Consider the following 288358-nt stretch of genomic DNA (forward strand, 5'->3'; position numbering starts at 1 on the left):
ATCTCGCAAAAAGAAAGACAGTTGTGATGAAATTAAGTGACGTTTCCATGGATGGACCTTTATCGAAGCTCAGATACTAATTTGAATTCTTCTCCCCAAAGTAATTGTGTTACCTCCTTGCATATTTGACGCACGCGCGCTACCTGCTACACAAGACAAGGAACCCCATTATGAGTGTGCTCATGCTGTACATAATTGCTAGCTAATTATGATGAAGCGCAAGTCTAGCCCACATATGGAAGCGCTGTGCTCATTTACTGCAATTCATTCTATACTTGCCGCTGCCTGGGTGGTTTATAGAGACGAGACATTCCTCAGCTCTGCATTGTCGAGATAAAGACTCCCTACGCAACGTGGACCAAAGTGGCACAAGGCATTGCGATATAGTACGCAGTGTGTCACGTGAGCAACAAACACTTCATGCACTTTATTATAATCTCTGGTAATACAGTATTACAATATTTGAATATATTACATGCTCTGCGTGGTCCCTTTAGGCGCATGCTTGTCTGAATAATATAATTTAGACAGCTTCCTTCATTTGGCTTACAGAATTCTGCAAAGGCAAACATGTCTGGTGCAACTTTGCCATTTATGGTCGCGTGCCTGCAAGATCTTTCACGACATTTTGACGCTTGAGTGATTGCAGTGACGAGTGAATAAAATCAGAATCTTTTTTTTATCCTGGAGAAATCCGATTAGCTAGTAAGCTCTTTTTCACAGATGTCCAGTATCCTGGACAAAAATCTCGCCCCATGTTTTAACCCTGAAAACCTAGGCCCAAAATGCAACCCTTAGACCCATCCCTAAAATTCAAACCTAGCCCCACAATCCAACCACCAACCCCAGTCCCAAAATCTAACCCCCAAAACCCAGCTCCAAAATCCAAACCCATCCCTAAAATTAAACCCTCAAAACCAGCCCCACAATCTAACCACCAACCCCAGTCCCAAAATCTAACACCCAAACCCAGCTCCAAAATCCAACCCTCAAACCCAGCCCCATAATCTATCCCTGGAATCTGGCCCCACAATCCAACCCTCGAATCTAGCTCCTGGCGGTAGTATTGTTGGAGCGTTGTTTAGCGTGAGTGCGCGTGTGGGAAGGGAGGGAGCGATAGAGGGGGCGGGGAATGGGGGAGGGACGGCTTTGTGGTTGAGAGAGGGGGGAGAGCAGGGGGGGATGGCTGGGGATGAGACGCACACAATGCAAGCTGCGCGGGTGAAGCACTCTCATCTGGCTGCTGCTGTACTCGTCGATGTTCGGCAAATTGAATGCGGCACTGCCGCGGATGCGAGGATCGTTGTGAATAGGATGTGAGAAGGATGTGCGAGACGGACATGAAGGAGCGAGTTCCTCTGACGACGTCGGTTGGGGTCTGCGCGGCCCTGCAGGAGCCGCTCTGCTCATGGTAACCGCGCGCCGCCTCGCACATTAACACGCGCCACGGAGCTCGTGCGTGTGGATGGGTGCCACAAACGAACGGGGGACATTTCGCCGCCGTTTATTACGAATTCGAAACGTGTACGCACGATAGCGCATTTTGTGTTTGCGGTATAGCACATCCACACGCAGACACTCGTTTATTTATTACACATATTAATATATACAGCGACATAGCAGTGGACACACCATGGATGCTGACGATGACAGGCACACACACACACGTGCGCTTGTGTTTATAACGACAGACGTACATGGGTGTCTGCGCACAAGGTACGCACGCGTTTGCGAAAGACGTTTCGCCACCGCTAGTGGAGGGAACCGCACGCACCACCGCGCGGACCCTTCGGATGCCGCCTCCTCCTCCTGCGCTCATTCACTCCGCGCGAGATAGGGGCCCTTTCCTGTCCTGCGCAATCACGGCCCCTTTGTGATGCGCCGCGTCCTCGCGATGACACGGGGGGGGGGGGGGCGTTAATTGCTGAGCGCGTGCACATGACGCGAGTCTCACAATGTCCCGCATTGTGCCGGAGGCTACGCGCACTGGCAGCGGAATGCCCGTTATGCCGGTCGGGGCCGTAGCGCTGCTATTGTGCGCACCGTGAATTCGTGAACACTGCGGCGCTCATGCGCTTTGCGGCACGCACGAGCCGACCCCTCCCCCCGTCCCCCAACGCCCGGCGTGTCACTCACGACTCGAGATTCGGTAGAAACGCAATACACTGCGCGCAGACTTCATCCGTCTCATCGTTGTGGGGTGTTTTTAATGGGTTTATTAATCGGGATCCAATGCCGTGGTGGAATTAGTGAGCGGATTATTTTTTTTATTTTAAATAATTCGCTTGGCACTGCCGTGACAAACATGTAAATTAGTTTTTTTTCTCGATACATAGATCTCTGTTGTCTTCTTGTTCACAATGCATAGTGAGTCGAATTCATTGGCTGCTAACATAAACCGCACAAAATTATAATGGTAGGCTGAGAGGTCGCTTTTTCACTTCAGTTGGCCTGATGGTCCGGACCAATTAATAAGAATAAAGTTTAATTTGACACATAGCGCCTTTCATGCAAATTGCATCCTACTATCATCGCTGACGAACGACATACAAGCTGGAAGGCAGCACAGTGGTGAACCGCCGCTACCAACAATTTCCCAAGCTCTGCAATCCTCTATAGATGTATTCAACCAATTAACGGTATTTCGTACATGTGGGAAGAAACTGGAGTACGCGTGTGAGAGGGCATCACACTATCCCCACACAGGACCGTCCATAGGGGGGTGCGGGGCCTGGGGCAAAGCACGCTGTGTGGGTCCCCCGACGCCTGCAAACTAAACCGCAAGTATTGCATCTGAAACCGGGATGTCGAAGCGCCCTCCCCCCACCCCCAAAGCGCGAGGCCTGGGGCGGTCACCCCGATTCACCATATAGATGGCTCTGCCCACACATAAGGGACAGGTTATATTGATCTACACTTTGCTGGATTGCCTTCTCCCAGCAAAACAGCGTATGACACCTCAGTGTTGGATAACAAACATGTGTAGTGTCGTAGGTCTCTTCTTTCTCTCTCTCCCTTGTCGAGGCGTGTGTTTGCGGGTGGCGTGCGGCGCACACACTCAGTAAAAGACGAGGTAGTCGCAGGAGGCACCGTCCGTCCTTTATTATGTTCACGCCAACAACTCCGGCCCCCTCTCTCACGACCATGCTGATGTACGACCCGGCCCAGACACGACTCTGTCCGCATTGCACCGATGGCGTCGACCGAGAGAGTCAACTACTGTTCGGCCATGCAATGATCGGGCGAAGGGGATTCTGCAACCCAAATTTACACAACTCCGGTCAAATTCCGACCATAATGGAACCGCTGTAGAACAAACACCGTGGAAATTAAACGACGTTGGACGGAGGAAAATCTGCTGGGGAGGCATCGATAAGGATGGGCGCGTTGGAGGAAGTGGTTAAGGGTCACACAGCGTGCATCTCCTCCACGCAATGCCGACCCAAAGCAACCGCCGGGTTCATAGCATAAAGACAAAGATCCCCCCTATAGCCTTAACAGACTGTTGGGGCAAGTGCTGTTATCGAGTCGCACCTATGGAGGCGAGCACCTACGACGTGCATAGCGCAGTACACACTCAAACGCATGTAACGTTCGCACGTGTTTATGTGTATGCGTTTGAGTATTTGCGTACATGCTTATTTGTGTGCGTACGAGTTTGCATGTGAATCTATATACTGTGTTATTGTCCATCAGTTTGCGTGTGTTTATGTGCGTATGTGTATATATGCATGAATCGTGTGTGCATGTGTATAATTATCGATGTATGTACTGTATGAATCTGTTTACGTGTGCATGTACAGCGCGTACGTGTATACATAGTATGTGTGATGTATGTACTGTGTGTGTGCATCTGTATAGGCAAGTACTCTGTGCGTGGGTGGTGGTAGCGGTCAGCGCGCTGCGCTACGAACCCTGCGACCCGAGTTCGATTCCCGCTCACGGCCACCAACATTGGTAACGGGGGAGACAAAGGCGGCCGGACGTGGGTGTTGACCACCTCCACACCGACCTCGTGTACTGTTCGGGCCTTCATAGGTGCTCATAGCTGTCAACCCACACGGTTTACCCCGTATACGTGTACAGGGAAATTTGACTTTTCAGGTCCGTAAGGCGTACAACCGTTTCAATACGGGCACATTTTTTGTCAATATTTTTGGTGTTTCTCGCTTGTGATGGTGACTTTGTAGGATGAACGTTAAGATGTATACGGGGCACGGGGTGACCAATAAGGTCTGAATTGGTCTGTAACAAGGGGCTGACAGGTATGGGTGCCGCTCACTCACAGCACTTTGCCCAACAGTATGTTAAGGCGATACGGGGTGTGAGAGTGGGGCAATCTTAGTCTTTGGCTGTAGCCCAGATTACAACTCCACGCGACAGCTCCCTTCAACTGCGCAAAAAAAACGCGTGCAGAGGCGTTACGGATGCAGCGCGACCTACCTACCCACACTACCACTGTACTAACCCACAACACGATTTATGTTGCACACTCGAAATGAAGGACGTGGGCAGGTGCTCCAAATTGAGGGCAAACTCATTTATTGTGGTCAATCTGTAAAATGCAACAGCGTGTGTCACACAGCAATCTTCAACCGAGTCGCCATTAACCACGTGACTGGTAGACAAGTCAGGTTAATCATTAACAGTTTATCTTAAACCCAATGCTACTATTGATAAACCATGTTTGTCTTTGACAATAACCTTTGTACATCACTATTCGAATCTTACTTTAATCCTAAGCTGTATGTCTATACCATCCACTTATATCAGTATCTTACCTGTACTGTATGTGTACAGCATACGTACTGTACTTGTCACCATTATACAACTTACTACTATACATGTGTTCTATTCTCAATAGCATTGCAAGTAGTCATACTCTGGGTACATGGTTATAGAATAAACAGTATTAGGGTTAGATAATTCCAAGTATTAACGACAGTGCGTCATCCTTTACAGTGCACAGTGCTAAACCCCTCCTATCTAACCTATATAATTATTTTTTTGTCTGTCTGTCTGTCTGTCCGTCCGTCTGTCCGTCTGCGTACGCTCCCTTGTGGGGGATGTAGCTCTCGGACCGTGGGGTTCGCCGAGATTAAATTTTGCAGGTGGGCACGCCCCCAGCCCCGCGGTAAACTTAGGCATTTCCGATTTTTCGTCTCTAAACTTTAGATCAGACCGATTATCGATTTAGTGCGATTTCTCTTTATTTATTTAGTTACATCTTTATTTATTTATTTAATATCGCCGACCGGCGCGGACCACGGCGGTTGCCCCTGGCAACGGGTAGCAACAACTTTGCTGCGGGGTGGACGCCATTTTTAATTCCCGTTAAAAATATGCGCACGCATTAACACGCGACTCTGAGGTAAATTCATCAAAGTTTCACGTCCTCTTCACTCCCCCCCCCCACCCCAATGTGTGCAATTACTATTATAGGGTCGGTAGATAATAAAATTATAGCGATTAGACAGTATTATTGTAGCGCGGGGGGGGGGGGGTAACGGCCCCAGTACCCAGCCTCAGCCGGGTGGGCAATCTAGGCGAGGCCGGAGGCTCTGCACGGTACTAGGCCTCGACACGCAACTCTGTCAGGCGACGACTTTGTGGTATAAACTCGATATACCCAGCGTTGCCCGGGGGAAAAATACATTTAAAATCTTCTGAAAACTTTAAAACATTACATCCCAATGAAAATACAACTGTCTAATTAAAACTCTAAACCCGACAGCGCCAAGAATCGATTCTATGAATCGCGAAAAGGAATCGAAGGTTGTAGATTCATTTAGAATCGCCTTATTTCCGTTTAATATAAGTTGGTTATAGAGTTGATATAAACTGCTAAGAATGGGAAATATCCGGCGTTGACCGGGGCTAAAATATAATTAAAAACACCTGAAAACTTTAAAACATAACATAACAATGAAAATAAAACTCTGTAATTAAAAATGGAAACATCCTATGCGCCAGGAATCGATTCTTTGAATCGCGCAAAGGAATCATCGAAGGTTGTAGATTCCTTTAGGATCGCCCTTTGAGGGAGAGTGGTGAGGGAGAGTGGTGAGGGAGAGTGGTGAGGGAGAGTGGTGAGGGTGAGTGGTGAGTGGTGAGTGAGTGGTGATTGGTGATTGGTGAGGGTGAGGGTGAGTGGGGAGGGTGAGTGGCGGTTGTTAGTGGTGATTAGTGAGGGGTGAGTGGTGAGGGTGAGCGTGAGTGGTGAGGTTGAGTGGTGAGCAGTGAGGGTGAGTGGTGATTGGTGAGGGTGTGATTGGTGAGGATGAGTGGTGAGGGTGAGTAGTGAGGGTGAGTGGTTGTTGTGAGGGTGAGTGGTTGTTGTGAGGGTGAGTGGTGAGGGTGAGTGGTAAGAGTGAGTGGTGAGGGTGAGTGACGGTTGTGAGAGGTGATTAGTGAGTGGTGAGGGTGAGTGGTGAGGGTTAGTGGTGAGCATGAGTGGTGAGGGTGAGTGTTGAGCGTGAGTGGTGATGGTGAGTGGTGATTGTTGAGGGTGTGATTGGTGAGGATGAGTGGTGAGTAGTGAGGGTGAGTGGTGAGGGTGAGTGGTGAGTGGTGAGGGTGAGTGGCGGTTGTGAGTGGTGATTAGTGAGGGGTGAGTGGTGAGGGTGACCGTGAGTGGTTAGGGTGAGTGGTGAGGGTGAGGGTGAGCAGTGAGGGTGAGTGGTGATTGGTGAGGGTGTGATTGGTGAGGATGAGTGGTGAGTGGTCAGGGTGAGTGGTGAGGGTGAGTGGTGAGCGGTGAGGGTGAGTGTTGAGGGTGAGTGGTGAGGGTGAGTAGTGAGGGTGAGTGGTGAGCGTGAGTGGTGAGTGGTGAGCGTGACTGGTGAGGGAGAGTGGTGAGGGAGAGTGGTGAGGGAGAGTGGTGAGGGAGAGTGGTGAGGGAGAGTAGTGAGTGGTGAGGGTGAGTGGTAAGTGGTGAGGGTGAGTGGTGATTGGTGAGGGTGAGTGGTGAGGGAGAGTGGTGAGGGAGAGTGGTGAGGGAGAGTGGTGAGGGAGAGTGGTGAGGGTGAGTAGTGAGTGGTGAGGGTGAGTGGTAAGTGGTGAGGGTGAATGGTGATTGGTGAGGGTGAGTGGTGAGGGTGAGTGGGGAGGGTGAGTGGCGGTTGTTAGTGGTGATTAGTGAGGGGTGAGTGGGGAGTGGTGAGGGTGAGTTGTGAGGGTGAGTGGTGAGGGTGAGTGGTTGTTGTGAGGGTGAGTGGTGAGGGTGAGTGGTAAGAGTGAGTGGTGAGGGTGAGTGACGGTTGTGAGAGGTGATTAGTGAGTGGTGAGGGTGAGTGGTGAGGGTTAGTGGTGATTAGTGAGGGGTGAGTGGTGAGGGTGAGTGGTGATTGGTGAGGATGTGATTGGTGAGGATGAGTGGTGAGTGGTCAGGGTGAGTGGTGAGCGGTGAGGGTGAGTGTTGAGGGTGAGTGGTGAGCGGTGAGGGTGAGTGTTGAGGGTGAGTGGTGAGTAGTGAGGGTGAGTGGTGAGCGTGACTGGTGAGTGGTGAGGGAGAGTGGCGAGGGAAAGTGGTGAGGGTGAATGGTGAGTGTGAGTGGTGAGGGTGAATGGTGAGGGTGAGTGGTGAGGGTGAGTGGTGATTGGTGAGGGTGAGTGGTGAGGGTGAGTGGGGAGGGTGAGTGGCAGTTGTGGGTGGTGATTAGTGAGAGGTGAGTGGTGAGGGTGAGCGTGAGTGGTGAGGGTGAGGTTGAGTGGTGAGCGGTGAGGGTGAGCAGTGAGGGTGAGTGGTGATTGGTGAGGGTGCGATTGATGAGGATGAGTAGTGAGGGTGAATGGTTGTTGTGAGGGTGAGTGGTGAGGGTGAGTGATGAGGGTGAGTGGTAAGAGTGAGTGGTGAGGGTGAGTGACGGTTGTGAGAGGTGATTAGTGAGTGGTGAGGGTGAGTGGTGAGGGTTAGTGGTGAGCATGAGTGGTGAGAGTGAGTGTTGAGCGTGAGTGGGGAGGGTGAGTGGTGATTGATGAGGGTGTGATTGGTGAGGATGAGTGGTGAGTAGTGAGGGTGAGTGGTGAGGGTGAGTGGTGAGTGGTGAGGGTGAGTGGCGGTTGTGAGTGGTGATTAGTGAGGGGTGAGTGGTGAGGGTGAGCGTGAGTGGTTAGGGTGAGTGGTGAGGGTGAGGGTGAGCAGTGACGGTGAGTGGTGATTGGTGAGGGTGTGTTTGGTGAGGATGAGTGGTGAGTGGTCCGGGTGAGTGGTGAGGGTGAGTGGTGAGCGGTGAGCGTGAGTGGTGAGGGTGAGTGGTGAGGGTGAGCGGTGAGGGTGAGCAGTGAGGGTGAGTGGTGATTGGTGAGGATGTGATTGGTGAGGATGAGTGGTGAGTGGTCAGGGTGAGTGGTGAGCGGTGAGGGTGAGTGTTGAGGGTGAGTGGTGAGTGGTGAGGGTGAGTGTTGAGGGTGAGTGGTGAGTAGTGAGGGTGAGTGGTGAGCGTGACTGGTGAGTGGTGAGGGTGAGTGGTGAGGGAAAGTGGTGAGGGTGAATGGTGAGTGTGAGTGGTGAGGGTGAATGGTGAGGGTGAGTGGTGAGGGTGAGTGGTGATTGGTGAGGGTGAGTGGTGAGGGTGAGTGGGGAGGGTGAGTGGCAGTTGTGGGTGGTGATTAGTGAGAGGTGAGTGGTGAGGGTGAGCGTGAGTGGTGAGGGTGAGGTTGAGTGGTGAGCGGTGAGGGTGAGCAGTGAGGGTGAGTGGTGATTGGTGAGGGTGCGATTGGTGAGGATGAGTAGTGAGGGTGAGTGGTTGTTGTGAGGGTGAGTGGTGAGGGTGAGTAATGAGGGTGAGTGGTAAGAGTGAGTGGTGAGGGTGAGTGACGGTTGTGAGAGGTGATTAGTGAGTGGTGAGGGTGAGTGGTGAGGGTTAGTGGTGAGCATGAGTGGTGAGGGTGAGTGTTGAGCGTGAGTGGTGAGGGTGAGTGGTGATTGTTGAGGGTGTGATTGGTGAGGATGAGGGGTGAGTGGTGAGGGTGAGTGGCGGTTGTGAGTGGTGATTAGTGAGGGGTGTGTGGTGAGGGTGAGCGTGAGTGGTGAATGGTGAGGGTGAGTGGTGAAAGGTGAGGGTGAGTGTTGAGGGTGAGTGGTGAGTAGTGAGGGTGAGTGGTGAGCGTTACTGGTGAGTGGTGAGGGAGAGTGGTGAGGGTGAGTGGTGAGGGTGAGTGGTGAGAGGTGAGGGTGAGTGTTGAGGGTGAGTGGTGAGTAGTGAGGGTGAGTAGTGAGCGTGACTGGTGAGTGGTGAGGGAGAGTGGTGAGGGAGAGTGGTGAGGGTGAATGGTGAGGGTGAGTGGTGAGTGGTGAGGGTGAGTGGCAAGTGGTGAGGGTGAGTGGTGATTGGTGAGGGTGTGATTGGTGAGGATGAGTAGTGAGGGTGAGTGGTTGTTGTGAGGGTGAGTGGTGAGGGTGAGTGATGAGGGTGCGTGGTAAGAGTGAGTGGTGAGGGTGAGTGATGGTTGTGAGAGGTGATTAGTGAGTGGTGAGGGTGAGTGGTGAGGGTTAGTGGTGAGCATGAGTGGTGATGGTGAATGTTGAGCGTGAGTGGTGAGGGTGAGTGGTGATTGTTGAGGGTGTGATTGGTGAGGATGAGGGGTGAGTGGTGAGGGTGAGTGGCGGTTGTGAGTGGTGATTAGTGAGGGGTGTGTGGTGAGGGTGAGCGTGAGTGGTGAATGGTGAGGGTGAGTGGTGAGGGTGAGTGGTGAGGGTGAGCAGTGAGGGTGAGCAGTGAGGGTGAGTGGTGATTGGTGAGGGTGTGATTGGTGAGGATGAGTGGTGAGTGGTCAGGGTGAGTGGTGAGGGTGAGTGGTGAGGGTGAGTGGTGAGAGGTGAGGGTGAGTGTTGAGGGTGAGTGGTGAGTAGTGAGGGTGAGTGGTGAGCGTGACTGGTGAGTGGTGAGGGAGAGTGGTGAGGGAGAGTGGTGAGGGTGAATGGTGAGGGTGAGTGGTGAGTGGTGAGGGTGAGTGGCAAGTGGTGAGGGTGATTGGTGATTGGTGAGGGTGTGATTGGTGAGGATGAGTGGTGAGTGGTGAGGGTGAGTTGTGAGGGTGAGTGCTGAGCGTTGAGGGTGAGTGGTTGTTGTGAGGGTGTGATTGGTGAGGATGAGTGGTGAGTAGTGAGGGTGAGTGGTGACGGTGAGTGGTGAGGGTGAGTGTTGAGGGTGAGTGGTGAGGGTGAGTGGCGGTTATGAGTGGTGATTAGTGAGGGGTGAGTGGTGAGGGTGAGCGTGAGTGGTGAGGGTGAGCAGTGCGGGTGAGTGGTGATTGGTGAGGGTGTGATTGGTGAGGATGAGTGGTGAGTGGTCAGGGTGAGTGGTGAGGGTGAGTGGTTGTTGTGAGGGTGAGTGGTGAAGATGAGTGGTGAGGGTGAGTGGCGGTTGTGAGTGGTGATGGGTGAGTGGTGAGCGGTGAGGGGTGAGTGGTGAGCGTGAGTGGTGAGGGTGAGTGGTGAGGGTGAGTGGTGAGGGTGAGTGGTGAGGGTGAGTGGTGAGAGAGTAGTTAGTTTTGAGGGTGAGTGGTGAGGTTGAGTGGTGAGGGTTCGTGGAGAGTGGTGAGTGGTGATTGGTCAGTGGTGATTGGTGAGGATGAATGGTGAGTAGTGAGGGTGAAGTTTAGTGGTGAGGGTGAGTGGTGGTTGTGACGGTGAGTGGTGAGGGTGAGTGGTGAGGGTGAGTGGTGAGGCTGAATGGTGATGGTGAATGGTGAGAGTGAGTGGTGAGTGGTGAGGGAGAGTGGTGAGTGAGAGTGGTGAGGGTTAGTGGTGAGGATTAGTGGTGAGAGTGAGTGGTGAGGGTGAGTGGTGATTGGTGAGTGGTGAGGGTGAGTGGTGAGGGTGAGTGGTGAGGGAGATTGGTGAGGGAGGTTGGTGAGTGGTGAGTTGTGAGGGTGAATGGTGAATAGTGAGTGGGAGTGGTGAGTGGTGAGGATGAGTGGTAAGGGTGAGTTGTGAGTGTTGAATGGTGAGGGTGAATGATGAGTACAGTCAATATGCACTGCTGTTATCATACCAGGTACCACCACCACAATATGTACTCCTCTCATCATAGCAGATACCACCACAGCAGTATGCACTGCTGTAATCATAGCAGGTACCAACACAGCAGTATGCACTGCTGTAGTGATAGCAGGTACGACCTCAGTCGGTATACACTGCTGTAGTGATAGTAGATACTGCTATCGAGTTGGTAGATACCGCTATAGTAAATACTAAAACAGTCAGTATATACCACTACAGTCAGTCAATACTGCTACAGTCAGTATATACTACTATACAGTCAGTACATACTGCTACGGTGAGTAGCTACTAGAGTCAGTAGATACTATTATAGAGTGAGTAGATACTGCTATAGATTTTGTAGTTACTACTATAGTCAGTGGATACAACTATAGAGTCAGCAGATACTATACAGTTAGTCGTTACGAGTATATAGTCGGAAGATACTACTGTAGGCCCAGTAAATACTACTATGGTCAGTAGTTATTACAGTCACTAAATACTACTACACAGTCAGTAGCTACTACTGGCTCAGTAGATACTACGGTACAGTCAGTAGATACTACTACAGAGTCAATAGATACCACTTCCTCTGTTGTATGTAAGGTGTTGTTAGTATATATACCTACGAGGGGTAAAGATATTTTTGAGGGGGGGGGGGAGACCACAATTTTCGGAAACATTTTGACATCAACTATTTACCCCACACTTTCTACAACTTTTTGGACTTGTGAAAGCCTCTTATATATTTGTTGGTGGAGAAATGTACAAACAGCCCACCGGGCTTTGACAATACCTTAGTATCTGTGTATATATATATGTGTAGTAGAGTTCACGACTCTTGGACGCCGGAGTTGGAGGCACACGGGTTTATTACACACAGCACGGTTGTGGCATACAACTCTAGAGGGGGTGTCGGCCCCCTCACCCGGCTAGCTGGGGATATACGCGCTAGCTACTTTTTAGCCTGCCTCCTAGTCCTCCTCTAACGGGCTAGGGGAGGCTATCTGGCCCGACACTGGTAAGTCGGGCCCGGTACCCTGAGTCCCAGACCAGCGCTGACAGGAGCACCGGCTCTGGATCTCGGGACCACGCCGCTGGCTCGGTCCTGTTCGGCCCTGATAAGGACGGCGAACCAGGGGAGTCCAGGGCTCTAGCTAAGACGTCTTCAGTCTTCACTGGTTAGCTTAACAAGAACCCCGAGCCCTCCGATACATCCCCTTTTATACCCAACCCCCGCTGAGGGGTGGGGCCCCCCCCGGGTGCCTGGCGCGGACGTCGTAGAGAGCACCTCCCCTGTGCACTCACGTAGCCCCGCCCACTGTGTTTGTTTGCCCTAAGCTGCCATGCATAACGGGCTCTCTCTCTAACACCCCTACATATGTAAGGTTTTTAAGAAATATATTTTTCACCCGGGCAAAGCCGGGTACTTCCGCTAGTTGAATATATATCACAAATTAACAATTCAAAGCCAAGCCTGAAGTCGAGAACAAGTCTAGAACAATTCTATGACGATCAAAAACAACCTTTGGGTCCTTTACCTGTAAAATGCAACAGCACGTGTGTCACACACAGCAATCCTCAACCGAGTCGCCATTAACCTTGTGACTGGTGTACAAGTCCGGTTAATCAATAACCCTGCCAGCCACCCACAGGCCCAACTCAGTTCTCGCATGCTGGTGTACACACGTGCACATAAGGACTTTCACAAAACCACGCTTTACTCCCTTGCTGCACGAGGAAATAATTAAAAGAGTGGTCCATTCCTAATGTGCCACATTTTAATAAGTGAACGGCTTTAGCGTCGGCAGACTATGGCAACGCAGGCGCTCTCTCTCTCTCTTTTTTTTATCTATCTTCTAGTCTTCTTCTATCTAGTCTTCTTCTAGAAATATAAAAGTAAACAATTGTGCGTTTGTGGGTTTGTGTATGGTCGCTCACTTGGCTCTCCAACGGTGGGGTATACGGAAAAAAATAGCCAGTCACCACGCCGTAAGCCCCGCGGTAAGCAAGCGCTATTCCTTTTTCACTTCTGTCAACTTTAAATTAGTTTAATTAGCGATTTCGTGCGATTTTTGTGCGCTTGACTATTATTTATTTATTTACGACGCGTGCACAACCATACCAACTCACGCGCCTTCGGTGTCCCCCCCCCCAACCACGATGCGTGCAGTTACTCATTTTTACAGTCGCTAGATGCTAGCACTCTAGGCAGTAGACATTATATTGATTTTTTTTATCACGCGCATCCGACCATACCAACTCATGCGCCTTTGTTGGGGGGGGGGGGGACATTTTCTTTCGCGTTAAAAATGCTATAAAATATTCACTGTGTGACGTCTCCCCCACCCCGATGCGTGCAGTTATTACTACTATACAGTCGCTAGATGTAGCAGGTACCACCACAGTCGATATGCACTGCTGTAATCATAGCAGGTACCACCACAGTCAGTACACACTGCTGTTACATTTTTAAGAGTAGTTTTGAAATAGTTTTAAGACCCGGGCAACGCCGGGTACTTCCTGCTAGTCCTATGTAAAATATAATCGCGCCTCTGCCCACGAGAAAGGCAAGCCCGACTTCCAAAAGCTGTCGTCAACGGTGAGGTGCTCACGTCCGTCCACAGTGTGCTCGTTCGACGGAGCCACGCGGAGACGCGTATTAAGCATATAAGGTTGTATACGTTGTTTTTTTTGTTCGACTGTGTAATTGTAGATGTGTGTGCGTGTGTTGTAGTGTAGCGGTTTAGTGCTGCGCTATGAACCCGGGCCACCCGAGGTCGGATTCCCACTCACGGCCACCAACATCAGTGACGATTATTTATACCGGTCCTGGGCCTTCGCTTGGTCGACTCAGCCTCAAACGGGTACCTGGTGCGGTGTGCAGTAAGCATCGCCTCTATGGGGAGACAAAGGCGGTCGGGCGTGGGTACTGGCCCACCCACCCCCCTCGTGTGCCACAGTGCCGGCCTTCATAGGTGCTCGCTAACAACACTTGCCCCAACAGTCTGTTACAGGCTACACGGAGGATCTTTTTCTTTGACTAATCGACCTTCACGGGTCGGTTTGTTATCAGTCGTGATCTATTTAATCACTGCTGGGGTGAAGGCCTCTGTGTGTTGCTATGGGGGGGGGGGGGCGATAGGGCATTGTTGTCCACCAGTCGCCGGGCTTTAAAGCTCTGTCCTCTTCCGTACCCCATTGGAACTTCTGCCCTTTAGCTGTGAGTGCGTGTAGGGGTTTTGCAATGGATGCAAAATCCTGTATGAATCGATGGTAATAGAAAACAAAACCTATAAATCTTCTGACATATGGCATGGATACGGGGGTTGGCCATTTTTTAACACACTGTGCCTTCTCGAGATCAGTCGCCACCCCTGTTGCGCTGACTATCTGCCCCAGGTATCTGACGGAAGGCTGTGCGAGATGGAATTTAGAAGGCTTAGGTTTCAAATGTGCTTCCCTGATATGTGAGAAAACCAACCTCAGTCAGTGTAAGTGTTCTTGAAAGGATCGTCTGAACACCATTACGTCGTCTAATAAATCAGGCAAACGTCCCATTCGAGACCCATTAGTACTAATTCCATGAGCCGCTGGAATGTGGCTGGGGACGTTTTTAATCCCATGGGGAGACAGTTAAAATGGAATAACCCCTGTGGTGTCCTAAAGGCAGTCTTGTTTTTCGAATCCTCATCCAGCGGAAGGTGCCAAAAGCCAGATGATAGGTCCAATGTAGAAAAGTATTTGACACATGCTAAGGCGTCCATTGAATCTTAAATCCACGGTAGCGGATAAGCATCCCCTATTGTGACCTTATTTAGTCGATCGAAGTCGACGCAAAACCACAATGAACCATCTGTTTTTTACCATGGGCTCATAGATGGCTTAATAATATTAGCTTTTAACATCTCGTCGATCGTGTTTTGTATGTGAGCTTTCTCAACTGGCTCCATGCAATATGAATTTTGGTGGATGGGCGGCATGTTTCCCATCTTCATGTGGTGTGACATTACGTTAGTACGTCCGAAATCATATGGTCCTTTACTAAATATATCTCCAAAATCCCTTACTAATTTCCGAAGGGCCTGATGTGTTTAGAACTCAGATAAATCGTTTCTGGTGGTGACACAGGATGATGTCCACACCTGCCAGAGCATGCCGGTCCATGATCGCCATCGCTGGTGACACTAATATAGGTATGCCTGGTCGATCCGTCACCAGCAGAGTGTGATATCGAAGGGGAATCAAGATTTGTGATTCCGGGGGTATCATGAGTGTTTCCTTGACGAATGCCTCGACCTGAGCCAACATACGGGTGCCGTTATCTGGGTGTAAAAAATATAGCCATTCCCCTAACGGCATTTCGATGCATCCCTGATCCGTAACAATTTTGATAGTATGGGTCCCGATATGACCGGTTCTCCCACGCAGATTTTGGTCTCTAACTGTCCTAAAATTTTCATGCTTCCCCCATTTTCCACGACATAGGATGATTGTACGGGTCACAACCGCTGTGCCCTGTGGGAAAGCATATCAAAAACGTGCAGGGATATAATAGTTGCTGATGCTCCTGTATAGACCAGCCTGAACCTCAATTCCCCCTACCGAGCCCTGCCACCACCGATGTTCCGGCAGCGACTGCTATGATTCTCCTTGACAACTTGCGCCATTGTGAACCCCAAGCCGACCATTGTTGTGGTGAAAAATCGTGTGTATACGATGGTGGATGTAATCCTCGGGAAGTGGTGGGTGCATTGACTGATGGTGTGTATGAGAGGTCTGCAATGGGAACTGCCGAGGTGTTCAGGGTGCCGCGACTCTTCTGCTGGATGTATGTAGGGGTAGAGAATGGCTTTTGGCATGAAGACGGCCCCGGTGGAGCAGTATCGGTACAGCATCCGCGGGCAATGTGGCCCGTATGGCCACATTGGTGACATGTCACTGGGTTCCAGCTCCGGCTAGGTGCTCTGAGTCCCTGGGACATCCAGCGAAGGGTCCTCTGGGTAGGGCCCCAAAACCTCCCCCTTACAGTCGCCAACATCTTACTTCCGGGCAGCCCGATGTCCACCTCTGTCTCGGCGTCGTCCTCTTTGTTCCATGTTACCTGAACCCCCTCCAGTCCTTCATGATATGGGTCCACTATTTGCGCGACCATACATTGTGGCCTCATCACATTCTCATGGGCTTTTAGGCTCTTGGCTATCCACTATGAGGACTATTTGTCCTCTTCCGTGAGTGGCAAAACTATTGTTAAAGCCTGTGCCAGTGCTAACATATGGTCGGCCACCATAAAGTCCAAGGCCCCTGCGTCCAGGCCCGGGAAAGCAGCTTGTGCTAGGGCTATGAGAGCGCTCCTGTAGGCTAAGGCTGACTCCCCCTCTTCCCACCAACGGTTCTGAAATAATCTTTTCACGCTGGATGGTGGGTCAAAATTTTCTGGTATTTCTCGATAAGCAGCTTGCAGGGTCTTCTTTTTCTCGGCCGGAATTGAGGAATATATGATTAAAGCATCATCGCTAAGGGCCGTGGAGAGAGCCTTCAGTGCTTCAGGCTCTGTCCACTCTAGATATGTATATGCCATCTCGAATCGGCGAACAAACACATTCACTGGAATAATTATATGCACAGGAAAGTAAGACCCACCCCACCAAACTTGTGATTTAAATTACAGGGAAAAGTTATTTTTTATAATATGGAGAACTGTAATATACTCCTTGTATCACCTTGTATCACCTGCTATTGATTAAACTTTCTCTACAGTAAAAAAAAGCCGAGTAATAATTAACAATACAATAAAACACAACAAGCGTCATACTGTAATGGAGCAAATGTGATTCTCTCTTTACTCTGTCCAGATTTGTTTAAAGCAATTTTTTTGGAGTGCATAACATTTGTTAAACATTCATATTCAATTAAATCCTGGTTTTATGCATTTTTAAATCTCAGTAATAAAACTTTTGAAACATAACAGGCGTCTCCAGTTTACGACGATACGATTACGATGCATCTTGCGACACAATTGAACAGTTATGTTTCTACTGTGAAACGTTGTAGTACAGCGGTTCACAAACTTTTCCAGTGTGCATATCTCTTTTTAACCTCTAAAAATGTTGCTGACTACCACATGCTATTAGTTATTTCAAATTGCACATTTCCTAGGTGAGGACATTATTATTTTTCTTCATGTACCCAGAAAAAGCCTTTGTGAAGTTAAACATTTCATTGTCATGATGAGCCATGATTTATTCCCTGCTGGCTTCCTCAAACCGCTGTGCTTAGACTCTAAACAACAAAAACTCAACACATTTGTCCATAAAACTGCCTGAAAAGGAAACAAATATACGTAATAAGTGTCATTTTGGGTATTGGCCCCTCTTCATAGCACATATAAGGGTTATTGCCCAAAACGTCGCTTGTATTTTTCCTTTTAAGGCGGTGTTACTGACGAATGCGAGTTCTTTTTTGTTCTTTGTGCTTGTGCACCACTGCCAATGCAGCATCAGCAAATAATATGCAGAGAATAACGCTTTCAACTCAGTGGAAATTGGTGCAGTCACCTGTGGCTTCACAAGCTGAGAGCTTAAAACATGAGGATAAAACATTTGTAAAAAAAATTAACAGCTCATGAGATTTCATGAAGACAGTAACATCATCCTGAAGAGTTAAATTATTAATTCATGCCCTACAAAGTGTCATTGCCATGCCAGCCTTGTAAATGAAAAGGTTTGTTTGTCCCATCAGAGAGAAATCTGTTATTCAGCAAGGCAATGCAGTCTTTTCTGCTTCCTGTTTGTTATTATGTATTAGCCTTTTGCCCGTCCTAGGACGGAAGCTGTAATATTTACGATAAAATTGAGCACAGTATAATAGTATCTTGTGTAAATTTAATGGCAGTGAATCTTGCACGAAATAAAGTCATCAAACACTACATTGCATTTCACTGTAGTACTGTATTAATGGCAGTGAATCTTGCACAAACTCTGTCATTAAAAAGACCTCACTTCATGTGACTGTAGCACTATATTTAACTGACCTTAAATTAGCCTTTTGGCCGTCCTAGGGCGGAAGCTTTAATATTAAAGATGTACATTTACGTTTTCTTGCGTGATTGTAAATTGTTTTCGGAATTGTTGCACGTAAATATATTTAGAACTGAAATGAAACCTCGGTATACGATATTTTGTGTGAATCTCTTGTACTGTATTAATGGCAGTGATTCTTGCACATAAGTGTCATAAAAGACCCTAATTTCATGTCACTGTAGCACTGCATTTAACTCACCTTTATTTAGTTCAAAATCACTGCTCTGATACTTTATTTTGTTGTGCTTTCGCTCGCTGGGGTTGTAATAAATTTGAAATCGATACAATGTCTGGAAAATGACGGAAAAATGTATCTATTTTATCATAATTTAGAAGCTAAATTTTTACTTACCTTTTGTTTCAAGTGCTGAAGAAATAAATAAAGACACCAAATACACTGTGTTCCAGAATATCATTATTTAGTTGATTAACTTTCAATAAAGAAGCATACAATTTAAAGCGAATTTTCCTAAAAAAAATTCTTTCCATTCGACCTGCGGGAGTGTAAAAATTAACCCGCTCATGGTTATTTTATTATTAACTAGCTTTACTCCCTGGCTTTGCCCAGGACTTGGATTCACCACGCCCGGCCGCCTTTGTCCCCCCAGTGGCGATGTTCACACACCACACCAGTTACTCGTTTGAGGCTGAGTCGACCTAGGGGAGGCCCAGGACAGGTTGAAATAATCGTCACCGGTGATGGCCGTGAGCAGGAATCAAACTCAGGTCGCCGGGTTCGTAGCACAGCGCGTTAACCACTACACTACAATGCGTTACGCTTCCACAAGCGCGGGTCACATGACAGATGTGACGTCACAGCTCCCTTGCCGTGCAAAAAATATACGCATTTATTGAGCTCCCCCCCCCCCCCACAATTTTTTTTTTTATTTTGCATGGTGTACAGTCTGGAAAGTACCCACATGGCAAATTTCAAGTTTGTTGCATGTCGGGAAGTACGCTAAACATTTTGAACAGACACACATAATCACAACTTTGCCTTTTATATATATGGAGAGACGGGGGGTGCAGCATGCGGAGTGACGTCACGCACATTACGGACATTTCTTGGCTATTATAGTAGTAATTTGTGGACCCACGTCACATGAAAGCAAATGAGTTGTGCGGTATGAAGGATGCCAAATTTGTGGTGTTTTGCATTGTCTCGGCCTCGCTGTGCGCTGCGTTGCACCGCTATCCGAGTACTTAACCTCGCATCCAATAGACCTTCAGAGCCAGGGTGAACATCCGACTCCAAACGTAATTCATTGAATTGAACGAGGTAAAACTGATGGAAAAACACAGCACAAATACAGCATATGTTAATAATTAGTAATATCAATACAATGAATGAACACTACAGCACCGTAACATTGTCTTAGATAACATGAACTCAACAATAGATCCTGGATGGACCAGGCACCTACATTAGTACTGAACAGCTATACAAGGGAATAAGCTACTGTGTTAAATAAAGGCACATCGTGTAATCATCACACTGCACCCCAAATGTACAGCACTACATATAACACTGACCTGTGGATGAGACATTTCGTCATCCTTGCTCTCAAGATCGCAATATAGTTACTTGGGTACAAGTTTGACTCGACTTATTCAATTATAAGTAGCATTCACAATAAGGCAGGTTGCAGGCTTCGTTGTTAACTAGGCCTCGTATTTATCATAACAATTTAACGGCATTATAAAGGCATTTACAGCATTATAACGGCCATTCTAACATTATAACAGCATTCCCAGTATTAGAAGAACATACACGAACTTACAGACAATGCTTCTTAAAGTCCCACAATGTACAGTTACAGCTATCTTCACTGGGACGCGATGTGTACCACCATTTTGAACTCTGTGTAATGGCGGATGCCAGCCTCGTGGCAGAAAGACTGTGAAATCGTAACTTCCTGGTCACGTGACCAAACTCAACCTCAAAACAGGAAATTCCTGTATACACACACCCCCACTCCTGCCGTGGAGCAAAACATCTGCCGTGAGGCAGAACATGCATTCTATTGGTAGCACCTGGCATAAGTGATTTAACACAGTGGACAACACTCTCTTCTCAATTGCAGTTCCTCTGCCCACATTCTTTATTAACTTGAGGCAGTAGGCTTTTGCAACAAGCCAAACTTTGTTTCCCATGCCCCGACCACTGAATAGCATTATATTTGAAGTACTCATCAATTGGTACAATGTTTAATGACTTAATTTGCATTTCAATGAAGACGGTCACTTGGGTTGCACTATAGCGAGCTGTTGAACTCACAGTAGAAAGGTCACGAGTTCAAACCACTGTTAAGGGGGTTGACTTGGAATGTCCTGCTTCAGGAGTTGAAAAACGAATGCCACTTTGGGCTGCTAATGGGACATCAGCCTTTCCAACACTTGTTTGAGCACCGAGACGCTTTGTAAATAAGTATGTTGGTGAATGCGCAATAATGTACTCTTAAAGGACGTGAGAGCAATTGCTAGAAATGTAGGATGAAGGCCCCAGCCTTAAGCTTTTTTTCCTTTGTGTCTCGGGTATTGTGCAACTGCATAATGCTAAAACGGACCATGAGCAGTAACGCTGCATCCCATCGCATTCTGCTTCTCCCCACAAACATTTGCCCACAGCCGGTGGTCCTGTGGGAGCTTGTGGAACTTGACACTTGTGCGTAAGATGCGCCTGTCTCGGCGCGTGCTCTTCATGGCCACGCTGGCCGGGCTGCTGCTCTACTTCAGTCCGAACCTGCACACGCTGTGGGGTGGCCGCAGGCAGCTCGGGCGGCCCGTAGACGTGGGCTTGGCGAGCGAACACGACGTGACGAGCAACAGCGCCCACATGTCTAGCATCGCGGCTGCCCTGCCTCAACTGACTGAGCTGCACATTCCCTACCGGATAAAGTCGGAAATGCTGACGTGAGTGCACACGTGTCTCTGATGTCCATATGCCCTTCTGACCATGCCTTATGCTTTAAAGTGCGACTGATGGAGCATGCATTTGGTAAATAATGGAAGTTACCGACTTTCAACAAAATAATTTGATGTCTTACCGGATTTGGTGCACCAAGTACGTTTTTTTAATTAATGTTATTTACCAGACATCCCAAGCAAGACCCGTCTAACACTTGTTATTAAGGTAGAGTGTATAAAATCTGATAAAAATCCATGAGAAATCATGAACTTTACAAAAATATGTATCAAATATATAAATGAAAGAATGATAAAAAAAACATCTTAAACGTACATTTAAAAAAGAGTATTCTTTGCATTTGTCAAACCGCCCACAAGTACAATTTGAACATTGGTGTGTGTGATTCTCCGGCTCTGGTCAATTTACAACAACTAACTCACATCCACAACTGGCTTTTTAACATTTTAAACAGCTATGGATGGTATATATGTTGTTTTATTATTGTATCAAATTTTCATTGTTTATGTTTATGGATATTAATGTTTCAATGGCACTTTTGAGGGGGCAAGATATGTGCTAGAAAGGCACCATGCATGTAAGCAAAAATAAAATGTACTTGACCCGTGCGGTTGTTGAATGTTACTGGCCGTGTACGGCTCCCGTGCCGCTCCCCGCAGGTTACTGCCCAGCAACACGTGCACATGCGAGAGCTCTGCACCGCTGCTGCCCGTGCCGGGTCTCGACCGCCTCCTGCCCCACAAGCAGGTCCAGCAGCTGGAGGCGGCGTTCGAGGTGCCACTGCTGAAGGACACAAGCCGGCGCCGGCAGCGGGAGTACTTGACCTTCGCGCTCAGGTGTGCTCCGTCGCCAAGGCTCCGTACTAGCTTTAGATGTCACGGGGGTGCCGCAGTGGCGAGATGTTAACTACCTCGCCTGGTATACAGGACGTCGTGGATTTGATTCTAACCCTGACGCCTGTATATTTGGAGTTTGTGTGTTCTCCCCGTAGTCACGTGGATTTTTCTCCCGGTACAGTATTTGGCTGCTCAACACAGTACACAAAATCCGTGATTTAATCCCATCTGTAAAGGAAGTAATTCCTGACATGCAATACCCTGGTGTCTACAAACTGAGTTGTGGTTGCGGCAGCAGTTACATTGGGGAAACGAAACGACATGTCTCGGACCGCGTTCGTGAACACAAGGCAGATCTGAAACACGGTAGGACCAATACCTCTGCCATTGCTGATCATTGTTTTAACGCTGTGGGCTCACACGAAATAGATTTTTCCAAGACGGAGGTACTCTGCAAACCTACCGGCTACCTTCAGAGATGTGTTCATGAAGCCATCCAGATATATAAACACAGACACAACTTCAACCGAGAGGATAGGTACAAAATGAGCAATCATTGGAAGGATGCTAGATTTCAAGTTTTGTGACTGCAAGGATTCATACTCTTTGGTTCTTTCGGTAAAGTCACGTGACTTTACCGAAAGAACCAAAGAGCATTGGAAGGATGTTATTAACCAGGTAAAGTCTTGACTGTGATGTTTCCATCCTACCTGCCTATGTCAGCTATTATTTCCGACTCTCTGTGTGTGTCTCTCTCTCTATGCCTCTCTCTTAGATCTCTCATGCTCACATGTCCTTTGCATTGCACTCTCATGCCTTTGGATTGTACTCTAATGCTCTCATGCCTTTGGATTGCACCACTCTTAGATTTTACATTAACATGCTAATCTCTCACCTTAACATAGCCACTTCGGTGCCCTCGTCTAGGAGGCCGCTTTGGATTGCACCACTCTTCGATTTCACATTAACATGCTAATCTCTCACATTAACATAGCCACTTCCATGCCCTCGTCGAGGAGGCCACTCTCCTATATTACAATTACATGCTAATTTCTCACATTAACATCATGCTAATCTCTCACATTAACATAGCCACTTCCGTTTCCTCATCGAGGAGGCCGCTCTCCTATCTTACAGTTACATGCTAATTTCTCATGTTAACATCACTAGCTCCGGCCACTTCTTTATGACCCTTGGGATACACCCATTTAAAACCTTTTAAAACAGTCTGCCTCAGCAGCAGACCATGCTTTCCCACCTGATGACCGACGCTTGTGTTGCGCCTGAAACGTCGTGATTTATTTTATTTTATACCTACGTGACTTTACCAAAAGAACCAAAGAGTACTAACCTGGATCTTGTGTTTGTTTAAGATTTTGGAGATCTTTTTGGTAACCCCTGCTATGTATGGCAAAGTGATGGTTTTGATTGGATCCTCAGATGGTTGTCTCCCCATGGCTGGGGAGGCAGCTTTGCGGATTGTACGGTCAGAATATTTATTCATTCTGAGGGCTTGGTGTACGTGTTCCAGATCACTGGCGAGGTGGTGCTGGTCGGAGATGCAACGGGCCCTATGGTGTAGTGTTGTGATGAGGGAATTCTTCTGAGCTGGATGGTGGTGGGAGTCAGGCTTTAGATAGGCATCCGTGTGGGTGGCCTTCCTGTAGACAGTGTACCAACGAGCCATCAGGTTTCTTCTCGATCAAAACATCCAGGAATGCTAGCTTGCCATCATTTACCACTTCCATGGTGAATTTGATAGATGGGTGTATGGAATTGATGTGGTTGAGAAATTGGTTCAGTGCTGGCAGGCCATGTGGCCAGATGACAAACGTGTCATCTACGTATCTCTTCCACAGGGAAGGACGTAGGGTGGATGTCTGGATGGCATCTGTCTCAAATTTCTTCATGAAAACATTCGCTAACGCTGGCGATAAGGGAGAACCCATTGGGATACCCTCATTTTGTTTGTAGAATGTACCATTCCAGGTGAAGTAAGTGTTGGTAAGGCAGTGCCTTACCAAAGTTGGTACATCTGGATTCAGTCCCTATTGGACCTAGTATTTTTGTTATGACGTCAACATATTCCTTGCAGGTGGCTATCAAATCCAATCTGCCTTGGTGGAAAGCTGCTGCTGGTGTCTGCGTGTCACTGAGCCTCATCTGTTGCGTATTTGCCCCACAGGCACGCACTCCCTGTGAAAAAGATGCTGGTGGCAGAGCCCAACTCGCCACTCTCCTACCCGACCCAGGGGCTGCAGGTGGCACCACTGCAGACCATCCTCATACCGGGTGAGAGGCACGGAGGACCCCAGGGTTCTCAATCTATCCCAAATATTTAAGCAGCACACACATGTGAATGAAGGTGAAATTCATAGACATATGTATATTTTATTTACATTTGTATAAAATATTATCTGTCAGAAAGAAAACATTTACGTGAAATAAATCTCTCTTTTTCAGGATTAGGACTACATAATGGTGATAAAGAAATGAAAAAGGTTGGTGTTACTCGTGCATGACGTCAGCAGAAAAATCTGGCTAAAGGTGCCAAAATCATAAATTCCATTGTGATGCATAAAAGAGTTGCAGTGTTACTTGTGAGCACACGAGTAGAACTTCATGTTATTCCCAAGGTAAATTGTCAGAAAATAGATTATTGCAGATTTTATTGTCACCCTTGTGCATTGATGGGCTCCTGTCCCCCCCCCCCCCCCCACTAGGTGACGCTGTCCGCGAAACTGGGGGTGCTGGACACAATGGCGGAGGTGGGAGAGGTGATGGCAGAAGGGCTGGGCGAGTCACGCCTCTCCTTGAGCAGCTCCCACCTGGAGAACCTCAACCTGCAGCTGCGCACAGTCACGTACACCAACACGGTGTACCAGCCGGGCACCTCCGAGATGGGTATGGCAAGAAGCGACACACGCCCTGCTTGAACGTCCAACCACGGCACCGTGGACCGCGCGTGCCGGCGCGCTCTGCTGACTGGAGCGCTGCTCTCCTTTTCGCTCTCTCTGTCTACAGTGCAGCTGGAGAGCGGGAAACACAGAGCTGAGATACCGATCGTTGTAGCGCACCAGAGCTTGCCCTGGCTCTTCGACCCTGGTCCTGGTGAGTGACAACTGTGAGCATAACATTTTCTCAATTCTGTTTCTCATATTTGTAAATGGACATATTTTGCTAAATAATTAATCCATCATAGTCGAGTTTGTGTGCAAGGAATGTGTAAAGAATCATGGAGAGGCATGTGCTTGGACTTACATTGAGATATGAGGAGAAACACAAGGATTAGAGGACATGTGCAAGTGAGCCATCATATTGCTTGTTAAGAAAAATGAACTAAATTTCTAACGGAGCTCCCAGCACATGGAGCGAAGTGTCAACCGTCACGTTGAACAACGTGTGGTAAAACCCGAAAACACACTGGAGAGCAATCATGCTTTTATATTATTTAGATAACCACTTAAGTATAATTTATCAGTCTGTGTAGCATATCTTGAAGAAGTCAAAAATAAAGGAAATAATTTTCAAAAACTATGTTTAGAATATTATGGGTCTGATATGTAGAATTTAAAGTTTGGAAATGCTGAGTTACGGGCCCCCATGCATTGTGTTTTGTCATTACATCAGAAATTGCATCATAATTGGTATCCTATGACTATTTTATTGAATTTATGATGTTACCATTCTTAACGGTAGACATTCTTCATCAGAGGATTCTAGAGCCCTGGCGCATAAGAAAAACCACTGTACAGTATAACATTCAACATGTACTATACACAACATAACATCACGATTGCATTTATAACGCACGATAGATGACAGAAAACTATAATAATTACACTCTATTATACACTCGATAGCATAATTATATCACAATAAAAATGTACTATACACTAAAATCACTCTATAACAAATAAAACATACTTTACACTCACTCAATGTAGAGGCGAGGGTTGGTGTATCGTCGCAAAATATGACAAACGTTGCGGAAATCCCTTTTCGTGGTCATCGAGGTGCAACACTCTGGCTCGCCAGCAGAATGCAGAACAGCAGAGTGTGGATATATCATCTGTCCTGCTTGGGATAGTTTCGCCCCCTCGTATGTGTGGGTTTACTCCAGGTACTCCACTTTCCTCCCACATTTATAAATTACTAGCGGGAAGTACCTGGCGTTGCCCGGGCGAAAACGACACACACACACATCAACTTAGACACACACACAGACATCGACCCACACACACACAAACACATCGACTAACACACACACACAGCGACTGACACACACACATGGACTGACACACACACATGGACTTACACACACACATACACATCGACGTACACACATCTGGAATTGCCCTGGCAAAAAAGACATGGACAGACATCGACTTACACAAACACATGGACCTAAACGCACACACATATGGACTCAAACACACACACATCGACTCACATACACACATCGACTTACACAGTAATCCCCGATTATGCCACAGCTAGAGCAATTTTCTCTCTCTGGCGAGCCTTAGCGAGGAGCAGTTTGAAAGCAAAGGTCTTCCCAGTACTGGCAGGTACATAAAGGAAAAAATAACTCGATTTGTAGTGTCAATGTCTTCCAAGATTTTCGTGTAGGCTTCTATTTGTGTATCAATCAGCTTTGGTAAATTTTCCTAATAAATGTAAGAAGCTCTAAAGCATTATAGCATAGTTCACAAGGGCATGCAGGTTGTCCCTGTAGGGTGTTGGTAGTCCCATAGATGTGAGGTTTTTCCACCAATGGAGTGCAGTTTGTCCTGAAGGAGGATGAGGGCCTGTTTGAAGATAACATCAGAAAAGTTGACGTCGAGGTTTATATTTTCTAATTGAGCTCTGTGGAGGATGTCCTCACTCATGCCCTCTTTGTATTTTTACCACAGTCCCATGGGGTTAGATGGGCTGCAAACTTGAAGATTTATGCAGAAGAGCAATGTCAATTGGAAAGGGGACTGACCGACAGAAGCTTCTGTCATAGCTTTATGAAGATGGTGATCATGTGCAAGAATTGCACGAAGATTGCAAGCTTCCCTGTATGTTTGACAGACAACTCCATCCACTGTTTAGAGGTCTTGGAAAGATGTGTGCCCTTTGGCAACATGGAGAAGCATTGGGAGAAAGTAGCACTGCTGATTGTTGGGATGAACTGTGTAGACTTGTCCTAAGGCATCAGATTCACCGTCAGCAGCACGTCGCTTACATTTTTTTTTAGCAGTCCATGTATAGTAGGAGGGAACTTAATGGTAGAGGAGGTTGGCAGCAAATGGGTCACTTTGGCACCAAACAAAGAACGCCATAAGGGTGGTATCTTGTTGAGCCAGGGCCTGCTGTTGGGCATTTCCTTTGGTGACGTAGATGCATTGACCATTTTGGAGGTGAAGTGCCAAATGGACGACTGTGTGGGAACGGTCATGGACGAGGAAGCCAAGAAATGTGCAAATGGCCTCATTTTTGCTGATGTATCTTCCTTGGAAAAAAGTTTTAGCTCATGCACACTTTGCCCCTCTGTTTTGTAAGGCAACGACAGCCATGTCAGAGCCTTTGTTGATGTATTTGCAAACATATTTGATGGATTTTTTTAGAATAGCAGAATATCACATTAAAGTGGGCCTGGAAGATCTTGCACAGAAAAGGGCAGTAGGGAACGATCCACCGGTTGTGAACCTTAATTTCCGAGTTAGTGTCAGGTGTGAGCATTGTTTGAAATCCACCATGCTCAATATTTCTGTGACGATATAGAGGATAGCCATCATGGGCCGACTGAGTGTCTTTCAAGTAGTTCAGTGGATACCTCTTGGTACACCTGTCGTCTTGCATACATGGCGCATTTGGATAGAACTGGCCACATGGGCCATAGACCATTTGGTTGCAGACCACATAGAAAAAGAGTAGAGTCTTGATAGGGGTGGGATAGCTCAGCACTGGTAAATGTGTCAATGTGACTTGCATGAATTGTTTCCCTCATCCATAGTGAAGTGTGAGCATGAGGAAGACGACGTTTTTGCCACCCAATGGTATGCAAGTTACTGCTTGTCTATCCAAAGACGTCGCCTTCGTTGGTCGTAATAAGCATCATGAGGTCATAAACTTGGAGTTTTAAGAGCCTCGCTAAGATGTCATGTCTGTCTGGTGGCTTTTGGTTTGGATCTCCTTTAATTTGGGATTGCAAGTGAATGTGATGAAGAGATGGGGCGTGCCATATTGGCTGATGTACGTCATGGCATCCTGAGTCTTCTCATGCATGTATCTTGGTGCAGCTGTGAAGGATGAAGGCAAAATAACTAATCTGCCCACATTTTGAGCGTTTGCATCTCCTTCAGCATTGATGGCATCCCAGATATGAGCATACTGTTCACACACAGGCGGTTTTGATTCAGTTGAATGTAAAGAAGGCGCTCACTCTCAATGTTGGCATACTCATCGACAACATACTGGTGAAAGAGGTTGGCGCACCATAATATGTGGTTTCCTCCTCTGTCCGTAATCATGAAGGAATATAAGTTGTTTTATAGGAGACAGTTTTGTGAGGATGTCTTTGTCCTGCAGCTTTGTAATTGGAGGAATGTTGACGTGGTACCCATCTTGGCCTTGAGACAAGAAAATGTGTTATTGTAGGGCATCGTATGCTCTGTTAGTCTCAGGAAGTCGTGTGATGGTGTTTTCTTGATATGGAAGAACAATGTCTCTCTCACAATATTCCTCACCCACCGTAAGAAAGCAAGGTGAACAATATGTGGGGCATTGAACCTCCCTGCGTGCTCCCCGCTTTGGTGGAAAGTAAAGGTGCGGTACGGCAAAATTTAAATGGGTGATGTTAGCACGAATGTAACAAAACGATAGACGAAATGCAATGGGCTGTAGCTAAGAAAGTCCAACGTATTTAGCAGTATAACATATTAATCAGCATCGCAGTACTACGTATCAGTAAATAGCGTGACGTGAGCAATGGAAACAATAGGAATGCATTGAAGAAATAAGCTGAAATAAGTGTACATTAAAGAGCAGCAGTATGCACAAGTAAGTTGAGAAGCAGGCTACAGTCTAGATTATAGACTGCTAGTGTGCTGACTCAATGCAATAAGCATTGCTACAGTCGACATAAAAAGCTGGCAATACGGGCAGCAGCTGAAAAAGCAGGATATAGTTGACATGAAAGACTAGCAGCACACTAAGTGAGGTAAAGAAGCAGGCAACAGATTATAGACTGGCATACACTCATAATGGCCAAAAGCAACATTAGCAGTATAGACAATAGAGTGCCAGTGCACTGACGTTAATTAATCAGCAGGCAGCAGGCCACAGCACAGACTCGCAGTACATCATCGCAGCGTCATAAAAACACCTAAAAAGAAAATATTTAGCAACCTAATAATGAAATATTAGTTTTCTGCACACAAACATTTTTATTGTAATATTTGACAACTTATAAGTTTCATAATAGTAAACAATTAACCTGAGTTATTTGCGAAAGATTAAATAAAAGTGTACATTACATTACTGTAGTGAGGACTAGTCCCGTGCAGAGCCCACGGCCTCGCCTAGATTGCCCAGCCGGAGGAGGTGACACATTGCCATGCTGGGTGCTGGACTGCTCTCCCCATCCGTGCTGCAATAATGCTATGTAAGTGCTATAATATTAATATCTACGGACTTTATATCAGTAACTGCACGCATTGGGGTGGGGGGGGGGAGAAGAGGACATAAGACTGTGAAGAATGAACCTCAGCGTTTTGTGTATTTTTTTTTAAGCATTGTTAATGCGAATGACATTTTTTAGCAATCGTGTGTGCGTTGCTAGGAGCAACTCCTGTCAGTGTTTTTCGCTTGTGCACTTGTGTGCTTTGTCCCACGCCGGGCAGAAAAACTATATAAATATAGAAAATCGCACAAATCGCTAATTAAACTAATTTTAAGGTGACGGACGTGGAAAAGGAATAGTGCTTGCCAACCACGGGGCTTACGGCGTGGTACCTGGCACATTTTTTTTTACATAAACCCCACCGTTTGAGAGCCAAATCCCTCACAAGCGCGTGAACACACACAGACAGACGGATAGACAGATTATGTAAACCCCACCATTTGAGAGCCAAATCCCTTGCAAGCGCGTGAACACACACAGACAGACGGACAGACAGACATAGAAAAAATGACATTTATACTGTATATAAGATACTCTTATATAAGCGCACACCTTTATCTATCTGTGATGAACGCTGCACTTTCTGTCGTTTTCATGCAGGGGGCGCTGCAAACCTACGCGCCCCCTGCATGAACGACGGAGGTGCAGGGACAGACGTTCGATTACGTTGGAATCGATCTACAGACGGCGATGTTCTCGCACGACCAGCTCTGTCGCCTTATCTCGATTCCGCAATTCCAAACAGGTGAAAGTCCACATTGAACCGAACCCCCAGCAAGGCCATCTACTTAACGACGAGAGAAAATTCACACTAAATGTCGTTTTCAATGAAGTCTTCCAGATGTAAAATGATATAAGCTTTTAATGAAGAAATACAATTATCTAATTAAAAACATAATACAATTCAAAGATGTTTCATTTTAAACTTAAAAACGGAGCATCGAGTGCTTGCGTGAATGTGTCATCCCCGAACAACCCCTAGTTTATAAATACTCACTTATTAACTGAAAGAATCTAAACGTATAGAGAACTGCAGAGCAATTGTTGGCACTAACTCACCACTTGGCGGCCCTCCAGCTTGTCTATGCATCCACAGCGATTATGAGATGCAACTTGCATGAACACGAGATATGAAGTTAATCAAAAGATTTGTTTAAAAAATATGAGATTAGATAAAGACAATGAGGGGCTAATTTTGCGACCCTTCTAAAACAGATGGAAATATCAGCAACCTCGTGACGGTGGTAACCAAGACGTTCTTGCGCTACGACAAGCTGAAGGGGCTCATTGCCAGCATCCGGAGATTCTACCCGGACATCACCATCATCGTGGCGGATGACTCTGAGCACGTCGAGATGCTCCGCGAGCCGGGTGTGGAGCAGTACATCATGCCTTATGGGAAGGTCGGCACCGATTATTAGGGTTGTAACAATTCTCAAGCACGTGACAGATGCATTAAATCACACGTGTAAAAATAGATGTATCTAAAAATGCAATTTTATGTAATGGATTAATGTGATGACTCCAGCCACGAGCGGCACCACAATGCTAAAATAGAATCGATTCTTAACTGAAATGATTTACAGTTCTTACAAGGCGGGTGAATTGTTGGAGCCTAATTGTTTTTTCATTTGGACTTCACCACGTCTGACATTTTACCAGGCAATGCTGTGACAACCTTTTTGACTCTTAAGTGCTCACGAGAATGATGACCAGTTTCAATTCAACAGGAGCCTTTCTTTGGACAGCCTGGCCCCTACAATATGATTTTTCCAGGCCGGCAAGTTTGTTAGTGGCTCAGAGCCACGAACATAAAATCACTAGCCTATGCTCATTGGAGCATCAATTCACTTTAATGTAATGTGATTTTTGTTTTTAAATTAACTTTGTTTAACGTTTCGTGATGGCAAAATGCGAAGTAGAATTGGCAAGTCACCAGAAAAGTCTGACATTTCTCCCTCTTGCCCACAAAGGGCTGGTTTGCCGGCAGGAATCTTGCCATCTCCCAGGTGAGCACCAAGTACCTGTTGTGGGTGGATGATGACTTCCTCTTCTCGGAGAACACGAAGCTGGAGCGCATGGTGGAGGTGCTGGAGAAGACTTCCCTGGACGTGGTGCGTCTGCCCAGACTTGCCCCTTTGTTTTCTGCTCAAGCTCTCTGATGTGTGTGTGTGTTTGGGTTGTACTGCATGTTCTTTGGCATGATGTCCAACGTTTCACTCTATGTGTTGGGAGCTCATTCAGGAAATATATAGCATAATCGTGACAACCTGCACAATAGTACAGGCGCAGAACTTCCAATCAAGATGGGCACTGTGAAATGCGCCTTTGACCCATGTGGTCTACGTTGATTTTTTTAATAAATAATTATTTCCCATCAGTCCGATAACTACCTGCTCGATGTGGTGGCATAGACTGCACCTGCAAGAACGTCACCTGGAGGTGGCGCTAGTGGATCACACAATGAGCCATGTGTCATACAATAAAAGTCCTCCTTCCAAGCCCACTCATGCATGCCCAGCTCCCTGCTCCCGTATTTGTTGTGTGTCAAATTGTATTGCAATCCCTTTGGTTTAAAAATCCAACTGCAGGTCAATTAAATATCTATAGGAAGCAGTACAGTAAGTAGGGTGCTCATCTATCTGTGTTAAGTTCTAGAATTCTAAGTTGCCTTCTTTTGAAAATGTTTAGCCAAACATTTTCAAAATAACTTTCCTGGAAAACAGCTCAGCAAGGTATCTGCTTAAAAAAATATTTAAATAAAAAACGTCTCAGATTCCGAACACGTTTCCAGAGGGTCCTACATTGGAGTAATTTGCAAATTATACAAATGAAAGAATCCATATGCACACACATGCACATACAATTAGCGAGTGTATGTGCATGTATGTGTATATGCCTTTGCAGACTGCCCTACATGACATCATAATAAGTCTGGACCACTCGATTGGTTTCACAGGATTGGAAGGATGCCCTGGTGGTCCCCCTGTTTAAGAAGGGGGACCGTGCAGACTGTAACAACTACAGGGGCATCTCCCTCCTCAGTGTGCCGGGAAAGGTCCTGGCAAGCATTATTCAAGATCGCCTTGCCAGGCACGCTGAGGAGAGGCTTGCGGAGCCCCAATGTGGTTTCAGGAAAAGGCGGTCCTGCACAGATGCCTTATTTTCTGTCTATCTGCTAGAGCAGAAGTGTAGGAAATTCCAACAAGACCTACATCTCTGCTTTATTGACCTGGTCAAGGCATATGATAATATCAGTAAGCCTGACCTCTGGGTTGTTCTTCATGCTTTTGGAGTCCCCTACTCTCTGCTCACAATCATTACGGACCTTCATGATAGTGAGCAGGACCGGGTAAAACTACGTGGCCGGGAGTCGGAGCCATTCCATATTCACTTTGGGGTGCGACAGGGATTTCCTCTGGCTCCCACATTATTTAACATCTATTTCGACCATGTAGTTCATTAAGCCTTTGATCGCTGTACCAGAGGTATTTCCAACTGGTACATATATAATGGGAGGCTGATCGACGTCCAGGTCCGGTCAAGGGATGGCTCTCTATTGGTCAACCATGTTATGTATGCCGATGATCTGGTGATTGCTGCTCACTCAGAGGAGGAGTTGGAGGCGCAGCTGCTGAACCTGGAGCATGCCATGAAGAGGTGGGGCTTTACCATCAGCCCCACCAAAACTAAGCACCTGCCTGGGTATTTTGTACCATCAGACACTCCACCCCCATAACTCCCAATTGGTGATGGGGCAGTTGTGGAAATTGTGGAAAGTTTTACATACCTGGGCAGTGTGCTCATGACAGGCTGTGGTTTGACAGCAGAGTTCTTCGAATCAGTCGAGCGGAATTATCTTTTAATCGGCTGCGTAACGCTGTGTGGAAGCTACCTGTTGCTTCACACGAAGCTTCAGTTCTCTTGCGAAACGTGGACCTCCCATAATGAAATATCTTAGCGGGTTAGAAACCTTTTGGCTGGCCTGCCTACTATCCATCCCGAGTTTAACCAGACTGGATTGTGTGAGGAACTCACAAATCCTTGAAAGATCGGGATAAAGTCCCATCGGTGAGCTCCTCCAGCAGGCAAGGCTGCGTTGGCTGGGTCATGTAGCCCACATGCCCAGCCACCGCGTGCCTAAAGAGCTTTTGTTCGGCCAGATAGAGGGGGCTAAATGGGCGCGACACTGGCTGGAGAAGAGATGGAGTGATATGGTACAATAGGATGTGGAGCTGAGTGGACTTGGTGGTTGCTGTTATATGCCCTTGCATTTGTTTGCATGGTTTCTTCATAAGTCAATATTTGTGATGGTATGCCGTGGTTTGCGCTAGTTCCATGAGATTTGTTGCGGTGCTGTTTCATGCACAAACCATTCTGCTTGCAGGTTGGAGGAGCAGTGCGGGAGGTGACCGGCTTCCAGACCACGTTCCAGCACAAGCTGGAGGTGCAAGCAGGAGAACCCGACGGGTACTGTCTGCACCAGCACCGTGGTTACTACCACCCGCTGGCCGGCTTACCCAACTGCGTGCTCACGGACGGAGTGGTGAACTTCTTCATGGCGCACACGAGAAACGTGCGCCGGGTTGGATTCGACCCTCAACTCAACCGCGTGGCTCACACAGGCACGGACCCTCACGCACGCTGCATAAACACGATGAAATCAATGCCCCATGATCCGGAAATTGTCCGTTAATTTTGCGTTAAGTATACGTACATTTATACATGTACGGTTACATTTAAAGTAACAATTTCCCACAAATAATTCTGGGCTTATTAAAGGTAATGTTTGTTTTTGTAATGTTTCTGATGGAGCTAAAATTAGGATTTCATGAACATAAAATGTACCATTTGTGTGGGAAATGCCATTATGCTCCAATATTTTATTTTGGTTAATTCAACAAATATATAATTTTAATAACAATCAACTTTTTTCTATATGGTTAAATAAAAAAAATAAAAAATCTGTTGAAAACTATAAATGCACACGCAATTATGTTCCTCTTTGTTTCTCTGCATTTGCGGAACCCTAGAGTTTTTCATCGATGGGCTGGGTGAGCTTCGCGTGGGCTCATGCAGCGACATTTCGGTGAATCACGCTTCCAAAATCAAGCTGCCTTGGACTCAGGGGGACAGCGACCGCAAGTACAACGAGTTCCGCTACGCTAGCGGCGCAGACGGAGCCCTCAAGCGAATGCTCCGCTCCCTTTACTTCAAGAACCGCCTGAAGTGCTACAGCAAGGATTAATGTCTATTTTTAAGGCATCCCTCCAGGAACCTGGAGGAGCCTGGAGATATTAAAATGTTACCAATCGGTCCCTAAACCGACTGAACACCATATTTGGGGCATGTTTTTTACACGTAAGTTGTCTGCCTAAAAAAAAAACTGAAATCGTTGCTCTTATATACACTCAGCAGTCATAACTAAACACTCCAATGGAATAAGAGGATTATTTTTTGTCCACGAAACAGATGTGTGTTAAGCACAATGAGGACTTTGTTGAGGTTTTTGTGAGGGAAAGATACTTAGTGGAAAGAATCGCCATACAACCACCTAGTTTACTGGGCAATGGGGACAATATATTGGATTATTTTGACTAAAAGAACAATTTCGGATAAAAAAATGTGAATGTTAATGATGTGTTTAAATCTTTTACACCATTGGAACCTCCTTTGCCAGTAGCAAAATATGATAATTGTTTTTTTACCCTTTTATCTGGCAACAAAACTGACACCTTTTTTTTACAAGGAGTCGTGTTTGCATTGACCACAATGCCTGCGGTCGGAATGCAAACAAAAAACACAACTCTGATAATGTATGCACTGTACAATTTTCAAGGACAGTGCATACATTATCAGAGTTGTGTTTTTTGTTTGCATTCCGACCGCAGGTATTGTGGTCAATGCAAACATGACTCCTTGTAAAAAAGGTGTCAGTTTTGTTGCCAGATAAAAGGGTAAAAAACAATTATCGTGTTTAAATCTCTTTGTCTGAAGTGTGCATGTGAAAAAACACGTTTAGTGTGGCGTGTGTGAGGGGCAACTTTGCCCTGCTGCTTATGATGGAATTTTCACTGTTTATGTTGGGGACTCTTTTTCATAATGAACAAGTTAATAGCACATAAATAAAACTACTACTGTTTTGTAAAGCATGGTGAATATTTTTTCCTAACAGCTAAACATTTTTTTTACAAATGTGCATATACTTACGAGCAATTATAGTATTAATTCACTTTCTATATGGGAATATAATTTATGACTCGTTAAAATGATTAATTTGCTGCTTGAGATGACATTTAAAACTAAATGAAAGACAAAACACTGTATTGTTTTTGTTTATGAAGTGGTATATCAATATGAATCTTTATGCCAATATAATTCAATAAAAAATGTCAAGTGCTTTTAAAAAGTTTTATATCCCCACATTACCTTTGTGTGATTTAAGATGGTGGGTGGCTCTCCAATCAAAATATAAATCTTGGAGTCATTTTAGAGTTCAGGCCTATATTACTGTAATCAGTCTGGTTTGTCACAAAAGTGTCCTATATACAAGCATGAATCTCACCCCTCAATTTTTCATGAGCTTTTCCATTGATAGATCTACATTTTTAAGTGTAACGAAAGAGAATTATGAACTTAAGTAAATGTCAACTTGCTCACAATTTAACCATTAATATATATTAATTAACTGTAAATATTTGAAAGCAATTGACAGCCCACAGGAGCCCACCACCTATTGGTAAGGAGATGGTAAAAATCAGTGCCTGGCCAATGCTTTCTAAATAATGCTTTAATTGACATCTGGCAACCTGCCGAGGGGGACAATTCCCATTAAACCTTTACATGGTTCACATGGGTCCTCTGTCCGAGTTCCTCTCACTGCATAGCCCAGTGCCCGTGACCCTCTGCCATGTAGGCCCCAGTACCATCGCACCACCTGCACATTCGATCGATACAGTATGCCACAGATTAGAAGCTTCCAAACGTTCTTATATTACTCACAACATTTGAAAGAGCAACATATGTTAAAGTAACTGGGAGCCCACACGTGGCGAACTTTGTCTAAGGCCTTCATTGAAATTCCTCACACTATACAACATACGCACTCCTCAGGAGTCCCAGGCACACGTCACACACCCCTTATATATGTTTTCTGTCCCCAGATTTTTCCAGAAAGTTTCTCTAGCTCCTTATTTCATGAAAAATCCCTCTCCTGCAGTCCTCAGCCATTCCCCCTGCCTTCTTCCCAGTTGCGTTCCTGCCGCCTTTATATAATGTTTGATTAATTTGGGATGTCTCCGTGTTCGCACCCAACCCAACTTGTCCCAACACGACCCTTACGCACGTATGAAGTTACAGCTAAGGTACATAGGTTTTAAAGCTACACCTGATGTTATCTAAGTATTACGATAACGGAAAGCAATGCAATCATATGGATGGGAGAGATGACAGAAGCATTAATCCAAGATAGAAACGATGAGGGAGAGATTTTTGATTAAAAAAGGCTTTACCCTTTCTGGCAACAACACAGGAGGTGTTAAGATATTTAAACACCAAATAGTGTAGACACCTACTTCAAGGCATCAAGTCTGCATTCACCGCACATGCTTGTGGTAAAACATGCAAACAAACATACTTTGATAATATACGCATTGTCTTTTAAACTGATTGGACGACACCAGAGACAGCCTTCTTTATGACCTTGTCTCACCAGTATTAGACCAGCAAATGCCAAAAGTACAAAGGCAATGCAAATATCAGTGACTAACTCGGAGACGATAAGACTTGGAGGCACTTCTTTATTAACAAGCACCATCAGGGTTAACACCAGGGGCGGTTTCTTCATTAGGGCGATTGGGCGACGCACCACCAATCTCAGCCGTTACTGTGCCTCTGGATATAGTCCAATCAGCGTCATGTCACGTTCTGTGGAGTACCGCCTCTTTTTGGGCGATTTCACTCTGGCTGAGAATCGCCCCGTGTGGTCCCATAGACTTACATTCAAAGGCGTTTTTTTTCGAAAGGCGGGCGCTGCAATACATTCTCTATGGCTTCCGGGAGGGCTCGCACTAACGTGCTTACGTCATCATACGTAAGCACGTTTCAGTCAACAATGTTATTTGTCGCCACCTAGTGGAATCTTTAATAAAAGAAACTAAGTGGATTGTAATAATAGTGAGATAGAAACAAACAAGATGTATTGTAAGAGTCACTTTATTTTTCATTAATATTAAAGAAGTGAAGTTGCCTTTACATGCTTAAGCTGTTAATTTATCCATTGCATGGGTGGACCTTATCCTTATCAATCATCCAGACATTTGCCCCCCCTAAGAGATTTTGCAGGAGCCGCCACTGGTTAACACTCTTTATCAATTAGGCCGTCTATTGTCGGCGACGCTACTCAGCCAGGACAGTTGGTAGGCTGCCTGATGACGACGAGAAGGATGGTGAAGACAACGAGAAGAACGGTAATTAAGGACTTCAGCAGCACGACGGGGATTCCACTCCAACAACAAACCCCGAGGTCCCCTACAGAGGCCTCCCCTTATACTCTCAGCGTGGCCTCGCTCCGCCCCCAGCCACGCGCCCTTTCTGAAACCTACTATTGACCCCTGATAATTTTCAAAAGGGCGGATTGTTGTGTATAAACCCCCTTTTTAATTTTTTAATATTAATTTTTTTTTTAAGAATTATTCTGCCAACATATATAATTATTTATTTTTAATAGACACGGGGCAACTTGGGAACAAACACACTCACACACTCCCACAGATGCACGCATACCTCACCTCAAAGGGCTAGAGGGCATGAAAGAGGGCAATAAAGGTCATAAAAACTCCCCGAATTTCACACAAGAGGAACAAGGGAGGGGAGAATTGCAGGCGGGGGGTTAGAATGACATCCTTTCGTTAAAAAGCCTTACAAAACCAGGCACCACGGAGGAAGAGATAATTATATTCTTAACAAAGGAAATAGCATCGACAACAAAAAAAAACACAGACGGGTTTGAATCCTCATTGTTAATTCCATACGGACATTATGTACACTTGGTAGTTCGACACGGCCGGGCCGAAGCATCAAAGAATAATTATGGCTTCGGTCGCTCCAAAACAAAAATTCCTAGCCGGGATATCAGATTAAATAATCACAAGAAGTCAAATAATAAGTACGGAATTAAAGTGGATCTCCTAGAGGAGCTAAGGGCGGAGAAGTCTCTCATAATTAACCAAACGCAACACCCCATGAGAAGCGAGCAACACGGCCGTCTTTGTCTTTCCAAGAGGATCTCCACACGCAGGCACAAAGCCAGGAAATGGCCCCATAAAGATCGTAGCGCGCGGGCAACGACTCGAGAAAGGAAATTAATAAATAAAACACGTGCAGGGCGTTCCAACACGGACAGCAGGATTTGCACACGCGAGCAAATAACATTTCCATGGGAGATCGGGTCACGATGAAACATCGTGAACACGGTTTCGGCATAACTTGGGCATAATGGAACTAAGCACATTTCAACTTCCAAACCAAAACAACTTAAGCTGTGTGAGACAAAATATATGATCCCCGAGCAAGGGAGGGAATAATTAAGCTCGCTTAACGCGTAGGTTTTCACGACAAATATTATTCAGAAACAAAAACATGGATTAGAATATTTTTTTTATATAACTCGATGTGAACACAATCGTCGGTCTGGTTAATGGATAACTTAGGTGGCGCCGTCGCAAGGCCCCCACCCCTCCTTCCAGAATAATTACACAGCTGTGTCTTCAAAGCTAATAAACATATGGACTAACACACACGGACAAACACACACAGACGGACACGACACACACGGACGCACAACTTCACCCCCACAGGAAGGTTTTATGACAGCCTTTGAACAACTCGGGAAACTGAGTGGAATTTCCCGATATAAGCCGAGGAAAAATCCATTCAAAGCAGATCGTCAGGGGCTCTGGGCCCCATCTCGTCTCCGGGGCTACGGCCCCACCACAGATCGTCACGGGGCGTCGGCTCCACCTCCTCTCGTCACCGCCAACGAAGAAGTTTTTCGTCATCCAGAATGACGAGGTTCGCGGGGTAGCGACATGCAGCAACAAGCCGAGGTCTGAACCACCTGAGAAGAATCGCTACCCTGAGTCGCCGAGCTGCGAGTGAAGCCAACAATGACACCAACGTCCACCCTGCCACGAACGAAACATCGCTCCTCGTCAGAGTGACGACCAGCGATCAACCCGCAGGAAAGGCGGAGATCGCCAAGCGAGCAAAGCAGAGAGCGCGAAGCAGTGGAGAAAGCCTGATTGAACGGCTGTGAGGAGGAGGACAGCGCCATCGCATGCGCCGTGTGTTTGAGATGCACACCAACCCCCAGTGAGCACAGCCGCGTCGTCCAGAGCCACAAGCCAACACAGCCTGAAGCAAGGGCGAGTGTCCGTGTGAAGTTGGCAACGATCAAGGAGAGAGCCACAGCAGCAGCACGACCCGGGCGACACCGAGCGTCGTGCCAACTCGTCATCCAGCAGTAGAGGGAGAGAGAGCGCAAGAGCAGCACGACTCGGACGTCACCGGGCGTCACCGAGCGTCGTGCCAACTCGTCATCCAGCAGTGGAGAGAGAGAGAGAGAGCGCACAAGCAGAGATGTCCGAGTGTGGGAGCAGCAGGGGCTTTCTGCGGCCACGCCCAACCCAGAGAGGAACTTCGCTGGCGGCGGGTTGTATCCTCCCACACCACGCAAGCTAACGACACAACTCCCGGCTCTAAGAAATTTAATTAATATTACGAGGGGACAACGCACACACAGCACGCACACGAATAAGACTTTAAAAAAATATATATCTTTGCGTTTCAAAAAGGGTTGCCATTTCGAGGTGGTGCGTTCACTACCACCTGATTGTGCAAAGCAGTTGCTGCCGTCGAGTTACATGAATAAGAAATGTTTTAGTCATTCAATTTCGTTAATTGCATAATCTTGCCCATGAATTTATTGACGTATACTCGCTTTCGCATACTAGAGTGTCATGTGCTTGTTTAGAATTAAAATTGCTTAACACCAACTGTTCGAGTGCTTCTTTCCAAGTCCATGCAAAACTGTCTTATTCATACGAGCTGTTACCTGCGATGAGATATGAAAATGGAGACCTAAAATATCATAAGACACACTAGGATAATCGGTAAATGTTTAATCAATGATAATCGTGTTATCCTGATTGATATAACTCTGGATAAACGAAACTAAGCCTAATTAGCATAACTGCACACATTAACATAGGCGCAAGCATCCGCATAAATTACTACGATTATCTCCGTGATTATCATAATTTATGCATATAATCACATACATTATCATAATTTATGCATATAATTACACACATTAACATAATTAATGCTATTTGCGCATTTTTCGGAAAATTATTAATTTTTATTATTTTTATCAAAATTTCATAATCCAACATATACAACACCCCTCTCATGTATATCCTGTCCTGCTGACGTCAGGACTGCCGTGCGCCACAGATCCTTTTTCTTTCCAGCAGCCAGTGCTATGCCACTACATCTATAACACCTTTTGTGTTGTTGCCTTAGAAGGTAAAGCCTCTTCTTATTTTTTCATAATTTGATCATGGCAAAAAAGTCCCATAGAGATATTTTTAGAAACATTAACGGACATGTATTTATAGGAGGTATGAGAGAGATGATGGGAGACAGATGCACTCAGATGTGATTTGAAAAAATATGTTACAGAAGATGCCTTTCATAAAAAGCAGGAGATGAAGATATGATCAAAAGAGATAGCAGATATGTATTCAGATAACTTATAGATACTAGAGAGATGTACTGAAGAGAAATCTAAACTATAGACAAGAGATGTATTCAGAAAATATATGAAATGGAAGACAGATGATGTAGTACAGGGGAACTAGCACACGCGTAATGCACACACCAGATAAGTCGTAATGCACCAGGCTCCGATCGCCAATGACCCTCAACCCCAAGATTAACTTCAAAGGCTACCTCTTGAGCAAGACAGCGAAATAAACGTGATTGAGGGCTATTTATATATTTAACAACACACAAAACGTGCACTGTAAGTCGTCTGTTTTTTTTTATTTTACGCCCTGCACTGTTTGGTTGAGATATGTTTTATTGTCACTTACAGATTCGAACACACAAAACCTCTAAGCCATATCCAAACCACCAACTCAAAGAGCTGAGGAAACGTGACCACCTTAATAGGCAACAGGGAAACAAAGACACGACTGAAGACCGGGTTCATCCTCATTAGGACTCATTAGTACAGTCCAGCACCAGTCACGTGTGGTCAGGGGAGGCAGGAGAGGCAGAGCCTCATCTGTCATACTCCAATGAAAATATCTGTTACTTAAAAAAATATAAAGATTTTTCCACTGATCTGTGTTATAAATGTCATTTATGTATGATTCCAAATATTTTTATAGTCAAAATCGCCAAATTTGCGGAGCTCCACTGCAAATACAGGGAGAGACGAGAGGTGAGGCACCGACCAGCTCAGCTTCCCCTCTGATTGCACAACTTCTCAGAAACTGGATGGAGCGCAGGCAATAAGCGCGTGCCTGTTACTATTTCTCTACCTCCTCGTGGTGCCGGACGGCAACGTTGTGGTGGGCAGTGCCGTGGGGAGAGGGCCAATTTAGATTGGCCTTTCCCTTCATGGCGTTTGTAACCACCACATCAGCCAAATGGGGGCTCTGGACGGGTGCGAGGGGCTGGTAACCCCTCCACCTTCAATTAACTACCACTAAACTACGAGGTAAAACATTTGTAATGACAGGGTGACACCTGCTAGCCTGGAAAGGGAATCATGGGTACGGGCACGATTAAGTACCCACCAATCAGAGGAGGTGTATCTGGGGCAAAGGTAACAGGTGGGGTTAGCCGAGATACTCCGGGAACCTGATCGAAGGTTCCATGAGAGTACATAGCTGGAGGTGGGGCCTAGCCACGCCTGGGAGGATATAAGGAGGAGCGGACCCGGGGCTCGGGGCTCGTGTGTGGGGTTCCAGGGTCCTGGCTGCGTCGCTGCTCGCCGACATCTCTCTCCATTGTCCGGCCACGTGGAAGATCTCTTGCGTGGTTTCCATCGCCGTCATTGTCACGCCGCCAGCCAGCGGCGTAGCCGAGTTGATTATCAGAATCTTTATTTAGACTGAAGGAATACGATGAGCTATGAAGCTCTTTTTTTCTACAGATGTCCGGTATGGGCGGGTCAGCAATCAGACTAAGGTCAAGTCCATGACACATGCAGGGACTCGTATGGCGTGGGACGAGAGTAGATTAGTTCTGGTTGACACAAATTGCAATTGGGCACGAATGTTTACTTTGTGGTGACAAGAGGCAGAACGAGACTAGCAGCACAGAAAACACAGTTGGAAGGAGACGGCGAATAGGAAAAGACAGTACAAACGAGACAGATATAATGCACAGTACACAATAAAAACACAAGACAAAGTGTGCAACAAACAGGGCAGTAAAACGTATAAACCCAGTTACAAACGAGGCAGTTAGTGCCAAGGGGTGACCATACAGATTTCACCAACAGTACAAACGAGACCGACAATTAAAACGAGGCAGTACACACGATACCGACAATGCAGACGAGACAAGACAGTATAGACAATATGTACAGACAATGAGGCAGTACAGAGAGGTGGTATATACAAGGAGGGACCGTATGAACAATGCGACAGTACAGACGGGACAATAATAGGCAGTACAGGTGAGACAAGAAGAGACATGTCAGAGTGGGCATTACAGATATGACAGAGTGCAGAGGAGACGGTATCAACAAGCAGAGACGGTAGAGAGGGTGTCGGGTCGAGACAGGCGAGCGAAGGCAGAAGATGAGTGAGGGTGATGGGACCACGCTGAGTGATCGGCTGTGTGTGTAGCCAGTAGAGGTGTTAATACCTAGAGTTATACTCAGTGTGAGGAAGGACAAGTGTTGGCCTGTGTTTTGCCCAGTGTGAGTAATAAAGAAGTACCCTCTACACGATGTGTCGCGGAAGTCGCTCATTACACATTTATTAAGCTTGTGCCGGAGGCCCCAGGGGGACAGGCATCTATGACATCTCCTGGCCAAAACCCCATTTGGCGGAGCCAGGAGACTGAATCCTTACCCTCGGGGCTCCTCCAGAAATAACAAAAAACCACGACGTGTGGCCATGTGGAATGTTCGAACGCTCACTGCGGAGGAGAGGCTACCAATCCTCTGTCGGGAGCTAGACCGGTACCGCCTAGATCTCTGTGGTATTATGGAGGTCTGGTGGACCGGCTTTGGCTCCAGCCACCATGAGGGGTGGACAGTCCTCTACTCGGGGCAGGAGACTGCCAAACAACAGGGAGTCGCTCTTCTGAACAAAGGAATGAAGGGGGTTTGGGAGCGTGGCGGTGAGTTGTGGGAAGCTGTAAGCCCCAGGCTACTTTGGGCTCGCCTTCCCATCAACCAGAGGCGAGGAGTGGTCGTCATGGTTACTTATGCCCCCACCGAAGACGAACATCCGTGGAGGGATGCAGGCAAGGCCGATGAGTCAGATGGCTTCTATGACCTCCTGTCACAGGTGCTAGCTAAAGTGGCCCCTCAGGATAGAGTCATCCTGTTGGGTGACTTCAATGCCCGAGTTGGTCATGATGCTGGTACCTGGTCTGGAGTGATTGAAGGGCATGGGCCAGATCAGCTTAATAACAACGGCAGGAGGCTGCTCGATTTTTGTGCAGCCCATGGGCTTGTAATTACCAACACGCTGTTCCGGCATCGGCGCATCCACACAACATCATGGATGTGTGGTGGTCATGTTGACACACACGTGCCACAACCAAGGGTAGAGGTAGAAACCGGTTCGGACCGGTCGGGCCAACGGCGGTTGGAACCCCTCTGAGGGGAGGGGGCTGGGGGAAGCTACGATCCCCCAGAACCCCGCCCCTCAGGGAGAAAGAGTATATATAGCGGGTCCCTGAGAGCGCGAGTCAGTTCGCCTCAAGCAGAAGCCAGAAGACGCCTGGAGAAGAAGACCCTGGACCCCAAGCCACCGACGTCCTTCTAAGGGCCGGGGCTCAGTGCAGTGCCAGTGGTCGAGAGGTTAGGACCCTGAGGTTCCCTCGGCCTGATGTCCAGGTCTGGACGGACCAGTGGTCGGGGACCCACCGGGCCAGCGGTGGGTCAGCCTCCCCTAGGTCTAGCCAGCCGGAGGGCTAGACGAGTCAGAGTGTTAGGTACGATAGCCCGGAGGCTGTACCTCCCCAGGTTGTGGGTGGAAGGGGCCATTATCCCTTTGTGTTAAGGCTTAAGTGTAATCTGTTTATAGTATAATAAACCGTGTTGCCTCTACGACGACTCCGAACATTACAGATGCATGCCTGATCCAAGCAAGAACATATGCTGGACTACATAGTGACAGAACAGCGGATGCAGGCCCATATCCTTGACACCAGGACCTACCATGAAACTGATCTGCCCACTGACCATCGACTTGTCATCTGTAAGATGCACATGCCATTCGTCCACTCCGGTGGTGGGTATACACCCAGGACCCCATTCAAACCCTTAGTGCCATGGTCTCAGCTAGCTGATGAAAGTTGCAAGCGAGAATTTCATCATCGCTTGCGGCTGGGGTTGGCATCGTCCCCGACTCCTCCTGATGTCGAGGGGAAATGGGCGAGGTTAAAGACTGTGGCTCATGCAGCCACAATGGCTGCTTTGGGTACACGGTCCAGGCCTCCCCAGAGACCTTGCCTGACAGAGGAAGTGTTCAGGCTGGCTGAGAAAAAGCGACAGCCCACTCTCATCAGCTACAGCATCCCACATTGGAGAATGAGGAAGCTTACCGCAGCCTTCGTTCGGAGGTTCGGAGAGCCTTGAGGTGCTGCAAGGATGGGTGGTGGTCGCGGGTTGCTGAGGAGATGGAGTCTGCCTCAATGGCCCGCGATCACAAATCGAACTTTAATTCCATCAAAAAAGTAACCTGCAGCACCACACCTATTACCATCATTCGGGGAAAAAACGGTGATCCAATCTCCTACCCCCAAGAACAGGTTGGCAGATTTGCTGAGCATTTCTGTGAGGTCCTGGGGAAGGGGAAATCCATCAGCCTGGAAAACAACGTGACACAAAGTGGGGATGACCCTCCCGAGGCTGTGGTGCCACCCCCTGTGAGTGGCTGACTGAGGTGCCATCTGTTGAGGAAGTACTGAAGGCGATCCGGAGTCTGAGACCAGGAAAGGCACCGGGCAGAGATGATCTCCCAAGCGAAATGCTGAGGGAGGCTGGCATTTGTGCACAGACTGCCATACATGACATCATAACAACCGCCTGGACCACTGGACGGGTTACGCAGGATTGGAAGGATGCCCTGGTGATCCCCCTCTTTAAGAAGGGGGACCACACAGACTGTAATAACTACAGGGGCATCTCACTCCTCAGTGTTCCGGGAAAGGTCCTGGCAAGGATTATTCATCATCGCCTTGCTGGGCACGCTGAGGAGAAGCTTCCGTAGCCCCAATGTTGTTTCAGGAAAGGGCGGTCCTGCACAGATGCCATATTTTATGTCTGTCTGCTACAGCAGAGGTGTAGGGAATTCCAACAAGACCTACATCTCTGCTTTATTGACCTGGTCAAGGCCTATGATACCATCAGTAGGCCTGGGCTCTGGGTTGTTCTTCGTACTTTCAGAGTCCCTGACACTCTGCTCACAATCATTAAGGACCTTCATGATGGTGAGTGGGCCTGGGTAAAACTACGTGGCTGGGAGTCGGAGCCATTCCCTGTACACCTTGGGGTGCAACAGGGATGTCCTCTGGCTCCCACATTATTTAATATCTATTTCGACCACATAGTTCGTGAAGCCTTCAATAGCTGTACCGGAGGAATTTCCATCCGGTACAGATACAATGGGAGGCTGATCGATGCCCGGGTGCGGTCAAGGGATGGCTCCCTATTGCTCAACCATGTTATGTATGCCAATGATCTGGTGATTGCTGCTCACTCAGAGGAGGAGTTAGAGGCACTGCTGCTGAACCTGGAGTTTGCCACTAAGAGATGGGGCCTTACCATCAGTCCCACCAAAACTAAGCACCTGCCTGGGTATTTTGTACCACTGGACAATCCACCCACACAACTCCCAATTAATGATAGGGCAGTTGTGGAGAGAGTGGAGAGTTTCCCATACCTGGGCAGTGTGCTCATAACCGGCTACAGTTTAACAGCAGAGGTCTCACTCCAAATCAGTCGAGCGGCATTATATTTTCATCGGTTGCATAACGCTGTGTGGAAGCTACCTGGTCTGTCGCTCCGCACAAAGCTTCAGGTCTTCTCGGCCCCAGTCATTCCCTCCCTTCTCTACGCTTGCTAAACATGGACCCCCCCTAATGGAATATCTTCGCCGGTTAGAAACATTTAGGCTGGCCTGCCTACGATCCATCCTAGGTTTAACCAGGCTAGAGTGTGTGAGGACCTCACAAATCCTTGAAAGATCTGGACAAAGTCCGGATAAAAACACAATTTACACATTGGGAAATTATATTATTAAAGGTGGATGACGATCAAAATGATTAAATAATGAGATAAGTGCAGTCTACAGTGCTCTGGGAAAACTGAACATTTAAATGTAAAGTTAGTTACAAATGTGCCTTAAGAAGAATGATTATATCAGTGTATATTATTTGCTATTTCATATGGATCAGAAACATGGACACTGACCCAACAATTGAACAAAGCTGAAAAGTGTGCTAAGAAGCATGGGTACTTCCAATCGTCATGAATACAAAATAGCACGACGAACTTGCAGGAATGAACTGTAACTTGTAGAATGTATTTGATGGTTTTACAGTTTCCCTTGTAAGAGAGACAAATTGTATTGATTGTACAATCATTACTGAATGCAGGGCGTACAGGTATTAGCCATGTAGATGCTGGGAAATATCACTCACGTTGTGTCAACACTTTGCCCAATTGAGCGTGCTGCAGTACTCGTGTAGTGTAAGCGGAGCGGGAGACAAGGTTCTTGAGGAGGCACCTTTTTTATTCAACACTTCAACATCACAGGTTCGCCCTTACTTCTCCCAAGTTGTCGAGCCTAGCCTAGACACAACCCTGACCATGTTATACCGATGGCGCCGACCAGGACAGCCAACAACTATCCGACCACGCAATATCTAGCGAAGACGGAAGCGACGAAGGCGGTGAAGACGACAGCGACGACGAGACGAGTCCACTTCCCAGAACCGGCAGCCCTGAGCACCCACTCTCTGCTGCTTTTAAGCTACCCGGTGCGGCCTGGCTCCGCCCTGGCCGCGCCTCCCTTCTCGAACCCACTAGCGGGTTCTTGGGGCTTCCAGGCGGGGTCTTCTATGAACCTTGCCCCAGTTTCTCCACCCTACCGACACATGCGTATATGCTCACCTGCGTGTGTACTGCTTATCCACCGCATTTGCGGTTGCTGCACAACAGACCACGTTATTACACTACATCACCCCCCCCCCTCCCCTTGTTAAAAAAACTAGCCGTCCTGACTGATATCCTGCAACAGCAAGTGGGAGGACAGGCAGAGCAACCCCCCAACGTCGAGGAACACCATCGACACCAATTTTTTTTTTGCCACAAACCAACCCCCCCCCCCCCCCCAAAAAAAAAAAAAAACCTGGTCGCAACCCTTCCCATGACCGCGCAGCACAACCGCGGCACTTCCCGCAAACCGTCACCAAACAACACAACCATGGCGCCCCCTGCGAACCGACACCATGTAGCACAATCGCGGGCAAAGAACCCTGTCAGGGACCGGACAACCACGACGCCCCTGCACAAACCGAGAACGCAACCCAATTCACCCCCTCCGAGTCCGCTTTATCTGGACATAGTTCGCGTGAGCTGGTCCTTGATACTGGTCACCCCAACCTTGGCAGGGTCTTGCGTCGATTGGGATTCCAAGGAACGGGAACGAAACACTGGCCTAAAGGCGCCATCCATTTAGTACGTATGCAAAAATCTGTCAAAACTTGACCCCTCCTTGTACGCACTCGTACTTTTTACACCACCCCCCCCCCCCACACCTGCGTATGTACGCTTGACACCCCCCCCCCCCTCCCAAAGCCGATAGAAAGGCCGATAATTAATCCACGCAGAAATGATCAAGGATTAATAATATTAACGTGTTTAAGCAAACAGATAGTCCACCGCCGGCTGCATAATTATTATCGAGGTTTCACCCCCCCCCTTCCCGTTTTCTATGCGTATGTACATTGTCAGTAGACCCCCCATACGCAAACTTACGCATTTGGGTTAACCCCCGTCCCCCCTCCATGCGTAGTACTAGATGGATGGCCCCAAAGGGCGTGGGGCCCTTCTGTGGATTCCCCGGTCTCGGAAGATATCAGACCTGTAAACGTGAGACAAACTTCCGATAGTTAAGTAAAGGTGAGACACCCTGTCCATGCAATGATGAATTATCCTGTGCTGAAAATGCTACGTTATTTTCAACTCAGCGTCAAAATACTTTACGGCCAGTCCCTGCATTACGAACGGGTTCTGTTCCTGAGGCCCGTTCATTAGGTCTACTGAGTCGACACACTAATTGCACGCAAGCCCCACTTAGATAACAAATTCCGTGACAAAACTGTTCCAATACAACTTGCAAATTCCTGCTCGCACTAGGCAAACGAACCGGCCAACTGTTTTGGCTGGAGCCATCCACCTGGTGCGGTGTGTAAACATCGCCACTATGGAGACAAAGGCGGTCGGGCGTGGTGCTAGCCACCCACCTCGTGTTACCATTCTGGCCTTCATAAGTGGTCGTTAACAGCACTTGCCCCAACAGTCTGTTAAGGCTAAACAGGGGATCTTTGTCTTTGCACGCGCGTGTGTGTGATTATCTTTTGTGTATGTGTGTCAGGAGCGCTAGTGTCGTCGTTCACGTTATGCTGCGCTACGAACCCGGCGAGCCGAGTTCGATTCCCCCACACGCCCAACCCCAGTAAACGATATATAAACCGCTCGATTCAGCCTAAAATTAGTACATAATGTGGTGTGTAAACATCGCCACTATGGAGGCAAAGGCGGTCGGCCGTGGTGATAGTCGCCCACCCCATATGTGCCGTTCTGCCCTTCATAGGTGCTCGCAAACAGCACTTGCCCCAGCAGTCTGTTTAGGTTATACGGGGGGGGGGGGGGCTATCACTGTGGTTCTTCATGTTTGGCGTTACATTTGACGTTTTCTTTTTTGTTCAATTATTATTCGTATTTTTCACGTTATAAAAAGTTGTTCAAGAGTGCAATATTTTGGGGCTGAAATGTACCCCTCAGCTGTTAACATGCAGATCAATAGGAAAAAAAACTTATCCCGCTCGTTAAGCGAGGCACGCCTGGAGTGCTCCAATCCTGACGTGTGTGGGGTTCACCTGCAGGGGACGTAGGCAACTTTTCCGGTCTTGCCTGCCTCGCCAGCCTTTCAAGATTTTAAATGTTTACTTTGTCGGGTGATATTTATTTTTCCTTTACGTACATCGACCTTAGATCCTTTTTTTATTTAAATTCTGTTATCTTTAAAACCCTGTTCTTGCCTGCAGCCTGCTCTCACCTGCTCACACGCTCAGCCTGCTTCTCCTGACCAAGTCATCTAACGTACAGTATTGCATACATTCACACATACATCTACATATGAATCCTAATTCTACATTTACACACATCCACTCACTCAAACATACATCTTCACTCGTGTATATGTGCACACTTACACCCTTATGTACGGTATACATACACACATTTGCATTTACATCGGTACGGATTTTTTACACATATATAGTAAAAACACATTTATACCTCGATCACTGCCCCCCCCCCCCACCACAGTGCTTAGTTTGTCTCCCTCACCACTGTTAACCCAGTGGTGAATGGTGTATGAACCAGTCCTGAGCCCCCACCTTCCCTCACATGTGGTCCGTATTACCTCCATCGCCACAGCTGGACTGTGGCCCGGTAGTGAGTGGTGCCTGAACCTTACCTAGACCAGTCTAGACCCCCCCATCCCTCTACATCTCCCCCAGCTTTGCTTGTTTGTGTAAATATTTTCTCCCCATATGCTCTAATACAGGGGTCAGCAACCAAAATAACAAGAGCCATATTTTTTCGAATTCGGCAAGCATCAGAGCTCTCTCTAGTCGAAGTACTTGCACGAGCAGTGACCGAAACAATTAGTGATTTAAGTAAACTCTGGACCTGTTTCGACCGTCTGTGTCTCATCAGCAAAGCATACAAATCATTTAAAAACACCGTCTCTCCATATTTTACGCCTTTATCCTAAAAATCCCAATTGCTTAACACAACGTGCAGATGTAGGCTCATCTGTGATTAATCATTGCTCTCCACGTCTTACGTTTCTTAGAGGTTTAACCCAATTGAGTGGCTCCGGTGAGAAGAGAACAGAAATTAGGGAAATCACTTCAATCACAATCATTACAATGTCCTCACCGTTTAGCTGACGTGTATTACAGCACGCGGATTGCTTCCCAGGTTTAATTTGCAATACACCTATTTCTGAATGCTATGTTTTGTTTGCACAAGCACAAATAACAAAAACTCAACACAAGGACACTTCTCTAAAAGCAAAACAAATCAGCATAGAAGTCAACAACACTTCTCTAACAGCAAAAAAAGCATAAAACTCAGTGTGTTAAGTTTTTGTTTATGAACAATGCAAACTAATGCTGTTATATAATATATATAATAAAACATCACACAATACCTTCCAATGTCTGTCTCCACATACCAAATCAAAGTATATTTTACACATCCCATCGGCCGCACAGCCTTCTGTCATACGTCACGATTTTAATTCTTCATTTGAAGTTTTCGTGACTGCAAGGATAGTCAGGTAGGTATAAAATAAAATAAATTAAATCACGACGTTTTGGGCGCAACACAAGCGTCCGCCATCAGGTGGGACAACCACAGCAAGAAACAATTGCTGAAGTGTGAAAAATGGCTGCCGTGACAAGAGGCTATATAGGTAAGAGAGGGGGAGGAGCAAGGGAGGAGAGATAGAGAGGGGGGTGTGGGGTAGGGGAAGTGGAGCACTGCTAGAGCATTTAGAGGACGAGCAGACAAAATACTGGGGGGAGGGGGGGGGGGAAGTGGGCGGGGCTGGGAGTGGGAGGCTGAAGAAACTGGAGATGCGGATATGAAGGCAACACCATAAAGCAGTTAAGGTTTTACCTGGTTAATAACGTCCTTCAATTGATTGCTCAATTTGTATCAATCTTCTCGGTTGAAGTGATGTCTATGTTTATATATCGGGATAGCTTCATGAACAAACCTTTGATAGTAGCCCAAAGGTTTGCAGAGTACCTTGGTCTCGAAAAAAACCAATATCACGAGAGCCCACAGCGTTATAACAATGGTTAGCTACGGCAGAGGAATTGGTTCTGCCATGTTTCAGATCTGCCTTGTGTTCGCGAACACGGTCCGAGATATATTGTTTCGTTTCTCCAATGTAACAGCCACCACAGGTGCAACTTAGTTTGTAGACTCCAGGATATTGAATGACATCCTTCACAGATGGGATTAGATCACGGATTTTGTGTACTGTATTGAATCGGATCTGGATCTTGTGTTTGGAAATCTTTTTGGTAACACCTGCTATGTATGGTAACGTGATGGTTTTGATCGGCATTTCTGGGGGTTGTTTCTCTATGGTTGGAGAAACAGCTTTACGAATATTGCGGTCCGAGTACCCATTCATCTTGAGGGCCTGGTGTACGTGTTCCAGTTCACTGGCTAGGTGGTGTTGGTCAGAAATGCAGTGGGCCCTATGGTGTAGTGTTTTGATGAGTGAATTATTTTGTGCTGGATGGTGGTGGGAATCAGGTTTCAGATAGGAATCTATGTGGGTGGCTTTCCTGTAGAGAGTGTCCAAACGAGCCATCAGGTCTCTTCTCAAACAAAACATCCAGGAATGGTAGCTTACCATCCTTCTCTACTTCCATGGTGAATTTGATGGATGGGTGTATGGAATGAATGTAAAGTGTCTTCTACATATCTCTTCCACAAGGAAGGACGTAGGGTGGATGTCTGGATGGCATCTGTTTCAAATTTATCCATGAAAACATTCGCTATCACTGGTGATAAGGGGGAACCCATGGGGGTACCTACATTTTGTTTGCCAAAAGTATCATTCAGGTGAAGTAAGTATTGGTAAGGCAGTGCCTAACCAGAGTAGGAACATCAGGATTCAGTCCATGTTGGACTAAATCTTCATTTATTGCTAAGGTGTCAGGCACAGGAACCTTGGTTAACAGAGAAACTACATCAAAGCTGACGATAAAATGATCTGGGGACAGTGAAATGCCCGTGATTAGAGAGACCAAGTGAGCTGAGTTACCTACCTCATCAAAACCCTACACCATAGGGCCCACTGCATTTCTGACCAACACCACCTAGCCAGTGAACTGGAACACGTACACCAGGCCCTCAAGATGAATGGGTACTCGGACCGCATTATTCGCAAAGCTGTTTAACTAACCATGGAGAAACAACCCCCTTAGATGCCGATCAAAACCATCACGTTTCTATAAATAGCAGGTGTTACCAAAAATATTTCCAAAATCTTAAACAAACACAATATCCAGGTCCGATTCAATACAGTACACAAAATCCGTGATCTAATCCCACATGTGAAGGATGTCATTCCCTATCATGCAATATCCTGGATTCTACAAACTAATTATAGATTTGAAGTTTATCTATCGGCTTAACTCATGCTAATCCCGTACTCGACCGTCCACACGGCCTGCCGTATGCCCCCCCCCGACCCCTTGGCTCCTCCCCCCCCCCCTAACACCCTATATAAACACGTTGTCTCTTAATAACTCTCTTTATACGCCTCAGTAAGTTTGCTGGAGCAGTCAACACCTGATGACGGTTGCTTGTGTTGCTTCCGAAGCGTCGTGATGTAATTTATTTGTTTTCATATTAATTTATTTTATATTTTTTACCTACATGACTTTACCGCAAAAAAACAAAGAGTATCTACAAACAAAGTTGCACCTGTGGTGGCTGTTACATTGGGGAAACGAAACGACATATCTTGGATCGTGTTCACGAACACAAGGCAGATCTGAAACACGGCAGAACCAATTCCTCTGCCGTAGCTGACCATTGTTATAACGCTGTGGGCTCTCATGATATTCTTTTTTCCGAGAACAAGGTACTCTGCAAACGTTCAGGCTACTATCAAAGGTTTGTTCATGAAGCCATCCAGATATATAAACATAGACATAACTTCAACCGAGAAGATTGATACAAATTGAGCAATCAATGGAAGGATGTTATTAACCAGGTAAAACCTTAACTGCTTGATGGTGTTGCCTTCATATCCACATCTCCAGTTTCTTCAGCCTCCCGCTCCCAGCCCCACCCACTGCCCCCGGCATTTTGTCTGCTCGTCCTCTAAATGCTCTAGCAGTGCTCCACTTCCCCTATCCCACACCCCCCTCTCTATCTCTCCTCTCTTGCTCCTCCCCCCTCTCTTACCTATATAGCCTCTTGTCACGGCAGCTCTTTTTCCTACTTCAGCAATTGTTTCTTGCTGTGGTTTCCCACCTGATGACGGATGCTGGTGTTGCGCCCGAAACGTCGAGATTTAATTTATTTTATTTGATACCTACGTGACTTTTACCGAAAGAACCAAAGAGTATTTTAATTCTTGTTTAACCCCTCCTCCACGTGTAGCATGAAGATGAAGAAGTTCACGCTCTTGAGCATGCTCGCCGTCGTGGCACTGTTGTCTGTCATCTTCTTCTCCACGCCGAGTGTGTACAAGTATTTGCACCTTGCCAAGTTGCTGAGCGTGAAGTCTCCGGAATTTACCGGACAGCGGTGGTACGAGCAGGCGTTCTCAATGAACCTCTCGGACTATGCCCAGCTGTTCCCTAACGACACGCAAGTTCACTACCGCCTCAAGCCCAGCGTGCAGCGGTGAGGGTTAATTCCGTAGCCAAGGGTGGTTGCAGGCAGGGCAGCTGTCCTTGGAGGCAACTTCCGATAGGTGCATCACCCGAACGTGGAAGCTGAATTCTTGGGAACAAAACAAGCAGTTGCAACTGGCCACACGGTGGGGACGAAGGGAGAGTGAGTGAGGGGGGCTTGTGGCAAAAATATCTAGCTACGACTCCAGGCATTGTGACGGTGAAGCTAATCACACTTCCACTCAATTTCCGAGGAGGAAACTTAAGTCAACAAGTTATGCCGAGATGGTCTTTTCACCTGGCAGTTACGGCAACATCCATCGTTTTGATATAAAGTGTGTGCTTGTGAAAAGGCCCAATAATTAGTATCAGGGCGGTCAGGGCTCCACCTCGGGTCTCATGATTTCACATCACATGTGTAGGTGAGAACTTGATAGGTGAGTTGCAGCATGTCTAACACACCTTACAGTAATGCGTGAAGTAAACATTACATACAGATAACTTTAAGTTATAGAAAACATATTAACAAAATAGAGAACATTTGACAAAGTAGCTGTTACAAGTGGAGTGTCAGCGGAGTGGGAGACAAGGCTTTAAAGGAGCACGTTTATTAACACCTTCACAGGTTCGCCCATGCACTCTCCCTAGTCATCTAGCCTAGCCTTAACACAACCCTGACCGTGTAACACCGATGGCACCAACCGAGACAGCCAACAACTATCCGGCCATGCAATATCTAGTGAAGACGGCAGCGACGAACGCAGCGAAGACGACAGTGACATCGAGATGAGTTTACTCCCAGAACCAGCAGCCACGAGCTCCCGCTCTCAGCTGCTTTTATGCTTCCCAGCGTGGCCTGGCTCCGCCCTGACCACACCTCCCTTCTCGAACCCACTAGCAGGTTCCCGAGGCTTCCAGATGGGGTCTACCATGACCCTTCCCCCAGTTCCTCTGCCCTGCCGACACACCCGTGTATATGCTCACCAACGTGTGTACTGTTCGTCCACCGCAGTGGCCGTTGCTGGACAACAGTCGGCGCTATTACACTACACAAGGATGAAACTAATTTTCATTGCTGAAATCATCAATATAATTGCCAGATTTCTAAATTAGAAATTATTTGAAATATGATTAACACCAGTTAATGCTCGACTAGCAGAATTAGCATATGATGGCGCATGTGGTGTCATGTGCAATTGTGTGCCACGTTGGTCAAACAATATGACAGATCAGTCTTCCACCAAATTAAATAGATGAAAGTGGGTGAACACTGATGACACATTAATATGTTCTCATTACAAACGTTAATAAACAAACCACGTGCAAGTCACATGCACTTGAAAACCAGGAGATGGAGTGTGCTGTAGAGGCCGACCGAAATTCGGTTTCGGTTTCAGCGCCGAAAGTTGGAAAATGGCCTCTTTCGGCATACTTTCGGTTTCGGCCGAAAGTCAATTTTTTACTTTCGGTCTGGTTTCGGCCGAAACTGATATTGACCTTCGGTCATCATTCGTCAACCGAAGATCTATTTTTAGAATATAACGCTAGTGCTACATCTATCACTCTGCCTATCGGCTGGTCAGTCGGCGCTAGGCAATCCTATGCGATAGGCTGCAAACACACACACATGTCAGAGGCAGCAGCTTGGGAGCGAGGTTACAGCCGCAACCATGGTCTGCTAGTGTATATACGACCGGTCAACAGACAGCAGCATGTCTGGCTGAATGCGGAAAAACTGCTGTTTCTTAACTACAACATTCATTTGTTTGGATATAATTACTAAGTAAGTAACACCTAAAGATTTGATATTTAGCGACTCTTACTGCAGGCTCTGAATAATTCTGAATGATTAGTTCTAGATTTATTTTTAATTTAAATAGCATTGCATCATGACATATTTCATAAATCTTGTGTTCGGTAACTTCGGTTATATACCTTTCTGTTTCGGTCTCGGCCGAAAGTGTAGTTAAACTTTCGGTTTCGGCTTCGGTTTCGGCCGAAAGTGTAGTTAAACTTTCGGTTTAAGCTTCGGTTTCGGCCGAAAGTCTAGTTAAACTTTCGGTTTCGGCTTCGGTTTCAGCCGAAAGTCAATTTTTTTTTATTTCGGTCTGGTTTTGGATTCGGCCGAAACCAGAAATTTAGTTTCGGTCGGCCTCTAGTGTGCTGTGCAAGCAAACTGACACCATGGGTCCACTAGTCTTTGGTGTAATGTTTGGACACGTGAATGTGGGAATCGGTCATCGTGTCCCAAGTGAGTAATGGCATGGTGGTGGTGTGCAGGCTACTGTCTGTTGGTTCGTGCTCCTGTGAAGGTCAGAATGCCATAGAACTAGAAAAATGGTTCTCGCCCTCCGAAGTTGAGGGCACACGCCGGAGGAGACAGAAGGAAATGCAAGAATTCTTACAGAGGTATGCTGCAATGTGACATCTTCCAACCCCTACCATCCCCTCTGGTTTTGAACTTTCATCTTTATTTTTCTTTTCAATTTTTCAAGTAGCCTCGAGACCTCTCTACAAACATTATTACTTCCAGAACTTTACTTCACTGATATCTTCATTAAAACAAACACATAGCAACATTCAGCTGCTAGACCACCCAGATTTTATGGCCTTCCAAAAATCCACAAAGTAGGTACCCCGCTCCGTCCTATCGTCTCCACCCTTATCTCACCCACCTACAAACTGGCCCGATTTCTGTCTGAGACCCTGCTTCCTTTCAAGGGCAAGTCCACCTCAGCTGTACTAACTCAACTCACTTGGTTTCTCTAATCAAGCACATCTCATTGTCTCCAGATGATTTGCTTGTCAGTTTTTATGTAATCTCTCTGTTCACCAATGCACTGGTACCTGACACCATTGCAATCATTGAAGACTTGGTCCAACAAGGACTGAATCCAGATGTACCAACTTTGGTAAGGCACTGCCTTACCAACACATACTTCACCTGGAATGGTACATTCTACAAACAAAATTAGGGTACCCCAATGGGTTCTCCCTTATCGCCAGTGGTAGTTAATGTTTTCATGGGGAAATTTGAGACAGATGCCATCCAGACATCCACCCTACGTCCTTCCTTGTGGAAGAGGAACGTAGATGACACGTTCGTCGTCTGGCCACATAGCCTGCCAGCACTGAACCAATTTCTCAACCACATCAATTCCATACACCCGTCTATCAAATTCACCATGGAAGTGGAAAAGGATGGCAAGCTACCATTCCTGGATGCTTTGATTGAGAAGAGACCTGCTGGCTCGTTGGGACATTCGGTCTACAGGAAAGCCACCCACACGTATGCCTATCTCAAGCCTGACACCCACCACCATCCAGCGCAGAAGAATTCCCTCATTAAACACTACACCATAGGGCCTGTTGCATCTCCGACAAGCACCACCTAGCCAGTGAGTTGGAGCACGTACACCAAGCCCTCAGGATGAACGGATACTCAGACCGTACAATCCGCAAAGCTGTCTCCCCAGCCATGGGGAGACAACCTTCTGAGGATCCAACCAAAACCATCACTTTACCATACATAGCAAAGTTAACCAAAAATATTTCAAAAATCTTAAACACAAGATCCAGGTTCGTTGCAACACAGTATACAAAATCCGTGATTTAATCCCATCTGTAAAGGATGTGATTCCTGACATGTAATACTCTGATGTCTACAAACTGAGTTGTGGTTGCGGCAGCAGTTACTTTGGGGAAATGGAATGACATGTCTCGGACCGCATTCGTGAACACAAGGCAGATCTGAAACACGGTTGGACCAATACTTTTGCCATTGCTGATCATTGTTTTAATGCTGTGGGCTCACACGAAATAGAGTTTTCCAAGACGGAGGTACTCTGCAAACCTACCGGCTACCTTCAGAGATTTGTTCATGATGCCATCCAGATGTATAAACACAGACAACTTCAACCGAGAAGATGTGTACAAACTGAACGATCATTGGAAGGACGTTAATAACCAGATAAAGTCTTAATTGACTGTGATGTTTCCATCCTACCTGCCTATGTCAGCTGTTATTTCCGACTCTCTGTCTCTCTCTATATCCCTCTCTCTTAGATCTCACATGCTCACATGTCCTTTGCATTGCACTCTCATGCTCACATGCCCTACAGTTCATCTCTCACAATCGCAGGACGTTATTAACCAGGTAAAGTCATAACTCGCTGTGATGCTTCTATCCTTCCTGCCATTTGGCTGTTATCTCCGACTCTCTGAGTTGCATTGCCCTGTCGGATGCCTTTGCATTAACGGGCTGGGGTCTGACTAACATGACCACTTCTGCTCCATTAGCCTCGATGTATCGTTGGTTCTTACTGTGTTATGGGCTGTGTGTCTCACTGGCATGGCCACTGTTGTGGTGGTTCTCTTACGTTGACGCTCTTGCCTCTTACATTAACATGCTAATCTCTCACATTAACAAAGCCACTTCCGTGCCCTCGTCGAGGAGGCCACTCTCCGATCCTACATTTGCATGCTAATTTCTCACATTAACATCACTAGCCCCGCCCACTTCTGTATGACCCTTGGGCTACACCCATTTCAAACCCTTTTCAAAACAGTCTGCCTCAGCAGCAGATCATGCCTGATGACGGACGCTTGTGTTGCACCCGAAACGTCTTGATTTATTTAATTTCATACCTACGTGACTTTACCGAAAGAACCAAAGAGTATACATAGCAACATCTCCCCATATTGTAAAACAACTTGGCAGGTCCCTCACTTTCCAGGGTAAAACAAGTCTGAAGTATCAACTACCACTGTACTGTTTAACATGTAGGCTTTTGCGACCAACATCATCCATAATACAGGTCGTCCCCGACTTACGATGGTCCGACTTACAATATTTCGATCTTACGATGGCGATAGCGATATGACAAAATTGTAAATATTCAACATTTCGCGTGGCAGGCAAACGCAGCAGCGTACGAGGTACGATATTGTACATTGGGACGCTGCCGGGATGTACTGTACGCATATAATTTATGCAGTACGGTATTGTAAATTGCTCTGTTTTGCTAAATTATCACCATTCTTTAAGACTCCTGGGTAGGCTAGGCCATTTTCGACTTACGATATTTTCGACTTACGATGAGGTCGTTGTAACGCATCTCCATCGTAAGTCGGGGACTGCCTGTATAGGTTTTTTGGGGTTAGAACGCATAAATATAAATGTGTCGTTAAACCCTCCACAACCGGACAGCCAATTAGTAAGGTTTGTCACGTATACAGAATGTGCCAATTCATTATTTGTGTAATGACAATAGAGCCTGCATGCGGTGTGAGGGGACTAGTGGCCACGGGAAGTAATAACAAGGGTATCAATTGTGAGTGCGAAGGGACTGGTGGCTACGGGAATGTTCGAAGAAAGGAGAGTGGTCAGGTGACGGGAGAGGACGGTAGAGTCTGCCGGTAGAGCGAGCATCCAGAATCGGCGAGAATGATCGAGAAGGGGGGCGTGGCCTCGGTATATAAGGGAGATGCATGGGAGACTTGGGGCTGTTGCAGTGGGATCTCCGCCTGATGTCAAGTGAACGTGTCTTCAATAAAGTGTTATCTCAAGAGAAGTGTCAAGTCGTCATTACACTTGTACAGCACACCGATGTGTTGGAGAGCAAATCCACATTTACAATCTGTGTATGACGTTTCGCCAATAATTACGACTAGCATCATTAGGCGGGCAGCCAGATTTGTGGAGAAATCCTCTTGTTTCATTCCTTAAATAGAGGGATTTATGTGATGACATCACTCTTGAACCCTTCACGTGTGAAGGAGGGGGGGTATTAATTAATGCATATAAATTACAATGGGTATCCATTGCCCATTTCGTAATTCATATGGTAATCAATGTACATTATGCATACACATTGTTCTTGTACCTCCTGTCGTTTGCATACAGGTAATCCCCATTGACGTATGGTAACCTGAATAGGGATTTTATGATTCCCTTTCAAGCAGCACTGAGCCTGGAGCTATCCGAACGGTTACACTTATTTTTATTTCTCTAAATTTCGATAGGTTATCTAATCATTCTTGACCAGTCGTAACTAGTTCTGCACAGAACTTCAACATTAAAATACATTCAGTGTCCTCGATGGCACGTGTGTTCCTCCACTGCTGACAATTGTATTTGGGAGTAATTCATATTCCTTTGGTCTTCTTTTCGTCTCCTTCGCATGAGAAGGGCTCACAAGTGTGCTCATCAAATCTATCTCTCTATTTAAGGAATGAAACACAAATCTGGCTGTCCGCCTGATAATGCAAGTTGTAATTACTGGCAAAACATCGTACTGTCCTCAATTTGTAAATGTAAATTTTCTCTCCAACACACCGGTGTGCTGTTCTAGTAACGAATTGGCATGTTCTACTTACGTGGCAAACCTTACTAACTGGCTGTGTCGGGTAGTGGCGGGTTTTACAACATAACCCCAAAAAACCTATATTATCACTATACTATAGTGTTAGCTTTTTGTTGTACAAATGTAATAAAAGACTCCGTCAGGCACTGCTGGTCTCTGTTGGTCTTTTATTCAAGTTCTTTCTCCGCACCCCGCTGATCTCCTCCGCGGACCAGCATCGTCTCTCATGCGCCCGCGCACGTGCCTCCTCCTCAGCTCCTCCACTCGTCCTCACACCCTGCTGGTCCTGACAAGGAACCAGCGTCTCCTCTCGTGTGCCACGCACGCTCCTCTTGCGTGCCGCGCACGCTCCTCTCGCGTGCCGCGCATGCTCCTCTCGCGTGCCCCGTACGCTCCTCCGTTAGCTCCTCCTCGCGCGCGCCCCGCACGCGCTCTCCCGTCAGCTCCTCTTGCGTCGGGCGCACCGCTCCACCCCGCTCCGCACACCGCTGGCCGATGGTGTGCCGAAGCCCCATCAGCCACGTGGCTGATGGCGCGGCGGCCACCTAACGTGGTCCTGCTTCTTCACTCCATCAACTGACCACGATCTCTTCCGGGCTCCCCTCTATATCCTCTCTCCCACATGACCCTGACTCCTCCCTCCCGGATCGTCAGATCCGGCCTTCCCATACTGCCCTGCTGGCTCCACCTCCATTCACCTCGCTTCCCATTGCCGAGGTGAACGGCGGCCCCTCCCACACGCCCCCAATACCGGGCTCCGCCCCCCAATACCCCGGGCCGTGTGATTGGGCCAGAGCCCAGCAGTAACCCCATTTACGCTCGCATTACACAAATATGAACAAAATATTTTTTTATAATTTCAATTACATTCGACTGTGTAGGTTTTTTGCAGTTGTGCTGTATAGCTCTGCGTGTTGTTTGACATGTGTAATGTGAGGATATATCCGGCTCACTGACGTATCACAACTCGTCATGATCATTGGCTCTGCTGGTCCTGGTTTATAGTCAATGGGGGGAAGCCTAGGGGGCGTGACCCTGACGTAATGGAAAGGTGACAGCTGTAAGGATTGGTTCTGCTGGCTTTGGCCACAGCCAATGGGGAGATGAGTCAGGGGCGTGGTCCCGGGAGCTACGAGGGGGCCTGGAATATTCCATGAAGGCTAACGAGGATTGGCGGAAACATACCACATGACCCGGGTATTAAATAGGGGTGGAGACGAACGACACGTGGTCAGAACGGGAACGAACAGAGGCAGGGGGCCACGCGGGAGCGGGGCTCCGGGTTGCCACGTGGCAGTGTGTCTCTCTCTATATCTGTCCCTCTCACGCTGCCTGTCAGCAGCGTGAAGGAAAGCTGTAATACAAGTTGAATAAAAGACGGATTCCAGAAGTCGCTCCAACGAGCTTTATTACACATGTCTAAAACTTTTGTTGGAAACTTGTCAAATTAAACACATGAAAAATGTCAGCTCACATATACTTTAGCAAAGCACCACTGCTACACCAATGGTGCTGCTCAAATCTATCTAACCCTGGTCAATTTAATAGATTTGACTTTATTTAAAATGTTGCAATTAAAGTCACTGGTTAAAACTTAATACCGTTGTCATTCTTGGGTGGTGAAACCAATTCCTACCTCACTGTACCTGATATAATTCAACATAAAATAGTCATCTTGATGGATAATCCACCTCTCACCAATTCACTCCAGTCACCAGTGGTCAGTCGCCTCATTACCACACATTTATCACAACTATCGTGGTTACTCTTCTCATAAAATTCACTCCTTAATTCCTCCTCCCATGTTGAACACTCAGTCTACGAGGTTGGCTGTTTTGTTTAATCCATATCATGTTTAATCACCATATGGGAAATCAGACCACTTCTCTTTCTCCTTCTTTCCTCACACTGCTCCTCTGCAGAATTTCCTCCTGCCGTCTCTTTTCCCAAGCTCTTATAAGCTTGCTGGACTCAAGACACGTATTAATTGTCATCTGTTGCAACATTAACCGTGCTGTTTGTTGCTGGCCACAACATGTTCATCCTTTGGGCATGTTCTCAGCAAATTGTGTAAATTTTTTTTTACATGGTTTGCCCATAGGCAGGATCCTCTTTTGAAGAAGGTGCTCGTGGCTCATCCGAACTCGCCGCTCTCCTACCCGACCCAAGGCCTGCAGGTGCCGCCAATGCAGACCATCCTCATACCGGGTGAGAGGCATGGAACCCTGCGATCATTTTATGGAAACATGACGCAAGTCTACATAATCATATTTTCTATATAAATAAAGACCTTCATCTGTATGTATGTCTCAAAAACTCTAGGGTACTTCCCAGCAAGGTAGACAACTGAAATTTGGCACATAGCTAGCTTTTAGGACACAAACAACAGGAGAAATCTGAAAATCCAAGATTTTAAATTTTAAGGCCCCCAAATCTCGATTTTAAGTGTCCCATAAACATGTTTGTGCGTGTCAAATGAAATAAAAACGAGAACCATTCTTCTACCTTTTATTGATTTTGAGATATTTTGTATTAATGCAGTTTTGAACAGAAAAAAATGCATTTTATCATATTCAAATCTGAATTATTCGAAAACTGTTAAAGATAGGTGCTTCCCTCATAGAGCATGATGTAAATTATTTTTGTTCTTGTCTAATAAGAAAATAAAAAATAATTTATAATAAGAAAAGAACTGAATCTTTTAATTGAGCGGTTTCCGATGGGTACGTCTTTAAATATGAGAAATTGAATCAAGTCATCAACTATTTTTTTCAATCATATCTGGTAAATTATTATATTTATTGAAAACTTTTGCCTGGTGAACACAGGCTTTATGAACTAGTTACCTAATAATCTTCATCATTTTAACACTTAGACTTTCGCGACCAATATCATCCATAATATATGTTTTTTTATTTGAAGCGCGTAAATATGAGTGTTGTTAAACCCGCCACCTCCCGACACGGCAAATTAATAAGGTTTGTCATGTAAAAAGAACATGCCAATTAGTTACTAGTACAGCAAGCAACTACTTAAATTCTTTGATGTTCCTCAACCATTTCACATCTTGGGTTTTCCACATTCAGCAACTTCTCAGTACTCTTTCCATCTCTCTCTAACCTTTACCTCATTCAGGATTGTTCGTCCTTCACTGTACTTAACGGGATTCACATGGTCGATGTCCCTGGTCTTTTTCTCTCTGGCTCTTTCCAAACAGTATACCATCTATTCAACTTCTTTTATGTCAAGCTTCTTGTATAGTTGTGCAAATGCTGTTGTTTTTGTCATTGCTACCACTCGCTTTGCCTCTTTTCTCGCTGCCAGGTATTCATTCAGATGGTCCTACTCTCTTGTGGTCTGCCACTTCTTAAACGTAGCCTTTTTCTCTCTTGTTGCATTTTGCACTTCATCAATATACCACCATGCTTTCTTCTGTTGCATCTGTCCGTTGCTCACTCCCACTGTACGACCTGCTGCTTTCAGTATTCCACTCACCAGGTGTTCCCATATTTCATTCACGCTCCCCCTAGGCCTTATGCTTTTTAAGTTCTCCATAGCTTTTCTGCATAAGTTTTCTTTCACTTTGTTTAGTCACCACCACTTCACCCTGCTATAGTTATTTTATCTCACTTGCCTCTTCCTAACTCATTTCACTATGCAGTCTGCTACCAGTCGTCTATGTTGGCCAATCACAAACTCTCCAGGGATCACTTTGCAGTTCTTCACTCCTTTCAGATGCTTCCTCCTCACCAGAATGAACTATATATGGCTTTTCACCTCTCCACTCTGATAGGTCATTAAATGTCCCTCCTGCTTCTGGAAGTAGGTATTCACCACTACAATATAATTTGCCTGGGCCATTCGAAGAATGTCATCTCCTCCCCATTCGTACTGCCATATTTGCATCCAACATGGTTCCTTTCATATCCATCCTTTTTCCCACTCTTCCATTTAAGTCTGCGCCCATCACCACTGCTTCATCTACTGGTAAGCTTTGAAGCTCCTGGTCTAAGCTCTCCCGAAAGTATTCATTCTCTTCCCCACTGCAGTACACCTGCTGGGCATACGCACACACCACATATACAACCCCACTGTCCAGTACCAGTCTGACTATCATCAGTCTGTCATTCACTCTTCATCTCCTCACTCAGCACAACTCCAACCCCATTTCTCCTTGCTGTCCTTCCATGGTATAACAATTTAAAACCACAGCCAATCTCTTTTGCTCTGCTGCCTTTCCATTTTGTTTCCTGGATGCATGCGATGCCGACATTCCTCCTCAAGCAGTCCGCTAATTCCTGACCTTTTCCTGTCATTGTTCCAATATTTCATGCAGCCAACTATATCTTTCTCCCCAACAACCTTCTGCTCTTTCCATTTTATTCTACATCTTGACATGTGCAGATAACATATTACCACCGCCCTGGTCTGCACTCCCTGCCGTGGCAGAGTCATTGGGTGCCGATATTCTTTGCACTCTCTGCCCACTTAAGGGCTGCGGGGGACTGAGGGCCAATTATTTGCAAGGACTTTTCATGTATTGGATTGAGGGTTTTACGGCCGGTTGCCACTAGGGGTCGGCACGGTTTGAACCGACTCAAACTGGTTTCAAATTGAGCAATCCAAACCAAACCAGCGACGACTGAACCAAACCAAACCAAAACCAAACCAAACTAAGCTAAACCAAACCTCTTAAGTTGGCTTGAACCAAACTAGTTTGAGCCGGTTCCACCCTGTCCGAGCCAAACCGAGTCGGTTTTCGTAGCCCCAAACCAAACCGAACCAGTTCAAACAGAGCCAAACCAAACCGATTTGGTTCGGTTCAAACCGCGGTTTGGTGGTTTGAGCCAAACCGTGCCGACCCCTAGTTGCCACCAGACACCAACCCTCTTCATTTATCCCGGCTTGGGAAAGACAGAAACACATTTCTGGTGGAGTTAGTGAACTAGGTAAAATCTTTAACATTAACTAACGATTGTAATCAGATACAGTACCATCAATTGCTCTGCAACAAAGAGAAAAAAGAGAAACATGTACTGTACTGTTATTGACTCGTTAATTATTAATATGTTTTATGTTGGAATAGCTGACATTAGCTTAAGTAACATATTCAAGGGAAGTTTATAAAGAAAAGTTTACTTTTTGACGTTTTAGCTAAATATATTCATTGGCAGTTTGGCAATCCATTTGAAACCAGAACCGACAACAACAGCGACTTAAATTAACAAGAATTATGGCTGGTACTCTTCCATACATTCCTGGATGATCTGAAAAATTGGGGAAATGCTTCATGTGAATAATGTCAAGGTTGCATACAACCAACATGATCAAGGTCAACTCTTGTACACCCAAAAGATCCTATCTTCACATCTGAGAAGTGTTTCATATTGTACTCAGTCCTGCGTTCTGACTGCCAACATTTTATATGTCTGAGAAACAGATAAACTTCTCGCCATGAGAATTGAAGAACCAAAATAGGCGGTGTCAAACTGAAATCTCAGAAATTGCAGGACACAATTTTAACATACATTTCACCTTGAATGGCAACATTTGAAAGCACAGTCATTGATTAATCATACTAACTTGTTGCATTTTTTTCTACATTTTGTATTCCGTAGGTTTAGGTTTGTATGCAGATAAAAGAGACATATACCAGGTCAGTACATACATTTATATAATATTATCGGAATGAATAGCATTATTTTGTACATAATCTAGAAGTACATGTTGCTGAGCTCCCCACCACCCCCAACATCCCCATGTTCGTACACCCAGGTCCCCCCTCGTGCATGCCAACTGCTAGGCCCCCCAAGCTGCCCCCCTCCTCCACCTCATCAACCTGTACCCCCCTCCTCCAGTATACTACTACCCAAACGTGTCCTCCCCTCTCCACTCCCCCAACAGCCCTCCTGAGAGCAAACTAGAGTGCCTAAAGAAAGCCTACCTAGCACCAGTGCAGGCTTGTCTTTCTTAATGAGCGTTCTGTCTTAGAGAATTCGCTATAACGAGCAATTTGAATTTCTATCCGTTTGTTCGCAAAACATGCCAAATGTTCGCTTAGCGATCAATTAATATGTATCCCATGGTGGCAGGGGGTCCACGACGGCCTGCAGCTGTTTGTTTACCAGCTGTGCTGTGTGCCCGTGTGTTTTGTCATGTTGGGGAGGGGGACTCATGGTAGCACTGTAATCGGTGGGTGGGGGGCTGGGTCGGTGGCGGCACTAATTGCAGATGCTCAGTACAGGAAGTGGCTATGAACCCAGCAACCCGAGTTCGATACTGAGCCATGGCTAACATCAGTGCCGAATTATATTTGAACCAGCGGTCTTGTATGGCCCCTACTGCTACCTCCACCCACGAACATCTACCCTTCAAACAACATAAATGCCAGGCACCTGCAAGCACTGTGGTTCTTCATGTGTGGTGTTACATTTGATGTTTTCTTACTTTATTCTCAAACTAGCTTTACAACCTGGCTTCGCCCGAGACTTGGATTCTTGTCTTGGATTAATACACGGCCTACGCGGAGGCTGGGGGGGGATGCGTGACGTCAGCAGGCACACTGCGTGACGCTGCAGCATGCGGGTGACATCACAGATGTGACGTCGCCGCTCACTTGCCGTGCAAAATATATCCAGTATTGTGCCCCCCCCCCACCCCCAAAATACAAAAGTCTATTTTTATACGTTTTGCATTGTGTGCAGTGTGGAAGCTACCCACATGCCAAATTTCAAGTTTGTTGCATGTCGGGAAGTATGCTAAACATTTCGAACAGTCACACATATTCACAAACTTCCCTTTTATATATGTTGAGGAGTGCTGACGTCAGGTCACACTCGCCTCGGGGGGAATGCTGTCAAGGAAAAGTGACGTCATGCCACCCGGGGTATTTGAGGGAAGACCCGTGACATAGATGGGGGTCTTCGCGGGGAGCCAAGAGAGTGAGTGGTAGGGGAGTAGGGGGCTCCGGGATAGAGGGTTTGAGAGCCAGGCTAAAGGGCTGCTTTACCCGGCTGGCCGAGTTGGATGAACCCTCGGTCAGTGCTGTGGGAAGAGCCTGATAGCCTGGTAGGGTGTAGGTAACTCCCAGTACCCTTCCCCTGGGGAATTAGTAATAACTCTGTGTTAACCCCTTCCCCCGAGTTAGGCGCGAGCCCTTAATAAACAGTTCGGCGTCAGCCCCTACACGACTGGCTTCAGCGTCGTTCTTCCTACATAACATATATATAGATTCTAATTTGTATTTCTCACGTGAAAAAAGTTGTTCAAGAGTGGAAATTGTTGGGGCTGAAAGATAGCTCAGCTTTTAACATGGGAGTCAATGGGAAAACGATGATCGTTTCATGAGTTTTCGCTTCCCAAGCACTTTTCTTGAAACGTATTTCGCTTGTTCAACAAGATTTATCTTGGGCGTGCACATTCCCCTCGCCCCCAATGCTGGGCACACATGGGCATGGCCCCTGCGTGCCCCCAATGTGCACTGGGCACCCTCCCCCCTGATGTCTTCACACGCCCGACATGAATGAGGAGGGAGCCATTCATGGTGGAGGGGGGAGGGGGGGTGGGGCCGCTCAGCTTCCAGCCAATCATAACTCTAGGGACGAACGACGGAACACCATGGCAGTCATTATTCGAGAGATGACGGAAAGTCAAAGTGATTTCCTGCTCAAATGGGCATTTAGCCAGTGATCTCCCATTACAGTCCGCATCCAATTGTAGAAATTCCGCGTAGCTATTGCACACCGAGTCTATCTACAGGACAACCAATGTTGATTTTCTCATACTCACTTTTTCGACACTAAATATATGATGGGCTGGACATAATGTCACATTTTGACAATAGCCATTTATTTATCATAAAACCTTCACTTGAGTCTAAAGGCTCATTTTAATAAGGGTCCTGTTTGGGCAAATACATATCTAATAATCTGAGGTTTGTCCATGAGAATCGAGTCAATAAATGTTTTACCTTATCCATTTGGGCTCCTCCATGACCAGTTTATAGACTTCATCTCGCAGTGAATATATCATGACTTATAGTGATGTTTGTCCAATTCCTTACACTACAATTTTTTACGTATGGGAAATAACCGGAGTTTGTGGAAAAAGACCACACATGTCAGCAACCTGCTTATTTCAATGGCATCTGATACCAAGTGCAGCAAATACGCTACACTAAGGAACTAGCAGGAAGTGCCCAGCTTTGCCCAGGGGAAAAATATATTTCAAAACTTGTCTTCTCTGAAAAAAGTAACAACATATCCATACATAAATAGTAAGCTATTATGAAAGCCCGGCGTTCTATTTGTCCATTTGTCCATCAACAAAATTATGAGAGCCTTTCAGAAGTCCTGAATCAAAAAGTTGCAAAAAGTTGATCTAAAATTGTAGGCATATATACCTACACAGGCTACATACAAGTGACGGGTTATGGAATGGGCTTTGGAGAGCACCTTCGAGAACATGGGCGGAGCTGAGCTGGGGGGGGGGGAGGAGCCGCCCAAAGGGTTCTTAAGGTGGGCCCCGTGACGGAGGCGTGGTCGTCGTAGGGAGCCAGGGTAAGGATCGGCTGCAGAGGGTCTCTCCCTCTTCATCGCGGAGTGATGTTGGCTGAACCCCCGCTCCAGCCAGACGAGTGGGAGAGCCAAGGGGATGGCCGAGCGTAGGGTCCTGTAGTATTCAGTAAGGGTCGACTGGAATAAGGTCTTTCTCTCCTTGTCGCGGTGTGGTGTTGGCTGAACCCCTGCTCCGGACAGACGAGTGAGAGCCCAAAGGGTAGCCGAGGGTAGGACCCAAATAGTATTTGGTCTCCAGAGTAAAGAACCAAGATAGAGTGCACCTACACTGGTGTGAGCGTAGGATGTTGAGTGTAACAGTGTTTTATTAAACGGCAACAACCCTTATAGAATTCCTCATCTCCGCGTGGTTCCACTGCACTACACTTGTAAAAAAAAATGACCACGAAGTCTTTAATACGAAGGAGAACCTCTCTCCCATCGTAGCCGCTCAGCAAGCTTGTTTGCATTGCTAGGGGCAACCGCAAGTGGGTGTTTCCGCGCATGCGCCGATGCGTGCTTTGGTGCACCCTCAAAGTTATCATTACGATCGGCATACATTGTTACAAAATGTGATTTTCTTAGTTTACATTGGACCAAGGGCAAATACAAATAGCGAGTTTTAGTCCGGGGGCTTAGTTTGTTGTATCTGTGTACTTTGTTTAAACGTCAACCAAGCAGTTTGTCAGTTAAAAGTGTTATAAGTGTAGTGGCATACAATAGTAACTAGCAGTTGCCGCCCGCTTCGCGGGCGGTGTGTATATGCTTGGTTGGTGGGGAGTTGAAAGTGGCTGGACACAATATACATGTTTTGGTGATTGTTTTATGTTTATTTTTGTGAGGTTATATGTATTTTTATGAGACGCTCAATCGACAATATTCAAGAATGCAAGTTATTGAAATATAGAATGCAACTTATTGAAATATCTGGCGATACACGATATTCTTCGTGTACACTCCATCTTCCTCCTCGTCGTCAGGTCCCTCAATAAGCACCTTGATGTTGGATCTTGCCGTGACTCGCGATAGTGCCACGTACAGTTGGCCGTGCGAGAAGCATGGCGTTGGTAGATATAATCCCAGGTTGTGAACAGTTTGCCCTTGCGCCTTGTTGATGGTCATCGCGAAGGCTGGGACAATGGGGAACTGATAATTGGTTTTTTACCCTTCTATCTGGCAACAAAACTGACACCTTTTTACAAGGAGTCATGTTTGCATAGACCGCAATACCTGCAGTCATAATACAAACAAAAGACATAACTCTGATAATGTGCTTGATTGGTCCACACCAATCAAGCACATTGATTGGTCCACACCCGAGACAGCTTTCCTAAGGAAAGCTGGTTCGGGTGTGGACCAATCAACTTCAAGGACAGTGTACATTATCAGAGTTATGTCTTTTGTTTGTATTATGACTGCAGGTATTGCGGTCTATGCAAACATGACTCCTTGTAAAAAGGTGTCAGTTTTGTTGCCAGATAGAAGGGTAAAAAACCAATTATAATATTTTTACTGGCAAATGAGGTTCCCATAGTGTAAATGGGGAACTGCTTGCGCCGAAGTAGAAATGGGAAGTCTTTCGTGTCGTCGTCGCTGATGAAGATGATCCGAGGGATCAACACCTCCTTACCATTATGGATTCCTGTCATGATAGTCGCGCGAATGACGTGTGGCTTCATTTCCACGATGCGAAGCCGTGTTCCGTTGCACAGGCCAGCGTCCGGGTTCAAGTTGCGCATCATCATCACTGGGATGCCTTTGTTGAGGATCAACTTGTGTGGCGGAACCCCGTTGATGTTCACCTAGTTGAGGGCCTCTATCTCATTGGGCCGAAACACTTGTTTCGGCCCAATGAAAGATTAAGCACAGTGGTTTCAAGGGAATGGGTGCAATATTGATGGAGCTGCATACGAAAGAGTGGTCAGTTTTGTCCACTGGGCCGTCGAACCGAACCCCACCAATAATGAACAGATTTTATTGAAAGTTCTGGAATTGAAAATGTATGTGGCTATCTGATTAGTGGAGGGTTCTTGGTTGCACCCGCGGACGTTCTTCGTTGGCGAGATATCGCCAGCAAAACGCAGTGTTCGGCGAGTGCAACAGCAACACTGTACCTACAGTAGATTTTCCGTTGCGACCATCTGATTATGGTGTTGCGTGAAAGTAGGTGCAATTGTTGACCGAAGAGACGCTCTCGGGCGGCAGGTTTATTTATTTATATTTATCGAATGAAAGTGAGCTTTGGCTTTTTGCCGGCTGTTTTATTTATTTTTATCTAATGTCTGGGCGGGCCCGTAAATAAATAAATATGCGTCCAGACACGCACGCAGAACACCAAACCAGCGTAGTTGTTTAAGATGTAGCAGCATAGCTCTGGCTCCTGGCAGGGAAGACGATCTGCGGCTTACAGCAGCCCTGATGTCAGCAGGCCAGGTTATACATCAGAGGGGGATCTAGGGTAAAGGTCACAGAAAGGGCACACCAAGAACCACAGGTAGGTTCTAGGAAGGGGACGTGGCCGGGCGCGGAGCCAGGCCATGCTGACAGTATAAGACGGGCCCCGGTAGGGGATCTCGGGGCTGTCGTATAGAGTGGGATCCCCGTCGTGCTGCTGAAGTCTTCACCATTCTTCTCGTCGTTCTTCACCATCCTTCTTGTCGTCGTCTCCGTCGTCACCATCTCGGGACGTCACCAGTCAGGCAACCTACCAACTGTCCTGACTGAGTAACGTCGCTGATCAGAGATGAACTTATTATAAAAGTTTCGATTTAAAGCTTTCGTGACTGCAGGGATTCATCTTCTTGGTTCTTTCGGTGACGTGACTTTACCGAAAGAACCAACAAGAAGATTATTATAAAAGTGTTAACCCCGATGGTGCTTGTTAATAAAGAAGTGCCTCCAACTATTATTGTCTCCGAGTTAGTCACTACACAAGGATAGGCGTGCACAGACAAACAGACACAAAAATACGTTTATAGGTAAGATGGCATGGGATGAATGATCCACCTGGTCTCGTTTGATGATTCACTTATTCATTAGAGTTTCTTAAACATTTGCAAGTGGAGATATACCAATTGCTAAGTTTGTGTTTCAGTGTTCCTGAGATAAGGCTTCTTTGTCCTCCCCAGGTGACGCTGTCCGCAAAGCTGGGGGTGCTGGACACGGTGGCGGAGGTGGGAGAGGTGACGGTAGAGTGGCTTGGCAAGTCACGCCTCTCCCTGAGCAGCCCCCACCTGGAGAGTCTCAACCTGCAGTTGCGCACGGTCACGTACACCAACACAGTGTACCAGCCGGGCACCTCTGAGATGGGTACGGCGAGAAGCAACACACGCCCAGCGTGAACATCCAACTACGGCACCATGGACTACGTTTGCCGGCACGCTCTGCTGACTCGAGCTCTGCTCTTTTTCCTGGTGTCTTTGTCCACAGTGCAGCTGGAGAGCGGGAAACACAGAGCTGAGATACCGATCATCGTAGCACACCAGAACTTGCCCTGGCTCTACGACCCGGGTCCTGGTGAGATTTGTTGTGAAGGAAATATTACTAATGATTGAACACGAATTACTAAAGTGTACTTCTTCTTGGTTTTTTCGGTAACGTCATGTAAAAGGGAAATAATAAAATAATAATAAAACATAATAAAATACAATTCTCACGACGTTTTGGCCACAGCGCAAGCAGCCGTCCTCAGGTGAAGAACAGGTCTGTCGGAAAGACAGCGTCTGAATGAATACCACCAAGCTTGGCAGCGTATATTTAAGCTGGGTTAGGGGAGGAAGGGCGCCTTGACAAATGAATTTGCATATCAACAGAGGAATTTAGCATATTTATGGAAAATGCAGATATGGGATTAGTCACTACTTGTGGAATGCGTAGGGGGGGTCTCAAAGTCATATTATGCCCGTGCATTATGTGTATTATGTTCAAAACCATCACCTTACCCTACATTGCGGAGGTCACAAAAAAGATCTCCAAAATCCTGAATAAACACAAGATCCAGGTCCGATTCAACACAGTACATAAAATCCGTGATCTGGTCCCATCTGTAAAAGATCTGGTTCCAGACATACAGTACCCTGGCGTTTACAAACTAAGTTGCCTCTGTGGTAGCAGTTACATTGGAGAAACCAAACGACATGTCTCGGACCGCATCCGTGAACATAAAGCAGACCTGAAACACGGTAGGACAAACACCTCAGCCGTGGCAGATCACTGTTACAATTCAGTGGGCTCACATGACATTGACTTCTCCAAGTCAGAGGTTCTCTGCAAGCCATCTGGCTACCATGAGAGATTCGTTCATGAGGCGATCCACATATACAAACACAGAGACAATTTCAACCGAGAAGATGGATTCTGGCTCAGCAATCATTGGAAGGACGTAATAAACCATTTCGGATCTTAACTGATTGTATTCACGTTTACGGTGACTTTCAGACCGCAGTCCACTAACTGGCATTGACTATATCTTTTGTATTCTCCGCAGGGAATGGAGTCTTTGCTCCGCTGCAAGTCCCCCTCCAACCACTCTCACATTGACATATTTCGTTGATTCCTCTTAGTACCTTTCACGTGACGGTCAATGGTATAGTGTTTAGCAGATTGTATAATAATAAATAGTATAAAAGTGTAATGTTTAATATAATTGTAATGTAGTAACTCGGCGGGAGACGACTTCACGGGTAACACACTCTTTATTTTACCAAACTCGTTCACAGGTGACTAACACCTACTTTGTATCTCGGGTGACAAACACCCACCTAGTATCTCGGGTGACTAACACCCACTTAGTATCTCGGGTGACAAACACCCACTTAGCTATTCTGGCGACTAACGCCCACTGAGCTATTCTGGCGACTAACGCCCACTGAGCTATTCGGGTGACAAACACCCTCTTAGCTACCCTGGCGACTAACGCCCTCTTAACTACCCTGGCGACTAACGCCCACTGAGCTATTCTGGCGACTAACGCCCACTGAGCTATTCGGGTGACAACCACCCTCTTAGCTACCCTGGCGACTAACGCCCTCTTAGCTACCCTGGCGACTAACGCCCACTGAGCTATTCGGGACACTCCCTGCCCGGGGTGTCCGTCTTGACTGTGGGTCCCCAGCCCGACCCACGTGGGCGTCGGACCCCGGGTCCCACAGTCTCGCCTCCGAGCCACAGGGCCCCGGTCCCCACAAGGACGGCGGGACTAGGGGTCTCGGGGCACTAGGTCTTCAGCTCCGTCTTCGGGTCTTCAACTGGGTAACTCTCCCCGAGTGCTCTCGCGCGTCCCCCTTTATACCCCACCTGCGGACGTCGCTGCGAGCACCCATCCTATTCGACCAATCACTGGGCGCTGGCTACGATCCTGTTTTCCCACATCTCAGCGTGCCTCAGCCCCCACGCCGCGCCGCCCCGTCATCTGTCACTCCCGGCGCGCGCGTCCACACCACGCCCACAACGCGTGCCCAACCCCGCACCTCGCGCCGCCCCGTGATCCATCACTGTCACAGTCGGCGCACGTCAACACCACCACTACATCACCCCCTACCACATAGCTCGCAGCCGACCCGGCTGCTATAAAAATATACAAACCCCCCTGTGTGCCCCGTAACACAACACAACAACAAGAACAACAACTAACGTAACAACACAACACAACGCGAACCCTACCATCCGCAACCATCAACCAATGCCACCGCGACAACAGAACAATATATATAATCCGGCGAGTGACAATAGCAATGTGTATGCAGAAAGAAAAATAAATGGAATTTTTTTTTTTTTCTCTCGACTCGTGCAGCGTCCCATTCTTTCCGAGCGTCCCTACAACGGGACATTACCCCGGCAGAGGGGAACACCGGGCGAGCTCGGTGTCGAGAAAAAAATGTCTTCATGAAAATTGTCGTGCCCTAGCCCGAGTCCGCCTTGCCGGTCCGTCGTACGGCACCAGACGCGGTTGAACGTCCGGTGGTGCCGGCAGTTCAGGAAGACATTGGCCAGGCATCGAGGACCCGTGCGTGCCGCGGGGTTCAGGTTCCCGACGGTCAGCAGCCGTCAAGCCCGAGGCACTTGGGGGTGGGTCAGGTGGAGACACGTGAGGAACAGCCTGCGACACCTCCATCCCCAAGTCGACGGTCACATCACACGCCCGGTCGTTACGGCACAGAACGGGGTCACACGGTGCCGCATAGGGCTTCAGTCGGGAGGGGTGCACGTACCAACGGCGTTTTTCCCATTTAATCTGTATACTCTGGGGTCGTGCAACCCGCACAATTTCCACCGGTCCCCTCCAAGGTCTCAACAATTTGGGGGACGTAGCCAACGGTGCATGTGGACAATGCAGCCAGGCCTTATCGCCTGGTTTCCAATCATGCGTATGCACCCTCCGCCCATGCAATCCCTCGTTCGCGATTTGCCGAGACCGCGAATTCAACCTCGCCACCTCCCGCGCTTCAGTCAATTTGGCGATATTAAATTTGATGTGGTCTGCCAATTCTGATTTTGCACGTGGCTGGGAAATCCCCAGTTGGACGTCCATGGCCGGATCGGCCTCCCGCCCATACATAAGAAAAAATGGGGAAAACCCCGTCGCCGCATGAGGGGCCATTTGATAGGCCGCGAGTACCCCCGGCACCTGTAAGTCCCAATCAACCTGATCGTCGCAGACCTGTTTGCACAGCATAGCCGTAATCGTCCTGTTCAGACGCTCAACCATCCCGTCAGTCTGCGGGTGGTAGGTGGAAGTACGCACTTTCTTTGTACCCAACAGGTCGCACACCTCGCGCAACAAAACGCTCGAAAAATTCTTTCCTTGATCCGTCAGCAAGCGTTCGGGGGCGCCCTTGTCCAAAACATAACCCTGGACGAAGGCGTCCGCCACCGCTGCAGCCGACTGGTTGGCGAGTGGCCATGCCATGGGCCATCGGGTGAAGTATTCTACGCCAACCAGCAGGAACCTATTTCCCCTCGGTGTAGCAGGAAAGGGCCCCAAGATGTCCAACGCAACCAATTCGTTTGTGCGCGAAACTTGAATGGATTTCAGCGGTGGATTAGCTGCCAATGGTGGCGGTTTTCTTTTGGCGCACCCTACGCATCCCTTAAGAATGTTCGCCACGTCGTTACCCATCCCCGGCCAATAATAGTCTCGCTGGATTAGGGCGAGCGTTTTGTGAAAACCCAGATGCATGAGCCGTTCATGAGCTGCCAGAACGACCCTACCCCGCATAGCAACAGGCACAACGAGCACGTGACGCCGGGACATGTTGTCCCACTTCATCAAAAGGCCCTGTCTGCACACCCAGGAACCGACCCGCGCATCCCCTACCTCGGGAGCGCCAACTTTCCGACGTAGCGTAAGTAGGGAGCTGTCGGACATTTGGAGACGGCCCCACTCAATGAGGGGCAACGACAACAGCGAATCCCTCCCCGTGGGAGCGTCGACTCCCAATTGCACTTTGGACAAGTTAGCAGAACCGGCACACAACGAGTCCAACCACTCTGTCCCCTCGTCACTTGGAGGATGCGACTCGACAGTGAAATCTGCTTGAGCCCCGAGCCGTTCCTCAACGGGTAGCGGCGCGGCGTGAGCCAGCACCGTTCCCTGCGCAATTACGGCCGGCCGCGACCCCGTATTCAGGACCATTTCGAACGGCTCACTGTCCCCTCTCACCATGGTTTTAGCAAGCGCTAAGTCGAGGCCCCTTCTGGCCCTGTTAGACGGCCCCAACAGCACCCCCTGTGCCTCCGCACCCACCTCGAGTGGTTTCCTCAACCGAAGGGGTACCAACATTTGCGATCCCGGGAGCACCCGTACAGTCTGAGTTGCCAGCGCCTGCACCGTCGCACAAACCGTGCGTATTTTGGTAGGGCTCGTCAAGAACGCAACCCGCCGACCTGACGGAAGCTCAATGCAGGCCTGATCTATGAGAATTTTGATGGGCATTTTGGACAAAAAGTCCGTACCTAGCAAACAGGGAACGGCCAGCGATGATGATACAAAAATAGGGCCCGCCAATTTGATGTCACCAATGCAAATAGTCGCCCGAATCTGGCCGATGATCCCCAGGGATCCCCCATTCGCCGCATAAAATGGCACGTCCACTGGCAGAAGGGGTCTACTTTGGACGGGAAGAATGTTATAAATAAGGTCCGAAATGATAGTGGCCGACGCACCCGTGTCCACAAGCACCCGGATCTCAACCCCGTCAATAAACCCCGTTACCACGGACGACCCGGCCGACGCAGCCACTATCCTGTGGGCCAATTCGGACCATTCGACTGCTTGCGGGCCGTGTACGGACCCCCCTCGCCGAAATGAACCCCCGGCACCCAGCCGCGAACCCCCCACCGCCAAGCGGCGACCCGAATGTGCCGTGTTTGTGGACCGAGCGTGTGAGGTGCCGCGACTTGCCGGGTTTTGTTGGGATGACTTGTGGGCCTGGTCGTCGTCCCGACGTGGTCCTGTGGCGCGCTGACGCGGGGCCCGGCACCCGGCTGCGACGTGACCCCGAAGGCCGCAGTTGTAGCAGACGACGAGGGACGTCGTAGGTTTCGGTTGCTCCAGCTTGCGGGATGAACGTGTGGGCGAACGACCTCCCGTTCTCCACTCCCCCGGACGCGATGCAGCGAAGGCCTGCTCGTGATCCGCAGCTGGCTGAGGTTCGGCGCTCGTGGCGGCCAGTGCCGCGTACCCCACCAATTTGCAGACGACCCCCGGCCTGCGTTTGAGGACCTCGTACGCGTGAATGCTCGTGGCGATCGCCAGGGAGCAGATATCCATTTCGTCCGCCACATTGATGGGGACCCCCAACTCGTGGGCCAACGCCAGCAGCTGCTCCGTCACCATGGCGTCCTTCCCCTCCTTATCCATGCGGGGAAAAGCTGCGTCCGCCAAGGCGAGCAGTGCCGTGCGATAGGCGAGCGTCGTTTCTCCAGCCACCTTCCGCCGATCGTAGAACTGGTGGCGACACGTGGAGGGCGGTCCGAACACCTTCGCCATCAGGTGTAGTGCGGCCTGGAGCGTAGAGCGGGACGACCTTGCAGCAGATGTGAAGGCTGCAAGCGCGTCGTCGTCGAGCATCGCTGGCAACGCACGCAGGGCAATGGTGTCGGACCATCCCGACATCTCCTGATGAGCGAGGAACCTTCGTTGGAAGGCTCCCCAGTCGCCCCCATCCGCCTTGAACGCCGACAGCGCGGGCAATCTTTGCTGGAGGACCCGATCGTCGTCGACGTCGGAGAGATTTTCCCGCGCTCCGCTGTAGTTGTGTAAAATGTCGGCTCGGTTGTCAGGCGCAAAATGGAGAGCTCCGGCGTGCGCTGATGACGTGGGCTGCGCTGAGCGGAGGTCTCCGGCCACGTGGTGTCCGTGTTTCCCGCCAATCGATGGCGGCCCCTCAAAAACGGCGGCAACTTCCAGACTTTTGGCGCGAAGCGCCTTTTGGCGGGATCCCTCCAACCTCGCTTTCTCCACCAGCACCGTAGCTGTTTTTTCGCTCGCCGGAACGGAGATGTCCGCCAAGACAGCGGCGGCGGCGAGTAGCAACTCCGCCAACCTGGAGTGTGCGTCTTGGAGGCTGGTGTCGGAGGCGAGCGGAGCGTCGGCCATCACCGCGAAGTGCTGCATCGGCGGCAACTCCTCGTCCTCTCCTCCCGAGGTTGGTGTCCCCGGTACGCCGTCGTCTTCCCGACCTCGCTCGTGGGTACGGGTAGTCTTCCTCGTGTCCATTCTTCTTGAAGACAGGTTCACTTCTGACGCCAGTTGTAATGTAGTAACTCGGCGGGAGACGACTTCACGGGTAACACACTCTTTATTTTACCAAACTCGTTCACAGGTGACTAACACCTACTTTGTATCTCGGGTGACAAACACCCACCTAGTATCTCGGGTGACTAACACCCACTTAGTATCTCGGGTGACAAACACCCACTTAGCTATTCTGGCGACTAACGCCCACTGAGCTATTCTGGCGACTAACGCCCACTGAGCTATTCGGGTGACAAACACCCTCTTAGCTACCCTGGCGACTAACGCCCTCTTAACTACCCTGGCGACTAACGCCCACTGAGCTATTCTGGCGACTAACGCCCACTGAGCTATTCGGGTGACAACCAGCCTCTTAGCTACCCTGGCGACTAACGCCCTCATAGCTACCCTGGCGACTAACGCCCACTGAGCTATTCGGGACACTCCCTGCCCGGGGTGTCCGTCTTGACTGTGGGTCCCCAGCCCGACCCACGTGGGCGTCGGACCCCGGGTCCCACAGTCTCGCCTCCGAGCCACACAGGGCCCCGGTCCCCACAAGGACGGCGGGACTAGGGGTCTCGGGGCACTAGGTCTTCAGCTCCGTCTTCGGGTCTTCAACTGGGTAACTCTCCCCGAGTGCTCTCGCGCGTCCCCCTTTATACCCCACCTGCGGACGTCGCTGCGAGCACCCATCCTATTCGACCAATCACTGGGCGCTGGCTACGATCCTGTTTTCCCACATCTCAGCGTGCCTCAGCCCCCACGCCGCGCCGCCCCGTCATCTGTCACTCCCGGCGCGCGCGTCCACACCACGCCCACAACGCGTGCCCAACCCCGCACCTCGCGCCGCCCCGTGATCCATCACTGTCACAGTCGGCGCACGTCAACACCACCACTACATAATGTTTAAAGTAATATATAGTATCGTATTTGTATAGTGAATATACAGCAGTGTGGTATACAGTAGGGTGGGTAGAATAATACAGAGTGTAATATTACAATGTATAGTCTAAGGTATAGGGTGGTATATAGTAATGCAGTATATAATTTAATGTTGGGTTTGTCTATGGCAGTATATAGTACGGGGTAGATCCGTGTGATGTAAGGAAAAAGTTTAGCTGGAGGCATATTATATTTTTTGGGACATAGAATTGTAATGTATGACTTACTGTTAGTAGCTCAGCTTATTGGAGAGTATATTTAGTATATTGATGATATTGATGTAGTTTATATTTTAGTTTTTTACGTGGTGGTTTGGCTGCTGCAGCTCCTTACTATTAAATTCCTTCCCTTTATTACTGCTAACCCTACCTCCTCCCTTTGTTGCTGCTAATCCTACATAATGCACGGGCAAAATATGACTTTGAGACCCCCCCCACCTCCTACGCATTCCACAAGAAGTGACTAATCCCATATCTGCATTTTCCATAAATATGCTAAATTCCTCTGTTGATATGCAAATTCCTTTGTCAAGGCGCCCTTCCTCCTCTAACCCAGCTTAAATATACGCTTCCAAGCTTGGTGGTGTTCATTCAGATGCTGACTTTCCGACAGACCTGTTTTTCACCTGAGGACGGCTGCTTGCGTTTTGGCCGAAACGTCATGAGAATTGTATTTTATGTTTTATTGTTATTATTTCCCTTCTACGTGACTTTACCGAAAGAATCAAGAAGACGAATCCCTGCAGTCACGAAAGCTTTAAATCGAAATTTAAAGTGTACTTCTTACAACCAGCATTAAAGCACATTTCATCATGCTTGTCTATATAAAGTTACAAATACATAATCAGGGCTGGGATTCACAGAGCTATTTTCCTGGCCTGGCAGATGGTAAAATCAGCAACCTCGTGACGGTGGTGACCAAGACCTTCTTGCGATACGACAAGCTGAGGAAGCTCATTGCCAGCATCCGGAGATTCTATCCAGACATCACCATCATCGTAGCGGACGACTCCGAGCACGTGGAGATGCTCCGCGAGCCGGGCGTGGAGCAGTACATCATGCCTTTTGCGAAGGTTGGCACTGATTATAAAGGTGCAGTCGGTCTTATTTGTAATCTCCAACAGTTAAATATATTTCAAATGAATAACAACCATTCGCTTCTCCAGAGTTATCGATTTCCAGTGTACATATTCAAGTTAGGCATTCTGCCATGGTGTAATGTTAGCACCATGGACTCGCAATCTAGAGGTCGGCATTACCATCTCCCAGCTCTGCAGTTGAAATAATGGTCAGGTTTCTGAAATCCCTTGACCTCTATTCATCTAGCACAGAGGTTGGCAACCAAACAACAAGCGGCATTTTTTTAGAATTCGATAAAAAACTCAATATCTAAAGAGCTGCAATGCATGCGAAAAATGTCAGGAAGTATTCCTTAAAGAGCCCCATGCGGATACAGAGCCGCAGGTTACCGACTCCTGACCTAACAGTATAAATGGCTACACCACAGTTGATTAGCAGGTCGTGTGTGGTAGGATAATACGTGGGTGAAACGTCTTTCAAGCATGGAAGACTCGGCCAAAATAATAATATAAAATGTCGCCTTTCATTTAATTATTTAGTTTCATAGCGACTTTGAAAAAGAGTGCTGTACATATGAACATTTCAACATTCCATAAAATGTGTTTTATATAAGACAGTATAATTAAGATAAACAAATTTCACCAAGTTATTGGTAATTGCTTAAAAAGTGATGGTATAGAAACGAGTTTGCAATTGTGAATTGAAAACAATATACAGTGTCCCTGTCACAGATATAGCTGGGGAGAGCAACCATAGGTTGGAAGCCACAAAGCAGAAGGTCCGGTTTCCCTTCCAATAGATCCCACATGTAGGCGTGTGCAAGGCCATTTCAGTGCGTTATAGGTAACAAGATCTTAAAATCGATTCTAAGCTTCACCGAGATCCAATGTAAAGATGCCAGACCAAGTGTGATATGTTCAGATAAAGTGGTTCTAGATAAAACGTGGGCTGCTGCATTCTAAACACATTACAGGCATGCCTGACAAGGGAGCACTGCAATAAGTGATTCTCGTCAAGATTAGTGCGTGAACCAGTATCTCATGCAGGCAACGTTTAGAACATGAAAATATGATGTCTTAGAGAGACTATTCACATGCGCTTCAAATGATAGACCAGGATTAAGGATGACATCAATGTTTTATTTTAAGGGCAATGAGCAGATATTATGACCAACAAGAGAAAAATAAAATAAATAATCGAATACGCGACGTTTCGATTGCAAAACAAGCAACCGTCATCAGGTGTGAAAGAATGCAAGTTCAGAGGGAGACACAGAGAGAGAGAACCACCTCTACGGGGAGGATTTTCACACAACTCAGACTTAACTTCAAATTTAGCAATCTTTGGAAGAACGTAATGAACCAGGTAATGTGTTAACTGTTGTATTAGCCGACTCTGTGTTGCATTGCATTACATTTCTAAGTTTACTAGGTTTGTTTTCTCAAACTTCCAATTTTTCTCCCCCTGCCGTTTACGTTTATTTTCTCTGCCCCCCCCCCCCCCTCTATATAATGCCTCGCCACAGAGGCGTTGTTCTGTCGTGTTTTGTCTCTCTCTCTGTATGTGTGTCTCTCTCTGAGCTTGCATTTTCACACCTGATGACGGTTGCTTGGGTTGCAATCGAAACTTCGTGCATTCCATTATTTATTTTCTTTTTTTTCTGCGTGACTTTACCGAAAGAACCAAAGAGTAATTCCTGCAGTCACGAAAGCTTCAAATCAAGAGAAAAATACCCTCTCAAAAGCTCCCTGTAATGGAGACTCATCTACCACCGATGGTATAAGCGAACAATAATTACAGGACTGATCATATCAATTTGTTTTATTTCCAAGTTAGTGGAGAATAGCACAATGCATACAAATCCTATTCAATAAGCAGTGTCAAACAGTCTCTTAAAGCTTCCACTGTGCGGTCCTATGCATAGGGCTGGTTTGCCGGCAGGAACCTCGCCATCTCCCAGGTGATGACCAAGTACCTGCTGTGGGTGGATGACGACTTCCTCTTCTCGGAGAATACGAAGCTGGAGCGCATGGTGGAGGTGCTGGAGAAGACTTCCCTGGACTTGGTGCGTCTGCTTTGACTCAGAGTGATGTGTGAAGGGTCACAGGGTCAAATGCATGCAACTTTGGTAATGATTGTGTTTTTTTACTGTGCTGGGAAGGTGGGTGGCGTTGTGGACCAGAACGCTTATCAGTACCTGTACAAGGTGGTGCCTGGAGACTCGGACGGAGACTGCTTGTACCGAAAGATGAGCACTTACCATCGACTGGACGGCTTCCCGACCTGTTCGCTGGTGGACGTGGTGGTGAACTTCTTCCTGGCCCGCACCGAGAACATGCGCAGCGTCAGCTTCGACCCCCAGTTTAGCCGCGAAGGTCACGGACGTACGTAGACTCTGGTGAACTAATATTCATGAGTGGTCAATGTCTGTTCAGGTTCACTGCTGTGGAGTTTCATTCGAATATTCAAACCTCGTAGATATTTAATAACTTATAACATTAGTCCTATGAGGATGGGTTCCCAGGCTTCGTAACTTACTCTTTCATACTATAAACACTTGATATATTTTCCATTAATATTGTTAACAAATCTTAATTTGAAGCTTTCGTGACTGCAGGAATCCATACTCTTTGGTTCTTTCGGTAAAGTCACGTAGGTAGAAATAATAATAGATCACGACGTTTCGATCGCAACACAAGCAATCATCATCAGGTGGGACAACCACAGCAAGAAAAAAACTGCTGAAGTAGGCGAGAGGTCTGCTGTGGCACGAGGTTATATAGGCCTCAGCAGTAGGGGGGAAGAGAGAATGGGGGTTGGGAGGAGGCAGGGTTGGGAGGAGACAGGGCAGAAAGTAGACCAAGCAGCAGCACCTGAGTCACTGGAGGAAAGTGGGCCACCGCAGCAGCATTCGAGAGGTCGGCTGCAAGAGGGGAGAGAGAAGGGGGGGGAGAGGCAGGGCAGAAAGTGGGCCCCCGCAGCAGCACCCGGGTCACTGGAGTAAAGTAGGCCACCGCAGCAGCACTGGAGAGGTCGGCTGCAGGGCGGGGGAGAGAGAGAAGGGGGGGAGGAGGCAGGGCAGATCGGAGAGAGTTGCACAGAGAGAGAAAGACACACAGAGAGTTGGAAATAACAGCTGACTTAGGCAGGTAGGTGGGAAACATCACAGTCGGTTAAGACTGTACCTGGTTAATAACGTCCTTCATTGCCCAGGTAGACGTAGCCCTCAAAGGCTTGGGACACATCCCGGCAGATGTTGCTAGATCTGACATCGCTGCTATCCTTAAAAACGCTAAGAAACCCATTAGCAACATCAACAAGTATGAGCGTTTTGAACTCTCTCAATTAAAAAAACAGATGACATAGTCATTCTCTCAGCCGATAAGGGCAATGCCACTGTCATCATGGATAAAACCACTTACAGCAACAACATTTAGGAATGATGGCAGCTATACCAAAATCAACAGAGATCCCACCAACCACCTAGCTACAAAAACCAATAATATCATCACCAATTCGACTTCTCTTATCGATTCGAACAAGCAGCGCTCTCTAAAACCTTCGGCTGCTAGACCACCCAGATTTTATGGCCTTCCAAAGATCCACAAAGAAGGTAGCCCACTCCGTCCTATCGTCTCCACCATTAACTCACCCACCTACAAACTGGCCCAATTTCTGTCTGATACCCTGCTTCCTTTCACGGGCAAGACCACCTCAGCTGTACTTAACTCAGCTCACTTGGTTTCTCTAATCAAAGACATCTCACTGTCTCCAGGTGATTTACTTGTCAGTTTCGATGTAGTCTCCCTGTTCACTAAGGTACCTGTACCTGATACCATTGCAATAATTGAAGACTTGGTCCAACACGGACTGAATCCAGATGTACCAACTTTGGTAAGACACTGCCTTACCAACACTTACTTCACCTGGAATGGTACATTCTACAAACAAAATGAGGGTACCTCAATGGGTTCTCCATTATCACCAGTGGTAGCGAATGTTTTCATGGAGAAATTTGAGACAGATGCCATCCAGACATCCACCCTACGTCCTTCCTTGTGGAAGAGATACGTAGAGGACATGTTCGTCATCTGGCCACATGGCCTGCCAGCACTGAACCAATTTCTCAACCACATCAATTCCATACACCCATCTATCAAATTCACCATGGAAGTGGAAAAGGATGGCAAGCTACCATTCCTGGATGTTTTGATCGAGAAGAGACCTGATGGGTCGTTGGGACACTGTCTACAGGAAAGCTGCCCACACGGATGCCTATCGAAATGTTGCACACTCGAAATGAAGGACGTGGGCAGGTGCTCCAAATCGAGGGCAAGCACATTTATTTCTTGTAGTTAATATTAATCTTGTGAAGAACCGCACCGTCACTCTGTAAAATGCAACAGCGCGTGTTACACGCAGCAATTCTTCCGAGACGCCATTAACCATGTGGCTGGTTTACACGTGCGGTTATTCATTAACCCTCTCTCTTAAACCCAATTTTACTACTGATAAACCATCCTTGTCTTTGACAATCACATTTGCACATCACTATTCGACTATTGCTTTAATCCTAAGCTGCATGTATATCTATACCATCCACTTATATCGGTATATTACACCCATTATATGTACTGTATGTGTACAGTATACGTATTGTATCTCACCATTGTACAGCTTACTACTTTACATGTGTTCTATTCTCAATAGCATTGCAAGTAGTCATACTCTGGGTACATGGGCATGGTTATATACTAAACAGTATTAGAGTTAGAGAATTACAATGACAGTAACTAATTACAGTGCGTCATCCCTTTACAATGCACAGTGCTAAAACGCCTCTAATTGCATATATCACAAACGAACAATTCAAAGCCAAGCTTAAAGTCTAGAACAAGTCTAGAACAAGTCTAGAACATTTATATAACGATCAAAAACAACCTTTGGGTCCTTTACTTGTAAAATGCAACAGCGCGTGTTACACGCAGCAATTCTTCCAAGACGCCATTAACCATGTGGCTGGTTTACATGTGCGGTTATTCATTAACCCTGCCAGCCACCTACAGGCCCGACTCAGTCATCACATGCTGCTGTACACACATGCATTGATGCACTGCACAGCACATCAGGACCTTCACAAAACCACACTTTACTCCCTTGCTGCACAAGGATATAATTAAAAGAGTGATCCATTCCTAATGTGCCACAGAAAGCCTGACTCCCACCACCATCCAGCCCAGAAGAATTCCCTCATCACCTAGCCAGTGAGCTGGAGCACGTACACCAAGCCCTCAGGATGAACGGATATTCTGACCGTACAATCCGCAAAGCTGTCTCCCCAGACATGGGGAGACAACCATCTGAGGGTCCAACCAATACCATCACTGTGCCATACATAGCAGGGGTTACCAAAAATATTTCCAAAATCTTAAACAAACACAAGATCCAGGTCCGTTTCAACACAGTACACAACATCCGTGATTTGATCCCATATGTAAAGGATGTGAGTCCTGATCTGCAATACCCGGGTGTCTAAAAACTGAGTTGTGGCTGCGGCAGCAGTTACATTGGGGAAACGAAACGACATGTCTCGGACCGCGTTCGCGAACACAAGGCAGATCTGAAACACGGTAGGACCAATACGAAATCGACTTTTACAAGACGTATGTACTTTGCAAACCCACTGGCTATTATCAGAGATTTGTTCATGAAACCATCCAGCTATATAAACACAGACACAACTTCAACCGAGAAGATGGGTACAAACTGAGCAATCATTGGAAGGACGTTATTAACCAGGTAAAGTCTTAACTCACTGTGATGTTTCTATCCTACCTGCCTAGGTCAGCTGTTATTTCCGACTGTGTGTCTCTCCCTCTCTCTGTGCATCTCTCTCCGATCTGCCCCCCCCCCCCCTTCTCTCTCCCCCCCTGCAGCCGACCTCTCCAGTGCTGCTGTGGTGGCCCACTTTACTCCAGTGACCCGGGTGCTACTGCGGGGTCCACTTTCTGCCCTACCCCCTCCCCCCCTTCTCTCTCCCTCCCCTACTGCCGATGCCTATATAACCTCGTGCCACGGCAGATCTCTCGCCTACTTCAGCAGTTTTTTCCTTCTGTGGTTGTCCCACCTGATGACGATTGCTTGTGTTGCGATCAAAACGTCGTGATCTATTATTTTTCTACCTACGTGACTTTACCGAAATAACCAAAGAGTATTGTAAACAAAGACAATTTATATTGAAAATAATATTAAATATTATACTGTACAGTATGAAAATGTAAATCTGACATACGTATAAGAAACAGTGTACTGTAAAATATATTTACACTCACCAGTGACGGTGCATTCATAAGGTTGCATTGCTCACCACACACCATAGCTCCATAACATAGTGTGTTGCTGTGCACTGATTGGCCGATACGAATGTAAACAAATATTCTATGACCAATCGCGATGCGCAACGCTCAAGAAACCGTATCTTATAATTGTATTCTTATTTATAGAATGATAACTAAATAATTACATTTATATAGTGCTTTTCATCAAGGATCTCAAAGCACTGTACAGGAAACAGCAGCAGCAGACACTCGGCATACAAATAATATTATAAATACATAACAACTTTTTTTTACTAAATGAACTAAAAATGTAATAAGCGGAAGCGTATAAATAGGTTTGAAGAGATTCTGATATCTCGTGGAAGAGCGTCCCATAGCCTGGGGGCTCCACGGGAAAAATCTCTGTCACCCATAGACCGAAACCTCGACCTGGGAATACAGAGTAGATCTGTAATCTTCGGGACATTGAGGGGACAGCGGATGGATAATTATATTAGTTATTTATTTCAGTGTATTAATTATTATTTAACTTGTTTTTTTTTACCATTCATATAATGGTAATACATCCAAAGTTCGTTTTATTGAAACTTGATAAATTGAATATTCGCATATCGAAGTATTATTGTATTAATGTTACCTCCATATGGAATACAATTTAATCAATGCAGGAAGTGTTATTCTCCATCATTGATACAAAGGAATGTTTATGTTTATCACTGAATAAAATTAGTGTATTTTAAATGCTCTAGAAACTTCGGTGTTCTACTCGAACCTAGCATCGTTTTTGTTTACGTCTTTGTGCTTACTGTGCCTGAATATATTTTTGGTTGCTTTTTTTCTCAATCGAGGAATGTATTGCTTTTTATGTTGGGTCTCTGTGTAGGCTACTTTTATAATTGTACAATTGTGATTGTTTTTTCTCACATCTACATTTATTTATGGCTAGGCAATGAGTTCATAACTGCAGCCAGTCCCACCATGAGAGAAAAAGCAGGAAGGGGGGGGGGGGGCAGGGAAAAACACAAGGCTCATTGACTTTTTGATTAAATCATTGTCTGATTCATTATAACGCAGAATTCACCACAGAGGAAATTAGTGGGTAATATAAAATAAATAGGTTTCCTTGTTAACCAATATTTTACCAAAAACGTGACGTGTGGCTGGGAGCACCATGGCCATATAGCCTGCTACAAAGTCCATAATAATATAGATTAGATAATTATTTGGTTTTGATATAGAATCCTTTATGCTGGTCGTCTCAGAGTGTAGTACACGCAAAAAGCGACTTAATCACTTATCTCAACATTTGAAATGGAACTCCTAGTGGTAGCTGACCCTGTGTGTACCACAAGGTAACTTGGCACTGACTTGCAATGGGGCAATGATAGCGATGTGCAATCCCAATTGGGTAATTTGTGGGTAATTTTCTAATTAGAAAAAAATTGGACAATGACGCCAGTACGCAATGGCCTACTTGGATCCTTAACATCCACTGTGAAGCAGGCGACGCATACACAGTATATCATTACTATACACCCACAGCAATAACCAGGGGTCGGCCAGGTTCAAACCTTTGTAAACAAGCAGTGCACGCTTTACTGGTGGATCATGTCACCATCCCGAACTCTTAACACTGAACTTGAGTGTTTTCTCCTCTCGGCTGCTGAACAGAGTTTTTCATCGATGGCCTGGGGAAGCTGAGAGTGGGGACGTGCAGCGACATTTCCATCGACCACGGCCCCAGGCAGGGAAACACGGGACAGTACAACAGATACCGTCACACCAAAGAAGCTCACAGTCTCACGATGCGAGCCCTCTTCTTCAAAAATCACTTCAAGTGCTACATAACCTAACAAATGCCTTCTGATGATGGCTACAAGGAATGGCATTACAATTTTTAGTAAAATGGAGATTTCATTAATTTACACAGTTGATACGTTGTTTGGCACATTTTGAGTAATTTAGTAAATTTACACGTGTTTCGTAGGTATTGTGGATACACATTTTATATTGTTTTAACAAAGTCAAATATAACGATTACATAGTTTTAAAGCGTTGTGTATTGCATTCTTCAGTTTGCACTGAAATGCAGTAAATGTCTCATTATATAGCTTCAGTTTTCTTATTTTTACAGACTCTGCAATTATATAATATTGAGTTGTTTTAATTGATGCATTTGTGGCAGGTATTTTTACTTTAATTGCGACATTTTAATAAAAATGATCGTGCCATGTTTTACTTTCAAATATTACAGTACTTTCGGAATAAACGTCGAAAGGGAACAATAAATGATCAATGGTTGTCTTACTATCTGGCTTATCCTGCTTTTTATATCCAGTACTGTACAATAATACCTCGATATGCAAATATTCGATTTACAAAGTTTCAGTATAACAAACTTCGGGTTTATTACCATGGTAAAATTTGATTTTGTTTGTTAATGATAAAACGATCAATTTAAAGTCCTATATAAATAAGAATTATAATAAGATTTGGATTCTTGAGCGTTGCACATCACGATTGGTTGAATAATATTTACATCCGCCTTGGCCAATCAGTGCGCAGCAACGCACCATGTTATGGACCAATGGTGTTTGTGAGGGCACCGCGGTGGCGAGATGTTAACTCCCTCTCTTTGTATACAGGAGGTCGTGGGTTCGATCCAGACCCTGACGCCTGTGCATTTGGAGGTGGTATGTTTTCCCCGTGATCGTGTGGATTTTTCACTGCATCCTCCGCTTTTCCCTCCACATTTAGAAGCAAGCGTTTTGAGTATTTGGCTTCTATACATTTCCACGTAATAAGGCACTTCGTTGATCTATTATTTGTGGCCAGGTAGCTTCTGATAAAGGGCTGTTTAGCTCAGTGTGCCCTACCTGGTAAAATGAAAAGTTTAATTTACAGAGACGAGTAGGAACTCTTGCAGCAGCACTTTTTTGAAATTTTTTATCTGATCAGGAATTTATTTGACAAAACAGACGTGTGTTTGAACAAGGAAAAGAAAAGAACAAGCAAAAAAATGAATACAAATGCCCTAAGAACCGAGAACAGCATCTACTGAAAATGATCCAATACAACTCAAGAATACATTTTACGCAATAAAACTTGGGGGAGAAAATCCTGCTCTGCATTGGCGCATCTACACATCGGCGCATCTACACAACATCATGGATGCATGCCGGGTCCAAGCAAAAACATCCGCTGGACTGTATAGTGACAGAACAGCAGATGTGGCCCATGTCCTTGACACCAGGACCTACCGTGGAGTTGATATGCCCACTGATCGCCGACTTGTCACCGGTAAGATGCACCTGCCATTTTTCCACTCCAGTGGTGGGTGTACACCCAGGTCCATATTCAAACCCATAGTGGCCTGGTTGCAGCTCGCTGATGAAAGTTGCAAGCGAGAATTTCATCATCGCTTGCAGCCGGGGTTGGCATCATCCCCCACTCCTGATGTTGAGGGGAAATTGGCGAGGATTAGGACTGTGACTCATGCAGCTGCAATGGCTGCATTGGGTACACGGTCCAGATCTCCCAAGAGACCCTGGCTGACAGAGGAGCTGTTCAGGCTGGCTGAGAAAGAGTGATAGGTCCACTTTCATTGTCTACAGCATCCCACGTCAGAGAATAAGGCTTACCACAGCCTTCGCTCAGAGAATCAGAGAGATGTGGGCGTTGCAAGGATGGGTGGTGGTTGCGGGTTGCTATGGAGATGGAATCTCTCGGAGTGGCCCGCGATTAAAAATCACTCTTTAATTCCATTAAAAAAGTAACTTGCCATGCCACACCTATTACCATCATTAGGGAAAGAATGGTGATCCAATCTCCGACCTCCAGGAACAGGTTTTCAGATTTTGGTGATAATTTCTGTGAAGTCCTCGGGGAGGGGAAATCCCTCAGCCTTGAAAAAATCATGGGACAAAGTGGGGATGACCCTGCTAAGGCTGCGGTGCCTCAAATATTGGAAGAAGTCACCCCCTGTGAGTGGCTGGCTGAGGTGCCATCTCTTGAGGAAGTACTGAAGGTGATCCAGAGTCTGAGACGAGGAAAGGCACCGGGCAGAGCTGATCTCCCAAGTGAAATGCTTAGGGAGGGTGGCGTTTGTGCACAGACTGCCCTACATGGCATTATAACAACAGTTTGAACCACTGCCCTGGTGGTCCCCCTCTTTAAGAAGGGGGGCCGCACAGACTGTAACAACTACAGGGGCATCTCACTCCTCAGTGTACCAGAAAAGGTCCTGGCAAGGATTATTCAACATTTCCTTGCCAGACATGCTGACGAGAGACTTGCGGAACCCCAATTTCGTTTCAGGAAAGTAGCAGTCCTGCACAGATGCCATGTTTTCTGTCTGTCTTCTACATCAGAGTTGTAGGGAATTCCAACAAGACCTATATCTCTGCTTATTGACCTGGTCAAGGCCTATGCTACCATCAGTAGGCTTGGGCTCTGGGTTGTTCTTCATGCTTTCGGAGTCCCTGACTCTCTGCTCGCAATCATTAAGGACTTGTATGATGGTGAGCGGGCCTATGTAAAACTACGTGGCCGGGAGTCGGAGCCATTCCCTGTTCACCTTGGGGTGCGACATTATTTAACATCTATTTTGACCAATTAGTTCATGAAGCCTTTGATGGCTGTACCGTAGGAATTTCCATCTGGTACAGATACAATGGGAGGCTGATCAATGCCCAGGTGCGGTCAAGGGATGGCTCCCTATTGGTAAACCATGTTACGTATGCCGATCTGGTAATTGCTGCTCACTCAGAGGAGGAGTTGGAAGTGCTACTGCTAAACCTGGAGCGTGCCACTAAGAGGTGGGGCCTTACCATCAGCACCACCACCAAAACTAAGCGCCTGCCTGGGTATTATGTACCATCAGATACTCCACCCCCACAACTCCCAATTGTGATGGGGCAGTTGTGGATAAAGTGGAGAGTTTCCCATACCTGGGCAGTGTGCTCATGACTGACTCCGGTTTGACAGCAGAGGTCTCGCTCCGAATCGTCGGTTGCGCAACGCTGTATGGAAGCTATCTGGTCTGTCGCTCCACACAAAGCTTCCGGGTTTCTCAGCCATGGTCATGCCCTCTCTCTTCTCTATGCTTGCAAAACGTAGACCCCCCTAATGGAACATCTTCGCCAGTTAGAAACATTTAGGCTGGCATGCCTACGATCCATCCTGGGTTTAACCAGGCTGGATTGTGTGAGGACCTCACAAATCCTTGAAAGATCTGGACAATGTCCCGTCGGTGAGCTACTCCGGCAGGCAAGGCTGCATTGCCTGGGTCATGTAGCCCGCATGCCCAGCCACCGCATGCGTAAACATATTTTGTTCGGCTGGATAGAGGGGGCATGGGTTAGAGAATAGATGGAGTGATGTGGTACAAGAGGATGTAGAGTTGTGGACTTGCCGATGACTGGTACCAGCGGTGTCAAGATCGGCCTTTGTGGAGGAGGTTCATGAAGTACACTACTGGGCAGTTGGAGGCAGTCGCCCTCCAACAACAATCAAGGGCAGAGGAGCGACGCTCACAACCACGAGCGGAGCGCAGGGCAGCTACAACTCAGGAAGTTGGCACAGTAGAGGGTACAGGTGGTGCATCGGCCAGTCATCTCAGTCGACCCATGGCACCTGGGTCTGCCCCGTGACCTCTTGTCAGCAGGCTTTTGACACTTCACGTGGCCTCAACGTGCACATAGCCTTGTACAAGCGCCGTGGTGACGTCATCGCCACTTAATGGCGAATGGCGGTTGTTGTTGTGTGTGTGTCGGGCGTGTACCGTTCTGGCCTTCATAGGCACTCGCTAACAGCACTTACCCCAAGAGTCTGTTTAAGGCTATATGGGGAATCTTTGTCTTTTTGTCTTTGTGTGTCGGGAGCCTGTAGTGTAGTGGTTAGCGCGCTGCACTGTGAAAGCGGCGACCCGAGTTTGATTCCTGCTCACAGCCAACACCAGTCCAGGCTTGGTGTGTAAACGTCACCACTAGCGAGACAAAGGCGGCCGGGCGTGGTGTTGGCCACCCACTCCATCGTGTGCTGTACTGGCCTTCATAGGTGCAACTCACAGCACTTGCTCCTCCAGTCTCTTCAGGCTATACGGGGGTCTTTGTTTTGTATGTGTGTGCGTAGGGGGAGCGGTAGTGCACTGTGCTCCCAACCTGGCGACCAAAGTTCAATTCCCGGTCAGGATCAACACCAGTGACGATTATCTCAATGTGACATGGCGCTCCTATAGGTCGACTCAGCCTTAAATGAGTACATGGGGCGTTGTGTAAACAAAGCCTATGAAATAGTAAAATTTACCCCACTTCTGACAGCAGTTGTAGTGGGTTCAATTGAGGAGCACACTTGAACTTGGAGGCAACACGTTTTATTAACTCACACAACAGGTAACTCTTAACATTAACAGGGTAGCTACATAGGGTGGCGACCACCGCTCCTAACTAACTTACACTCGAGGGGATCTATATAGTCAGACCAGGACAGCTAACAGGCTGCCTGGTCCATGAGCGAAGACCAGAGACCGAGGATTGTAGATGGTGGCTTCATTCCCAGAGTTGAACAGCACAGATCCCTCTCAGGACTTGGCTTTGAACCGCTCCACCCTTGGCCACGCCCCCTTCCAGATCCTTCGGCGGAGCCCTGGTTCCAAATCACGTGACCCTCACACCCCCATCTGGGGGTCCCCTTGCCCTCTCGGGTTCACCCAGGATATCATGTCCTACCTCAATGACACCCGGGCCCTGCCCCCTAGTGAGCCATTCCGTAACATGCTCACACTGGTGCCATAGAGAGACGCCACGCATACAGTACCACTCATCACTCGGTACTGTCGCTACACAGTAGTGACACCATGTATGTCACTACACCTGCTATTTCATATGGACCAGACACATGGACACGGACTAAAAGATGGAACAAACGCTGAAAAGTGTGCAAATAAGCATGGGTATTTCCACTCGTCATGAATACAAAATAGCACGACGCATTTGTAGGGATGAATTGTGACTTGCAGAATGTATTTGACGGTTTTTTACATTTTCCTTGGTAAAAGCGACATTTTCCAAACTGGTAGTTATTGCGTGCACAAACATTACTGATTGCAGGGCATACAATGTATTGCCATGTAGTTGCTGGTATATATGACTCGAGTTGTGTCGACACTTTACCCAATTGAGGGTGTGACAGTGCTCGTACCCATTAGTGCACTTACCCCAACAGTCTGTTAAGGCTATATGGGGGTATCTTTGTCCTTATCTTTGTACCCATTGGTGTCGTTTCAACTCTAACCCCCCCCCCACTCCCCGATGGTGCAGTTACATGTTAACAATCGGCAGCCTAATAAGATAAAGGTGCAGTGCTGCAATTGCTTGCGCAGGCCATTGGTAGTGAAAGGATCTGTACCAGAGGGAGCTCGAGAGGGTATCTGTTCTACTCTTTCACGCTGATCAGACGTGGTGGAAGAGGTGGGTGTACCTACACTTTACCCCCATCACACACGACAAGCCTGCCGATCGACGAGCTGTGCTAGACTCATTTATAGCTTGCTGGTTGAACAGAGGCGGGGGGATTTCAGAAATGTTCCCTATTGGTTAACATGGAATCGAACCGCTCCATCTCGATAGATTATTTTGTGTGCGAACTTACCTACATTGCTCACAAAGGTCATACATGTCTGTAGTTAGGCACAGGGAAACGACGCGAGGTTAGGATCATAGAGGGTTTCTATGCCATATTTATTGGTATATACAGTAATGTAAAGTGAAATGGCTGTATAATGTATTGGTGATAATGAAACTGACATTAAGGATGAGTCGACCTAGGGGAAGCCCAGAACTGGTTCAGATAATCGTCACTGGTGTTGGTGGCCGTGAGCGGGGAATCGAACTCAGGTTCGCCGGTGTTCGTCGCGCAACGTCGCGCTAACCGCTGCACCACCACTCCCCACAACGGACCCCCTCCCCGGCCCTCCCAGCGGCTTCCACCCCAACCCCGTCCGCAGTCCCCTCGCCCTCCACAACGAACTCGCCCCTTCCGACCCTTCCCTTACCCCACATTCGTCTGTGACATTGAAGGTGGACATTTCAGCTGGTCGTACCTTGTAACTGCTGAACAACATCAGCAAGGTGAGTGTGTTTAGCATAGCATCACCATTATAAAGGGGGCGTATGAAGGTAAACTAATATTAAATCGTGTAAATATATCTCTTTTTTAAGATACTGGTTCACGAGGGCCATTAAATCTCACTCCGTAATTCCACCTGGTCATGTTCCGAGAAGTACTGTACATGGACTGGCTCACGCCATGGGAATGAGGAATTTATATCCCTGGTTCAGCGCCAAAAGAGATGAACATCGCGCCATTGCTCGTTCGAGCTGACAGACTTTGAGTAGGCCTGTCATCGTCATCATTACCCATGGTCAATCCACTGCTGGATGAAGACCTCCCCAAGCAACCACCATGTCTCGCGACCCTGCGATAATTATTCAGCCAGGCCCCTTACACGTGAGCTGATTTCATTGTTCCACCTCTACGCTGGACATCCTGTCGGAAGCATTTCATTTCTCGGTTGTTAATCCGTCATTATTCTTAACGATCGACCAATAATCCCTTCTCGCACCCCTTTGACTATCAATGGTAAATACAAACTGGAGGCTGAGGAAATCACAAGTGTTATAGCAATATAAATGTACCGTCTACCTCGATCACGCGAATTGCTTAAGAGATCGCGTTCATTACAAAGTGTTGTGCGGGAGCGATTTGAAACTCGTTACGCCTTTAATTATAGTATAAATTAAACGCTTGATTTGTTCGCGGTAAAACAAACCTTGTTATATATATGTCGCTGAACAGACAAGTTATCTGCATGCGTACAAACTTTAATGAAAACTGACTGGAATTAAATACAAGTTTAATTGAAATACTCTTTCATAATTCTGAATATTCATATTTTTGAATATTTTTTTCAGGGACAAATGTATTGAGTTGCCTTTCCAAAAGGCTTTTATGATTTATGTTTTGTCTTAGAGGCCGTCCATAAATGACGTCACGCGATTTTGGGCGATTTTTTACCCCCCCCTCTCCGCGTCACATTGCGTCACAAAAAGTCAGACCCTCCTCAAATATGACGTCACAAAGCTCTGCCCCCCCCCCAAAACCATATTTCCATTTTGAAAATAAAACGTGCTTCAAATCGCTTTAAACTTTTGTCATTTTAGTGCGTATTTAATGTGGCGCTGCACTTTGATGTTGTAGGAGAAAACATTTATTAAAAGGTTTATTTAAATAAGTAGAACGTGTTGTCTATATTTATTTAAAGTTGCGCATTTTGATGTGACGTCATATTTCTCAAACCACCCCCTCTCGTCACACATCGTCACAAATGTCTGACCCCCACCCCCCAGGTGCGAACCGTCAAGACGCCGTTTCTGGATGGCATAAAACAATTGCAGGAGTAGACACAAGATTACAAATGTAGTGTGTCGGACGAGGCACACGCAAAGATCTGGAGGCACCACAATTTATTATAACTTCTATGCTAGGGATAACACAATACTTGAACACAACACTTGGGGAGATTACGCTAGACCCCTAGGAAGGGGTCCCCTTAGCGCTCAGTCCCCTATAGCCGATTCCCCGGGCTCCCCGCGCCGCCGCACCGATCGCTTCCCATGCTCCACCCCCGTTCCTCTTCCCTCCCCCGAGCCTGGCCTCGTGCCGCTCCCGGCCACGCCTCTTGCTCAGTCTCTCGAGAGGAACAGGAGCCAGCGTCACATGTCCTCGGGCCCTCACGTCCAGGTTCCCTTAACTCCCCTGAGCCGGCACATCCCCTCTCTCGTCCAGCGACGAGGCCCCGCCAAGCAGGGCCCGCTTTCCGCAACGTCTCCGTCCACTCCCTGCAGAGGTACGTGCCCTCACTCACATAAATCGTGGGTGCTTACAGTATACACCCCGTTGAGACGCTACTTACGTCCCTACACAAAGATTAATATAAGACATTACAGAAGGTCGGTGAAGTGTAAATTTTGTAATAATATGAAACAACATTAACAACAAGTAAGCAGGTGTCATCACATCTTTGTACACCGCAGACATTGTACATTACAAACTTGTCTTATTTTAGTGACCGTGAGCTGCTGCGCTATACAAGTGAACCGAGTGGGTAAGGCAGCGGTTGGCAACCAAAATTATAAGCAGAGCAATTTTTTTCAAATTCGGTAAAAAAAACAACCCTCAATAATTCAAGCGTGTGAATACGAGACAGTGGTCCTTAATAAACAAGGTCACGAAGCAGTTATTAAAGAGCAGCAAGTTGCAGATTCCTGCTGCAAGGTACCGCAACGTGTTGAGCCCTCGAACAATGTAACCTTATGGCAGTACCCTGGGGTACCATAGGACCCCGGCTCTCACATAATGTTCGTGATGCAGTCATTTTTTGTCTGTTGATGGTCGGCGATGCGGCAATCGACTCATCTCCAGTCGCGGAGTTAAGTACACCCCTGAAAAAAATAGTGTGCCAGAAATAACATATTTAATTGCCTCTGTCATTTTGTATTATTTGGTACCCCAGGGTACTGCCATAAGGATCAATTGGACGAATTTACCACGGTACGCGATGGTGTCAATTTAACCCCACGTGCAAATTAACAATAACGGTGTAGTATTAGATAGTGCTACTTCAGTGTCGTCTGTTTTGTGCGTACATGTGTAGTGGGTTCAAATTAGGTGCACACACACAGCTTGGAGGCAACACTTTATTAGAACGGTAAGTAATATAACACTGTACATAAGGTGGTGACCACCTTCCTCAACTCACTAACACTCTGGAACACTATACAGCATGACCCAGGCAAGCGACGGGCTGCCTGGTCAGGGACGACAACCCGGGACTTGAGGACCGATGATGGCTTACTTAGGGGTTGAACAGCCCCGCTCTCCGTTCACTCCCCGCTTATATCCGCTCCGATGTGGCCGGCTACGCCCAGGCCACGCCTCCCTTACCCAACCTCTGGGAAGGTCCGGGTCCTCCACCACGTGACCCCCAGGCTCCCCCTTGGGGCCCCTAGCCCTCGTACGGTCCGACACAGTAGTGACGTCCTATGTCACTACATCACCCCCCCCCCCCCTCCGTATAAACACACAGCCGTCCTGGCTGTAACGCAACTGTGAAACATCGAAAAGGTGTGCCTCTGAACCAGCAACATCAATAAATAACCGGCGACCGATAATAAGATAATAAATACATCACCTAATATACACAGAATCGACGAGGGTAAAAGGAGGGGAAACGCATGGAAAACGGAGAATTAACAACAACAAATATACATGAAAACTGGCTAACCCACTTACTCCCCAGCACAGCCCACCCCATGTGAGAATCACGCATGCACCAACATGTGAGTGTGGCCATTGGAACAACGGCGTAGGCAATGAGCAAGGCGTGTGAGAGCCATGTAGAGCAGGCAGTTTTCCACGAGTCCATGTGGCTGGGCCCCCCAGGGGAGGTGCGCACACCCCCCGTGGAGGCCCTGGGGAACCAAAAGTGGCCCAAAGGGCACAGCCCCTCCCCAGGCGTCAAGAACAGGAGGAGCAGGAGTAGCTGACGTATGCTCCACTCCCTCCCCCCCCCAGTTCACAGCCGGTTGGCACAACCGGCGACTCCAAGGTGCCAGGTAGATACTGCCTCCTGTGACGAGAAACACAAACCTTCCTGAAGGCATCACTCCACGAACACTCGCTTCGGCTCGTCGGACACCACAGTCACCCGGCCCCTGGGTAGTGGGGATGAGGGGATTCCGGCCGGCGTGAGAGAAGAGAAAAAAATAATAATAAACAAATTCAGATGCGTTGGATGCACAACCAACACGGCGATGAAACCCAATATGTACACCTTCACCCACACAACACGGATGGCAGGGTTCCCCAACCCCCAGCTACCGCTCCATCCACTAGGTGGACAGAAGAACTACCTAGCGCTCACACACTCACACACCCCAATTCAAACGTCTTCTGATATCCCGGGTCGAGACGTCATGCGTCAGAGCCAACCCATGTCCTGGGGCGAAGAAGTCGTGCTTCAAGGATGCACCCAGGATCTGCATTTTAGTTAAAGATAATAGTTAGGCGTGAAAATTGGCCTAAATGGCGGCCGCACACGTGATCCACATCTCCGCGGCCTCACGCGCTCCTAGGAAATGGCGGCCACAGCCGCGAATCGCATTCCCCTGGTTTCCCACACTCGCACAAAATGGCGGCCGTAGGCATGAACCGCATCCCCTCGGGTTCCCGCGCTCACACAAAATGGCGGCCGCACGCGCGAACCGCATCCCCGCGGTTTCCCGCGCTCGCACAAAAATGGCGGCCGCATGCGCGGTTTCCCGCGCTCGCACAACCCTCCCTTGAGGACCAACCCGGACATCTCATGCCACTCGGTATCACCCCTCACCTTTCCGATGCACACGCGTCTGCCGTATCGGGGGAATTTTAACCCAGTCTCTCTCCAAGACTCGCATCGCAGCATATAGCGGTACCGACCGAGCTGAGAAGACCCATCGCTCACTCACTTCACAACATGCACCCTAACAACTGAGGGATACAGTCCCAACGTAACGGGACAACTACACCTGAACACTACGAATCTCCAGCCCACTGTTTCAACACGCCTCGGAGTGTCTCGATCTCTGGGCCATCAGGGCGAGCCTACAGCTCCAGACGCACCATGGAGGGTCTCAACCTCCGGCCCGTCAGGTCAAGCCGTCAGCCATAGCATGACGGGCCACAACTCTCCGAGCCATGTGAGCGCACAGCCCACTAGGCTAGACACGCCACAGAATGTCTTGGTTTCCGGGCTCTCAGGTCAAGCTGTCAGCCATAGCATGACAGGCCACAACTCTCTGAGCCATGTGAGCGCACAGCCCACTAGGCTAGACATGCCACGGAGTGTCTCGATTTCCAGGCTGTCAGGTCAAGCCGTCAGACAGCATGACGGGACCACAACGCTCGTGTTAGACACACAACACTCACTGGGCCATCCTGGTCAGGATCTGCGCCCCAAGATAGGCGACAGCCAGCACCACAATTCCAAATCACTGGCAGCATGTCACCATCTCAATTTAAATGCTCCTTACCAATGACGGCAGAGCCACAAACCAAGGCAGTCATCCCCCACACAATCGCAATTGCACACCATCACAATACATACAATTTGAATTAGGAACCCCCACTGAATTGATCCAATGCCGAACAGGTACGCACAATTTGTGACGATCCCGAATACCCAATGGTCACAACAATACACCTCACATCCCGTATCCATACACCTCATCTCCAAGACTCGCATTGCAGCATGCAGCTGTACCACCCGAGTTGAGAGAGCAACGCAATTTGGCGGCAATTAACAGAAACGCACCCCCGATCCATGTAGAACACAAGGGGCATTCCCGCACAAAAGATATCATCTGTGCAACAACAGACAAGAACCAACCAGTGAGTTCGAAACACACCGAACCTGTCATTTCAAAATCCCCTTCAACATTAACCATGGGACTCAGGGCATTCGAATTTTAAGAGTAATTGAGTAATACAGTACATGCATTCCCAGGGCACTCGAACGCAAGAGTATAATTCTATACACAAAGCGCACAATAATCGCCGAATGGAGTAATATAGTATATGCAGTATATGCAGTCCGCATATAGCCAACCATCTCGAGCAATGCTCCATACAGCCCGTACATCATTCCGTACATCGTCAACAATCTTAACTCCGTAACAACAACCCAAAAAAAATGTCACAACGCAAATCATTAACACGGCAATCCACGGGATATTTACGGAGCTCGGGACACCTGACAGAACCGAATTAATCATTAACTGGCCTCTCAAGATAAACGATCCCAACGCTGTAATTAAAACAAACAATGTTACACGCAGACACCCGACACGAACGCCACGGCCAGATGCAACTCATAGAAAGCAAATTGACGCCCCGCAACCCGGCGAGAAAAAAAAAACGAAACCCCAACCCGGCGCACGCAAGATGGATGAAGTGTTAACAGGGGCCGGTGTGTCGTGTCACGCCTCGCCTGGCAACCTGTGAAGAGCGGAGGGTGGCAAGGTGGAGCACTGGGATGCCCCAAAGAATCTTGCATGGTGAACACGGCCTCTTCTTGTGAACCGCAGCCGCCACTCGCACTCGAGCAGAAGACGGGGGCGCCACCCAAACGTGTGGAATTCCCCCTCCGCAGGCGTTGATGTCGGCGGGAACGGCATTTTGGCGGGAACAGCATCCTGGCCAGTCGCCGAAATGTAGCGAACGGCATTTTCGCGAGAACAGCATCCCGGCCAGCCACCGAAATGGCGGGAACAGCGTTTTGGCGGGAACAGCTTCCCGGCCAGCCTCCGAAACGGCGGGAACAGCGTTTTGGTGGGAACAGCGTCCCGGCCAGCTGCCAAAATGGCGGCCCCTCCACGTGGCCCGCATGCCCGGGCTTCCCCAGCCAGCCCCAGCAGCGACGACGGCGTCCTCTCCCCGCGGCTCCAGCGCTCCTTCCCAGATGGCGGCGCAGCGGTGTAATGACAGTTCCGCCACTCCACGTGCAATGCCATCACTCTCACTGTCACCAGGGCTGCCATCCCCGGCGCTGTCCGATGGTCGTCACGCCGTCCTCGTCGTACGAACGTGTCCAGCTGTTTTCTTTCTGTGCTCATTTACTACCCTAGGATAACACCTAGCAATATTTATTTTTCCGCAACTTGACACCAAATGTAGTGGGTTCGAATTAGGTGCACACACACAGCTTGGAGGCAACACTATTTATTAGAACGGTAAGTAATATAACACTGTACATAAGGTGGTGACAACCTTCCTCAACTCACTAACACTCTGGAACACTATACAGCGTGACCCAGGCAGGCAACGTGCTGCCTGGTCACGGACAATGACACGGAACTTGAGGACCGATGATGGCGTCTTCACTTCAGGGTTGAACAGCCCCGCTCTCCGTTCACACCCCGCTTATATCCGCTCCGGCGTGGCCGGCTCCGCCCAGGCCACGCCTCCCTTCCCCAACCTCTGGGAAGGTCCGGGTCCTCCACCACGTGACCCCCAGGCTCCCCCTTGGGGCCCCTAGCCCTCGTACGGGCCGACACAGTAGTGACGTCCTATGTCACTACACATGTAGACAGGGAGCCGAGCCCATCGGTTTTCGGGTTAGGGTGCACTAAAAACCATTTAACTTGGTTTCAGTTCAAACGGCTAAAAATGGGTTTTGAAAATGCAGTTCCGGTTAACAATTTCTGACAAAACGGTTTAAACCGGTTACAATTTGCATATTTGCCCTAATTTCGCGAAATAAAGACATCCGTGTAGCCTCCAGTGCATTCAACAATATTGGCTACAAGGGATGTCTTTGTTTTTGAAAATGTTCCATTTTAGCAAACATACAATGTTATACTTTTTTATTTGTTTATTTATTATAGAATTGTAAAGATGGTATATTTGAGGAATTATGGACAACTTTGTTTTTACCGTTCATCGTGTTTGGATTATTTAAAGTACTACAGTCCAATAATATACTCTACAATAATACAAATATGATAATAATTTAAACAAGCATTTCCCGGTATTTCACACATTAATTTTAATGATAAATTCAATGTTTGTGTAGTAGCCTGTACTTAACGAAATTACTAAACCCCTTAACATTAACAACTGCTGTTTGAAATATCACAAATTTCGCATAGAGCCCTCCCTATATTGTGGAGTTTGTTCTCCTGTAACGTGTGTTTTCATAACGTGAATTGGATATAGGGGCCATCCATTTCGTACGGACGCAAAAATCTGTCAAAACTTGACCCCTCCCCCCCCTCCCTGTACGCACGCGTACTTTTTACACCCCCCCCTCCCCCTGTTGACGTACAATTGACGCACCCTCCAGAATCCTATAGAACGGCCGATATTAATATTAATGTGTTTAAGTAAACTAATTTGAAGGCCAATGTAGACCAATTATTATCGAGGCTTCACTCCCCCCCCCGTTTCCTATGCGTACATATATTGTCAATAGACCCCCCATACGCAAGCGTACGTATTTGGGTTAACCCCCCTCCCCCTTCCATGCGTACGTATTAAATGGATGGCCCCATAACGCGATTAATGTATTAGGGAACACACTTTTTATAACATGGATTCGAATTGAATATAACGCAATTGAGTGAACATAACTATGTTGCGCGAGTAGGACGGCTGCCTCGGCGTAGCATCACACAACGCGGGATGCTGCTGGATGCTTCTAGATGCTTACCCACGCGCTTCAGCATTTATTCAGCCTGCATACGCATCTCACGTGTTATTGCGGACTGTGCTTTACCCTATATTATATATTATAAAATGAATTTCCATAACGCGGTGTTTTTCAGCAACGCAACTACTGTGTATTTGAGAACAGACTGTGTGTTTTATCTCTGTGTGTGCATATTTGTGACTATTATGAGGAGTGGTAGTGTAGTAGTTAATGCACTGCACTACGATCCCGGCCACCTGAATTCGATTGCCACAAATGGACAACCCAAGTGACGATCATTAAAACCAGCCCTGAGCTTCGCCTAGGTCGACTCAGTCTCAAATTAGTACCTAGTGCGATGGATTAACATTGTCACTCGGGAGACAAAAGCGACCGGACGTGATGCTGGCCATCCACCCCCTCATGTGCCATTCCAGCCTTTATAGGTGCTCGCTAACACCTTTGTGTAGTCCTCTCACTTCTAGGCTGCAGCCCTCTTGGGACTCACTGAGTGACCGAGGGACTTGGTTCAATGTAGCCTCCTTCTTGGATTTTTGGCTTGCAGTCTTTTTTTGCTTTTTTGACTACTTATGCCTCCCTCGTCCTGCGCCCAGTCACGCTTTCGTTCCCTTTCCCTTCATGCTCCCCTTCATTTGGACGAACTCCCACTGCACATACAACAATCATCTTCACTATCACCAACTTCTGCTCCTCCCTTTAAAAAACCCCGTGTCTCCCCAGCCCATCCTACTGCTTCTCCCTAACCCTCGCCCCCCAGCTACAAGCAGACCTACCCCAACTCCTTCTTAACCTTCCTCGACTGTTCTCCTGTCGCCCTTGTCCGTCAACTTCGGTTCACCAAATCCGACCACCTGAGTGTACCTCGGAGAAATCTTCCTTCAATTGGTGAAAGAGCTTTCAGTCGTCTGGCGCCTCGTTTGTGGAACGCCTTGCACCAGACTGTAAGGGACGCTCTGTCAGTTGAGGTTTTTAGGGCTCGTCTGAAAACACGTTTATTTTCTCTTGCTTATCCGTCTGTGTAGGGTTGTTTGCCTCTAGGCATAGTGTAAAGGGTTGTTCATGGGATTCTGTTCTAAAGCGCTGTGAGGCCTTGTTTCAATGGTACTATATAAAACTGAGTTTTACTTACTGCCATATCTACATCACGACTTTTAATAGCCCCCATTCTTTATCTCAACGACTCTCATTTCATGTACAGTTGTATATTTCCTGTAAAGTACCATTGAATAAGGCGCTATATAAATCTAGATAAGATAAGATGAGTACCACCGAGGTCAGGGGTTGGCAACCTGCGGCTCCAGAGCCGCATGCGGCTCTTTAAGGACTGCTTCGTGACGTTATTCTCACGAATTGTGGCTCTTGGAAAATAGAGGTTTTTTTTACCGAAATATAATAAATTGTCTGTTTTTGTTATTTTGGTTGCCGAACCCTGACCTAGGCGCTCATTCGAGTAGGAAATCACTTTGAATTTGACTTAAAGTTTTGTATTAAATCACATAATTTTGGTAGAATGAAAACTATCAATGGCCACATTTTTGTTCTTGTAAAAAAACATTTTAGGCTGTGTCAAGTGGAGTAAGGTCTACAACAACCATTTGGCATTATACTTCTAATCCAAAAACCAATTATTAATCAAAATAGCTAAATTCTTTATGAGGGACACATGGATTCAAGCTTCCACTTGCTGCGCTTCCATTTTCTGGTCAACTTGTAGCCCAGCGGGTATGGGAGTTCAATCTCTACATGGTCCACTGATCCTCGGTCCTCGTGAGGTCTCACTGTGTTGGGATGAAGGAAATCAATTCTTCAAAGAGTTCGTTTATTGGGTTGCACCACTATGGTTGATGAATAAATGTTATCGATTCAACCAGAGATAACCATAGTTGTAAATCATAATTTTTTCACACAAGCAGTCACACCTACAGGCAACGGATGCTAGGGACAGATATGTGAAGGAGGCGTATTGTCTGTTTCAAGGCGCCTTGAGACATTAGTGGAAGGCGCCTTACAAATACATGTAAAATATGATTACGTTTGGTTTTATTGCATTCTACACAATTACGCTGATGCTGATTTTGTGCTATGTCATTTTGTGTAGAAATGAGACCCATATCTAACAGAGAGGGTCATTGCCTGTAAATAGCATTGGTTCAAGAACGCCTGACTACTAATGAGACGCTAAATGTTGAAATCGGTCCATAATTTGCTTGTTTTGAGCCAATACTGCGGCAATTGTGCTCTCAAAAAGACCGTGTGGATGATGGGATGTGTAAAAAATTAATATTTTTGAGGAGGGACATATGTGGAGGCGTATGTTTATTAATTTTGCAACCTGACATTATTCACTTCAAGCCTCTACGTTCTTCCGCCTCTACCCAACACACAGCCCAGACGCTAGGTCGCTCCTTCTTCAATGCTGTCCCTGTGTCTGGATCTCCCTCCCACTGGCCATCATTAGTCCGCATCAAGTCCACGGTCAAGATATTCCTCTTCTATATGGACCATGACTGTCACTGGTTTAAATATTCGTTTGCCGTGGTGGAATAGCTGGCACATTGGACTTGCAATGCATTGGTCACTTGTTTTAGCTGGGAGTTGAAATATTATAATTGGCACTTTTTGTATTCCCCTGTCTCTTTTCACATGGCAAAAATCATCGTATTAAATACATATTTTACCTAGATAATCCCTTCAGATGGAACATCTGTAGTGGAAGTACTTCCACCAGCAGTGACCGAAACAAGTGGTGATTTAAGCAAACTCTGGACCTGTTTCGACCTGTTTCTCACTGCAGGAATCCATACTATTTGGTTGTTTCGGTAAAGTCACGAAGGTAGAAATAAAATAAAACAAATCACGACGTTTCGATCGCAACACAAGCGCTCTTCATCAGGTGGGACAACCACAGCAAGAAAATGCTGAAGTCGGCGGGAGAGCTGCCATGGCAAGAGGTTATATAGGTAAGAGAGGGGGGAGGAGGCAAGGGGGGGAGAGAGAGGGGGGGGGATCACGAGAGCGCTAGGGGAAGAGGACTTGAGGCTGGGGGGGGGGGAGTGGGCGGGGCTAGAAGTGGGAAGAATGTGGTGGAAGAACAGATAGAGGACGTGAGGCTGGGGAGTAGACGTGGGCGAGGTTAGCAGTAAACTGGCAGGTAATAATGGAAACAACAACAACAACAAGTTAAGGCATTACCTGGTTGATAACATCCTGTCAATGATTGTTCAAGTTGTATCCATCTTCTCGGTTGAAGTTTTGTCTATGTTTATATATCTGGATGGCTTCATGAACAACCCTTTGATAGCAGCCAGAAGGTTTGCAGAGTACCTTGGTCTCGGAAAAAACAATATCATGCGAGCCCACAGCATATAACAATGGTCAGCTACGGCAGAGGTATTGGTTCTGCCATGTTTCAGATCTGCCTTGTGTTCGCGAACACGGTCCGAGACATGTCGTTTCACTTCCGCAATCTAACTGCGACCGCAGGTACAACTCAGTTTGTAGATTCCAGGGTATTGCATGTCAGGAAAGACCTCCTTCACAGATGGGATTAGATCACGGATTTTGTGTACTGTATTGAATCGGACCTGGATCTTGTGTTTGTTTAAGATTTTGGAAATCTTTTTGGTAACACCTGCTATGCATGGTAAAGTGATGGTTTTGATTGTATTCTCAGGAGATTGTTTCTCCATGATTGGAGAAACAGCTTTGCGAAAAATGCGGTCCGAGTACCCATTCATCTTGAGGGCCTGGTGTACGTGTTCCAGTTCACTGGCTAGGTGGTGTTGGTCGGAGATGCAGTGGGCCCTATGGTGTAGTGTTTTGATGAGGGAATTCTTCTGTGCCGGATGATGGTGGGAATCAGGTTTTAGATAGGTATCTGTGTGGGTGGCTTTCCTGTGGACAGAATGTCCCAACGAGCCGTCAGGCCTCTTCTCAAACACAACATCCAGGAATGGTAGCTTACCATCCTTCTCCACTTTCATGGTGAATTTGATGGATGGGTGTATGGAATTGATGTGGTTGAAAAATTGGTTCATTGCTGGCAAGCCACGTGGCCAAATGATGAAAGTGTCATATACGTATCTCTTCCACAATGAAGGATGTAGGGTGGATGTCTGGATGGCATCTGTTTCAAATTTCTCCATGAAAACATTCGCTATCACTGGTGATAAGGGGGAACCCATTTGGGTACCTTTTTTGTAGAAAGTACCATTCCAGGTGAAGTAAGTGTTGGTAAGGCAGGGCTTAACCAAAGTTGGTACATCAGGATTCAGTCCATGTTGGACCAAGTTTTCAATTATTGCTAAGGTGTCAGGTATAGGAACCTTGGTGAACAGAGAGACTACATCAAAGCTGACAAGCAAATCATCTGGAGACAGTGAGATGCCCTTGATTAGAGAGACCAAGTCAGCTGAGTTACAGTGAGGGAAAAAGTATTTGATCCCCTGCTGATTTTGTACGTTTGCCCACTGACAAAGAAATGATCAGTCTATAATTTTAATGGTAGGTGTATTTGAACAGAGAGACAGAATAACAACAACAAAAATCCAGAAAAACGCATGTCAAAAAAGTTATACATTGATTTGAATTTTAACGAGGGAAATAAGTATTTGACCCCTCTGCAAACATGACTTAGTACTTGGTGGCAAAACCCTTGTTGGCAATCACAGAGGTCAGACGTTTCTTGTAGTTGGCCACCAGGTTTGCACACATCTCAGGAGAGATTTTGTCCCACTCCTCTTTGCAGATCTTCTCCAAGTCATTAAGGTTTCGAGGCTGACGTTTGGCAACTCGAACCTTCAGCTCCCTCCACAGATCTTCTATGGGATTAAGGTCTGGAGACTGGCTAGGCCACTCCAGGACCTTAATGTGCTTCCTCTTGAGCCACTCCTTTGTTGCCTTGGCCGTGTGTTTTGGTTCATTGTCATGCTGGAATATCCATCCACAACCCATTTTCAATGCCCTGGCTGAGGGAAGGAGGTTCTCACCCAAGATTTGACGGTAATGGCCCCGTCCATCGTCCCTTTGATATGGTGAAGTTGTCCTGTCTCCTTAGCAGAAAAACACCCCCAAAGCATAATGTTTCCACCTCCATGTATGACGGTGGGGATGGTGTTCTTGGGGTCATAGGCAGCATTCCTCCTCCTCCAAACACGGCGAGTTGAGTTGATGCCAAAGAGCTCCATTTTGGTCTCATCTGACTACAACACTTTCACCCAGTTGTCCTCTGAATCATTCAGATGTTCATTGGAAAACTTCAGACGGGCATGTATATGTGCTTTCTTGAGCAGGGGGACCTTGCGGGCGCTGCAGCATTTCAGTCCTTCACGGCGTAGTGTGTTACCAACTCTTTTATTGGTGACTATGATCCCAGCTGCCTTGAGATCATTGACAAGATCCTCCTGTGTAGTTCTGGGCTGATTCCTCACCGTTCTTATGATCATTGCAACTCCACAAGGTGAGATCTTGCATGGAGCCCTAGGTCGAGGGAGATTGACAGTTCTTTCGTGTTTATTCCATTTGCGAATAATCGCACCAACTGTTGTCACCTTATCGCCAAGCTGCTTGGCGATGGCCTTGTAGCCCATTCCAGCCTTGTGTAGGTCTACAATCTTGTCCCTGACACCCTTGGAGAGCTCTTTGGTCTTGGCCATGGTGGAGAGTTTGGAATCTGATTGATTGATTGCTTCTGTGAACAGGTGTCTTTAATACAGGTAACAAAGAACTCCCTTTAAGAGTGTGCTCCTAATCTCAGCTCGTTACCTGTGTAGTGGTGATACGCGCTGGGGTAGCGATCAGGGGCCAGCGCGTCGTGATTGGTTGGTGAGTGGAAACACGCGCTGGGGGAAAGAGGATCGTAGAGATAGCGCGTTGTGATTGGTTCACTAAGGAGCGATGCTCACATCGAGGTCCGCATCCGCTCTGTCTCCCGGGAGGAGGGACTATATAAGGTGATGCGCACAGGCGCACGAGAGAGGGTAACCAGCGAAGACTGAAGACGGAGAGGAAGAGATAGGGCCCTGCGGTACCTAGTCCCGCAGTCCTGTGAGGACCGGGACTCTGTGTAACCCAGAGGCGGAGTGTAGGGTGAGCATGCAGTGTCAGCATGCAGAGTGTGTAGCCAGAGGCGTAGGGTCTACACGAGACAAGTCTACACGAGACGAGTGATGTGTGTGTAGCCAGAGGCATAGGGTCTACACGAGACGAGTCTACACGAGACGAGTGATGTGTGTGTAGCCGGAGGCATAGGGTCTACACGAGACGAGTCTACACGAGACGAGTGATGTGTGTGTAGCCAGAGGCCTAGAGTCTACACGAGACGAGTGAAGAGTGTAGACGGAGGCAGAGGGTCTACACGAGTCAAGTACAGTGTGCTATAAGAAGAATAGAGGTTACGAGTTGTACCGGTGTATGGTGACCGTACTCGGAAGAATAGAGACCACACGTTGTATCGAGATAAGTGAAGATTTAATAAAAGAAGTGTGTTACCCGTCAAGGAGTTTCCTGCCGTCATTTCCAATTCTTCAACTGGCGTCAGAAGTGAAACTGTCTTCCAAGCATGGATACAAGGAAGACCAATCGGACCCACGGGATTGACCGCGAGGACAACCTTGACGACCCGGGCCAGCTGCCGTCGGGGGGTGAGGACGAAGAATGGCCCACGCTGCAGGATCCGCCGGCAGCGCCGGAGGAGCGACGGGGGACCGAGGCCGTGCTCCGTGAGGCGCACTCTCGTCTGGCGGAGCTGCTGCTCGCCGCCGCGTCCATCCTGGCGGAAATCAGCTCGTCGGCTGGAGCGGAGACGGCGGCGGACATTCTACAGGGTCGCCCCGCAGATTCCCGCCAAAATGACTTGGCGATTCCCGCCATTTCATCGGCGTCGACTTTTGGCGGGAACGGCGACCGCCACGTGGCGGCGGTTCTCCAAGCGCGCCCTCTTACGTCATCAACGCGCGCTGCGGACCGCCATCAGTCATCCGCCATTGGGGCCGCCATCTTACACACCGACGGGGCGGCGGGAAGGAACCACGACGCGGAGGACGACTTCATTTTTCAACAGCGCCTCCCCGCATTGTCAGCCTTCAAGGCGGAAGGCGGGGACTGGGGCCAATTTCAGCGCAGGTTTTTGGCGCATCAGGAGATGTCTGCCTGGTCCGATGCTACGGCGCTGCGGGCACTGCCTGCCATGTTGGACAACAACGCGCTCGCGGCCTTCATGTCAGCTCGGAGGTCGGACCGCTCCACGCTTAAGGCAGCGCTGGGTCTCATGGCCAAGGTCTACGAACCTCCCTCGGCGTGCCGCCATCATTTTTATGCAAGGCGGAAGGCGGACACGGAGACCGCGCTCACCTATCGCACGGCGTTGCTGGCTCTCGCCGATGCTGTATTCCCTCGGATGGACGAGGAGGGCCAGGATGCGATGGTTTTGGAGCAGCTGCTTAAGTTGGCGCAGGACCTGGGGGTCCCCATCAACACGGCCGACGAGATCGACATTTCTTCCTTACGGGTCGCTACGAGTATACAAGCGCACGAGGCCCTTCAACGCAAACAGGGGATCGTCTGCAACGCTGCCGTGGCCTCAGCTCCGGGTCCGGTGATCACCGAACCCCAAGTCGTCAGTCCGCGAGAGGAGGCGTTCACCGCGGGACGACCAGGGGACTGGAGGTCGGGGGGTCGGTCGCCTCTGCGATCAGCTCGCAAGCTGGAGCAACCGAGATCACCGACGACCCTCATCACGTGCTATAACTGCGGCCTCCGGGGCCACGTGGCGTCCGGTTGCCGCGCTCCCCGTCAGCGCGCCATGGGATCTCGGCTGGACGACGACCAAGGCCCCAAGGCATCCCTACAAACCCGGCAAGTCGCGGCACCTCACATGCTCGGCCCACACACTCGACACGCATGGGCCGTCGCGGGGTGACGGAAGAGGGCCGGTTAGGGTTCGGGGATTCGGTTCGGCGAGGGGGTTTCGGCCGGGACCAGAGAGACATTGAATGGTCGGTGTTGGGGCATAGAATTGTGGCTGCTTCAGCGGGTTCATCCGTCGTTGCGGGTTCTATTGATGGGGTCGAGGTCAGGGTATTGGTGGACACGGGGGCGTCGGCGACTATTATATCGGACCTCATTTATAACATTCTCCCCGTCCAATGCCGTCCGCTGCTCCCAGTGGATGTGTAATAAAGGATTCGACCACGATCTCTGGCTCAGTGTCCTTTATTTGGTCCGTACTGTATTACCCACACGGCTGTCTCTTCTTATTCTCTCAGTGCTGGTTCCGATGTCACTCCAGTCACCATCAGCAGCCCCGCTGCTGTTCTTTGTCGCTCTTGCAGCCCCCACAGCAGCTCCGCTGCTGTTACTCACTCTCAGCCCCCTTGGCTGTAATCGCTGCTGCTCACTCCGCAGCGCTGACAGCCTCGTGCTGTCTCTCTCTCTCTTCGTCGCTCCTGCGACTCTCTGCAGCCACACCGCTGCCTCTAACACACAGCCTTCCTGGCTGTACTCTCCTCTCTCTTCGTCGCTCCTGCGACTCTCTGCAGCCACACCGCTGCCTCTAACACACAGCCTTCCTGGCTGTACTCTGGGGTCGGCTCCCGCTCGCCGGCGGTGCCCCCCTCCTCTCGTTCGCCCTCGTGGCCTCACCCTTTTCCATTCACAACCCGACTGCCTTCTCTTTCCGGTTTACCCGCTTAAGGACCCCAACCTTTCACCCACGTCACCTGGCTCCGCCTCCCCGTGACGTCACATCCGGAAGGTCGCTTACGCCCGCATTACACCACCCTCCCCCGTAGAAAAAACCCAGCCGACCTCGGCTGAACAATACCAAAGCGTAATGCGGTGAACCGACCTTCCCCCTTAAAGGACACTAAGCATGTAATATAACAACAAGAACAACAATGGCACAAAGCACAACAACGCACATCCGCATGTCGTACACGACAGCCACCCGGCCCCAGGGTAGTGGAGATGATGTAATTCCGGCCCGCTTAAGAAAACCCCAATAATTACCCAAATAACCGCGATGGACGCCCCAGTATTTACATTTTAACAACAATATTATTTACACGTGAAAACAACAACAACAAAAAAATTTCTGCTCTTACCCACCAGCAGTCCTCCCTTGAGGACCAGCACAGACCTCAGACGTACACAGCATGTACCCACAGTCACTCTCAACAAACCAACAAAACCCCTAATCGCACACCCTCGCGTGGAGAGAGCCACGCTCCCCAGCGGTAACGTTTAATTCGCCGTAACCCTCACCGTGGTCGTCAACCCACGGCAACATCCATTTACCATACTCTCAGCTAGTGCCATTTCGGGGATGAGCAGCACTCGGCCATGCTCCTCCCTTACTATCCCATCAGCGATGGACACACACCAGCCTTGCCAAAAATAATGACGTTGCAACGTCAACAAAGTCTTCTGCACCCCTAAATGCAATAGTGTGTCACAATGGAGAGTTCTAATCAACTCGAATCGCAAGGACGTTGGTAGCACCACACGCCAGCTTTCCTGGAACCCTTCTCGCCACATAAGCAGACCATCTCGGAGAGCGGTTCGCGGCCCCACAGCCGTACTCGGACTCCCATTGTCCCTCATAGACCGCTTCCGCATGGACAACAACAACTCATCCATCATTTGTTCCCGAATCCAGACAGACCGCGGCAGATTCAAAACCCCGTCAGTCGGTCCCGGTTCCATCGGAGTATCCGACTTCTCGACGGCCAACGTAAGCGGCTGAGGGGGGTTTAGAATCGGCGAACACCTATGCGTCCCCGACGCACATTTACAAGGGGCGCGCCCTGGTAATCTGGAAAGTGCGTCAGCGTTCGCATGGCGCACTCCCTTCCGATGTTGAATTTGGAAGGAAAATGCCTGTAGCGTGTCCAACCAACGTGCCCACTGTCCCGATGGCTGGTCCATTTTAAGCGCATATTGCAAGGCCGCATGATCCGTACGCACAATAAAAGAACGACCGTAGAGGTACGGTCGAAATTGCCGTAGGAAAAACCAACCGCCAAAAGTTCTCTACGAGTGACACAGTAGCGTGTTTCCGCAGGCGACAAGACTCGGCTACCATACGCCACGACGCGCTCTACGCCCCCTTTAGACTGTGATAATACCGCCCCATTACCTGTGTCACTCGCGTCCGTATCAAGAATGAAAGGGCGATCAAAATCGGGATAATCCAATGTCGGAGCCGTAGCCAATAGATCACGCAGACTCCGAAAGGCCGCCTCTTCCGGCTGTCCCCAAACAAATTTCCGTCCTTTACCCGTAAGGAGATGCAAGGGCCTCGCAATCGTCGCAAAACCCGGCACAAATCTTCGGTAATACGAGGCAAATCCCAAAACCCGCCGAACATCCCCCACGGTGGCCGGAGTCGGCCAATCCCGGACGCACGCCGTCTTTTCCGGATCCGTGGACGCCCCCTCAGCACTCACAATGTGCCCCAGATAACGGACGGACCGTTGCAGTAGGTGGCATTTCTTTGGTTTAAATTTTAAATTCGCAGAGCGCATCCTCGTGAACACTGTCTCCAGCCGTGTTAAATGTTCCTCAAATGTGCGGCTGAAGACAATGATATCGTCCAAATATATAAGACACGTCTCCCACTGCAACCCCGTCAAACGAGCTCCATCAATCTTTGAAATGCGCTTCGTAGCCAAGGGAAGATCAATCCCTCGGCAAGGCCAGATATCAACGACCCCCCCCACGGGGTAATGTTCTCTTATAGAGACAATAACGCCCTAACCCAAAACCCGTGAGCCCCCGGCACACCAGGTTCAGTCTGCCACCGCACAACTGAACCATGACTCCCCGAGCCATATGAGCACGCGGCCCATTAGTTTAAGACATACCACGGAGGTTTCGCCTCCGGGCTGTCAGGTCAGCCATCAGCCATAGGCCGACGTGACCACCACTCGTGCATCACCCAATCAACAATGGCAGGCATAACAGATGGAATATTTGCCCCACCGAGGTTTTTCCCGCGCACTCAAAATGGCGGCCCCCTTCGCCCAGCGCGTTCGCGCAATATCTCGCGCGCACTCAAAATGGCGGCCCTTTCCGCAAAAGCGCTTCGACGCCATACCCCGCGTGTGCGCAAAATGGCGGCCCAACGTGCGAACACGTGGCCAGTTTTCTCCATTCGTGCACCCCAGCTTCCCTTTGCTGGGGGTCACAAATTGCTTCCCCCGTCTTATTGTAACAATCCCAACAACGATAGACGCACAGCCCCAGCTTGCTGCGCGCAGCAGTCATATCGGGGAATTTTTAACCAATATTTTACCAACCACATTGGTTACACAACCCAACTCGCAAAGCAACTCGTGGCTGCATGCGACCAACCGAATACGCGACGCAACTTGGCGCCAATTTACGGTCCCATTAGCATTAACCTTTGAGACACCCACAATGGCGTCATCACGCACCCTCAAAGCGCGCTCTCTCTCTCACAAAGCGCCGTTACCCATAATATACACAAAATCGCGTGTACATAACATCCATACGACCAAATAATAGGGTCCCCCTCGAATTTGTTACCAATTTCCAAACAGGTACGCACAATTAATAACATCCCAACCCCAATAGTCAATCAATGCATCGCACCCCATAACCGTACAGAACGGTGTAACAACACATACAGTCAGCATATCGCGATCACACGCGCACATTTAAGCACAATAGCAAGCCGATCTGCAGGTAACCAACACACCATTAATTCAGTCGTAACATTGCAGCAACAACACAAATATTCTCTCTCTTGCAACAACCACATCGCACATAGCATCTCGCAGCACAATAGACCAAAAAAATATATATATATTTTCCAATTAAGCCCATCGCACAAGGTAACCCACGAGATGATACAGCGCAAGATACCCGACGCTCCCGAGTTAATAATTAACTTCGCCATCAATATAACAACTCCACACCGCAGCGCACACACACAATTTAACACTCAGCAAGCACAGCATACTCTCCGTCCATTCTCAACACACGTACACACTTTAATTGACACCGAGCAACAAGCAGATAGCGCGTTCATCGTTACTACACACACATACCCACAGTCCGAACCGCGCTCCGCACAATCGAGTCATGAGAGAAAACAAAATCGCCCCCACCCGGCCCTCGAAAGATGGGTGAGGTGTGTGTAAAGGCCGGGTGCGTATCGTTACGACCCGCCCGGGGCTGCAGCAAGAAGAGGACGGCAGGGCGGCAACTTGAGTCGTCTCGCAGAACTCGTTCGGCGACTTGACTGCTCCGTTGTCACGCACCCGAGCCAGGACGGGAGAGCTCCCGCCCCAGCAGCTGTAGCGTCGTCGTCCTCTCCTCGCAGCTCCCCCTCGCAAAACAGCAGCTCACAGCAGGCTGCTCTCCCCGCGGCACCTCCAGATGGCAGCGCAAGGCTGCCTCTCCGCCGCGATGTTGAAGATGGCGGCGTCTCCCCGCCGCGGTGAAGACAAGATGGCGGCTTCCCGCCGTTTCTCCCCTGCCACGCCCAAGATGGCGTCTTCGTGCCGCGTGGCAGATGGCGCTGGCAGCGCAGGCAAGGCGTCGGCCTGCAGACCACCATCGGCTCTCCCCACTGCCGTAGTCGGCATGGTGAACTCACACGGTTTCACCAGCACGATTTTCCAGGTCTCCAGCTGCGCCATCTGTCTCAATCGTAAGTCGGATGATGTAGCAGATGATGGCACAGGAATATTCTTTCTTCCGAGCCGTCTTGACAAGCCGTTTCACTTCTGACACCAGTGTAATAAAGGATTCGACCACGATCTCTGGCTCAGTGTCCTTTATTTGGTCCGTACTGTATTACCCACACGGCTGTCTCTTCTTATTCTCTCAGTGCTGGTTCCGATGTCACTCCAGTCACCATCAGCAGCCCCGCTGCTGTTCTTTGTCGCTCTTGCAGCCCCCACAGCAGCTCCGCTGCTGTTACTCACTCTCAGCCCCCTTGGCTGTAATCGCTGCTGCTCACTCCGCAGCGCTGACAGCCTCGTGCTGTCTCTCTCTCTCTTCGTCGCTCCTGCGACTCTCTGCAGCCACACCGCTGCCTCTAACACACAGCCTTCCTGGCTGTACTCTCCTCTCTCTTCGTCGCTCCTGCGACTCTCTGCAGCCACACCGCTGCCTCTAACACACAGCCTTCCTGGCTGTACTCTGGGGTCGGCTCCCGCTCGCCGGCGGTGCCCCCCTCCTCTCGTTCGCCCTCGTGGCCTCACCCTTTTCCATTCACAACCCGACTGCCTTCTCTTTCCGGTTTACCCGCTTAAGGACCCCAACCTTTCACCCACGTCACCTGGCTCCGCCTCCCCGTGACGTCACATCCGGAAGGTCGCTTACGCCCGCATTACAGATGTGCCATTTTTCGCCGCAAATGGGGGATCGTTAGGCATTATCGGTCAGATTAGGGCGTCCATTTGCATTGGGGATATCAAATTGTCGGGACCCGTTTTCGTTTCGTCTTCTTTGGCGGTTCCTTGTCTATTGGGCACTGATTTTTTGGCTAAGATGCCCATTAAAATTCTAATTGATCAGCGTTGCATTGAACTACCTTCGGGTCGCCGCATTTCATTTTTGACGAGCCCTACTGAGATTCGGACGGCGTGCGCCACGATACAAGCATTGGCGACGCAGACCGTGCACGTGCCCCCGGGTTCACAGATGTTAATTCCCCTCCGGTTGCGGAAACCATGGGTGGAGGGGACTTCGGAACAAGGCATGCTTTTGGGTCCTTCTAACAGGGCTGTCGGGGGGGTCGATTTGTCGGTGGCTCACACTTTGGTTCGGGCGGACAAGGATCCGTTTGTGATGGTTTTAAACGCTGGGTCGCGGCCAGCCGTCATTCAGCAGGGTACCGTGCTGGCTCACGCGGCGCGGGTTCCTGCGGAGGAGTGGCTGGTTGCGCACGTTGATCCGAGCCCCACGCAGAACATTGAACCGAGGGAGGACCTTGAATGGGTCCATTCGCTGTGCGCGGGCTCGGACGATTTGTCAGGGGTGCAGTTGGGTGCGCTGCGCGAGTTACTAATGGAATTTTCTGATGTGTTCAGTAAACATAAATATGACATTGGGTGTACGGATTTGTTACGCCACCACATTGACACGGGCGATGCGGCACCGGTCAGGCTAAATCCCTTCCGACTGAGTCCTGCTGAAAAGGAACATGTTCAGTCGGCCGTTAACGATATGCTTGAAGCCGACATTATTTCGCCTTCCTCCAGTCCTTGGGGAGCACCTATTGTGCTGGTTAAGAAGCAAGACGGGTCCTTGCGATTTTGCGTAGATTTCCGTCGCCTGAATAAGATCTCTGTGGCTGACGCGTATCCGCTCCCCAGGATGGACGAGTCCCTCGATGCATTGTCGGGTGCGCGATATTTTTCGACTCTTGATTTGTTATCGGGGTTCTGGCAGTTGCCACTCGACGAAGAGTCTAAACCTAAGACAGCATTTCGGACTCCAGGGGGCCTGTTCCAGTTTAACCGGTTACCCATGGGACTTCACTTCTCTCCAGCGACGTTTCAGCGCCTTATGGAGTTGGTTTTGTCGGGCTTGCAATGGGAGACGTGCTTGATTTACCTTGACGATGTCATTGTTTTCAGTAAAACATTTGAGGAACACCTCCAGCGATTGAGAGGGGTGTTCTTGCGAATGCGATCGGCTAAATTGAAATTTAAACCGGCCAAATGCCACCTTTTTCGTAAGTCCGTTAGATACTTGGGTCACATTGTCGACTCTTCGGGGATCTCTACCGATCCCACGAAGACGGACTGTGTCAGTTCATGGCCGACACCCACGTCAGTTGCAGACGTGCGCAGTTTCATCGGTTTTGCTTCGTATTACCGCCGATTCGTTGAGCACTTCGCCACTATTGCAAAACCCTTGCACGCTCTAACGGCGAGGGGTGTGAAGTTCCAATGGGGACCGGAAGAGGAGGCCGCGTTCTGCGCCCTCCGGGACGCCTTGGTGGGTGCCCCACCCTTGCGTTATCCGGATTTTGCGAGTCCCTTCTTGCTAGATACGGATGCTAGCAACACGGGCATTGGGGGGGTACTGTCCCAGGTCGTTGGGGGAGTCGAAAGGGTGGTCGCTTATGGTAGCAGGGTGTTGTCTCCGGCGGAGCAGCGCTACTGCGTCACCCGTCGTGAACTGCTCGCCATTGTTTTTTTTGTACAACAGTTCAGACCGTATCTCTATGGTCGTCACTTTACGGTCCGGACGGACCACGCGGCGCTACAGTATTCATTGAGGGTCGCCCAACCCTCGGGCCAATTGTCACGGTGGTTGGAAGTCCTCCAAGACTATCAGTTCACGACCACATACCGTAAGGGGTTGCGACACACAAATGCCGATGCCCTGTCGCGATTGTTGCCTTGTCAGAAATGTGCGTGTCTATCGGGATCGGCGCGCTGTAAACCGCCGGTTGTGGAAGATAAAGGGGCATTGGCTGCGACCACGGGCGCGCCAATCGGGGATGTCCCCGCTACCTCTCAGGATCGGGACTCGCTGCTCTCACTGTCGCTGAGTGAGTGGGGCCGCCTCCAAATGGCGGACAGCTCCCTGCTAGCATTGCGCCACAGGGTGGGAGGTCCTAAAGAGGACCAGGAGCGAACTGGCTCCTATGTACTTAAACAGGGCATGTTGATGAGATGGGACAGTTTGTCCCGGCGGCATGCACTGGTGGTGCCTTCTGCTGTAAGGGGGAAAGTTGTTTTGGCCGCACACGAACGCCTCTTGCATTTGGGAGTAAACAAAACGCTTGCCCTGCTTCAGCGTGACTATTATTGGCCGGGAATGGGGAGTGACGTGGTAAATATTCTGAAGGGGTGCGTTGAGTGCGCCAGACGGAAACCACCGCCCGTGCCAGCTAATCCACCGCTGCAATCTATTCAGGTCTCGCGCACTAACGAGCTCGTTGCACTCGATATTTTGGGGCCTTTTCCAGTCACGCCTAGAGGGAATAAATACCTGTTGGTGGGGGTCGAATATTTCACCCGGTGGCCTATGGCGTGACCTCTCGCCAACCAGTCGGCAGCGGCTGTGACGGACGCCTTTGTCCAGGGCTATGTCCTTACTGCTAGCCCCGCCCACTTCCCCCCCCAGCCTCACGTCCTCTATCTGTTCTTCCACCGCCTTCCCACTTCTAGCCCCGCCCACTTTCTATCCCCCCTTGCCTCCTCCCCCGTCTCTTACCTATATAACCTCTTGCCACGGCAGCTCTCCCACCGACTTCAGAATTTTATATGTTGTGTTTGTCCCACCTGATGACGATCGCTTGTGTTGCGATCGAAACGTCGTGATTTATTTTATTTCTACCTATGTGACTTTACCGAAAGAATCAAAGAGTATGACTCCCTCTCCATATTTGACGCCTTTATCATAGAAATCCCAATTGCTTCACAGAAATGTGCAGATCTACGATTGCAAATTTGTCTCCACTTCCTAATTTTCTAAGAGGTCAAACCCAGTTTTTAGTAGTTCCTGTGAGAAGAGAACAAAATCAATGAGAAATAATCGCTTCACCAATTAGAATCATCACAATGTCTTCACCGTTTAGCTGACATGTTTACAGCACGTGCTTTGCTTTCCAGGTTTACTTTGAAAAATACACTTATTTTTCAATGGTACACTTTCTGTGCACTAGCATAACTAATAACTCAACACATTCGTCAATAACACTTCTCTCAAAGCAAAACAGCATAGAACTCAGTGTGTTAAGTTTTTTTGCATCCGAACAATGCAAGTTAATGCTCTGTTACATCAAAATAATAAGCATGCCTTTAAATGTGTCTCTCCACATTCAAAATCAAAGCATATTTTACACATCCCATCGGCCACACACAACCTTTGGTCACACCTCCGATTAGCATGGTTGGCTAAGTACTGTGTAAAATAAGTTCAACATACATACATAGATGTCATATGATCTTAATCCTTGTTTTACCCCTCCACGTGTAGCATGAAGAAGCTCACACTCTTGAGCACGCTCCCTGTTGCGGCACTGCTGTCTGTGATCATCTTCTTCGTGCCGCTCTTGTACAAATACTTGCACATTGCCAAGTTGCCGAGTGTGAAGTCCTTGGAATTTACCGGACAGCGGTGGTATGAGCAGTCGTTCCCGATGAACCTCTCGGACCACACTCAGTTGTTCCCTCACGACACACAAGTCCACTACCGCCTCAAGCCCAGTGTGCAGCGGTGAGTGTCAGTGCCATAGCAAAGGGCGGTTGTGGGCAGGGCGGCTTTCCTTGTGATAAAGGGCACCACCCGAAAGTGGAGCTGAATTCTTGCAAACGTAACAAGCAGTTGCGACTGGCCACACATTGGGGGTGATGGGAGGGTGGGAGAGGGGGGCTTGTGGCCAAAATGTCTAGCGAGAACTCGAGGCATTGTTGTCGTGGTGAAGCTTATCATACCTCCACTTAATCTCCGTGGAACAAACCAAAGTCAACACATTATGCCGAGATGGCCTTTCCCCTGGCAGTTACGGCAACATTCATTGTTATTGATATGAAGTTTGTGCTTGTGAAAAGGCCAAATGATTAGTATCAGGGCGTTCATGGCTCCAGCTTAGTTGGGTGACAAACTCCACCTCGGGTTTCATAGTTTTACGTAACATGTGTAGGTGAACACTGAACAGGTGAGTTACAGTGTAATGCGCGAAGTAAACATTACATACAGAGCAAAAATATAAACAAAATAAATAACATAAACAACAAAGAACCTGTTACTGTTACAATCATAAAATAACTTTTATTGCTGGTATCATGAATTCCAGCAATACACAAAATATGATTTGGTACTGGAAATTAGATACAACATATGTTAACACTAGTTGATGTTAAACTACCAGAATTTATAGATTTTAACACCAGTTTATGTTCGACTACCAGCATTGTCATATGTTACGTGTGATTGTGTGCCACGTTGGTCAGACTGGACAACAGATTAGTGTTCCACCACGTGGATAGAATACAAGCCCAATACTCATACGATAGTGGGCCAGCAATGATGATGCATTATTTATTCAATCTAAATGTTAAGAAACCATGTGCAAGACATGTACACCCGAAAACGAGGAGATGCAGCGTGTTGTGCCAGAAAACTTGTACCATGGGTCCACTACTCGCTGGTGTAATGTTTGTATTGAGACACGTGATTGTGGGAATCAGTCATCATGTTCCAGGTGGATAATGGCATTGTGGTGGTGTGTAGGTTGCTGCCTTCTGGTTCGTGCTCCTGTGAGGGTCGGAACGCCCTACAGCTAGAGAAATGGTTCTCGCCCTCTGAAGTGGAAGGCACGCGCCAAAGGAGATGGAAGGAAATGCAATAATTCTTACAGAGGTATGCTGCGATGTAACACCCCCCAAACCCCTCCATCCTGCCTGGTCTAGAGCTTGTATTTTCATTGTGTAGGACTTGAGAAAACACACGTCACGCGTTGGGTTGTGATACGGACACGCGTCGGACGGTGAGGGCGAACGGGGACACAGGGAGCGGGGCGCTATACTGTTGTTATTGTGCCAATTAAGGTGGTAAGGTAATTAAGGGAGGCCTGCAGGTGTTCGGGGGTAATCGAGGACGCAGACCGGTGATTGGACAAGAGGGATGGGTGTCGGGAATTGGCGCCTCGATATCTGCGTGAGGCTAGGGCAGGGGTCTGCAACCTTTAAGATATAAAGAGCCACTTGGACCCGTTTCCGAAGGAAAAAATAAACTGGGAGTCGCAAAACCATTGCAACATTTAAAACAAATATAACACTGCATATATTGTTTCTTACCTTATTGCTATATACAGGATCGTGCAGTCAGCTGTCAATCTGAATAAAAAAATGACTTTTTCACTTAACAATGTAAAATATATTTTTGCAAATTAATAGCTAAATTACCTGGTTAATGGGATTTTTGCTCCTGAACCTCAGTGCACAGTGTCTGCACATCAGGGCTGTAAGACGTCACCTTCATTTTCACACAGGCTTGCAAGCTGTCATCTGTGAGGCGTGATCGATGTTTGTTTTTAATGTAGTTCATGTTGGAGAAGACCTGCTCACATACATATGTGGAGCCGAAGATCGACAGGACTCCAAATGCATACTTTTTCATATTTATATAAGTGTTGGGGATGGCATTCCATGTTTCGAATACAAGTTTGTCCTGTTTGGGAAGGTTTTCAATATCACTCCATTTATGATTCTGAGCCAGAATGGCCTTCTGACGGGCAACATCCTCAAGAGTAGCGGTCAAGCATTTGAACTTGGACACCCATATATCTTTGTCGGCTATATCGGCCAGTTCCATCTCAAGATCAGGTTGACTTACACCTGCAAATGCAGTCATATTCAATAGGGATGGATCGATCGCCAGGGGAGTGACAGGGAAGGATAATGTCGTTTTTTCCTCTCTGAACTCACAGAATCGTTTCCCAAACGAACTTTGCATTGTGGTGATTGCAGACTTGAAATATTCCAAATTTATCGTATCATGACTTTGTTTGAACTCTCTCAAAGAGGGAAAGTGAGACAGTGTACCTCTCTGTAAATCTTTGACAAACACTGTCAACTTGCGCTCGAATGCCAAAACCTCCTCCAGCATGTGCAGGGATGTGCCTCCTTTCCCCTGAAGGGTTGTATTTAGCGTGTTTAGATGTGCTGTCATGTCTACCATAAAATGTAATTTTTCCAGCCACTCTGGCTGTTCCAGCTCAGCAAAGGTGAGCTCTTTGCTGCCCAGGAAGGTTTTTACTTCTTCCAAACATGTGACAAAGCAACGGCAACGTTATTGCCTGTCACCGGGCGGGCAGTGTGGAGCGGAGCGGCGACCTGTCAGCAGCGGCAACGCCAGAGCAGGTGTCACAGTGCGCCTCCTCCCCTCGCTAGCATCCGCCCCGGAGCCGCGGTCAAGGTTCAAAAGAGCCGCATGCGGCTCCGGAGCCGCAGGTTGCCGACCCCTGGGCTAGGGGCTGGGGGAGAATGGAGGAGCGGGGGATGATCTAATTGATTGGGGCAAATTGGTTCGGGGATAAAGGCAAAGAGCGTGGGGAGAAACGGGAGTTGGTTGGTGCCTGGGACAAGAGACAGATAGAGGAAGAGACGGAGCAGCAGACAAGAGAGTATAGTATACGGTAGCAGTAGACAAGAGAGTATAGTATAAGGTAGCAGTGGACAGAGGGAGATAGTGTACGGTAGCAGTGGACAAAGAGAAGACAGAGTATGGTAGCAGCGGATAAAGAGAATACAGTATAGGATAGCAGCGGAGTAACGGACCTTGGTGGAGAAGCTACGACGGAGTGAGACGGCAGGGAGAACAAAGAGCGACCGAGCTGGAGAGAGAGAGAGAGCAGAGAGGGAGGTCTCTGGAGGAGAGGAGCAGAGGGAGAGCGAGCGACGCCAGCGGAGCGAGCAAACGGAGGGACATTGAGTGATGTTGATGGGGAGTTGTGCGTTGGAGAGAATGGAGGGACATTGTGTGATGCCGACGGAGGAGATGTGAACTATACGCATTAATAAAGAACCGAGAAAGACAAAGAAGCTGTCGCGTCAGTACCAGTCCTACAATTGTACTGTTCAATTCCTCAAACGGAATTTTTCTGCTTCTAGATCTCTTTCCCAATATTGTTTCTTCCAGAACTTTATAACTTTTTTTTGTCAATTATTTGTATTGTACAACTTCTGTGTCAGGTGAGTGGTGCATTGTGGGATAGACGGCTTGGACAGACGCCCAACACGGACATGTAGAACCGTAGTATTATGTGGTATGTGCGTCAGATCCCTTTTCTTTGGGGAAGGAAGGGGAAAAGAGGGAGTGGAGGAGGAGGGAAGTTAGTCTCATTTTAAGTTCAATCAAGTAAACTCAGGGTCTCTGGAGTGGCATTCACGAGGAGGCCCCAGATCTGGGTGAAATCTGCTTCCCTATTCCTCAGCTTCAGACTTAGGTGTTCTCAAGCTACTAGGGCGAATAAGGAGTTTGGCCAGAGGGTGAATCAGGGGGCCCTGTGATTCTTCCAGGAGCTCAGGATTGTCTTTCTAACCAAAATGTTAAATGCTTGGAGACGGGTGTGTTGGTGCCTGGTGATACCTTGGGGTTTAAGGCCCAAGAGGGAGGATTCAATGCTAGGTAGTATCTCGGTGCCAGACATGATGTTGTACAGATCAGTTATCATATAATGTCCTGATGGTGAGACGGTCCTAGAAGGTGTCAATATACGTTTGAATGATGCCCAGGGGGCACCTAGGACAGTCTTGGGATATGGTCTGGAAGAATTTAGCCCTCCATTGGTTAGTGAGATATGTGCCATGAAGGAAATTAAATTGAATCGTCTTGAGAGGGACGGATCTTAGACCTTGCCAGGGGTTCTGCCAAATTAGTTTCCAAGACTGATGGGATCGGGTGGCCCAGTGCCCCCTCTGAAAGTGCCGTGGTCTTTGGTCTCACCTTGGGAGGGCCCAGGAGTAGGAGTTGGTATGCCTCAGATATTTTATGATAGATTCTCTCCCCATATCGGGGAGAGGATCTATCGGTGGTCAACATTCCTTTCATTACTCTCTGGTTCTTTAGGTAAAGTTACGTAGATAGAAAAAAGAATAACAGAAAACACAACGTTTTGGTCGCAACACAAGCGTCCATCTTCAGGTGAGAAAATGATCTGCTGTTGTGGCTTTATATAGGTGAAGTACCGTTGATGACTCTTGGACACCGTTGGTGAGGCACACGTATTTATTCCGTACAAGTAGTCACAACTGTGGACATACAATACTAGAGGGGGTATCGGCCCCCTCACCCGGCTAGCTGGGAATACACTGCTAGCTATCTCTGACCTACCTCCTAGTCCTCCACTAACGGGCTAGGGGAGGCTGTCTGGCCCGACACTGGTAAGTCGGGCTACGGTACCCGGAGTCCCAGAGCACTAGCTCTGGTTCTCGGGACCACGCCGCTGGCTCGGTCCTGCGCGGCCCTGACAAGGGCGGTGTCCCAGGGGAGTCCAGGGCTCTAGCTAGACGATCTTCGGTCTTCACTGGTTTAGCTTTAACATTCTGCCCCGAGCCCTCTGACACATCCCCCTTTATACTCCACCCCCGCTGAGGGGTGGGGCCCCGGGCTGCCTGGTGCGGACGTCATTGAGAGCACCCCCCCCGTGCACTCACGTAGCCCCGCCCACTGTGTTTGTTTCCCATAAGCTGCCATGCATAACGGCTCTCTCTCTAACACCCCTACATCATCCCCCCCCGCATAGCTTGCAGCCGTCCCGGCTGCCAACATACAAAAAAAACGACAATAAAAGCGCATTTACCCCCTGACCGCGCGTGTGCCTCACTATTTTTCAACATAACGCGAAGAGAACAACAACAAGAACCAGAAAACCCCGAAGGGAAAACAACCCGACGCACCCCCCCCGAATAAATACGAATTCCGTAAAAGCAACGTATATACAAATCGCAAGGAACCCCCAACACACACACAACACAACACAATGTGCCAGGAGCACACCACCGACGCAGCGCACAGTAACCATACACGTGAAAATAAAAAATAAAAAAAATTCTTCTTTTTGTGCATCACAAGAGTCTGCGCATTCTTGCGCGCGTCCTTGCCGCAGGCCCGTCACACGGGGCAACCCCGGATGGCGGACCATCCGGTGGCAGCTGTCCATTTCGAAGTGAGTCTGCGCTTGATGTCGCGAGACCCTCGGCATCCCCCGTAGGGGTTGTTGGGCGGGAGCCCGTCATTCCTGGTGCACCTGGGGGCGGGACAGCCGGCAACACGTCAGGCGAGAGCAGCAGAGACGGACCCTTTGAGTCGGCCGACCCCCCACATGTTTGGCCACGCGTGTGTGGAGTGGGGCCTCGCACCGCAATGAAGGGTTTCAGCCTAGAGGGGTGCACAAACCACCGGCGCTTCCCCCATTTGATGCGAACGCACTGAGGCCGCAAAACCTCGACCACCTCGACGGGGCCCCGCCACAGCCGCACCAGTTTTGAGGAGGTCGCGAGTGGTACCTGGGGGACAGTGCAGCCATGCCCTGTCCCCCGGCTTCCACTGTAGCACGTGCGCGCGACCCAGTCTGAGGCGCTCATTCGCTTTCTGACGCCTGTCGGAATTTAGCATGGCAGCATCCCGTGCCTCAGTCAATTTCGCAAGGTTAAATTTAACATGGTCGGCCAATTTAGTTTTTCCCAGCGGCGCGGGGATCTGCAGCTGTGCCCGAACAGGTGGGTCAGGTTCGCGGCCATACATGAGGAAGACGGGTGAAAATCCCGTCGCAGCATGGGGGGCCAATCTGTATGCTGCCAGGACCCCTTGAATTTGCAAGTCCCAATCGGTCTGTGAGTCCGAAACCTGCTGCGACAACATAGACGTGATGGTTCGATGCAGACGCTCGACCATCCCGTCAGTTTGTGGGTGATAGGGAGAGGTACGAATTTTTTTCGTTCCCAGGAGCTCACAGACCTGTTGGAGGAGTTTGCCGGAAAAAAATTTTCCCTGGTCGGTCAGCAGCCGCTCCGGAGCACCTTTGTCCATGACGTAACCTTGGACAAAGGCCTCCACTAACGGGCTAGGGGAGGCTGTCTGGCCCGACACTGGTAAGTCGGGCTACGGTACCTGGAGTCCCAGAGCACTAGCTCTGGTTCTCGGGACCACGCCGCTGGCTCGGTCCTGCGCGGCCCTGACAAGGGCGGCGTCCCAGGGGAGTCCAGGGCTCTAGCTAGACGATCTTCGGTCTTCACTGGTTTAGCTTTAACATTCTGCCCCGAGCCCTCTGACACATCCCCCTTTATACTCCACCCCCGCTGAGGGGTGGGGCCCCGGGCTGCCTGGTGCGGACATCGTTGAGAGCACCCCCCCCCGTGCACTCACGTAGCCCCGCCCACTGTGTTTGTTTCCCATAAGCTGCCATGCATAACGGCTCTCTCTCTAACACCCCTATATCGGCACAGGGGAAGGGGGGAAGGAGTTTTGTCGAGTCGTGGCTGTAGGAGTTCATGGGGGGGGGGGGGGGTTTGTGGCATGCAGGGAAGGGTTGGGGCTGCCACAGGGGGGAGAGGGGGCAGGGTTTGTGGCGTGCAGGGACGGGTGGGGCTGGAGAAATTAGCATGTAAAGAAGCTCAAATTAGTAATCGGACAACAAGGCACACGGGTGGGTGAGTGAAAATCATGGCAGTTAAAACTTGGTGCGGTTCATCACATCCTTTCAATGATTGCTCAATCTGAATCCATCTTCTCGATTAAAGTTTTGTCTGTGTTTGTATATTTGGATGGCTTCATGAACAAATCTCTGATGGTGGCCCAAGGGTTTGCAGAGCACCTTGGTCTCGGAGAAAACAATGTCATGTGTGCCGACAGAGTTGAAACAATGATCCGCCACCACCGAGGTGTTGGTTCTGCCATGTTTCAAATCTGCTTTGTGTTCGCCAACCTGGTCTGAGACACGTCGCTTCGTTTCACCAACATAATTGCTGCCGCATTGTCAATAGAGTCCCTGACCTGGAGAAATTTTAAAACAATCGCTAGAAATGTCATATCGCTTTCTAATGTTTTGGAGAGTGTCCATCCCCCCTGAGTTAGACGAGAGATTACCCACCCTGCTGATTCCCACTCTTTTCTAAGCCGGCCAGCTGACCCCCTTGCCCCCAATTCTGAGGGATGTATTATCCCACATAGGAGAGAGTCGCTGGAGACCAAAGGTGATAGGGATCAGTCTATTTCTCAGGATCCAGAGGGTTGTGTTGACCGAGAATAGTGGTTTAAAATCCGAGGGCTTATCTCTAAGGTACGAGTGGACTATTTTCTCAAGGCTTCAGGGAGATACTGATGCCTCTTCCCACTTCCAGGAGCCCTGTCTGTTCTTGTTGAGCCAATGCTTGACTGTAAGGAGGCCTCCCGATAAGTAGTACTTAGCTAAATCAGGTAGCGCCAGCCCACTGCATTTCTTCCCCTGAGTTATGGTATGGTTGTCGATCCTGGCCACCTTGTGGCGCCAGACAAAAGAGGCTAAGAGGGAGCGGAGCTTACTGAAGAATTTCTGAGTTATCTTTGTTGGGATCATCCTCAGATGGTAGTTGGCCTTCAGAAGGGTCATCATTTTGACCAAGTGAACCCGATTGGGGAGTGATAGCGGAATATCGTCCCAAATGGCTAGGGAGGCCTCAATCTCCAGAAACAAAGGGGGGGGGGGAGTTATGTTTTAAGAGGTCCGCTCGGTTGGAAGTGATATATATTCACCCCGAGGTACTTGATTTGGTAGGGGCACCAGCTGAAGGAGGAGACGTTGGGCGGAGGTCTTCCCGAAATCGGGGACAGAGGCATGATTTCTGACTTTGTGACTTTGACTTTATAGCCTGAGACTGCACCGTACTCTGCAGTAAGCTTCAGGACGGCAGGTATTGAAGTGTCCAGTTTTGTGATGGTAAGCAGAGCATCATCCGCGTATAAATGGACTTTATTTTAGACTTTCTCGTAGAGGATACCTAATATCTCCTAATTACTTTATATCCTGGCTGCCAGAGGCTTAATTGCAATTGCAAAAAGGAAGGGTATTAGGGGGCATCCCTGTATCACGCCTCTAGTGAGGGGGGACCTCTCTGAGACAAACCCATGAGTAGTAACTGTCACAGTCGGATGAGCATAAAGGAGTTTGCACATTTCGATGAACCATGGGGGGAAGGCTAGCCTCTGGATGATGCCAAAAATAAACATCCACCTACCCAATTGAATGCCTTCTCCCCATCTAGTGCAATGGCATACGCTTTCGTGCTTGACCTGGAGGAAATATCAACCGAGTTGACCAGGGTTCAGATGTTGTCTGAGGGATCCCTGCCTTTGACGAACCCCATCTAGGCAGGGCCGATGACCTCCGGAAGGGCTTTCTCAATGTGCCGCACCAGGGTTTTAGCATACAGCTTATAGTCCGTATTCAAGAGAGTTATGGGCCTGTAGCTCTTGGTCTGGTATACGGGGGATCCCGGTTTATGTATGACAGTGATTGTCGCCTCTTCCATGGAGTCCGGGTGTTTCCCTTGTCAAACAGACTCGTTTAAAGTGTCAAGGAGGTCTGTTAGAATCGGGGGGCCCAGGCTTCTGTAGAACTCCAATGGGAAGCCATCCGGGCCTGTGGCCTTCCCTGCGGGGGAATAACCCAGGGCCTCCAGAAGTTCGGGGAGCCAGATCGGGGCTTCCATAGCTTCCCTCCAATCTGGGTAGATATGGGGTAGGGGAGTCTCAAGTAGGAATTTCTCTATATGAGGGCTCGATGGAAGGTCTGACCAGTAAAGGTGCTTGTAGAAGCTGCAGAACTTCATATAAATCTCCGCTGCCCTCGTCCTGAGGTGCCCATCGGCATCCTTGATCCCAGAAATGTGGTTACAAGTTTGCTTGCGCTTGACCAGCTGGGTTAAGAGCTTAGTCGTTGAGGGAGCTTGGTCATGGAGGGAGAGCGGTCGTGAAACGGATTTTGGTCCTCATAAATAGGGAGGTTTGGTCATTTAACACCTTGTCTAGTTCCAACTTTCGTCTATTGACATCCCCTTGGACCGCACGAGATTATGTTGATTTGAATAGGCGATGTTTCTCATTCAGTTTCTCCTCCAGCTCTAGGATGGATTAGCCTTTTATTTCTACCTCCAGGCCCCTTCTGAGATTAAATTGCCCCTGAGGGTAGCTTTAAAGGCATCCCAGATGGGGGGCAAGGGGAGGGAGTATGGGGGGCAATGCGAATTAACCGAAATTACCAAGCCGACCGAAAAAGATACAATCCCATACCAAAAAAACAAACCCCCTTGCACTCCCTTTACAGAGTGATCTCCAACACAAGAATCAAATAAAACTGTGCTATGAAAAATAATGGAGGTTTATGGCGGGTGGGGCAGTGGCGAGAAAGGTGAAGTGGGATGGTGATGCGTGGGGTAAGAGAGGCCGTGATATGGGGGGAGGGGGTTGGTGAAGTTGGGTGGAGTTGCGGGGGTGGAGTTGCGGAGGTGGTGCGGGCGGGGGGACACGATGGGGGATATCACGTTGGTCCCGAAGATCCACCAAGGCCCAAGCCTACCCTGTTTCCTGATCCTGCTGCTCCTTTATCGTCTATGATGTTTAGCAGGTAAAGGGAGGGTTCAATTGTCTCTGTCTAGGACCCCCTCTTATGGGTCTGTAAAAAATAAAAAATATGCATCAAAATAAAAAGGTGCTTCTCGTCACTCACATGCAGTAGTTGGTGAGGTCACTCGAAAGAGAAGCTTACTCCGGCATGACGTCACTGGAAGTTAATAAGTTAATTTAATCACTTTTAAATAATTTGTACACTATCATCATAAAAACAAACTGTGGGTGCCACAGTGGTAACACCTGTGCCTCACAGCAAGGAGATCCTGGGTTCAATTCCCAGCTCGGGCACCTTTCTGCGTAGATTTTGTATGTTCTCCTGCTTTCCTGCATGTGTTTTCTCTGAGTTCTGTGGTTTTCTTCCACGATTAGAAAAGCACACAATATAACTGGTATTGGAGAAACATCCCAATGCTGAAAAAATATCTGCAAATTACTCAATTGGGATTAAATATAGCAACATTCCCTCATACTGTACAAAAAGCGTGCAAGTTTTCCTCGCTTTCAAACAAGTCTGAAGTGTCAACTACAACAGCTAGAAGGAAGAGAGTGATGGTGAGGTGTGGCAACATCGGCCTTTTGTTGTACAAACATGAACAAAATAATGGCTATCATTTCAATTTCATTAGACTGTGTAAGTTTTTTGCGGCTATGCTGAATAGCTCTGCGTGTTTGGTATGTCTAACACCAGTGTGGGGGGTTTATGAAATGAAACCCATAAAGATTGCCAGCCCACTGCTGCACTAATGTGGCTACTCAAATATATCTATCCCCTGTCTATTTTATAGCTCTGTTTTTTAAATGTTGCAATTCAAGTCACTGGTCAAAACGTAATACTGTTGCAGGGGCGGCCCTAGACTAGCTGACAGGCGCTCTAGGCGAAACATGTAATCGGCGCCCCCACCCCCAAACCCCGAGGGCAGATCTAGGCTGAGGTTTTTGGTAAACTGGTATACATTTTGCCCTTATTTTCAGTTTAATGTTTTTTAAGTGTATATTTTTAAATAGAGGAATAATTATTCGGTTTGTCCGTCTGATCAACCAATACATTCTCAGAAATGTTGAGAAATTAATTATAATATTCCCTCTGTACCCACACGGGAATTAAAAAAATGGCATTCGTTATTTTATTTGTATTTTTTTACTCGAATTTGGCGCCCCTCTTAACTTGGTGCCATAGGCGACCACCTAGTTCGCCTATGCAAACATGCCGCCCCTGTACTGTTGCCATTCTGGGGTGGAGCAATTTAATATAAAGTAGTCAGGTTGATTGATGATCCAGCACTCACTAATACACTGCACTCACCAGTGGTCAGTCACCTCATTTTCACTCTTTTATCACTACTACCATGGTTACTGTTCCCATGAACTTCGCTTATTAATATCTCCTCCCATGTTGAATACTCGGTCTACGAGATTGGCTGTTTTATTTAATCCATATATTGTGTTCAATCACCATCCTGGAGGTGAGACCACTTCTATTTCTCCATTTTTCCTCGCACTACTCCTTTGTGGAATTTCCTGCTGTTGTCTCTTTTCCCAAGCTCTTATCAACTTACTGAAATCAAGAAATGTATTCACGCTCGTCAAATGCAACACTTATACTGCTGTGTGTTGCAGGCCACAGCATTTTGTTCCTTTGAACCTATTCTCAGCAATTCTGTAAAACATTTTTTTTTTCCCACAGGCAGGATCCTGATCTGAAGAAGATCCTGGTGGCTTGTCCCAACTCGCCGCTCTCCTACCCGACGCAGGGACTGCAAGTGCCGCCAACACAGACCATCCTTATACCGGGTGAGAGGCACGAAACACTGCAAATCATTTCATGGAAACATGAAGAAGGTTTACGTGATTATACAATTACCTGATAATTATCATCGTCCACTGTGTTCAATTTAATGCTCGATGAAAGCCTCCCCAAGCCGCCTTAATAATGTAATATTTACATTCGGATAGTGACAATTCAGGAGCCGAGGTTGAGAATAAATATCGAGAAAACCAAGCTGTGACTGGACTATTTTTTGTGTTCATCGATGGCTGTTTGGTTTGTCTGAGCTCATGGACTTCCTTTCAAAGAATATTGGGTTTGGGACTTTTGGAGTATCTCCAGGTGACCTTTTAGAACCGATAACCCCAAAAACCGAGCTGACCCACCACAATTATTTGGTTAACCCTAAACCACCGACATAGACAAACAAATCAAGTTGTCACTTGTACAAGCTTTTTAATTAGCAAATTATTATTTTGCTATTGTAATGGCTGAATTTAAATTAAATACTATATTCAAGAGACGTTTGTAAAGAAAAGTTGACGTTTTGTGAATAAATAATCCAAACTTGATTCTAGTTTTAGATATTCATTGCCGGTTTGGCAAGCCATTTGAATCCAGAGCCAACAACAACAGCAACTTCAACTAACAAACAATGTACGGCTTTTGTACTCTTCCATGGATTCCTGTATTATCTGAACAATTGGGAAACTGCTTTATAAGAGTAATGTCACACCAAAAAGATCCTTTCCTCACATCAGAGAAATGTAGCATATTGTACTTAGTCCTGGGTTCTGACTGCCAAAATTGTATATATCTGAGAAGCAGACACACTTCTAGTCATGAGAATTAAAGAATAAATAAGTATAACCCGTAAAAACAAAGTTTTTCACTATAAATCCTTTATATGCGTGGCAGCGAACTTAATATAAAGGATTTAAAAATATATTCGCCTGTGGAGGACGCGGGGATCGATCCTGCGACCTTTGGCATGGGAAGCGAGGGCGCTACCAACTGCGCTACTCCGCCACGGCCTGTGGAGGGGTTACGCTCTGGGCTCTTACACTGTGACGTTCAGCCAAAGCCATGAATGAGTTCTATTTGAATATATGTAAAATAAAAAAAACTTTGCCTAAAAAGTGTAAAATTTTGGGAATTTTTTTCCACGAACATTAATTGTCTCGCACAACGAGTCTGTGTGGAAAATGTCAGCTCGATTAGATCACGGGAAGTGGGTTCAAAAACGACCGAAAGATTTGCAGGGTCGTAAGCAAGCAAGCAAGCACGCAAGCAAGCACGCAAGCAAGCAAGCAAGCGAACTTAATATAAAGGATTTAAAAAGGCAGTACATCAGTGTCAAACCGAGATTTCATAAATTGCAGGACACAATGTGAACATACATTTCATCTTAAATAGCATTATTTCAATCACAGTCAATTATTAATCATACTAACTTTTGTCATTGTGTGTATTTTTATCATCTTGTATTCCGCAGGTTTAAGTTTGTATGCAGATAAAAGAGACATATACACGGTCAGTACATATGTGGTAACTCCGACACACGTCCTTATTTTACTAAGAGCCTTTATTGTGGACACCAACACTATTTTTATGCCCGGGCTTCGGTTCTTGATGCTCGAACTTCGTCTTCTCTCCAAGCCGCCCCTTCCCCTTGAGAATCGAATGAGAATCGAGTCAATTTAATTTTTAACTCATTGATTTGGACCCTTCTATGTCCAATTTCTAGACTTCATCTAGCAGTGACTGATAATTATCAGCGATTATAATCGTTCTAATTATTTTTATGCGTGAGAAATAACCGGGATTTGTGGAGAAATACCACACATACGTCAGAAAACCTGCTTATTTCAATGGAATATGATACCGAGTTCAGCAAGTATGCTAATGCAAGGAATGGCATGAGATGAATGATCCATGATGATTCCGCTTGAGTCTTCCGCCATTGCCGATCATTACTACAACGCTGTGGGCTCTCATGATATTGTCTTTTCCGAGACCAAGGTGCTCTGAAAACGTTCTGGCTACCATCAAAGGTTTGTACACGAAGCCATCCAGATATACAAACACAGACATAACTTTAACCGTGATGATGGGTACAAACTGAGTAATCATTGGAAAGATGTTATTAACCATACAAAAAAGATTTAACTACACATATTTGGATCATCTTATTTGACAGGTACTATTCTACTTTACCGAGTGTTGACATCCCCAGCGTTTAATAGTACTCTTCTTTTTGTATTTGAATTGTCAACCAACACCGGGTAAAACGACAACATGTGCACCTATTGTTCTCTTTCAGCCCCGCCCACCCCCCCCCAACACGTTCCATTCATTGGCTACCACATTCAGATAAGACCCTCCCCTCCTCCCCCTTAACTTGTATTTAAGAGCTTGTCTCTTGGAATTTTGCTTCACTTGATACAGTAAATATAGCTGTGACGGTCCCACCTGATGACGGAGACTTGTGTTGCCTCCGAAACGTCGTGATTTATAATTTTATTTCTATTATATTTTTTCTATTATTTTATTATTATTATTATTATTTCTTTTTACCTACGTGACTTTACCGAAAAAACCTAAGAGTATGAATTCTTGTAGTCACGAAAGCTTCAAATCTAGAATTATCTATTTGAGTTTGTTATACATTTTTCAAGCGGAGCTGCACCAATTTCTGGGTTTTTGTTTCAGTGTTTCTGAGACAACGCTTCTCTGTCCACCCCAGGTGACACTGTCCGCGAAGCTGGGCGTGCTGGACACGGTGGCGGAGGTGGAAGAGGTGACATTAGAGGGGCTGGGCGAGTCGCGCCTTTCCCTGAGCAGCCCCCACCTGGAGAACCTTAACCTGCAGCTGCGCACAGTCACGTACACAAACACAGTGTACCAGCCGGGCACCTCTGAGATGGATCTTAATTTTAGAACTTTCGTGACTGCAGGAATTATTATTTGGTTCTTTCGGTTAAGTCACGTCTAAAGATAAAATAATAAATTAAATTAAATAATAGAATACGACGTTTCGATTGCAACACAAGCAATCATCATCAGGTATAATGAAATAGCGACATAAAATCTAACCAGAAAACTATAGACAGACATATTAGCAGACAGATATCACCAAGATACATAGAGAGAGCAACACAGGTAACAGAGAGAGGTGGTCGTCTCTGTGGGGTGGCCTTAAATAGACAGAGGAGGGCGGACGCAGAGAGAGAGAGGGGGGTTAGAGAAAAAAATTAGCATATCAATGAGTGGACAACAAAACGTGGTGCTGCAAGTGCGATGACACGGCAAGCAAGCTTGAAAATCAGGAGAAGGACACACTAAAATTAAATAACCTAGTAAAATATCGAAATGTAATGTAATACAACACAGAGGGTCGGTCAACACACAATTAACGCATAGCCTGGTTGATTACGTATTTCAAAGATTGCTAAGTTAGAATTTAAGTGTGAACATTCCAAAGAGAGGACACAGGCAGAGAGAACAAGTAGTCAGAGAGAGAGAAAAAAGAAGATAAGTTTAAAACTTCCATCCTTAGAAGACCACTTCTGACGCCAGTTGTAGTAGGTTCCAGGAGACTTGGACGACGTAGTTGGAGGCACACTTATTTATTAAGCACAAAGTACATAACAGGCCGAGATGTACAACACTTGAAGGGGTATCGGCCCCTTCACCCGTCTAACTGGGAGATCCACACTCTATGTCACAGCTAGCCTATTCCTAGGTCCTCCACTACCGGGCTAGGGGAGGCTAGCTAACCCAGCCCTGGTTAAGCTGGGATTACGGCACCCTGAGTCCCCAGACCGTTTATGGTGCACAGCATCGGCTCTGGGCTCTCGGGGCCATGCCACTGGCTTGCCCTGGTCGGTGCTGAGAAGGACAGCGAGCCAGGGGAGTCCCAGGGCCTATCTAGCAGGTCTTCTTGCTTCACTGGTTAAGGCTGAACACTGAACCCCGAGCCCTCCGGCTCACCGCCTTATATAGCAACTCCCCCCACTGAGGGGTGGGGCCGTGGGGGATCCCAGCTCCGTGTCAGCCCCCCAGGCTGAACGGTGCGGACGTCGATGTAAGCGCCTCTCGGCGTACGGGCATAACCACGCCCAGTGTGTTTGTTAAGACCTCCGTAACACCTCTACATATGTATGATGAGCTGATATTATGACCAACAAGAGAAAATACCATTTCGAGCTCCCTGTAGTGGAGGCTTTTCTACCAGCTGTGGCATGAGCGAGCAATAATCGCAGGACTGACCCTATCAATTGTTTTATTGCCAAGTTCATGGAGATTAGCACAATTCACACAATAGAAAAATCCCATTCAATAATCAGTGTCAAACATCGTCTCTTAAAGCTTCCACTCTGCGGTCCTATGTGCAGGGCTGGTTTGCTGGCAGGAACCTCGCCATCTCCCAGGTGATGACCAAGTACCTGCTGAGGGTGGATGACGACTTCCTCTTCTCGGAGAAAACGAAGCTGGAGCGCATGGTGGAGGTGCTGGAGAAGAATTCCCTGGATGTGGTGCGTTTGCTTCGACTCACAGTGATGTGTGAAGGGTCACAGGATCATATGCACATGACCTTTATGTTATTTTTTTACTGCGTTGGCAAGGTGGGTGGCGTTCATCTTCTTGGTTCTTTCGGTAAAGTTACGTAGAAGGGAAGTAATAAAATAATACAAATTAAACATAATAAAATAATTCTCACGACGTTTCGGCCACAACGCAAGCAGCCGTCAGGTGAAGAACAGGTCTGGCGTTTTGAGCCAGAACGCCTTTCAGCACGTGTTCAAGGTGGTGCCTGGAGACTCGGATGGAGACTGCTTGTACCGCAAGATGAGCACTTACCGTCGACTGGACGGCTTCGCGACCTGTTCACTGGTAGACATGGTGGTGAACTTCTTCCTGGCACGCACCGAGGACATGCGCAGCGTCAGTTTCGACCCTCAGTTTAGTCGCATCGGTCACCCCGGTACGTACACTCTGGTGAACTAACATTCACGAGTGGTCAGTGTCTATTCAAGTTCACTGCTGTGGAATGTTAATGTTGCCTTCATGTAAGAATTACTGAGATATGATGATCATGAATACTATTTAATCAATGTATAAGATGTGATTTTTCTTCGTTGATAAAAACTAATATTTCTGTTTATCACAGAATAAAACGTGCGTATTATTTTAAATGTTACAACGAATGATTCAGGACCCTCAGTGTTCTGCTTGTACCTAGCATAGTTTTTTGTTGGGTCTTTTAATCCTTGTTTTCTTGGTCTTTATGATTTTTGTACTGACTATGCCTGAATATTCTTTTGATTGATTTTTTCTCAATCGCGAAATGTATTGCTTTTCCAGTTGGGTGTCTGTATCTTACTTGTATAATTGTACTGTCTGGATTTTTACAATTGTGAAATGTTTTTTCTCACATCTGCATTTCTATATGGCTCTGCAATGATGTCATAGCTACAGTCAGTCCCACCATGAGACAGAAGCAGGAAGAGGAAGGGGGTATAGGGAAAAAAACACAAGGCTCATTTACTTTTTTAGTCATTCATTCTCTGATTTGTTCATTATAATGCAGAATACAGCAAAGTCTAAACAGCGGGTACATCATATAAAATAGGATTCCATATTAACCAATAATTTATCATAAAGTGAACATGTGGCTGGAAGCACAAGGGCCATATAACTTACATTTTAACTTAAAACTTTCGTGACTGCAGGAATTCATATTCTATGGTTCTTTTGGTAAAGTCACGTAGATAGAAGGGAAAAAAGTGAATAAAAATAAAAAATAAAATAAAAATAATTAAAAACAAAAAAACACTCATGTAGACTGTAGCCTGGTTATTAAGGTTGGTGAGTGTACTGGCAGTCTATAATGTAGGCTGTAGCAATGGTTATTAAGCTGGGTGAGTGTACTGGCAGTCTATAATGTAGACTGTAGCCTGGTTACAGTCTACATAGATTAAGAACCAGGCTACAGTCTACATTAGTGTTTTTTTGTTTTGTATTATTTTTATAATTTTTATTTTATTTTTATTCACTTTATTTTTCTTATTATTTTTCTTCTATCTACGTGACTTTACCGAAAGAACCAAAGAATATGAAGGCCATATAACTTGCTACATAGTCCATAGTAATAACGAATATAATGGTGTTTTGATATAGAACCCTTTATGCCGAACGTCTTCAGTGTGCATTGCATTCGAAGTACTACTTAATCACATCTCATCTCAAACATTTCAAATGGCACCCCTAGTGGTAGCTGACCCTGTTTTCACAAGGTAACTTTCCGCCTGACCTGCAAATAAATGGTCTGCCAGTATGGGGCGATGATTGCTGTTTGTAATAAGAATTGGCATTTTTTAACATGAAAAATATTGCACCATGACATCAATACACAATGGCCTACTGGGATATTTAACATTCACTGGGAAGCAGATGGCGCATACACAGTATATCATTACTATACACCCACAGCAATAACCAGGGGTCCGCCAGACTCAAACATTTGTAAACAAGCGACGCACACTCTACTGGTGGATGATGTCACCATCCTGCGCTCTCAACACTGAACTTCAGTGTTTTCTCCTTTTGGCGGTTGCTGAACAGTTTTTTATCGATGGCCTGGGGAAGCTGATAGTGGGGACGTGCAGAGACATCTCCATCGACCACGCCCCCAAGAAGGGAAACATGGTACAGTACAACAGATACCACCACGCCAAGGAAGCTCGCAGTTGTATGATGCGAGCCCTCTTCTTTAAGAATTACCTTGTGTATTACAGAACCTAACAAATGCCTTCTGATGATGTTTAGAGCAACATGGAGATTGATTTAAAGTAAATATCGTTTATTGATTATGATGCTGAATTACAAAATTAGTTTACTTATATTACGAGATCATACAAAATTGTTTAGAACTCCTGTCATTTGTGATTGTACACTGTTGATAAGTTATTTGGCACATCTTGAGTAATTTAGAAAATGTAGACAATGTTTCGTAGCTATTGTGGATATACAACTGGAGGTACACACCCCAGGCCCCCAGTGGGGGCTGGGCGATTACACAATAGTTCAGGTCCCTCCAGAAGGTTCCAGAGAGTAGGCGTGGCCAGGGGCGGAGTGACCCTGGGAGCTGTATGTAAGGCGGGCCCCTGAACGGGGTTTCCAGTCGTCAAGCTTAAGACTGAAGAGCCAGCTTAGACTACGACCCTGGGAAGCCCCGGACCCGACGTCCTTCTAAGGGCCGGGACTGAGTGGGCCAGTGGTCGGACCCTGGGAATCCCCGGGACCCCGACCTCCTTCTAAGGGCCGGGACCGAGTGGGCCAGTGGCCGGGACCCGAGGTCCTTGGCTGGGTCGGGTCAGCTAGCCTCCCCTAGGTCCCTCTAGCCGGAGGGTTGATATATATGTAGTGCTGAACTTTATGCGGACAACTTCTTCCTTTTCTGTCGTCACTTTATTTTACCAAACACAGCACATTTCGCCACCATTCTCCAGCACGTTCTCCGCTCGCTCGCCGTGCTCCGCTGGCCTCGCTCGCTCCGTTCCTCCCTCTCTCTCTCCGTCTCTCACGATTCCCCTCTCTGCTTCTCCATCCCACTCCAGCCGTCGCTCTCTCTCGGCTTCTCCGTCTCACTCCAACTGTCGCTCTCTCTCGGCTTCTCCGTCTCACTCCAACTGTCGCTCTCTCTCGGCTTCTCCGTCTCACTCCAACTGTCGCTCTCTCTCGGCTTCTCCGTCTCACTCCAACTGTCGCTCTCTCTCGGCTTCTCCGTCTCACTCCGACTATCTCTCTCGTTCAGCTTCTCCGTCTCTACTGCTACCCTATACTTTTTCTACCACTCCACTGCTACTCTACACTTCTACTCCACTGCTACTCTACACTTCTACTCCACTGCTACTTTACACTTCTTCTTCTACTCCACTGCTACCCTACACTTTTTCTTTTACTCCACTGCTACTCTTCTTCTTCTGCTCCGACCGACTCCGTCCAGCTTCCAGCACAACTCCCCGTCTCACTCTGACTCTCCTGTATTTATGCCCGTCCCTATTAATTTCCAATTAATTACTGGCGTCCCCCCTAACACCCCGCGCCCCGGCGCCACCTGTCCCCATTCCCAGACTTAGAGGCGCCACCCTGTCCCTGACAACAACAACCGGCCAATTACTGCCCTGCATCCATAATTGCCTAACGGGCCGTCTCCATCTCCTCCGTTGTCCCCCAGCAACACCAGCCTGTCCCGGTACGACCCCACTGTTCCCAGCCCACACGTGTTTACAATTACCCCCCTTGGCGCGCGTTAAACCAATACATATATAGAGTAAGTGGTCCCAGTGATTAGGACACACTAGCCCGGAGGCTATACCTCCCCAGGGTATCGGGTGAATAGCGCCAATACCCCTTTGTGTCAGGGACCTTGTGTTACCGTTATAGTTATAAATAAACGTGTTGCCTCCAGAGAAGACTGAGTCTCCATCATTACCACTACATATGTATAATTGTACATATCTGGATGCCTTGAGACAAGAGCAGGCTGCATATGCCAATACTAAAGGAAGGCCACGGAGCTGAATGGTGATTAAACATAAAAAATAAAAATACAACATTATAAGAATAACAACTGGTAACTTAAGAAGTAATAAAAAAGAAAAAAACAACCGAAATGTAAAGTAAATGAAGATGAAAGAAAAATACCTTGGGAGCGGGAGTGGCAACAAGCACCGAAGTTCCCCACTTCCACCATTGATAAGCAATGTCAACTTGTTGACTTTAGAAGAGTACATGGGCTTAGGGGCAGAAAATTCAACCATATGGAATAATGGATGATGGATAAGACTAGTAATGGAATGGCAGGCAAAGGAGAGAACATGCCCAACGGATCAGACCATGTGCAGAAGTGAGATACAGAACTGTGAGGGATGGAAACGATGCGAGGAGGCCTTTATCCAGCAGTGGATAAAATTATGACTTTAAAGTCGATACATCTAATCATCATCACGATCTATGGGCAGATAGATCGTAGGTGTCCACTGCACATTTCGTCATTTGTTTCCATTTTCCTCTTTATTATGCCAAAATGCTCAAGTAGTACGTATATTTCCGTCACCAATATGTGTTAAGCCATTCTCTGTGAGGTCTTCCTCTCTTTCCGGTTCTTTCCATTATTCCGAAAAACACACTTTTAATTGTTTCTGTTGTTCATCATATCTAAACACGGAGCTATATATCTTGGGTGGCAAAATTATTGTAGATACCTATTTTTACTTTTCTATATATATACCATGTGTAAAGGTCACGTTGTAAATGGACGAGTTTTCCTTGACCTCATTGTGGGTTTAATACTGCGGTAACGCTGCATGTGGGTGGTGAAGAGATTTTGCGGGCCATGTTAGCCCAATCATTGTGTGCCCTTCTTTAAGAATGACATTTTTAATCATAATGCCTTCATCAAACACGATCCAAGCACTCAACAGGCTAAAACAATTCACTTCAAAGTAAATATCATGTACAGGTGTGTCTGGTGCTGCACTTTACATATACACTTTTAAAGTCACGCAGTGTGAACATTGGTGCATTTTAAATTAAATATGATAATACTCATTTCTCGGGACGGATTGTTGCTTGTAGAATTTATTTTATGGTTTCGTAGTTACCCTCGTAAAAGAGAATAATTGTCCAAACTGATTCTGTAGTTTATAGAATGGACAAATATTACTGACTAGCCTTTTGCCCGTCCAAGGACGGGTGGATTGCAGTAAATCTAAAACTTGCAAGCGAAAAGCAGACCGCGACGTGATATTCATTGCACAAATACGTGTGCAATTTGTGAGGGCGTGGTGACACAGACCTATTTCATTTCAAGGTTATAATCCGTTGTTCATCATGATGTTCTTTTACTTTGATGTCTCAACAGCGTTACGGAGATCACGTGAGGCGAGGGTTCTGCCTTTGTAGTGAGGGTTGTAAGTTGACGCCGAGGAGGGGGGAGGAGGCGCCTCGCCCCCCCTTGTGGAGTGACGTCAGCCGCTAATTATTATTAATGGGGGGGGTCCATTTGGATGACGTCACCTTATAATGATTCAATTTTGACTTAAAGCTTTCGTGACTGCAGGAATTCATACTGTTTGGGTCTTTCGGTAAAGTCACGTAGATAGAAAAAGAAAAAATAAATCACGACGTTTCGATCGCAACACAAGCAATCGTCTTCAGGTGAAAAAATACAGCAGTCCGCCTGCTGTATTTTTTCACCTGAAGACGTCAACTTTCCTCAATTAAGGGTGAGACAGTGCTCATAATCACTAGTGTACGGTCTATTACACTGTTAATTTCACCGAATGTGGTTCTTCCTTTACCGTATTTTTCTGCGTTATAAGACGCTTCCAACTTGTGCCCGGCGTCAATAAAGTTATGCAAATAGGGTCACATACACACCGGGCGAGAAGACGCACATCCAACTTTTGCTGTTAAATTCAGGAGGGAAAAGTGCAGCTTGTAATTCGGAGGGTGTCGAAGGTACGAGAAGGAATTGCGCTGACCACGTATGCGTCGTGGCATTACAATGTACAATGTTGTAAGATACAATCGCTATCACAGTGGCACCAATCATTTCCTCTTACTGTTAATGACTTCGCTCATAATCAATAAAAATCGTACCACTTTGTGATAAGTCACCAGTAGACTAACCTATGCCAATAGTAATGTAAAACCTTGACCAATTGTTAAATACCACTGATGGCCGACTTTTTTTAAAAGTTTAAGACGAGTAAAGCAAATCGGTAACCGGTTATTGATCGTTTATTGACATTTAGGGTAGGGGAAGCGGTGGGGTGGGTGGCGGTGTTAATTATTTGCAGACACTGAGGACAGGCACCTGCACGCACTGGTTCTTCGTGTGTGGTAAGTGGGAGTCAAAGAGAAAAGCGATAAACGTTTAAAAATGTTTTTGCGTAACGAGCAATTTTCGCGGATCGTGTCTCGCTCGTTAAGCGAGACATGCCTGCATTGTCTTTCCCAGGGCTGCGTGTTAAACTCACTACTTTATGTTCATCTACCTGTATGCCTGTGTGATTAGACAGAAAACGGTAAGGTTCGGATTTGTGGAGATTATTTCATGCCAGACGTCCCGAAGCTATGGCAGAACGGGTTCACTACTCACCCAACGTGCCCTTCCAAAGCTCAAATCCACTGCCCTTTGCCTCTCTTATCCCTCACCCACTCAGCTACCCCCCGCACCCACTCCCCGTCCCTTCGACCCCCATCTTTCTTCACAATGCACCTATCCCACTCTTTGCACCTTGCCCCCCCCCCCCCCCGCTGAGACACATATATTTTATGTACATCCGTGTTGCATCACATAAAAGGTAGACATTCTAGGTTATCGCACTTTTTATCCTTTGGACATCACCATCAAGGTAAGTGGGTATAACTTATTATTACAATTTAGGATAACATCTAAATGTAAACTAATATTATATATTTGATGTACGGTACTGGTTGGCTACGTATGGTGTGAAATAAGTTCAGCATACATACATCTGTGAAATCGTTATTATGTTTAAAGAAGAATATATAGATGGAATGGCTCCAGGCCATGGGAATGAGGAATTTATATCACTGCTTCAACACCAATAGATTAACGTCGCTCCATCGCTTGCCAGAGCTGGTAGATAAGTTGCCTTTGACTTTTAGTATTATCGTCATCATCATCAACCATAGTCAATCCACTGCTGGATGAAGGCCAAGCCGTCGTCAGCCGATCTCTTGTCATCCCTGGAATGTGTAATCCACGTAGGACCTCTATGGGAGCTGCATTCATTGCTCCATCGCGAATTGCTTAGGAGATAAGTTCTTTAATTGGTGTACAAGTGTCAATTGAAATTCGTTACGCTATAGTTATCTGTTGAATACAATATTTAATCATTCAACACTAAATAAATCCGTTTTGTAATAACTGTCCCTGAACTTATAAGTCATCTGCATACATACAGAACCTAAAGTAAATTTAAGTTTTAACGAAATAATACTTTTCGGAAGGTGTGCAGTTAACGTAGTTTTAATCGTTGAAATTGCAACAGACGAATCGTGACGTGATTAGCTGTACACTTATATTCTGCCACATTGACACTTTTTTATCGAACATTTTATCGAGTCGCTTTTCCAAAAAAAGTTTACGTGACTTATTTCGTTTTCACTTCAAATTGTTATTTCGGTGAGCTGCGGTACGAGTGAATCCAGCGTGTAACTTAACGCAACGCGTTTTGAGTGCCTGTTATCGTGTTTGAAGGCGAACGTGACCATTTGTACTCGTTTTATATAATTCTCATTCCACGCTCATATGCATTAACCACTATGGGGAAATGTTAATTAACGACTACACATAAAAAATACCAATAACACAGACTGCAAAGTATTAAAATCCCTACTCTTTGGTTTTTTCGGTAAAGTCACGTAGATGAAAAAGAAAATAAAAATGTATTAAATCACGACGTTTCGGAGGCAACACAAGCTTCCGTTTTCAGGTGGCACCGTCACAACAAAATTGCTGTATCAAGTTGTGACGGTGCCACCTGAAGACGGAAGCTTGTGTTGCCTCCGAAATGTCGTGATTTAATTTATTTTTATTTTCTTTTTCACCTACGTGACTTTACCGAAAAACCAAAGAGTATGGACCCTTGCAGTCACGAAAACTTCAAATCTAATATTAAAATCCCGATGCATCAGAATGATGATAGTTTAGTTTAATATAGCGTCATTCATGCAAACAGGTCCCCAAAACGCTGGACAAACCACACAAAATATATATCAACATTAAATGTTGACAAATTTAAAATGTTTTCATCATTTAAAATGCTAAAGTTAAATTCATATCAAATACGAACTCAAAGGAAAACGTCTCAGTAGTAAAACGCAATACAAATTATTATTGAGCACAAATTTCCGCATGTTACATGTACATGCGTAGCAGTCATTTTTTGTAAATCCATTGCTGGATTATGGCCTTCCCACGCCGTGTGGGTAATTGGACCATTCTTCCCCATGCTCATCGGTGCATTCAAATACACGGTAAATAACTAAAATACAGTATGGATTCATATACTGTAGCGTTTTAACGTGACTACATCTCAAGACGCTGTTGAAAAACTACAAGAGAGGCAGTTAATTGTAGAGAGAGGCACTCATAGCCAAAGGGGAAAATGAACACTTCCTTTCCAAGCACGACCACAAATATCCACTTGCCTCAAACGCTTACATTTAGTGGGAAGTAAACAATAAAGAAAGCATAAAGTTACGATGCATTAGCAGTTATTGTTCACTCTCAAACACCTGCTCAACCGGATTCTCTCCAGTCTCAAGTTCTCAACCTCTCGTGTCAAATAAAACCCATTGATCCAATCTCAGTGAGCCGTGAGACACAAAATGAGATCGGCCCTCCACCCTCAGTCTCCAGAAGTAAAATGTCGGCCAGGTGACTCCGAAGTTTATGTGACTCATCCTGGTTGGTGGTTGACTCAGTCCACTCTGTGGGGAAGTCACACAGTTGTTCGGTTGATAATCTCGCCCTTGACATAAAGATGTGGAATATTTACCATTATTGTATGGACAGCTGGTGTATATTAGCATGTGGATTGCTTTCCAGGTCTCCCTGACAAAAGACACAGGTGCTTAAAAGGCTCACTCCTATTTATGAATAATACGATGTATTGTGATACCGCGCTGGTAGCGGTGCATAATCACAATTAACAAACAACGCAGCCAATAATACTGCCTTAAAATAAAAAATAAACCATGTACCATAATTCATTTCGTTGTATTTCTGAATAATGTAAATGACCGCTTTTGTATAGCCTGTCATATGATCCTTATCCTTGTTTTACCCCTCCACGTGTAGCATGAAGAAGCTCACGCTCTTGAGCATGCTCACTGTCGTGGCACTGCTGTCTGTCATCTTCTTCTCCGTGCCGAGTGTGAACAAGCACATTTACCTTGCCAAGATCCCGACAGTGAAGTCCCTGGAATTTACCGGGCAACGGTTGTACGAGCAGTCGTTCCCGATAAACCTCTCGGACCACACTCAGTTGTTCCCTCACGACACGCAAGTCCACTACCAGCTCAAGCCGAATGTGCAGCGGTGAGTGTGAGCGATCTATATATAACAAGTGTTGTGTGGGTGGGGTGGCTGCCCGAGGTTCCCTCCCGATAGGGACACCACCCGAATGTGCAGCATCATTCTAGGTAACTGCTGGTGAATACAAACTTTGGTGGAGTGGTGCTGGCTACACTGTTGAGGAGGGGCTTGCAATAATCTATTGAGGCAATGCACCGTTTAAACGTAACATGTGTGGGTTTGAGAAAAAAAAGTTTGTATGGTCAGGGCGGTCATGGTCCCAGTTTAGTGGCGTGATAAACTCCACCTTGGGTTTTATAGTTTCACATAACACGTGTAGAGTGGATGACATTAACAATTGGATTGTAGCCTCTACAGAACTTCTTCCACCAGATAATAGAATCCATTCTGATAATTTGTCTGGTGACAGTGGGCCAGCACTGATGACACATTGCTATTTTCTCAATTTATTGTAAATGTTAATCAACAAACCACGTGCAAGTCTCGTGGATCTGGAAACAAGGAGATGGAGTGTGTTGTACTAGCAAACTGGTACAATGGGCCACCACTATCCTTTGGTGTACTGGTTATATTGAGACAAGTAAATGTGGGAATCGGTCATCGTGTCCCAGGTGGGTAATGGCATCGTGTTGGTGGTGTGCAGGCTGCTGACCTCTGGTTCGTGCTCCTGTGTGGGCCGGAACGCCCTACAGCTAGAGAAAGGGTTCTCGCCATCCGAAGTGAAGGACACACGCCAGAGGAGACAGAAGGAAATGCAAGAATTCTTACAGAGGCATGCTACGATGTGACACCCTCCAAAATCGTCTTCTTTGTTCTTCTGCCAAATGGCACGTATTTGTTTCGTACCACTCCATTTTGTCTGGTTTGGGCTTTCTTCTTCATTTCACTTTTTGAAGGCATATAGTGGCCTTTTTTCTCTTTCTGACTTCTTGACCTCTTTTCCCAACATCCTTCCAGAACTTGATAAATTTTTCAAGAATTTCAGCAATATTACTTGCCATTCACTGCCATCATTAAAAAAAACAGCCTGTGGGTTGCCACAGGTAGAGTTGAGTGAATACATCACTGTGTTTGGAATATACTACCTTGACTTAAAGCTTTCATGACTACAGGAATTGATATTCTTGGGTTTTTCGGTAAAGTCACGTCAATAGGTTAAAATAAAATAATATAAAATAACAAAAAACTACGACGTTTCGATCGCAACACAAGCGGTCGTCTTCAGGAAAGAAAAAAAACCGCCGTAGTTTTGGGTTATTTTTTGTTATTTTCTTTTAACCTATCTAAGTGACTTTACCGAAAGACCTAAGAATATGTGGTCGTAGAGTTTGTTGCTGGCCACGTTAAATGTTATGCCTTGGTGTCCGTGCTCAGCAACTGTGCAAAAAAGGAGGTACGGTTTTTACCCCACAGGCAGGATCCTGTTCTGAAGAAGATCCTGGTGGCTCGTCCCAACTCGCCGCTCTCTTACCCGACCCAGGGGCTGCAGGCGCCGCCAATGCAGACCATCCTCATACCGGGTAAGAGGTATGGAGCACTGGTATCGTTTCATGGAAACCTCCAACCGCTGTACAGGTCTATAATCATATACTTCCATAACAATAGCTATCATCATCAAACATATTCGATCTACTGCTTGGTTAAGGCCTTCCCAAGCTGCCTTAATTATGTAACGTATATCATTCATCCAAGAGAGCTTCATTGAGTCTCAAGACTCTTTCGGGAGGGCCCTGTTTGGGATGTTTGGCAAATTCCTCTTAAATAATAGTTTTGCTTCATGTGGGAGGAAATCGGAGTACCTGAATAAAACCTGTTACGCATAAGTACTTTTACACACTAAATCTCACCTTGGGCACAAGAGTGCAGTTTAAGTGAGCACTGTACACCACAGTTGATCAGCCGGCCACATTTTAATAGAGTAAAGTGTGGGTAGACCCAGCTCTACCAAGTTGCCTTCGCTAGCATAGAAGAGGAGGTGAAATTACCCTCTTGAGGGGGGTGTTCCCAATGTTATAGTACTGCCACTGTTACATGTATGTTTTTCCCCCAAATGTTACACAATCAGAGAGTATATTTTTCCTGATAGTGGCAAGGTCTTTCTTTTCACACCATCACCTTATCTGTTTTAGACAGTTGCACATTTAACTAGGGACTGACAACCGAGATGCCTTGGATATTTTTCCTCTGCAAAGCTTCATCTCATATAGATGTAATGACAGTAGAGTCTACATGTGGTGTGAGTGGACTAGTGGCCACGAGAGGTAATGACAGGGGAGTTAGTTGTGAGTACAAAGGGACTGGTGGCTACAGGAATGATCGAGAAGGGAGCGTGGTCAGGTGACGGAAGAGGTCGGTAGAGTCTGCCAGTAGAGCGAGCGTCCAGAGTCAGCGAAAAGGTTCGGGAAGGGGGGCGTGGCCTCGGTTGGTATTTAAGAAAGATGCGTGGGAGACTCGGGGCTGTTGCTGTGGGATCTTTGCCTGATGTTAACTTAATGTGTCTTCAATAAAGTGCCATCTCAAGAGAAGTGTGTCAAGTCGTCATTTCATATTTATATACAGTATACATCAAAACACATTCTACCCCTCCCTCTCTTAATGTGGTTGAGGTAAATCATCACCTCTTGTTGGCAATTACATCACCCTATGTTGACTCTTTTGACGAGTACATTTTTATGATTTGCAATTTCCCTCTTTGGGGTTATCTTCAGGTAAAATAATTTGTAAACAGGTCTTATATTCCAATTATATTTTCTTCCCTGCAACAATAAATTTATTTTATAATTCACCTAATATTTTAAATTTCATCACACCATCATAGATATTGTCGCTTTCCAAGAGACTCATGCCAGGAACCAAAAGAAAGCTGCAATGTACCGGATCCATGGGGGAGTGAAAGAGAGAACCACGCTGTGGATGAGTAGCAAATATATGCCAGAAATGTGGAGCAGCAACACGGAGGTTTATCATAACTTTTTTGAAAGGCATAATTAATTTGGATGTTAATTTATATCCTATCCATTTATATAACATTCGGATAGGTCATCTGATAAATGAATAATAATGTTGCCCCATTAGTTAATGACATTTCGATTTATCTATAAAACTTATCTGCCTTTTTCGCAAAAATTGGGTCAATGGCAATTCTTCAAACTGAAGTGATGGTTCATCCATAACTATCGTCAATCTATAATTCCACACTGAAATGTGAAAATTTCACTTTGAATTGTACAATTACAAGCACGATGAATGATTTATGACATTTACTTGATTAATTGTCTTTTATCTTCTTTTCCATAGGGTTAAGTTTGTATGCAAAAGAAAGAGAAATATACAAGGTCAGTACATGTGTAATGAGCGACTTCCGAGACACGACTTGTAGAGAGCTCCTTGTTGATTTCTCACACTTTACAGGCAGAGTCACTGAGTAACATATACACTGGGCTACGTATAGCTAACCCACTCATACAGCCACATCGCCGACGTCTAACTACAGTATATAGCTGGCTGACTAATACAGCAACGACGACGATGGGGACCGTACAGCGGATCGGCTATACGGCCGGACGACGATGAAGAAATGATGGTGAAGACAGCGACGGCAGCCAGAACCCGAACCCCCACGACAGCCCCGAACCTCCGGTTACCTCCCTCTTATATTCTCCTCAGCGTGGCCAAGCCCCGCCTCTGGCCACGCCCCCTTCTAGACCCTTGGCCTAGTTACGTCCCCCTTATGGTTGGCTGTTATATAGCGCACCCATACCCGTAGTTATCCTTCATGGTCAACAGATGGCACCCTGTCACTACACATGCATCAATATCATACTTTGGGGCTCAATAGTATTGTTTTGTAAATAGCTGATATGTAATTTTAAATTTGTATAAATAATAACCATTACAAACTATCCATGTTGTGTTACTGCATTAATTGATGGTGTAATTACTATTAAAATTATGTTTTTACCAAATAAAGTTTCACTGAATCTCACGTCTTGTTTTCACGATGGTTATGCTTGTACAAAGACATCTCTGACAATCTGTGGTGGTTTTATGTGAACATCAGGTCAATTTCATTTTGTAGACTCTATCCAGCAGTGAATAGTTAATTGCTTAAGATGATGATGAGCTGATGTTTGTCAAATTCTGAGTTAATATTATGCATGTGGTAGATATCCAGAGTGCATGGATATTAACACACTTAGGTCAGCAACATGTTTATTTTACTGACATCTAATATCCAGTACAGTAAGTAAATTATTAAGTATGCTGATAAAAGAAATGGCATCAGCTCAACGATCCACCTGGCCACATTGATAAGTCTTGCTTTTCCATTGTTTAAAAAATGTGCAAAGCGAGCTGCATCTGTGCTAGGTGACCACCAAGGTTGTCAACACAATGCTGGGCGCCCCGGTGGCGATATGTTAACTACCTCGCCTGGTATACAGGACGTCGTGGGATCGATCCAGACTCTGACACCTGTATGTTTGGATTTTGAATGTTCTCCCTGTGGTCACGTGGATTTTTATCTGAGTCCTCCGGTAATTCCCTCCACATTGAGAAACATGCGTTAGAGTATTTGGCTGCTATACATTTCCACGTGATAAGCCACTTAATTAAGCTATAATTTGTGGTCAAGTCGCTGCGGGGAAAAAAGCTACATTGCTCAGTGGGCTCTACCTGGTAAAATCGAAATAGTTTAATTTTAGTTTTTAATGGTGTCTGCCCCACCCAGGTGACGCTGTCCGCGAAGCTGGGGGTGCTGAACACGGTGGCGGAAGTGGGAGGGGTGACGGCAGAGGGGTCAGGCGAGTCGCGCCTCTCTCTGAGCAGCCCCCACCTGGAGAACCTCAACCTGCAGCTGCGCACAGTCACGTACACCAACACGGTGTACCAGCCGGGCACCTCCGAGATGGGTACGGCGAGAAGCGACACACGCCCTGCGTGAACGTCCAACCACGGCACTGTGGACCGCGCGTGCCGGCGCGCTCCGCTGACTGGATCGCTGCTCTCCTTCCCGGTCTCTCTGTCCACAGTGCAGCTGGAGAGCGGGAAACACAGAGCTGAGATACCGATCGTCGTAGCGCACCAGAGCTTGCCCTGGCTCTACGACCCGGGTCCTGGTGAGATTTATTGTGAAGGAAACATTACTATGATTGAGCATGAATTACTCAGTATCCTTGTTACAACCAGCATTAAAGCACGTGTTACCATGCTCGTGCATATAACGTTATAAATACGTAATCAGGGCTGGGATTTATGGAACTATTTTTCTGGCCTGGCAGATGGTAAAATCAGCAACCTGGTGACGGTGGTGACTAAGACGTTCTTGCGCTATGACAAGCTGAAGGGGCTCATCGCCAGCATCCGGAGATTCTACCCAGACATGAACATCATAGTGGCGGATGACTCTGAGCACATCGAGGTGCTCCATGAGCCAGGCGTGGACCAGTACATCATGCCTTATGGGAAGGTAAGCAACCAATTATAATTATAAACACGCGGTCGCTCTCATTTGTAAACTGGAACATAAATAGATGTTTAAAGTTCATACAAATCAACCCCTACTCCAAAGTTCCTGATGTGTGGCATACATAACTCAACCAAGGTATGGATGCTGATGTGGAGTTATTGTAAAAAAAAACTGGACTTGCAAACCAGAGGCCCCCGGCACCATCTCCTGGCTTAGTAGTTGAAAAACTGGACTTAAGAAAAATACTTTTATACCTCCACCTCGGTCTACCCAGCAGTATAAATGGGTACACCACAGTCGATCAGCAGGTCACGTGCGGTGGGGTAACGAGTGGGTACTCCCACTTTTTCCAAGTTGGCTGACCAGCATAGAATAGTAGAAACAACACCTCATACAGGGTCTTTATAAAGCTGCATCTAGTGGAGGTCCTTCTACCAGCAGTGGCGTGAGCAGGAAATTGCAGAGCCGCATCTTTTTTTAGCGTAGAATCATAGGACCAAAATGCACATGCAAAATTGTCTTTCAATAAGCAAATTTATTATTTTTATTATTTTATTATTTCCCTTACAAATCCTATTCAATAAGCAGTGTCAAACATTGTCTCTTAAAGCTTCCACTCTGCGGTCCTATGTGCAGGGCTGGTTTGCTGGCAGGAACCTCGCCATCTCCCAGGTGATGACCAAGTACCTGCTGTGGGTGGATGACGACTTCCTCTTCTCGGAGAATACGAAGCTGGAGCGCATGGTGGAGGTGCTGGAGAAGACTTCCCTGGATGTGGTGCGTCCGCTTCGACTCCCAATGATGTGTGAAGGGTTGCAACGTAAAATGCACATGCTATTTGTGTTAATAATCGTGGGGTTTTTTTCTGTCTGGAAGGTGGGTGGCGTTGTGGGCAAGAACGCCTTTCAGCACAAGCTCACGGTGGTACCTGGAGGCTCGGACGGAGACTGCTTGTACCGCCATTCGGGCTCTTACCACAAACTGGACGGCTTCCCATCCTGTACGCTGGTGGACGTGGTGGTGAACTTCTTCCTGGCCCGCACCGAGAACATGCGGAGAGTCAGCTTCGACCCCCAGTTCAGTCGCATCGGTCACACGGGTACGTGGAAAGTGGTGAGCAACTGGCGCTCACGAATGCTCACGGTTCACGTTCTCTGCTTTGGAATATCGACGTTTCATCCACGTGAAATCCACCGAGATATGCTGATCTGCAATTCCATTTCATCAATGTATGGAATGGTATTGTTCATAATTGATTATACAAACTCGTGTGTCTGTTTACCTATCATCGAACTAAAATATTATATTATTTTAAACACTACACCTCAAGCTTTGTGACCGAGTATTCTGCTGGAATCTGTATTTCTCTATGTCGAGGCAATGAGTGAGTTAATAGCTACATCAAGACCCACCCTGAGTGAGAAGCAGGAAGGAGGGGGGACAGGGAACAACAAAGGCTACTTTACGGGTTAATTAATGAATTGCCTCATTCATTAAGTACTGCTGCAATCAGTGGCTAACATAAAATAAAGCAATCGATTTTCTTTGTTTTACACGTAGGCTTTCGCGACCAATATTATCCATAATAAAGGTTTTTGGGTTAAATCGCGCAAATTTGGCTGTCACCTGGTGAAGCTAGTTGTAATTACTGGCGAAACGTCGTACTCAGATTGTAAATGTTGTGGCTTGGCTCTCCAACACACCGGTGTGCTGTACTCGTGACGAATTGGCATGTTCTGTTTACGTGACAACCCTTACTAGTTGGCTGTGCCGGATGGTGGCGGCTTTTAATGACACATTTATATATTTACGCGATCTAACCCAAAAATCTATATTATGAATCGGTTTGCCTGTGAACCAGTAATTTACCAGGAAGTGGACATGTGACTGGGAGCACCTGAGCACTATAACCGATTGCATAGACCAGGAGTCCCGAACCCCCGGGCCGCGGACCAGTGCCGGTCCGTGGCCTGTTAGGAACCGGGCCGCACAGCAGCAGGAGGTGAGCGGTGAGTCCGCGCGTGGCCCGCCCATGATTTTATTTACCACTTCCGTCCGCGCCTCTTTCGCGCACTGCGCACGTCTCAATCACAGTTTTGGAAAGCCCACAAGCTAACCTTAGCCAAAATGACTAAAAAACAAATGTCGCTGGAGACGTTTGTCTTCCACGAAACCGGTCCCTGGTGCCAAAAAGTTTGGGGACCGCTGGCATAGACCATAATAATATAATTATTTGTGTTCGATATAGCGGCTTAACGCCGACGCATCTCAAGAGTGCTCTACACGTGAAAAGATACTTACATCAGTCACTGTGGGCACAAGCGGACCTAGCACCTGGCCTGCACACGGTCTGCAAGTAGGGGGCGATTATTGTGTTAGTGTAATTGTACTCCATATTTTGCAGGTAATTTTCCTACTTTGAAAACATCTGGAACATAACGCCATTAGATATTGGCATACTGAATATTAGCCTACTCAACTCAATTCTAATGACTTCAGTGGACCTGTACCATCCAATGTGAAGCAGACGGTGCATATTTTATGGTTGATACACCCACAGTACTTTTTTTAGAACTGCTTTTTGTGGATAGCTCGTTGTCCTACCCGTGCACCTCTGATTAGCACGGTTGGCTATGTACGGTGCAAAAGAAGTTCAACATGCATACGTACATAAGGTGAGCGCTAATCGCTGGGCCATGTCACCACTCTTATCACCGAAACACTTGCGTGTTGTCTTCCCTGGGTTTGCTGAACAGAATTTTTTATCGATGGTCTGGGAAAGCTCAGAGTGGGGACGTGCAGCGACATCTCCATCGACCACGCTCCCAAGACGGGAAACGCAGCCAAGTACAACCACTTTCGCCATGCCAAGGAAGCTCACGGCCGCACGATCCGTGCTCTGTTCTTCAAGAATCACCTTAAGTGCTACTTAATGTAGTGCCTTCTAATGATGGCCACAAGGAATGGTGGAACCTGCAATGGGACTGGAGGCCTGGCTCATAAGTTAATACGTTTGCTACATATGAATACTAAGCTATGCAATGCAAAGTGCAACAATACTATCTAATATCTTTGTTAAAACTTCATAAAATGGATATCCATAATGCACACGGAACACTATATTTCTTAAAGACTTGAAAGGTGCCACACAACTTACCAACAGTTTACATTAGCAAAATTACAAGTGTAAAAAAATATTTGTTATTGATGATTTTGTAATATAAATAATACAACATTCTAATTAAGTAGTTAATATTGCCTTTAATTAAATTTCAATGCTGCTCTCAATTGTAAACCAAAATCTTGATATTCCTTATTACAGCATCCAATTATGTAATATTGAGTTGTTTTACTTATCATGTTAATGTACTCTTTCATGTATTTATTAGTTTAATGTGGAATGTTAAATTGTGTAATGTTTATAATGCATGATTATAGTTGGTAACTCCTCTTTTGGCCCTCAGGTCGTTTATTTTTAATTAGTGGAGAGTGCATCGTGACCCTGATACTTGTATTCAGTAATCTGTATATGTGCACATACACAATGGATATACACACACCCATATACACGAATATACACACATTTACAGTATAATTTATATTATCTTGCTTTTTATATTCTATAGTTATGGACATCTTGCAGGCATACAACAATTGCCAATTCTAATAACCGCATTTGTTTCAAGATGGGTTGAATAAATTCGTTATTGAATATTGTCCATTAAGTCAGTATGTTGGATAACCGTGAGCAATGTACCAACGTACATTAACTCTGCTATGTGTTCACTGGTTTTACTATGTTGTTATTTGGCATGATGTCCGACGTTTCGCTCCACGTGCTGGGGGCTTCTTCAGGAGCATTGAAGGTTCCAGCACATGGAGCGAAACGTCGGGCATGCCAAACGATAGATGGTAGAACAGAACACACATCTAAGAGCTTCACAGCACAGACGTGAACACGTACACTGCAGAATTGCACGCACGCATTGGCTTAGAGATGATGGCCAGAATGGAATGGGCAGTAATTGAGATGCTCAGGTTTTTGTAGAAGCGCACCACTGCAGTGACGTTTCACTGGCACAAGTTCCATTCCGTTTGCATATCTATTTTTCATTAAAGATATAATAATGCATGCAGGAATTAAGATAACTTTATACAGGTCTGTCATGCACGAATGCGCTGTCCAACCAAGTTCCTACCTGCCCACTCCGAAGGAACGTGTTTTGGTAACGGTTATTCATGGTACAGTCTTGCAATTGCCTTTTCACACCAATGCTGGCAGAAGCACCTCCACGACAGCAAACTGTCGAGGATATTTTGTCTCCTATTCCTCTTAGACCAAATTTGTAGGAAGAAGTGAGCGAATGCACACTTTAAGCCACTGCATGTGGCGTGTCCAACAACTAACGCTCAGAACGGGGGTGGGAGCGGGTACGATACAGTAAATGTTAAATGAACGTGGAATCAATTTTGCCTAAGAATTTAGACAATTCAGGGCTATGGGTTTGTTGAGTGCCGTTTATTCATTTAAATCTTTAAGAAAAAATGTGAGTGTCACGCGAACCACCAAGGGCTGTCGTGCCACCTGTCCGCAATAAACAATGCCTTATCGTTGTTCTGTTGCTGCACGTTCCACAAAAACCCACGCCTCGGTAAAAGCTCGTATTAAACCTATGCATATTCTTAGGTTTTTTCGGTAAAGTCACGTAGGTAAAACATTAAAATTAATAAAAGTTAAATAAAAATAAAATAAAAATCACGACGTTTCGGAGGTAACACAAGCTTCCGTCTTCAGGTGGAACTGTCACAGCACGATAGCTGTATCAAGTGAGAGAAATTCCAAGAGCACAGTATTTGTATATATACTGGTTGAGGGTGGGAGGATGGGTATTACCTTGTTATCTCGGCATCTCTTTAGGAAGGCCAGCGTCTCGAGAAGCTGTGACTTCTTGTCTCGTTGTCTGTTAAAAACTCTAACAGATAGGTGGAATTCCTCCCCGTAGAGGGTATTAATTCTAGATTTGAAGCTTTCGTGACTGCATATTCTTAGGTTTTTTCGGTAAAGTCACGTAGGTAAAAAAATTAAATTAATAAAAGTAAAATAAAATAAAAATCACGACGTTTCGGAGGCAACCAGAATCCGGTGGGGTGGTGCCAGCGGTGAGAGGGGTTGCATGATATCAAGTTCACTTCCTGATCATGGGTCAATTCGGCCCATCGTCAGTCGGGATGATACAATGAGCTCCACTTTGAAGGACTGGTGGTTGATCATATTTCTCTTGAGCGCAACTTTACAGCCTTCTTTATCAAGCAATTATTTAATAATTTTACATATTTCTATTGGTTACTAAAGTCACGTACAATAAGTTAGCTCAACAATTGAATACTGTATATCTGTTAAAGGCACATGACTGTCAAAATATAGTATTTATACATCGGGAAATTACAGAATGTGGACCAAGCTCAAATATCAAATAGGTAAGTGCAGGTTAGAGTACTTTTAAAACAATGAACTTTGTAATGAAAAACAATACCATTGTCTCTAAAAAAAAGAACAATGATATCAGTATATATCACCTGCTATTACATTTGAATGAAAAGCACGGACACTGACCAAAAGTTGGAGCAAAAACTGAAAGGCGTGCAAAGAAGCACGGATCGGCGCATGTTGGGAATTTTTATTTTTAACCATGCGATAACTCAAGAGAGCAGGATAGTCTCCATTGTAAGAGTGACCTGGGCAACAAAGTAACGAAAAGGGATCAATATACAGGAATGAAAATAATACAAAATTGGAGAAGATCAACCATGGTACAGAATAACGTAAAATACTGCACATATGTTAATAGAAAATGAAAGAAAATGTTCCGAAACATAAGTTCGTTTGATCAAACTAACTTTAGAACTTATGCATTTATGTGGCCTTGATTAAATCCCGTTTGGAACTTTATTTGGGTTTTACTATCATACCCGAATACAGTTTTAAAACTCCTTTAGAGCATTCGTAGTAAAATTAATTTGGACAAAACATAGCAAAGACTTAAGGTCATCATTCCACTATGAGGTAAACAGGCTGGGATATATATATCAGATACGTTTTCAAGTAGAATTACACTAAAAGACAGAAAGAGGAATTAACAGATCAAAGAAAAAACAGATTTGAGATGTCACATTGACTACAGAAAGATAAGTCGACCACAAGTGGCGTTAAGTGCCACCCCAATGCCCTTTTGAGTATGAAGCCAAATTTGCTTTCTTCAACTGAGTAATCACGGAAAAAATAGCAAGAAAGTGTTGTGTGTGCCACAACCAGGACATATAATGAAGGGGATTTCGTCCACAATGCAAGTACACCCTTTTCACCCGCCCCCACACCCATAAAATAACAATTCCATCTGTGATGTGTCACATTGAAGGTGGACATTCCAAGTGATCGTACTTTTTTCATCTCTTGGACATCACCGTCAAGGTAGTTGTGCACAGCTTAACATTACATTTTAATGCAGTTTATTAAAGGTAATTTAACATTTACCATTAAAATGTAAATATTAAAACGTAAGCTATGTGTGGGTGTACGAACGCATCTGAAATATTGTATCAACATCGCTAACACTGCTGTTTAAATGTCAATCTACCCATATAACTGGACTTGTAGAAATTGTCATCCTTTGAAAAGTAAACCGTGAATGGACTGGCTCACGCCATGGGAATGATGAATTTATATCACTTGTTCAGTGCCAAGAGATTAACCTTAATTGCTCGTCAGAGCTGGCAGATACGTTGTCTCTTTCACGTCACTTGGAGTAGGCCTGTCATCATCATCAGCCATGGTAAATCCACTGCTGGATGAAGGCCTCCCCAAGCCGCCGCCACCTCTTTGCGACCCTCCAATGTATAAAAATTCACCCTCGCACCTTTCACACGAGCAGATGTCATGGTTCCATCTCTACGCCAGACGCCCTGTCGGGCGCGTTTAATTTCACGATTGTTAATCGGTCATTATTCGTGACGATAGAACAACACCGCTTCTCTCATTTCTTTGAGCGTCAATGCAAATACTGGAGGTTGATGAAATGAGCCGTGTTTCAGCTCCGTTATAAAGCGGCCGTGCTCTCAGCTTGCTATGTGTGTCTGGGCGCGTTGCACTGCCAACCACCAACCTGGCCACCCGAGTTCGATTCCCGTTCACAGCCAACATGAGTGACAATTATTTCAAATGAGTACCTGGTGCGTTGTGTAGTAAATATCGCCACTCGGGAGACAAAGGCGGCCGGGCGTGGTATTGGCCGCCCACCCCCTCGTTGGACTGTTTCGGCCTTCATAGCTGCTCGCTAACAGCACTCGCCCCAACAGTCTGTTAAGGCTAAACGGGGGATCTTGGTATTTTATAGAAAGGCGATCTTATTTACACCTAGAAAATAAAACATTTTTCCCCTAAAAGCCCAGTACCGTATTGTATACATTATATACCTCTGATGAGCATGGTTGGCTATGTACGGTGCAAAATAAGTTCAACATACATATATTATCTAACGCACAAGTTATTTGCACTTGTACAAACTTTTACCCAAGACACCGGTCTTAATGGGCTCGCACCTATTTCTAAATCATAATGGGTTTTTTTGGTGATAATACTGTGTTGACATTTGTGCACAACCACAATTAACAAGCAACTCAACACATTCGTCATTGGCACGACCCGAAAAGAAAGAAACAAGTACAAAATATAATAATAGGGTTTTCCCCTTTTTTTCTGGCAACAAAAGTGAAACATTTTAACAAAGAATCATGTCTGCATTAACCACAATACTTGTGGTCAGAATGCAAACAAAAAAACATACTCTGATAATATATGCATTGTCCTTGAAACTGATTGGTCTACACCAGAGACAGCTTTCTTTTGAGCCTAGTCTCAAACGGCGTTCGACTAGAGGACGCCAAAATGCGTACAGCTCAAAGACAATGCACTATAAGAGTAATGAGGGCCCGGGGTAAGCATCTACATCATGATGTATTGTGGTTAATGCAGCCATGATTCATTTTTAAAAGGTTTCAGTTTTGTTGCCAGAAAAAATGGGGACAAACCTATTCTTATATTTTGGTACTGGAAAAGGAGGCCTCATGAAGTACAAAATAATTCAATGTTTTAAATTTGTGTTTCGGAATAATGCAAATTAATGCTTTGGCACATCATGTTATGTGATCTAAATTCTTGTTTAAACCCTCCTTCACGTGTAGCATGAAGAAACTCACGCTGTTGAGCATGCTCGCTATTGCGACACTGATGTCTGTCATCATCTTCACCATATCCGCGCCGATTGTGTACAAGTATGTGCACCTTGCTACGTTGCCGAGCGTGAAGTCCCTGAAATTTACCGAGCAGCGGTGGTACGAGCAGTCATTCCCGATGAACCTCTCGGACCACACTCAGCTGTTACCTAACGACATGCAAGTCCACTACCGCCTCAAGCCCAGCGTGCAGCGGTGAGTGTCGTAGTTGAATTGAGTTCAAATGACCTTGTGAAAGACCCAACGCAGAAGATCCCTGGGTTTGACCTTTTGCGAAGCTCATGGTTCACCTTAAACCGTGTTCGCACAAACCATGGCAGATACCTGATGCGCAAATGAGAAATTAAGAACTCTCCAAGGGGGGGGGGGGTATAATTGTCTTCCAGAACAGACTAAACAACATACAGCCATGTCCAATCCACAAATACGAAAGAAACATTACAGCGATTACACTCCGCTACTCCTGATGCGGTTATCTGACTTGACCACCTGAATGTGAAATTGTGGTGGCTACTGTGCATCTACATCAGCCATACGAAAATGCCGTAGCAAGGATGGTGCGAGCAGGGGCGGCTGTCCTGGGCGTCCTTCTGAATTATTGGAAACGCTTGATGACTCAAATCTTTAGTGGGGCGGTGCTGCGGGTGGAAGGTAACAGTGCCTTGTGGCTAAGATGTCGAGCTGATCCCATGAGAAAATTAAAGTCAGCACATAATGTCGATATGGCCTTTTCGCTTACCTGGTAAATCATGTATACATAAAACGTGTGCATGTGAAACACCTAATGTTGATGGGAGGGAGATTCATTGCTCCTATTTATTGGTGATAAACTCCACCTGAAGTTTTATAGTATCACTTAACATGTGTAGGTGGTTAAACTTTAACCGTTGTACTGGAGCATCATCAGAGCTTCCTCCACAAGATAGATAAAATATATGCCCAGATTTGGTCTGGTGACAGTGGGACAGGATTGATGATGCATTCATATTTTCTCATTAATCGACAAACCACCTGCATGTCACATGCAGCTGGAAAATCAGACAGAGGAGTGTGTTGCTCCAGTAAAATCGCACCATGGGCCACTACACGTGTCTCTAACGTGTGGATTGAGAAACGCACAAGTGGAAATGGGTCATAAAGTAATGGTATAGTGGTGGTGGTGTGCAGGTTGCTGCCCTCTGGTTCGTGCTCCTGTAAGGGCCGGAAGGCCTTGAAGCTCGAGAAATGGTTCTCGCCCTCCGAAGTGGAGGGCACGCGCCAGAGAAGACAGAAGGAAATGCAAGAATTCTTACACAGGTACACTGCGATGTGACACCCTCCAAATCTTCTTCTTTAGTCTTTTACCATTGTTTTACACAGTTACTGCGCACAAATGCCAAGTGTCCAGTAACAAACATAACTTTTAAAGTTGTTTTTATTAAGAATGAACACTTTTGTTGAATTGAGCAAGGTTATATAAGAGCTTGGGAAAAGAGATGATAGGAGGGGATTCCAAAGTACTGTAGAACATTGCCAGAAGAGAAGCAGAAATAGCAGTGTGGTGTGGTGGTTGACCACAGGGTGGATTAAACGAAATGATCAGTCTGGTAGACCTAGTAGTCCTCGCCATGGGTGGAAGGGTCAACAATAGTATGTATTTGGCTCAAACCCCTTCCACCCTGTCTGATTTGAGCTTTCTTCCATTCAACATACAGATAATTTACCGTCGAGTCCTCATGAAGAATTTTTCTTTTTCTACCTCTTTTCCTTCTTCCAAATCATTAGAGCAATGTCACTCATCTTCATTGACATCATCCTAACGACAAACTGTGGGTGCGACAGGTAGGATTTAATAAATACATCACTGTCCTTGGATACATTACTGTGTTTGTTGGTGGGCATGTTACCCACTTGACATGTTCGGCCATTGGGCCTGTGCTTGGCAACTGTTAAAAAAACAAATAGTTCATGCTTCAGTACCAATATCATGCGGGGACACGATTGAGCGGTATGTATCGTGGAGACGTGGTACAATTGTGTTTATTGGTATGGATGCAAGTGTATAATAAAACGCGAAATAAATGTTAAAAGAGTAAAACGGTTTGCCCCACAGGCAGGACACTGTTCTGAAGAAGGTGCTGGTGGCAGAGCCCAACTCGCCGCTCTCCTACCCGACTCAGGGGCTGCAGGTGCCACCACTCCAGACTATCCTCATACCGGGTGAGAGGCACGGTATGAGGATGGTCTGCGCACCAGAGCTTGCCCTGGCTCTTCAATATACTCCTTGGTTAAGACTTCCCCAAGCTGCCTTAATAATCTAAAGTGTATTATTCATCTAATGGAGCCTGACTTAGTCTCAATAATCTGTTGAGGGGTTTTGCAAGGACAATTATTTACTTCTGGGATATTGCATCATGCCCAATTGTATTTCCAAAGTAATTTTAATACTTTATTATATATTTAATTACATGTCAGCATGACCTAAAAACACTATATCTATTTTGAGCAAGATGAAAACCTTATCACGGTACTCATGTTAAGTGTTTCTGTTCCTGCACGTAATGTGCTGCTCTTCAACACAATAAATGTTGTCAAGAGGCCACTTCTGCATGCCGAAACATCGATCTCCCGCTACAATTGATAATGTAATAAATGGTCCTCGTCAGCACCACTGGGTCGACAGGGCCAATCTTCTACGTCTACCAGCTGAATAGAGCAGGTGGGCAGTTTTCAGACTGGGCGTCGATTTGAAATGTGCACCTGCTCTTATACCCCAAACAATCCACTACTTTCCACTCTTGCAAGGTGGAACATACCAAAATCCGGACCTCTGCTTCCTCTCAAACGATGACAGAGGAAGCCCCTTATCAGCTTCACGAACCATCCTTGGCCATATCCCCGAAGTCAACATCGCCCAGCCATAAAAAATTCTACAAAGCAAAGTGGGCTGCTTTCACTGATACAGTCTTGCTTCTTCAGGACAAAACTTTATGAGACATAATTAATATGGTGGGCATTGATTTGCTGTGTCTTTATATACTTTTTGGATCGTCATGATCTAATAAAATAATTATCTTTTGTCCCATCAATTCAATTCCCTAAGTGGCATATTCATTCATCTGAACCAATCTATTTGTTTAGCCAAAACTTGGGTCAATGCCAATTCTCCAACTGAACTGATGGCTCAGCCCCTGTATTGGTCGATGTGTAATCCTTCGCTCAAATGTTTACATTTCAATTTGAATAGCATCACTGCAATTGCAGCCAATGAGTAAACATTGATTTTGTCTTGTTTTTTTCAATTCTTTCTTTCCATAGGGTTAAGTTTGTTTGCAGATAAAAGAAACATATACAAGGTCAGTACGTGTCTTGATATCATACTATGGGACTTAATCGTGTAATTTTGTAAATAGATGATGTATAATATAACATTATTACAAATAATAATTACTACAGATGATACAGATTGTGTATCTAAGTATGAAATAATGGTATGATTCTAATATTATAAGAGCCATATGTTTACCAAATAAACTTCCACTGAGGCTCAGGGCTTGATATCACAAGGGTTTTGCTTGCACTATCTATGATTTGTCAGCATAAAGTAAATTTTACTTCACCCACCAGTGAATAGTTAATCGCTTAAGATGATAATGATCTGATGTTTGTCCATTTAATAGTGATTATTTTGTATATGGTAGATATCCAGAGTTCATGGAGAAACCCCACACAGGTCAGCAACCTGTTTATTGTACAGGGGACCCTTGAATATCGCGAGTTTATGATTCGCAGTTTCGACCTCTCGCGGGAAACCTCTCTGTATACCAATTTAGCTATTGCGGGGGTTAGTTGTGGCCTTTCCCAGGTATACTGTACCCGGAAGTACTGTATCATCATTGGCTGATAAAAGTGGTGCAGGGCAGGGCCGTGCCCCCTCCCCCCACCGTATAGCCTGTAACAGACTGTTGGGGCAAGTGCTGTTAGAGAGCACCTATAAAGGTTGGCACGGCACACGAGGGGGTGGGTGGCCAACATCATGCCCGGCCGACTTTGTCCCCGAGCCGCGATGTTTACACAAACACACACATCTCCACTTTGGATCATCGTCATCGGTAAGTACAGTATTCAGTATTTATACTCCTATTTATCGTCTAGGATTTTTTTTGTATAGACCTTTTACATGTTTATTTCAATAATTTAGTTTTTTGTTTATTTGGCATACAGTAGTACTTATTTAAATTGCGATGTGTCATTTGTTGGTTGCCGTGTACCTAACCCCATTATTTAGGTAAGCCTTAAAGTATTGAATATTGCGGTTTTGGCTTTTGTGGTACTTTCCAAGAATGTAACCCCAGCGATATTCAAGTCTCCTGTACTAAAATCTAATATTCAATCCAGTAAGTTATCTAGTACGCTGATAATATAAATAGCATCAGTTCAACGATACAACTGGCCTCCTTGACAGTTCCTGGGTTTCCATTATCTTAAAACATTGGAGCTGCATCAGTGGTAGGTGACCACTAGAGTTGTCGACAATGGTGTCTGTCCAACGCAGGTGACGCTGTCCGCGAAACTGGGGGTGCTGGACACAGTGGCGGAGGTGGGAGAGGTGATGGCAGAAGGGCTGGGCGAGTCGCGCCTCTCCCTGAGCAGCCCCCACCTGGAGAACCTCAACCTGCAGCTGCGCACAGTCACGTACACCAACACGGTGTACCAGTCGGGCACCTCCGAGATGGGTACGGCGAGAAGCGACACACGCCCTGCGTGAACGTCCAACCACGGCACCGTGGACCGCGCGTGCCGGCGCGCTCCGCTGACTGGAGCGCTGCTCTCCTTCCCGGTCTCTCTGTCCACAGTGCAGCTGGAGAGCGAGAAACACAGAGCTGAGATACCGATCGTCGTAGCGCACCAGAGCTTGCCCTGGCTCTACGACCCTGGTCCTGGTGAGATATGTTGTGAAAATTATTATGATTGAGCATGAATTACTAAGTATACTTGTTACAACCAGCATTTAAGCAGGTTTATCATGTTTGTCTATATAACGTTACAAATACATAATCAGGGCTGGCATTCATAGAGATATTTTGCTGGCCTGGCAGATGGTAATATCAGCAACCTCGTGACGGTGGTGACCAAGACGTTCTTGCGCTACGACAAGCTGAAGGGGCTCATCGCCAGCATCCGGAGATTCTACCCAGACATCACCATCATTGTGGCGGATGACTCCGAGAATGTTGAGATGCTTCACGAGCCGGGCGTGGAGCAGTTCATCATGCCTTTTGGGAAGGTCGGCACCAATTATAAACATACGGTCACCCTCATTTGTGAACTACGATACATATTTTTCAATAAGTAAGAATCAACCCCTACTCCAAACTTCCTCATGGTTAGAACACTGGATTTACAATCCAGAGGTCACCGGTTCGATCTCTCGGCATGGCATTTGGAACACTGGGTAAAAATTTCAAAGCCACCTGCCCCTGTCTACCCAGTAGTATAAATGGGTACACCACAGTTGATCAGCAAGTTATGTGTGGTGGGGTACAATGTGGGTACTACCATCTCATCCAAGATGGCTGTCCAGCGTGTAAAGGCACTCCCTAGAGCTCCGACTGGAGGCCCTTCTGCCGATAGTGGTGTGGGCAATCAGTTACAGGGCTGAACCTTTTCATTTTTAACAACCAAGTCAGCTGCGAACTGTACAAACCAAATGCGTGCGCAAAATTAACGTTCAATAAGCAAACTGTAAAACATCATCGCTTAAAGATTCCACTTTGTGGTCCTATGTGCAGGGCTGGTTTGCCGGCAGGAACCTCGCCATCTCTCAGGTGAGCACAAAGTACCTGCTTTGGGTGGATGACGACTTCCTCTTCTCGGAGAATACGAATCTGGAGCGCATGGTGGAGGTGCTGGAGAAGAATTCGCTGGATGTGGTGCGTCTGCTTCGACTCACAGTGATATGTGAAAGGTCACAGAGTCAAATGCACATGACCTTTATGGTAATAATTGTTTTTTTTGTCGGGAAGGTGGGTGGCCTGTTAGTCAAGAACGCCTTTGGGCACGTGCTCAAGGTGGTGCCTGGAGGCTCGGACGGAGACTGCTTGTACCGCACGTTGGGCTCCTACCGCAAACTGGACGGCTTCCCAACATGCTCATTGGTGGACGTGGTGGCGAACTTTTTTGTGGCCCGCACCGAGAACATTCGCAGGGTCGGCTTTGACCCCCACTTCAATCGGATCGGTCACACCGGTACGGGGACTTCGTATATTGAACTTTTTTCTCACCATACAAAGCCAACCGTGCTAATCTGGAAAGTACACTTTGGTGAAGAACTAACATTCACAAGTGCTGTTTGTTCAAGGTCACTGCTTTGGAACATGAAGGGCTGCCTCCATGTGAGAGCTCCAGAGATACGCGAATCTTGAAGACCATGTAGTCAATGCATAAATAGTATTTCCATAATTGATGATATAGACTCATTTACCTGTTAATTAATATTATTATTACGCTTAATTTGAAGAGGCACCAAATAAAGTGGCTTCTTTAAAAATGTTACAACTGTGCCTGGAATAGATTTTGATTGCATTTTTTGATGGGAGACACAAGACTAATTTACAGAATAATTCATCCTCTGATTCATTCATCACGCAGAATCGAGCACAGCCAATCTTCATAATTAAAAATCAATTAAAGACTGATAATTAAGGCATGTGCACATTTTCACTACATAGTAGGTGTGCTAGTTAACTAGTAATTACCAGTAATTGGACAAGTGCCTGGGAGCGCTGAGGCTCTACAATCTGCTGCACAATTTCATCGTCAATGATCTTTTGTGTTGTCTCCTCTTGGCCGCTGAACAGAATTTTTTATCGATGGCCTGGGGCAGCTGAGAGTTGGGACGTGCAGCGACATCTCCATCGACCACGCCCCCAGGCAGGGAAACACGGGACAGTACAAAAGATACCGCCACGCCAAGGAAGCTCGCAGTCGCACGATCAGAGCCCTCTTCTTCAAGAATCACCTCGTGTGTTACAAACTGTAATGCGTGACCCCCGATGATGGCCACAATAAATTGTGGAACCTTGTAATCAATTTGAGGCCTGGCTCATAGGTGAATACACGGACTGCATTAGTATACTGACGTATGCAGTTTATAGTGCTTGAAAACTATGCAAACGTTTCATACAACTGAGTAAAACAATTCCTTTCACAAACCACGTGTAAAGTTTCTATACTGCTCAAACGGTGGCAAACAACTTATCGACAGATTATATTTACTTAAGGACAGTTCTTATTATATTTGTTGTTATTTTATTATGTAAATAATCAAACTTTGTAATTAAGCAATGCATTCATATATTGCTTTTAATTCAATCTCAATGCCTTTACAAATTGTAAAGCCATTATATGGCTTCACTTCCCTTGTCATTACACATTATAATGGTGTAACCTTGAGTAGTTTCACTTAAAAATTAATTTACTTTTTAATTTCGGGAATGTTTTCATTTAATTGTGAATATTAAATTATAAATGTAATCGTTTCATGCTTTCCTTTTCTGATTATAGTAGTTTAGGAAATAGTGGTTGAAAGGGAATATTTGTTGATGATTTGTCTTACGATCCAAATTTGGGGATAGTGTTTAACTGGTGTCAGGGACATATTAATAAACACAAACATGTATATTTTCACTAGAAATGTGGATATCCACACATACAGTATACTAGCAGAAGTACCCGGCGTTGCCCGGGTGAAAAATATATTTCTTAATAACCTTACATATGAAGTATTCGGAATGACGGCGGGAAACCACTTGACGGGTAGCACACTTTATTTTCACTTGTCTTCCACAATAACACGTGTGGTCACTATTTCTCACCCTACACACTCCACCTGACACTGGTGGTTACTACAGCTCACGCTACACACTCCACCTGACACTGGTGGTTACTACAGCTCACGCTACACGCTCACTTGACACGCGTGGTTACTACAGCTCACGGTACACACTCCCGGGCACTCCAGCCCCGTAGCGTCCGTGGCGCTACAGACCCACCCCAGCTTGGGCGTGGGTCTCGACCTCTGGGTCCCGCGGGCCGGCCCTCACACGGACGTTCGGCCACGGGTCCCAAAGTCCCGCCTCTGGGCCACACAGGGCCCCGGTCCTCACAAGGACAGCGGGACTAGGTGCCTCAGGGCCCTATCTCTTCCTCCTCCGTCTTCTGTCTTCACTGGTCACCAATTTCCCGTGCGCCTGTGCGCACCACCTTATATAGCCCCCGCTCTCGGGAGACGGAGCGTATGCGGACCTCGACGTGAGCATCCCCCTTAGTTGACCAATCCCCGCGCGCTTGCCCCAGGATCCCATCGCTGTCAGCGCGCGTCACCGATACCCAGCCAATCACTGCCTCATAACCCCCGACCCCGCGCTGACCCCTGATCCTTCACCGTCAGCGCGTGTCACCAACACACACAGCCAATCACTACGCGCTGGCACACGATCCCTACCCCAGTGCATATCACCACTACACATATATACACAGATGAAATAAATAAATAAAGTTGAATAACACTAAATCGATCATTAAACCACTTTTAAGGTGATGGATAAAAAAACTGACATGCCTATTCCCATCGCGGGGCACGGGACGTGCCTCCCGGCAAATCCCTCGCAAGCGAGCGTACACAGACAGACAGACAATTTTGGAGTACGACGTTTCGCTGGTAATTGCATCCAGCATCAGCGAAACATCGTACTCTGAAATGGTAATTGTTGTGGTTTCACGCTTCAACACACCGGTGGGCTAAAGCAGTGAACTATTAGTCTTTTATCAACGTGACACTTTTTTACTGATTGGCCGTGTCGGGTGGTGGAGGGTTACAACACATTAATAAATAAGGCGATCTAAACCCAATAACGTTGTTTATGAATAATTGTCGCGAAAGCCTACATGTTACAAATTGACTCACTTTACTTAATAACCAGGCTACAGTCTAAATTATAGACTGCCAGTACACCCACCCAGCTTAATAACTAGGCTACAGTCTACATTATAGACTGCCAGTACGCTCACCCAGCTTAATGACTATTTGTACAGTCAACATTTAAAGAATCGATTCTTGACGCGTCGGGTTTAAAAGTAATTACACAGTTGTTTTTTCATTGTTATGTAATGTTTGAAAGTTTTCAGAAGATTTTAAATGTATTTTCCCCCCGGGCAACGCTGGGTATATCGAGTTTATACCACAAAGTCGTCGCCTGACAGAGTTGCGTGTCGAGGCCTAGTACCGTGCAGAGCCTCCGGCCTCGCCTAGATTGCCCACCCGGCTGAGGCTGGGTACTGGGGCCGTTACCCCCCCCCCCCCGCGCTACAATAATACTGTCTAATCGCTATAATTTTATTATCTACCGACCCTATTATAGTAATTGCACACATTGGGGTGGGGGGGGAGTGAAGAGGACGTGAAACTTTGATGAATTTACCTCAGAGTCGCGTGTTAATGCGTGCGCATATTTTTAACGGGAATTAAAAATGGCGTCCACCCCGCAGCGAATGCGTCACTACCCGTTGCCAGGGGCAACCGCCGTGGAAAACCAAACGGACCAATCGTGTCTCGCAAATCCCTCACATTTCGTCCAATGAAACTGCGTATGGTCCGGCGACACACAGACAGACAGACACACACACAGACAGACAGACAGATTTGCGATTTTATATATATAAGAATACACCCATATGATATACATATACACATATATAAATTAACATAATCATGTTTTATATAATGTATATATAGTTATGAACATTTTACAAATATAAAATGAAGATGGAACAATTATATGAATACAATTGAAACTTTTTGTCAATATCTGTTCGATCACCGAGGGTGTTAGGGATGAATGTACAACATACAATAGCTCTACAATGTGTTTTTTTGAGTTGCCACATGTTGTTCAGTACGATGCCCGACGTTTTACTCCAGGTGCAGGGAGCTTCTTGAGTTCCAATAGCAGTTCCTGAAGAAGCCCTCAGCACGTGGAGCAAAACATTGAACATCGTGCTGAACAACAGGAGGTAGACTCGCAAGCACACACAGGAGAGCTGTAAAGCAACAACAACCGCCATTCGCCACTAAGTGGCGGTGACGTCACCACGACGCTTGTGCCAGGCTATGTGCACCTTGAGGCCACGTAAAGTATCGAACGCCCGCTCGCAGGTCAAGGGGCAGACCCAGGTGCCACGGGTCGACTGACTGAGACGACTGGCTGATACATCACCTGTGCCCCCTACTGTGCCAACTTGCTGTGCTTTAGTCACCCGGCGATCCGCTCATTGCTGTGAGCGTCGCTCCTCCGCCCTCCGTTGTTGTTGGAGGGCGACTGCCTCCAACTGTCCAGTAGCGTCCTTCACGAGCCTCCTCCACAGAGCCCGATCTTGACACCGCTGGTACCTGTCATCGGCAAGTCCACTCAGCTCCACATCCTCCTGTACCATATCACTCCATCTCTTCTCTCCAGCCCGTACTGCGACAGTTTAGCCCCCACGATCCGGCCAAACAAAAGCTGTTTTGGCATGCGGTGACTGGGCATGCGGGCGACATGACCCAGCCAATGCAGCCTTCCCTGCCGGAGGAGCTCACCGATGGGACTTTGTCCAGATCTTTCAAGGATGTGTGAGGTCCTCGCACAATACAGCCTGGTTAAACCCAGGGTGGATCAGAGGCAGGCCAGCCTAAATGTTTCTAACCGGCGAAGATGTTCCATTAGGGGGGTCCACATTTCGCAAGCATAGAGACGGGAGGGCACGACTATGGCCGAGAAGGCCTGAAGCTTTGTGCGCAGCGACAGACCAGGTAGCTTCCACACAGCGTTATGCAACCAATGAAAAGATAATGCCGCCCGACTGATTCGGAGTGAGACCTCTGCTGTTAAACCGTAGCCGGTTATGAGCACACTGCCAAGGTATGGTAAACTCCACTCTCTCCACAACTGCCCTATCACCAATTGGGCGTTGTGGGGGTGGAGTGTCCGATGATGCAAAATACCCAGAAAGGTGCTTAGTTTTGGTGGGGCTGATGGTAAGGCCCCACCTCTTAGTGGTAAGCTCCAGGTTCAGCAGCAGCACATCCAACTCCTCCTCTGAGTGAGCAGCAATTACCCGATCATCGGCATACATCACATGGTTGAGCAATAGGGAGCCATCCCTTGACTGCACTCGGGCATCGATCAGCCTCCTATTGTATCTGTACCAGATGGAAATTCCTCCGGTACAGCTATTGAAGGCTTGAAGAACTACGTGGTCGAAATAGATGTTAAATGATGTGGGAGCCAGAGGACATCCCTGTCGCACCCCATGGTGTACAGGGAATGGCTCTGACTCCCGGCCACGTAGGTTTACCCAGGCCCACTAACCATCATGAAGGTCTTTACTGATGGTATCATAGGCCTTGACCAGGTCAATAAAGCTGCCATGTAGGTCTTGTTGGAATTCCTTACACCTCTGCTGTAGCAGACGGACAGAAAATATGGCATCTGTGCAGGACCGCCCTTTCCTGATACCACATTGGGGCTCCACAAGCCTCTCCTCAGTGTGCCTAGCAAGGCAATGTTGAATAATCTTTGCCAGGACCTTTCCCAGCACACTGAGGAGTGAGATGCCCCTGTAGTTGTTACAGTCTGTGCGGTCCCCCTTCTTAAAGAGGGGGACCACCAGGGCATCCTACCAATCTTGCGGAACCCGTCCAGTGGTCCTGACTGTTGTTATGATGTCATGTAGGGCAGTCTGTGCACAAACGCCACCCTGCCTCAGCATTTCACTTGGGAAATCATCTCTGCCCGGTGCCTTTCCTGGTCTCAAGACTCTCGATCGCGTTCAGTACTCCCTCAACAGATGGTACCTCAGCCAGCCACTCACAGGGGTGACTTCTTCCAATATTTGAGGCACCGCAGCCTCGACAGGGTCATCCCCACTTTGTCCCACGTCGTTATCCAGGCTGAGGGATGTCCCCTCCCCCAGAACCTCACAGAAATGCTCAGCAAATCTGCACACCTGTTCCGGGGGGTCGGAGATTGGATCACCATTTTTTACCCTGATGGTAATAGGTGTGGTGCTGCAGGTTACTTTTTTATGGAATTAAGAGCGATTTGTGATCGCGGGCCATTGAGGCAGACTCCATCTCCTCAGAAAATCCCACGACCACCACCCATCCTTGCAGCACCTCATGGCTCTCCGAACCTCCGAGCGAAGGCTGCGGTAAGCCTCATTCTCCGACATGGGATGCTGTAGCCGATGAGAGTGGGCCTGTCGCTTTTCTCAGCCAGCTTGAATACCTCCTCTATCAGTCAGGGTCTCTGGTGAGGTCTGGACCGTGTACCCAAAGCAGCCATTGCAGCTGCATGAGCCACAGTCCTAAACCTCGCCCATTTCCCCTCGACATCAGGAGTGGGGGACGATGCCAACCCCAACCGCAAGCGATAATTCAATTCTCGCTTGCAACTTTCATCAGCTAGCTGAGACCATGGCACTAAGGGTTTGAATGGGGTCCTGGGTGTACACCCACCACTGGAGTGGAAGAATGGCAGGCGCATCTTACAGATGACAAGTCGATGGTCAGTGGGCAGATCAGCTCTACGGTAGGTCCTGGTGTCAAGAACATGGGCCCGCATCCGCTGTTCCTTCACTATGTAGTCCAGCAGATGTTCTTGCTTGGACCTGGCATGCATCCATGATGTTGTGTGGATGCGCCGATGCCGGAACAGCATGTTGGTAATTACAAGCCCATGGGCTGCACAAAAGTCTAGCAGCCTCCTGCCATTATTATTGAGCTGATCTGGCCCATGCCTTCTAATCACTCCAGACCAGGTGCCAGCATCAAGACCAACTCGGGCATTGAAGTCACCCAACAAGATGACTCTATCCCGAGGGGCCACTTTAGCTAGCACCTGTGACAGGTGATAGAAGGCATCTGACTCATCGGCCTTGCCTGCATCCCTCTATGGATGATCGTCTTCAGTGGGGGCATAAGTAACCACGACCACTACTCCTCGCCTTTGGTTAATGGGAAGGCGAGCCCAAAGTAACCTGGGGCTTACAGCTTCCCACACCTCACTGCCACGCTCCCACGCCCCCTTCATTCTTTTGTTCAGAAGAGCCACTCCCTATTGTTTGGCAGTCTCCTGTTCCGATAAGAGGACTGTCCACCCCTCATGGTGGCAGGAGCCAGAGCCAGTCCACCGGACCTCCTGAATACCACATAGATCCAGGCGGTACCGGTCCAGCTCCCGACAGAGGAGTGGCAGCCTCTCCTCCGCACTAAGAGTTCGAACAATCCGAATTGGCCCTCCCCCCACAGCACTGCCCACGATAGCGTTGCCTGTCCGGCACCACGAGGAGGTAGGGGTTGTTTTTGCTGTAAAGCACAACCGCAAACACCAACACAGCCACGAACACCTACACAACAGAAATACACCCATTGGCTTGGAGGTGACGGGCCAGAATGAAATGGGCAGTTATAGAGCAGCTCAGATTATTGTCATACTTTGGCTGTATAAACATACAATGTAACTGCTATTGGCCACACGTCCCCAATGCAGAAAAAAAATGCCTGGAAATTACTCAAATGGGATAACACAGGGCAGCATTGCCCCTTCCTGTGAGAACTTGGCAGGACCCTAATGAACAATATTCTTGAGACCGAGGCGTTCCTGGATAAACAAGCATAATAAAATAATGAAGTAAAACTCACAATTACATTCACAATAACAGAAAAACAACTTACACCAATGCCATTGCTTTATTATGTGATGTGAAAATATTTATTTCAAATAAAGTATTTGAAATAGGTAATATAAAAGGAAACATGTAATCCAGAAGTTGTACAAATTATATTATCGAATTACTCGAAACAAATTACCGCATATCAAATTGTGTGCATTTATTCAGCAGCTTCTAGAAAATATAAGCTTGTGAAATAATCCAGTGACCAATGTGTGATCACCTTAGATGTACACAAGCGTTGTATCCATATATGTTTTACTTCTTTCGCAACGTACGTAGCCAACAGTGCTAATCGGAGCGTTGTGAATGCTTACATTTTTGGCCTTTTTTCAAAATTTTCTTCCAAATTGTCCTATCGGAATCATGTCACAAAATGAAAAATCCATTTAGAGCAGTGCAGCCCTCCGAGTGAGAGAAATCGCAGAACTACTTTTGAGATCCCTGCAAGTGACCACTTACCGACACTAGGTGGCGCTCTTTCCCACCCACGTTACGACATTACTGTTTTCACATGATAGTCAAACGTATATTTTCATTCTCCGTGCAAAAATTTGCAAATTCAGTGTCATACCAGACCTTACTTGATGGTTTTATTCTGCAGTCATTGGTAACGGCTGAGAACATCAACTCACTGCACTTGAGAAGCCGGTTTAATCACGAGTGACTGAAACCTGGATAAAACCCAGTCTCTCAGCAGTGCCGGCTTAGTATCTGACCTCTTGAGCCATGCTTTGTAAATATTTGAATTACAGAGAACACATTCCATGGCATCCTGTTGTAGCAAGGCTTCAAATCGCATGTCACAGTGAGTCTCCATTCAGGGCCTGCAGCTACTAGGGGCTGCTACAGTTAGAGTCTTTAAAAAATAATATATTCTCCAATAGAACCGTGACCTTGAATCGCATAAAATAATCACTCGGGAAGGCTGAAATTTTCACGTAAATTTTTCATGAGGTCTCCCTTTGCTGGCTAGGCACAGCATAGGTCTAGAGGAAACAATGGAATCTCTGCAATGACAGCTGCCCAAACACAAGACAATTAAATAAAGTTCACCAGTGAACACCAAACGCTCAGCAGACACTGCTGCAGGAGCTCCAGCACTAGTTGTACTAATGGCCAAAATTCTTTGCTATTGCCTGGGACGGTAACATCCCCAAAGCCAGCCATCCCCTTGGTGAGGGACAAACGGAGTGAATTTGTTGCGGGCGCATCTCTCATATTTGAGAGACTTGTGCGTTGACGAGTAAGTGGTAAGCGCCCTTCTTGGCGAGCAGCTGCTGGTGGGTGCCCTGCTCGATGACTTGTCCGTTCTGAATGACAGCGATCTTGTCGGCGGTTTGCACCGTTGAGAGGCGGTGCGCAATAACGATGCACGTGCGGCCCTCCCGTGCCCGGTCAAGTGCTTCCTGCACAATCTGCCGAGCGACCAATGCACAAGGGCACATTTACGCGATGCCGTGGTCATAAAATAGCACATACGCGCTGCGTCGTAGTGTACTCCCTGCATTCACAATGTTTTACAATTACAGTGCACAGCGGTAGCAGGGTGGGAGGTCCGTAATTTAAAAGTGACTGAAAAAAAAAATCAGGAAATGCCATTAAAAAAGCAGCATGATAAAATATAGATTTCCTGCGAAGCTCATGATTTACCATGAGATAGAGTTTATATTTATTTTGCACTTTGGGAAAGTGCAGGATTATACAATCAAGCAAGTGCACAAACGAAGAGGGAAAGCAAAATGAATAATTAGTTAAATCTTCACCTTCTCGCTCTCCGTGTCAAGGGCTGACGTTGCTTCATCCAGCAGGAGGATCTTGGGCTGCCGGACGAGAGCCCTCGCAATTGCTATTCTCTGCTTCTGACCACCCGACAGCTGTGTCCCCTTGTCTCCGACCTTTGTGTTGTACTTCTGCACAGGGCCAATGCACGATATTGAGTCAATAATCTTTACTACATTCCCATACTCATTTTCATCAGTTGCGTTTGAGATGTGATAGGACAAGCAGTGTCTAGAAAAAAGAGCTGTGCATATGACTTAAAAAACACTCAATATTTTCTTGATAGGTCAACATCTGACTTTTTGGAATGCCTCCTACAGGTCCCACCTTGCTTGGTAGGTGAATTTCCCAAATGCCATTTTTGTATCATTTAGCAACCCTGCCTCCTACATTACTGAATACAAATTTACATACTCTTTGGTTCTTTCAGTAAAGTCACGTGGGTAGAAAATAATAGATCACGACGTTTTGATCGCAACACAAGCAACTGTCATCAGGTGAGACAATCACAGCAGGGAAACGGCTGAGGCAAGAGCTTCGAATCAAGATTAAAATTGACATTTTCAACTTTACTTACAAGGAAAATGACCAACGTAATATCTCAGCCAACTGGCCCAGACGCTTGCTCTCATGATTCACATGCGCTTATTTCTTAATCGTATGGTGAAATTACTGCGACTGTTCATCCCTTGATATGCCCATCACAAGAATTCCAACTTCGAGGGTGTTTGTGGAGGGTGGTCTCACCTCGGGGAGGCTGTCAATGAAGGTGTGGATGTTGGCGGCGCGGGCGGCAGCCACGATCTCATCCTGTGTCACGATGCGTGAATTGTCTCCATACGCGATGTTCTCGGCCATGCTGCAGTCAAAGAGCACCGGCTCTTGCGATACGATGCCCATCTGCGCCCGAAGCCACTGGATGTGCAGCGAGCGCACCTCTTTGCCGTCGATAAGCTACGTGGCACAGCAGAATGACATGCTTTCGTTACTGGGTCACACTCAGATCATTCAGTTACCTCCTTCACGTGTTCCTCAGTCTCTTGCCTCTATTTTGCATGACCGTGTATCATTGCTTGTCAATCCGATTCAACTTTTTTGGTATGGTTTTCAGACGTGTCACGAATTAATTCATTTTTCATTTGGAATGTGGGCACAAACTTGAGTGCCTTGAAAAAAAAAATTCCTATGTATTATATGATACAAATTAAGCGACACACATTCAGCCTGTAAGAAACGTTCTTACTCTACTCCCTCCCACAGGGACAATAGGTCTATTCCCACATTCCTGCAGTCGGATGTTTTGTGCACAATAGCCCCATCTGTACACGACCCAAACTCACCTCTAAGTTGCCATAACAATAACAGCCACCGCCATTCGCCACAAAGTGGTGGTAATGTCACCTCGGCGTTGTGCCAGGCTAGGTGCAGTTTGAGGCCATGTGAAGTGTTGAAGGTTCGCTGGCAGGAGGTCACGGGACAGACCCATGACTTGAGATGCACCACCTATGCCCCCTACTCTACCTGCTATAATGCAGGTATACACCATCACATAGAAGTAAGAAAACGGTTGCACGTAGAAAAATATCTGATGCAGGCAGTGATGAGAAAGAAATTAGCACTATTTGGACACATATGTAGGATGGACAACAACAGGAAAATTTAAAGTGTGTTGTTCGGAAAAATGAAAGGAACCGGAAAGAGAGGAAGACTTAATAGAGATTGGCTTGAAGACATAAGAAATTTGTGCAAGAAAGATGTGCACTACTGGAGTATATTTGCACAAGACAGAGGAAAGTGTAAACAAATGACAAAATGTCCAGTGGACACCTACGGGCTATCTACCCATGTGTAATGACATGATGACACCTGCTGGCTAGAAAAGGGAAGCATGGGTACAGACACCGCTAAAACAACATCCAATCTGAAAGGGAGAGGTATCTGGGGCAAAGGTAATGGGCAGGATTGGCCGAGATGCTCCGGGAACCTGCTCGAAGGTTCCATGATAGGGCGTGGCCAGAGGTGGAGCCTAGCTGCGCCTGGGGAGATATAAGCAAGGGTGGACGAGGGCTTGGAGTTCGTGTGTGGAGTCTTGGGTCCACACTGCGTCGCTGCTCGCCGTCATCTCTCTCCGTCGTCCGGCCACGTGGAAGATCTCCTGCGGGCTTCCATCACCCTCCTCGGCACGCCGCCAGCCAGCGGCGTAGCCGAGTGTGGACGCTGGAACCACGCCGAGTGATCGGCCGTGTGTGTGTAGCCAGTAGAGATGGTAAAATCGAAGTGTTGTACTCGGAGTGAGAAGATAAGGTTGGCCTGTGTTGTGCCCGTATAAGAATAAAGAAGAAGAACCCTCTACACGACGTGTCACAGAAGTCGCTCATTACACATGGATCATGATGATAATGAAGACACCGTCTCACCCGGCCAAACTCAGTGCGCAAATCCAAGCACAAATGCAGGAATCGTATTTGCTGACATTGTTGCGCACATTGAGGACTGGGCTATAGCGCACTCACCACGTTCCCACTCAGCGTGTCATAGAACCTCTCCAGCAGCTGCACACTTGTGCTCTTGCCGCAGCCGCTGCTGCCCACAAGCGCCAGCGTTTGGCCCTTTTCCACCTTCACGGACAAGCCCTTGAGCACCTCCACGTTGGGCCGCATCGGGTAGTTGAAGCCCACACTCTGGAACTCAACGTTTCCTTCACAGTCCTCCTACAGTGCCGGAGGAGAGCGTCGCACGAGATGGGGAATTGTGGAAGTTGTGAAATACAAGAATAATTTAAACAAAAATAAAGTTTTAAAACCGCAGCACAGATCAACAAAACCCTTTTTCACTATTAACACTAGACACGAAACGATGCATCAATATATCAATTGAAATAAATTATTACACTCACAATGCACGCATTTAATTTTGCATAAAAAACGTATTACGTTTGATCTGTATATGTTGCATTTCATTTTTCATAACTCCTGCAGCCATATATTCTTGAATTTAAAAGTGATCCTCGAATGGTGCCCTGTAACGTAAAAACGAATTATGCAGGAGGCTGATACCATGGGCAATGTCCCTTCAGAGCACGAAAGGACCACTCATAAACAGTGAGTCCACTGTTTGTTTTTATTTCATAAGGCAGGATTAATGATGGTGGTGGTGGCAAATCTTTCCCAATCTGTGACCACAGTGGGGTCATGGTAACTTCATTAACAGCCTCGTAGGGGATCGTAGTCGAACGCACGTACCAGCTTTTCTCCCTCATCGCTGTAGCTGTCGATCGCAGGAATCAGCTGGAATAGGTGAAAGAGGTGGTTGGCCGATGTCTTGGCCTTGGCGTAATCAGGGGCAAAGGAGCTCGTCTGCCCAACAGCCATGGCTCCAAACACGATCGCCGAAAATACCCTGCAGGGTGCCCACGCAACATTTCAAAGGTCAAAATGCCCACTTCCTTAAATAAACCACACCAAGTGGCTCAGCAGCAGAGCGAGCAGCTTGCAATTAGAAGGTTGTGAGTTCAAATCCTGGTTGGTGGTTAACTCAGCATATCAGCCCCCTGACGTCGATGAGATGAGTACCACATTGTGGGGAAGTCAACAGCGGTTGGCCTGTGGATAGACACACTACCGCCACTGAAATGTGGAACTGCCACTACTGGTTCAGCACTGTAAAGGGGAGATGAGCACTGCATCAATACTCATTTGGGCAGGAAATCACTTGTAATGGTTTGACTCTTACTGTATATAGACCAGTTATAATGTCTCTCGAGCCAGGCAGTGCTGTGGCACGATTGGAAAGTTAAGTTAAAATCTTGGTGTGAAGTCAACCCAGCCCATACCCCTCCAAAGTTTATTACATTAATATCATTTTGTGGAACGCCAATCGGTAATTTTCTTTTGCGGGCACTGGCCCTGACAACAGGAATGTGTAATTTTCACCACTTGGTTTGGACTCCCATTGGACATAATTTCAGCAAGGGAACACTGACTTTTTAATGATCTATTTGCAAATGAAAGTATTGTCTCAATGGGCTGGCACATTACACATGGCACTAAGTGAAAGTGATAGATTGATTGTGAACAGTCAAATTCAATATTCCATAGAACAAGTTTAAAGTGCAAATATATATATTTTTTCATATAAACACAGCTGAGCGCTTACAAGAAAACATTTTCAAACTCCATGCGGCCTGCCGTGACGAGGAAGGCCCCAAAGCGGAAGGCGGCAGCTTGGGCGAGGTACACGACTCCCTGCGAGAAGCCGTATGTCAATCCGTAGAACTGCGACTTCTTCTTCGCTGTCCTGTGAAAGACAATACAGAGTATCTATGTGTATTATTTCATATTAAACTATGGATATGAGTTAGAGAGTTCGTTATTTATTATTCCAGTAAAGCCTACGCCCTCATTAATTTTTCTGAAGGTTTTTGCTTTGGAATGTTTGGTGAATTCTATATAGAGCGTTCTTGAGTTTAGCCTCCAGTTTGAGGCAGAGTTGTTGGTGAATCGCACACAGAGATTAGCATCTGTGTAAGACACCAACATGCTGAGCTGCAAGGTGTGCTGTAGATGGAAATACAGAAATTAGGCTGCAGAATTTAGAATGCTATCCCCTGCTAAGTATGACTTTACTCTACATCACCTGCATGCTTATATGACTTGCAGCAGTTGGCTAAACATTCCAAGCGAAAGCATCCTGTTAAAGGGGCCTGAGATGGAGTGACGAGTTGCTGAATTAAAGGCATCAGTAAGATGTAAATTAGAAGCCTTACTTGGCAGGCCCTTCCAGGCTATCCTGGTATATCTTCTCCAGCGTGCACTCCCGCGTCAAGGAGGCGACCGTCCTGATGTTCTCCACGGCCTCGGTCGCTATCTGAAGGCACAGAACACGTCCACAGGCTCGTCAGTCTCCACTGTATGTAGAGTAAAAACAAAGGCTCACTATTGCACTGCCACAATCCCTCATCGCAACCAAAAGTAAAAAATAGAAGTGCCTTCACGTCCCACATGATCATTGAGTGCACACAGTGGGTAAAAGGCGGTCGTGGAAATTCTACATTCCCATGGCAAGGGCCAGTTTATATTAGGTTGTCTCGCTTATTGAGATGACTGGCTGCTTATTGACAAACATTTGAGCAGCATCTGTGTGTTGATGAAAATTATATTTACGTTATTTTGTCTCAGTATTGACTATTATCGATTTACTGATTCCTTGTGTGTCAGGTATGACACATCATTTTATCCTCCAATGGGAGCAAGAGTCCGACATTGTGACATGAACGATGGTTTGTACGTTTTTGTCACTAAAGGATCTCGAGATGAAGTTACAATTCAATGCTATAAAAATCCGAATTTCCAATAATTTTCAACATTTGGCATTTGTGCCATTATTTTAGTGCAAGGCTATTATGAACACGCTCTGGATTACAGATGCACATAGTCTGCCAGTAGTAACAATGCTGCTACGTGGTTTCAACCAATTAAGTAACCTTCCGAGTATTTGTTTTATTTGGCAAATATGGGCCATGACACCAACAGACAGAGTTTACTATTTTTCGATTAACATCATGGGATCTTTCACACCCACAGAGAATCATACAGCAGGCATTAAAAAAAAAACATCAGTATTAATCAGGGTGGCCATGGGGCTCGAGGAGCGAACCTGTGCAACTAGTTAGTTGCAAACGCGCAACCGCCACCGCTTTGCACAATTTCCCACCTTGCCAGCTTCCTCCAGCAGCTTCTTGTCCCGGTTGGCCTGGCCAGTAAGGGCCTGCATCTCCAGGAAGCCAGCCGCCCCAACGAACGGCACGATGGCCAGGATGAGAAGTGTGAGTTCCCAGCCGTACACGAAGGAAATCACGATGGCCGTGCCCATGTTGGCTATGTTCTGGGCAATGGTCGCGAGTCTGGCACCAGTCGCCTAACACACAACAGTTATCAACAGTCACTATGCCGTTTTGTCACCGCTCATCCACACTAAACAAAGACAACGATCCCCTATATAGCCTTAAAAGACTATCGGGACAAGTGCTGTTAGCGAGCACCTATGAAGGCCACAAGGGGGTGGGTGGCCAGCACCATACCCGGCCGCCTTTGCCTCCCGAGTGGAGATATTTACACAACGCACCAGGTACTCATTTGAGGCTGAGTCGACCTAGCGGAGGCCCAGGACCTATTTAGATAATCGTCATTGGTGTTTCCCGTGAGCGGGAATTGAAGTCGGGTCACCGGGTATGTAGAGCAGCACGCTAACAGCTACACTACCGCCCCCTACCACTCGTCCACAAAGACACACATCTAAGTGGTCATGTATAAATTGCGGGATGCTCAACATTAAACAATTTTTATTTATGGTGTGTAGCATTGCTAAATTAACACAATTAGGAGTTACAGTCATTTGTTTAGCATAAATATATAACCAAGACCAATGGCAGGACAGCTAGAGTTGCACAGTTGACAGCAAAAAAAAAGCCCCTAAAAGTTTGGCTTTACAAATACCAAAGGCTGTCCCCAAAAATTGCCCTCCATCTATTCCAATTTCCTTTTCCTGATTATATCTGTAATGCTTCCCTGTCATGTTCCAAACCTCCAAATTGCTTAACCAATCCTGGAATGAAACTCTTTGCATTATCTGCATGCATTTATACTGTAAAACCTAAAGTTCATCTTCGAGTTGCAGAGGTTGATTGCATGAAAAACAACTGCAAGTGCAATGTCCCTTAAGTAGCTGATACAATTGGAGACTAAAAACCAGCAGAAAATGCAAATGGTGATTATTCCCCGACCCCTTCAGTATCATGAACATGACATTACTTCAATTTGGAACAGCCATCTCTGAGCACTAAATTTGACCTCTCTGCTTCCTCAAAGTGCTTTATAGAGGCTGTAAATAACAATGCAATCTGTTGACAAGGAACAATGTCTTGTGAAATAATTTTCGCTTTAATGGCAGTCCGGAGTAATTCGCATGTGACTAGCAGCCACAGCCATAGTAGAAGGTAGTAATAATAATTTGTTTTTGATATAGCACCCGTTAAAACGGGGCGTCCCAGAATGCTTGAAACTCACGATAAACGACTTGCATCACATCTCCTCTCAAACATTTCAATAGGCAACCCCAGCGGCAGTTGTCCCTGTGGACACATGGAGACTGAACACCTGGCCTGAAAATAGGTATTAGTCTGCCAGTTGGGGGTAATGGGTGATATGTGTAATCCCAATTGAGTCATTTTCAGATAATTTTTCTAATTTGACAATTCAGACTATGATGCTGGCATCATAGTCTGAATAACATGAGGGGTTCCTAAAAGTCCACTGTGAAGCAGATGCCACGTATTTTTATGGTTTACACAGCTCCAGTAAAGCCAGGGTGGCCACCGTTCTTGAACCGTGAACTGGACGTGGTGTGCAGGTGTCCTGCTTGCAAGGAAAGTGCTCTGTGCTCTTGCGGCAGCTGCGTACCCCTTGGACTTGGGAGGCGTCAGTGGCAAGGCGTGTGGTCAGCGCGCCCGTGCTATTCTTGGGGTCATCGAACCACATCATATCCTGCACACACGCGAAAGTAAGCACGCGCGAGGCAAAGCATTAAGCTAATCATGAATTAGAGTTGAAACGATTGTTCACGGCGGGCATTTGATGAGCCAACCTGCGGTGGCCTATCGATGACAGCCGTTGTGTTGACGAGTTGCACGAAAGCACCTACGAGTGACGCGTACCAGGGGTGACCACATAAAGGTTGCAGAGTTGACCCCAAATGCAACCAGTTACTGATCTCAAACCACGGACCACACAGTAATGCCACTGCCCACTTCGGTCATTCACCTCTGGGTCTCTATGTGAGTCTATGCGTCTTACTGTGAGTCGATGAGTTTTGATGTGAGCCGAAATATTTTAATGCATTTGCAATTTTGTTTTGCTTCATGTGTGGTTCGTTTATGACCGTTAATACATTTTTTGTTAGTTGTGAAATATTCCTTAAGGACCCTGTACTCGTTCTCTGCAATATTGATATTTTTTGGGTATATTATGTGGTTGTTCTGCTCATGCACAATGGATGTCCCTTGTAAAATAGCTTGGCAAAAGCTAAGCAGAATCATTCCACTCAACAAATGAAACAAACTCAAAATATATTACACAAGATACCACAAATGAACACCACTGCCCATTTCAAACATTTACCTATGGAACTCTATGCGAGTCTGCGTCTCTGCGCGAGTCTATAGGTGTCTATGTGAGTCTACAAATCTATGCTAGTCTGTATCTCAAACCATGGACCACGTAGTAATGCCACTGCTCACTGCGATCATTCACCAGCAGCATTGTCAGGCAACTCCTAAGGCCTGGTGGATATCTCACCAACCTGGACATGGACATACAAATGTTAATGAGCAAGTCCCCACCACACAGAAGATTTTAGGGATAGTGCTGACCCACTTTATTCAGGGTAACCTTATGAGCCTTGTGCGTTTAACATGTGGCCACGTCTTCATTGTATTTGCTTGTATTTTTTAATTTGCAAAAACACTTTTGCTATGGCAAGTACAAAATGTAGTGCTGATAAAAACAAATGGATGGTGTTCTTTTTTTTGTTCTGTATTCAAGCAAGGCATTATCAAAATATAAATGTAATGGAAAGGGCTGAGAGTAAAAGACATTTTGTCCAGCAAGCAACATTTTTTTTGCATCAAATCAGGAGGTATTTTTTGACAGAACACTTATAAATACATTTGACCTTGCTTGAATGTGTACAAATAAATGTCATTTACACAGCTGAGGGAGATAATTCACAGTATTTTTTGACAATCCACTGCTGGATTGAGAGCCTATCAACACCGTGTAGATTGTGGCGGTTATGGGACAATACTTCATGACGCTGGTCAGTGTGGGTCAATTAAAGCTCACCGGTATTAACATGCAAGCATAAAACGTACAGTATCTGGCTACACTGCCCACCACCGTAGCCCCACGTCAACCTATGCCAACCTCGTATGCATGCATGGTGGTCACCCATCCAAGCATTATCTTGGCTCAAGCTTGCTTAGCTTCTGAGATCTGATGAGATTGGTGCATTCTGGGTGATTTAGACATTGTCGAGGGAGCAGATACTACTTTACTCCAATACATCTCCTTCCCAATAATGTTATGGATACCATGCTGTGAAAATCCCACAGCAGTGTTTAAGGCCATGAAGTACCACATGTGAGGCTGGTGAAGTTTATATGGGAGAAAAGCAAACACATTTACAATTTTTCACCTTTTTGTTTCAACAACTGCATAAGGGGCCTTTGTAGTTTAAAAGACCTTCATTGAGCAGAGGATTGAGCGATGCTAATCATGATGGAGATGTATCTTAATGATGTGCAGCCATTACCTGTCTGAGCATGGCCCTAAGGCCCATTGATCTCAACTTCATTGTGAGCAGCTCACCAGAACGACCAAACAAGAAGCCCTGCAGCCAGAGGCCATCAGCAACACACAAATATGACACATCGGAAAGAAATAAAGGTATCACCACAACTGGCATCACACCATAAATATATTTAACAAATGTACAAATATTTAAAATACAACTGCAGACCGCTGCATTGTATTTGATGTGTCAATTTATTTCTGCTTAACAAAGTGAATTATTATGGCTTTTACTAAATATGTTACATGGCTCTAGGCATCAGTAATCTTATATTCTTAGCCACCTATAATTCTAAACACGTGTGTGCGTGTATATGTCTGGGGAGTGGTGGCATAAATCATTAGCACATCGTGCTATGAACTCGGTGACCTGCGCTTGATTACCGGTCACAGCTAATATCATTGGTGAGTGAAACTGAACCGGTTCCAGGCCTCCCCGAGACCAAGTCAGTCTTAAATGAGCAGCTGGTGTGAATATAGCACTGGGGAAACAAATGAGGCCAGTTGTGGTACTGGCCACAAGGCAATCTTGTTCGCCATGTCGGCCTTAATAGTTGTAAGTGCTAATAGCACTTGCTTCAACAGTCCATATAGGCTACACAGGGCATATTTAACTTTGTTTTGTGCATGTGTTAATGTGTTTTTGTGTGTGTTTGTGGCTATACCTGAAGGAAAAATGTAATAAAGGAGACGATCCCAAGGACAAGGAAGAGCAAAGAGTAGAGGTTGCTCTGTTCCTCTCGTTTCACGAGGTCTGTCTCTGCAAACACCTGCACAAAGCCAGCATTGGATCCACACACAAACCACACCACGATGTGTGGATTGACATGTAGAAATATACACACAAGTAACCTCTATTTATCAAGGTAGTCTGCACACATTCACAACCGTAGCTGCCAACAGCCCTCAATCTCCCATAGGTAGTCTATAAAATATGCCAGCGATCCTTGGATTCGATGGCTCATTGAATAATTTCCATTTCCAAGTCAACATAATCAGTGCTTGTTAGAGGCACTCAAAAACTATAATTTACACTGGTTATACACACTCTTATATAATAATATGAATGGTATTTGTTTATCCAGGAAAGCTGTAATGAGTCTCAAAACTCTTTCAGGAAGGGTTCCTGCATTGGGATGTTTGAAAAATTCCATTACTGACTGTACCCCATGCTCATTTTAGTATGGTGACGAGTTGTCCTACTTTTTTGTTTTTATATGTAACCAGCTATTTTAGACCACGTGTGAATTGTCCACCCCAAGGTCAGAAAAATTATCAGCACAAATTTAAGGGAAAGGTGACCTCGTACCCCGATGATGCGAGAGAAGATGACGGCAAAGGCGGGCTGCAACGCGCCGTTGACTCCGGCACACAAGGTGCCTAGGGTAATGTACGGCCACTCCTTCTTGTTCAGCGCTAACACCTTCCAGAAGGACACCTTCGGGATCTTTACTTCCTGTCACCAAAGGCAGGACGTGGGAATTGTCAATAGGATGGACTCAACTGCTGTAGCATTTTTGAAATACCTCGTGAGGTCAGATCTGCACTGCACTTGTTGAAGAAGTTTTCACAAAAGCAGCACCATATATTACAAAATAGACAATTGGACTATCGTGGAACAAATTTTTTAATGTACTGTATGTTTGAATTTTTCGTACCACAGATAGCCAACCATCCTAATTAGAGGCGTGGAACAAACGAGACAAATCGCTCCACTAATGCACCAAGATCTGAGCGACTTGAGCGAAATCCCTGGCCATGGCTGACATTTGTGGCGAGCAATATCTAAAGGGGTCCTACTACATGTCCCCCTTCAACCTGCACTGACAAGTGTGGTATGGGGTGACATTCATCCAGCAGTGTATTGAAAATGGGTTGTGAACTATTATTATTGTGTATGATTTTTATTGTTATATTATACACTGGCAGAAGTATAAGCGTGTATTATATATATCACCTCTGTCTCTTTGTTGTCTTCCCCATCTTCTTTGGCTAAGTCTGACTCTTTTGCATGTGACTGCTGGGACAAGCTGCGGAAAAAGGCCTTTTCACCAGTAGGCGAGTCTAGGCGTTTGGCCTTGGTGTCTTCAATCCCCTTGTCATCCTCATGGTGGAACGTCTGTGGCATAACATATACAGGAATGTTTCAGTCATGCATTAACCAAACCAAAGCAATCGTAAACGAAAATTATATATTTTTTGTCCTGAGTAAATACGGGGCATTATGATTGTCTTGCAGAACCTCGAAAACTCCCAGGAGCGCTCTCCTTTGGGATGTTTAGGAAGTTCTGTACTGACATCTACTGGCTGCTTCATGGTACAGCAGGTTGTGTATCTCGCAACGCTGACATTTATTTGTGTATGTTGAACTTTTACTGGTAGGAAACTCTTGGTTACACCAGCCCACAGGGATTATTGTGTCCGTCCGTCCGTCGTACAGGGAGCGGCTGGGTGGGGAGGGAGGGGCTGGGTGGGGAGGGGAGGGTGGGGAGGGGCTGGGTGGGAAGGGGCTGGCTGAGTGGGGAGGGTGGGGAGGGGCTGGGTGGGGAGGGTGGGGGTTGGGGCTGGGTGGGGCTGGGTGGGGAGGGTGGGGGGTGGGAGGGGTGGGGCTGGGTGGGGAGGGGCTGGTTGGGGAGGGTGGGGCTGGGTGGGGAGAGTGGGGCTGGGTGGGGAGGGTGGGCCTGGGTGGGGAGGGGCTGGTCACCCCGTGGTGCCCTTATAAAACTCAACGTTTCTACTACTCATGCCGGCTTGTGCCCGCCCTCACAGTCGGGCATATTTGCGGAATACACCACGCCGCCGGTGACCCTGGCCATTGACCGAGCAACCCAACGTTCCTACCAGCTCCCTCCGCAGGAATGTGTTATCACGTGCGTGCTGTTCATAAGTATTGTGTATGCTGCTGATGAGTAGTGTGTGTGCTGCTGATGAGTAGTGTGTGTGCTGCTGATGAGTAGTGTGAGTGCTGTTGATGAGTAGTGTGTGTGCTGTTGATGAGTAGTGTGTGTGCTGCTGATGAATAGTGTGTGTGCTGTTGATGAGTAGTGTGTGTGCTGCTGATGAGTAGTGTGAGTGCTGCTGATGAGTAGTGTGTGTGCTGTTCATAAGTAGTGTGTATCCTGTTGATGAGTAGTGTGTGTGCTGCTGATGAGTAGTGTGTGTGCTGCTGATGAGTAGTGTGTGTGCTGTTGATGAGTAGTGTGTGTGCTGTTGATGAGTAGTGTGCGTGCTGCTGATGAGTAGTGTGTGTCCTGCTGATGAGTAGTGTGTGTGCTGCTGATGAGTAGTGTGCGTACTGCTGATGAGTAGTGTGTGTGCTGCTGATGAGTAGTGTGTGTGCTGTTGATGAGTAGTGTGCGTGCTGCTGATGAGTAGTGTGTGTGCTGCTGATGGGTAGTGTGAGTGCTGCTGATGGGTAGTGTGTGCTATTGATGAGTAGTGTGAGTGCTGCTGATGAGCAAGTCGTGGCCGTGGGCGCTGAGCCCACCTGCATGGAGACCAGCGTGTGGTAGACTCCGTTGCGCTTCATCAGCTCATCGTGAGTGCCCAGCTCAACGATGACACCTCCATCGAAGCCTGCGATGATGTCGGCATTGCGGATGGTGGAGAGGCGATGGGCAATCACGATCGTTGTTCGGCCTTCTCTTGCCTGGGGTCATGAGGGGGTGGAGGACGTCACAGTGTGAGGTTGACCAACTTTCAGACCCAAACTGTCATGCCCAATGTCCCTCCGTGCTGCGAGTTGTTAGTTTTCACATTCAAATAATTAAGAGCAATGTTAATACCCACCTATTCCTGAAATTCTATACAAAATTGCAATACATTTCACAATGGAGCCACTTAATTCGTTACATTAATAGATTTGCTACCCATGTTCTAGTGTAGCTAAGAATAATCTAATTTCAAACATGAGGTGGCTGCCTCTGCAGCCCACACATGCATGCAACCACCCAAGCCAGCTGAGGATTCATCACGGGAGATAATGTGTGCACACACTCATATGTGCTCTCCACTTTATGCCTTCATTTGTCGGGGGTCAGTGATCACGGCAGTGTACAGAACTCTCAGTGCAAGGCCAATTTGGAGAAGCTATGGCAGCCAGGGAAGCCAGGGGAGCTAAGGCAGCCAGGGTAGCCAGGACAGCCATCGGATAGCCAGAGCAGTCAGGGAAGCCAAGGCAGCCAAGGCAGCCAGGGAAGCGAGGGCAACCAGTGGAGCCATACCTTGTCCAATGCCTCCTGTACAATGGCCTCGCTCTCCCCGTCCAGGGCCGATGTGGCCTCGTCGAGGAGCAGGAGTTTGGGATTTCGGATGAGGGCGCGCGCGATGGCAATACGCTGCTTCTGCCCACCGCTGAGCTGCGCTCCGCGGTCCCCGACCAGCGTATTGAATCTCTACAGAGAGACACATGGCGTATTCACAGCTGCTTCATGGATACAATTTAAAATCATGCACATTTCGTTTTACAGTACTAAAACGCAAGGGAGTCCATTGCCGATGTTTTCATGGTACAATATTGTTAAATGCTGTCCCGACAACAGTGTAAGTCAGGGAACATTTTCTCTCTTCTCTGAATAAGGGCTAATGCCCGAAATGTTTGTGTATTTTTTGGGATCTAAGGTAGTGATGATGGTGAGGTGTTAATATTTTTTCTATTTTATACAAATGCCATTTTAATATAAACTCTGCCAACTTCTAACTCTTGTTTGAAACTTGTGTTGTTAATGTAATTATGTCAGTGCATTGTTAAATTAACATGTTTAAGGTGATGGTAAGATCAGGCTAAATTCACTGGCAAACAAGAATAGCCCAGAGTCTGACTCATCTCAATCAATGGACTACCACTTTGTTCATTCACCTGTGAGTTTATATGTGAGTCTCTAAACCTCCATGTGAGTCTATATCTCACAACAAGGATCACACAGTAGCATCACTGTCCACTTTGATACTTCACCCATGGATCTCTACACGAGCTTACGGACCTCCATGTAAGTCTATGAATTTCCATGTGAGTTTCTACCTCAAACCATGGACCACATAGTACGTCACTGCCCTCCTATATAATTCATCATCAGCATTTCAGATATTCACCAGGCTACTCCTGAAGCCATCTACTGATTCGCTTAACAACCTGAACAACAAATACAATTTTCTGTTCAACTCTACAACCAAAGGAAATCAGAATACCCACCGCAGGGACCAACAAACCTCGGGCATTTGGCTGATGAAGTCGTACGCGTTGGCGTTCCGAGCCGCCCTCTCGATGTCCTCCATCGTGACTTTCTCGTGACCGAAGCGGATGTTCTCGGCGATGGTTGTGGCGAAGAGCACAGGCTCCTGGCTCACGACACCGATCAGTTGACGCAAGGAGCGCAGGTTCAGGGTGCGCACGTCCCTCCCGTCTACCATGATCTGTGAGGACCGGGGTGTCAGGTCAAGCAGATTCCCAAGATGGGCATATTCCACCAACACTGCTGCGACCTTCCATCATGTGAATGTTCAAATGTGACGCATCTATATGGTGCAATTTAAAACATTGCACTGTGGTAAACATGCACAAGCCTGCACAGGCGGGGGCTTACGTGACAACCCGACCTGCAGTTGTGGTATGAGACAGACACATTGTTGTAAACTGTGTCCGCTAACTAAGCTTGGTGGCTGGTGGCAGTCTGAGGCCAATGCATTCTGCAAATGATGAAGCTGCTGCCTGGCATGGAAAAATGCACGTGCTAAATAAAATAAAATAAGTGAATGTGATAAAGTACATTTCCCACGTCAGTAACTTCCTAATGAGCATCAAAGAGGCGTGCGATTATCAAGTGAAATATACCCCAACATGAACATTGTAGTACGAGAAGTAAAAGAAATCCAAAGTTAAGCATAGAAGTAACTTCCTTTGTAGCCTCAATGTGAAAATTTCAATAGTTGATTGCCAGTGACAAATAGGGTACAAGACTTTCATGATTCTTGGTAAAAATTAACAATTTCCTTTGTGACATGGCGACAATAAGCCGTGGAGTCGCGTGCCAAAGTACAGCACGTGTGTGGACGGAACAGCGGCAGCGACGGCCTTCAAGTGAAAATCTCTTGTCGCACACTTGGCCTGTGTTACAGGGAGGCCAACGGGGCACAGCCATTCTCACCGTGCCCTGCTGCGGGTCGTAAAACCGCTGCAGCAGCTGGATGGTCGTGCTCTTGCCGCAGCCGCTGCTGCCCACCAGCGCAACTGTCTGGCCGCTCTTCACTTGCAGGTTGACCCCCTTCAGCACCTGGCAGAATGCGACAGAGTTGAGGGGACATTTTTTGACATTGCAGACATGTGTGGGGGGGAGTGGGGGGGGGGGCGGTGGGCGGGCTGTATGTGCGCCGCGTCTTGTTTCATCTCACCGGTACGTCCGCTCTCGACGGATAGGTGAAGTGCACGTCTTGAAACTCCACATTGCCGGTGATTTTGTCGGGCTTGTAACCCTCTTCGGAAAAACTGTCGATCTGTGGTTGCTATAAAAGGATTTATAAAAATAAACGTTGATTATGTGAATACAGCAGTGATGCGGTGACACTCCTCTCGATCATTTCAAGTCCAAATCTATGGGCTAATTAATGACCCTGGGAGCCTTGCCTGTTACGCACTCAACAACGTGAGAACAAGAAGGCCGTTGCGTGGCCTTTCCATGAACTGCACTCCTTCATTAAATTTGACTGTTGACGATCAAACCCATTCACTTTTCTTAACATTATATAGCCAACAGGGCTAATCAGAGGTGCGGGGAAAGGACAACAAACTAAACACAAAGAGCAGTTCTAAATAAATAATTTTTCAATTTTGATTTAAAGGTGCGCAGCTCCAGCGGTTTCCAAATATCGGACGGAAAAGTGATTCAGATGGGTGCAGAAGCGTATTTGAAAACGTGCTATGCAGTGACCATCTTTATTCAATGGCTAGCCAAAAGTCACTTTGAGTTGACGTATTCCACCAGAGTATGTTGACTTATTTAACCAGAGTATGTTCTCTAAACCACGTATACCTCTATGTTTCTCAACGACGAATTTATGTATGTATTCACTGGATACATATAACATATGAATTTCTATATATTTGTGCATATGTAGTAGGTTCGAATTAGGTGCACACACACGCAGCTTGGAGGCAACACTATTTATTAAACGGTAAGTAATATAACACTGTACATAAGGTGGTGAGCACCTTCCTCAACTCACTAACACTCTGGAACACGACACAGACTGGACCAGGCAGGCAACGGCCTGCCTGGCCCAGGACGACGACTCGGGACTTGACGACCGATGATGTCTTCACTTTGGAGTACAGTACAACAGCCTCGCTCTGCGTTCACACCACGCTTATATCTGGTTTGGCGTGGCTGGCTCCGCCCCGGCGTGGCTGGCTCTCTTCAGGCCACGCCTCCCTTCCCAGGACACGCCTCACTTCCCCCACCTCTGGGAAGGTCCAGATCCCTCCAGCACGTGACCCCCCAGGCACCCCCTTGGGGCCCCCAGCCCTCGTACAGGCCGACACAGTAGTGACCATTCTATGTCACTACACATACACAGACACATATATATACTATACAAGGCACCCACTGAACACTTACCCGGTCAATGATCTCAAAGATGGTATAAGCAGCACCCCTGGCGACAGAGATTGCCTCAAGGAATGGGGCCCCTTGGCCAATTCCAAATGCTCCAATGATGACGGCGAAAAACACCTGCCACAGAAAATATCTCATTCAGTCTCACCTCCTCAAATCAGCACCTTATCTAAACGCTTAGTACCTCCAATTAGCATGGTTGGCTATGTATGGTGCGAAATTAGTTCAACACACGTACAGAACTTCTCAAGGAATATGGGGCTGGGGTTTACATGTTGGCACGTGTGTTATATCTGCAGAGTGGGATGGCTATTGGCAGGTGGAAATAGCCCATCCTCCAACATAGGAATCGTGCCCTATTTCTTTTTGTAACACTTCAATCAGAATTGTGTGTATCTGGATAGAATGTAAATAATTTACCTGTGTGTACCGATGTTTTTTCACTGAGATTAACAATTTAACATTTCTTGCCAAAGCGAAACTTATTTTGTAAACAACCAAAAAAACACAATTTAATGAAACCCTTGAAAAAAACAATGAATGTCAACAATCGCGAATATGTGCTGACAAGTGTTGCATTGTATTATATCAATGTTCCATAATAAATAACAATACTGTCATTATATACAACTCATTGTAAAATGTGTTCTGTAGTGTACAAAGCTATTACTAAATCCTGAATAGAACGTTGCAAGAAGCATTATTCCGATTGCTGTTGTCTTGTGCGCAGATGTGTGAATTGCTTGTGCTGACACTCACAATCATGACGTTCCCTATGGTGTAGGAAGTGTCCTCCAACACCAGTTTGCTTCCGTACCAGAATGCCAGCGAGTACGAGGCATACACGATGAACATGGTGAAACCAATCGACAGATTGGTGGTGATGGCCTTCTTAATCCCAATATTTCTGGCCACCACAAGGTTCTTGTCGTATCTGCCGCAGACAAAGAAAATTGCTTAACATCAATTGGAAAATATTGGTTTTGACAAGCGAGAGGCTGTCCAGCACTATATAGTAAATGGTTTATGATGAACTCAAGTTACATGCGTGGACTGTGAATGTGCGTTACTGTGTGTGTGTGAGAACACTAATATAAATAAATATCTGAAGTGTTTTTGGGTTGTACTGCGCATTGTTTGCCATAATGTCCGACTTTGAGATCCACATGCCTTTCCATTCCTGAAGAGAAGCTCCCAGTATGTGGAAAGAAACGTAGGACATCATACCGAGCAACTCGAAAACACAGCAGGGATAATCCTCCGCAGTACTGAAAAAGTTGTCATCGACACTGCCCTACGACACAATCGCATTTAGCATGCTAAAGTTTCAGACAATGGTACTGCATCAATGCAGAGAGGTGCTGTGTGTGTAAAGGTTTGAAACATTGGTCCATTGTCATGGTTCCCTCCTATAAAATCCACACCTCCAATTAGCACAGTTGGTTAAATACAGTGCAAAAGAAGTTCAACATACATGCACACAAAATCTGCCGATCCCTCTTGTGTGGAGTCACGTTTACGAGCACTGTGTGCTTGATCCACCCATCAAAAGATTTTCTCCCAGCCCCTGATGCACAAATCACCTCTTGAGCTCCTTCTCCTGACCCCCAAATGCCATGACGGTGCGGATGGCAGAGAGGACCTCCTCTGCCACGGCGCCTGCCTTTGAGTACGCCAAGAGCTCACGGTTCGTGAACGAGGTCAGGATCTACCAATAGTCAAAAAGAGACTGCAATGAAAACCAATCGTCAATTACAGTCTGACTTGCAGCACTAAATATAGGGTTTCATGCCAACACCTCGGGAAAGGGCCCCTCTTCGTCGCAGCATCTCTCTGCTATGGAAAAGGGTAATTGCCTCAAACGTTGCCTATGATATATTTTTCCTTTTTTGGGCAGTGTTATTTATGAAAGTGTTAAGTTTTTGTCAATTGTGAATGTTCACCCCTGGCAATGCAGGATCGCATTGTTGTGTTAATTTTATGTAAACAATTATGCAGCATAAAAATAGGACGTACATATTACTATTGCATAAGGCTCATCGTATATATGATAAAACTGTTTTAGTCAACAATGTCAAATTGATTAACGTCTTTGAAAAAATAGGAAATTTTAAATAAAATGCAAAACTTAAACAAAAGCTATGAAAATGTCTGTGCATTTAGGCCTGTTAAGTAAAATGATTATGAATTCAGTGGATAATTACACTCACTAGCTTATAATGAGCAACTTTTGTAAAATTATTTGTCATGGTTGTATCCCATCATCATCATGATTTAATTCGCCTTCAGAACACATTACGAATACAAAGCATTTCACGTCGTAGTTCTATAAACAGAATGTAAGACAATCTTTGAACCATAAATGGGCTCACTTTTCAAGGTGCTCCTGAGCAACAGAGACGTTTGTTTTCGATTATGTCAATGCTGCTTGAGTGATGTTTGTAACACACATATACAATATATCATCATCATCATCATCTATCCCTTCACCACAGTTTTATTTTGTCCTTAATCACAACGATTGTGAAAGTCACCACTAAAGCTTCGCCTGTCAACTCTCTCCACATTCGCCAGCCCTTTGCAGTCTTTGTCAAGCCTTGTACTGGCTTTTCAGTTCACATTGTCATAATGCTATACCTACTACATTATATACAAAAAACATGGGATGTTAACGGTTGGTTAACAATGTTCAACGACAATGTACACAGTCCACTGCATGGGGGACACAGATGCGCTTGGCCCTATTCAGAGTTCATCAGTGAGCCATGCATGGCTACAGATGGCAACATAAGCATAGCAGAGCAACGGAGCCCTGAAGAGTCAATGTAGCTCAGACGGTGGGGTATTTTAAATGCTTAGAAGCCATCGTGCCCAGTGCTGTCCCTGACCTTTGACCAGAGCCCTGTGGAGATAGCGAGCACGGGGCTGATGGCCAGGATAACGAGCGTCAGCTTCCAGCCCTTGATGAAGCCAATAATGAAGCCCGAGATGAAGGTGGCCAGGGACTGTGCGAGCAGTGACACCTTGTCACCCATGCCGTCTGTGATCTTGTTGATGTCACTGTAGAGAAACACATTGTTACATCACCTGAATCGGTGGTATGCTGCGTGTTCATGGTAGAATGTGAGAGATCGTGGTACGGTGTGAGTGATCATGGTGCGGTGTGAGTGACTGGGATGTGGTGGATGATCCTGGGTTGGTGTAAGTGATTTGTGGTGTGAGTGATCTGGGTGCAGTGTGAGAGTGGTGTGGTATGAGTGGATTAATAGTGGTGTGGTGTGAGTGATTGTGCTGTAGTGTGATTATGGTGTGTTGTGAGTAATCATGGCGCAAAATGTGTTCTTGGTGTAAGTGATCAAAGTGTCAGTGATCCTCGTGTGAATAACCATGCTGTCAGTGATCTTGGTGTGGCGTAAGCTGGTTGCTCATACTCGGTTAGGCGTGTGTTCAGCTCCCCTGTCTGGTTGACGTCGAACCAGCCAATCTCCTGCCGCAGCACGGCGTGGAAAAACGTCTCTCGGATCCTGCGTGCCTGGCGCGATGCCGACAGCACCCAGAAGGAGATGTGGATGTATGACGCCAGGAATGCACCGCCGCCGATGGCCACATAATAGTACGCGTACCTGTGTGAGTAACAGGGGTGCGGGTGCCTGAATATCGGTTTCACCTTATAGTGATAAGCACTATAAAGAAAAACAAACCTGTGGCATAAGTTTTGTGCTGTATAATTGCTCATTTGCTTTCTGGAAATGGGGCCACATCCTCCTTTACTCTTCAACTGAAGTGGATCAATATTAAGTTGCATAGGGAAAACTTTAGCGACAATAAGTACTGTACTTTGCTTTGTATGTATGTATGTTAAACCTATTTCGCACCATACTTAGCCAACCGTGCTAAATGAAGGTGCGGGGGAAGGACAACAAACTAAATAGAAAAAAACTCACTGTAACACTGACGCAACATACAGTACGCCAGCACATTTAATATGGAACTTCACCTCAGTTACATTAGAATTTTACGGCCAAATTTCAATAATTTTTTTCCCAGCTCTTTGGCCTATCTTTTGGTATGGTCATGATATTGTGTGAGTTACGGAGAAGGAAAAACAATCCAAACGAATGTGTGTGATGGAATTTTCCACCATGTTGAGGTGCTACCTTCATTCTCTACATCATACGCACATCTTTCCTATGCCTATATAAGCCCGTGGACAATTACTAAAACTTACAGTCCTTTGTGAATTCGCTGCTAAATGAAGACCCTCATCCCCCGCCCGGCTCTCCCCCTGGCCAACCCCTTTTGTCTTCTCAATGCGATGCCTCAATACTTTCCCGCCCCCCAGTTTTGCATTGTCCCCCAGCTATGACCAGGCCTATCACACCTCATCCTTAACACTCGCTCCTGTTCTGTTGTCACTATAACTACACCGCCACTTTTAATAACCCTAGCCTTCATCTCAAACCACACAATTGTATAATCGCTGTAAACTGCCTTGCAAAACGCGCTATATAAACTTTGATGAGATAAGTCACGGGGTTCTTTTGACATACCTCACCATGCTGGCGAGTGTGGGTTGGTAAACAGGGGGAGCAGGGTGGGTTTAGATGTTATTCACCATTGATGTTACCCATTGCTCTGAATCAAACTCAGGTTGCCGGGTTCACAGCACAGTGTGCTAACCACTGGATCACCACTCTATAGTACTATATAGAATATGTGTTCGAGCAGAGGCATTTGAGTTACCGCTTAAGGATAATTGGTCTGGTGTCTTCTGGCACTTTTGTAGAGCTTGTGGCTTTAAATGTTCTGGGTTGTGGGGAACTTGCATGGTAAGCTATTTGTAGGAGTTGACCACGCGAGTTTTATCTCATAGTGACCATGCGAGTTTGAACACAACATCCACCACTCAGAACACGCATGGTGGAATGGCTTGCAGGAACAGCATGGTAATATTTTTGCCATGGGACTGTCCACTCATAACAAAATGAGCAAAAATACAAACAAAAAGATCGCCCATATAGTGCTTTTATCGAGCACCTTTGAAGGCCGACTTTAATTATCAATACAATACATCCCTATGCAGATGAGAACAATTTATTGGCGGTGTGTTATCCTGTGTGAGCACTTAGTATGGCTCATAAAATATCTCTCCAAGGCATACAATCTTGACATCCAGACCACAGTATGCATGTGCTATAATCTATATACACACGGCAGAAAATGAATGAAGTACCTGTATACCTGCTAGGGGAACACCAGTGCATTAATTTATTATATTAGCAGTCCACATTCCCTGATGGCCAATGTTAGGACGCACTGTACTATTATTTAATGATAGAACACTTTTAATCTAGTGTGTAGTAAGAGTCTAAATGCATCAATCTAATTTTAATAAGTCAAATTATTGAACTTACATAGTAATTACATTTGACACTTTTTTTTCAATTAAAAATCCAATGAAACATAACTAGAGGATAACATGAACTGTTCATGACAGCAAGTTTCTGGATGCAATCTGCACGGAGAAACTATGTCAATACCGTGTCATCTGCTCCTCAAGGCTTTCTGATTCAGTTCCATCTGCAAACAGAACAACACATTGCATGGCTGTAAATCTGCATCAGCAAAATTATCATTTTTAATTCTTAGTTTGAATCAAATGTTGTATATAACCATAATTTGAATAATGAAAGCCTGAACATGCTACAACATGATGTCCAACAAATAATTTCTAATCCTTCAACTTCAAATGCATCTCCAAGTCATGGTGAAATAACCTGGAGGCCATGAACAAAGGTCAGCGCAAAATAAAACACAAATACGACAAGTGTATTTAAACAACAAAAAAGGTCCAATAAAGATGAGCAATAAAGTGTACAAACTGTCCTCGTACAACAAGTTCACTGAGTTAATACAAGTTCCAGATAATAGCACGCAAAATGACCGCATGCTAGTGATTGCCTGTAGGGCAAAGGCAATATATTCTCAACGTAAAATCCAATTTAAAGAAATATGTTTGTAGAAATCCCATACAAACACTAAATAGTAAAATGCTATGGTTGGTAACGGAGTGTGATTAAACTGATTACAAAAGTTTCGCGGCAAAATCAGTGGCAGAATTCAAAACCATCTTACTTGTCTCCGTGTTGTTCTGAGCATCATTGACAAAGGTGTCTGTCATTTCTCCAAAGAGGATGATCATTACTGGGAGGGCAGCTCCGTTTGCAATTGCAAAGATTAGTCCAACCACCATCATCAGCTTGTCCAGCCCACTTGCAAAACGGAACTACAGATACAAGGAAAATATTCCTAAAATTTTTTACACCTCAGGTGTTGATGTTGTAAAACAAAATGTATCCCAACTGTAACATAACATGCAATTACATATCATAACAATGTAGTCTCCATGGTCAACCAGTGTTGAACAGAGCTACTAATATCCAGTGGCAGTTCTGAGCTACTTACACACATTCTACATAAGTATGACAGGGATCAGAATACCTCGTGGACAACCAGTGTTTGGTTTTGACCAGAGGTGGGACAAAGTCATTGTTATGCAAGTCCAAGTCGAGTCGCAAGTCATCAAATTCATGACTCGAGTCTGACTCGAGTCCAAGTCACATGACTCGAGTCCACATCTCGTAGGTGGGACAAAGTCATTGTTATGCAAGTCCAAGTCGAGTCGCAAGTCATCAAATTCATGACTCGAGTCTGACTCGAGTCCAAGTCACATGACTCGAGTCCACACCTCTGGTTTTGACACAGTGGCACTTATTTATCGCTTTGGGGAATAATGGCACAAAAAACAGTCAAGCAAAGATTGTATTAAAAACCTGATAATTCCATTTCAAGCCAAGGTGGATTAATACATCACAGGATCGTGGTGTTAGCTTGGGGAGGCCTTCATCCAGTAGTGGATTAATCTTGGCTGATGATGGTAATCATGATATTCTATTTCTTGTGTTTATGTAATGAATAACAACCGAATATGTTTATGAAGTAAATGATTTAACCCATGTTTAGGCTAACATACCAGTCTGAAGAGCCCAACCATATTGGTTTTCACTTTGGGTTCTTTTTTCTTTTTCCTGAAAATACCACACACATTTTAGTTTATTGAGATTTAATGGACAACACTTTGCGATGGTCATGGGAACTTTACATGTTTTTATTTGAAACCTTACTGAAACACAACAAACATTTTCAAACATTGTTCTCAATAAAAAAACACGTGTAAATTAATTATGTAACCTGAAAGGATAAAACCTTTCATACAAATGTATATGCCCCATGACAGATAAGGCATGAGGAGGCATTCATTCAGCAGTGAATTGACAAAGGACTGTACATTATTATTCATATATGTTTGAAATAGCGTGGGAAATATCTGTATAACACAAGTATCAAGCAAGATGTATGAGCGAGTCACTGAGTCAATCAATTAACCTTTCACCAGTCCGTTACTCACCCATGCTTGGCGTCTTGCTCGGTGTTAACACCACCATCCGTTATATTTTCATAAAGAGGATCAACATTCTTTGCTGCGGCGTCTCCATTCTCAACAGCTCCCACGTCAACCACAGCCTTCTTCTTGCCCATGTTTTTACCTGCGTGGAACAAAAGAGGTGTCCAGGTACTGGCATGGTTATCCACACGCACCCCATACCGGCTACCTTCCTCGCCTGCCATCTTCCTGTTGCAGTTTCGCACATCACACGTCATTGCCGTGCTGCTAGGCTGCACATCCTGTGTACATTTTTTTTATCATCTGCCTACCGCCGGTGTCGGATTCACAAGCTAATTGTGTTGAATGCTCTAATGCATATTGCTAATTTGAGCATTGTTTTGTTTGCACAGGATTCTGTTTCTGCACTTCAGTGTTTATAATACACCGTGAAATAACTCATGTAGATATTTGATTAACCGGTGATTATTATGGATACATATATGGTGCATGATCCTCCAAAGCAGACTTGCTATACTGGATACAGGTCCATGACACGCATTATATATGCTGTGTACATACCATACACATATTACTGGGACAGCTACAAAAATTGCTGAGTGGTAGTGAAGCCACCAATGTTACACCTTTCCTTGATGCAGTTAATTTACATTTTTATATTTATTTTCCTTTAAATCGATTCATACAAATAATTTATTTTTACTTTTTAAGGGTTTGCTGCTCAAAGTCTCGTAATGCAAACCTATTCATAGTCAAATTCAAAACTTGTTACTGTTCTTTACATCTTCCAGTTTTTTAAGGGCACTGCTGTGTAAAGTGTGACCTCCAACTGCTAAACCAGTCAATATTTCTGCCCTCTTTCTCTGCTCTGAAGATAGGCGATTGTCTAAAATGTCAGCTCATTATATATTTTTCTAATATAGGGCAGACATGGTGATGAAATCTGGATAGTTTAATTTTAGATTTACAGCAGAACAACTTAAATGGCTGGTCTATGTTACAGGGCTACAACTCGGACAGAATGCCCGAGAGAGTTTGACGGAGATTGATGGACTCATCATAGTTATGGGATGAGTTAGAACTAGATCGCTGGATGCATTTAAAAGAGAACTCGAGATTCAAGAGTTTGTCATAGATACAATCACAAGGAAAGGCACAATGAGCATTTGGTTATGATGTCTACCTGAATACACCCCTCTCTGAGGGCCAGTCAAACTCCATGTGGCTGTTGCTTTAAATGCCCAAAGATAAAAGCCCTGTGCTCTTGACACTGAACCGAACATCCGTGAGACACATAGGTAGTAATTGTGAAATCTTGAACTCGGGTTAGGAGTGCTCAGAATTTTAATGCCAATTTGGATTAAGTGATAACTTGAATATAGGATAATGTAGCACCTAAACATGTGACTGCTGGCTGTCATAATATACAAAGCAATACTGTACAGTTTTGTGGGTTAATATCCATTGTATTGCACAAGAAACCATGATAGCGGTTGCCATTGAAAATGGGAGAGGGACCAAGATATTATAATCGCCTTTGCGATGATTCCTATGCGTATACTGCACATCCTTTGGTGAATATGTGATTAAAACTTCATATTCCATATCCAGACCATTTTGCATATGTGGTCAACACTTATAATTTTTTTTAGAAATATGAATACTGTGATTGTGGATAAGACTGATAAAGCAAATATTTTATCAGAGCTGGACTAGTCGTGTTGTCCAACTCATCGAATAACAGGACAATATTTAGAAAAAACTGTCACCTCTTTTCTCACAGGTGACAGTATTGTGCAATATCATCGGCATCATCAGCCCCAACACACTGGACGCAGCCTGTAGGGGTTTTACCGCCTTCGTGCTACCAACATTTTCAAAGGGGCTCGAGTAATCGACCACAAAAAAAGAAGCCAATACATTTTTTGTTTAACCATGCTAGCTCTAGATTGTATGTGGAGTGATGGCATGACCATGCATGCGGTATTACACAAAAGAACACTATAATTATAGTGGCCTTTTCATATGTACGCATCTTGCTTACAAAACAGAGACCAATACTTGAGAAGGGTGGTTAAAGCTTTAAGAATGTATACTTGACTCAAGACAATTAAATAGAAAATGCTGTGAAACTTTCACTGTAACAGTGTCCCAGACACAGTGCACTTTTGACCATCGTGTCTCAATCTGTCATGGGCCATGTCCACCCTAACAGCAAATGAAACATGACATGCAACCCCCCACCCTCCCTTGAAAAATTAAATTGAAAAGTCCCTTCTCACAGTTTTCATAGCGTTCATAAAACTGGTCACCACTATTACGACAATTTTGGAAGCTTGTCAGAGTCAGTGGGGGGGGGGGGGCAACGAGAGGGGTTTGGTTGCACAACAGGGAGTGCATTTGATGTCTATAAATATGCCCCCCTTGAAAAGTTATTTTTCTCAGTTCTCATAGAGTTCATGACTGAGAGGAATTCCGACTGGTCACTACTATTGATATGACAATTGTGGGAGCTGTTCAGAGTCAGTGGGGGGCAGGGGTAGGAGGTGACTTGCACAACAGGGAGTGCGTTTGATGTCTATAAATGTATATGAGGGCTACAACACACTTCACAAGATATTAATAAAAAAATCAGGACCCCTGACATCTTGGGGACCTGCAAAAACAACAGGAGTGGAAAAGTTGGACAGAAAGGAAAGGCTTGACAAAAAGGAAAGTCCCACAGTGCTAGAAGATCGCCGTAAGTTCGGTGTGAGCCACACCTCCAGAGACAGGCAAAGACTTCCATAGTTTAGGGGCAGCAATGGAAAAAGCTCATGTCCTCCGACCATGAGTTCAGTGAACCTCGGAAGGTATAGGCACGCCATAGCAGTTAAATAATAAACTCCTATCTAGGGCAGGTGTACAGACATGCTTAAGCAACTACATAGGGTCCACATTGCGCAATATGCCATAGTGATCACTTTGGATTGTATCGGCAACTTAAATTAAAGCCAGTGCCATGCACGGAGAGTGGCCATAATATACTTTCAGCGTCCCATGCACTTGAGCAAACGTGCCACCACGTTCTGCAGTACCTGCAGCATCCGGAGCAGGCACAGTGGTAGCTGTTAGGTAAATCGCGTTTTTGTAGTCCAGGCTACTCGGCATGAAGGCATGGATTAAGTTTTCAAGATCTGGAGTAATCGGAGCTGGAAGATTAAATTTCTGACCATCACATTGACCCGGGTTTCCATGGACATGGACTGATCAAAAATCACTCCGAGATTACTAACTTGATATGGGCTGGCCTAACCCCACTAATAACTGGAGCTTCAACTCGGCCTTGCCAAACTTACAACTTCCTCTCCAAACCCACACCTATCCCCTCTGTCTTGTCAGGGTTCAAACCCACATAATTAGTGGCCATCCAGGTAGTGACCTCAGTCAAAATAAGACGGAGAACGCACCCCCTGGAAAAAGGTGAACGAGACACAGATCTGTGTATCACCAAGTGGCCTGCTTTATACGTTGAACCAGAGCAGTGACAGTACACAGCCCTGAGCCACACTAAATGGTGTGGGAGTACAAGTGTAGTGGTGTTATTTCACATGGACAACTTCTTATTTTCTCCTGTGTCACTTTATTCGTACAGAGCTCTACGCGTTCAACACCACGCGTCTCCGTCGCAACTCTTTTACTGCTCGTCTGCTACGCTCCGCTCGCTCTCTATCGCTCCGCCAGCCTGCTACGTTGCCCTCTGCTAGATTCTCCACTGCCAGCCTCTCACTATACACTCCGCTAGCTTCTCTACTGTTAGTCTCTCACTATACACTCTGCTAGCTTATCTATTGCCAGTCTCACTATACACTCCGCTAGCTTCTCTACTGTTAGTCTCTCACTATACACTCTGCTAGCTTCTCTATTGCCAGTCTCTAACTATACACTCCGCTAACTTCTCTACTGCTAGTCTCTCATGATACACTCTGCTAGCTTCTCCATTACCAGCCTCTCACTATACACTCCGCTCGCTCCTCTGCTGATAGCTTTATCACACCCACACTTAGGATTCCGCTAGCTTGCTATATACTATGCTAGCTTCTCTACTGCTAGCCTTATCACACTCACACTTAGCATTCCGCTAGCCTCTCTACTGCTAGCATGTCTACCCTCACTCCTCCAATCTTGCCCTTGTCTCCAGTGGGGGATCAGCCAACACCGCTGGAGAGGACGAAGTGTGGAGAGCGGGGTCCCGGACTTCTCTTGAATTCACTCTTGTCTTCACTCCAACCAACTCAACTCCTATGCCTCACACGTTCGCCTTTTATCCCCCTCCTCAGTCAGTGCCCCCAGATGGCCCTCATTAAGCCGGCGTCCTCCCTACGCCTCTTGCACGTGTTCTCCCCCTCATCGCCACTATCTCTCGCCTCTATGGCGCCTCCGCGTTTGCATTTGTAGTCATCCAACCACTGCCTCTTTCTCTAATTGCTGGCGTCTCTCTGTCTGCTGTCACCCAGGCCACCTGCCTGCACCAGTTTATCCTTAGCTGACCTCACTGTCTGCAACCCCGTACATAATGCAACTGCTGTTTGCAAACCCTGCACGCGTTACACCACTACACAAGCATATGAGTAGGCAACCAAAACCAATGTTTTGCTCTGTGCCTGGAAGAAATTAGGAAATCCTTTGTAAGGTAGTTTCCCCTCTTCCCGCAAGGTTCTTCAGGCCATCTGTATCCAGTGACCAATGGTGTCAGAAGCAGCTAAGAAGTTTAGGATCACTACCCTGCGCAGCTCACCCTTGTCCATCAACTGGAGAAAATCATCCGCCATTCTATGAAACGGACTGAAACCCGACTGAGAGATATGAAAAGAGCAGCAACCTTCGAAGCAACGCTAAAATTGCCGAGTCACTGTCTTTTCAGTTACCTTCACCAAGAAGAGGAGGGTCACAGTTGGGCAATAATGTTCTATTGCATGATTCGCTAACCTTAGTTTCTTGAGCAAAGGTTTCATGCCTTTTGAACACTCGGTAACACATTGCCCTCTCACAGGGATGTGGGATAATACAAAAAAAATTGACATGATACCTGCCCTCATTGTTTTACCAACGAAGAGGGATGCAGGACCTCACTACAGGCCATGGTTCTCAAACTCAACAGCAACTCCTTCAGGGAGAAATAAGTATGGATCCTCCACGACAAGATATGCTATGGTGTCAAGGGGCAAAAGGACTGGTTTTAACTATGGAATAATACCTGCTCTGATCAGGTCACAGCACTCAAGTAATGATTCTAATTGACAGATTATGCAGACCAGACGAATCAAGCTGTCCACCATCTGGGACAATTTTACTCGATGGTTCTTTGGCAAGATTAATCTCCACATGAAGAAGATATATTATCTTTGGAGAATTACTTTTTTTATTTAACCGACCATGAACAATCTTGAATATTCTCCAGAAATGCTCTTCTCTTTACACCGTTTTTTTTACAACACCCTATATTGCCCTTTAAACCATGAGATGCTAAAGGATCAGCGAACAAGGACTACTAACCATTTTGAGAGCCAGTTTGGCAATGGTTGAGGACATAAGCTGGTTATGCCCGCAGTTCATCGTTATCAAGGGAGGTGGGGATGGAGTACTGGCTCTTGAGAGTGTCTAGGAACCACAAAGAAGGTTCATTTGAATTATATGGACAGATATAAATGTTAAATGACCCACCACTCTATATCTGAGAGTCCTCTGATTACAGTCAGTATGTACTGTACTATGACATGGCGAGACTATGCAGAGAATGTTAATTTCATGTATCTGAATGCCATACCCTGCGTGAAAATCGGGGGGAGAAGATAAGAATGTTCATGCGGGCTACCCGCAACATACTGGGAAAACCCCATTGATCACATGGAGTCCAAAGTTCTGAAGCCTGGCCGTTGCCCACGAGATGTACCCATGAGTTGAAGTCACCCACAAAGATGGTCCTCAGCAACTCCAACACAACTGCAGACTCCGCGCCTGATAGCTCAGTACATTTATAGCTTTCCACTTCCCACTATAAGGCCAATTTCTACTCCAATTTCTATGGAACTTTTCCATCGAATTTTGAAAAAAAATTAAAGGTCATGTAGTTCTTGAAACAATGTCATACCTCTCCTGGTTGAGAATCACTGCGTTAGAACATATGTTCCAAAGTACAACAGTTAAGGTGCCTGCACCTACCACTGTGGTGAACCAACAAGAACGCAGCCAAGTTCGTTGATGTCATGCAGTTTTGTAATGATCAATGTAGACAAATACAAAGATCCTCAGTTTCGCATTAACAATCTGTTGGGGAAAGTTCTGAGCACCTATGAAGGCCAGCACGGCACACGAGGGTGGTGGGTGGCCAGCACCATGCCGGGACGCCTTTACCTCCCCTGTGGCGATGTGTACACAATGCATCAGGTACTCATTTGAGGCTGAGTCGACATAGGGGAGGCCCAGAACCGATTAAGATAATCGTCACTGGTTTTGGCCCTGAGTGGGAATCGAACTCGGGTCGCAGTGCGCTAACCATCATACTACCACTGCCCACATATAGACAAATATGCACACACACGTGCACTTCAATATCCGGAACATGTTTATTCTCTTGAAGGTAAGAAGGCAGCATGAGGTTGTCAAGAGCAGCAGGTTACTGGATATGTGAATTGTCATGTGTCGACATTGATATACAGACTTCTGACCTGGTAAAATACAAACTGGAGTTCAATTGAACCATTATCGAGCACAGGTGGGACACAGGAATTCCCTATATCACTAACAGCTACCTATTCGCACATGGTAGCTGTTAGCCTGGAAATGTCATTCCTCTTTTTCAATTGAGATAACTTAAAACGCTCATTCTTACTGATGTTGCTGACTGGTATCTGAGCGCTTTTGAGGGTACATTAGTGTTTATTATTTGTATTTTTATTCACTTTATTAAAAAAAAACATCTATCTACGTGACTGACACGATTCCTCAATCTTAAAAAAATGTATATACAGTATATATATATATTTTTTAAAATATAAATTCCACTTCGATCGCAATTTAATCATGTAAAAACCTTAAACCGAAATATCCCGACAGGATTCGGTTTCGAGCAATGGGCCTTTATAAGAGACACACGAGCGTGTGTATAGCTCGTAATGTTTAGTTCGTTCTTATACGCGCACACATCACTACCAACCAAAAGCCCACCGCCACCCCTCCCCCAACCAAAGTTACTGTGGTCAAGTGACACGGAGTTCGAACTCTGTTCACTGCGCGCGTTGTCGTGCAAGTTGAGTGTTAATTGCGCACCCGCGTTGTCTGAGGTTCACGAACGGTCTTGGTGCCACTCACCCAGACCACTTGCGGAGACGCCGGCTGATTGTTTGCCTCCTCCTCGACTCGCCCTCCCCTCGTCACTCACCACCAACTCCCAACTACTACAGCGGTAGTCGACCGAACGCTAAGACGTTGTTGGATAGATGGCTCGGACGGAGTCTTTCTTGGGCGTCCGATTTTTCGCCTCTGTTGGCGGCGGTGTCGCTTCTCCGTCTGGCGGTGTGGGGACGCGGGCGAGCAGCTTTTAAAATAAACACCTATCCCGCGTTAACCATTAACCCGCATCCCTGCCTCGTCGGCAGCAAAGGTCGCTAGATACTTGGACGCTACCACAACCACCAAGCTCCTAGAGAATCACACCAATCCCTTTCTTTGGCGAGCGTCTTTCTCTCTTCTGGCCAAATTTGGTTATGCGAGCTGGCGTTGGTGGTGGCTACTGTTGATGCTTCTACAACACGCGTGTGTGTATACACACACACGGAAACAAACAGACAGAGATTCCCCCTATATCATTCCACGGACTGGAGGGCAAGTGCGATTAGCGAACACCTATAAAGGCCGGTATGGCACACCAAATGGTGGTGGGTGGCCAGCACCACGGCCGGTTGCCTTTGTCTTTTAAAGACACAGGCGGACTTGATAACCTCCAAGACTGAGAGGTATACGTCAGGCTGTCGCGGTCACGTGACGAATTGACAGTTCATACCTTACCCCTGACGGAGTTTCCTGGCTTTTTATGACACGTGTAATCCTGGCCTCTTTCTACACATTTCATTATCGCCAGCCATAGTCAATCTCACTGCTGGGTGATTGCCTCTCAAATCCGTTGCCGTCCCTAACGATCCTGCGATGCAATCACCAAAGGGCCTGCACAGAAGATAATTTCATCGCTTCATCTCCGCAATCAATGTCCCAATCCCTTGTACAGTAGTAAATGTTACTTAAGATAAAGTTAAATGTATTTGGAGGGTATGATTTATCTTTTTTTTTTATCATTATTAGACATGTATTTGCAGTCTTTGATTTATTATATAATAATTTAGGATTTGGAGATTACTAATAGATGAGTAAAAACGAGGTTTGACTATACCACTGAATACATATATTTCAGCAACAATTCTAGTGTATGTGTTAAGTTATACTTATACACAATTCAACTACGCTTTAGCTAAAGGTGTCATAATGATTAAATATGACTCTAAAGCAGGACTTGTGCAAGATGTTCGAAGTTTAGGTAGACCTGTTATTAATGAAAGTTTTGAAATGTTTACCACCTTTTCATGTCCATGAGCACTGCATGCGCGCTGTCATCTTTATCTCAACTCCAAACAGCAAATGTAAAATGACTAGATTCATAGGCTTCGGTGACTGTAGCACTATTATTGTAACTAGGTCGTGCCTGCGAAATTTCAGTTTTGTCCATAAAAGATTATCCGTACCACGGTACTCCTGGCCAAATCAAGCTACCCACCAAACCAACCTCTCCCAAAAAACACACGTCGCCACCATCAGCTTTGGTGAATCCACGAGTGAATGTGTAATCAATCATCATAGGCCGTTCTCACCACATCACAACATAATCATGGGCATCGTTATGGAGAATATAACACATAGATTATAAGCAGACAATCTGCCTTCTTTATATATCTGTCACTCCACATACAATCTAAGATTATGTATTACACAACCCATCGGCCCAACAGCCTTCTGGGACTAACATTTAAACAGTATTGATTCAGAATCAGCAAACACTGGACCGGCTTCAACACCACCTGTCTTATCAGCACACTCAGGCTTTCTTGAATCAATGCTAATCAACTGCCATAAATCATGTTGACTTTATGGTACAATTGTGGTTATGAATACATTTGTGGTTAGATGCGTTTCTTGCATAGTTTTACTACATATTTATATGCTTCTGACGTGAATACGCTACAACACATAGAGGAAAAGTGCAGGTCAGCCTTGAAGAACCTCATATCATCAAGAAGTACTGTTTGCTAAAATGTGAATGTACTTTCACCGGTTTTGAATATATGTCAACATATATTATGTGGAAATACTTCGATATAATATATAAATACATTGTACCAACGACAAACACATTGCAGCCTTGCAGAACGTAAGGGCAAGAACTGTTAGTAAGCACTTTATGAGGTGCATGAGAGATTCGTGTAGTCAGTAACAATTATAGCGACCTTAATCTTTTTAGTACATACTTATGGCACTAGATACTAATTTAAGACCAAGTCGGCCCTAGGATATGTACCGTATGTTTAACTTCTTTCGCACCGTACGTTGCCAACCGTGCTAATCGGAAGTGCGGGGGTAGTGCAACAAGCTAAACAGGACATGGTTTGAAACCGCTTGCCACTGTTGTTAATGGTTTGGAATCAAACCCAGGTCAACAAGTTCATAGCTCAGTGTAAGAACCACTGCACCACACACAAAGGCACTGAGACTCAATACCCACAATTATGTAACGTGGCCAGGAATATAACTCAACTCTTTGAAAACAAATAAACAGACAATTCACCTCTATATCTGTCCATCCACATCAAAACAAACTCAAGTATATTTTTCTGGACAAATCCCATCAGCCACACGGCCTATTGGGATGGAATATTCCAGTACAGTATGAGCGTTGAAGGAGTATACGGTCTGCCTTTGTATTGAATTATACAGTATAAGGACTGGATGAGTATTTTGTGTCAGGTTGTTGAGATCAAAGTGGAGTTCGCTAATAATCACATTCATCACCTTCCTTCACACATACACAATTGTTGGTGACCAACATGTCCAGCTCAGTTTAATAATTGACAAGATGTCAAGTAAGGGCTCATATCCGTGTTTTTGCTTGAATATTGCATCACTCCAAAACACCGAACCTTGACATCTTACACAATAATGCTCTTACGACATCTAACGATAAGCCTCAACACCATGTTTTAACAAAGAAACTGCATTTGTGTTGTAGTACAAGCAATGTACTTATACTTGCGCATTGATAACTGGTGACTTCATATATAGTGTGTGCAGTATTACAATATGTTCATTAACATTTTCCAGCACTGTATTGGAAACATTAAGCAACGACAACACGAGCTGCAAAGATCATGATTAAATTAAGTTAGGGCGAATGTAGCCAATTACCGTAGGATTTAAAAATGGCATGCGGCTTACGGTTATCTGATACCAAAAATGGGATGAAAATTGTGAATATATGACGGTCTCGTTTTTATTATCACCATATAGCATGTCTTAAGTAAAGGAGGGGGGCAAGGGGGAGAGCTGGCGGGGAACGGACGGAGAAGGCTGGAAGCAAGTTTGGACTGCGGGAAGAAATGAAGGACGAAACCCCTGCAACCTCGTGTCGGCTCTACTTTACATCGGGTGGCAGCGGTGGTTCCGACAATGGCTACAACCTCCGTGGAAAAGAGCCAATGGAAGAGGAAGCAGGGGCCGGGGACCCCCTCCCCCCCCCCGGAGATCCCCCCAGGGCCAGGGCAACAAGAGAGTCTGCTCGCGGGAGCAGCAGCACCAGGGGGCCCGGACCCCATGCAGGACCGCATTGTCCGCGTGGAGAGGGCGCTCCAGGAGGTATTGCGCCGGCTCCCTATGGGGGGGCTGCCGGCGCCAAGATCCCCTCTCCCACTCGTTGTACTACTGGAGGCGCCACAGGACCCGGCGGCCGACCAGTTGGCTGGGCATAAGCCACAACCACGGCTTTACTTTATAAATGTATTAAAAGTTCACTGTTCATTGACACTGTAATAACCTAATTAAAGGTTAATTTTTTTAACCTTAATTAGCCGGAAAGAGCAGTAATAATGTCTCATTTAAAATACAACTCTCGCGATGACAACAGTAACGTGCCTAAGCACTGACTCATTCCCTTATTGCACCGTGTTGCAACATTTCTGGAGTGTAACGTTCAGCCTTCACCCACCTATGGTCTCCCCATAAATACGCAGGCAACACCACACTACAATCACACAAAAAATGTTTTACACATAACATCAGCCACATTGCCTTCTGTCAGTGATGTATTTATTTATGAAACCATTGGTTTAATACAAGTTTAGTGACTAACTCGGAGACAGTAAGACTTGGAGACACTTCCTTTAATTAACGAACACCATCGGAATAATACATATCCTACGTGGGTACACACTCTACAGTCGCTAGCCTAAACACAACTCTAGCCGTCTAACACTGATGGCGCTGACGGAGACAGCCAACAACCATCTAGCAGCGCAATATTGAGTGAAGACAGCAGCGACGATGGCGACGAATGACAGCATGATGGCGACGAGATGGTAACGACGATCTTGAACAGCATGACGGGGAACCCACTTCCAGCAACAGCCCCGAGGTCCGCTGCGGCCACGCCTGGACTGCGTAGCTGAAGGCTTCTTTAAGCTTGACATGGATCTCCTGCCTCTCCAACAGTAAGAACCCCGAGCCCCTCACAGGGCCCCCTTATATCGGGCCGGGCTGGTGCTGGCTCCGTCTCTCGCCCCGCCCACCTTCTCGATCTCTCTCGCCCTTGCCCGAAGGCTCTCGAGAGTTCTTCCCAGACCATGTGACCATCCATTGGCCCCCTCCACCGATGTCCCCCCTCCAGTATCATCCGGTCACATGTCCCCAGGTCAGCCAGAGTATCATGCCCCCAAAGTAACCCTAGCTGGCTGACACTCTCTTGCTCTCTCAACTGGAGCCCACAGCGCACGCTATGCGTGGTTCCACCGCGCTTAACCAGCGCTCACCAAAGCCCCCACTAGGGCTGGTACTACACCCCGTGTCCGGGGTGTACACACAACAGTATACATCCCGCCGTGGCCTCGCAGGCCCGGCACCACACAGTGACACAGTGACATTCTCAGTCACTACACAAGCATGCTCCGAACCGCATCTCTGCACCCCTGCCAGTATCTGAAAGCCAACGTTTCAAAGAAGAAGAGCGATTTGTTGTTTTATTTTTGTCTTTGAGAGTGGCATCACACGCAGAGTTGCTTGTATAGCGGTGTTACGGGAGGGAAACGGACAAACACACAGGGGTGTCCACATCCACATCCGCAAACGGTTACCCCCTGGGGGCTGTGGAGGGATGCTGGGATCCCACACAGCCCCACCCCTCGGTGGCAAATTGGTATAAAAGGCGGGGAGCGAGAGGGCTTGTGGTTCAGTGTTGGGGAGCTAACGAGTGAAGTACCAGTGAAGACTGAAGACCGGCAGATAGGCCCTGGAACTCCTCTGACTCGCCGTCCTTCTCAGGACCGAGCAGAGAAAGCCAGTGGCGCGGCCCCAGATCCTCAGAGCCGATGTTCTTCTAAGAGCCGTGTCTGTCTGGCTGGGTGTCGTGACCTGTGCCTTGACCAGGGCCGGGTCAGATAGCCTCCCCTAGCACCCTTAGCGGAGGACCTGGGAGCAGACCAGTTAGGCAGATAGCCTAGGGGTGTATCCCAGTCCAGTATGGGTGAAGGGGCCATTACCCCTTCAGTGTTGTATACGTTGCCCTGTGCCGAGTGTAAAGTTATAATAAATAGTATGCCTCGACTACACCGTCTCTGTCGCCTGTGAACCCACTACACTTGTACACAAACACAGCAGCAGGTATAGAACAGATGACAAACACATTCTGACTTCAATAAACAAAATAAGTTACGGAATAAACTGTCTATTTGGTTTATGTCTCCCTTAGTTCACAATACAGTTTGACTATTTTGTCACCAAGGCATTACATAACGACATTATTTACGTAAAATTATGTAATTATGTTTAAGATTTACGTTTCTTTTAAATGGCTGCCCCACAAGGGGGCAGCCAACGAGCCACAAAGCAGAAGCCAAAGAGCCACAAAGCAGAAGCCAAAGAGCCACAAGGCAGAAGCCATAGAGCCACACGTGGCTCCGGAGCTGCAGGTTGCCGTTCCCTGATATAAGCAGTCACAGAGGTGGTCTCCAGTAGCGTTGCTGGTAGCAGCAACACCTGAAACAATGCTATTTTACTTATCGATGTCACAAGCCAGGTGTGCATAATCTTGATGAAAAACGGATTGATGTGAGGTCACCCACTCGCCTTACCTGGCTTGCGTTTTGAAAATCAAGCACCGAGTGGACAGCACTCAGTGCCAACACGACACCCCATTCCCTTGTAATTGGTTGCCATTGAATTTCAACTTACATATGCGTGGAGCAGCCATTCACCCAATGGTTGCACGAGTTGGATGAGAAAGTGCGAGAATTGGCAATGGTCCACCCAACACTCACTCGCGCTGTCTCACTTCTGACTTGTGAATCGTATCCAACTCTTGGCTTGACTAGTTCCCCATGGGGGTTTAACAAATTAATTGTCCAGGCTCTGCTATTCAACCTTGATGGTCGATATGAGTAGCAGTGGAGCGCGTTTAAACATGTTACTTATGAGGACAGAACCCCTTCAGTTGACAATGGCCATTGTGTGTGAACGGGTTTGGATCAGGTAGGAATCAATTGACCCCATAAAGTCACCCAGTCTAAATGATAAAATTACGTAGCTTGAAATATTACAAAAAAATGAGTCTTTGTGCGTGTGCTCAAAGAGCATGTTATCACGTTTGCGTTGAATTACAACACCATTTTTTCACCTTTAACTGCAGTTCAACAGAATACAGTGTTCAAAGAATACAACCTCCATCTTCTCGAATATGCCAAGCGTGCTGTTACAATCTCAGGAGAATAATCTCCCGTCATTCACGCAGCATTCGTATGGAGTTGGTCGAGTGCATTATGTAATTGATGCATCTTTCAAACACTTTCATTATTTTCTTAAAGCCTAAAGCTACATTGCAGTCTAGTACAATTCTCCTTTTGAATTTATTTATGCCATAAGCTGTGTACTGGGCTTTTATGCATGAAAAACTATTAATTACACGACTCTTAAACATGCTCGATAATACGCGAAGCAATTTTTCTGCATAGCTCGAGTTCGCGTGACAGAAAAAAACTGGCGCTCATGCTAGAGTTGGTAAGGCGGGAAACATTCGGTAATGAGTACCACTTAACCATAAACTTTTTTTTGTTAACATAAAGTGTACGCTTTTGAAATATTTTAACTTGGACACTTTTCCAGGTTTGCTGAACCACATTTTTGCAGTCGTACCGCCATATTGATGTAAGAAAAGCAAGCTTCGGCATGACATCACTCGAGGAACGATGGCAGATGGACGAGATAGGTGAGTGAATGGCAACAACAGTAGAAGTGGAGGGATGAGATCGGCACGTGTGGAGATAGATTGTGGCTTCACAGGGTGATGGGAGATGGCAATGGCATGGGGAGGTCTTCATCTAGCAGTGATTAAGGGCTGCTGATGATGAATAGTAAGGTGGACTAGGATAAAAATGATATATAGAGGTAAGCGGGAGAAGTTTGGGGTGCTTTTGAAAACCAATAATTGATAATGAAAAGTATATCCGAATGTGTCTGAAGAGAAAATGTCAGTGCATATTATCTGCTGTGATCTAATAAATCAGAAACATGTACACCAACCAATAAAATAAAAGCCGAATACCAGGAAGCATGAAAACAAACAATTTACATTGAGAGACAGAAAAGGGGACACATACACTGGAAAACAGATGTAAATCCGAGACATTGTAGTTGTGGGGCCCGACGTCTACCCCGCCGCTCTCAATGGGGAAGGTAGGGCACAACGTCCGCCCATTCTTTTCCCTCCTCCACCGCATCGGGCTGCCCTTGCCTGGCACCCGCCGACCGAGTAACTGGGCCCCCTTGGTAAGCGCCATCCCTAAGGGGCCGTCCATAAATGACGTCACGCACCTGGGAGGGGGGGACGAGGGGTGGGCGGTTGAGAAATGTGACGTCACATCAAAATGCGCAACTTTAAATAAATATAGACAACACGTTAATTAATTAAATAGACTTTATGATAAATGTTTTCTCCTACATCAGAATGCAGCGGCACATTAAATACGCACTACAATGACAATAGTTGAAAGCGATTTGAAGCATGTTTTATTTGGGGGGGGGGGGGTGGCAGGGCTTTGTGACGTCATATTTGAAAGGGGGTCTGATTTTTTGTGACGCCATGTGACGAGGGGGGGGGGTCAAAAATCGTCCAAAATCACGTGAAGTCATTTATGGACGGCCCCTAAGGGACACGCTGTATTGCTCGTATATCGTCGCTGCAGTCACTGCCGTCACACGGATGCTGTGAGTGGCCAAGAGAGGAGGACTGACTGAGATCTTCACGACCCAGATGTAGGAGACGAGATCCCCCTTAGTTAAAAAAACCTGGGTCACGTGATACCGCACGACCAATCGTGCGCCTACCTGTGGCTATGCCAGGCTTGCTTCTTCGCTGCATGTGTTGAGCTCCCCCGACCTATTGTTTTATTTTCCTGCACTTTTCACTCCCCCCCCCCACGCTGTATTTAGGAATGTATGACTCATCGCAGCTGACCCGGTAATCTTTTTGCACCCATACACTATCAAGCCAATTCAGGGGCACTGCGATGTAAACTGTCCTATTGGGTCGAGCCAATCTCTTGGCATCGGGAAACCGTTGGACATTCCCCAGAGCAATCCTTGGATTAAAACCCGACTGCCAGGTGACCCAACGTCAGGACACTGTGTGTGTGAGATGTGTGTGTATTCAGTGTGAGGTCAGGGGGGGTCGCGGCGCGTGCAGAGTGGCTTCGAGGACGTGGCACCACATATCCCCCCGAGGTGCCTGTCCCCGTCCCGGGCTGATTGGAGCACCTCGCCTGGGTCGCTCCAACCAGGTAGCGCCGCGGAGTCCGCAGGGTCCACCCAGTTCTCATTGCTAATGGCTCAGCTTCACGAGGCCCCGGTGGTGGTCTCCGCCTCCATTCCAGAGGCTCCTCCTGCTCTTCAACGTCACCTGTCTGGGGAACAAACTCAGGTGTGGAGGGGTTTAGGTGCCACCGTGCCCACCGCCTCCTTGCTGGGCCTGGGTCCGCTGGGGGCTCAGGCCTAGCGGGGCCCATGTATGGAGTGAAGCCGTCAGGTATGGAGGGCATGGGGGGTTTGGGGTTTCAAGGCACACGAGAGGCGGGCACCTCCCTGGAAGGGGTCGCTTCCAGGGTTTCAATCGGCGTATGTTTACCACCGTCTCCCGACCCCTCTCCCCACCTTGAATTAGCACCGTCGAGGGGAAGATCTACCACACCACGGTCCGGAGTCCTCGCCAGTAGGTGGTTAGTTTCTCCACCTGTCCGGGCCCTACATGCGGGGTATGCAGCTACACCTTAGAGCCCGCCGAGTAAAAGGGGGGCTCCACATGGTGACGGGTGCCCTGCTCTTGCCGCTGGTGGGCGGCCTCCCCATGCTGGTAGGCCCGGCAATGGGCCACACGCAGGGTCTCCATCAGGTGCTCCATGGGCTGGCTCCCCTCCTCTGGCTGCGGCGGGGGAATGCCGAGTCGATGTGTGTACCATGGTGTTTTAGGCAAACAGGGTGTAGGGGAGGTGTTCATCGCAATCCTGCTGATTGGTGGCTGCCATGCGCTGGAACTTCCTGGCCAGGGTCTGGTTAATGCGCTCCACCATACCATTTGCCTAGGGGTAGTACACTGTGGTTCGGTCCTTCTGGATTCCGAACTCCCAGCACAGCACCTGAAATAACTCTGCCTCGAACTCACTACCCTGGTCTGTAATGACTCATTCTGGAATCCCATGTTTAAGCACATAATGCTCAATAAACGCCCAGGTGACCACAAGCCACAAGGGCTGTCTTATCTGGGATGGCCACTGCCACTGGGTAACGAGTGAAATATTCCACAGCCATGAGTATTTATCGGTTGCCTCGGTGGGATCGTGGGACCAGACTCTGTAGGTCGACTCCGACCAGCTGGTTAGCTCGGCTGATGTCGAATGGCCTCAAGGGTACCTGATATCGTGCCAGTTTCTGCCCACACTGTTAAAAAGCATGGCAGCCCTGTACCCAGTTGGCCATTTCTTCGGTCAAAGGTATTGGCGACGAAAGGTCTCCCGGGTGCGCCGTTCCCCGTCATGGCCCCCGAGCAGGTGGTTGTGCACCAGCCACAGCAGCTGGGGTCCCACCTGGGCGAGAACACAAATACACCCCGGCTGCCCGGCTTTAGCTAGTTCCCTTACCACCCCATCCTTCACACACAACCGGGAGTGCAACCCACTCCAGGGACCCTGTAAGGTGGTCTCCTTCTCCTGAAGGGCCGCCTCGACATCTGCCAGGCCTAGGTCCTGCTGCTGTGCCTGTAGTAGTTGCTCATTGTCCAAGCTGGGAAATGCGCAGCCAATGTCCCACCAGGCCCATGGGTGTGGGGTCCGTGCCCACTGGGCGGCCTCCCGGGACCTCAGTCTGCATCTCTTTTATTATCTGCAGTTTATACTCCTGCAGCTGTGTCAGCCACTGGGTCATCTGCCCCCGTGGCTCCTGTTCCCAACCGACTGCTGCAGGCATCGATGTCCAGGATGAAATGTGGTTTGAGCTTTAGATAGGCTGCTCGCAGTCGTTGAAACACCTCCCACAACCTGGACCAGTGTTCGGGAAGGGATTTACTGAACACTATCACGTCATTCAGATAAATCAAACACTGTTCCCACTGCAAGCCTCGCATCACCAACTCCATCAACCACTGGAATGTCGCGGGTGCGTTAGTGAGTCCGAATGGAAGCACACGAAACTCAAACAGTCCCATTGGGGTGGTCAATGCAGTCTTCGGCCAATCCTCCTCTGCCATTTCCACCTGCCAGTACCTGGAAGCCAGATCTAGGGTGGAGAAATATCGTGCCCCCGTGAGGCTATCAAAAGTGTCATCGATGCGGGGGATGGGGAAGACATCGTCGAGAGTAACTGTGTTCAGTTTCTGATAATCGACACAAAACATGTCAACCCATCTGTTTTGTCACTAGCACAACCAGGGTGGACAAGGGGCTCGATGAGGGCTGGATTATGTTATCGCGACGCATAGTCGCGACCACCTCATTGATCTGGGCCCGCTCGGGCGCACCCACTCAGTAAGCGAGGAACTTAGTGGATCGGGCCGTACCTATGTCAATTTGGTGCTTGACGAGGTCCGTCCGGCCAACATCTGAATCATGCTCACTAAATACGTTGGTGTATTCCCACAGCAACTCCCGCACCTGATCGGCCTCCACCTTGGTTAATTCCTCCCACGGTACCTGGAGTGCGTTGAGCAAGGGAACGACCTCAGCTCGGGAAGTCGGGCCAACCCGCCATGCCCGGTCCTGGTTGTCCTCGGGGGGCTAGGGTCGTCTGCCCAGAGGGCGAACACAGTTGTTTCAGTGGTGCGCCTGTAGTGGGTGCACTGTTGCCACTGGGGTGCGCCGTCGCAACTTTTCTGAGGTATTGTGGGGGTTAAAGACTCGAAGAAACAGCTGGCTCCCATCAGCGTTCACCAACGTAGCCAACGCCACAATCCTGTACCGTACCACCAACTCCAGGTGAGGGGTTAACATTACCTCACCTGTCGGTGAGAGGGGTCGGTGGGGGCCGTCACCAGCGGCAACAACATCTCAGCGAGGGGGCCAATGGTAACGGCTGACACCAGGGTGGCGGCCCCGGGTTCGAAGTGAAGGTGATCCGGCTCCCGTTCCAGAAACGGGATCCTTTCCCTGCTACCCTCTATGGTGGAGCATTGCTGGTGGGGCTGCACATTGAGCCCCAACTTTTCCAGGAGGTTAGTACCTGCAATGCACTCGTGACATAACACACTCAACACTTAATATTCCTGGTTACACACCTGGTGTCCGAGGCAGACCTCAAGCGTGATTCTCCTCAGTAGGCCCATTCCAGGTCCACTTGCAGTGTACAACACGTGGTCCGGGGCCTGTTGGCGGCCAAAGTCGACCCCGACTATGCTGCAATGTGTTGCGCTCATGAGCGAGACTACCACTCCCGTGTCCAGAAGAATCTGGGTATGCCACCCGTTCACCTGCCCTTCCACCAGCGACGTGGCCCCCGTGATCCCTGCCAGTAGCTCCCGCAGCCAGTCACCCGCAGTCGCCACATTCTCAGGTGTTGTTGTAGGTATCTGCTTGGAGGTCACTCGCTCGCCATTATTATTATTGTCTACTTGTGCTGGGGCAGCGTCAATTGCACCCCTAGGTGGTCCACTATCTAGGGGGCGTTGGGGTTTAACCCTGGCGCTTTGCCTAGTGCGGGCGATCAGGGGACAGTCTCGCACGAGATGCCCCCATCGGTCACACAGGTAGCACGCACGGGGAAGGGCGGTAGCTCCATAAGAGGCCCCTTGCCCATTCCCCCTCCCCCTCCCAATGCGCATGTGTCGAAATCTGTCTCCAGTTGAGACAATCGCCGGGTTAGCCCCCCAATCGTGGAGCCTAATCCTCCAGACTGGACTACCTCCACTGTGGACTGCAGCTTGGTCACATTCTCGTGTAATTGGGTAACATTCCCTACAACATCTCCTATCCTGAGTCTGTAAACCTGCCACACATCCCGAGGTGGCCTCGCTGGGTCACGGGGGTTCCATTGTCCCCCTTCTTATGGCCCTGGCGAGCTCCTCCTCTTCTCCCTTCTCTGGAAGGATGCTTGCGATGGTCCACTCCCGTCCTAACCCTCGGAACTGTGCGCACTCATGAGCGAATCTCTAACACACGCTCGACAAGGGTATTAAATGGGGGACGAGGGCAGTTCAGATTTGGCTGCCGCCACACCATGCTGGTCAAGTACCGCTGGACCTTCTCGGCGGCGAGATCGTCAATGATCTGCCATTGCCTGGCACCCGCCGACTGAGTAACTGGGCCCCCTTGGTTCGCGTCATCCCTAAGGAACCATGCTCTATTGCTCGTACCTCGTCGTTGCAGTCACTGGCATCACACGGATGATGTGGTGAAAAGAGGACTGACCAAGATCTTCACGGCCCAGATGTAAGAGACGAGATCCCCCTTCGTTCCCCAGTCTCACCTTTTGATATCCAATTTCAAAGGACCTGGGTCACGTGATACCACGTGGCCAATCGTGCACCAACCTGACATGCCAGGCTTGCTTTGCTGCGTGCAGAGCTCCCCTGACCTATTGTTTTCTGTTCGCACGCTTTTCACTCTGCCCCCCCCACCCCCGATGCTGTATTCAGGAATGTATGACTCATCGCAGCTGACCTGGTAATGTTTGCACCCGTACACTATTAAGTCAATTGAGGGGCATTGCGGTGTAAATTGTCCGGCTGGGTCGAGCCAATCGGCATCGGGAAATCATTGGACATTCCCCAAAGGAATCCTTGGAATAAAACCAGACTACCTGGCGACCCAACGTCAGGACACTACGCGTGTCCGATGTGTGTATTCAGTGTGTTGGTCAGGGATGGGGGGATCGCGGCACCTGCAGAGTAGCTTCGAGGCCATGGCACCACATAGTTACTATTAAAAAGTTTATTTGGACTGATTGCAGTGGCAGTCAGACGCGATTGTGCCAAAAAGTTTGACCACAGTGGAGATGAGATTAGCTTGTGCGTGGGCGCAACATGAAATGGCATCATGGAAACATGGGATACGACGTGGAGGGGCCTTCATTCAGAAGTGGATAATGGATAGAACATTCTCGATGATGAAAACTGTTAAGATGAAAAAATCTCAAGCCACGTACTTGAATTAGGCGAGACTTTATTGTCAGCTTCAACCTTTACAATATAGTAATACATATTAAAGAAAACAGAAGTGTAATGTGCTAAAAGTGATATATACGGCAAGAGGCTTCATACCACCAAAGTATCAGTGTAGCGACAGTGTAGAGCTAATCACGCAACCACAATTATTCAACTGGGGAACCCCAAGCTAGATTACACTTTATGTGAAGCTGCCATCAGCATAATGCATCCAGTAACAAGACTAAATAACAGAGTTACTGTTTACAGCATACTTTTACTTTGCACAACAGAAAGCACATGAATGACGTTGACCCATAGAAACTCGCACATCACTTCCCATGAGTTGTGCGCTTCACAAATTATTTATTTCTCTACAGTTTTTTTTTTAAAACAAATATCCACTGAAGCATTCATAGTAAAGGACCGTTATATACTTGTTATAGCATTACCATTACTATATATGCCATTTTAAAGCAAATGTGATGTGCATTGCAAAAACTTCATTTTAATGAAAAATCTTTATACCTGGTTCTTTGATTCAGTTGAAAACAGACACTATTGACCGTTATCAATCAAACAAGTGCGTTGACTCCACACTATTGTGCTGTTTTTCATAGGCAACATTGTAAACACATTTAGCAACTTTGCCAGCTTATATTTGTTTTTATAAATTGTGTTTTTGGAGGCTCTTCAACACAAATACGAAAAAAGTATATTTTTTGTTTAAATCCCCAAACAATGGTTATGAACTATTTTTTTCCAAAATTGTTTTTACGTACATTTTCACGAACAAAATACATGCAATGAAACATTACCTCTACAATTATTGTCGAGACCAATTATCTTTCTAACTTCAAAAAAAATCAAGCTCTTATTTCTTGAGCCAGACTACCTAATGAGGACTTGGCTCGTGTTATTTTCATGCAAATGCCAATTCAATGGACTTAAACCAAGTAAGTTGAAACATCTCTCTTGCAAGGTAAATCTGGGATAACACAAAAGAATCAAGAGACCGTTAATATTTGCATGGTATTAAATATCTACAATTTTAGTGAGGTACCACATCATGGAATATGAAGTGGTTGCCCTATGAAGATGTATGCCTCGCCATAGGAACGTGGAATTGCCACAAATTACTCAGGGTCACCAACATTGGCTTGTCTTGGACTTGAATTTAACTGGGCTATGAGGCCACACAGAATCATCTATTGTCGGGAAATACACCAGTTATTAAATGTACACTTTTTATAGTAAGCTATGTTAAATCCTGGCCACATTATTTGTTGGCTGCAGGGATTGGAGTGGAACCCATACACACTAGAACAATAAGTGTGCATGCTAACCATTAGGCTGTCTAGCCATTGTTAAATTCTACTTATGACCATTTAAATACACATGTTAATAAGTAGAAACATTAAAAAAACTGGATTGTTAGGCTCCCTACTTTTAAAAAATCAGATTAAATAAGTAACACACTTAGTCAACCAATTCGAGCCCAGCTGGACTAATACCATCTATAAACTTGACAAACAAACGAAACAATTATTCAACCAAAGCCAAGTTCTAGGGATACAAATGCATTTCATTCACCATTGCATAAACGAGAGCTAGTTATTTCGTTACATTTGAAATGATACACACAATGGGTGCAACATCTCCATTTGCAGTGCAGTGCATGTTTCTGCAAAGGTCAGGAGGAAATTTGTTACAATTGAGCGGTGAGATTGGTAGAAACCAAATGTTGAAATTTAAGCAGGGCAAATTGTGGAGCTAATGTTAGATGTTTCAAGTAGATTGTTTTTTTACACCAATACATTTTGTAGATTAAATGTTTAAGTTCGTGTACACTGAGTGTTTAAGACAGCAGGTGAGGAGGAAGTCCTATAAAGTCCCTGGGATATGAACACCCGTAGTGAATAGCGTTGATACAATATCTTTCAGAGCCTCACATCTTATGTGTGATGATATCAAGGTGCTAACAGTCTGTCCAGGCAATGTTTACCACCATTCAACACTATTTTTTTCTTAAAGTCCTTTCAGCACTTCAAAGTTGGTTACATTTTAAGAGGTAAACAACAATTCCATGTTAACAATGAAAACTGAGGGACCGTGGCAGCAATGATTAGGTATACATTTTTAACCACTGAAAATTAACGATTGGTATGACCTGAAAAGGGTTGATCCAAGGCATCGTCTGAAGCACCGATTACAGACAATGCTGTTGTTTCCTTAATGTATCAACCCTACCTCTTATACCACTGAAGGCACTCCCCAGGACAGTAAAACGATATCTAGAAAGAAAAACACATTTGCAATCACTTACAAAAGTATAATTTGGAGCCAATTAAGAAGTAAAAAAGAATGCCTCGAATTTAATATAAATGTAACATGTGAAATTAGAATGATCTTAACGTGAGATCTGCTATAAACCAATTAGATATGCAAAGCACTACGATGACAGGCATGTGATGCCAGCACAATATGTATCATGCAAAGTGTCGATCCATTTTATTTTGTTACTTTTGATTGCCCAATTACCATGAACATGATGTATGAAATGTGATATGAATTTAGTTTTTAATAGAGATAGTAAATGTTGAGGAAAAACGACAAAACCTTCACTCAATCTCTCAAACTCAGAAACAAAGCAAATAGCACAAAAATGAGAAACATATGAACAAGTAAATCTATGCAACAATTAGTAATAGAGAACAAATTGAAGCTTCCACTGTAAACCACAAAAGTTGGTCAAACAACAATTACAGAATATTTCAGCATTGTGAGTACCCTTTCCTGTGATTTAAACTTATAAGATGAACATGCAGACACAGCCAATCAGCTGCTGTCCATTTCCTGCCCAGGCAGTTACGTGGCATAGCGCTTGGTCCACTGACGTGCTATTCGGTCGTGTTCCACGCGATTGGTTAGGTACTGGGTGGCGATGCTTCCAACCAGTGGATCAGCTGAAATGAAAAAAAAACACACACTTTAAAACATTTCTCGTGAGCTCTGAAGATTAATATTTGCAGTTAATGTGTGAATTAGTGTCAATATTACGAAAAGCGTTTCTAATGTGGAGGCTGTGAATTGTCTCAAATCACCAGGGTTTGCGTCGGTCAGCAGGGAGCAAATGGACAGCAAAACCTTGGAGACAGTCAGGGCTGGGCTCCAGTTATCTTTCAGGATGTCAAGGCAGATGAGGCCCTGGCTGTTGATGTTGCAGTGGTAGATCCGAGTCTTGAAAATAACCTTGGTTCACCATAACATGAAATACATTGTGTTTTACCTGAACATGTTAATAAGTACTTAACATAAAGAGAGTAATAGGACTGCTTTTTAGGAAGTCCTCAGATGTAATTCTCTTGATAGAATGGCTCCCACTGTAGAAATTTAGAAGTTTCACTGTCGACTCTGGGCCACCAAAGGAGATAAGCAGCACCTTTTTCTCATTTGACCAGTAAGAGACTGTGACTTGACTTTTTAAGTAACAATTTACAAATAATTCATATCTAAGGAATGCGTGAATTATTTATTGTTGAAAAAAAAAATTACGCGCAGTCCTTTGCCACCCATTGTTGGATTAAGGCCTACCCATGCCCTGTTGGTCACTGGGAGTATGAAATGACAGATCGCAATGACTGTAATGGAAATTAAAAATACAATATTTTTTAAATACTGAGTGTATGTTCACGAAACATTTCTGTGCAGAATGATAATACTGTAACTACAGAATGGAGAATATTTCCATAAAAAATTTTCAGAAATTTTATCCAAGCATGGAAAATGGTGAAAACATATATGGCCTGCAGGACAATACTTTAGATCTGATGGCAACAATACATGTTAAAGGATTCAGCAGTGTTAATAGCATTATTTTGATCACTATCATTATTTATTTACTTGATATTGTACTTTACACAAGTATACATGCCTCAAAGTTCCAATGGAATTCCTAGTAGCACAAATGAACACAGAATTACAAAATAGCTTCCAAGAAAACTAATAGCAATGTATGCACTGGATTGTGTGCTAAACTAACAGACGGTACAGTACAACTCCTGTATAATGATATCGTATACTTAAGATATACTAAGCATTGTACAAGGTTTGCATAAGGTGTGTTGTCAACCTCTTCTTAAAACTGCGATACATTTTTCAGAGAAAATTATATGATCAGGGAGCAGATTACATTGTTGTGCTGCACACTGTGCAGGTTACCTTCGGTGGTTTAAACGGGTAGTCAGAAGAAAATGTGATGTCCAAAAAAAACACTCCCCCTTCATAGACGGAGCCCGGGGGCCCAAGGATTGTGGATCGCCACTCGTACAGGTTGTCCCCTTTGGGTGCAGCACTGAGAGAAAGTGCAGTGTGGATAATTCACCAACCTGCTGATGCTGTTAATTATCACATCATGGTAACCACTTTACGCAGCACTTACTGTCAATAATTTGTATGGATGAATTTTTATTCAGTGCGAGAAAAAGTGTAATTGTTCTATTCGTGGAAAGAAAAAAAACTATATCATAATTAAAACACACTTCAAAGAAAGACAGAATGAGTACTCATTCATATCATATACAAATTAATCAAATTATGCGGTAAAGAGCTTAATAGGTAATCATCATGATTGAGATGCGTCGGTTATAGGAGGGTTGTTTGACTATGCTTCACCATGCTGGTCAGAGAGGATTGATGAAGGGAACACATTTTGTTTCACCTATCGAGTACCCGACTGCTATGGTGCCCCTATCCTATTCAGCTACTCAGGTCGACAGGGTTCACGAGCTTCTTTGTCACGTCAAGGCAGTGACGAGTTTACCCAGGGGAAGCCTCACTAAGCCTCAACACATTTTCACGAGGGTCCTGCTTGGTATGTCTGCACATTTTTTTTCAACAGCCTTGTGCGTGTGGGAGGAAACCGGAAGAGCCCAGGGTAAACCCACAAAGACCATTTACACACAAAACTCCATAGATAAGTCAATGATGATAACAAGTGAGGTACAGTATATTAATGAAAACATCAATTTGACATTTCAAATACACAGAAAAAAGCACATCATATCCCTAAACATAGTGTTTTAAAAATAGGGGTGATTACCCATCCTCTTGTAGAATGAGTGGTATAATTTTATCAGCAACAGTAAAGTAAACACTTTTATCATAATAAACCTCAATATTAATTTGTCAGTGGAAATTATCCCAACACACTGAGGGTGTATTCCCCAGCCTCACTCATTATCATGAATGAGGGTCTGAATATACTAAACATTAATATGCCTTATCACTAAGCTATAAAATATAAAAGGATGAATGCCTTTCATGCAGGCTGTTGCTATTCACAATTAAGTTAATGATGGATTTTAGTTACACATTCACTTGGTTTAGCCACAGCCCATATCTCTCCTGTGCATGAGCTGATCTGATCAGTCCATTTCCGTGTTGATTATATTCTCTGTCGTGTGCCCTCCTTTGATTACCCTTCTATAACCAGTATTGTCCATATGCTATTCGCCCATCCCAGTTATGTGTCCTGTCCAGGTACATTTTTGGTGAACAGTCAACATGATATCTCTAATTTACATATGTAGTCGGTTCCACGGAGACAAATTAAATATCATTGAAATATACACTCCAAAAACAAGCCACAATGATTAAAATGTAGACCACACGTACTGCATTAGGTTACCCAACTAATAAAAGAGAGCAAAGTACATTGCATTACAAGTACATCATGTTGGCATGGATGGTGTTCAATTAAACAGATTGCTTGGAGAATAAAACACACAGCAGAAAGCCTTATTGATCAATATAATTTATATATTTTCTATGTATTCAACTGTCACTTCGATGGATGAATGTTCAGCCATCATTTACTTGAATAGTTTTTATTGCTTCTTACATGTGTAGTGACATAGAATGGTCACTACTGTGTCGGCCTGTACGAAGGCTGGGGGCCCCAAGGGGGTGCCTGGGGGGTCACGTGGTGGAGGGATCCGGACCTTCCCAGAGGTGGGGGAAGTGAGGCGTGTCCTGGGAAGGGAGGCGTGGCCTGAAGAGAGCCAGCCACGCCGGGGCGGAGCCAGCCACGCCAAACCAGATATAAGCGTGGTGTGAACGCAGAGCGAGGCTGTTGTACTGTACTCCAAAGTGAAGACATCATCGGTCGTCAAGTCCTGAGACGTCGTCCTGGGCCAGGCAGGCCGTTGCCTGCCTGGTCCAGTCTGTGTCGTGTTCCAGAGTGTTAGTGAGTTGAGGAAGGTGGTCACCACCTTATGTACAGTGTTATATTACTTACCGTTTAATAAATAGTGTTGCCTCCAAGCTGCGTGTGTGTGCACCTAATTCGAACCTACTACACATGGGAGACAGTCCGAACCTAGACTACATGTGGTTACACATGTTACCAGCATCATGTTGCTGAGCGGAGGGTTTCAAGCACTGGCCTTATGATGTGCTATTTATTCTGCAGATAACTCACACGCCACTACTCTAGCTTTTTAAAGGCCACTCTGACCAAAAACCAATTACACAAAATTTTAAACGGTTTACTCAAAATTACATCCACATGTTAATCCAAAGCTTGGCAAAAAGGGCTTCATTGAGGTCACAAAATTAAAACAGATTTCACGTAGTGTTCATAGATGTTGCAATGTTTTAAAATACTTAACCATTAGCCAAGCCTGTGTTTCTGTGAAGTGAGGATGCAGATACCTAAAATTAAGAACCTACAGAGTGAATGGGTTGAGGAAATATCCATAATCGTAATGTCATCTTTCCTATAATATATAGATTCCAAGAACACAGGATGAGATGTTACTATCCTTTGTGCAAGCACTTCCAAGAGTTCATGAACAGTGAGCCTGGTGAAATTTGGGGAGCGCATCGTCAGTAGTGTACCTTTGGTTCCTAGGGTGTTTCGGCCTTTCACACTATAACACCCTCCCCAAAGGCGGCCAGCGACAGGGTGATCAATCCTACGCTTGCGTCCCATTCCCAATGATAGCCAACATCCCATGGGACTATGCATGGCAGGGGCGTCCTCCTCCCTGAGTCAAGTATTGTTGACCGCATACCTCCTGGCCCTCTCACTTCGGGGCCCAGCTGGGGTCTTTCATCTTCATCCAGAGCCACTGACTGCTGCCTTCTGCCGCCTCCGATACAGCTGATTGCCGAACGATGGCTCTGGCCCTTAATTCCCAGGTCTCTAAGCAGTCTGGTTGTAGATGTTGCCACAAAACCTCTGCAGCCCACCTCCACTGGTCGGACTTCTGTGTTCCAGCCATGATGCCGTGCTTCGGCAGCTAGATCGGCATAGCGCAGATGTTTTCGCTCATAAGCCTCATCTACTGAGTCCTCCCATGGTACTGTGAGCTCAATGATGAAGACCTTCTTGAGCGAACGGAACCAGAGCACCATGTCAGGTCTTAGGGTGGTGGTTGCAATCTCCGGAGGAAACACAAGTTGCCGGCCAACGTTAGCTAGCATTTTCCAGTCGCGGGCCAAGCGCAGCTGGTCTCGCTCTAATGGTGTAGAGCCGCTCTTCGGTGGTTTAGCCCCTTCGCGGACAAAGGTCGTCCGTAAGTGGTGTGATGCTGCTGGGAGTGGTAGGGAGTTGGTGGCAGCTCGCTTGTCCTCCAGGGCGGACGCAAGGTTTTTAAGGACTTGGTTGTGACGCCAAGTGTAGCGTCCTTGGGTGAGGCTTGTTTTACACCCTGTGAGAATGTGCCTGAGGTTGGCTGGCATGGAACAGAGGGCACAGTCCGGATCTTCACCATACCATTGGTGAAGATTAACTGGTGTTGGAAGGACGTCATATGTTGCTCTGATGGAAAAGCTCAACCGCCTCGCTTCCATGGCCCACAGATCCTTCCAGCTGATCTTCCTCTTCTCCACACTGTCCCATCGAGTCCACTGTCCCTGTTTGGCAAGAGAGACTGCCTTGGCCCACCTTGCAGCCTCCTCCTGATGGCGTACTTCCTGCACTACCATCTTCCGCCGCTCTGGTGCAGTGGCCTTACTCCAAGCAGCACGGCTAGTTAGCCCAAGGCCTCCTCTCCCTTGCTGAACATGACCCACAATGTCAGCATGTCTGAGGGCTGCTGTTGCCTCCTGGACTACTTTTCCTGGCCTCCATTTGCGCCCAGTTGCCAAGGTCGGCGCGTTGTTGCTCACCACTGGGTCTCGAGATTAATTCAGTGTCATCTGCTTACAATTAAGGTTGTTAAACGATAACCAGTAACTCATGTTCAGAATCGACTACCGTTTTCAAAAGTCAGGGACCGATAACGGTTTACTGTGTAATGATAAACATGCATTCACTGACGGGCATGCGTAAACCGAATGGTGGCCTAAATACATTTATCCTCATTTCTCAGTTAAAAAAGATGCCACGCTGCCATTGCTTGCTCACGCCACTGCTGGCGAACAAGCCTCCAAAAGAGAGGATATTTAATCATTCTTTCAAGCTGAGCAGGCATCCAGTCTGAATTAAGATTCTGATTCTGAAATGAGGTGGGAGTACCCACGTTTTACCCCACCATATGTGACATACAGATCGACTATGTGTGGCATACCCGTTTATACTACTGGGTGGACAGGGGTGGGGGGGGGGATTTAATAAACTTTCATCGTAGTTTCAACTGCCATGCCAGGACATGGAATGTAACCCGCAACCTCTGGATGCAAGTCCAGTGTGATAACCATTACCCCATAGCAGCTCCCTTAATGTCTTTGTTAAAAGGTAAACATATTATGTTTGTTGCTCGACATTAATACGGCAAACCGATAAACACAATTTTTTCATTCAATGCGTAAAAAAATATTTTATTCTAGTTACAACCCTCTAGTTTCAACCCTCTCTGCAGAAAGCTGTTATTCGGCTTTTTGAATAAACATATCGCAGCAAAATAGAAAAGGAGTACATGGTACAAATAAATAACAGGTGAGTATTTTGGAGAAAAATTTGTGGTAATTACACACACACATGGCTCAAGACAAATGCAGTGCGGTGGCCACTGCATCTATTTCGGTGAATCCAATTGACTGACCTTCATCTATTTTTTCTTTGAATGACTTGAGGGCTACAGTGAATGTCATTCATCAATAATAGATGGTTAAAAACTAAAATGCAAAAGGTGTGTGTTCACCACCGAAGCCAACATTAGACACGTATTTTTTGGTAAGTTCATTGATTATGTCTACAATTGACCATCATTCGGTGGCAAACATTTCTGAACAATCATCTGAGAAACTTAAAATAAGTCTACTATTGTTATAGCCATATGAAGTGTGAGAGAGATCTCACAAATGTGCATAAATGATCCCAATTATATACACTCTACATATAAAACCATTCCAATAATGTGCTAATATTCACTTGATTGGTCCTGGATTTCACATTGCACTTTTAACATATTCAATTAAGGCAAAATATTATTGATATGACAGACAGGAATGTGTTCCCATTAAATATATTATTTTAGGATACCTCTAAGCACTTCGATCGGATCATTGGGGTTTACTAGTAATAAATCGGCATTTTGCGACCCCCACTGCCACTGTGTAGCATATTATTACGTGCCAGGGACTCTATGAGATGATAGGACACTAGTCCGAGTCCATAATTGGCAATAAGTAACAGCAAAGCAGTTATAAGTGACTCACAGAATTGTGCGCAGTTGCGTATACAGTACACGACTTCCCTGAAGGCATACCTTCAGCGAGCGCGATGCCGATCACACGCGGTTCGAATTAGACCCTCGATCGATGGCTGCGCCATCGCCGCACACGCGTCGAATAAAAAGCAAGGGACAAGTCCTTACTTCCTAAGAACTCCTATCATTTTTCTTTGCTGGAGGAGTTGCCCCCCCTACCTGAAAATCCTGGCTCCGCCATTGCCTCTAAGCAACAGATTCAAAAACTTAAAGATCAAAAATGTATCGTGTCACAATTTTATTTAATTAATTCACAACATTCATAATTAGTGGTTTGAAAGGAGGTAAGGTTAGAAAGTAAACAGAGAGCAAACTGATTGAAATAAGACATTGAGGAGACATGAAAAGCAACTTATGCAAAACTGATGATTGAACGAAGAGAATTATTTAAAATTATTGGAACACATCGCTCTAAGGGATTATGGCTAATGATCAAAAATAATTATGGCGTAGCAGCCAAGAAATGGAATGCATCCATGAGGATGTCCACCAAAGAGATGAAACAATGAAATCAGAGCGTGTGCAGGTGGTAAGGTGGATTAGTACATCACAGGATTGTGTGGTGGATTGCTCAGGCCTTCATCAAGCAGTGGATTAACCATTTTTTTTGGTGGTAATGATAATAACAGCAAGAGCATTGGCTACACACATACTATTGTTATAGTTAGGCTTTCATCCCATCAACTAGAAATTTTACACATGAAGCTCCTCCTCATATTCGTTGACATTTACTGGCACACATAAGTATAATTTTTTTATTCTGTGGAAATTAATTTAGGGATCATTATGCTGTATGCAATAAATATTTTAAATGAAAATGTAAACCATATTTAATACTCAATGCTTTTAGCACGCAGCCTAACTGAAACAATTTATGCATCAAGGCCAAAAAATAAACGGATAAATTGTTAACATATCCCACCAAAGTGAATACTGACCATTTAACAGGTCTGTGGAATGCCATGGCTTGGGACACAACAGCCTTGCAATGCATACATTAATAAGTACTTCATCACATAGAGTGAGGGGTGCTAGGTTACCTGCAGTTAGGTGGTGGATCCAGGGTGATCTCTGCAAGCTCCTTCTGAATTCTAAGAAGAAAATAAACGTGTCATTATAAAGTACACTCACAATGTACATACCCATACATGATTATTGGGTTACCAATTCACTATTTGGTTGAAAGAAGCTTCAATTATTGAATTTACAATTCTTTTTAAAATCCACAGGATGTATAAAAAATGTACACGTCATTTCTAAAAACGTATCCTGCTTGGGAACGTTCTAAAAAAGCACATTGTAAAAACAATGCATAAGACAAATGTCAATCTCTGAAGAGGCCAAATGTGACACATTTAATCAAAACCAAAATTAGTGCACCTCAGTCCAAGTACTCAATTTCAGGACAATATTTAATTAAAATGTTCTTTAAAACATACACTCAAGCATACTTTGGGGTTACAAATATATTTCTTCACTTTGTGGTACATCTCAAAATACTAAGTTTTGTATGCTGATTAACACCTAACATCACAATTTTATACCTACCTATAATCACATGCAAGCAATTGGTTTTAAAAGCATGTACTGATCATTCTGGAAGGATGAGGGGGCAGCAGTTAGGCATCCAGCGATTATTTGTATTGATAGGGGAGGCGTGGGTGGCAAGTGCGCAGGGTCGCTGTATCCATGAGATGACAGTTATCTAAGCTTAATTTAAAAGTGAGATAAAGAAATTCCAACAACTTCAATTGCTACAAACTATTTTTATTTTACCAGGTAAGGCCCACTGAGGTATACAGTTATTTTTCAAAAGCGACTTGGCCAAAAATGATAGCTAAATGAAGTCACTTATGTTGAAATGTATTGCAGCCAAATACTTTAAAATGCATGTTTTTATATATGTGGAGGGGGAAATGGTAGGACCCGAAAAAAATCCTGTTCCTATTGAAGTTCGTATTGAGTGAGACAGAAACCAGCATTTATGTTGAAATGTATAGCAGCCAAATTGTCTAAATTGCATGTTTTTATATGTGGAGGGAATAACCGGAGGAATTGGAGAAAAATCCTGTACCTATGGAAGTTCTACATGAGTGAGACAGAAATCAGCATTATCTATGTATGTTAGAACTTCTTTTGCACTTTACTTAGCCAACTGTGCTAATCGGAGATGCAGGGGAGGGGACAACAGGATACACAAAAAAGCAGTCCTAAATAAAAAGTTTTCAATTAATAATAAAGAAATAATTTCCATACATTAACAAATGCAGTGCTGTATTCTCTTGTAAATACAGACTTTCGTACGGCCAAATATTTCCCTAAACATCTACCCCACCACGTGCTAGGCTAAAAACAATCCCACCCAATAACCCAAGGTCACTCAATAGGAAAGTGTTTAGGAAGAGTGTGCAATCAAAGATTTTAAAAATATTCAACCGTGATAATCGAAAGTGCAGGATTTAAGAAATATATTTTGTCGTGTATACATGCTGTGTGTGGGTTAAATGCATATCTATTATCATTTACATTCTTTAGATTAACAATTTTACTACTACATAACAAAGTTTAATATATTTTGGGACATCATTACAGTATGTTTAATACTTTTTAGAAAATAAACTGATGACAAGAATTTGGATACGTCAAATATTAATATTGCTGTGTTGCCAGTTTTTAGTTTAATGGAACATTGATAGCTGCTGCTGTCTTTTATAATTAATCAGTGCTAATTATATAACACAATAACACGTCTCTACTATCACATATAGCCATAATACATTTGTGACGTTATTGTAGTGTTTCAGACATATCCAAGCAGCTAATTACGTTCTTTATGCATCTGAGCTGTTTAAATAGGTTATTATGTCAGCTTTTGTTGGTATTTTATTTAATTCATGTTCATCAGAAAGCACATTTCATATTAATGTGTGTAAAATAATAATGTAAAGTGTTCCACAAGAATGTATATTTTGGTGTCCGTGTTTCCAATACAACTTGATATTCATTCACAACCTTAAATAATAAACTTCCAAATTTGCATGAGCACATATGAAGTACATTTAATTTTTTTAACCAGGTGAGAACATGGGTCTCATTTGCAAGAGTGCCCTGGGACACACTCATACTCTGAGACGAAACAAAGATTCCCCTTACAGACTTAACAGACTTTTAGAGATATAGAGAGCACCTATGAAGACTGGCAAGAAACATGCAGGGGGTGCATGGCCAACACCACGCTTACCACCTTTGTCTCCCTAGTGGCGATGTTTACACACCACACCAGGTACTCATTTGAGGCTGAGTCGACCTGGTTCAGATAATAGTCACTGGTGTTGGCTGTGAACAGGCATGGAACTCGGGTTGCTGGGTTTGTAGCACACTGAGCTAACTACTGCACTACTCTGAGACAAAGACAAATACTGTTAGGGCAAGTACTGTTAGCAACCACCGATGACGGCAGGCATGATACACGAGGGGGTGGGTGGCCAGCACCATGCCCAACTGCCTTTGTCTCCCCAGTGGCGATGTTTTGCACATCGCACTCGGTACTTATTTGAGGTTGAGTCGACCTAATGGAGGCCCAAGACCAGTTCAGATAATCATTACTGGTGTTGGCCATGAGCGGAAATCGAACTCGAGCCAACGGGTTCGTAGCGCAATGCGCTAACCACTGTAATACACATACTCACATATATTATATGTAGAAATGGATATATATATACTTATTAATGCACAATGTATCCCTGCACTACATGTATAAAATACTCACATAATACATATTGTACATGTGTTTATACAAATACATATGCCAGAATGCAAACAAAGATAACACACAAAACCATCTTTGAAAGGGATTTTAAGCCACTTGTCTCATCTACACGTGAATGTTAAATATGCTCTTAATCTACAATTATTCTTCACCACTGAAGAAATATACAGTACTCTGGAACCCCTTCACGACTTCTCCTCCAGTGGGCATTGATTCTTAACAGCATTCATTAGGGCATTTAGGCACTCCCCCCATCCACTTTTTTTCTTCTTCTCTTACAGGGGTATCAGAGTTTAGGAAGACTCCAGGGGTGTAGAGTTTATTGAAACAGTTAATTGAAACATGCGGTTTAGACAGGTTTCCATTACACTGTAATCTGTAATGTGTTTGTGCTGGTGTCAACCCCATTTCATATCCTGTGTACCTTAATTGTTTTGTTAATATTCTGAAACCAAGTTCTCTATTCTTCATATGGTGCTAATGGGCACTACTGTGCCAACACAAACATTAACAAAAGGATACTTACAAGTGAAGGAACAAACTCTGAGTCCATGTGCCAATTTCACACATGCTAGCATATTTCATCAGGATTTCAGGAATTTAAGTTATTAAGGTATTGGCAGATATACAGAACTTGAGTTCATGCAATCCATCTACTAAAACCTTCATTATTTGCACTGTTATGTTTAAAAATATGATGCCGACTCTATACCCATATATTGCTTTGTTCATCCATGTGTATAACCTTATTCAATAGTCATATGTTTTATTTTTCCAAGTCTATCAGGGTGCAGATTTGGGTCATTCAAACTAGTGCCATCATCCACACACTGTGCTAAATTCAACCAAGTGTATTTTGCAAATGTGAAAAATGTTAATGGAAAATGTTTATTCAATTATTTCAGCTATTTACAAATTTCATAGTGAGTGTATTACAAACGGTGTGATATATATGAAGAATTTTACATTATGCAATCTTATGAGCCAGTGCCAAAAAACTGCAATCATTTAATTCAAAATAAACAGCATTCAGTGAAATTATAAGTCGATGTGAGCAAGGGATGTCATGAGACAGCTCGTGCTTCCATGTTTAGTGGTTGTGTGCTGATCACCCAAGGTTGCTGGTTGAGGTTTACAATAGGCAATCGGGAGGCCGAAAAGAGCTCTCAAATTCCACGGGTGTCCACAGGTATGGCTTAACACAAGGGAATCCATTTAGTCACATATGACCAGTTACGCAGCATTACATTAAATTCTGCAGTGCAAATGAACTGAAGGACACTCGATAAGGCACATATTTTTGGAGAATCAGCACACTGACTTTTCACATAGAAAGGGAAAATGTTATCCCTGAATATGGTGCATGACACGCACATGTGACTCCAACACACTGTTATTAGTAATAACCTTGCAGATAGTTTATGGCCAATGGAATCGTATATGTACAAGATGTCAAGGACGAAACGGCTGTTTTGGGTTAAGCTCACCTTTTAGCACTGGTGGAAAGCTTGGCGGCCGTCTTTGCAGAAGTTTTAGCTTCTTTCTTCTTACCAGATTCCTGCTGCTGTTGCTGCTGTTGTGGCTGATGTCCTGAGAGCCTTGCATCACCACTACTGCCCTGAGGGCTTTGGGTAGGGAGAGTACCTTCACTTGCCATTCTCCTGGAACACAAGAATAAAAAGGTGAGGTGAATGCATTTAATGTAACATCACACCTCTAAGCGGCACACCAAATGCAATAAGCTGCGTCATTTATGCTTTATGTGAGTCAGTGGTGTTATAAAGGATATGCACTTAACATTTAAGGTGTAAGAAAAGGAACATTGCAGTTGTTCATTTGGCTGGAATCCCAGAATACTACAACCATTAAATATCAGTCAGAAGCACCATTGCTACCACCACCAACATTTTTTTAAACATGAGATGTCCTTCCAGGCGTATTCTCTCCTTTGGCTGCCACTTACTGTGTTATTAGTCTTGACAACTGGTCATGATCCCCTTTTAACAATGTGTCTGGCCCAAGCCCTTACTTTTATTCACCGTAAAAATGATGTCTCTAACTTGCATGTCCTCTCATCCATGTGTTCCTATTTTTCTCTCAGTATAATTCCAAACATGCACCTCCCCATGTTACTTTGCACACTTCAGATGTTTTATTTTTATTTTCGATGTCAATGTTAATATTTCTAAGCCAATTTAAAAAAAGTTAATATACATTTGTGAAGTATTATTCTTTTACAAGAGTGCTTTGTTGTTTTTCAATAAGCGCAGCTATCCAGAAGCACTCCAACCTGATCTTCTACATGGATTTTGTTTCATCATTTTGCCTTTTGTTGTGCTCATTTATCTAGTCCAACCGCTTTTAAGTGATAATTATAATATAAAATGATAAATAAAATCTCCATTTATGTTTATGCTTTTCGTACTCTGGTGTAATTTTTGGAAAACATCCTGTAATGTCACCGTGAATAACTTTGGCAAAGCATGTATACTTGCCCTGACTCCCCTACTAATATGTATGTTGTCACCTTTGTCATTCTTGTAAATTATTAGTATTATCTCTTTTGCTTATTTATTTAGATCTCCATTTGGCAGAGCTTGGATGAATGCATTAATTTCCAGAGTCAAATGCCTATCAAAGTCTACAAAGGCTAGGCATAGTGTAGTGTTTGGTATTCATTAGTCTGTTCCAAAATCTGACAGTATGCAGTGGATGGTAGAGAAGCCTTTTCTATTACAGCATTTTGTTCTGACTGATCTTCGTGAACAAGTAATGCACATGCGAAAATGAGTGAATGGATCATCAATTAAAGTAAATGTGTTCACCCTATCTTGAATAGGATTGAAGCATCACTCAGATTGTGGTATTTACATTTTGTGTAAATGGATTGACAGTAAAAAATGGCCAGTTATTAAACCAAAAATCACTAGACCTTTTCACAAAATAACCAGGCTCAATTAGGAACTGTAAGGACCAGCATCACCACTACCACCTTCACAAGTCCTACCTTCATTTTCACTGCTGCCATCCACTACCATAAATACCTCCTTTCATATCTCCGCCACCACCACCTCCTTCACCTTAACTTCCAGTGGCACCTTCATCACTGTTAGCCAGGCAGTGGTGGTCCATTCTTGTAATACAACACTTTGGAGGTGAGGGTTGATGGATCACACAAATGTTGTGAGACTCCCTTCCCGTCAGGGTCGGGGTGCTATACCCTGGGTCGCCAGAAGGAAGTACAGCAAGTGGACGAATTGTCATCTGTTTCCATCTGTATGGGAACAATGTTGCTCCCTCATAAGTACATTTATCAACAGTTTTTTTAGGATGCGTTGGTTTCATTCCATGTTGATATACACTCATGAATTGGCTAACATCTTAAAATAAAAATATGCAGGAATGTCCTGCGTAAATGTAGTTTTCCTGGATAAATAAGTTAAATAAGTATATTTATGAAGAGCAGTTCGACCCCCTCTACATAAACGCCTTCCAGCAGCATCACCACCACGAGCATTAGCACCATGAGTTGCTCCGTCTTCACTACCAACATAATTATCACCCTGCCTTCACCAATAACAGCACCAACATCACCTCCTCTACATTAACGACCAGCATCACCACCACCACATCCTGGAAACCATCATCTCCATCGACCACGTTCACCCCAACAACTATTTAAACAACGAAACAAAACTATTTCTTATTTATTTTACCGGGTAAGGCCCACCGAGCTATATAGCTCATTTTCAGAAGCTCAACGAAGTGGCTTATCACGTGGACATGTATATCAGCAAAATTCTTTAAACGTATGTTTCTAAATGTGAAGGGAAACCCCAGAGGAAAATCCATGCGACCACGGGGAAAACATGCAAACTCCAAATATACAGACGTCAGGGTCAAGATCGAACCCTGAATACCAGGCAAGGTAGTTAACAAATCGCCACCATAACCCAACCCTACCTCTTTCACCACCTCTACCCAAACTCTAAAAACCTCTTCCACCCTCCTCTTTCACCAACTCGTCCATCTTCAGCCTTACCACCACCACTTTCACCGGAACCACTATCTTCCTCCACCTTAAGACCTCTTTAAACTCGCTACACCTTCCCACTCACCCTTCCTCTTCCACCACCCTTGCTGCCTCCTTTACCACCTGCTCCCAACCTCCACCATAACCATCACCTCCTCAACCACCATAACATAATCGTCGTTCGCCACGCCGCTTGTGTCATGCTCGGTGCACCGAGGCCACGTGAAGTGTCAAAGGCCCGCTGGAAGGTCACGAGAGAGACCCAGGTCACAAGCTTCCATGGGTTCACTGACTGAGATGACCGGCAGATGCACGAATTGTGCTCCCCTCTCAGCCAACTCTCTTCGCTTTATCCGCCCGACGCTCTGCTCGTTGTTGTGAGCGTTGCTCATCTTCCCTCCGTTGTTGTTGGAGGGCGACTGCCTCCAACTCCCCCGCAGTATCCATCACGAAGCTTCTAAACAGGAAGAGGTTCTCAACAACAACAATTCACATTCTCCTTCGACCTCCACCGCGCTCACCACCACCACCTCTACTCCACCTTCACCATCTCCCCCCCACCCACGACCACCTTCCACCATCCTGGACCCTTGCGGGATCGCGGCCACGAAAGTCGGTCGGTCGCTCGCAACTTGTTGCCCTTCTCCCTCTCCCCCCACCACCTCCACCACCACCACCAACCACGCCACCCACGTCCAACCCCGGGCCCTTTACTCCTCCACACTCGCGACTGGCAACGACGACGCATGTCGCACACCGCGCGAAAGCGAGAAGAGACAAACACAGTGACCACCGGGGGGGGTTGGGTTTGGGTGTCGGGGACACACAGCACACACACACGACGGGGGGGGGGGGTCCATCACAGAACCACCGCCGCCGTCGCCTTCCTCGTCGGCCGGCCAAGGCCCCGCACACCTCCCCCCCCCCCACGTCTCTCACTCAACACAAAACAGCAGCAAACAACGGCCCCAAACCTCCACGACGGGGAGGAGGGAGCGCGAGCAGGCGAGGAGATTGAAGGATGATGGTGAGAAAGAGGAGGGAGAGATGATAAGCAGCAGGAGGAGGAGTAGTAGGAGGGGGGTGGGGTGAGATGGACCGACCCGCCTGCCCGGCCGCCGTGCGCCTCCTGCCGTCGCCCCGGTCGTGGTGGCCTCGGGGGGTGGGGGGGGGTCTCTGCTCGGCCCGGGAGGGAGACGCTGAATGCGGGGCGCTGGGGGCAGTCGGGAGGGGTGGGGGCAGTGAGTGGGGGTGTCGCTGTAATGAACCGAGGACCCCGTCCGTGCAGTGGCCTCCCCCCGTCCCCGAGCCGCACCCTCCTCCTCCTGCTGCTGCTGCTCCTCCCCCTACCACGGTCACTCCTCCCCCCTCATTGTCCTCTTCATCTTCCTCATCACTGACGCTTTGCCCCCGCCCCCCCCCTCCTCGTTGGTGACGCTTCGATCAGCGTGGTCACCACCCGAAGCTGGCCAACTCCCCAACTAGAATGATCACTTTCATTCACCTTATTGGTAAAGTGCCTGCCCAGCGCTCCCCCAAAGCCATGCCCCGTCTCGTCTCGGCTGGAACTCGTGGCGGTGAAAGGTCAAGATGGACATCGCATGGACAGACAGCACGTTCAGATAACGTCTCCCCTGCCGAAAAGCCCGTGGATTGTCGCCGTCGTTAGCGGTGCTGAGACACTGCGGGAAATTACTCATTCCCATGGCGGGCTCAGTCTCTTCATTTGACATAGGGCAATTCATGACTCATGTTAACTTTGCACGGTGTAATGGCGAGTCGACCAACCAAACGGGTTTGCACTCAATATATTCAGTTTGAGACAAGTGTGCTCAATATAAACAACAGCGCCAAGGGGGACATGTCGAGTTTAATAGTGGGCAGAGCCCGTGTATGAAATGGGGAATGACGAAAACACTGCAGGGAGGGACGTGTTCACCTATTAGACGGTGTTTTTTTGTCCTGAAGGAAGGCGGCTGACCTTGCTAGGCCCCCTATTAATTAGACATACAACTGCTGTGTCAGCCAATCCGCGAGATGTGAGCATGTGCTAGGGTGAGTAGATCTGGCCACAAGTTACACGCCATAGTGGTGGTGCGGTGTGGTAATTTCGGCCTGATTTACACACTTCCTCCATGTGGCGGGGAGTTGATCAGCAACGTTTATATGTCAATGTAGAGAGAGAGGTTGGTGAGCCAGGAGACGGCTTCAGGAGTAACCCAATGAACATCTGAAATAGTTGAGACACAAGGTAGCTGCAACACGAGCAGGCCTGGTTAGAGGGAGGATGAAGATGGATGGCATTGGGGCAGTTTAAAATGTACACCACTACTCAACTCAAGCTGGTGTGGGTTGAGATAGCATTGTGTGCGTAGAGTGTAAAGCACCGTGCTAATGGGGCAGGCATGTTTTTTCACTGCCTAAATGGTTTCATCATAAACCATATTTGATCTACTGCTGGATGAAGCTGATTTCATGACTCCGCCTCCCAGGTACACGTACTCCCAGACGCGATGGAGTAAGACTACCAAAATGAGAACGATATTTCCAGATGACACTTGTAATGCTATGCATACTTCATTACCCAACACACTTCGGTCTTTAATAACACCCTTATAACTCCCCGGAGGAAGTATATTTGCACATTGGCTTTGCAATTCCACGTTACGTTCCAGTATTACCTGCTAAGCACACGAGAAAAACAATGTAATCAAACACTGCGATGTCCTGGAGCGTGTTATGATGGCACTCGCATGCATGAGGAATGCTCTAGCAACACTGTTGTTCATGGAATAAACTCGTGAATTTGAATTCCTCATAATGGATTTTGATTGTATTTGATTTGTTTAATACACAGTTCCATGCATAACGATTGGTAATGTAGAATTACCATACTGTACTTTGGTGTCAGCCGTTAAAGAAAACTTATTTTTGGTACATGCACTGACAGTGATTGTTCACTCCAATGATAACTCTATTATACTCGTAAGATATTTAAAATACATATTTGTTTTCTCCTGCAGTACAACATAATTACAAATGATGACATAACATGGCAATGTGCAGTACAGTACTGTACTTCAAACATGATAATGTAATTGATTGCATTTGGCAAACTTAATGTGGGAAAACATCTTCACTTAATTCTGCAAACAAATCATTGAGCTAATGACTTACTCACTCGAGTATACAAAAACTCAACGTGAAAATGCTCTGCAGCAAATACTGTAATGTATCTTTACGGATCATTAATATCCGAAACAGAACTGTAATTTTTTATCTTTCAGAAATAATATTTTTGACCACTAGATGACGCTCCGACATAGCCTAATCACCAGCAAGTCCTCAGAATTGTGCAATCTTCCATCCTCTGAGTGACTGGAATCAACAATCAGTGTATGGTGGGGTCTGTAGGACACAATGCAAGTTAAGTCAGGCTAAGCAACAACAACACAAATCGGGCTTTCAGACCCCTCCCAACTAAAACCGTGCTTTGTTAAGTTCAGTGTTGTGTTAAAATTGCAATAAAAGATCAGCACAATCGTCAATATTGTCTTTAAAGGAGCAATATATAAAAGGGTGACGCTTCTTCATAGCACATACATGTGAATTTATGTGAAAAGCCATGTGAAGTCAAAAAATGTGTGATACAGGTATCCCTCGATTTATGAAAGGGATACATTCTTTACAAAAACACGAGTAAAACGAAATCTCGTAAATTGGAATGGTCTTTCCCATTCATTTAATCCTAAAAAATTGGGATCTGTTTTCTGACAGACATTCTAACTCTACTCCTAACTTAAAAATATGCATCTTAATCACTTCTCATAGCACAACATACTAATAAAGACCATGAATATTAAAGCAATTGAATAATAATTTATTTTAAACAAAAATAATTAACTTTTTCAGGGAACTCACCAAAAGATCTGCATGTTGGAATAACTGGAAAGGTGATGTGGAGGCGTTATTGTTGCACTGGAGGGATACCGTGATGGTGTCGCGGATGCATGACCCAGCCTCCTCGGTGATTTTTGCTTGATTTCAAGGTACATACCACGTGGAATTTTGTTCATATGGAAATTCGATTTCGTTAATCGAAAAGTGTCAAAAATGTGTCAATTGCATTAACGTCAAATTTCGTAAACCGAATGTTCAGAAATCGAGGGATACCTTTCCTGTTCTTTTATCTGCATGGTTATACACCTGGTTCATGAAAATCCTTACAAGTGTTAAGTAGTTGTTGCTGTTGTAGACGGAGGTACTCGGAGACGGAGGTGAGTTAGGGGCTTCCGCCAGGGTTTATTAACAGGTATCACTATAAGGGTTCCCTCTTCACCCCTTCCACTATCCCCGTTCCTCCAGTGACCCCGCTTACGTCACGGGGTCTCCCTTAAATACCCTCTGAGGCGAGACGTCACGTGCACTGCCCGGCGCGTGCGACCCCACGTCCCGTGATGTCACAGCACCGGACAGCGCACGCGACGCCACCACTCTCCTCTACTCCTCTACATCACCCCCCCCCGTGAAAAAAAAACAGCCGACCCGGCTGCAAGCACCCCGCAAGCGGGGCCCCACACCGGACCGAAGACCGAATATTCACGAGTTCCTGAAGGTATAACCGGCCCTCCAGTGACCCCGCTTACGTCACGGGGTCTCCCTTAAATACCCTCTGAGGCGAGACGTCACGTGCACTGCCCGGCGCGTGCGACCCCACGTCCCGTGATGTCACAGCACCGGACAGCGCACGCGACGCCACCACTCTCCTCTACTCCTCTACACAAGTGTAGTGAGTCCCTCAGAGACAATAATAGTAGGAGGCACATTATAGCCTTCACAGGTACAGGGAGTAACTACACTATGGTCAGGACAGCTAACAGGATGCCTGACTACAACACCGAGAAGGTGAAGATGGTGTCGAAGACTCCAGAAGCACGATGGGTTCCACTCCAACAATAGCCCCGAACCTTGCTCGGGGTCCGCCTTTGATCCACCCAGCGTGGCTTCGCTCTGCCTTCGGCCACGCCCACCTTCTAGAACCTACTAGAACAGGGGTCGGGAACCTTTTTGACTGGGAGAGCCATTAAAGCCAAATATTTCTCAATATATTTCATTGAGAGCCATATAGTATTTTTAACGTATAATAAATTAAATATGTCTTACTTTTAATGCGACTTCTGGTGCTGCATGGTTTTGCTGATGGCCTTGTAGTCTGGTTCATACGTCGTGAGGTTGAGCTTCATGCAGGCGTTGAGGCTTCCATCAGTTAAACGTGAGCGTAGGTTGGTCTTAATGTTCCTCATATGCGAGAATGACTGCTCACATGCATATGTAGAGCCAAACATGGTCAATACGGCAATACTCACACGCTGCATTGTGTGGTATGTCACAGGAAGCTCGTTCCAAGCTTTAAGAATCAGCTGGTCTTCAGGTTGAAGATTTTTCATTTCTGTCCACTTGTGTTCCCTCGCCAGCTCTGCTCGCTGTCGCGCAAGACTTTCCAACTCTCGATTAAGTGACTTGAACTTACTCATCCACATGTCTGATGCCTTCAGGTCAGCACCTTCCAGCTCAAAGTCTCCGATAGAGATCCCGGGGATGCATGTCAGGTCGACTTTGTCCACTGCACACTCATGTGGATGAGTGATGAACTTGAAAAGACCAGTGCGCGCACGAAATTCTCCAAAACGTGCTTTGAATGACTGCAGGAGATTGGACGTAAAGCCAGCTAGCTGCTGGAGATCCAGATGTTGAGTGGAGTCATTTGCTAAGCATGCATCTCTAAATTGTCGCAGTCTTTCAAAGTGCAGAAGACGACCTGTTTCAATGTCCCTGAGAAAGACTTCCAGCTTGCTTTCAAATGCAAACACTGCTTGTTGAAGGGATGAGATTGTATTTCCAATACCTTGCATTTTCACATTGAGCTGGTTCAGATGGCCAGTTATGTCCACGAGATAGTGAAACTGCAGGAGCCAGTCAGCGTTGTCTAGTTCAGGATGCTTGACGCCTTTCATTTCAAGATAAGTCCGGATTTCACTCAGGAAAGCTGCAAAACGGCTGAGCACCTTCCCCCTTGACAACCAACGCACGTTGCTGTGTAAAAGCAGACCGGGATAATGATTCCCAACTTCTTCTAACAGAGCTTTAAACTGGCGATCATTTAAAGCTCGGGCAACAATAAAGTTGACCACTCGAATGACCAGCGACATCACCTCAGTAAGCTCCTGGCCACACGTCTGAGCGCAAAGCGCCTCCTGGTGCAGGATGCAATGAAAACTTAGGATGGCTCTCTTTTCATGTTCACGGAGAAGCGCTACAAATCCTTTGTTCTTCCCCAACATACAGGGTGCACCATCAGTACAGACAGAAATAAGTTTATCCATCGGTAGTTTAGCAAACTCCATGAAATACGTGAATAGATCCACTCCTCTTGTTGTCCCTTTCATTGGCAAAACAGCCAAGCTTTCCTCACGCAGTGTGTCACCTGCAGCATACCTGGCATTTATACTGAACTGAGATAGATGGCTAACGTCTGTTGACTCATCTAACGCGAGAGAAAAGTATGTCCCGGCGTTTATGTCCTTAATTTGTGTTTCCTCGACTTGATTTGCCATCATGATGCTACGATCGTGAACAGTTCTTGCTGACAGAGGCATGTCTTTTATTCGTTTGATTATCTTGTCTTTATTTGGGAAGTCATCAAACAGTTCATAGGCCACATCAAGCATGAATGTTTTGGCATACTCGCCATCTATGAATGGCTTTCCATTCCTTACTATTGCCAAAGCACCCGCAAAGCTAGCGGAATTCCCGTCACCTTGCTTGGTCCACACACGTAGTTGCTGCTGACTCGTCTGCACTCTCCACTGTAGCTCTTCGCATGCCTTTTTCCTGCTGTCGCCCGCTGTCTTCAACAAGCATTCTACGTGACTTTACCGAAAGAACCAAGAATATGAATCCCTGCAGTCACGAAAGCTTTAAATCGAAATCTTGACCATTTTTTTAAATAAACATCCTTTGCTGGTAGGAAAATTTTAACTATGCCAGTTATAGTTCCGCCTGGTAATAAATGCTGCATAGATTAGGACCATGTTTAATTTCTTCAGTGCTTTGTACACGAGTACAAAGCTCGTATCAGTCATGTTTAAAAGGCAAATGTTTATCAGGGGTTTTAGTAGTGAAGCATAGCATGTTAAGAATTTTTTTTTTGCCAGAGCCAAAGTTTCTACCTGCTGCTAATTTAAATTGCTGCCATGTGGTTGATATTTCCGTGGTGTATGGCTAACATACTGGACTTGCAATACATATAGAGGTTGTCGGTTAGTATTTATGTATGTTGAATTTCCTTCACACAGTACGTAGCCAACCGTGCTAATTGGAGGTGCAGGTTGATCCCCAAATGCGGCAGTTGAAACAGTGGGCAATATTTGTACATCCCCCGCCTCTGTTCAGCCAGAAGTACAATTGGGCACACTCCACAGTTGATCGACAGGTTGCATTTGCAGGGTTAAATTGTCTTCCATGCAGTAAAATAGAAAACAGAGGATGGCAACCAAAACAGCATGTGAGGGAAATATGTAGAAAAAGGTTATTTTTTACATTTCAATCAATTCGTTTAAGCTCACTTGAATGGGTACAGCAAAACTGGTTCCTTTTTCAACGGTTTTATTTAACTTGAAAGCTGTGTCGTGGTCAAATCTTGTAATGTACATTTCGTCAACTTCCCGTTGTCCAATCAATCCCTAATTTTGCACACGTACTCAGTTCCGGTGACAATGCATGCCTGTATCAAAATCGCTGTCAATTAATCAATTAATTGGCTCCTTTTTAACATTTTGTATGGAAGCCTTATTATTTATATATATATTTGTGTAGGTCAAAAACGCTGCGGTCCCTACACTCTCGAATCGTCTCGCCCAAGAAGCAGGCGCCACGTGTCTCAGGCAGATTTATTTATAAAATAATCAATTAAATCAGGCAAGAGTTGATGTGGCAGCAGGCGCCGCATCATTGACGTACTTCTCGATGGTGAGTTAAACGAAATTGTGAAAAACAATTATTAAACTTCATTCCTCTGTTTGTATGTCGTCGTTAAATTATGTAATAAAAATATCGTCCTGTTCCCCGTGTGAAATCTAGTTATTAAACTTAATTCCTCTGTATGCCGTGATCTAATCTTGTAATCCAAATGTCGTCCAGTTCCCGTTGTCCAATCGATCCCAACTTTAGCACACATACTCAGATCCAGACACAATGCATGCCTGAATCAAAATCGGCATCAATGAATCAATTACTTGCCTTGTTTAAAGCAATTGATATTTTATTGGACGAGTGCTTTGCGAACAGGTTTTGTGAAAACAATATATTAATACCAACGTAGGAGTCGAGAGTTCGAAACTGGCCTGGAACATATTTTTTTGGTACAATTTCTTGTATTTTTCCTTACTTAAGGTCAACAGTCACATTCAATGCTTTGGTGTCTTTACAGAAGTTTATTATGATGTAGTGCATCTAAGGGGCCGTCCATAAATGACGTCACGCAATTTTGGACGATTTTTGACCCCCCCCCCCCTCGTCACACGGCGTCAAAAAAAGTCAGACCCCCCCTCAAATATGACGTCACAAAGCTCTGCCCCCCCCCCCTCCAAACCATATTTCCATTTTGAAAATAAAACATGCTTCAAATCGCTTTAAACTAGTGTCATTGTAGTACGTATTTAATGTGGCGCTGCACTCTGATGTTGTAGGAGAAAACACGTATTAAAAAGTTCAAAATGTATGCTTCTCCATTCTCCCACGGAGAAGCAAAATGCTCCTTCATGGAATAAATAAAAGGTGACCTTGGTAAATTTAAATAATCAAATAGTTAATAATGAAAATTAATCAAAATTAGTGTTGTTATAGCAATTCTATATTTATTTAAAATTGCGCATTTTGATGTGACGTCACATTTCTCAACCCCCCCCCCCCCCCCCCAACATTTATGGACGGCCCCTAATGGGACAATGCATGGAAAGGGTCCGTGACGTCATTTTTGCACTAACCCCATTTAAAGCGAACTTTTAACATTAATATTGATGTTTTTTACATTTCCATTTTAAAATTAAGCTGGTTGTGATGGACAAATCGGTTGAGTGTTGCCCTTTTCAATACATTCTGCAATCAAATCTGTGAAGTCTGCACCAAACGCTGCTATCCAAATTTATATTTATAGAGTACGAGGTAATGAAAATGCATTGCACTATCTACCAACCGAATAGTCATCAAAGCAAACATTGCAAATGTGTTCACGTTGCAAGCCACACATCAGCAGTAACAATAGAGCTGCACCGCCAAAAGCTCACTGGAATATTTTGGATCCTGGTGGAATTTCAGATGTGATTCGAGTCTTACCACAGCCAGAACAACGCTATTATCAAGATTGATACCTTTTGTGAACATCATCAAATTCACTGGAGTATTCGGTCAATATGGACATCTTTGAAGTTAGTGACACACTTCCATGAGCAATGGCTAATACTGGAATGGTTGTCATCACAGAACATCTTGAAAATCTCAACATCACACGTACTCAACTGGCTAATTCGAAACAATCCACTTTATCGGGATGTAACAATCAATAAAGAAGCAAAAATCGCTGATGTACATTCATTTGCCATTCCTGCGCACCAACCAGTGGGGCAAAATCAGCCGCAAGAACCTGCAAATGCTTACATGCTAATCAATGAAAGATCTAGATTTGTTGTCGCTGCATGGCATAAAGCAAATGAAGATGTGTTAACATGGGCCAATGCAGGTGTTCAATGTTGTGCAATGGTGTTGGCAAATATTGTAAGAGCTGCTATACTGCCACCAAGCATATGGACCACAAACACATTGAACGTGGACTTGATTGCGGGTAATGAAATTTATGAAACCATTCGATTGGTCACACTTGCGAATTTAGGATATCCAATGACAGCTAACGGATATCTGGAAGTCAAACATTTCGATGCCATAAGTAACGACTTCATTATGTTCAAAAACTCATTCTCAATAGCCTATGATGAGGAAACACTACTCGTTGGAAGTCTACACGACTCAGACAATGAAGGCGATTCACAAGGAATCACTTTGGGCGATGCATTTAATGATTTGTTCATAAATCATCAGGCTGGCGTACTAATAACAGGATCGAAATCACTAGGATGGATGCATTACGATGACAAATACTACTTCACTTATTCACATTCATTTGGTCAGAAAGGTGCAATGGCAGGCAATGGCAGAGCATGCATAATTGAGTGCGACACAATTGAAGAACTTGAACGAATCTGCAGACAATCAACAGGATCAAGCATTGTTCAATTAACCATCAACTTCATAGATGTTCATCTGAAAAATGACATTGTCAATCCAGGAATGCTAGAACAAGAAGATTCATCACCACATCTGCGAGAGGCAATGCAAGAAACTATGGCAGCACAAGTGGAATCGATGCCTGTACAAACATCAGTCATGGCTTCCATAGATTGTGATCAGCCAAATGTGGAGGACGAATACGAAGTCTGTGATAATACTCACGAAATAAGGCCTAAAACAACCAACAACATTGCCAACAAAGCACATGATTTGAAAGTTGAAGAGTTTGCATGCTTCTACAATGGACTCAAAGACGTAAGACCTGTCAGAATCACTCCATTGGACTACTTTCAATTCAGAATTGTGGGTAGTGATACACCATTTCAACGAAACTACTACCTCTTCTACGCAATATCAATGTTCGAGTATTATCACATCCAATCTAACATCTCAGCTTGTGAAAAGAAGGTTCAAGGACAACATGGAAAAGTAGAAAATCGTCACCTCTACCTTAAGAACCTTCGAGGATCAGCTGCATATTGGCAAACAGTGCTGAATGAATTGATCGGACAAATATGATCAATAGGACCACCAACATACTTCGGGACATCTATTGCAATTATTTGAATTGGCTTGATATGCACAAGGCACTCTTAATAGCTGATGAAATGAACTCAACATATATGCCACGTAACGATTGATCGAACAGTATCCTGTCATAGTCACTCGACACTTCATGATTCGATTTAACGCACTTATGAAATTCTTGACAAATACTCATGAAGTGTTTGGTGGTCGATTGAAGGATTACTGGTGGTGAATCGAGTTCCAAAACCGTGGAAGGCCACATCTACACATGCTCGTGTGGATAGAAGATCATCCCTCATTCAATACACCTGAGGGAATCAACAAAATTGTTTAAGTGTGCACAGCAAAAAAGCCGGACGAAACTTCTGAGCTATATGAGCTTGTGAAAAAGTGTCAAGTTCACCATCATACAAACACATGCATGAAGAATGATGACTACTCATCAATAGCGTGCTGCTTCAAATTTCCACGACAAGTTTGTGCTGAAACCCGCATCGTCTCTTAAAACATCTGATGACTTAATTATCAATGGTGGTCGAATATGCTTGCTGAAACGAAGATACGAAGACTGATGGATTAACAATTACAATCCTACACTACTCAACCTCTGCAAAGGAATTATGGGCATCCAGCCATGCGGATCAAATGAGTCAATCGTGTACTACATTGCAATGTACATTGCAAAATCTGAACCTACAGAGCTTTCCCCAGGAATCAGACAAGCAATACAGAAAATTCGACTTGAAGAAAATTATGGGTCGTCCAAACTGTTCAAGATCTGCATGAGAATAATGAAGGAGCGACAGGTTTGAGCTAGTGAATGTGTATTCCGATTATGTCATCTCAAACTTCGAGCGAGTTCAAGAAAATGTGTCTTCCTCAATACTCGAAAACGCCAGCAGCCATGCAGAGTGCTGAGATTCAATGAACAAGGTCAAGCATCTGGACATTATGTAAACGCACAAGACGATATTCAATTGAATATCGATTAAGATGCACGTGAAGAGGTAGAAAACTCTGCAAGAAGAAGAAAGATCATCACGCTCACTGATAGAACACAAATACTGAAAATAACTGTTCCAGCAGTTGCTAGAGTGCCATAACTTGGGGTTGCAACAGATCATGATAACTACTATTCTAGCCTTCTGGTTCAATACAAACTACACGAAGTTAACAAGAGATATTTCAAGGATTTGATACTGCAAAGGAAGCATTTCTGGCAAATGAACAACAACTCAAACAGATGAGTGACCATATGCAAGTGCATTGTGAACGCGACGGACAACTTGAGAACGCATTAAATAAAGTTCATGCACTCAACAATCCAGAATAAGCTGTATCAGTTCAAATGGAAGATGAAGAAGAAGAGGTGGCAGATGTGCCAATGGATGAAAAAAAATTCCAATCGGCACGTACAGCAATGAATGTAGGACTACAGGAAATGTTTCGAATGGTCGCAAAAGGCGTTAACATACATTTGCATGAAGACCCTGAGAGTGACGACTCTCGTGAACACTTAAGAGTCTTCACCACTGGTCGAGCTGGAGTGGCCAAAACATTCCTACTGAAATTGTTGAAATATCAAATCAATCGTTGCTTTGCAAAGAAAGCTGTCATAGTCTGTGCGTTAACTGAAGTCGCTGCGCGCCTTATCGGTGGATCAACTATTCATTCCACAGTCAAATTGCCTGTTCAAAGATATGGTTGAAGCGCTACCATGTCACCATTAACCCAACATTACTTAAGAACCACGCGACTACAATGGAAGGACATTGAATGCATTATAATCGATGACATAACACATTCCTGCAGAGGGAGCTGGTAGGAACGTTGGGTTGCTCGGTCAATGGCCAGGGTCAACGGCGGCATGGTGTATTCCGCAAATATGCCCGACTGTGAGGGCGGGCACAAGCCGGCGTGACTAGGTTAAACGTTGAGTTTTATAAGGGCACCACAGGGTGACCAGCCCCTCCCCACCCAGCCTCACCCCTCCCACCCCCCACCCAGCCCCACCCTCCCCACCCAGCCCTTCCCCACCCTCCCCACCCAGCCCCTCCCCACCCTCCCCTCCCCACCCAGCCCCACCCTCCCCACCCACCCCCTCCCCACCCTCCCCTCCCCACCCAGCCCCTCCCTCCCCACCCAGCCCCTCCCTGCTCGACGGACGGACACAATAATCCCCTGTGGGCTGGTGTAACCAGGAGGTTCCTACCAGTATTAATGGTCTCATATCAGATGCTATGCATGATTGATATGCATCTTTGACAGCTGAAGAATATTTATGATCAATTTTTCGGTGGTATCAATGTCCTGTTCTTTGGCGATTTGATGCAGCTTCCTCTAGTTAGACAACAAAACACAACTGTTATTCCTATATATGGCCAGCCAGAACATCTACAACCAGCCACTCATCGATGTAGATTATTCACACTGAGTGAGCTTAAAGCAAATATGAGACAGCAAGGTGATAATACGTTCATCACTGTATTGAATGCACTGCGAGTTGGAGAAATGAGACCTGAGCATTTTGCAGTATTGGAAAGCAGACGTCTTCAACAACCAATTGGAGAGTTTGCCATAGATAGAGCTCTGCAAATCTATGCAACGAAGAATCTAGTTTATGCTCATAATGAAGCAATGCTTCAATACTTCAGAGCTCTTAAGACCCCTATGTACACAGCAACAGCAGAAGAAAAATTAGTGGATGCCGCAAGAAATGTTGAAAATATCAAAATAAACACAATCATTCCAAAGGACATCAATAAGACTGGAGGCTTGCCACGTGAATTGCTAATATTTATAGGAGCCAAAGTCATGTTAAGATCCAATATTGATGTCTCGAAAGGACTTGTAAATGGTGCTGTTGGATATATCATAAAAATCACTTGCCCTATTCCTAGTCGTGCACAATTGCACGAAAGACAAACACCTGAAATAGTTGCAGTAGACTTTGGAAAGAACGACACACCAAATTAAGCCGAAATAAGTTCAGTTCCTGCTACTCGTGGCTATAGTACAGCTGAACGAAGAATGCTGCTACTAATTCTATCATGGCCATCGACACTGCACAAAATGCAAGGATGTCCAGTGGATCATGCAGTCGTGTACTTGGGATCAAAGCTCTTCGAAGCAGGTCATGCATATGTTGCCTTAAGTTGTGTTCGCTTGCTGGATGGACTTCCAATTGAAGATTTGGACAACCTAGAACTAACCAGAAAGACACCATGCTATAATGAAGCGTTACCAAAAATTGATAACATTAAAAATCATCAACTAAGTTTAAAAAAATCGATTGTGTCTCAACATCTTATACACACAAATAGGGTTAAGTACATTGCAAACAACATCAAGGCAATGTATCCAGTTAAGAAGTGCTCTCGGATCGCACTATAAAAGGTAAGGTCCACAAAAGAAGTAAACGTAGTCTTAGACTGAGTATTTTTTGCAAGTATTTCTAAAAAGTATCAAACAATATTCCATGTGAAAAAATCATTGTTAAAATTAAGACTAAAATTTTAAAAATAAACTCCATAAAAAACATTTTAAAAAAATAACGGTTTTATTTTAAAGTGCACTCAATAGTTAAAAATAACTTTTTTTCAGCCATCATCAGCTGACCAGAATATTTTTTTACATTTGTAACTAAAAAATAAAACCGTGGGGCGCTCCTTTAATATCACTATTATCCTAATCGATGACCAAGAATGGCACCTGTGGCGTCCCCTCACAACCATTTATGGCCTTCGGCCAGAAAAGTCACAAAAAAAAATTCACACGAACGACGCATTCACGCAAGCACCCGATGCTCCGTTTTGAAGTTTTTAAATGAAACATCTTTCAATTGTTTTAGGTTTGAATTGATAATTGTATTTCTTCATTAAAAGCTTATATCATTTTACATCTAGAAGACTTCATTGAAACGACATTTCGTGTGAATTTTCTCTCGTTGTTAAGTAGATAACCTTGCTGGGGGTTCGGTTCGATGCGGACTTTGACCTGTTTGGGATTGCGGGATCAAGATACAGTGAGGGAAAAAAGTATCTGATCCCCTGCTGATTTTGTACGTTTGCCCAGTGACAAATAAATGATCGGTCTATAATTTTAATGGTAGGTTTATTTGAACAGTGAGAGACAGAATAACAACAACAAAATCCAGAAAAACGCATGTCAAAAATGTTAAAAATTGATTTGCATTTTAATGAGGGAAATAAGTATTTGACCCCCTCTCAATCAGAAAGATTTCTGGCTCGCAGGTGTCTTTTATACAGGTAATGAGCTGAAATTAGGAACAGACTCTTAAAGGGAGTGCTCCTAATATCAGCTTGTTACCTGTATAAAAGACACCTGTTCACAGAAGAAATACATCAATCAGATTCCAAACTCTCCACCATGGCCAAGACCAAAGAGCTCTCCAAGTATGTCAGGGACAAGATTGTAGACCTATACAAGACTGGAATGGGCTACAAGACCATCGCCAAGCAGCTTGGTGAGAAGGTGACAACAGTTGGTGCGATTATTCGCAAATGGAAGAAACACAAAATACTGTCAATCTCCCTCGGCCTGGGGCTCCATGCAAGATCTCACCTCGTGGAGTTGCAATGATCATGAGAACGGTGAGGAATCAGCCCAGAACTACACGTGAGGATCTTGTCAATGATCTCAAGGCAGCTGGGACCATAGTCACCAAGAAAACAGTTGGTAACACACTACGCCATGAAGGACTGAAATCCTGCAGCGCCCGCAAGGCCCCCCTGCTCAAGAAAGCACATATACATGCCCGTCTGAAGTTTGCCAATGAACATCTGAATGATTCAGAGGACAACTGGGTGAAAGTGTTGTGGTCAGATGAGACCAAAATGGAGCTCTTTGGCATCAACTCAACTCGCCGTGTTTGGAGGAGGAGGAATGTTGCCTATGACCCCAAGAACACCATCCCCACCGTCAAACATGGAGGTGGATACATTATGCTTTGGGGGTGTTTTTCTGCTAAGGGGACAGGACAACTTCACCGCATCAAAGGGACGATGGACGGGGCCATGTACCGTCAAATCTTGGGTGAAAACCTCCTTCCCTCAACCAGGGCATTGAAAATGGGTCGTGGATAGGTATTCCAGCATGACAATGCCCCAAAACACACGGCCAAGGCAACAAAGGAGCGGCTCAAGAAGAAGCACATTAAGGTCCTGGAGTGGCCTAGCCAGTCTCCAGACCTTAATCCCATAGACAATCTGTGGAGGGAGCTGAAGGTTCGAGTTGCCAAACGTCAGCCTCGAAAAATTAATGACTTGGAGAAGATCTGCAAAGAGGAGTGGGACAAAATCCCTCCTGCGATGTGTGCAAACCTGGTGGCCAACTACAAGAAACGTCAGACCTCTGTAATTTCCAACAAGGGTTTTGCCACCAAGTACTAAGTCGTGTTTTGCAGAGGGGTCAAATACTTATTTCCCTCATTAAAATGCCAATCGAGTCATAAAAATTTTTGACATGCGTTTTTCTGGATTTTGTTGTTATTCTGTATCTCACTGTTCAAATAAACCTACCATTAAAATTATAGACTGATCATTTCTTTGTCAGTGTGCAAACGTACAAAATCAGCAGTGGATCAAATACTTTTTTCCCTCACTGTAAGGCGACATAGAGCTGGCCGTGCGAGAAGACCGCCATCTGCAGATCGATTCCAACGTAATCGAACATCTGTCCATGCGCCTCCATCGTTCATGCATGAAAACCCCTGCATGAAAACGACTGAAAGTGCAACGTTCATCACAGATAGATAAAGTTGTGCGCTTACATAAGAGTTTTAATCCCGTAATACATGGCATTATGAGAAATATGTTTTTGTTTATAGTTTTATTTACATGTTTTTCTCAGTAAAGTACACCAATGGCTATGTGGCATTTCAAAGTTTATGCAATAATATATACAACATCTGTAAATGCAAAAGCTTTTATTAATTCAGTTCTACATCAGGAAGATGTTCTGCGTGATGCATTGCTCCGTGGAAGTAAGTAGCACTTCCTTATATTAAAAGCACCCTATGGTCTAAAGCTTAACGATTTACTGTATACCAAGGAAAGTTGTAAGAGCTATTGATTTCTGAAGCCAATGTACACATTACCATAATTATTTAATGACCTCAGATTTTATTTTTTAAACATTCCAGAGCTAAAATGAAAAGAAGGGATCTTGATGTTTGGTCTGAACATTCAGTCATCCAAGTTATTACAAATCAAAGCATAGATACAGTAGAATATATGGAGATAATTTCTTTATAACATTTGAAAGCTATATTCTTTGGGTATTTCGATAAAGTCACGTAGATATAAAAAGGAATAATAATATAATGTTGCGATCGCAACGCAAGCAATCGACATCAGGTGAAAAAATAGCGAGAAAGCTGCTAAGGCAGGATGTTATAAAGGTTTGAGATGGGTATAGCCCAAGGGTCATAAGCGAAGTGGGCGGAGCTAGTGAAGAAATTTGCATGTAAATGTAAGATAGGAGAGAGCTGGGCAACCTCCACAACGACGATGCTGCAGGGGTGGCCATTGTATTGTGTATAAGCGAAGTGGGCGGAGCTAGTGATCAAATCTGCATGTAAATGTAAGATCAGAGAGAGCTGGGCAACCTTCACGACGATGAAGCTGTAGGGATGGCCATTGTATTATGTATAAGCGAAGTGGGCCCGGCCAGTGATGAATTTTGCATGTAAATGTAAAATCGGAGAGAGCTGGGCAACCTCCACGACGACGAAGCTGCGGAGGTGGCCCTTGTATTGTGAGAGATAGCATGTCAATATAAGATTGTAGAGCCACCGCCACATCAATGTAAACGAGCAGCGGTGGCTGTGTTAGTGAGACATTTAACTTGTTAATGTAAAGGCATTTAACCTGTTAATGTCACACCAGAGAGTCGAAAATAACTACTAAACATCACAGCCAGTTATGACTTAACCTGGTTAATAACGTCCTTCCAATGATCGCTGAGTTTGTACCCATCTTCTCGATTCAAATTGTGTCTGTGTTTATATATCTGGATGGCTTCATGAACGAATCTTTGCTGATAGCCAGTGGGTTTGCAGAGTACCTTCGTCTTGGAAAAATAAATTTCGTGTGTGCCTACAGCATTAAAACAATGATCAGCCACGGCTGAGGTATTGGTCCTACCATGTTTCAGATCTACCTTATGCTCACGAACACGGTCCGAGACATGTCGCTTAGTTTCCCCAATGTAACCACTGCCACAGACACAGCTTAGTTTGTGGACGCTGGGGTATGGCATGTCAGGGATCACATCCTTCACAGATGGGATCAGATCACAAATTGAATGTACTGTGTTGAATCGAACCTGGATCTTGTGTTTGCTCATGATCTCCTAAATATTTTCGGTGACCCCTGCTATGCATGGCAAGGTGATGGTTTTAATTGGTTCCTCAAATGGTTCTTTCCAAATGGTTGGGGTGATAGCTTTACGGATTGTGTAGTCTGAATATCCATTCATCTTGAGGGCTTGGTGTACGTGTTCTAGTTCACTGGCTAGGTGGTGATGGTCAGAAATACATCGAGCTCTATGGTGTAGAGTTTTGATGAGGGAATTCTTCTGGGATGGATGGTGGTGGGAGTCAGGTTTTAGGTAAGCATCCAAATGGGTGGCTTTCCTCTAGAGAGAGTGTCCCATTGAGCCATCTGGTCTCTTTTCGATTAAAACATCCAAGAATGGTAACTTGCCATCCTTTTCCACCTCCATGGTAAATTTGATGGCTGGGTGTATGGAATTGATGTGGTTGAAGAATTGGTCCAGAGCTGGTAGGCCATGTGGCCAGATGACGAACGTGTCATCTACGTGCCTCTTCCAAAATGAAGGATGTAGGGTGGATGCCTGGATGGCATATGTCTCAATTTTTTCCATGAAAATATTGTCTACAACTCGAGATAAGGGAGAACCCATTGGGGTACCTTCAACTTGTTTGTAGAATGTTCCATTCCAGGTGAAGTAAGTGTTGGTGAGCCAGTGAGTGGTCGAGAGTCATGACAAAGTGGCATGAAGGCATCAACCACGGAAATGGAGTGACGAAATCTGCTCATGTGCAGGAGCTGGATGGATTGTGACCATGAGGGATGGCGATGACTCTGGGAGACCTTCACACAGCAGCGCATAGATCATGGATGATGATGGCAACTACAGTGAGGGAAAAAAGTATTTGATCCCCTGCTGATGTTTATCGTTTGCCCACTGACAAAGAAATGATCAGTCTATAATTTTAATGTTAGGTTTATTTGAACAGTGAGAGACAGAATAACAACAAACAAATCCAGAAAAACGCATGTCAAAATTGTTATAAATTGATTTGCATTTTAATGAGGTGTAGTGGTGATACGCGCTGGGTGTGTACGTCATGTGCCAGCGCGTATGTACGTGTGTGTGTGGTGACGCGCGCTGACGGGGAGGAGCAGGCGTCAGTGCGCGGGTGGGGGAAGTGCTGCTGATTGGCTGTGTGCCGGTGACGCGCTGAGAGGGAGTGATCGGGTGGCAGCGCGGTGTGATTGGTCGGGGAGTGGAAACACGCGCTGAGCGGAACCGGATCGTAGAGATAGCGCGTGGGGATTGGGTAACTGAGGAGCGGTGCCGACGTTGAGGTCCGCATCCGCTCCGTCTCCCGGGAAGAAGAGGTATATAAGGTGATGCACAGAGGAGCAGGGGGCAGAAGTGGGACCATCTAAGAATGAAGACGAAGGTGCAGAGATAGAGCCCGGAGAGGAGAGAAATGGAGAGTAGAGGAGAGTAAGGTATAAGTGTGTAGCCAGAGAGAGAGAACGGTCTACACGAGCTGAGTAATGTATAGTGTGTAGCCAGAGAGAGAGAACGGTCTACACGAGCTGAGTAATGTATAGTGTGTAGCCAGAGAGAGAGAACGGTCTACACGAGCTGAGTGATGTATAGTGTGTAGCCAGAGAGAGAGAAAGGTCTACACGAGCCGAGTATGCATACGGTGTAGCCAGAGAGAGAGAAAGGTCTACACGAGCCGAGTATGCATACGGTGTAGCCAGAGAGAGAGATGCAAAGTCTACACGAGGCGAGTGGAGAGTGTAGCAGAGGCGCAGAGTCTACACGAGACGAGAGAAGAGTGTAGCCGAGGCGCGGAGTCTACACGAGGCACAGAGAGCCAGCAGCACAGAATCTAAGAGAGTCAAGAGAAGCGTAGGGTGGAGAGAAGAGGTCACGAGTTGTACCGTTGTATGGTGACCGCATTGTGAAGAAGAGAGGCCACGCGTTGTATCGTTACAAGTCAAGATTTAATAAAAGAAGTGTGTTCCCGTCAAGGAGTTTCCTGCCGTCATTTTCCAATACTTCAGAGGGAAATAAGTATTTGACCCCCTCTCAATCAGAAAGATTTCTGGCTCCCAGGTGTCTTTTATACAGGTAACGAGCTGAGATTAGGAGCACACTCTTAAAGGGAGTGCTCCTAATCTCAGCTTGTTACCTGTGTAATAAAGGACTCGATCCTGGGTCTGTCTCCGTTGTCCTTTATTCGGGTTCTTACACTTTTCCCACACGGCCCTCGCTCAGAGCTCTCCCCTTGGCAGCTCCATAGCTGCTCTCGCTCCCGTAGCCTCCACACCTCTGCAGCTCCGCTGCAGATCCCCTGTGCAGTCCTCCGGCTGCCCTCACCGCTGGCCGACGGTGCCAAGTCTTACTCCCCCGTGTGTGTGGCGATCTCGCCACTCCACGACTTCCGCCCTGCGTGGCCTCACTCTAACTCTGTCTCCCACACTCTCTCGTCTCTTCCGGTATCTCTCCCTTAAGACCTCACCCCTCTCTCACACGTCACCTAACTCCTCCCCCCCATGACGTCATATCCGCGAAGCCGTTTACGCCCGCATTACACCACCCTCCCCCGTAGAGAAAATCCAGCCGACCTCGGCTGAACAATAACGAGACAAGTAATGCGAGCGAACACAACCATCACACATTCAAGGACAACGAAGCATACAATAAATATAACAACAACAACAAAACACAACAGTAAAATTTAACGAAATGTAAGGGACTTTGAGCGCGTTCGGGTCGCCGGTCCGTCCCGGATGGGCGGCGGCCCTCCTGCAGACCGGGAACGTGACAGGGTTTTAGGAGCGACAGGATGAAGTCCTCCTGTCGCTATTGGAGGCCCGTCAACGTCCCGGTCCCATGTCCCTGAAGGCCCAGCGTCGGGGGTGCGTCGCGATCGTGTCTGCGACGGGGTCGGAAGGGCGGCGGGGCTCGGAGTCCCCGCATCCGTGGTAGGCACACCCCGAGCAGAGTCTCCTGTCTCCAGCAATGTCACGGCCGGCTTGTCTGTAAAAGGCACGACAGGCGCTCTTGCAAGGTCAACAGGCACAGGCAAGGATGAGTCGGCAGCCACAGACCCCGGCAAGGCAACATCGGGAGATGACGCATCGTCTCGAGGGGCCATATATGGTTTCAAGCGCGATGTGTGAACGAACCAACGCCGAGATCCAAACCAAACACGCGCAGACTGTGGGTTGGGAACCTCGATGAGGCGGACCGGCCCTTGCCATGGTTTGTGTAATTTAGGAGAGGTACCTGGCCGCACCTGCGGGCAATGGAGCCAGGCCATGTCCCCCACCTTCCAGGGGCACTCCCCCTTCGAGCGTCGAGCACACCGCTCGTTCCGGGCCTGGGCTTTGGCAGTAGCCATGCGGGCCCCCTCCCGTGCCTCAGTAACCCGGCGAACGGTATCCCGAATGTAATCAGGAAGAGGCTTAGCAGGTCCCCTCACTCCAGTTCCCAACTGCACATCCATTGGCGGCACGTTCTCGCGACCGTACATAAGGAAAAACGGCGAATATCCTGTAGCCGCATGCGGCGTCATTCGGTATGCCGAAAGTACCCCAGGGATATGCAAATCCCAATCCGATTGTTTTTCACTCACGGTGTGACACAACATTGCGGACAATGTCCGATTCAGCCGTTCGACCATACCATCCGTTTGCGGATGGTAGGGAGATGTCCGTATCTTTTTAGTTCCAAGAGCCGCGCACACCTCCCCCAACAATTTAGAAGAAAAATTACGGCCTTGGTCTGTGAGGAGCCTCTCCGGCGCCCCCTTGTCCATAACGTACCCGAATAGAAAGGCGTCTGTGATAGACGCCGCTGACTGGTCAGGCAAAGGCCAGGCCATCGGCTAGCGGGAGAGGTACTCCACCCCAACTAGCAAGTATTTATATCCCTTAGCGGATGGCGGGAAGGGTCCCAAAATGTCCAACGCCACCAATTCGTTAACTCTAGACACCTGAATAGACTGTATGGGCGGCACATATGGTTGTTTAGGTGGTTTTCGCCGGGCACAATCCGGACACGCGCGAACGTGACCGACGACATCCGTTGTCATGCCGTGCCAAAAATAGTCTCGCTGCAGCGTCAATAGGGTCTTCTGCACCCCCAGATGTAAAAGCGTGTCCCCATGCAGAGTCCTAATCAACTCGTACTGCAAGGATGCCGGTACAACCAGACGCCAGCGTTCCTGTAACCCTTCCCTCCACATCAGCAGACCATCGCGGAGAGCGGTTTCCGGCATACCCCCCGTACCCAGTCCCCCACTCTTCTTCGCAGTCCGATTCCGTAACGAGACCAATGAACCATCCAACATTTGTTCCCGAATCCACACAGCCCTTGGAAGATTCAGAATCCCATCAGCCGGTCCCGGCTCCTTTGGAGCTTCAGGCACGTCGACCGCCAACGCAACAGGCTGAGGGGGTTGCTTAATCGGCGCACATCTATGCGTCCCCGACGCGCACGCGCAAGGGGATCACTGCGGCAACCTAGAAAGCGCGTCCGCATTCGCGTGACGCATCCCCTTCCGATGGTGAATTTGGAAGGAAAATTCTTGCAGCGTGTCCAACCACCGCGCCAACTGGCCGAATGGTTGGTCCATCTTAAGAGCATACTGCAAGGCCGCATGATCCGTGCGAACAATAAATGAACGACCGTAGAGATACGGTCGAAATTGGCGGAGAAAGAAAACAATAGCCAAAAGTTCCCTGCATGTGATGCAGTAGCGAGTTTCTGCGGGAGACAAAACCCGGCTACCATACGCCACCACGCGTTCCACACCACCTTTTTATTGAGACAACACGGCCCCAATGCCCGTGTCACTCGCATCCGTATCCAGAATGAAGGGGTGATCGAAATAAGGATAATCTAACGTCGGTGCCGTAGCCAGTCGATCGCGCAGGCCCTGAAACGCCGCCTCTTCCGGCGGTCCCCAAGCAAATTTCCTTCCTTTACCCGTAAGGAGGTGCAAGGGCCTCGCGATCGTCGCGAAATCCGGAACAAAACTCCGATAGTATGAGGCAAACCCCAAAAAGCGACGTACATCCCCCACCGTGGTCGGGGTTGGCCAGTCACGGACGCATGCTGTCTTGTCCGGATCCGTGGCCACCCCGTCCGCACTTACGATGTGCCCCAAATAGCGCACGGACCGTTGCAGTAGGTGACATTTCTTAGGCTTAAATTTCAAATTTGCGGAACGCATCCTGGCGAACACCGCCTCCAACCGCAGTAAATGCTCATCAAATGTGCGGCTGAAGACGATAATATCATCTAAATATATCAGACATGTCTCCCACTGCAACCCCGTTAACACCAACTCCATCAACCTTTGAAATGTGGCAGGGGCAGCATTCAGCCCCATCGGAAGATAATTAAATTGGAATAACCCCTGCGGCGTACGGAAAGCAGTCTTCTCCCGCGAGGGCTCGTCAAGGGGAAGCTGCCAGAATCCCGAAGAGAGATCTAGCGTTGAAAAGAACTTCGCCCCCGACAAGGCATCGAGGGAGTCGTCCATACGCGGCAGGGGGTACGCATCTGCCACAGACACTTTATTCAATTTTCGAAAGTCGACACAAAATCGCAATTTGCCATCCTTCTTTTTAACCAAAACAACAGGCGCGCCCCATGGGCTGTTAGATGGAGATATTATGTCCGCAGCCAACATGTCATCCACTGCCCCTCGAACCTGATCTCGCTCCGCCGGACTCATCCGATGCGAGTTCAACCGAATAGGGGCAGCGTCCCCTGTGTCAATATGATGGTAAAGCAACGAGGTGCGTCCCAAGTCCAAATCGTCGGAGCTAAACACATCAGAATAACTCAATAATAATTTACGAAGCGCACAACGTTGTTCACCGGAAAGGGAAGAATTTTCCCCACACAATTCGGCGATCCAGTGATTATTCAGCAGCACCAGGACCTGAAACACCACCAACCATGACCTGGCTGCCCAGATGATCTTTTGCCGTAAACGCCGTAGTGGCATGTGCCACAACCGTACCAGCCGGCACACACACATTTTCGGTACTTGCATTAAGCACCTGCAGAAACGGCTGCTGGTCAGGCCGGACAATAGTTTGCGCCCCAACGAGCGCCGCTCCGCCCGTTATAGTGGCGGACGGCGACAACAAAATCCCAATTGCACCCTGACGACCAGGTACAGGCTTCCGATATCGCAAGGGGATAAGCATCTGTGAGCCAGGTGGAATATCAACAGATACCTCGGACAGCGCCTGCACCTGAGCGACCGGAGCAGGTCGCCCCCAGGGCGACGGTAGAAATGTAATTTTTCGCCCACCCGGTAATTCAATGCAGTTTTGATTAATTCGAATTAGAATGGGCATCTTGGCCAGGAAGTCAGTTCCCAACAAGCAAGGAACCGCGAGGGACCTCGAAATTAACACAATTCCCGAGGCCGACACTCCCCCTATAGATATTGTAGCGTCAACCTGGCCCACAATGCCCATGCTACCCCCGTTGGCAGCGACGCAGGAATCGTAAACTGGACACACGGCCTCAGGTGGGATGTTCAACAGATGGAAAATGACATCCGATATAATGGTCGCGGACGACCCGGAATCCACTAACACACGCACGTCCACCCCTTGTATAGAACCAGGTACAGTGGATGAACCAGTAGCGGCCGCGACGACCCGCCGTGCCAATTTACGCCACTGCGTTACCGAGCGACGTGGCCCAGTCGATGGCCTCCCCCCGTTATTAACAACACCCGGATCGCACGACAGCGGTGATGAGTGAGGTGTCAAGCCTTGCCGGGTGTCTGGTGCGCACCGACTTGCCTGTCCTGGAGGATCCTTCCATGGCACGTCCGCTGACGAGGCCTCCTGCTGGGGCGGACCCGGGACGCGGGCCCAGCAGTCCCTGGCGTAATGGCCTTTACGGCCGCAGCGGAAGCAGTCGATGTTGTTGCGCCGCGCCGCAGGCACCCCGTCACGACGCTCCCGTGGCGGTGGCGCAGATCGCGGCCCCGGCGTACTGCGGGCCGACCACTGAGCAGAGGCGGCTGTCAGCTCCTGCGGGCCCCCCCTGTCAGGAACGTACACCGCCTTCTTGGGATCCCAATCCGCGGCACCTCCCTCGACGATGGGCCCCCCCGTCCACGCCATGACTTGCTTCCAACGGCGCAGGTTGAACTGGGCATCAAGACATTTAGCGGCCGCCCGGGACGTAAGCTTTTCGTGGCCACACACCGGCATAGGAATCCCCAAATCCCGGGACAGCTCGAGCATCTTACCCAAGATGAGAGGTTCGAGCAGGTCAGGCTCCGTCTCCGGGTATGCAGCCATGGCCAACTCCAATACCGCACCCCTGTATGCCACCGGCGACTCCTCGGGGGCTCGCTGACGTTGAACAAACCGGCGATGAGCATCATCCGGTGGCTCATATGCATCTGCCATCTCGTCGAAAACTCCTCTCAATGTTTTCTTCTTCTCTGCCTTCATGGAGCGGAAGAATCTCACCGACTCGTCATCGAGAAGAGTCGGTAAAACCTCCAATGCCTCAGCGTCCGTCCACCTTGCTGAGCGTACCGCCGCCAGAAATCTGCAGGCGAAAGCACTCCAATCGCCCCCGATGGAGAATTCTTTGACGGTCGTGAGATGACGACTGCGACTCCTTGTTGCACCGTCCTCAGCCGATGACTCACCAGGCGGCATATTCAAAATGGCGTCGCATCGCAACGTGTTCAAGATGGCGGCCTCTCGCCGTGGAGAGCGCAAGATGGCGGCTTCCCGCCGTTCTTCTCCTGCCACGCCCAAGATGGCGTCTTCTTGCCACGTGGCCAATGGCGCCGACAGCGGAGGCAAGGCAGCGACCTGCGGACCTCCATCGGCTCTCCCCAACGCCGTCCTCGGCGTGACGAGCTCGCACAATTGCGCGAGCACGATTTTCAGCGTCTCCAGCTGCGCCGCCATCTGCCTCCATCGCCAATCCGCGTCCTCTGGTGCAGACGGGTCCACCGACGCGGCGACATCTTGGACTCCCGGACCCGCACTTGTTCCCGCACGGATCTCCTCCTCCATCGCAGGCAGGTCGACCGCCCGAGGAAGGTCGTCATCGTCGGATGATGTAGCAGATGATGGCGCAGGAATATTCTTTCTTCTGAGCTGTTTTGACATGCCGTTTCACTTCTGACACCAGTGTAATAAAGGACTCGATCCTGGGTCTGTCTCCGTTGTCCTTTATTCGGGTTCTTACACTTTTCCCACACGGCCCTCGCTCAGAGCTCTCCCCTTGGCAGCTCCATAGCTGCTCTCACTCCCGTAGCCTCCACACCTCTGCAGCTCCGCTGCAGATCCCCTGTGCAGTCCTCCGGCTGCCCTCACTGCAGCTCCACCGCTGCCCTCACTGCAGCTCCACCGCTGCCCGTCGTTCCTCCGTGCTTGGTCACCGCTGGCCGACGGTGCCAAGTCTTACTCCCCCGTGTGTGTGGCGATCTCGCCACTCCTCGACCTCCGCCCTGCGTGGCCTCACTCTAACTCTGTCTCCCACACTCTCTCGTCTCTTCCGGTATCTCTCCCTTAAGACCTCACCCCTCTCTCACACGTCACCTAACTCCTCCCCCCCATGACGTCATATCCGCGAAGCCGATTATGCTCGCATTACACCTGTATAAAAGACACCTGCTCACAGAAGAAATCAATCATTCATATTCCAAACTCTCCACCTTGGCCAAGACCAAAGAGATCTCCAAGGATGTCAGGGACAAGATTTTAGACCTACACAAGGCTGGAATGGGCTACAAGACCATCGCCAAGCAGCTTGATGAGAAGGTGACAATAGTTGGTGTGATTATTCGCAAATGGAAGACACACAAAATAACTGTCAATCTCCCTCAGCCTGGGGCTCCATGCAATATCTCACCTCGTGGAGTTGCAATGATCATGAAAACGGTGAGGAATCAGCCCAGAACTACACGGGAGGATCTTGTCAATGATCTCAAGGCAGCTGGGACCATAGTCACCAAGAAAACAGTTGGTAACACACTACGCCGTGAAGGACTGAAATCCTGCAGCGCCCGCAAGGTCCCCCTGCTCAAGAAAGCACATATACATGCCCGTCTGAAGTTTGCCAATGAACATCTGAATGATTCATAGGACAACTGGGTGAAAGTGTTGTGGTCAGATGAGACCAAAATGGAGCTCTTTGGCATCAACTCAACTCGCGGTGTTTGGAGGAGGAGGAACGCTGCCTATGACCCCAAGAACACCATCCCCACCGTCAAACATGGAGGTGGAAACATGCTTTGGGGGTGTTTTTCTGCTAAGGGGACTGGACAACTTCACCGCATCAAAGGAACGATGGACGGGGCCATGTACCGTCAAATCTTGGGTGAAAACCTCCTTCTCTCAGCCAGGGCATTGAAAATGGATCATGGATGGGTATTCCAGCATGACAATGCCCCAAAACACACGGGCAAGGCAACAAAGGAGTGGCTCAAGAAGAAGCACATTAAGGTCCTGGAGTAGCCTAGCCAGTCTCCAGACCTTAATCCCATAGAAAATCTGTGGAGGGAGCTGAATGTTCGAGTTGCCAAACGTCAGCCTCGAAACCTTAATGACTTGGAGAAAATCTGCAAAGAGGAGTGGGACAAAATCCCTCCTGAGATGTGTGCAAACCTGGTGGCCAACTACAAGAAACGTCTGACCTCTGTGATTGCCAACAAGGGTTTTGCCACCGAGTACTAAGTCATGTTTTGCAGAGGGGTCAAATACTTATTTCCCTCATTAAAATGCAAATCAATTTATAACATTTTTGACATGCGTTTTTCTGGATTTTATTGTTGTTATTCTGTCTCTCACTGTTCAAATAAACCTACCATTAAAATTATAGACTGATCATTTCTTTGTCAGTGGGCAAATGTACAAAATCAGCAGGGAATCAAATACTTTTTCCCCTCACTGTATCTAGTCCAGTTGTAGTATATGCATCAGACCATTACTAAATACAAAGTAGATTACAATAACTCCTGCATACACCAAAATGCCACTTAACATGTACATTTCTTGCAGTTGGCTGAACAACACCATTCCTTTAATAAGTTTTGAAAATGTTATGATTGGAAAGTGTGTCCTTTGTGTGGACGTGATTAGGAAAACTGGCAGTAATGCTGCTTGAAAGATGAGGCATGCATGAAAACGAATGCACGTTTAAAACTCAAACATTCAACATTTAACTTGAGTTGAACCAAATGCCAGACGCAAGATGGGACAATGCTGGTTACTTATTGACAATTATCCATCATAGAGGGTTTTTGTGTTAGATTATTACGGTTAATATTGGTCTCAAAAGCCTACGTGTTAAACGTATTTACAATTGCTTAAAATATGTGCGTTTAAGAACATCCTAATGTTTTTCATGGGTTTTTCCAAGGAGGAAATGCATGCACTCTTCAATACATTACAGTAATACAATATACGCTATTGTTCATACATGAGTACACTGTGTTTTCAACAATTATTTATTTAAATGTATCTATACATGTGTCCCTCGCATTGTAAACGTGTTCTATTCTCCGGTAATGATGGACTTTGGAAAAATCATAAGGTAGGCAAACATAATGACAATAGCCACCTTAATATCATAATGTGCTTTTTAAAGTTTCAGACCACTGTATGTGATCGATAATGCTTACATTTATCTGCTACGTCAACCGCTCATGAAGAAATAACAAAAAAAACCTCAACACATTCATCAGTATGTCTGCTCTAAAATTAAACATATATGAGGGGTGACGTTTTGGGCAATGGCCCTTCCTCACAGCAGATCATTGTGTTTGGCCAGTTGTTTGTAATGGCACATTTATGTCATATAATTAACCAACCTATGTAACAGATGTTACAAATATTACCATTTTATGTTTTCAAAGTAGACGTTCAATTGCGTGAAAATATAACATTCAACAAAGCACAATCGTGTGTGATGTGCTCACAAACAGCCATTCACACTATTTGTTTTGCTTTGATTTAGCTTGGACCATTTAATGACCCATGGGGTTTTACGTGGAACTTTACATTCAAGGCATACATCGTATGTTTTCATTAATGAGGATAATATTTTCCCAAAAAATCTGAAATGTAGTTCAGGTGACATGCTGCACAAGAGCTCACTATGACTTACAAAGTGTTCCGTTGAGGTGCAGGCCAAGCTCAGATGTCGTGGCAAAAGCCACGAGCGACCAATCGACCGCACCTACGTCAACAACTCTTGCCCCAGAAGCGAGCCTCCAGTCTTTACTATAAACACTATATATTAATATAAACACTAAACTGTGCCATGGAGGCAAAATATTCACGCATACATTTATAAACACCCAATTCTATAAATTCATAGTAATCTCGCTTTTATATTTAAGGAGAATAATTCACTTATGAAACATAATGATTGTATGTGTAAATGTTGCTTTGGTAAAATTCATAACTGTCCACGATTATGTAAAAAAGACACGTAAAACGTAAATGTGTTTAAAGTCAGCATATTGGAGAGGAATAATTTCGGATGTCATTTTTTTATGTAGCTTACCAAAATTTAAAATACAGTACCAATGAAAACTATTAAAAAAATATTATGGTCATAACATTCTAACAGTTTTCAAATATAATATTTTATGATAATTTAATACAAAAATTTTTCCATTCGGAAGCTTATTTACTCGTTAACATGTATGTTTTATTAGTTTGTTTGGAGACCATATGAGGCAATTTTCCAGAATTACTGGGGAGGGCCCAGCATTGTGCAGCACTAGTTTTCAATACATATATTATGTTGTGCTGCAAAAGACAAGCTGGTTAAAAAATACAAATCTGTTCAGCAAGTTAAATTAGCACCTTATTTATTTAGGAATTATAACAACAAACATGACCAACAGCTACGCCCAGTTTTTCCTATGTTTTCATCCCGATGGTAATATATGTTAACAACAAGGATATCAGAACATCTTTGTAAAAAGCATCACGCAAAAGCTCAGGAGGGCAGTCTCTGCTGCGTGCTTTTCTTTGGAACCGTTGCAATGACACTTCCAATGCACCCATAAATGAACCTTATCTATAGCTTGCTCTATATACAGATCGATGAGCATACAAAATATATGCATTTTATATTGTGGTGTTGTAAAAATGCACTGTACATTACCATATCAAAATACCTTAATAGTAAAAAAGAGATAAGGGTGCAGTCCTGCAATTGCCTCCTTACGCTGCTGTTTGGAAGAAGGGCCTCCACTAGAGGGAACTCTCGAGTCTCGCGAAAGGGTATTTTGCCCTAATTTATGCTGGCAAGATGTATTTTAAAAGGTGAGAGTACCCACACTTCTTTACCTGCCAATGGACTGTGGTATAGTGGTATACTCATAATGTGCACTGTTTGGTAGACAGGAGCGGAGGGATTTTAGAAACTTCTCCCATTAGTTCAACTGCCCCGAAGGGAGATCGAACTGGCCATTTTTTATTGTGAGTCCAGTGTACTAACCATCCCTTAATACTGTTCGTGTTGTAAACATGCTGTATACTGTAAATAACAACACTGATACATTAACACATTCCTGCGGAGGGAGCTGGTAGGAACGTTGGGTTGCTTGGTCAATGGCCATGGTCAACGGCGGCGTGGTGTATTCCGCAAATATGCCCGACTGTGAGGGCGGGCACAAGCCGGCGTGAGTAGGTTAAACGTTGAGTTTTATAAGGGCACCACGTGGTGACCAGCCCCTCCCCACCCAGCCCCACCCCTCCCACCCCCCACCCAGCCCCACCTTCCCCACTCAGCCCCTCCCCACCCTCCCCTCCCCACCCAGCCCCTCTCCACCCTCCCCACCCAGACCCTCTCCATCCAGCCCCACCCCTCCCATTTTTGGATCCACGACGGGCGGACAGACACAATAATCCCCTGTGGGCTGGTGTAACCAGGAGGTTCCTACCAGTATTAGTAATTTAATTAATGTTTCAGCATTATTGGATAGTACTGTAATGTCAAAGATATGTCTGTAGAGTTAATGCTATGAACAGTAATTATAGTTACTCGTGAAGATCTGAAATGCTTCGTAATTCATCAGTAACATTTATCTTGGCTCGAGTGATATTTCCCCTGCGACTGCTAGAGTGTGTCTCTATTGAATGTGGGCCAATATCATGACTGGGACCACACTATGCACATAGCATCATCCAACCAACCTGTTAAAATATTTTTGATAAACAAATATTTATTACAAAAAAATGTAGCATTAAAATTGATCACATGTTATATACAGTACATATAGTTAGATATCCGCATTTGCATAAAATTAAGATTGTTTTAACGTAATTTGAATGTGCACATGTATGTATGTTTAACTTCTTTTGCATCGTATGTGGCCAATCGTGCTAATCGGAGGTGTTGGGGAAGGAAAACAAACTATTGTACACATAAGAAAGCAGTTCTAAAGAAATGCTTTTCATATAGGTTTAAAAGTGCAAAGCACTAGTTGCTCCAGTTGTATGATCTACTGTTGTGGGGTAGGTGGGGGCAGTAGGGCAGTGGATATCACATGGCACTGTGAATGGATATCACATTGGATATCACACCGCACTATGAATAGATATGACTATGCATATCACACCGCACTATGAATGGATATCACAATGGATATCACACTGCACTGTGAATGGATATCACAATTTATATAACACCGTACTATGAATGGATATCACAATGGATATCTCACGGCACTATGAATTTGGTGGCATAACTTCGTTTTCTAAGTTAGTTTTCTGGCCATGGTGAGTAACATCAGATCCAGACTTGTGCCCCACTTTAATTAACCCGCTGGCTATCTTTATCCATAATTTGATATAATACTTTATTGTGAATACATGTGCTCAAGTAACCCACCATATAAGGATGTTTAAATGTTTGTTTTTATTTAATACCAATGAAAGGTACTTCATACTGTCTGGTATTGAATCCGAATCTTTATTCAGAATCTTTATTTATCCTGGAGAAATCCTATGAGATATGAAGCTCTTTTTCACAGATGTCCAGTTAAGGGTGGGTCAAAAGTTATTACAACAAACAATACAAAACGATTGGAGCGCAAAGTATAGGAAAGGCAATCAAATCACTAAACTAAATACTAAAATAGATACGAATATAAATGCAAATGGACTACTCTTTTCACACTTGGAGAGATGTACTATGTATAGTTAAACCCACATTAAGAAAATTATCAGACTGTCATTGTCAGGGTTTCAACCTGTGATAATATTGGTGCACCATCAACAGTATATTATCCAATGAAAATAACGAACATGCTGTCTCGTAAATATACTCTTATATAAGCGCGCAACTTTATTTATCTGTGATGAATGCTCTGCAGCAACTGCCCGATGACGGATGGCGGTTGGTGGCGGTGCAGCTCGAGCTCCTGCGGGTGGTGGTCACGCAACTAATTACGCTTATGAACGTGACTACAGCGACGGGTCCAGTCGCATGGACCTCGCCGGAGAGAGCAGAAAGAGCGCTGGCAACCAACATTCCCGCAAATATGTGTGGCGATCGCCATTATGCGCAGCGTCGAGGACATGTGGCTGGTGGCTGCCATTACACGCAGCGTGGGAGAAACGAGGCTGGGGGCCGCCATTTTACGACTCGAGCGGAAATCAGCAGATGTGACGTCAGCTCCAGCAACACGTGGGAAAGGGGCCGACCGGCCCCAGCTGTCTGGCACTTCGAAGCGGCTTTTCGGTCGGTGGACTGGACCGAGGAGGAGACCTTGGGAGCCCTGCCGACGGCACTAGACAACGACGCCCTTATGGTATTCCCTCGATGAAAGCTCCAACGTCCTCCACTCTGGCGATGGCCGCATCCCAGCCCCAACAGGCGAGTTGCGACATACCAGACACCCGGCCCATATCACCATCTCAGACATCTGGGTTTCCTTGGGTCATTTCCATTCCGCATCTCGCCGATAGTGCTGCCAGATGGCAAGGCCTAGTCTAAAAGGGGTGGCCTAGCTCAGGCACACAGTGGAAGAAGTTGGCACGCTGGGCAATCACGGCCACAGCAGGTTCCTTGGCGGTGGCGGGTTGCATCCATGGTATTGAAGTACGTGTCCTATTGGGCACAGATGCTTCCGCAACCATTATCTCGGATGTGATTTTTAATTGTTGCCGTTGAGGGACCAGTGTGTTAAGCCGGTGGTGAATGCGTGCGTCATGGCGAACGGTGGGAGCATTGGTGTTGTAGGTCAGATAGAGGCCCGCGTCGAGATTGGCAAGATCGAAGTGGCTGGCCCTATTTTGATCTCGAGGACACTGGCGGTACCCTGCCTCTTAGGCATGGATTTTTTTTAGTAGGATGCCCTTAAAGATCTTGATTGATCAGGACTGCGTGGAGATGCCGTCGGGCCGTTGACTGTTTTTTTTGCAGTCTCCACACAAACGTACGATAGAGAGTGTCATGGTCCCAGCCCTGGCAAGGGATTCCGTGGAAATCCCGCTGGGCTCGCAAATGTTGGTGCCATTACGCTATCGCAAACAATTGCAAATTGCGGACCTGGAGGCAAATGTCATCTTGACTCTGTCTGGCCTGGCGCTGGTCAGCACGCAAACAGTCCTTCGCCTGAACCAAGAGACATTTTTTGCAAGCGCTTAATGCGGCACCGGGAACAGCTGTGGTTCAAGCGGGTACAGTGCTGGCTCACGCGACGGCTGCGTGTTGCGAGGGTATTGGGATTGCGCCCGCCGAGATTGAGGGTGTGGTGGATCAAGGTGTTGAATCGAACGGGACGTGGGCAGAGTCGTTGTGTCAGGAAAACCCACTGTTGTCGCCAGTGCAGTAGAGAGAGTTACGGTCACTGCTGCTGGAGTTTTCAGATGTGTTCAGCAAGAGCAAGTTTGAAATCGGCTTAACTTCCCTGTTACAACACCACATTGATACGGGTGGGGCTGCCCCGATTTGTCAAATCTCGTATCGTTTGAGCCCACGGGATAACGAGCATGTGCAGCAGGCGGTGGAGGAAATGTCCGCCGATATCATTCTCCTTCTACCAGCCCGTGGGGAGCACCTGTGGTGCTGGTTAATAAGCGTGATGGCAGTTTGAGGTTCTCTGTGGATTTTCGCAATTTGAATAAAGTCTTGGTAGCCGATGCGTATCCACTCCTGTGAATGGATGACTCCCTGGATGCGTTGTCCAGTGTGCATTTTTTTCCAACCCTGGACTTGTTGTCGGGGTTTTGGCAACTCCCCCTCGAGGAGTCGTCTAAACCTAAAACGGCATTCCGTATGCCCCAGGGGCTGTTCCAGTTTAATTGCCTCCCAATGGGTTTGCACTCGGTACTGGCCACTTTCTAACAGCTCATGGAATTAGTCCTAGCTGGCCTGCAGTGGGACTCCTGCCTCATCTATTTAGATGATATTATTGGGTTCAGTCGCACCTTCGAAGAGCATGTCCAGCGATTGTGATCCGTGTTCTCCAGGATGCGCTCAGCAAATCTTAAGCTGAAGCCCGCTAAATGTAATTTTCTGCAAACCTCTATGTGTTACTTGGGTCACATCATTAGTTCAAACGGAATAGCCATGGACCCCGACAAAGTGGCGTGCGTGCGAGAGTGGCCGACCCCGAAGACTATGGGTGAGGTGCGCAGTTTTGTTGGGTTTGCGTCGTATTTCCGACGATTTGTGCCAAAGTTCGCCATGGTGGCTAAGCCTCTCCACGCCCTGACTGCCAAGAACCAGAAATTCAAGTGGGGGGTAGAGGAGGCTGCATTCATAGCCCTTCGTGATCGCCTTCCCAACGCGCCTCCCCTTGACTATCCGAATTTCTCCCTGCCGTTTATTCTGGACACAGACGCTAGCGACACAGGCATAGGAGCTGTCCTATCCCAGGTTAAAAACGGAGTTGAGAGGGTAGTTGCATATGGCAACCGTGTCCTGTCTACTGCGGAACAGCGGTATACTGTCACCCACAGGGACTCTTGGCCATGGTGTACGTTGTACAATACTACAGGCCTTATCTCTACAGCAGGGATTTTATTGTTCGCACAAATCACGCAGTCCATCAGTACTCCTTGCAAGTTGACCAACCTTCTGGCCAGCTTCCACGCTGCCTGTAAATACTTTAGGAGTACTTGTTCTGAGTGGTATACCAAATAGGGGTGTGACATTGCAATGCGGATGCGTTGTCCTCTCTGTCCCCGGTGGAGCATTGTGCGTCTTTGTTGGACGTGGGCCGCTGTAAACCACCGGTGATGGGGTCACCGAACGTCATAGCGGTGCTCGATAAGGGGGAGCCCACCAAGGCAGTGGCATGGGAAGACAGCACTTTGAATCTCAGTGTCCCGGATTAACGAGTTGGTCGCGCTCGACATTCTGGGATCCTTCCCGGCCATGCAAACACTGGCAGAGCCAGTGGGGGGGTGGCACGTGATTTAGTAATAAATCGGCATTTTGTGACCCCCACTGCCACTGTGTAGCATATTATTACGTGCCAGGGACTCTATGAGATGATAGGACAATCGTCTGAGTCCATAATTGGCATAAAGTAACGGCAAAGCAGTTATAAGTGACTCACAAAATTGTGCGCTGTTGCGTATACAGTACACGACTTCCCTGAAGGCATACCTTCAGCGAGCCGCGATGCCGATCACACATGGTTCGAATTCTATCCTCGATCGATGGCTGCGCCATCGCCGCACATGTGTCGAATAAAAAGCAAGGGACAAGTCCTTACTTACTAACAACTATAATTTTTCATTGCTGGAGGGGTTGCCCCCCCTACCAGAAAACCTGGCTCCACCATTGCATGCAGAGAAGGAATATATTTTTCCTGGTAGGGGTGGAATATTTCTCTCGGTGGCTGATGGCCTTGCCATTGCCGATGCGTTTTTGCATGGCTACGTAATGGAAAAGGGGGCCTCCGAGCAGCTTCTCATGGATAAGGGCCGGAATTTCTCATCATAGCTGCTCCGCAAAGTGTGCAACGTGCTGGGCACTAAGAAAATTAGAACGTCACTATACCATCCCCAAACGGACGGTATGGTGGAACGCATACACAGAACCCTAACATCTATGCTCTGTCAGAAGGTTAGTCCTGGTCAAATCGATTGGGATTTGCATGTTCCAGGGATCTTGGCAGTGTACTGGATGGCCCCCCACGCTTCCACAGGATTTTCCTCATTTTTCCTCATGTACGGGAGGGAGAATGAACCCCCCTATGGAGGTTCAATTGGACATGTCGGGGGGTAGGGGAAAAATGACCTTACCCACGTCCCTGCAAGTTACGCTAAATCGCATGTTGGCAGCATGCGACGTGATCAAAGTAATTACCGCCAGAGCACAGGCAGCTAATGAAAAGAACGTGGGGCAGCATGACCACGTGCTTCCATGGGTTATAGGGAACCAGGCATGGTTGCACTGCCTGCAGGTACCGCTGGGAACCTCCCCTAAATTGCATCGGCCATTGCATGGTCCCGTGGAGGTAGTGGAGGTCAAACGGCCACAGTGCGTGCGTATACAGGTGGGCCGTCGCCGTTGGTTTGTCCATCCATCACGGTTGAAACCATACATTCCTCCCCGAACTGACAACTCATCTCCAAGCACTGTATGGCCGATGTCTGATGTGTCCAACGAGCCGGGGGATTTGGCCATGGAGAGTGTGCGTCAGAAGGATTGTGTTGTGCCACCCACAGTTCCCAAGCCCCTGAATGCCGGGGAGTCACGAGATCCCGCCGCATGCGAGGGACCGCCGGCTACAACCTGGCCCACGTCATCTAAGGAGTCAGGGGAGGAGCTGACCTCTTTTGGGCTTTTATGCAAGTCCACATCGCCCGGAAAGAAGATTAAGTTCGCCCCCAAGGATGGACCGGCGTCAAGACCCAGTCGAAATGTGCTATATTCTGCTAATAGGAATCTCCCTGTATGTGTGTGAGGGGTGTGTTGGGATTAGGTTGCGCGTGGCACGCGTTGGAGAAATTGTTTTTCTCTCCCTATCTCTCCCTCTACCTTACCGGTTTGTGAATGTTGGGATTCATAAAAAAAAAAACTTTGGCTGCCTTTTTCAATTGCAGAATTGTTCCACCCTAAAAGAGTGTTATTATCATTAAGGATTTTATAGTGTTCTCGGTTGTGGAATTATTGTGCCTGAATTGTATACATTTCGTTGGTATTAGCCGGGACGGCTATCTTTTAAACATGGGGGGGGGGGGGGGGGTGATGTAGTGACAGGGTGCCATCTGTTGACCATGGAGGCTAACTACGGGTAGGGGTGCGCTATACAACGGCCAACCATAAGGGGGGGAGGGGGGCTTAACTGGGCCAAGGGTCAAGGCGGGGATCAATCCGAAAGCTACTAGAACCAGCAGGAGAGTTCCAGAAGTGGGGCGTGGCCAGAGACGGGGCTTGGTCATGCTGGGGGATATATAAGGGAGAGGCAACTGGGGATTCGGGGCTGTCGTGGGGGTTTGGGTCCTGGCTGCCGTCGCTGTCTTTGCTGCCATCTCTTCATCATCGTCGCCGCTGCATAGCCGATCTACTGTATTAGTTCTCATCATTGTCATCGCTATATAGTCAGACAGCTATATAGTTGTACGTCGCCGATGTGGCTGTATGGGTGGCGCAGCTATACGTAGCCCAGTGTGTATGTTACTCAGTGACCCTGTCCATAAAATGTCGAGAAATAAACAAGGAACCCTCTACAAGTATTGCCTATACATAACCATTACAAATCATTTAACACAGTGTAACTTTTGTGTCAACATAATTCCAAATAGGTTTATGTGATGCACACATAGTACTAGATTAAAGGTCCAAAATATAATTTCTTAATCACTCATTCCCGGAATTTACTTGGGAGAGAGGCCAAGGGAGCAAGATTCCTTTTTATACATGCCCCTATGTCATCGTTTGCTTAAGCCTAAACTAGCTGGGTTTTATTTGCTCGATATAGTCCTGCGAATCATACGGCATACACTTAAACTCTCTATTGATATAAGCTCCTGTAAGAAATGATGGGCTATGCAAATAATTTTTTTGTGTTGATTACAAAATGAGCATGCTTTGAAATGTATTCAGTGCATACTTAAATGGAAATAGTAATTTATTATGGTAGTTACCGCTCTCACAATGTGATGCCAAGTCAATCATTAAGTTTTGCCCGCTGCTTTGGTTGTTTTTTTCTTCCAATGTCTGATGCACTCAAGCATAGGGGCTTAGTTTCCATCACGGCAAATTTAAGAGATAAGATGTGACGTTGCAGCTGCTTTCAAGCTATGCTTCTGAGGGGTTAAGAAAAGCTCTCAGAAAAATTGGATTCCAAATAAAGAAGCAGCACAGCCCGCATCGGCGAATAAGTGGCCCCACTGTGTGCGACTGGAAAGCAAGCCATGTTCCTGTCACGGATCACGCGGTGTGCGTCTAATACATGGCTGTTTGGAAATGTCAGCATAGAAACCGAGGTGTGCTGTTAAGCGATGCCTTTCTTTAAATATTTTAACACACATAGCACTCGGTAGCATCATCCTGATGAATGCACGTGTATTTAAACAGTGTAAAATAGTTTGGGTGAGTAAAGTAGAGCCAGATTATCATGCTGTTGTCACTGCAAAGCACAGAAAGTGAGACCGCATTTGCTTAAGTTAAAATACATGCATGGGTATAGATGTGTGTCTATAGGTGTATGTATGTGCTCACTAAAAGCACTTGCCCCAACAGTCTTTTAAAGGCTTTACGGGGAATTTTTGTCTTTGCGTGTATATATGTCCGCATGTATGTATCTGGGGGCGGTAGTGCAGTGGTTAGTTCGCTGCTAACCCGATTACCCGAGTTCGATTCCCGCTCATGGCCACCACCAGAGATGATCATCTTAATGGAGCAATGAGATCAGCTTATGCGCAATAGTTAGATGGATTGTTGCATCCAAACACCATTGATGGTGATAACGTGGAGAGGCATTCATCCAGCAGGGAAATGATCAAGACTGTTGGTGATGAAGTTCATGATGTATGTTTCAATCAACACAAATATTTGTAAAACCACACAATACATATATTTAAAAAAACACAAGTGTATTAATCTATTTAATAACACATTTTTCCATCCATGTCATAAAACGTATTTTTTTACCACGTACATCTAATATAAGAATACATTTACAAATAAACTGGTTATTATCAATGCACAAAGTAAGCACACAATCCCAAGTAAGCCAGGGCAGTGGCTGCATATCTGTTTGTGCGTGGTTACGTGGATGGCTGACGTGTGGTTGCAATTTTTCCGATACCGGAGCCTCTGTTCCCCCGCTGGCTATCGGGTAGGATGACACGCGGCAGACTATTAATACGCTTGCATTTGTTGATCCCTAATGCTGCAAATTTGGCAAAACATATCAGCCCGATAAACACACTCAAAAATCGTAAGCAGAAAGCAAACGTAACATTTTTTTATTCCATGAAAGAAATCAGTAATCGAGTTTTTTTAGTAGTTTTATAACCAGATAAGACAAAGCAGCAGTGTAGTTTAATAACACCAGACATCAATCACTATCTTTCAGTTGTTTGTGGCAAGGTTTCACACACTATAAAATATGCCACGGACAAAACTGCGCTCTAAAAAGCAAATCTTTGGATCAACAATTTGTGTTTAGTTGTGACTGCATAACTAAATATGACCAATAATGTAGCTGTATATATACAATATATTTATTAAGTTATTTTACTAGCATTTTATTGTTCAAAACCTGTTACATTTATTATATGGATAGAATTAATTACTTCGTCGAGTTTTATGTTGTTATACAAATTCAAACGCTGCACTGTGCTCATTGATGTCTTTATCTTTAGTGTTAAAATTCATAAGGCCTGCACCATTTACAAAGTATGTCGCTGTAAATATGAGATGGGGCTTATATTAAACAAATATATCCGCTGCCACCTCTCAGTATGTTGCAGTCTGTGCACATTTCTTCTCTATAATTTCAGGTTCACAAGCATGCCAGCCCATGATATTGGCCCACGATCATAAAAGCACTGAGGTAAAGCTGGGGAGATAGTCTATTACCCCCATTACTTTTACTGCAATTCCCAGCAGAGTGGAAAGAAATTATGCACGTGACAGAGTTACAGGAAAACAAATGTCCACTGGCGTTCCACCCCACACATGAAAGGCAGCATCTTACTCTCTTGAGGTGTATTACCTTCACTGGTCCATTTCCTCAGCTCTTGAGGTGACTTTTGTGAGTAAGCAGATCAATACTGGCAGACATCATGGCCCTATTAGAGACTATAAATAATCCACTTTTGCCACGAGGGGCCAGTGTGCTGTCTGCATTGAATAATAATGATAACAAACAACAAAACGTTTAAGTTAGCATTTCGTATGTGGTGCTGATGGAACTTTACCCACAATTTTTTTTACCAACGGTTGATCAAGCAGTGTGTGTGTGTGTGTATATGTGCGCACCAGTTCAAATATGTGTGTTCTGAGGTGCTGACCTGTTGACCTGGCCATGTGTAAGCACTCTCACTACTACAAACAATGTTATAGATTTGTATTCAGCAGTCGATAATTTATTCATTTATTGTAAAAAAGGTACTCGAAGCTTAATTGTAAACAAGCATTATCTCATGCACCATTAACAGAATTCAGTGAATGTCAGCAATCTTGAAATCTACCAATTACAGAACATGTTTAAATTCGTTCATAAGTGAATATGATTTGCAACTGGGCATAACGCCTTGACAATTTTCTAAACGTTTCCTGTAAATCTTAGATGGTGATTTTTTTTCCAGCATTAACACGTGTAATCACCTCTCCAGTTGAAGTGTTTATGTACTATGTGCAGTGCAGTGTTATTTGATGACCCTGAGCCAGTCGTGGAAAGTAGTGTACCCTATTAGAATATTAGATACTATATCATTATCATCATGAACAGCAACAGTTCTGATCAATGCATTGCTGGATGAAGTTTTCCCTAAGTCGTGGCTATTTCCAGCAATCCCGCAATGTAACAATCCACCAACACCTTTACACGAGCTAATTTCATCCCTCCATCTCCATGGCAGACATCAACCCGGACAGATTCTAATCTTTTTATTTCACTTTGTGACTATTCTTGACCATCAGCCATCCTCCCTTTTAGCGAACTGTCCTGCCCAATTCCACTTTCTGTAACAGTTTGAATTATATCTTGAATCTGCATATGTTATTTTTACATACTGTTTATACAGCAATGCTTTCCCAATGTAAGATATATGTTGGGCAGTGTGGTAGGAGGCAGTTCAAGTAGGTTATTGATATATCTGCAGAGTTTCAGTGTAAATGTGGTGTTGTTATTTTCCATCGCCTTTGGCTTCTGTCCCACACCCATTTTTATGAATAGGTTCTTCAAAGATCCCAAGCTAAATTCTGATTGACATTCTTGAGAACCTTTGAGCCTTTCTTTGGTAAACAAATTATTATTATTATTATATGATGTTTATTTCAGTCTGTTGAAAGACATGATGATAAAATGCCATAGTTATTTTTAATCCCTATTTGAACATGTAACGAATGTGTGTAACATAAGAGTGGCTGTTGCTCAGTGCATTCACCATAACTCGAGTCCTTGTGGAATTTTAACAGTATGTTTCAACTTGAGCTGTTGGATATACATTGATGTTAACACTATTGCTTCATATTAACACTTAAAAAGCTTAGGCATACATGTTGGATGCTTGGTTACAATGTGATGTGAAGAAAATGATGTGATAATATGTTTGTTCTTCTTTGTAATGCTATGCCTCCATTGCTATGTTATTACATATGATTTGTATATGCCATATAAAAAGTACATCGAGGGCCAACTATCCACGTAAACTTTATTTTGTGTGATCATTCCAAACCCGTGAAAGTGACAGTCAATCCTGTACACTTCTGATGATGAGATGTCATGAAAACGCCTCTGTTTCATTTCATGTTGTTTCTTCATATGGACCAACATATCCTCATTCGCTGTATAAACCCAAATTAGATCATTGTGGCCAAAATGTGCTGAACTTTGATATCATTGAAGGCGAGCTAACAATAGAAAACAAAAGGTATTTGGAAGGCACTGCTAGCAGGTGTTCTTGCAGTCTCGTAAGAAACTCATGGAATAGTATTACACTTGAGACATTCACAATAAATGATAATGCATTGCATTCGCTTTTGATTGATATAACAATGTACAGATGATCTATTTGTGAATCATTCCATGACTTAAATAAAAATTCACAAAGAGCAATGTTCTGCATTCAGTGAACATTAAAAAGCAACTGTTTGGTTGTCAGCAGTCCTTCCCTGTGTGACAGCTAAAATAATTGTAAGGGAAAACACTCAACGTGCGCTACTGCCCACTGTGGCCTCGTGAATCAGTATGACTTTCATTTGCCCTACCTCACAAGAACACAGTGCTGAGTTTACAGTGGCTGTTGGATATTTAGTGATTTGTATTGTACACAGAGCTATCTGATGGTCTGAACACTTGCTGCGCTATGAAAAATACATTTTGACGAAATCAGTTGTTTTGGTTCTGTTACTAACAAAAAATCTAATTGGTTGAAATAAATCTGTTTCCGATTAATTGGATTCTGTTCGCATTATTTCGTTCTTCATGAGATGTTTCATTATGTCCTAGAACATAAAAAGACATCCTCATCTTTTTCATCCCTCCTCATGTCGTCAAACCACATTGTATGTATGTTGAACTTTTCGCGCCGTATGTAGCTAACCGTGCTAATCGGAGGTGCATCAGAGCAGGATGGAGGGCCTTTTGAAACTGACATTGATAATGAAAAGCAATAGCATTGGGCCGAAAGTGCATATTATGGATTATAAATATGGACAGTGACAACAAATTGGAACAAAAGCTGAAAAGTGCACAAACAAGCACACGGAGATCTATATTTGTAATTACACTGAAAAAATAACACATGGATCAGATAATACAAATTAGAGACATCATATTGCTCGTGCAGAATGAAAAATAAGTGGGCTAGGGCAGAACCCATCGCTGGGATGATAGTTGGACAAGAAATGCCAGCCAAAGGAGTGAACATACCCAAAAAGGTAACCAGTTCTGAGATGAGCTCATGTGCAGGAGCAAAATGGAAGGTGGCATGACATAGCCGTGAGGGATTACGGTGACATTGGGAGGCCTTCATCCAGCAGTGGATAGACCAATGCCGATGGTGATCTGTTATAGCTGAGAATTGTATTAACATCAGCATTTTTAACTGATCCATGAAACCACCGATAAATATAACATTTTTAAACGTATTTTATTACAAACAGGAAATTTTACACCGAAAATGTTAACAATGATTTTAATACCATTTGACGTTACATTTGAAACAAAGCTCAAATCTAAACTTAGTCTGAGGTAACATACAGCATAGGCAGAGGTTTAGTTGAGAGGACAAAACATCAATATATATGTAATAGCAAAACATAATAATGACTTGGGTTGTCCTGTTTTTTTCAAGAAATTCTACAGGGTGCTGCTCGGTTAATGGAGTGCATTTGTTGTATTCACCACGTTTTGTGGGCATAAGCATGAAACAGAGTAACACGTGTAGTGACACAGCGCCAACTGCTGTACAGCAGCAGCAACTGCAGGTGGACACTTAGCACACACGCCATTGAGCATATACAAGGGTGTGCTGGCAGGGCGGAGGAACTGGGGCAAGGGTGATGGTAGACCTCATAGGGAGGCCCCTGGAACCCTCTGGTGGGTTCGAAAAGGGAGGCGCGGCTAGGGCGGAGCCAAGCTGCGCTAAGCAGCGGAGAGCTCCGGGCTGCCGGTTCTGGGAGTGGACTCGTTTCGTCGTCGCTGTCGTCATCGCCGCCTTTGTCGCTGCCGCTGTCGCCTGATCATTGCGCGGCCGAACAGTAGTTGGCTGTCTCGGTCGATGCCGTCGGTGCAACCCGGACATGGTCGTGTCTGGGCTAGGTCATACGGCAGTGTGGTCGTGAGAGAGGAGGCCGGAGTTGGTGGCATGAAATTAATAAAAGAGAGACAGTGTCTTCTGCGACTACCTCTTCTCGAACTGAGTGTGTGCGCCGCATGCCACACACACACATACGCCTCGAGGGAGAAGAAGAGAGCTACTACACTACACATATTAGGGATTCTTCCTGTACCAAGAGATCAGTTGCACTAAATCTGTAAAATTAAAACTAAACAATGCAACGAAACTATTTAAATTTTACCAGGTTATGCCCACTGATTAGCACGGTTGGCTATGTATGGTGCGAAAGTAGTTCAACATGCAGATGTTGTGACATTGGGGATGTCACTGTATGGTGCCGGCCCTAGAGGGCCATGGCGTGCGATGTACTTACATCCTGGACGGCTTCGTGTGTGTTGCAGAGTGATGCCGGCTCTAGCAGAGCACGGCGTGCGATGCACTGTCATCGCGTACACCCCATTGGTGGGTATAGTACCAGCCCTAGCAGGGGCTTGGTGAGCATAGTGTGCAGTACGGGCTCCCACTAGGTGACTAGAGGGAGCGGGAGAGTGTCAGCCCAGGGACAGGGTTGCCCCGGGCCATGGCACTCTGGTTGACCCCGTAGGCACGTGATCCGGAGTGTCCATTGGGAGGCCCCCAGGTGGGGGGGCTAAGGTGTGATCATGTGTCCGGGGGAGCTCTCGAGAGGGATCGAGAGAGAGCTGGAAAGCTCTCGAAGGTGGGCGGGGCCAAGGGCGGAGCCAGCCCGGCCCATCTTCGAGAATATAAGGTGGATCCCTGGGAGGGATCGGGGTTGCTACGTTCTGTAAGTTGGAAGATCCACGTTCTACATCTGAAGAGGCACCAACACGTGGACCGGACCAAAGTTCGGGTCCGGACCCGAGTTCGGGTCCGGTCCATCGTAGCCTAACTCCTGTATGGTAGTGTAGTTAGCTGGGTGGTCACCACCCTAGGCTGTATCTAGTAAAGGGGCAGCTACCCCTTTTGTATATACGTGTAGTGGGTTCAAGGAGAGTGGAGATGGCTTGTCGAGGCAACACGTTTATTTACGATAACGGTAACAGCAATAGTAACGGTCCCTAACACAAATGGGTAACGGCTCCTTTACCTGCTTCCTGGGGAGGTACGCCCTCCGGGCGAGCGTGCCCTATCACTGGGACCACGGGCTCTCTCTCCTCCGGTTAAGGGTGACCTAGGCGAGGCTACACTGACCCGACCCAGCCAAGGCACAGGTCTCGACCACTGGCCCTCTCGGTCCCGGCCCTTACAATGACGTTGGGCCCCGGGGGTTCCCAGGTTCTCACCACTGGCCCACTCAGTCCCGGCCCTTAGAAGGGCAGCGGGTCTGGGGGTTCCCAGGGTCCTTGGCTAGCTGGTCTTCAGGCTTCGGTCTTTGGACTGGCCCCGGACTCGTCCAGAGGTCCGGCTTTTATACACCTCCCCAGGGGGCTACGCCTCCCTTCCAGAAAGTTCCGGGGGGGGGGGGGGGGTCTCGGAGGGTGTGTGTTATAGGGTGTGTGCGCTGCATGGTGTGTTCTAGAGAGTGTGTGCACTACAGGGTGTGTGCTAAAGGGTGTGCGTATTAGAGAGTGTATACGATGCAGGGTGTGTGCACTGCAGAGTGTGTGTGCTGGAAGGTGTGTGCACTGCAGGGTTTGTGCATTGTAGGGTGTGTGCGCTGCAGGGTGTGTGTGCTGCTGGATGTGTCCGCTGGAGGGTGTGAGCTACATGGTGTGTGTCCTGCACGGTGTGTTTCTGGACCATTATCTCTTTTGCTGCAGCTTTTTTGGGGGTAATACAGACATCATATAAAATAGTGGTAAGTCTGCCAGTATTCTCGTCAATTGTCCATTAATCAATTATCAAAGCAGAAATATCATTGCATGATTTAATTAACCGATAAATTAATGCAAAAGTACTGTAAAATATATTCAAATTTGAATGCAGATTTATTTAACAAAGCATATATCCTATCATAATACTGTGTAAAATAATGATTGATGTGGAATAGTTTCTGCAATATGTGATATTTTGAATATTTACGATGAAAACCCATATTTAATTAAATTCATAATTTTGTCATTTAACAAATCCCCCAAGGGAGCTCTCTGATGTGTTTATGGGTTGTACCACGTGTTGTTTGGCGTGATGTCCAACGTTTTGCTTCATGTCCTGGGAGCTGCTTCAGGAAATACATTTATCAGAGATAGTTTCCTGCAATGATCCTTCACCAAAAATATGTATCTTCGCTCGCCCCAGCGAGATATGTGGTCATCCGTGTAATTTTATATTGTTAAACCTCATTTCTATTTTCTCGAGACCCCATTTTTTTGACAATACTTATCTCATTATATCTTCCATATAGATGTTAAACCATACTTTTTATGCCAAAGAATGTGATTGTGTGGAATACTAGAATTAATGGTAGGTAAACCATGAAAAAAAATGGGTTCTCTGATCGAGCAGGCTAGGTAGGTAAGTCGGCTCGCTAGCTCCCTTCAATAAAGGAGCCACACCCTTTCACCTGGGCCAATCTCAAAACCAACTGTGATGACAGGGGTCATCGCAAAAAAAATATTAAACTATCCCTGGCATTGATCAACTTCAGAGTCATGTGTTTCTTTTATTGAAAAAAAAAATCACAGAGGAAAATTACAAAAATATGAGATTCGTACACTGAAATAACTAACCTACTCCATGCCTGCATATATTTTTGTTTATTTCTTTTTCAAGATCACTTCCCTTCAGCTAGAGATGCAGAGGGGACCGGGGAAAGGAGCGGTATAGCCTGAGCCCACCGACGCCTCGTGGCTTATCAAGTGTGGGGACACTGATTGACGTTTTGCTGTAGATCCCAAAACACTAAATGAGCCGTTGCTGTACCATCACGCCTGCATGCTAATAGCCTTGGAAAGGTAACATCGGTGTCAAGTCCGCCCCATAGGTTTGCCCTGGGAAGCCAGTCCGAGCCTGCGAACCCGATTCATGAAGCAAACTGCCTCTCTACTCAGTGGTAATGGGAACGCGACATGGCCTGCAGATGGTGTCTCATGAATTTCAGTCAGCGTTATAAGTGTCCACATTTGTTCGGATGCCTCCAGTACTCGGGCCTTGAAATAAAGTTCTGAAGTGATTGAATTCAGTTTATTGGGAAATGTATAGACATGAAGACAGATAAAGACAGGTGTATTCGCAGATATACGAGCATACAGTCATATAGACAAATATATAGACATACTGGAATGTATGTAGGTACAGTCATATGTACTGGATTGCAGCTCCGATTAGCACGGTTGGCTACGTACAGTACGAAATAAGTTCAACATATTTACATACATTGCAGCTATTTTGTCTTAGAAGTGGATAACAAAACGGTTTACGTAACATAAATCTGGTCAAGGAGCTCATTTGTATCTTAATTAAATTGGCTGTAGCTAAACGCATATGTACAACACAGCGTAACACTCCTGCAATTACTCATTAATAAGTAGTCTTAAAAATCCAGTGACATTCTGCAGGTGGTGTGAGAAGTAGTATTGTCCTGCCTTATCAAAAGTCGGGTTTAAAATATTATAAACTAGCCTTTTGCCCGTCCAAGAACGGGTGTATTGCAGTACATCTAAAACTTGCAAGCGAAAAGCAGACCACGACGTGATATTCATTGCATTAATGCGTGTGCAATTTGTAACAACAACCGCCATTCGCGACTAAGTGGTGTTGACGTCACCACGACGCTTCTGCCAGGCTTTGTGCACCTTGAGGCCACGTGAAGTGTCGAACGCTCGCTGGCAGGAGGTCACGGGGCAGACCCAGATGCCACAGGTTGACTGAGACGACTGGCTGATGCACCACCTGTGCCCCCTATTGTGCCAACTTGCTGTGCTTTAGCCACCCGGCGCTCCGCTCGTTGTTGTGAGCGTCGCTCCTCCGCCCTCTGTTGATGTTGGAGGGCGACTGCCTCCAACTGCCCAGTAGCGTCCTTCACGAGCCTCCTCCACAGAGGCTGATCTTGACACCGCTGGTACCAGTTATCGGCAAGTCCACTCAGCTCTACATCCTCCTGTACCACATCACTCCATCTCTTCTCTAGTCCGTGTTGCGCCAATTTAGCCCCTTTGATCCGGCCGAACAAAAGCTGTTTATGCATGTGGTGGCTGGGCATGCGGGCTACAGGGGCCAGCCAACGCAGCCTTGCCTGCCATAAGAGCTCACCGATGGGACTTTGTCCAGATCTTTCAAGGATTTGTGAGCTCCTCACACAATCCAGCCTGGTTACACACAGGATGGATCATAGGCAGGCCAGCCTAATGTTTATAACCGGCGAAGATGTTCTATTAGGGGGCTCCACGTTTCGCAAGTGTTGCACACTCGAAATGAAGGACGTGGGCAGATGCTCCAAATCGAGGGCAAGCACATTTATATATTGTAGTTTATATTAATCTTGTGAAGAACCGCACCGTCACTCTGTAAAATGCAACAGCGCGAGTTACACGCAGCACTTCTTCCGAGACGCCATTAACCATGTGGCTGGTTTACACGTGCGGTTATTCATTAACCCTGCCAGCCACCTACAGGCCCGACTCAGTCATCACATGCTGCTGTACACATATGCATTGATGCACTGCACAGCACATCAGGACCTTCACAGAGCCACACTTTACTCCCTTGCTGCACAAGGACATACTTAAAAGAGTGATCCATTCCTAATGTGCCACACAAGCATAGAGAAGGGAGGGAATCACTGTGGCCGAGAAGACCTGAAGCTTCGTGCGGAGCGAGAGACCAGGTAGCTTCCACACAGCGTTACGCAACCGATGAAAAGATAATGCCGCTCGACTGATTCGGAGTGAGACCTCTGCTGTTAAACCGGAGCCGGTCATGAGCACACTGCCCAGGTATGGGAAACTCTTCACTCTCTCTACAACTGCCCCATCACCAATTGGGAGTTGTGGGGGTGGAGTGTCCGATAGTACAAAATACCCAGGCAGGTGCTCAGTTTTGGTGGGGCTGATGGTAAGGCCCCACCTCTTAGTGCAAGCTCCAGGTTCAGCAGCAGCGCATCCAGC

General features: G+C 46.3%; 6 protein-coding genes and 2 long non-coding RNA genes across 16 annotated transcripts; 5 read left to right on the top strand and 3 right to left on the bottom strand.

Moving 5' to 3' along the window:
• Positions 1–1192: 1192 nt before the first annotated feature.
• Positions 1193–35909, top strand: LOC144717702 (beta-1,4 N-acetylgalactosaminyltransferase 1-like). 3 transcript variants are annotated; one of them, XM_078593273.1, is made up of 11 exons: positions 1193–1411; positions 20695–20979; positions 21652–21828; positions 24014–24120; positions 24292–24329; positions 24552–24732; positions 24853–24939; positions 30716–30903; positions 31474–31614; positions 33888–34125; positions 34534–35909. In XM_078593273.1, the coding sequence occupies exons 1-11, from the start codon at positions 1326–1328 to the stop codon at positions 34746–34748; spliced, it is 1743 nt and encodes a 580-aa protein (XP_078449399.1). In that variant the 5' UTR covers positions 1193–1325; the 3' UTR covers positions 34749–35909. The 3 variants fall into 3 exon arrangements, with proteins under 3 accessions (XP_078449399.1, XP_078449418.1, XP_078449408.1); XM_078593292.1 differs by lacking the exon at positions 1193–1411 and adding an exon at positions 13176–13659; XM_078593282.1 differs by lacking the exon at positions 1193–1411 and adding an exon at positions 13176–13586.
• Positions 24189–29916, bottom strand: LOC144717715 (uncharacterized). Its single transcript, XR_013585139.1, has 2 exons — positions 25767–29916; positions 24189–24857 (listed from the first exon to the last, which is right to left on the bottom strand). It is a non-coding gene; the product is annotated as an uncharacterized LOC144717715 (long non-coding RNA).
• Positions 35910–49901: 13992 nt separating the features above from the next.
• LOC144717719 (beta-1,4 N-acetylgalactosaminyltransferase 1-like) lies at positions 49902–89807 on the top strand. 2 transcript variants are annotated; one of them, XM_078593312.1, is made up of 11 exons: positions 49902–50144; positions 54249–54494; positions 56765–56893; positions 62951–63057; positions 66468–66505; positions 72533–72713; positions 72834–72920; positions 80967–81154; positions 83086–83226; positions 83323–83545; positions 89171–89807. In XM_078593312.1, exons 2-11 carry the CDS (start codon positions 54250–54252, stop codon positions 89350–89352), a joined length of 1521 nt encoding a protein of 506 aa, XP_078449438.1. In that variant the 5' UTR covers positions 49902–50144; position 54249; the 3' UTR covers positions 89353–89807. The 2 variants fall into 2 exon arrangements, with proteins under 2 accessions (XP_078449438.1, XP_078449447.1); XM_078593321.1 differs by lacking the exon at positions 54249–54494 and having other exon boundaries at positions 49903–50144.
• A 7256-nt stretch (positions 89808–97063) lies between these two features.
• LOC144717749 (uncharacterized) lies at positions 97064–135905 on the top strand. The gene is made up of 6 exons (XR_013585143.1): positions 97064–97406; positions 120774–121013; positions 122031–122159; positions 132592–132698; positions 134168–134726; positions 135419–135905. It is a non-coding gene; the product is annotated as an uncharacterized LOC144717749 (long non-coding RNA).
• Positions 135906–138842: 2937 nt separating this feature from the next.
• Positions 138843–156897, top strand: LOC144717731 (beta-1,4 N-acetylgalactosaminyltransferase 1-like). 4 transcript variants are annotated; one of them, XM_078593333.1, is made up of 11 exons: positions 138843–139383; positions 146664–146818; positions 147459–147587; positions 148229–148335; positions 150113–150150; positions 151545–151725; positions 151846–151932; positions 152095–152282; positions 152919–153059; positions 153159–153381; positions 155039–156897. In XM_078593333.1, exons 1-11 carry the CDS (start codon positions 139231–139233, stop codon positions 155218–155220), a joined length of 1584 nt encoding a protein of 527 aa, XP_078449459.1. In that variant the 5' UTR covers positions 138843–139230; the 3' UTR covers positions 155221–156897. The 4 variants fall into 4 exon arrangements, with proteins under 4 accessions (XP_078449459.1, XP_078449479.1, XP_078449469.1 ...); XM_078593353.1 differs by having other exon boundaries at positions 139298–139383; positions 146579–146818; XM_078593343.1 differs by lacking the exon at positions 138843–139383 and adding an exon at positions 144005–144101 and having other exon boundaries at positions 146579–146818.
• Positions 156898–158651: 1754 nt separating this feature from the next.
• On the top strand, positions 158652–168091 carry LOC144717764 (beta-1,4 N-acetylgalactosaminyltransferase 1-like). Its single transcript, XM_078593394.1, has 11 exons — positions 158652–158751; positions 160521–160766; positions 161739–161867; positions 162664–162770; positions 163869–163906; positions 165106–165286; positions 165407–165493; positions 165650–165837; positions 166343–166483; positions 166577–166799; positions 167411–168091. Exons 2-11 carry the CDS (start codon positions 160522–160524, stop codon positions 167590–167592), a joined length of 1521 nt encoding a protein of 506 aa, XP_078449520.1. The 5' UTR covers positions 158652–158751; position 160521; the 3' UTR covers positions 167593–168091.
• A 6232-nt stretch (positions 168092–174323) lies between these two features.
• Positions 174324–208484, bottom strand: LOC144717754 (ATP-dependent translocase ABCB1-like). The gene is made up of 28 exons (XM_078593381.1): positions 207932–208484; positions 200585–200723; positions 200150–200204; positions 199252–199402; positions 198657–198696; positions 196548–196739; positions 196005–196176; positions 194700–194824; positions 193876–194050; positions 193120–193233; positions 191897–192007; positions 191653–191778; positions 190718–190921; positions 189733–189903; positions 188997–189158; positions 187467–187628; positions 186819–186965; positions 186175–186279; positions 185472–185549; positions 183563–183646; positions 181818–182021; positions 180871–180971; positions 180261–180401; positions 179348–179504; positions 178619–178816; positions 176853–177059; positions 176090–176236; positions 174324–175741 (listed from the first exon to the last, which is right to left on the bottom strand). Exons 2-28 carry the CDS (start codon positions 200713–200715, stop codon positions 175541–175543), a joined length of 3861 nt encoding a protein of 1286 aa, XP_078449507.1. The 5' UTR covers positions 200716–200723; positions 207932–208484; the 3' UTR covers positions 174324–175540.
• A 13064-nt stretch (positions 208485–221548) lies between these two features.
• On the bottom strand, positions 221549–240383 carry LOC144717771 (ubiquitin-conjugating enzyme E2 E3-like). Of its 3 annotated transcripts, none has more exons than XM_078593427.1 (6): positions 240168–240383; positions 236519–236692; positions 232303–232353; positions 225768–225900; positions 224651–224798; positions 221549–224512 (listed from the first exon to the last, which is right to left on the bottom strand). In XM_078593427.1, the coding sequence occupies exons 2-6, from the start codon at positions 236686–236688 to the stop codon at positions 224415–224417; spliced, it is 600 nt and encodes a 199-aa protein (XP_078449553.1). In that variant the 5' UTR covers positions 236689–236692; positions 240168–240383; the 3' UTR covers positions 221549–224414. The 3 variants fall into 3 exon arrangements, with proteins under 3 accessions (XP_078449553.1, XP_078449543.1, XP_078449534.1); XM_078593417.1 differs by lacking the exon at positions 240168–240383 and adding an exon at positions 240039–240141; XM_078593408.1 differs by lacking the exon at positions 240168–240383 and adding an exon at positions 238252–239980.
• Positions 240384–288358: the final 47975 nt, after the last annotated feature.

This window comes from Lampetra planeri, chromosome 1, assembly GCF_965212315.1.
Source record: "Lampetra planeri chromosome 1, kcLamPlan1.2.h2, whole genome shotgun sequence".
NCBI lineage: Eukaryota > Metazoa > Chordata > Hyperoartia > Petromyzontiformes > Petromyzontidae > Lampetra > Lampetra planeri.

Excerpts from the sequence above, each read along its gene's own strand:
- LOC144717702 (XM_078593273.1), top strand. The coding sequence starts at position 1,326 with ATGTGCGAGACGGACATGAAGGAGCGAGTTCCTCTGACGACGTCGGTT. Across the intron at positions 24,733-24,852 it reads GCCGGGCACCTCCGAGATGG|TGCAGCTGGAGAGCGGGAAA; the intron begins GTATGGCAAGAA and ends CTCTGTCTACAG. Across the intron at positions 30,904-31,473 it reads ACATCATGCCTTATGGGAAG|GGCTGGTTTGCCGGCAGGAA; the intron begins GTCGGCACCGAT and ends TTGCCCACAAAG.
- LOC144717719 (XM_078593312.1), top strand. The coding sequence starts at position 54,250 with ATGAAGATGAAGAAGTTCACGCTCTTGAGCATGCTCGCCGTCGTGGCA. Across the intron at positions 63,058-66,467 it reads GCAGACCATCCTCATACCGG|GTTTAGGTTTGTATGCAGAT; the intron begins GTGAGAGGCATG and ends TGTATTCCGTAG. Across the intron at positions 83,227-83,322 it reads AGAAGACTTCCCTGGACTTG|GTGGGTGGCGTTGTGGACCA; the intron begins GTGCGTCTGCTT and ends TGTGCTGGGAAG.
- LOC144717731 (XM_078593333.1), top strand. The coding sequence starts at position 139,231 with ATGATGTCACCATCCTGCGCTCTCAACACTGAACTTCAGTGTTTTCTC. Across the intron at positions 146,819-147,458 it reads CTCAAGCCGAATGTGCAGCG|GCTGCTGACCTCTGGTTCGT; the intron begins GTGAGTGTGAGC and ends GGTGGTGTGCAG. Across the intron at positions 152,283-152,918 it reads ACATCATGCCTTATGGGAAG|GGCTGGTTTGCTGGCAGGAA; the intron begins GTAAGCAACCAA and ends TCCTATGTGCAG.
- LOC144717764 (XM_078593394.1), top strand. The coding sequence starts at position 160,522 with ATGAAGAAACTCACGCTGTTGAGCATGCTCGCTATTGCGACACTGATG. Across the intron at positions 165,494-165,649 it reads GCTCTACGACCCTGGTCCTG|ATGGTAATATCAGCAACCTC; the intron begins GTGAGATATGTT and ends CTGGCCTGGCAG. Across the intron at positions 166,484-166,576 it reads AGAAGAATTCGCTGGATGTG|GTGGGTGGCCTGTTAGTCAA; the intron begins GTGCGTCTGCTT and ends TTTGTCGGGAAG.
- LOC144717754 (XM_078593381.1), bottom strand. The coding sequence starts at position 200,715 with ATGGGCAAGAAGAAGGCTGTGGTTGACGTGGGAGCTGTTGAGAATGGA. Across the intron at positions 199,403-200,149 it reads TGGTTGGGCTCTTCAGACTG|TTCCGTTTTGCAAGTGGGCT; the intron begins GTATGTTAGCCT and ends TTGTATCTGTAG. Across the intron at positions 198,697-199,251 it reads TCAGAACAACACGGAGACAA|ATGGAACTGAATCAGAAAGC; the intron begins GTAAGATGGTTT and ends TTCTGTTTGCAG.
- LOC144717771 (XM_078593408.1), bottom strand. The coding sequence starts at position 238,397 with ATGAGTGTATATCAACATGGAATGAAACCAACGCATCCTAAAAAAACT. Across the intron at positions 236,693-238,251 it reads CTTCCTTCTGGCGACCCAGG|GAGAATGGCAAGTGAAGGTA; the intron begins GTATAGCACCCC and ends CTTGTGTTCCAG. Across the intron at positions 224,513-224,650 it reads GCTGACCGACGCAAACCCTG|CTGATCCACTGGTTGGAAGC; the intron begins GTGATTTGAGAC and ends TTTTCATTTCAG.